Source organism: Chiloscyllium plagiosum, unplaced genomic scaffold (genome assembly GCF_037043375.1).
Source record: "Chiloscyllium plagiosum isolate Xiang-an unplaced genomic scaffold, Cpla_swu_hap1 HiC_scaffold_21, whole genome shotgun sequence".
Lineage (NCBI taxonomy): Eukaryota > Metazoa > Chordata > Chondrichthyes > Orectolobiformes > Hemiscylliidae > Chiloscyllium > Chiloscyllium plagiosum.
In genome coordinates, this window is record NW_028270159.1 from 16048251 (window position 1) to 16292043 (window position 243793).

Sequence of the window (243793 nt, forward strand, 5' to 3'; positions counted from 1 at the left end):
ACATTTACTTAATCTTTTCAACTTCATGTTGGTGCCGAAATTGGCCTAACGTTAAAATAATCTTGCCCAAGAAATGAGTTACAAGTCTAACTTCTGTTTGATTTCTTACCAGAGGTTACAAGGACTCTCTTGCTAATTAATTACCAATCCTTGTTGATACTATTCAGTTAATTTATGGTCAGGTTGCAATAGGATTTGAAGAAACAAAAATGCCAGTAACAATAATATGAACACACCTAGTAGAGGGACTTACATTTTATTGTTCAAAGCAGTTTACAAGTTGAACTGCATATCAAATTCTGATTACCATGTCTAATGAAATGGTAATGTCACAAGAAAATAAAACAATTTGCTAAAGAAAGTTCTCTGATCTACGGTAAGATGGCCCTTTTAATCTATTGACTAAAATCAACACAAAATATATAAGTCAAACAAAAGTTCCACTGCAATTATGTATTAATGGCTTTATACATACTTGTTTATGAACATGTTATGTGTGTGGGTAGTCATCATGGGCTATATGTTTTAAAATAATTATTAGGTCATCAGATCTTTAACAGTGGTCAACTGTTAATGTTTTACGAAACTTAACATGCAGGAATCTAGAAAAAATGGCAAGTATTGAGAACTGAGTCTGTTGCTGCCACTTCGCGTTTACAGAAAACTGCTCTTCACAAACTGCTACAATTTCACCTATATTTAGAATGCACTATACAATTATCAGTGATCAAGTTCTGTCGTTCTATTGGATAAAGTTAAAGTTTTAGATTTCTGGCTAAATTAATAACTGTTAAGAATATTTTGGATTTCACAATATAATTCTTGATAGACAACATTATTGTCAGACAACGTTTTCGTGAATATTTGCAATATTCACAATGGACTGCAGTAGTATTTGAGGAGCAGTAGCAAGTAGAATGTTTTCAAAATGACTTGTTATTTTTACTGATGAAGTCAAGGATCTTGTTTTAGCATGTGCATGAGCTGGCATCAGAAATTGATTAATTTTGTGCTTTCTCTTGTGGTAACTTGAGGAATTCCTCCTTGATTTTTCCTTTCTTATAGATTCTTGTTATGTATCATTCAACATGAGCCAAAAAGAGGAATGTTACGATTAATGGTTTACTGTCTTTTAATCCCTTTCATTGTGTAAATATGTTGGATAAATCATTCAAAAAAACCTTTGATGGAAAAGCAACCTGTTTTTAAAGTTATTTCCTTTTTTGGTTGAAGATTACAAATATTTGTTGGTTAAATTTTTTTGTTTTTTTAATTATGTAATTCCTTCTTAGCCATTTTTGACCTCCAGAAATAGCCAATTTAGAGCCTTAAATGTGGCGCTTTAATTTTTGATATAAATACTATAATGTGCACTTTTGTTATGTTTTATTTCTGAGCACTGAGTTAATATTGTTTTTATAAACATGTTACCCTATACAATGTGCCAACATGAATGTTCCAGTTTATACAACTGTAAATGCTGTGCTTATTTTAGGTTTTGGGGAAATGATGTTGATGCCGTCTTCCATACATATCCTGTACGTAAAACATGTCTGTATCCACAAATAAAACATGCTGATTTATATCTGAATAGGAAAGGCAGACAAATATTTAATCTAAACTGTTTTTGTTCTAAATGTGATTTTTTTACATGAAAATATATTCTTCCAGGTCTTTCAAGGAACAAATCAGTAGAAAACATTAAACTGGTAGTAGAGGGAGTAGAAATTGGGAGTATTGGCTTTCTCATTTAACTTGATTTAAGCATTTGCTTACAATTAACTTTTGCTAGTAAATGTAGATAAATTGAACTACCAATCTCTTCCAGAGACATCCATCCCATCTTTTACATATCTCCAATTTGGAATTGGTCTGTGCAGACCTTAAAGAAATATGCCTAGGTGCATTTGCATCATTGCCTAAAATTGCCTTTTTTTTTATTTTACTGAGAAAATTGCCATCTTAAAGAGCCAGGTCAACAAGTTGACTGAAGTCATTAAACTCGTACATCTAGGGTACAGAGTGAGCAATTACAGTGTGAGTAAAGCATGATAATGTTTCAAATATGTAAAGCCGTATGGGAACCAAATCGTAGGTAATTAAAGTTGCAATGAAAATAAAAATTTTCAATTCAGAATTTCGTAGGAAGTGGTTGTTATTGAAAATGATTTTAAAATTGAGCACAACAATGCAGAAATGTCTCCAGAAAGAACTCCAGATTCCATCAGTTAAATGGATAATCCAATTCTCAGTAATCTTTAGTAAAAGTGGACATTTGGTCTTCAGCCCAGTATGCAAAAGGCTTTCAAACTCCTCTGTTCACACATTCATATGATCACCCTGTGACAGTAGGGAGGCAAGACTTGATAAAGAATATGAAAAAAAACTGCATTTTCACAGGCAGGGAAAGTACATTAAGAAAATGGTTACATATATAATGTCAGTAAAATATTTGAAATATGAACTGTTTTACAAAATACTGTTCACTGCCTTTGTCACCTGTCTAGTTTGAAGTCTAGAAATTTCTTTCAGCCAACTAGCCATTAAATGACAATTTGATTCTAGCTCACTGGGTGAGAAACCCATTACTTTGGTTGGAACCTTGATATTATACTCCACTTAAGATTGCTTAATGGTTTCAGTGGAAAATAAAATTCGGTTAGATTTAAAATCAATAGTAATTTTCCTACATGAAGGAAGAGGTTAAAATTACCCCCATGAGCAAGGTATAAAATCAGCAATCAACTTAATCCCCAAAAATCTAAAGAAATTATAAATTGAAATCTCTTCTTTCCGACTCAGTTCTGTGTTTTGAAGGTGTTGTTAAAAGTTGTCAATGATTTTCATCATCTGCAAGAAAATACAAAAGCTAAAGCCATTGAGTTGTCCTCCCTATTTGTTTTTAGACTTGCCAATACTTGACAACTCTACTGCTGTCTGTTCTTTGGAGCATTCTAGTCGGGCACAGCAAATGGCCTGATAAGATTTGTTAGGAATGGACTTGTGTAGCTGCAGATAATATTTGAAATGTACAAAATACACAGTTTTCTTTGAATATTTGCTGAAAGAATAGTAACACTGCCATCTCGAAGCAGTCGACTCAAGCAGAAGGAATGGGATCAAAATGGCAATAGAAGATCAAAGAGCCTTTGAATGTCCAGAAGAAAGGAGCAAAAATTCAGATTAAGGAATCAGCAATCCTCAATGAAAACAAATTTACAAAATATTTTGTGTTATTCTGTGACAGTAGAAAGCTTGCACTCAGCTTGTGATTTAAATGTTTTTTTGATTATTCAATGAGTTTTGCCAAACATGAAATGAGTTAATATTGTCATAAATGTAATTTGGTTTTCATTTCCCTTTCTAATAGTTTAAATGAACAAATAGCTTAAAACAACTAAATGAAAAGCTTAATTAAACAACTAATTTGAAAATATAAAGTGTGGACTACATTTCCTGTTGTTGAATTAAAAGTTGGTGATAAAGCTACTTAGGATGGGAGAGATAACCTGGCAGGTACCTGAACTTTATTTACATGCATGAAAATTAAAGTAAAATATCTGTAACATTTCTGGTTGACAGTTCAAAGTAAAATTAACTAAAGTAGTAGGAAATGTACAACTCGAAAGCAAAAAAAAACTATTGGAAAACAACTATGCAAAATTGCTAAGGATTAATTAAAGTAAATAATCATTAATTATTTATTTTTATTTGCCTACAGAATGGGATGTTGTGGGTGAGGCCAGCATTTATTGCCTATCCCTAATTACTTTACTTCCTCATTGTTCTTTAAATGCTACAGTACAAGTGTAACACATGTTTTGAAGGAGTGTCAAAGTCATTCAGAGTCAAAATACTGTTTGATTTGAGGGAATGTAGAATGGTAGTCTTTCCATGCACATGCTGTCTTTCTGCTCCTTTGCTGGTAGATGATGTGGGTTTGGAAGATGGTGTTGAAGGTCACGTTCTTGAAGTACATTGTATAGATGGAACATACTGCTGCTACTGTATGAGATGATGCAGAACTGCATGTTTAACATGATTAATAGGATACCAGTCAAGTGGCCTGTTATGTCCTGGCTGCTAACAAAATTCTTGAGTATTATTGGAGGAGCTGCACTTCTCCAGTTAAGTGGAAAATGTTCCATCTCCCTTCTGATTATGCCTTGATAAAGATTTGTGAATTGGATGAGTTACTCTGATTGATGATAACCCAGACATATTAGTAGTGCAAAGTTCAATAATGGCATTGCAATTGGCCATCAAGTGGATATAATTAGATTCTTTCTTCTTAAAGCTGGTCATTGTCTTGCACTTCATTGGTACAATAATTAGTTGCCCCTCAGTATCTGAAGTCTGAATGTTGTCTCTGTCTTGTTGCTTATGGATACAAATTGCTTCAGGTTCTGAGGAGATCTGAATGGCACTGAACGCTGTGCAACCCTCTGCAAACTCAATTCTGACCTGATATTGGAGGAAAGTGATTGGTGAAGCAGCCAAAGATGATTAGATTAGATTCCCTACAGTATGGAACCAGGCCCTTCAGCCCAAGTCCACACTGACCCTCCGAAGAATAATCCACCCAGACCTATTCCCCTACATTTACCCCTGATTAATGCACCAATCACTATGGGCAATTTAGCATAGCCAATCCACCTAACTTGCACATCTTTGCACTGTGGGAGGAAATGCAGACATGGGGAGAATGTGCAAACTCCACACAGACAATCGCCCAAGGCTGGAATCGAGCCCGGGTCCCTGGCGCTGTGAGGCAGCAGTGCTAGCCACTGTGTCGCTCCATGACACTACCCTGATGAACTCCTGCAGCAACGTACTGGGACTGAGATGATTAGTCTCCAACGACCAAAGCCACCACTTTTTGTGCCAGCTATGATTCCAACCAGTGGCCAGTCTTTCCCCGAATCCAATGTCACTTGTTTTTTTACACAAGACATACCTGTGCAATTCTCCACATTGCCAGATAGAACCCAGTATTGGAATAACTTTGTTAGTTATAGAACACAAGGCTTGAGTACTGCAGCTAGGATGTCAGTACCTATAGCCTTTGCTGTATCTAATGTCTTTGGCCATTAATTGATAACTGTTACAAATATTGGTAACTGTCATGCCAGGGAACCCATTAATAAAGGAAGAAGGATTAACTAATCAAATTACTTAAAATATCTGGAGGGATATTTGTGTGTGCTTAGAGCTGGTTACACACTAAAACCATTTAAATGAGGAGGCCGCAAAAGCTGCCTACTTTGGAACACTAGAGGTGAATTAGTGAGACTTGTGAAAATACTGATATGGTTCAGGTTTTTCACCACTCCAGCCTGCTGCACCCTTCAAATCCCTTGTGAATCAAGAATCTATCAATCTCTCAATTCCTGTGTCAGTTGTCAGGCTTTATTAAATATCATAGTCAATATATCAGCTTTATGTTGGAGCTTGTGTCTATGAATGAAATACATGAGAGATTTGAGCATATTACACATCTTTGTAGCTTATTAAGCTGAAAGAAACAAAAACTAGTATTGAAGAAACAGAATTGATTTCTTCAGTTAATTCAGTTGGCTGGTTTGAGTGCAAACAAATGCCAACAGTGTGGATTCAATTCCCATATCAGCTGGGGTTACCAAAAGGGCTTCTGAACCTCTTCTCCCTATCTGAGGCATGATGGTCCTTGGATTAAACCACCAGGAGTCGTCTGTCTCTAAAGATAAAGCAGCCCTATGATCTGGGAACGACTATGATGACTTTACTTAATTATGAAATATCAATTTTCTTATTTATCCTGGAAAGCTTACCATGTAAGGACTTGTATTCAAAGGTAAACAATGTAATTTTGAATACATTTAACTGAAACAAAGCAGGTTAATTATGCCTCAATTGTCTAATTGTAAGCATTCTAATTATTTACAGCTTTAGTTATCGGATACAATGATAGTAACTTTGACTTGAAATGTTTATCAGATCTGGAACTATGTTCACGTTCTTGATTGTGTTTTGGAGTTGTATAATGGCTTTGTCCAGTCCAGATGGATCACTTTCGGTTCTCCTGGACCTTCATTTTTCTCAATTTACAAAGTCCACATTGCCAGCTCTTGTCACCGTTCACATTGTTGGCCCCAAGAGATTGTTCAGCTGTTCGTACCATTCGTGAGTGTGTATGGTCAAGAGGCCAGAACTGGAGAAGGTCAGAGATTTGAGGATTGTAGGAATTTCCTCCCCCCCCCATAGAATCCTAAGTGTGAGAGTCGGCCATTTGGCCTATTGAGTACAAACCAACCCTCCGAAAAGCATCCAACCCAGACCCATTCCCCTACCCTATCCCTGCATGTTCCCATGGCTAACCCACCTATCCTGCACATCTTTGGACAGTGGGAGGAAACCAGAGCACCCAGACGAAACCCACACAGATAACGGGAGAACGTATAAACTCCATACAGACAATTGCACAAGGCGGGAATTGAACCTGAGTCCCTGTGAGACAGCAGTGCTAACCACTGAGCCACCTTGTCACCCCTGTTACAAAAACGAAGGGCAAGGCCATCAAGAAATCTGTGCACAGGAAGGAAGTTTTGAAATCAAAACATTACTTGGTCAGTACATTAGGGAGCACAAGCTGAGGGATAACAATCAAAGATGCAGAAAAATAGAATAATAGCACCATTCACCTTTCACAGCAAAATTTAAATGGTACAGAATTAGATTTCTGTAGCACTGCACTCAGAATGCCATTCATTAGAAATCATATTTGTCTCATTCATCATGGTGGTATAATGTATCCAGTATTAAAAATCAGTGTCTTTGACCTAATGTAAGAAGTTCTACCTATGTTAGTAATAATACACTACTCTGAGAACTGCCATTTACATTATCCACTCTTTTGCTCTTTTTTTAAATGTATCTTCCTACTTATATTTGGAGGATCCTGTGAAGTTGCAAAATTATTTATTAAAAAGAAAACTTGCATTTGTGTAGAACCTCTCGCAGCTTTAAGACATCTGAAAGCACTTTATTACCTATGAAATATTTTTGAAGTGTAGACACTTTTGTAGTAAGCGCGGCAGCAATTTGTTTGTGTGATGAGCTCCCATAAGCACCAAAGTGACAACATTCAACATAACCAATGGATCATGCTTATTTTGTACCAGGGTAACTGACCTTTTCTTTGAAATAGTGTTCTAAGATGGAGGGAGATTTGAACCCAGAGCGATTTGACTTTGAGGTGAGAATGCCATCAGCTGGACTGTAACTAAGGCAAGGTTGCTTAATCCAGCAGGAGATTGTCTGCAAATTCCTTTATCTCAACTGCTGCAGTGGTGGTTGGATTTTTAAGGACTGCCAGACATCAGGCAATGAGGGAAGACTGCACCTACAGGCAGGCACCCAATCTAGATCTCAGCTGGAGTTCCAGTCTCCACTAGCAATGACTGCAAAGCAAGGTTCAAATTATCTTCCTTTTGATCCAGTTTGGGCCATATAAAGGCTGAATACTGGATAATAGGTATAAATTGGTGAAGGTTAAATTCCAAAAGTATCCAAGATTTACAGCAGTGTTCCATGATAGTACACTGTCCATATAATTTACCTCCTTTTTGTTCAAATGTTTCACTGCATTTCTTGACCCATCATTCAAAAATGTTAGGAACAAATTACTATAGATGCTGGAATCTGTGCTGAAAATAACAAATGCTGGTGATCACAGTGGGTCAGACAGCACCCATGGAGAGACAGCAAGCTAATGCTAGTGAAGATTACCCTCTCCACATGCCCCAAAGTATAGCATAAATGTTGTCCCTTCCACATTTCACTTCAGTTCTGAGGAAGACTCATCTAGACTCAACATTAGTTTGCTCGCTCTCCATGGACGTTGTCTGACTCACTGCGATCTCCAGCATTTATTGTTTTTAATCCAAAAATGTAACATCTCTGTCCAAGCAGTCCCTCAGTGTACAATCCTTTTTTTGATGGTTATTTAAACGGGAGGAGAGCCTTGATATTTATCCTTTAACCAACCTCTGTAAAATAGATAATTTGGTTTATTATGTTTCTGTTAGTAATCCGTTCACCATTGACTGCTAGACTTCCTGTATTATTTAATTTTTAAAGCTCTCCCTGCAAAATCCTTTTGGATATTCTGAAGTCACACAAACCATATTCTGGTGTCTTTGAAGAGTAGTTCTTTTAATGTGGCTGAAAAAGAAGACACACAATTGAAGATTTTTGTCTTGCACTCATGTGGACAGGTATAATAATGCCAAATTTTGAAAGAAGTAACAATTCAACATGGGAAAATAGTGTTCACTGGTCAGTCAGTTCTGATGGATCCACTAGTAGTTAAGAGAATGCACCAAGGAGCTAATGATGCCTATGCTTTGTCATCCTTTGAATATTGCTCCTTTACTTTTTTTGGAACTTAAGGCATTAAGAAACCTCCCTGGTTCATTCTAAATAGCAACATGTTGACTAATCATAGTTGACTTGCTAACCAATCAGCACCCTTTTCTCATGCAGGCTGAATTGTTGCTGTGTTAGGAAGTCAGCACTTTTTCACTGTCTTGAGTGCAAAGCAGAAAGTTTTGACAGCTTGTTTGTTTTTCAACAATATTCAAGTTCAGAACAAGTAAACATTACTTAAGACGTATAACTACTTAAACATAGGTTGAAATAAAGCTCTATAATTTAAACTGTTCATTGTATGTAAAGGAAAAGCCATTGCATTGTCCCAAACCCCAAGAAGGCAAAGGTTTCATGATATCTGCCAGTAAACATGGTATTGACAATAAAAGTGAATAAAGATTAACTGCATAATTTTCACTTGTAGAATTTCAGTGTACAGTTCTACAGGCCCTAGTTCAAATATGTTTAAGTGCCAAATGGATAATCAGTAGATGGATTCTTTCAAGCTTACTGCAAGTTAGATTGTTGCTTTAAAAAGACAGAAATCTATTGAAAATAACACATTTGGCAAATGTATGGGGTACTATTCTGGATCTCATGGAATGTAAGAGTTCCAGAATAGTGCCCCATGCATTTGCCAAAGCAGAGTGGTCTTATGGAATATAGAAACAAACATAAACCATTCAGTCTCTTGAACCTTTCCAACCATTTAGTCAGATTGTGGCTGATCTGTATCTTAGTTCCAATTGCACACATTGTATTTCAATAGAAAAGTTAGCCAGTGAATTTTTCTGAAGGACAGAGTTCCACAGAATTTATGTGAAGAAGTGTTTTCTAAACTCTCACCCAAGTGCCACTCCTAATTTAAAATTATTTAACTGAAGTGTACTTGTTATTAACAAGTGAGACTTTACATTAGCACAGGAAAATATGTAAACTTTGATTACTTGAGATAGAATAAGCCTTTTCCTGATGTTTCCTTTCTACCTAGGCATAAACTGCATATGTCTCTGACGACTTAAAAGGCTGCAGAAAGGTTTGCCCATCCCACAATAAGAGTTTCTGAATGCCAAGTTTGAGATCCCAATGGGCAGCTCTTAGTTTTCCGTTAGGATGGAGGAGGAGTAACGACAGTGTATAACGGAGGTAATGAGAGTGAAGCAGCATTTATGGAAGAAGTTCCCTCGAAGATAATGCCCCTCCCAAAAAGAATTTGCAAGCTGTGAAGATCCTGTGAAGTTTTTAGTGAGAAGCTCTATATGAGCTGTGTGTGTTTGACCAAAAATACGGTAGGCGACTTGTCAGATTCAGTGTGATTAGCTGCACTAAATTCATTCCTGTGGTTGTAGAAATGCTGAGTGATATAACCTACTCAGTTTCCATAATATAAATAGAGACCACTTGATGCCCAAAATTGTTTTTGACAGTATAGAAAAAAAATCTGTCAATGCCACATTTGCTGGAGGCTGTGATGATGCTTTTGCCCATCAGGAATTCTGGCATGTTTGAGCACTTCATAGAAAATAATCAAGTGAACAGATGGCTTGTAGGAATCCAGACATAATCCCATCTGCCATGGAAAAGGATTCCTGAGCTCTTCCTCTTCTCTCTTGCTCTCTCTTTCTCCTCTACCCTACCCCTCAACACACACACACCTCCAATCCTAGAGTTGTGAGAGCATCAGCCAAGAAATGCAGCCATGGGTTACCTATCAAGCAGTATAGCTATGGAGAAATATTTGGGTTTTAAGAGTTGCTCTCATTGTAGTGGAAGAACATTAAAGGCTTAATAATTGCACAACCTTTCTCTCAAAAATACTGGCCAGAGATTCTTAGGCTGGTGACCTTGGCTGTCTTGGGTACTGGATGTTGTGCAGTAGAGTGACAATAGGAGAGTTCAGTTTATCTGTAAAGGATTCTGATCTAATCAACAATGCCATGATTAGCATTATCTCTTTCCCCAGCCCTTTTGTGACTTGCAAGTTTTTAGAGGTCTAATCTGTAAATCCAAATAATATAATTGAATAAGTGAGCATAAAGCATTGCTGTTTTTTCATGTAAATGTAAACTTGTGAAATAATTATACATTCACCTTTAATATAACAATATCAAAAAATAACAACCCACTTTATGTTTTTATTTCTAATGGTTTGCATGTTGAAACCAGGGAGGGAGGGATGCCAGTAGTGCAAACTGACAGGAGGTGGTTGTCATCTCCCATCTTCCAAAGGCTTCAAGGGCAAGAGATGTGATACCTATCAGAGCTTGGTATTGAGAGGCAACTGCCGCTATTTGCATTTCGTGAGTGTCTGCCAGCCTGCTATCTATCCCTACAAGCTACCAATCAATGTTTTGGGCATGTATTGCTTTCTAGCAGGTCTACTCTAGTCATCACCATTCCTTTAAAGCTGTGTCTGCATGCTTGCAGATTAGCAAAATGGCTGTCCTAGTATTTTCAGATAGCGGAAATCTTGAGATACAATAGTCTACACTAATGGCCCTAATATCTAAAATCCAGCAGAAAGATTATTACATTACCTTTTTTTGACTATCCGTTGTGATAAGATCAATAGCTTTATGAATGCAAAGTCACCAAATGGTCCCTGACTGCTATTGAGACCATCAGAGTTTTCAGGACAGATGGTACACACTCCTTTTATCTGAAATAGGGAACAGTTTTCCTGCTGTTACCACAAATGACTCCAGAGTGGTGCCTATTGTGGTAAATCTGTATTACACTTTCTTTGTTGCTCTGATGTCTTTTATATTGGGATAGTCAAAACTGCCTGATAACAAATTTGCATTTGAAGATTATGGTCTCAAATTATTTTCAGGATTTAAAGCAAAAAATTTAATCTGATTTCATAGTACAGTACTGAGAGAATCTAGTAATAAACGGGTTGTTGCGTTTGGCTGAAATGTTAACTTTCTCTACTTGATATGAACTTAGATGCTGTGGTACTGTTTGACGAGAGTCAGAGAGTTTTCAGTGTATATGAGCCAACATCTATCCTTCAACAAATTTCTGTGATCAAGACACTTTCATCCTGTTGCTCTGTAAGGAACCTTACTGTTGCAAAATTGTTTCTGTTTAACTGTAGAACAAGTCAGTCACTAAAAGAAGTCAGTTATATATGAAGTGCTTTGAGATTTGATGAGAAGCTATGTAGTTGTATTTTTTTTTACAATAAATACTCTAACTGTGGCCTAATTAATGCTTTGTACAGATTAATTAGAATTTCCCTACTTTGGTATTTGGTGCTACCTTCACACTGTTCAATGCATTGCCATGGAGCTAGATGATAGGTTAAGAATAGATCCAGCAGTTCAAAACAGAGCCACCATGATGTGCTGTGAGTTATCATCATTAGTTGGATCGTATTTAACCACCATCTATAACCTCATGGCCTAGCATATCCCACACTCTGCCATTACCATCAAGCCAAGGATTGGGCAGAGTAAGCATGGATTTATGACAAGAAAATCATGCTTGACTAATCTAGTAGAATTCTTTGAGTATATAACTCAGAATTGAGGGGGGAGCCAGTGAACGTCGAACTGTGCAGTACAGGAACAGGCTCTTTGGCCCATGATGTTGTGCTGAACATGATGCTAAATTAAACTAATCCTTTCTGCCTGCTCTTGGTTGATATCCCTCCATTCCTTGCATATTCATGTACTTATCTAAAAGTCTCTTAAATGCCCCTGTTGTATCTCCCTCCACGACCACCATGGCAGTATTTTCTAGATTCCTACTCCCTGTGTGAAAAAACTTGCCTCTCATAGCTCCCTTGAACTTGCGCCCCCCCTTAAATGCATGCCCCTTAGTTTTAGACATTTCAACTCTGGGAAAATGATTCTGACCATCAATCCTATTGATGCAAATCATAATTTTTATACACTTCTATCAAGTCTCTCCTCCATCACCACCCCTCTAGAGAAATCAACTCATGTTTTTCTAGCCTCTCCTTATAGCTCATACCCTCTAATCCAGGCAATATCCTGGTAAACCTCTTCTGTGCCCTCTCCAAAGCCTCCACATCCATCCTGTAATGTGGTAACTAGAATTGAAAGCAATACTCTTAAGTATCACCTAACCAAAGTCTTATAAAGCTGCAAGATGACATCCTGACTCTTGTACGCAGTTCCCCAACCAATAAAGGCAAGCATGCCATGTGTCTTTACCACCCCGTCTATTTGGGTGGCCACTTTCAGGGAGCTATGATCTTGAACCCCAAGATCCCTCTGTATATCAATGATGTTCAGGATCCTACCATTAACTGTATACATTTCGTTAACATTTGATCTCCCAAAATTCATCACCTCACGCTTACCCAATTAACCTCCATCTGTCATTTCTCTGCCCCTTTCTGCAACTGATCTATATCCCACTGTATCCTTTGACAACCTTCTACACTCTCCACAACTCCACCAATCCTTGTATCATCTGCAAATGTACTACCCCACCCATCTACATTTTCATCAATGTCATTTATATATATATCACAAACAAGTAGAGGTCTCAGTATGGATCCCTGTGGAACACCACTAGTCAAGGACCTCCAGCCTGAAAAATACTTTTCTACCACTGCATTCTGCCTTCTATGGGTAAGCCAATTCTGAACCCATACAGCCAAGTCACTGTGAAACTCATACATCTCAATTTTCTGGATAAGCCTACCATGTCAAAAGCCTTACTAAAATCCATGTAAACAATATCCACTGCTCTACCCTTTTTGTCACCACCTCGAAACATTTAGTCAAGTTTTGGTGTGCTACAGAGATTGGTGCTGGAACATTTGTTATTTGCATAAATGATCTGGATGTGAATGTACAAGGCATGATTAGAAAGTTTGCGGATGATACAAAAGTAGGACGCATCATTTTTACAAGGAAGGTTATCAAAAAATTACAGAGGGGTCTTGATCAGATGGGAAAGTGGGCAGATGACTGGCAAATGCAATTCAATACAGATAATGTGAGGTGTTGCACTTTGGAAAGTCAAACCAAGGTAGGACTTGTATAGTAAATAGTAAGGTCCTAAGGAGTGTTGTGCAACAGAGGAACTTAGATGTACAAGTACATAGTTCGTTGAAAGCGGCATCACAGGTTGAAGAAGGCATTTAGCATACTGGCCTTCATCGGTCGAGGCATTGAGTATAGGAGTTGGGATGTTATGTTACAGTTGTGAAAGTCATTGATGAGGCTGCACTTGGAATATTATGTTCTGTTTTGGTCACCCTGTTAGAGGGAAGACATAGTTAAACTGGAAAGAGTGCAAAGGAGATTTACAAGGATGTTGTCAGTACTAGTAAGCCTGAGTTATAGGGAGAGGTTGACCAGGATAGAGCATGATTCCTTGAAATGTAGGAGAATAAGGGGCAACCTTATTGAAATGTATAAATTCATGAGGGGCATAGAATGAATGCATACAGTCTTTTTCCCAGGGATGGAGAATTGAAAACTAGAGGGCATAGGTTTAAGGTGAGAGGGGAAAGATGTAGGAAGGACCTGAGGGGCAGCTTCTTCATGCAGAGAGTGGTGTGTATATGGAATGGCCTGCTAGAGAAGTGGTTGAGGTAGGTGGAATAGCAACATTTAAAACATATTTGGATAGGTACACAGATGGGAAGGGTTTACAGGGATATGAACCAAACTGGGCAGTTGGAACTAACTGAGTGGGCACCATGGTCAGCATGGATCAGTTTGGGCTGAAGGACCTGTTTCCATCCTATGTTACTCTACGACTCTGAGTAAGACATGACCTGCCCTGCACAAAGCCATGCTGACTCCCTAATTATTTTCTGGATTAGTGATGCTGGAAAAGCACAGCAGTTCAGGCAGCATCCAAGGAGCAGTAAAATCGACGTTTCGGGCAAAAGCCCTCAGCAATGCTTTTCCAAATGTGCATTAATCTTACCCCTAAGAATTTCCCCTAATAGCTTCCCAGCTACCAATGTGAGATTCACCCATCTCAGATTTCCTGGATTATCCCTATTTCCCCTCTTGAACAGAGGAACAGCATTATCTACTCGCCAGTCCTCCAGGACCCCTCCAATGTCTAGCGAGGATACAAAGGTCTTGGTCAAAGTCCCAGCAATCTCCTCTCTTGCCTCTCTCAATAACGTGCAGTAATACCATCAGGACCTGGGGACTTGTCCACCTTAATGCTCTTCAAGAGAGTCAACTCCACTTTTCTTCTTGATCTCAAAATGCCCGAGCATATTAGCATGCCCCACACAAATTTCACTATCCTCCATACTCTTCTCCTGAGTGAATGCTAATGCAAAGTACTAATTTAGGGTCTCATCTTCTGCCTCTAAGCACAAGTTCTCTCTTTTATCCTTGAATGGTCCTACCTTCTCCCAAATTATCCTCTTGTTTTTGATGTACACATAGAACGTCTTGAGATTCTCTTTAATGTCTTGCAAAGGTCATTTCATGGTCCCTTCTTCTCCTAATTCCCTGCTTGAGCTCTTTCCTGTTTTCTTTATATTCCTCACAGGCCCTTTCCAATTTTAGCTTCCTAAATCTTACATATGCTGCTTTTTCCTTTTGACTGAATTCACGACCTCCCTCATTATGCATGGGTCCCTTACCTTACCATTCTTGTCCTTATTCCTTACTGGAGCATGCCAATCCTGAATTCTTATCAGCAGGTCTTTAAACAATTTCCAGATGTAAGATATGGACTTGCCTGATAATAGCTTCTCCAAATTAACACTCCCTACCTCCTGCCTAATGCAGACATAATCTGCCCTCCCCAAATTTAGTACCTTCCCACATGGTCCTAACTTATCCTTGCTCATAGCTATCCTAAAATGTAAGGAGTTATGGTCACTGTTTCCAAAATGCTCGACCATTGGCAACTTGCATTTGCCAATGCAAGGTCCAATATGGCCCCTCCTCTAGTTGAGCAACTTTCATGAAACCCTCTTGGATGGACTTATCGTATTCTGTCCCATCAAAGCCTCTTGTTCTCAGGGAGTCCCAGTCAATACTGGGGAAATTAAAGCCACCCACTATGACAACTCAATTTTTGTTGCATCTTTCCGTAATGTGCCTAAATATTCAATGTCTCAGTGGCTGTTGGGGGTCCTTTGGTATTAATCCTATCTGAGTGATTGCACCAATCTTATTTTTGAGCTCTACCCATTATTGCCTCAGTGAATGAATCCTCCAGAATGTCCGCTCTGACTGCAGATGTGACATTCTCCCTGATTAGTGATGCAGCTCCTTCATCTCTTCTACCTTCCTCTCGATCTTCTCTAAAACAATGAAACACTGGAATGTTGAGTAGCCAGTCCTGTCCCCCTCGCAATTAAGTTTTTGTAATGGCCACAACATCAAAGTCCCATGTACTGATCCAGTCTATAAGCTCATCTACATTACCTATAATACTCCTTGCATTGAAATAAAAACACTTCCGCCTATTAGTACATGTTCATTAACTGTCTCTGCCTGTTTTTCCTTTCTGATTTACTGGTCCTAACATCTACCTTCTTGATTCCTCCACTTGCTTACCTGTTACTCTGGTTTCTGGTCTCCTGCCACTCTGGTTTAAATTGAGTAGCACTAGCAAAACTACCTGTGAGGATATTGGTTATCCTCCAGTTTAGATGCAACCCATTCCTCTGGTACAGGTCCCTCCTGCCCCAGAAGGGGTCCCAATGATCCAAGAACCTGAAACCCTGTCCCCTGCACCAGCACCTTAGGCACCCATGTATCTGTCCTATCTTTCTATTCTTTGCCTCACTAGCATGAGGTACTGATAGTAACCCAAGGATTACTACCCTCGAGGTCCTCCTTTTTAGCCTCTTTCCTAACTCCTTTGCTCATTCCACAGGCTTTCATCCCTCTTTCTACCTATGTTTTTGGTACCAATGTGCACAACAACCTCTGGCTGCTCACCCTGTCACTTAAGAATTTTGTGCAACCATTCTGAGACATCATTGACTGTGGTACCAAGGAGGCAACCCACCATGCTGGTGTCTCAAACATGGCCACAGAAATGCCTGACTGCGCCCCTAAACTAGCAAGTGTCTTACTATTATCACTCACTTGGCTCTTACCCACCCATGCTCGACAACAGAACCAGTTGGGGTGCCACAGGCCTGGCTGCTGCTGTTATACTCTCCTGAGAGGCTATTCCTGTCCACCACCCAACAATATCCAAAACAGTATACCTATTAAGAGAGGAGAATAGCCATAAGAGACTCCTGCACTATCTGCCTGCCTTTCATGGTGGTTGCCTATCAGCCTGACTAAACCTGTAGTATGACTGCCCCTCTGTAACTAGTGTTTATCACACTCTCTGCACCTTGTGCGCACCTGCATGTGTCCAACTGCTGCTCCTGTCAAATGACACAGGCTGAGAGTTGCAGTCACACTTCCTGCAAACATAGTCATCAGGGGCATAAGAATTCTTCCTCATCTCCAACATTGGCAGGAGGAGCACACAACTGCCCTAACTGCCACCTCTGTCCCACTACACTAAAAAAGATAAAAGAATCTGAGTTTGCCTTTACCTTGCTCGCCTTATTTACTGAAGCCAAGTATTGACCTAAGCCTGCATGTATACCAACTAGCAGCACTAACAGTGGATGTAATTTATTCAAACTTTCAGAAAGCTTTTGATAAAGTCCCATTTAAGAGGTCAGCGTGTAAAATTAACGCACGTTATTGAGGGCAGTGAGATGGATGGAAAACTGGCTGGCAGGCAGGAAGCAAGCAAAGAAAACGAATAAACAGGTCTTCCAAATGGCAGGCAGTGAGGTACTGCAGGGGTCAGTGCTAGAACTGTGGCTAATTGCAACATTAATGATTTAAATGAGGGAACTAAATGTAATATCTCCAAATTTGCAGATGACACAAACTTACATTGGAGGATGACCTGAGAGGATGGTGCAGAACGCTTCAATGTGATTTGGACAAGCTGAATGAGTGGGCAAATGCATGATAGATGCAGTATAATGTGGATAAATGAAGGGTAATCCACTTTGGGAACAAAAACAGGGAGCTGATGAATATCTAACTATAAACTGAGAAGAGAATGTGCAACCAGACCTGGATGTCACTTGTCACCAAAGGTAAGCATGCAAGTGTAGAAGGAAGTCAAGAAAGCAAATGCTACTTTGGCTTTCATAGCAAGAGGATTTTCATTCAAGAGCAGCGATGTTTCCTGCAGTTATACGGGGCCTTGATGAGACCACACCTGGGATATTGTGTACAGTTTGGGCCTTCTTACCTGAGAAAAGATGTTCTTGCTGTCGAAGGAGTGCAGTGAAGATTTACCAAATTGATTCATGAAATAGCAGGATTGACATATGAGGAGAGGTTGAATCGGTTAGGATTATATTTGCTGAAATTCAGAAGAATAAGGGGGGAAACTCAGAGAAGCCTATGAAATTATAACAGGACTAGAGAAAGTAGATGCAGGAAGAATGTTCTCTGATGATAGAGAATTCTAGAGGTCACAGGCTTAAGGATAGAAGGTAAGTCATTTAGGACTGAGATGAGGTGAAATTTCTTCGCCCAGGTAGTGGTGAACCTATGGAATTCTCTGCCACAGAAAGTTGAGGCAAAAATATTGTATGTTTTCAAAGAGGAATTAGTATTACGCTTGGGGCTAAAGGAATCAAATGATATGGAGGTAAAGGAGGTACAGTCTATTGAGTTGGATGATCAATCATGATTGTAGTGAATTCTGGAGCAGGCTCGAAGGGCTGCATGGTGTGCTTTTGGTCCTATTTTCTATGTTTCTGTCCCTTGACCAATTGAGATTGAGAGGAGCATACTAAGAGTAGTACCAACAATTCCTAAAATTGAAGGTCAACCTGAAGGATTACATACATGCCACAAACAACAATTCAGATCAAAGCATTGCAGCCCTGCCATACACAAGGAAATTGCAGTAGTTAGTTAAACAACTTACGAGAAGAGAAGCGTCCAGAAATGTCTCCATCCTCAATGATGTTTGGGGGTGGGGTGGGGGAGGGGAGTTGCTTAATACCGTGAAAGAACAAAGCTGAAGCTTTTGCAGCAATACTCAACCAGAAATACGATGAGTGGATGATCCATCTCGGTTTCTTCTTGAGGCCTCCGGCATCACAGATGCCAGTCTTCATGTCGTTTAGTTCTTTTACATGATAACAAGGAATCATTAAAGGCCTGGATACTGAAAACAGCCCCAACACCCAGTAGTACTGAAGACATATTCAGAACTAGCCATACCCCTTGCCAAGCTGTTCCTCTACAGTTCCAGCACTCATCTATACCTGATGTGGAAATTACCCATTAATACCCTGTCTGTAAAATGCAGGACAAATCCAACCCAGCCAATTACCATCACATCTGTCTACTCTCAATCATCAACGAAGTGATGGAAGCTGTCCTTGACAGTGCTATCAATTCAGAATGTCACAGAAATAAACTGCTGATTTGCTTTTTGCAAAATATACTTTATTTATAAATTACATGCACATTACAAAATAGTTTGAGTCAGTCATTACTGAAGGTAGTTTTTTTTAAGTTACATTTCTCATTTGTACTCTTAGGTACCTCAGATCAAATTCAAAGATGGAACCTTTACGAAGTATGACCAGAAACCTTATACATTCCAACTGAAGAGGTGAGGGATTCTATAAGTTACGTTATGACAGAAAGGCCTCAAATAGTGCCTTCCCCCACTTCACATTCATGGTAGCTGCCTCAAGCTTTAGAGGTAAAAAAAAAACTGCAGATGTTGGAATTCAACATAGCCAGGCAGGAAGCTGGAAGAACACAGCAGGCCAGGCAGCATTGGAGGTGGAGAAGTCAACGTTTTGGATGTATCCCTTCTTCAGGGCTGCCTCAAGTTTTAGTGCATTCCTCAGTATGTAGTCTCAGGCCTGTAAAATTTGCCTGTCTGCAGTTTTCAGAGTTGGTCCTCCAGGCACAGTTGATGTTCACCTCAGAAAACATCCCAAGGAATAATCCATATAGCAAAATGTTCTGTGTCACAGATGTTCTCAGGCCAAACATGGACAAAAACCACTGTATCTCTCTCCAGACCACCTTTGTAAAAGCACATAGCTGAACATGATGTGCAACAGTATCTTCACTAATACAGCCATTCTGAGGGCAGTTTTTGGTGGTATAGAGACTTTGGGTGTACGTGAAAGATCTGACAGGTAGAGGCCGTTTCACCACCAACTATGCTACATCTTGGTACTTGCTGAAAAATTCTGAAAACCTTTACAGTCGTCTTGGCAAACCGTCTGACAGGGTCAATTTTCCCCCTTTCCCCACAAGGCCTTGAGAACATGTGCTGACTGTTGCCTAATGGATTTACAGTCAAAGATGTTTTCTTGTAACACGTTTCCATACGGGGCAGGTGATATAGTATGGTCTAATAATTTGAGAGTTCCATAGCAAAGTGACTAGACCCATCCTTTTCAGCACCAGGGACAGTAGAACCTCAGCACATAATGACACTTGGTGTTTGCATACAGAGGGTCTACACAAACCCTGTTGCAGCCACAAATAAGGGTGCTGTAGGGATAAGGACAACTTTGGGTTTTTTCTTCCCACTTCTTTCCAGAGATTTTCACATGGTGCCCTTCTGAATGTGATTCATCTTTAACCTCCAGATGATGTAGAAGATGGCTTGGGGACCTGTGCCATGAACAGATGATGACCAATGGAAAGGGATCAGTGCTCCCATATGCCCAGTTTCTGTCTCACATTGGTGGTAAGTTCCTCCCAAGTTTTAGTGCACACCTCAAGCTTTCTGAACCATATGCCCAGCACCTTCAGATAATCTGACCTGGTGGTAACAGGAATAAAGGAAAAGTTGGCCTCGTTCCAAAAGAACAAAGCCTTGCTCTTCCTTCGATTTACATTGGCTCCCGAGACTAGTTCAAGCCGGTTGCAGATACTCATGAATCTGCCCAGTAACAGTGGATCCATGCAGAAACTGGCTGTATTATCCATGTGCAGGAGGATTTTGACCTGCAGGATTCTGCTGCCTGGGATAGTTACCCCTCTCAGGCCCTCATCCTGCCTGATAGATTCAGCAAAATGCTGTGCTTGGGACACAAACAAGGCAGGAGAGTGACTAGCCTTGCCTGACTCCAGATTTGATTGGGACACTTTCTAATTCCCACTCATTGAACGAGACTGCACTATTGATGTTTGCGTAGAGCAGTTGGAACCAATTGCGAATTCCTTCCCAAAGCCCGTTTTGGAGAGCCATCCATCATTTGAGTGTGTAATATTCAGTAAAAGGCTTTCTCCTGTTTCAGACTGATGAGGGAGGAGCCCACACCCCTATCCTGCAGATAGACAATTATATCCCTGAATAGTACAAAGTTCTCCAAGACTTTTCTGCGTGGGACAACACAGATCAGGGTGAATCACTGTCCCCAGAGCAGACCTGATCCAGTTGGCGATGACCTTGCAGAATTTTGGTAGTCTGCATTCAGCAATGTTGTTTGCCAGTTCATGATTTCCTTCCTTCCTCTTCCCTTTCCACTTGTAGGTACGGGTAATAATGCCCTTTTTCATGGATTCGAACATACTTCCAACCAGAAGCATACTCCAGCAAGCCCCGGCCGATTCAAACCCCACAGATTCAAATACAACTCGGCCAGTAAACAATCATTTCTGGGAGTTTTGCTTTTCTCAAAAGATTTGAGAGCTATAGTTTGTCCAAAGATAGCAGTATATCCAGACTCTCCCACATGCTGTTATCTAAGGTCTCCATGATAGCTGGAATTACTGATAAGCTGTCCTCTGTGGGCTTCACAGCATACAGTGTGGCATAAAAGAATTGCTGATCCTCAAAATGTCAGGCTGAAATGACATCACTGAGCCATCTTGCTTTAGGCTGCTAATGACAGAGCTCTCCCTGTGCACTTCTGGGAAAAAGAAATGCAAGTGTGTCTCCTCTTGTTCCACAGAGCAAACCCTGAATTGGAAGATTTATCGTGGAGGGCTTTAAGGCAAAGAGCAAGGCTTGCTGGTTCTTCATGTCCTGGAGATCCTCTGTGATATTGACTCCAATTGTCTGCAGCAGGAAGCAGGTTCTGCATCTTTTCTGGCGCTGAGACAATTCCACCCATCTCTCTGTCTCTCACTTTCTGAACATCCTGAAGAACCTAGTAGATTGCTGTAGCAATGACTTGTTATTACCAGCAGATAGCAGTATTGACCTGTACAGAATTGAACCTCGATTGCATTATAAACCTTGGGTATTATGCAACTTTGATATTATTTTTTGTACTATTGGCAACTTCTTATGTTTAGACAAGCATTACTTCTAAGTGTGATGAAGTTGAAAGTGAGTGAGAATGTTTGGAGCTATTGTGCAGCAGCAATGATGATGGTAGAGCAGAGGAAGGATGGCAACTGTTCTCAGGCTCTTTTTTTTATTGCAGTGTTTAATTTCCAGGTTACTTTCTGTGTTTATGTTGGCTTAGAAAGTATTTTTTTAATGTAACATGACTGCATATTACAAAATACGAATAATCAAATAATTCACACTAAAAAACTGAAAGAACTGCGGATGTTGGAAATCAGAAACAAAAACAGAAATTGCTGGAAAATCTTAGCAGGTTTGGCAGCATCTGTGGAGAGAAATCAAAGTCAACATTTTGAGTCCAGGGTTCTGAAGAAGAGTCACTGGACCCGAAACGTTAATTCTGAATACTCTCCACAGATGCTGCAGAGTTTTTCAGACCTGCTGAGTTTTTCCAGCAATTTCTGTTTTTGTTTCTAAATAATTCACACTCCTCTCTCGCAATCTTGTCCCATGGTTACCTCTTATTTTACTGCATTCAATTGTCTGCTTTGTCAGACTAGGTACTACTGCTACATTTCACCCAGTTCATCAAATTAATAGAAATTACTGAAGAAGGATAACTGAACACATAAAACTGTATTTAAGTGATTTTATTCCATAAACAGTGACATTTTCAAGCACTATAGTTCCCTAAGTGCTGGTAATTCTTTGTTGTCATACCCAAGTGCTATTTTAGAAATATCAATTTGTGGCTTTTGTTTTTATCATATTTATAGAATGATATAACATGGAGGGAACCATTTGGCTTAATGAGCCCATGCTCTCTCTGCAAAGTCAATTTAACTACTTCTACTCTCCAGCATTTTCCCTGTAGCCCTATGTTTTTTTTTCCCTTTTCAAGTCCGTATACAATCCCCTTTTGAAAGCCATAATTGAATCTGATTCTACTTTTAAGGCAGTACAATATCAGAGGGCAGTAATAAGTCAACCACATTGGTATGGAAACAATGTTGTGTGCAGCTTTACTGGGTAAGAACAACAGGCTTTCTTCTTAAAAGGTTATTAGTCCAGTTGACTTTTTACAATAATCTGACAACTTCAAGACACTTCAAGTGATAAAGTATTTTATTTCCTGACATATTAAACTAACTTTACATTCTCAAGTAGTAGGATTTGAACTCTCAAGATTTCAGTTCATACCTCTGATTTGCCAGTTCAGTTACATAGTTACTGCACTATCCTTAGAGATAATGTAACAACTCAAATTGTTGCCCTTCCAAATTTTTGCTGAAGACCATTGTTGGTCTACTTCAGCTCAGTGCTAATGTTAGATGTGTTCCTCACCTTTTACGTGTGTAACTGCAAATCTAGCATAACATTTGATTATCTTGTGATCCATTGGGAGTTGGGCTAATTTGGGTGGTAGAAAGGGGCAGTGATTATTTTTACCGATTAGATTAGATTCCCTACAGTATGGAAACAGGCCCTTTGGCCCAACAAGTCCATACCGACCCTCCAAAGAGTAACCCACCCAGACCCATTCCCTGACCCTATATTTACCCCTGACTAATGCACCTAACACCATGGGCAATTTAGGACGGCCAATTCACCTGACCTGCACATCTTTGGATTGTGGGAGGAAACCGGAGCACCTGGAGGAAACCCACACAGACAGTCGCCCAAGGTGGGAATTGAACCCAGGTCCCTGGTGCTGTGAGGCAGCTGTGCTAATCACTCAACTGCTGATCCATCAACCCACTAAAGTCTGGGAAAGCATCAATGGAAGTTAGTTTTGCAACAAAAATAATTTTAAAGGTTATAAGCTATGCTTCGTGTGGTTTTAATGGAATAAATGGGGCCCTTGTCTGCCAGACTGGGAGGAAGTTTGACCTCTACATCCCTGTTTTAGAGATGGCCTGCTCAGGCAACCAGACCATCTCAGGAATTGAACGGTACTAGGCCTGATGTCCCGCCCACAGTGAGTTTCAATCAGAAGCTGCCAGGTACATTGAATAGTAGCACCGTCAGAGTGGTGCAGCTGTTGCCAGTACAAATGAATGTACGAATTAGAAGCAGGTGTTGGCAACTTAGCTGCTCGAGCCTTCTCCACCATTCAACTAGATCATGGCTGGTCTGATTACAGCACATTTCCACCAAACCCTGATAACCTTTCACAATTTTGCATATCAACAATCTAGCTCACCTTCAAAATAGACAAGATTTCTGCATACATCACGTTTTGAGAACAAGTGTTCCAAAGACTCACGATACTATGTGAGGAAAATTAATTCTCCTTATCTCTATCTTAAAAGGGTGACCTCTAATTATGTATCAATCAAGTTATTTTTTCACTCATAAGCTCCAGCATACCCTGTCCAACCTTTCCTGAGAAGACGACTGACCCATTGCAGCCATAGTCTAGTAAATATTCTCTGAACTGTTCTCAGCACATTGACATCGTTCCTTCAATAAAGAGATCAATACTGTACACAATATTCCAGATGGTCTCACCAATGCTCTGACCTGAAGAATGAAGCATTACATTCCTATTTTTAGTATTCAGTTTTCCTTACAATAAAATAAATATTCTATTAGCTTTCCTAATTACTTGTTGTACTTAATAACCTGTTGTAATTCCTACACTAAAACACCCAGATTCTTCTGCGTCTTAGAGCTCTGCAAACTCCTACTATTTAGATAATATGCTCCTATGTTCTTCCTGCCAAAATGGACAGTCTCACATTTTTCTCATGTTACACTCTTTTGGCAGGTCTTTGCTCCCTCACTTAACTGATCTATATTCATTTGTAGCTGCCTTATGTCCTATTCACAAGTCATGTTTCTTTCTATATTTGTTTCATTAGCAAATTTAGCTGTTATACCATCAATCCCTCCATCCAATATAAAATTATATAAATTATAGAAAGTTGAGGCTCCAGCAATGATCCCTCTGGCATCCAATTCACTACATCTTGCCAAATGATCTATTTATGCCTACTCTCTGTTTCCTGTTAGCTAGTACATCTTCTTTCTATGTCAATATGTCACTACTACACCATGAACTTTTATTTTCTTTAATGTGGCACCTTCTCAAATGCCCCCTGGAATAGTGTGTTGACTGGCTCCTCTTTGTCCACAGCATGTATTACTTCATCAAAGAACAACAATAGGTTGGTTAACCTTATTTCCCTCTCATAAAGCATTGGTGACTCTGCATGATCGAGTAGAACTTTTCTAAGCGCCATGTTATGACATCTTTAATAACAGCTTCCAACATCTTCACTAGGACAGATGTTAATCTAACTAGCCTAGAGTTTCCTGCTTTCCATGTCCTCCACTTTTTGAATAAAAGAGTTACATTCAATGCTTTCTAATCTAATGAAACCTTCCCCAAATCTAGGGAACTTTGGAAATTTAAAATCAAAGCATCAACTGTCTTACTAGCTAATTCTTTTAATATCATAAGATGAAGTTCATCAGTGCCTGAGAACTTGTCAGCCTACAGGTATGACAGATTGTTCAGTACCACCTCCACGTGAATTGTATTTTTTTAAATTCCTCCCTCCTTTCCATTTCCTACTTTACAGCTATTTCTGGGATGTTGTTTATAGCTTCTCTAGCAAAAACTGCTGCAAAGTACCAGTTTAATTCATCTTCCATCTTCTTAGTTCTCACTTTCTGTAAGCCCAACATTTGCTTAGTTAAAATACCTGTAGTGAGGGAGGCGACCGCCTAGTTGTCTTATCGTTGGACTACTAATCCAGAAAGTTAAGAACCTAATGACTAGCAAAGAACCACTACTGATTGTCAGAAAAACCGATATAGTTCACTAACATCCTTCAGGGAAGGAAGTCTGCCATTTTCACCTGGTCTGGTCTACATGTGACTCTAGACCCACAGCAATGTTGTTGACTCTCAACTACTCTCCGAAATGGCCCAAGAAAACCACTCCATTGTATCAATTGCTATAAAGTCTCAACAATGAAATGGAACTGGCGGGATCACCTGGCATTAACCCAGGCACCAGAAATGACAATGGCAAAAAACATTGATAATTCTCCTTTTAATGCCAAAAATGGGGGAGCTGTCTTACAATTAGTCAAGCAACAGTCTGACATAGTCATATTCACAGAGTCATACATTACAGACAATGTTCCAGACATCACCATCAGCTGGCCAAACCAGCAGAGATGGTGGAAAGTGATATATAGTTGGGAGGCAGTTGCCCTGGGAGCCCTCAATGTTGACTATAGACCCCATGATGTCTCATGGCATCAGGTTAAAAATGGACAAGGAAATCTTCTGCTGATTACCACATATCGTCCTCTTTCAGTTGATGAATCAGTACTCCTCCAAGTTGAACAACACTTGGAGGAAACACTGAGGGTAGCAGGGGTACAAAATATACTCTGGGTACATTTCACTGTCCACCACCAAGAGTGGATCAACAGGAGCACTACTAATCAAGCTGGGCAGTTCTTAAAAGACATAGTGCTAGTCTGGGTCTGCAACAGATGATGAGGGAACCAACAAGAGGGACAATCCAACCCAGCCAATGACTGCCCTATTTGTTTACTCTCAATCATCAGTAAAGTGATAGAAGATATCATCTACAGTGCTATCAAGCAGCACCTGCTTTGCGATAATCTACCCACTATTCAATTTGGGTTCCACCATGGCAACTCAGCTCCTAACCTCATTACAGCCTTGGTTCAAAAATGATCAAAAGAGTTGAATTCCAGAGGCATGGTGAGAGTGACAGCCCTTGACATCAAGGCCACATTCAACCTGGGTCTGGCATCAAGGAACCCTAGTGAAATTAGAGTCATTCAGAATTACAGGGAAAACTCTCCGCCAGTTGGAGTCATATCTGGTGCATAGGAAGATAGTTATTGTTGTTGGAGATCAGTCATCTCTGTTCCAGATCATCTCTGCAGGAATCCCTCAAGGGAGTGTCCTAGGCCCAACCATCTTCAACTACTTCATCAATGATCTTCCTTCCATCATAAAATCAGAAGTGGGAATGTTCGTCAATGATTGCACAATGCTCAGTACAATTTGCAACTCATCAGATACTGAAGAAATCCATGTTCAAATGCAACAAGTCTTGGACATCATCCAGGTGGCAAGTAACAGTTGTGCCACACAAATAGCCAGGCAATGACCATTCCAAAAAGTGGCAATTTAACCACTGCCCCTTGATATTCAATGGTGTTAACATCACCAAATCCCTACTAGCAAAATTCTGTGGGTTACCATTGACCAGAAACCTAACTAGACTTGCCACAAAAATACAATGCCCAAACAAAAAGCAGATCAGAGGCCAGGAATGCCGTAGTGAGTAACTCACCTTCTAATTCCCCAAAGTCTGTCCACCATCTACAAAGCTCAAGTCAGGAGTGTTACGAATATATCCCACTTGCCTGTGTGTGTACAGCTCCAACAACAATCAAGGGGCTTGATACCATCCAGGATAAGCAGCTCATTTAATTGACACTACACCCACAAGTATCCATACCCTCCACTACTAACATTCAGTAGCAGCAATGTATGCTATATGATCCATAGAATCCCTACAGTGTGGAAACAAGCTCTTCAGCCCAACAAGTCCACATCAACCCTCCGAAGAATAACCCATCCACACCCATTCCCGCTACCCTATTATTCTAATGCACCAAACCTACACATCCCTGAACACTATGTACAATTTAGCATGATCAATTCACCTAACACACACATCTTTGGATTGTGGTAGGAAACCAGAACACCCGTAAGAAACCCACACAGACACAGGGAGAATGTGCAGACTCCACACAGTTGCCCGAGGCAGAAATCGAACCCGGGTCCCTGGTGCTGTGCGGCAGCACTGCCAACCACTAAGCCATCGTGCTGCCTAATACTGATTTTTTTGTACGTGCATTTTTTTAAAAATTATGGAATCTCTACAGTGTGGAAACGGGCCATTTGGCTCAACAATTGCATACTGGCCTTCTGAAGAGCAACCCACCTAGACCCTCTTACTTTTACATTTCCCCTGCCTAATGCACCTAACCTACACATCCCTGAACACTATGGGCAATTTAGCTTGGCCAATTCACCTAACATGCACATCTTTAGGTGTGCAGACACAAGGGGAATGTGCAAACTCCACATAGACAGTTCCCCAAGGCTGGATTTGAGCCCAGGTCCCTGGTGCTATGAGGCAGCAGTGTTGACCACTGATCCACCGTGCGACCCAGATGTTCTTCAGAAATTCACCAAAGATCCTAAGACAGCACCTTCCAAACACACAACCACCTCCACCTAAAAGGACAAGGGCAACAGATACATGGGAACACCACCATCTGCAAGTTCCTTTCCAAGCCACCAACTATCCTGACTTGGAAATATATTGCTGTTCCTTCAGTGTCGCTAGGTCTAATTGTCTGTTCGCCGAGCTGGGAATTTGTGTTGCAGATGTTTCGTCCCCTGTTTAGGTGACATCCTCAGTGCTCGGGAGCCTCCTGTGAAGCGCTTCTGTGATCTTTCCTCCGGCATTTGTAGTGGTTTGAATCTGCCGCTTCCGGTTGTCAGTTCCTGCTGTCTGTTTCAGTAGTCGGTGTATTGGGTCCAGGTCGATGTGCTTATTGATTGAATCTGTGGATGAGTGCCATGCCTCTAGAAATTCCCTGGCTGTTCTCTGTTTGGCTTGTCCTATAATAGTAGTGTTGTCCCAGTCGAACTCATGTTGCTTGTCATCTGCGTGTGTGGCTACTAAGGATAGCTGGTTGTGTCATTTCGTGGCTAGTTGGTGTTCATGGATGCGGATCGTTAGCTGTCTTCCTGTTTGTCCTATATAGTGTTTTGTGCGGTCCTTGCATGGGATTTTGCACACTACATTGGTTTTGCTCATGCTGGGTATCGGGTCCTTCGTTCTGGTGAGTTGTTGTCTGAGAGTGGCTGTTGGTTTGTGTGCTGTTATGAGTCCTAGTGGTCGCAGTAGTCTGGCTGTCAGTTCGGAAATACTCTTGATGTATGGTAGTGTGGCTAGTCCTTTGGGTTGCGGCATGCCCTCGTTCCGTTGTCTTTCCTTTAGGCATCTATTGATGAAATTGCGGGGATATCCGTTTTTGGCGAATACATTGTATAGGTGTTCTTCTTCCTCTTTTTGCAGTTCTGGTGTGCTGCAGTGTGTTGTGACCCTTTTGAACAGTGTCTTGATGCAACTTCTTTTGTGTGTGTTGGGGTGGTTGCTTTCGTAGTTCAGGACTTGGTCTGTGTGTGTGGCTTTCCTGTATACCTTTGTGGTGAATTCTCCATTAGGTGTTCTCTGTACCATCACGTCTAGGAATGGGAGTTGGTTGTTACCACTACAAATGCCGGAGGAAAGATCACAGAAGCGCTTCACAGGAGGCTCCCAAGCATTGAGGATGTCACCTAGACAGGGGACGAAACATCTGCAACACAAATTCCCAGCTCGGCGAACAGAACCACAATAACGAGCACCCGAGCTACAAATCTTCTCACAAACTTTGAGCTCGGTCTAATTCCTGGAATTCCCTCCCTAACGGGATTGTAGGTCAACGCACAACACATGAGTGCAGTGGTTCAAGAAGGCAGCTCACCATCACCTTCTCAAAGGCAACAAGGGACAGGAAATAAATATTGGCTCAGCCAATGACACCCACACCCCATGAGAGAATAAACAAAGGTTACTGATTTCATATTAGTAAGTAGCTTTCTCTTGTACTGTAACTTTTCTGTTATTAATTTTTGGATTATCCTTATATTCTCTCTCCAGTCTTATGACCTGCTTCATATTTTTGCATAATTATATGTTTTTGCTTTGACAATATCTTTAACTTCTTTAGTTAACCATAGATGGTGGGTCCAACTCTTTGAGTTTTTCTTTCTCGTTGGAGCATATCTGAATTATTCTGAAATTTCCTTAATTATCTCTACTGCATATCTACTACCTATCCCTTAACCTACAAAATATACTTAAGGCCTAGTATTGACACTGGATCAGAGGTGAGTGATAGTGGGCAAGGTGTCCAGGGGTGGGGGCTGCTGAGCAAGAGTTTGGCAACAATGGTCAGGAGTTTGTCATTGAACCCTGCTTCCTTTTTGATTCCCGGTTCCTCAATCGGATATTTATTGTCCACTTAAGGGTCTCATTCGAGGTGAGAAGGGATGGCCTTCAAATGGGCTTCCTGCCACAGACTTAATAATGGTGGGGTGAGAAGACAGTGGGGTTCCCATCCATCAGGACTCAACTTAACCCCAAACCCATCACTGGGAAGGGCAGTAAACCCTGTCCAAAGTGTGAATTTAAACAAGATATATTCGTAGCCAAATCAAATATTAGAAGGCATCAGAGTTGAGCCCTGCCTTGTCCTCACCCAACATCCACATGACTTCCAGCAAGAGGAAACCGATCCAAAGTAATCATTTTCTCATTTCTACCACAGCAGAAAACATATCTAACAGTGACATTGGAAAACTTGAATATTCAATTCTATATGTTGCTAATATTAATTTATTAAAACAGGAATATGTAACTAAAATAATTGCAAACAGCTGTCACAGAAAAGGCTGTGCAATAAAGCACTTTCGGCATGAAAACCATAAAAGTCAGAGAAACATGGCTCCCCTTTGGTTGAAGAGGAATAACTGACCCATTCTAATTGTGTTTGTTTCAGAAATGACAGATTGTCAGCAGGTCTGGCAGCATCTGTGGAGAGAAAGCAGAGTTAACATTTCAGTTTCATTAACATTTCAGTTTCAGAGTTATAAAGAAGGGCCACTAGACTCAAAACATTAACTCTGCTGTCTCTCCACTGATGCTGCTTGACCTGCTGGGTTACTCCAGAAATTTCTGTTCTTGTTTCAAATTTCCAGCACCTACAGTTCTTTGTTTTACTAAATGATTGAGATTGTGTTGAATTAGCTTATTCCAGCCAGGGCGTCACGCTGTGCTGCAGTTGATCTGAGGGTGTACAGCTCCAAGAACACTCAAGAAGCTTAACACCATCCAGGACACTGCAGCACATTTAATTGGCACCACATCCATAAGTATCCACCAAAACTCAGTAGCAGCAGTGTGTACTATCTACAAGATACACTGTAGAAATTCGCCAAAGATTCCTGGGTAGAAAGTGCAATTCAGTCCAAATTCTCATTTCTGCTTTATATCCTGGGAACTGTGTGACTCAGATGAGGATCTGGCTCAGCTGTGATAGAAGTTTGAAGAGTGAGGAGTGCTAAAGTGTTTTTTAAGGTGAATGCAGCAAAATTAGTTCCTCTGGTAAGAGAATGAAAGGGGGCAGGGGGGTTGTATAATCTTAAAATCAGAGCTTTGTGGATAAATAACACTTGATTTCCCTTATAAAAGCTAGTCAAATGGCCCACATGATCCACCCGGACCAGTCCTACACGGTCCCGGGCCGGAGGATACACGATAACGTCCACCTGGTCCGGGACCTGATCCATTTCTGTCGACGGGCTGGTCTGCCGAGCGCCTTCCTGTCTCTCGACCAGGAGAAGGCGTTCGACAGGGTCGATCACGAGTACCTGCTCGGGACTCTGCGGGCATTCGGGTTCGGGGCGCAGTTCGTCGCCCGGATCCGACTTTTGTACGCCGCCGCAGAGTGTCTGGTTAAAGTTAACGGGTCCCTGACGGCGCCCCTTCGCTTCGGGAGAGGAGTGCGTCAAGGCTGCCCCCTGTCCGGCCAGCTGTATTCCCTGTGCGTGGAGCCTTTCCTGCGCCTCTTGCGGAGGAGGTTGTCGGGGCTGGTTCTGCGCGGCGCGGGCACGGGGGTGGTCCTCTCGGCCTACGCCGACGACGTGCTCCTCACTTTCACCGACCCGGCTGACCTGGGGAGGATGCGCGAGTGCCAGGCCGTGTACTCGGCGGCGTCTTCCGCCAGGATCAACTGGGCCAAATGTTCCGGACTACTGGTCGGCCCGTGGCGGGTGGACTCTCTGCCGGAGGAGTTACGGGGGTTCAGCTGGAGTACCACCCATCTCCTCTACCTGGGGGTCTACCTCAGCCCGGCTGAGGAATCCTGGCCGGCCAACTGGCAGGAGCTGGAGGCCAAAGTCTCGGCTCGCCTAGGCCGCTGGACAGGACTGCTCCGAGTGCTATCTTACAGGAGTCGAGTGCTGGTCATAAACCAGCTGGTGGCCGCCATGCTGTGGTACCGGCTGGTCACTTTGGTCCCTCCTCTTGGCTTTGTCGCTGGCATCCAGAGAACGTTGGTCGATTTCTTCTGGGACAAAAAGATGCACTGGGTCGCCGCGCAGGCTCTGAGTCTCCCTATTGAGGAGGGCGGTCAGTCGCTGGTGTGCGCCCGCACCCAGGTCGCGACGTTCCGCCTTCAGACCTTGCGGCGATACCTTTACGTCGAGCCTCCTCCTAGATGGTGCGCCCTGGCGACGTATTTTTTCCGCCAGGTGCGTAACCTCAACTACGACACGCAGCTCCTGTTCGTCGACCGTGACGGTTTGCAGGTCGCCCTCAAGACGCTGCCTGTCTTTTACCAGGACCTGATCACTGTCTGGAACATGGTCGAATCGCGTCGCGCCTACCCTCCGGCTGGAGTAGCGGCTGTCGTCAGGGAGCCGTTGCTCAGGAATCCGCACCTCCGTACTCGCGGGTTCGAGTGGCTGTCGGAGGAGAGGGCCGCGGCGGCGAGGGTGACCAGGGTCGGGGACGTGCTGGGTGCCGGGGGCCTGGGCTGGACGCTGCCGCAGGACATAGCAGGCAGGGCGGCGGTAGACGTCCAGTACGTGGCCACCGCCATCCGACGCCTCAAAACGGCGGTGCTCGGACCCGACGTAGTACACCAGTTGGAGGACGCTCAGGTGTGCGGTGGGATCCCGTCCGAGCTCACCCCAGCCCGGACGGAATTTCACATTGGCCCCAAGGTCCCGTACTTCCCGCGGGAGCCTGTGCCCCACAACCTGAGCCGCCTCCGAAATTTTAACTTTGTTTCGTTTAGGGAGGTGAACAGGAGAGCCCTGTACAGACTGCTGCTGCACACCGTCCACCTCTTCTCCCTCATCCACCGTCCGGACACGCCTTGGCGTGCCCATTTGCCACCGGGCGGTGGGGATCCCCAGTGGAGGGCTCTCTACGCGGGAGTCCTCCCCCTTTCTCTCGGGGATCTGGGGTGGAGGGTGCTGCACGCAGCAGTCCCCTGCAACCGCAGATTGCGGTGGTTCACGGACTCCCAGCCCAACTGCTTGTTCTGTGGCGCTGTGGAGTCCGTGGACCACGTGTATATTGGGTGTGGGCGTTTGCACTCCCTTTTTGATTTTCTGAAAAACCTTCTCCTCTGTTTTTGGCTGCACTTCAGTCCCACGCTCCTGATCTTTGGGCACCCGGTACGGAGGAAGGAGGGCAGGTCTGAAGACCTCCTCGTGGGTCTGCTCCTGGGCCTGGCCAAACTGGCCATCAACAGGTCCAGGCAGCGGGCCGTGGAGGGGGTCGTTAGGGCCGACTGCCTGCCCCTCTTCCGCGGTTACGTTAGAGCCCGGGTGTCCTTGGAGAAGGAGCACGCGGCGTCGACCAACACCCTGGAGTTGTTCAGGGAGAGGTGGGCGCCGCAGGGAGTGGAGTGCATCATTTCTCCCTCCAATTCTATTTTGATTTAGTCCCTACCCTCCCCTTCACTGTTTTGATCACACAGCACTGTCCTTTGATGTGAAGGGCAGTGTTTGTCACTGGCCACCCGGGTGTTTTCCTGTCTTCCTGGTGGTGGAAACTGAATAAAGATTCGTGCACTTTGTGTCTTTCACAGTGTCTTACACCTGCACACACACACCATGGGTGCTGGGGATAAAATAAGCACTACCGCAGTTAGGTGGTAGTGTAGGGTAAAGAAAAAAAATAAAAAAAAAAAAGTAAAAGCTAGTCAAAATTGAAATGTTCTCCCCATAAGGCTAAGAAACAATTGGACCTTCCAAAGCTGAAGAAGACTTTTGCTAAGGAATGATGTCAAGGAATTTAGCACTAAGGTGGATAAATGAAGTTGAGCCGCTGATCAGGCATGAACTAATTGAATAGTGGAACAGACTTGAGGGACTGAATGGCCTACATCTATTCCTATGTTAGTGTGATATAGTTTTGCAACTGAGTGACTTGCAGTACTCACTGCCGAGGCTCAGAGTTAAGAATCAATACCAGTGAGTGAACAAAATCTAGCCTTAGTAAAGACCCACTCTGGAGAAGAAAGGAGAGGAAATTAGTAAGACAGAAGATGAGAATCTAGAATCATAGTTAAATATTATGTGGAATTCTGCTGTAATATGCAAAACATAACAGTTAGTCACCAGTAGGGTACTGAAGGCATGTATTTTTGTTGTGAAATCTTTTTATTCATTTGTACTGCACTCACAAGACATCTTGCTGAGAGGCCCACTGACATGTTAGACATGATGTATTGCACTTCACCAGACCTCAGACCTTTAAACTGCAGTTGTGCAGCTGCAATGGACAGATGGTATTGTAGTGTCTCATTGCACACCACACAGACATCCAATTCATTGTTGCCTGAAGAAAAATACCATATACATGATAGGCGAACAATATTATAAGACTGCCCCTGAGCATAAATAGTACACTGAATGCAAGGGAACCCTTTCCATTCCATGCTGCATTGTTTCCCCTCCACTTATGTATCGCGTTGCCCCTCTTCAATATTATGAGCCTCACTGCATCCCAGCATTCTGACTCCAGTCCCCATGAAGTTCCTCAGCTTTTCTCCTGTCGCAGTGACCCTTGACTACACACACCCCTTCAAACACACCCCACAGGACTGATCATGGCCCGCATTCTTGGGAGATTTAGCCTGATAGCCCCAAGAAATGAGTGACCAGACCTCCATCTGATATCCGTATTGCTCCCCTAGTGGCTTCCTGCAACTTCCTGAATGGATTATTCTGGACTCACAGGGCTGACCATGACTCACTCCCTGGACTGAAGAGGTCCCAATGTCATCTCTAAGCTGCATGATTATATAGCTGCTTGGGATTCATGCACAACGGTTGATATACAGACATATTGAGTAGTTCCAGATCTGTCAGAGTTGCACCAGCAGCAAAACCTAGAGAGATCTTAGTACAGACCATCTGGCCATGACCACCCAGACTGACCTCCCAACCATACTAAAGGTACAAAGTGACTCAGTGCTAAGAAAGCAAGCAAGCAACTGAGGTGCAGCCAATCCAGTCTGTGAGTTGAGTGCCTGTCTTCTTATGCAGCATTCCAATGAAAAGTGCCAATGCACTCCAAACTGCAGTTTGGAGGTGCAGAAGTGTACGGTTTAGTAGATCAAGGAAGTGCAATGATGATACAGAGAGGCTAGCATGTGTCAAGATGCCACTGTCCATGGATGAAGGGTGTGTATGGCTGCAGCCCCTGACACTGCCAAGTATCTGACTTGAAGGTCCTGATGAGCAGCAGCAAGCTAAAGTTGCCACATATCTGCTCAAGCTTGTGTGGCAATACTGTGACTTTAAGATTCGGAGATGCCGGTGTTGGACTGGGGTGTACAAAGTTAAAAATCACACAACACCAGGTTATAGTCTATAACCTGGTGTTGTGTGATTTTTAACTTTGTGACTTTAAGAGGTCAAGTCAAGATTAGCTGTATTTGTCATTTCTACCATACACAAGTGATACAGTAAAAACAAAATAGCAGTCCTCCAGGACCAAGGTGCTACATGGACAGCACAAAACTATACGATCATACACAGTGTGACATAAAGTGCATAAGAAGTGCAAGACACGCAAGATAACACAGTAATTCCTGACATGTCAAGACTATAGGCACAGTGGTGTACAAATTATAGTGTAATAAAAGAATGACAATTAATAAACATAGTTCCAGCCGCTATTCAAAGTCGTGAGAAGAGTTTCAGATGGAATCAAGTCTGATCATACAATGTTAAGGAGTCTGATGGCCCGGGGGAAGAAACTATTGCACAATGTGGCCGTGATAGACTAAATGCTCCGGTATCTTCTTCCAGATGGCAAGAAGGAGAAATGTTTGAGGGACGTGTATTTTGTCCTTTTTCTTAATGAAGAAAGATTGAGACAGAGCCTGTGGGCCCTTGGGTTTTTTTAATTGGAACAATAAAAGCAGCCTGAATGTGTGGAGTCAAGCTCCCACAGAACCAGGATTTTTAGTTGTAGCTTTCAGCAGTTGCTGGGATCTTGAAGCTGGCTGTGAAAGCTCTTGTTCCTCTCTCTGTTACAGCTAAAAGCTGAGATTCTCTTCTTGCTGTTAGAATTGCATGTGAAATAGTCTATTTTAGTGAATTTGCCTTTGCCAAGAATGTGTTTATGGGATATAACTATATTGAAACAGATAATTAGTCATAGTTAATATTTCTATTATTTTGTTAAGCATTTTGACAGAGTTACAATTAAATCAATTCTTTTAAATTTAGATTATCTGTATTTAAATTGTAGTATAAAAATAAAGTATGTTTTGCGTAACATTGAGAAGTTTGACGAGTCGAATTGTATCTGGAATGTAAAGCATTTCACTTACCTTTAAAATAAGAAAAAGTTAAGATCTTAGCTAATTCCTTGATATATTTTGAGGGGGTTTGGTCTAGTCCACAACACTTCCATGTCAGAAATTCCCAGATTCTAGTTTCTACACAGTAGGTTCGTATTAATGAGGGAAAATTAGATAGTAATGATAATGTGTGATATACCCCATAAATAGAACTCTCACCATTCACTTGTGAGAATTTTGTCTAGGTGTCTGGGCCTTGTTTGGAAAACGTTGTTTCACTCATGTCACAAAGCTAGTCCCATTTTTTCTAAAAGCTGTTCCTTTTCTCAAGGAGACTATGTCCTTGGTTTTTTCAGAGGGATCATAAACCACTCCCGGTTCCGATTAGACTAGTTTGATACAGAGATTAAAGGATATTGAGAGGCCTTTTTGTTTATATGTAAACAGATGAGACTTCAGGTCAAAGTGGTCATGTTTTAGAAGTGACTTGTGTAATGAAAAGGGAGTGGTAAGCTGTCTAGCTGAGCAGTTCATTCTCGAACTAGTTAGGAGTCTAGCTGTGTGGAAACGGTCTCTCTCTCACTCTCTTTCTGCCCTTCAACCTGTAAGCATATGTTCTACTTTTTAAACTTTTTTTAAGGGGTTTTGCTTATTGGGACTATTGTGTATAATCACAATAGCATAATTAAATCTAGTTTGGATAGACTGAGTTCTGTAGGGGTTCCTTATTCTGTTCTTTGTGTTTCATTGTGTAATTTTGTGAATACATTTCTGTCTGTTTTAAAACTTAGTAGTCAACCTAGCTAACTTACTCTGGGAAATTTTTACTGTACATTTACCAAAACAAATTGCAAAGTTATGGTCTGGGTTGCCTGCTCAAGAATGTTTGAGTGGTTTTCCCTAGTCCATAACACTCGACATAGCAAAACTCCAAAGTTTCTTGTCACAGCCCACATCATTTCATTAATTTTCTCAAAAGTTTTCATCTTACACATATTAGGACATTTTGCAAGAATGCCGATTAAAGAGGAACACCAACACTCATACTGTGAGGGTTGAGATTGCTGATTAGTTAGCAAATAAACTCTGATTGGTAGAGACTTTGCCTTGTGGAATATACCCTTTAAAGTCAATTGGCTGTTAACAGCCAGGTTTTGTTTAAATTTTAAACTCAGCAAGTTGATTCTGATTGGTCAGGACATTGCTGTCAACTGTAAATCAGCATTAATAGATGCATTCTCCATAGCAACATCTCTACCAGTCAGAAATCAGTTGCCAACCAATCAGCGGTCTGCTGTCAAGCAGTGCAAATGTTTATTTCCTTTAAAAGAGTATTCTTGCAAAATATCCTGATGAGAGCAAGATGAAAAGCTTTGACAACATGTTTTTTTCAGCAATGCTCAATTTGTATATTACAAACACTATTTGAAATTTTGTACAAGGAAGCAATACCAAGATTGAGATACATTTAGTACTGCATTTAGCAATCTTATCAGAAACAAAAAACATAAGGTAACCCAATTTTTCTTCATGAGCAATAAAACCTTTTAAAGAACAAGAGATTATCTTTTTGCCCTGCTCAATTTCCCAAAAAAATCTTCACCTTAATTATCTCTAGTCTTATCCAAATGCGTGATCCTGAAATGAATGACATTTATTCCTTCAGTGAACTAGACTGGTTAAAACACCTCACAATAACAGGAGTTGTTCATTTCAAGAATAACAATAGTAACATGGATATAATTATACATGCTGGGCTAACTTGCTTGTAAAGTAAAGAAATACTTATCTAACTCACTCTGTAGGATGTGCATAATAATTCTTAAGTTTTGGGTAAATGCTTTTTTTAACCATTTGCCCTTGTTGAAGTAACGACTTGCATGGAGAATTTCTCGTATTGTGTCATTTTGCCAACTTTCAAACTAGTACAACTTCATTTGGAGATGACTTCTGTTAAAGAAAGCAGTGTGGGGCCATCATTTTGGATCTGGTTGCAAAAATAAAATAGTTCAATAATGGCAAATTTTACATTAGAAAAGCTCAACCTTTTCTAGAATCAACACAGATATTTTTAGCGGGCCATGGCAGCTGTCTAGAATCAAAGCAGACCATTTTTCAATTTTGGAATGAGGGCTCTTGCCCTACTTGTCGACTATTCCACAAATTTTTGGGGGGGAGGGAGGAATGCCGATGGTGGTGGTGCTGTACTCACAGCTTGCAGTACTGCTCGTAGAATCTGTTGAGGATGTTTGATCTTAACTTTCATGGACACTGAGTCAGAGGGAGCAGAAGGATTCTTCCTGTCACTGCGTTAACACTGCAGCTGATGCCAGCCCACTGTTGCCCTCTGACTCATACCCAATCTCCCCTGTTCTGATTGCATCATCCTTCCAACTCACCTATGTTGGTTGAAATTCAAACTCTCAAGTTGCATAATCAGTGATGATATTGAGACTCCAATTTGGGCTGCTTATTGAGCATCTTGGTTTCAATATACTTTGACAGCACATTTTATAGATCCCTGATTTTGGCAAGGATAAACTTGGAGTTTTGTTTTAAATTAAAGATCTGAGTAAAGGACCAGAGCCTGTAATGCCAGACACCCAAGGCTAAAAGAATTAGGAACTTGGATGAGATCAATTTATGTCAGAAATTGCAATTAGGTTACTCAAAGTTTATGTCTTAAACATGGATGTGGTAGGAGGAAGGGGAAACTAAATAAATGAAGCTTGAGGATTGGGAAGTCCTGGGAACCTGAATGGAACATGAGTGCACCATCCTCACTTAGAATTACATTGCCATTCCTTTGCTGTCAAGATCCCAGAACTGTGGGTGTCCCTACATTCCATAAAATGTAGTGGTTCAATTAGGCAGCTCCACACCAACTTTTCAGGGCAATTAGAGATGAACAATAAATGCAAGCCTAGCCAATGATGCTCAAATCCCATGAACACTTTTATTTAAATTGCAGGGAAGTAGCACGCTTGGAGCTTGGATGTTTCTGATAGTGACAGCTGATAGTGTTTTACCATTATTAAGATTACTTATATCAAAACATTTCGAATTGAGACTCTATAAACAACTGACGCATCAGGTCTCCTGGAGAGCGAGATAAGCAGGGGACTCATTAAAAACTGCTGAAGTTTTAACTTAATTCCTTTGTTTTTCTAGTTTAAATTAAGAAGAACTTTAATGTATTTCTTTATTTTTCATATTCTATGAAGGTAAAACTTAAATTTTTAACTCTGTTTCTTTTACTGCTTTGTACAAGGTTTTCTGAGCTGGAAATGTGTTGCTGGAAAGGCGCAGCAGGTCAGGCAGCATCCAGGGAACAGGAGAATCGACGTTTCGGGCATAAGCCCTTCTTCAGGAAGAAGGGCTTATGCCCGAAACGTCGATTCTCCTGTTCCCTGGATGCTGCCTGACCCGCTGCGCCTTTCCAGCAACACATTTCCAGCTCTGATCTCCAGCATCTGCAGACCTCACTTTCTCCACAAGGTTTTCTGAACCTAAGTACCTTTGTACCTAAGATGATGCCATGTGTGGTGACATTATACACTTGTCACTGTATTTCTGTAGTTGAGTACACATGACAATAAGGTCTACATCTATATCTAAACCTAAATTTCAACTCGAGTTCAAAATGAATATTTTCATTTTGAACTCGAGTTGAAATTTAGGTTTCAACTCAATACCAACCCAATTGAAAAGTGCTAAGCATACAATCATGGACTAAATTTGGAAAGGTTCCTGACTTGTATTTTTTAAGATGCTTTATTCTTGAGTTATGGACAAAGCTGGCAAGGCCACATTTATTGCCCACCCCTTGTTCCGAGAGAAGATAGTGGTGGATGTTCTCTACTTTATTCAATCCAGGTAGTGATGGAATTCTGTAGTCGTGTTAGACATTTTCCAGATTTTAATCATGCAATGATAAGCAAATAGCTTCATTTCTGGATTTTTGATACAGTGACAATAAAGGTTCAAGTCAAGAGAGTTGATGTTTTGGACATAACCCTTCTTCAGGATTTTGAGGGGTGGGGGAAGGAGACTGAGAGATAAATAGTTGGGGGGGAGCTGGGGAGGTGTAGGTGAAGGTAGGAGGTGATGGTAATAGGTCAGTGGGAAGTATGGAACAGATAGGTGGGAAGGTGGATGGACAAATAGGTCAGGTCAAGAGGGTGGATCTGAGTCAAAGGATTGGATCTGGGATGGGGTTGGGGGAAGGGGTATATGGAAACTAGTGATTTACCTCTCAGCACCCCCCCCCCCCCCACCCCCTCCATTCCTGAAGAAGGTGAAAGTGAGGACTGCAGATGCTGGAGATCAGAGTCAAGATTAGAGTGGTGCTGGAAAAGCACAGCAGGTCAGGCAGCATCCGAGGAGCAGGAAAAACGATGTTTTGGGCAAAAGCCCTTCATTAGTCCTGAAGAAGGGTTATGCCCGGAATGTTGGCTCTCCTCCTCATCATATCTTGCCTGGTCTGCTGTGTTTTAACCAGTGCAATGCTTTATCAACTGCTGCATAGTTTCACAGTGTGTGGTGTATTTACAAGGGCCAGTGTAAGAGCAACTTTTAAATGTCCTTGCTGTACTTCCCCTCCATCTTATGAAGTGGTAATATACTTAAAGTGGCATAAACCAAAATATGTCTTCCACTCCTCCCCCACTCTTAAAATACTCACATAAATTTGCTTTTATTGAAATTGATGTAAGGACACAGTCTGAGAGGATCTCTAGTAATTCCACCACATAGTAACTTTCTTTTGGAATCCTGTTGGCAGCTGCAGACAGAGGGGCATCACCATTGTCATGCTGATACCTGTCTCTGTGATGGATGAGGCTAACAGCAGGGCAGGCATCTGCTGAGGTGAGGTCATTGAATGCAGATTAGACAGGTCATTGTATGTGTTAAACAAATATATAAAGAGTGCAGCTGCTGAACTCCTTCCTGGATGGCTGTATAGATATGACCTGCAAAATGAGTATTAAAGTCTGCTCATCCTATCCCATTCTGCAAAGGGTCCTTATTACACTATTAACTTACATGGTACCAGCTCCTTTATCTTGCTTATAGTTATCTGATTAGTCAATGACTGCTGCTGGAAAGGATGGAGCTTAGCATAGATATCTAAACTGCTGAGTGTATGGATCAATGTTTATGGAAAGACTGCTGTGGGATAGGATTGGCAGTGTGAGAAACAGGCAACCTCAAAGGGTAAAAGAATGCAAAAAGAAGGCACTGCACTGTGAGATATAACAAAGTCGTGCAGGCAACAAAATGAACAAAAAGTTTGATTACTGCAAAAACACAGAAATGAAGTTTATGTTGAGAAAGAATTAGATAAAGAAAGGAAATAGCAATACAAATGGTAGATTAATTTGGGATCCGAGAGAGAAATCTTGAGTCAAAATGCTTCTCCTAGTTCAGCCCTTTCACCTCACCAGCCCTTCTAGCTCCTCAATGACTTCTGTCGAGCACCTTCACAATACATTTTGGGCCCAATAGAATAGTGCAGAATAGGAGAAGGCCATTCACTCAATTGATTCTGCCCCAGGTCTTTCGAAGAGAAATAAAGTCAGCCTTATCACAGCCTCCCCCACACTCCACCAATCTGTTCTATATTTTCTCCAAATATTGATGCAATTTCCTTTTGAACATTAATTTGAACCTGTAACCACCTTCATAACAGGGAGAGAGCACATTCTAAATGTTTTCCCCTGTGTCAGACATTTAATCTATGCCAATCACTTCTTTAAATAAAGTGAAATTTGGGTCATTTTACAATCAATATTTTAGCCATTGGAAACATTTTCAATTTATTCTAACTAAACCCATTATAATTTTACATGCCTCCATTAAATCTCCTTAGGCTTCTTGGCTCTTAGGAGAATAGTCCTAGCTTCTTTGTAACCTCTCATCCCTGAAGCTGATCTGGGATATGTGTTCTGAACTCTGCACAAAGACTTCACAACCTTCTGATGCCCAGAATTGGAAATCGTAGTCAGTGGGGTTGAAGTTTTTTATGTATGTTCAGAAAAAATCTTTTGTACTCTATGCCTATATTTACAACATCTATTGATAGCTCTGTTTCCAGTATAATACACTTTTTAATCATAGCTTTGTCGAATAATTACACATAGATTGATCATTCATATTATGCAACTAGCACTGCTTCTTTGAACATGCCTGCATATCAAAAATATTTTTTCAAGGACTCTTCTTGAGATTTTCTCACAGACTACTTCATAATTTTTGAAGATTTCTTATTTTGACTTTTAAAGGCTCCTTTTCTATTCTCAATAGTTAACTTATTAGGTTATGCAGTTGCAAACAACATACCTTCACACGAAGACAGAATTAGAAAAATTCATCACTTTCCTCATTGTCAGTGTTCTATAAAATGTAAAACCACAACACAAAAAGAAAGCATTAATTTCCTAGACACAGCAGTATTTACATTGGTACAAGACAACAGGCACAATCAACAACAAAAGTTATTTAAAAATAACTGATGGACTGATAGGTACATCTGAACAAAAAGCCTGGATCCACCTTCCACAGACTGCAACTAGTGCATTTTGATTGCTTATGCATATAGTTGAAACATGTTAACCAAGCTGCTTTTACCCTATTTACCGTACTTCAGATTTTATTCACAGGTTTAAATTTAACTATTGACAGTGTTGATTGCAATAGCATCCAGTATATTTTCTCTAAATAATAGTTCCTTTGGAGCTTTAAACTAGAGATTCCAAATTCATTTTAAAGAAATTCATTATCTCTGTGATTTCAAATTTTCCTGGCTCCTAAGTAGTTGAGTATTTGATTGTTGTCAGGTTTATTCTCTCTCCTTTGAAGCTTTCTTCTCCATCCACCCTTCACAGCCTCCTCCTTCCTCCATTCACACCTTGCAGCCTCCTTCTTTGCTACTCTGTTGCAGTCTTTTCAATTGCAAGTGACCCATTGCGGCCTCCAACTTCTTCCTTTGCAACCTCCTCCTTTCTCCTACAAACTGCAACCTTCTTCTTCCCCCCAACCACTTGAAACCTCCTCATTCCCTCCTTTCCTCACCCCACTTTACAACCCCCTCCTTCACCCTCCCCTTGAAATCTCCTTCTTCCTATCCTATCCTTTTTCAAAACAAAAGTTGCCCATCAGCATCCAATCATTATTCATTTATAGGATTAATTTGTTTGTTTAATGCTTGCTTAGTGTCTGGAGTACATTTTAATCAGCTCTAGAATTAGATTTATGCCAATACTTAGCTTCAATGTGAGGGCAACCATCCCAGGTCTCTGGTTAAACGTCAATAATTAAATTATTTGGTTTAGAAGATAGTATGGAGAGGCCTAATGGTATTATTGCTGTATTCTTAATCCAGAGACCCAGGTAATATTTTAGTGACTTGGGTTTGGCTCACGCCATGGTGGATAGTGGAATTGGAATTCAATAAAAATGTGGAATTACAAGTTTAAGAAGACCAAAATCCACTGTTGATTGTCAGGAAAAACACATCTGGTTAGGGAATATAACCCAGTGTATATAACCCACAGCAATGTAGTTGACTTTTTACTGCCCTCTGGGCAATTGGGGATAGGCTATAAAAGCTGGCTTGCCAGTTATGCCCTCATCCTGTGAATGAATTGAATAAAAAAGCTACATTAAAAAAGTTTGAAATAAGATTTCCTGTTGTTTATAATTCATGAGATTAATGTTCATTATTTTTTTTTCAAAGTATCCTGGGTTTTAATTCAGAGCTGAAATCTAGACTAAAGCAAAATACTTCAGATATTGGAATGCTGAAATAAAACCAGAAAATGCTGGCAAATGCTGGGGGGGAGGGTAGGGGAGTGGTTTCAGACATCCACCCTAACAGATTGTTCTTTCTTGCACAAAAAGTGAGGCTACTGAAAAGCTTTTTTTTGTGCGTGTCTAATGGAAGTGGATTAACAAGGCCAAGAAGAAGTGATATTAGGTCCATCTCCACTTCTGACCCCAAGACTTTCTCTATTTCGCCTACCACAGTACTCTAACATGCCCGCAGCCTGTAGCAGGACCGGAGACAGTGAGTGTACCCATACTCATTTTGCATTTAGGACACATTGGAGATACTCCAGCGTTAAATTTTGAAAGGTGGTTTGGAGCCAAGTAGACCCTGTGGAGGATTTTCAGTTGCAAAGCATGGGTCATGTTGCAAATCGAGATCCTCCTTGCATCTTCCTAGATATCTTCCCATACTTCAGAAGAGATCTCAACATCCAGCTCCCTCTCCCATACCTTACAGAACCATACGGACTCGTCCAAGGGACCCTCTCCCAATAGCTGATGGACATTGCTGACAGATACTGTGTTCTCAGCACTCAGCACCCTCTTTGTGTCAGATCTATAAGAATCAGTTAAAAGTGTGGCCTCTTCTTGTATGGAATTCCTAATTTGAAAAAAAATGAAGAGGTCCCTAGCGGGCAACTCATATTTCCAGCCAACTGGTCAAATAACATTAGTATATCCCCCTCAAATAAGTCACCCAAGCAAGACACACCTCTAGCTGCCAATAGCGTAAACCTCGAGTTCATCATCCCCAGCTGAAAACCCAGCATACCAACTATGGGTGTAAAAAAAGATGTTTTGGCAATATTGCTCTCACTCTGATGTATTGTTCTCCATGCTTTACCAATATTAACTACTGCTGGGCTATGGCAATATTCCTTAACTGTCCTCATTTTGTCCAAGAATAGCAAGCGAGAAAGGGGGCATCTCGCCTGAGATGCTTCGATGTCAAGCCATAGTGAGTGAGGGACCCCATAAGATAACAATGAGCTTAATTGATAGTTTTTGATATCTGGGAGGTCCACTCCTCCCAGTCTGTTGGGTACCTGCAGTTTAGTCAGTTTAATAAGAGGTCGCTTACGATGCCAGATAAAGGAACTGAACCAGCCGTTCAATCTTCTAAATATTTGCTTTAGTAAAAAGCAGAGGAAGCATTAACATAGGATACAACAGGTGGGGCAGAATGTTCATTTTAATGAGGGCTATCCGACCTAACCAAGAGATCAGAAGTACCTCCCATCTTTGAAGGTCTTGTTTGATTATGTCAAATAAATGGGCAAAATTGATTTTAAATGGCCGATCAAAGACGGAATTAATAAATATGCCTAAGTAGGGAAAACCCTCTTGTGACCATCTAAAGGAAAATAGAGATTTACCCTCAGGATCAGGCACTTTTGGGAGACCTCACATGGGTATGGCCTCTGATTTCGCAAAGTTGATCTTGGAACCAAAAAAGCCGTCAAACGAATTAATGCGTTACATCAGGTGCGGCACCGAAACCATTGGGTTTGATAAAAAGACAAGGACGTCATCTGCATGCAATGCAATCTTATGTGACTTTGTCCCCACTTCTGGAGCAGATATATTGGGATCCCTATGTATTGCCTCCACCAGTACTTCAACCACCAATGTGAAAAGCAACAGTGATAAGGGACAGCCCTGTCGATTGCTCCTAAGGTTATTGAAGTTGCTTGACTGCACACCACTGGTGAAGAATGCAGCAATAGGGTCACTATACAAAACCTTTATCCACCTGATAAAGACCTCACCCAAGCCAAACTGCTTTAAAGTATAAAAAAGATATGGACACTCAGCCCAGTCAACTGCCTTCTCCATGTCTAAAGAGATCACTAATCCCTGTATTGATCATTATTGACATACCTGGATCATATTAAGTAACCTCCTGACATTATTCGACGATCTGCGATCTTTTATAAAACCTGCCTGATCCTCCTTAATAATGGAGGGCAGCACAGGTTCATAGTCCTGGTGCAAGAGTCTTAGATAAGACTTTGAAATCAACATTTAGGAGTGAGATGGGCCTATAGGAAGCACAGTCCTCCAAGGCCTTCACTTTTTTAAGAATAAGAGAGATGTTTGCCTCTCTTAAAGATGGCGGGAGGAGGCCATGACTATGTGAATCGTTAAACGTATTAAGCATAGGTCCTGACAGTATACTTATAAATTACTTATAAAACTCACTAGAAAATCCATCAGGACCAGGCGCCCTTCCATTCTGAAGCAGCCTCACAGACTCCTGCACCTCTTGCACCGACAATGGGGCATTAAGGAGAGACTCTTGCTCAGGGGTCAATCTTGGGAGGTCCAAATTCTTAAAAAAGACTCCATCCAAACCCATCCATCCTCACAACTTTCAGACTGGTATAGTTTGTAGTAAAATTTCCATGGATTAAATTTCCAGTATCTTCCCTGATCGAGGTAATGGCTTACAGAGCATTCCTTTTCCTGGCTTATCTCCATGCTCAAACAGCCTTTGTTTTGCAAATGTAAGCTCCCTCTTAGCTGTCTGTGTAAGCATGGAGTTCAGTGTGGACTGAAGCACTGTGATCCTCTGCAGTTTAGCCAACAAGGGCCTTATTAAAGTATGCCTTTTCAGCTGCCTTCAGACATGTCTCGAGCAAGCGTTGCTACTCACCCTTCTGCTGTTTCTTACTGATCCATAAACTTACTAACCATGCTTCCTAAATTCTCATCCAAATCATTTATATAAATGATAGTGGACCCAGCACCAATCCCTGCGGAACACCTCCAGGCTTCCAGTCTGAAAAACAACCCTCCACCAAAATTCTCTGTTTCCTACCATCAAGCTAATTTTGTATCCAGTTAGCAAGCTCTCCCTCAGGATCTGGCTCCTAAATGATTCATAACCTACCAAAACTCACTGGAATGAACTTTGACTTTAGCTGATGGTGTAAAATGGAGTATGTTAGCTGGCCCACCCTGTAAATGCCACCTCTGATTTTCATTCCCATTGAAGCCAGTGAAATGGTGCTGATGTATTTTACAAGTGGTCAAACCAATGTTATGTATGTTAACAATTGGCCAGAATCAAAATGGCCCCTGTTGCCTTGGCCAAAGGTTAGAGTTAATCACTTTCATTAAATGCCAGAGGGCAATCATATCAACAGAACTATCCCTGGAACCTTGAGAAGAGAAGTGAGAGAAAATTCAAGGGAAGAAAATGTTGCCAATATTTTGACTATCCTCCAATTTTGCTCTATATCATCTTTCAATTTGTGGGACAGACTTTGAGACAGCTTGATACCTGGAAACAAACCTGACAGGCAATTCTACTTAACAACACTGCTCCTTTAACACAAGCCATTCTTTAATGATTTTGCCAGAAGCTAGAATTCCCAGAAGAACAGACAGATGTAGTGACTGCACCTGTCACAGCAATTTGTCTTGTGATAATCTACCTAGCTTCTCCCCACAAACCACAATAAACATGACTTTTTTTGGAATAGATTTAACTTTTTTTTTCTGCCCTTGCCCCCCACCCCCTCTCTCTCTCTCGCTCTCTGATTTCCCACATCTCTTCTAAAAGCAGTTAGCCATAATTCAGTAGCCTGCACCCCCAGTCATAGGACTGGTAGCTCGTCATGTGGGAAACCCATGAACCAAAATGGGTATGGCAAGGATATAACAGGAGATTTAGGTCTGACGTCTTTCCACTTTATAACAGAGTACCAATCAATCCCACTGTGAAACATAGTCCATTAATTTGGTTGCAGCATGCAGCAGTTCCAGTTGGCACATGCAAAAAGACAACTGTATTTTGTATTGTCAAATCTGCAAAAAACAGCCTGTCTGAAAATTACAATATTAGCCATGGCTCAATGGGTAGCCCTTTCAACTTTAAAGCTAGAGGTCTACAAGTCTGACTCCAGCCACTTTGAGAGTCAGAGAGTCAGAGTAATACAGCACGGAATCAGACCCTTCGGTCCAACCAATACATGCTGAACATAATCCCAAACTAAAATAGACCCACCTACCTGCTCTGACCCATATCCCTCCAATCCTTTTCTATTCATGGACTTATCTAAGTGTCTTTTAAATGTTGTAACTGTATTCACATTCACCACTTCCTCTGGAATTTCATTCCATACACAAACCACTGTGTAAGAAAGATGTGCAGATCAGGTGAATTGGCCATGCTAAATTGCCCCATAGTGTTAGGTCAATTAGTCAGAGGGAAATGGGTCTGGGTGGGTTACTCTTCGGAGGGTCGGTGTGGACTGGTTGGGCCAAAGGGCCTGTTTCCACACTGTAGGGAATCTAATCTAATCTAATCTAAAATTGACCCTCATGTCTTTTTTTAAAATCTTATTCCTCTCACCTTAAAAATATGCCCCCTAGTCTTGAAATCCCCAACTCTAGGGAAAAGAAACCTGTCATTCACCCTATCCATGCCACTCCTGATTTTATAGACCTGTATAAGATCACCCCTCAACTTCCTATGCTCCATGAATGAAGTCCCAGTCTATCTAGCCTTTACTTATAACTCAAACCCTCCAGTCCCAGCAACATTCTGGTAAATCTCTTCTGAACATTCTCCAGCTTAATAATATCCTTCCTATAATAGGGAGACCAGAGCTAGACACAGTACTCCAGAAGAGGCCTGACCAACATCCTGTAAACCTCAACAAGACATAGCTGGAACTCACAACTGAAATCCAGTAGACATCCAGTAGAAATCCACTGGTGGGAACATACATGAACCAATTTCTGCTTTTCCCCCTCCTATCCCTCTGCAGCAGAGATCTGTGCAACCTTGCCCTCAATAGTGGTACTGCCCAGCCCCACTTGAACACATGATCTAGCTAGGTAAAAAAACAATGACTGCAGATGCTGGAAACCAGATTCTGGATGAGTGGTGCTGGAAGAGCACAGCAGTTCAGGCAGCATCCGAGAAGCAGCAAAATCGACATTTCGGGCAAAAGCCCTTCATCAGGAATAAAGGCAGAGAGCCTGAAGCGTGGAGAGATAAGCCAGAGGAGGGTGGGGAGAAAGTAGCATGGAGTACAATAGGTGAGTGGGGGAGGGGATGAAGGTGATAGGTCAGGGAGGAGGGTGGAGTGGATAGGTGGAAAAGAAGATAGGCAGGTAGGACAAGTCATGGGGACAGTGCTGAGCTGGAAGTTTGGAACTAGGGTGAGGTGGGGGAAGGGGAAATGAGAAAACTGTTGAAGTCCACATTGAGGCCCTGGAGTCGAAGTGTTCCAAGGCGGAAGATGAGGCGTTCTTCCTCCAGGCGTCTGGTGGTGAGGGAGCGGCGGTGAAGGAGGCCCAGGACCTCTATGTCCTCGGTAGAGTGGGAGGGGGAGTTGAAATGTTGGGCCACAGGGCAGTGTGGTTGATTAGTGCGGGTGTCCTGGAGATGTTCCCTAAAGCGCTCTGCTAGGAGGCATCCAGTCTCCCCAATGTAGAGGAGACCGCATCGGGAGCAACGGATGCAATAAATGATATTAGTGGATGTGCAGATAAAACTTTGATGGATGTGGAAGGCTCCTTTAGGGCCTTGGATGGAGGCGAGGGAGGAGGTGTGGGCGCAGGGTTTGCAGTTCCTGCGGTGGCAGGGGAAGGTGCCAGGATGGGAGGGTGGGTTGTAGGGGGCGCTAGCTGTCACTTCCATGCAGGGCTGAAGGAGAGTTGCACTGTCTTCTGGCTTCTTGACCTGTTTATTACACTAATTATGTTGCTTTGGATAAAATATTTCTTGTGAAATAATCCTTAGTTTTGCATGTATTTGGAAATACAAACAAATACAATCACACTCAGAAAGAGAAGAAAGTTTGCAATCATATGTGTAAACTTTGATTAAAATAGCATTGCTGTAGTAAAAGCTGTACTGAGATCGGCATAAGATGATGGAAACATAGCCTCTTGTCTTGAATCTCACAGTATGGGGGAATATTTGGGCTCAAAGTATATTCATTACAAATTTATCTTTCCAGATTCCAATGAACATCTATAGTTCTACTGTGCAAAATATGACTCAGAGAACACAATTGTTCTTTCCATCTTATTAATTAAAATGCTCACATATTATAAATTGCAGGGGTGGAATTTCTAAATTTCTCATGTGTGCCCTATAGCACAATACATGCATCTTATTTTAGTGCAGCAATCACAAGGAGAAGTTTCTAAGTTCAATCCTATCACCTTCAGCTGAGACCTGTCATAACCTACATTGCTGCTGCAATATTAGCAACAGGGAAGAACCACCCAGAATTCCCACTGCTGATTACCATTGAATGACTGCTAGAAACTGTACATCTGTGATCATACTGTAGCAATGACTAACTCTTTTATCCCAAACCTCCCAATCCAACTTGTCTGCTAATTCACAGTCTAGGGTCAAGATGAAGAAGGACCACTTTTGGGGGAGGGGGATATGGAATCTGCTTCTAAAGGAACTCAACATGGACAAAAGTTGGATAAAGTAAGAGAGACATGTTGTTACAATCAAATCATTATTCAGTAATGGATAACCAATTAGAGACCAGGTTTTATCTATTTTAAAGTTCACTTTCAATTTTAAAAAGTATTCTTCTTCCCATTCCTCCCTAAATCCTTTCAGGATGTAACTTCAAAGATTTGTTAGCATTTCTCTTGTTTCTTGCAGGTTACATTTTCTCCTGATATTCAGTATTGCATGCTTGGCATCTATAATTGGATTCATTTTTAAGCTTAGAATTGTAGAATTCCTATCATGCAGAAAGAGGGCATTCAGCACATTGAGTCTGCATCAACCTTCCAAAGAGCATCCCACCCAGACCCACCACCCCCAAACCCACATGGGGGTTTTACCATGGCTAACACATCTAACCTACACATCTCTGAACACTATGAGGCCATTTAGCGTGGCCCACCCAACCTGCACATCTTTGGTTGTGTTATTTTCTAAAATGAAATCCAGCCCTTTGAACCCAAGCTCTCAGTTCTCCAGCCAGACAGTAGCTACTCAGAAGCTCAGAAAGATCCTTAGCTTGGAGACCAGAAAAAGTAGCAGCAAAGCTTCACAACCTATGCACATCTAAAGATACCAGAATGAGTTGTTATAGATATAAATGGCTAGAGGCATACCATTCAATGATCAACTAACAAGACTGGGCAAACATTCAAATCTTGCAAGGAATCTTTGTGGATGATTGTCCAAATGTAATTTTGAAAGATACATCTGACTATTGCTTTCTGCATCTGTATAACTTCAAGATGTTGAGTGCTGACACTCAGTTTATAAGAGTATATGTAAATAGGATAATTATTTAGTGACATAGTGCATTCTAGTTACCAAAGTATAGACAATGGCCTCATTGTTATGTGTCTTTCTAATATTCACTTAGACAATGGATAAATTAAAATGCACTCAAGCCTGATACAAGGCTGCCAGGTGATTCAAAGCTGCAGCAAAAATTTAGGGTTAAAATTTCCCACAATATGATAACATGTTCTATTGATCTCTGTACCTCTAAGCTGGGATGTGGTGGTGAAGGACAGGGAAAATCAACTAATAATTCCACGCATTTGCATTGTCCAATGACCCCCTATCCGGGCCATCCAACCCTGTTAATTGAGGGTAGAATTAATCCTCTGCCATCATACCTTGACCAGCCTGGCATCACTGAGTTCACATTTCAGACAAAGCTGTTTGGTGTGGTCACCAAGGCCATGCCAACTATAATCTCATCAATAGTCATCAATTTCACAAAAAGTTCATGGGAGAAACCATATTCAGTGTTTGTATTTATAAGTTTTGAAATTCATGCAACATCTGCATATATGATATTGGATCCTGCTTTTTTGCATTTTCACTAGCTCTCGAGGGAGCTGATTGTTTATTTGATTTAACTCAGTCAGCAATGATGCCAGTATTGAAGTATTTTGAGTTTTGTGTTTTTGGTCTAGAAGCACATTGAAACCATATGTGGCACATTCCAACTCTGCCACTCCTCTCCTGAATACTGTCAATCAGGTCTTGAAACTAGACAATGTCTCATAATCTGTACACTGTCTAGTTAATAATCTTTGTTAAACTTCTGGAAGGGTTGGAAAGCTGTAAGTATATGTGATTTGAATGATGTGTCAGACCTGTAGTCATCTTAACATTTTGTCAGATTAATTTAGTTTTATAATTTTAGTCAAAAACTTAAATGCAGTATGAAGCTGCTCGAGTTTCACTATTCTTGTGTTTATGCACCAAATATACAAGGCTACTCCACCTGACACTAAAATTTCTCTTCTTGGCAAGAGTGTCCACAGGAGACGTAGAGTGGAAAATGAAAATTTCACACTAAGTTAGGGGTTACTGAGTGACTGGAAAACTGGAGTTGAAGCACTGTTGGGACAGAATGAGGAAAGTTTCACTCAGCAGCTGACCTCTGCTCTACGTGATCTGGGAGCACACAACACTGGTGCTAGGCTCCGAAGGAGCAAGCTCTGTTCCTCAGCATTCCCATCCGTCCCTTTGAATAACAGAAACAAATATATTTAAAAGTGTCTACAAACAGCCTGTAAAGTGAAGCTCGCCTTTTCCTCAAGCATTGTCACCAGATTAAAGATTTGTGGTTTATATGTACCCTGAGTGTACACAGCCTTTGAATTCCATAACGAGAGTATTCAGTCTACAATGTGTTTGATGCTTTGCCAGATAACTCCAATAAAGAGAGATACATTAAGGACAGTTCCACAGCTTCAATGGGGCGGTTTGTGTGGTAAGGTTACTAAAGACTATAAAATTGATCAAAAGTGACAACAGATATATTCAAAGGGGAAGTATATTGCATTGCTGCACGATCTTAACTGTTATTGAGAGGTACCTGTGTTCTTACCACCATCAAACACTGTCGGTGATCCTGTATCTTTTATTTCTCTTCTCCTGTAGGCTATATGTAACGGTAGAGTATAGATCCACAGACATTCTATGATCACTGCAGTTAACCCATTGGAACATTACAACAACTTTTATCATTTATAAACAATATATTATTCACATCAAAATTGTAAATCAGATTTTTTCCTTATATTTCAGTATGTGAAATGTTTATTTTTATAATTTTATAGTTCACATGTACATTTAAAAAATTACTTCATTTGCACCATTGAATTCCAGAAATCACACACAATTACGTATTTTGCCTTACACAACTCTATTAATACAAATTAATACATTCATCAACATCCAGGATTATACTCTACATCAAACAGGGCTTTGTTTTTTATGCAAGGACATAGAATTTATATGTACATCTCTGTATTTACACTGTGCCATAATTGTAAAGCAGAATAATAGAACACTGAAGGATTGTGGGTTCATGTAGAATGAGCTAAAAGACAAAAATGCAATATGATTTGGATTCTGGCTGCCTGTAAAGTACACTCGAGTCCTGGGAATTGAAGATTTGGTGCAGAACTGATGTTATTTACATAAAATTTACGTTAAAAAATTTTGCTTCTTTGTGTTTTAAACCAAGTAATATTGTGTCACTCCACTTAATAAGTGTCAAAGTGGACAATTTTGTGTTTTTATTTTGGTGCATATGGTTTGGGTAAGGCTGGAGGTTCAACAACAGCTGTCTCAGAAACACTGTCCATTCCAAAGGCCTAGCCCTGGAAATACAGTAAATATTATGTAACGGAGACCAGTACTCAGGGTCTGTATGTGGCTCATCAGCTTTGGCTTTCAATATATAGCATGTTTCCTTGTTTATTTGTATTATAACACAATTAATATCTCCAAATGCACCTATAATAGTTTTTTGAAACTCAATTCTGCATTTCTTTCATCCATCCCAAAGTAAATTATGAGATGATAGTGATTTCATAGTTCCTCAGCATGAGATTGTTCTATGTGGAGGAATGGTTTGGAGTCTCTGCGAAATGTTAGTTTCCACATAGAAAGCTAATAAAAGTACAGCTACTCAATTTTCCCCCCTCCCAAGTTTGCTGTCTTGTGCTAGGGTACAGTTCCATATGTTCCCTTTCATTTGTGACACTTCACTCCAGTGAATCCAGATAAAGAGCACCAAACAGATCATTGAAATAGAAAGCATCTTTCTCGACAACCAAACCTGGCTTATTATGTGAAAGCATCCCTGAATAGTGTGAGGAGTAAAATGTTTGACAGGTTCCTCCGCTAGATAATTTGTTCTTGTTCAGTAAGCCACTTGGCTTGGTTGTATATCCACTGTACGTCTGAGTTGCCCTCACCATGTAGTCGGTAATGGCATTTTGTACCTAAATTTCCTGTCTCCAGAGAAGAATGCCATTATACACTATCCACCTCAGGTTCATTGACATCTGCTCATGGTGTTTACGGTGCCACTTCTTGATCAACAAGCCACAGAGCATGATGATCGATGAAGAATCCCTCCCACCAAAACAGTGGTGAGGATAAGTTAAACAAAAATGACCCTCTTAAACATGCTGCTTTACCCCCATGTTATCTTAGAGTGGAGAAATAAACTTTTCTGTACAATAACTTTACAATGAGACAGCCAGACATTGTCACTTCAAGAGTAACATTCCAAACAGAAACTCACTAATTTCCCCCTTTGTCTTACTCAATAGGAATACTGATCTATCTTTTAATAAGTTCTTTGATTTTCACAATATCTCCTCAAGCTAGATCACTCAGCATTGAGTTAACGTTCATGTTGCTCAGGAGTTTTCTTTCACTTTCACATATAGCATTTTTTTACATTAAATGCAGTAGTTAAATGCATGTTGTTGTCTATTGGTCATGTTTTTTGGTTAGTTTCTTTCTGGAGAAAGTGCTAATCACCTTGCATGTGATCTTGTTTTGGAGATCTTTAATTAGGATTCATTTTCTGATCATTGCTACCGACATTTCACCCCAACCTCTTTCCCTCCTCCTGAAGGCTTTTGCTTGGGTGCAGTTCCACAGATACTATCTGACCTCACCTACATTACAGTCGTTCATGTACAAGTATGGAGACTGTATGTTGACGACCCATTCAGCTCTATAAGGCATCAGGGCATCTTAAGTCATAACAGTACAAAAAAGAGTCATGCAGCCTGTGAATGTACACTGGCTCTTTTGAGAGCAGTCCATTTGGTCCTTCAAGTTTATTTCCCTCCACTAACCATGGTCAACCCCAATCTTGTCTGATGATCCATTTTCTAAGAATTATCACTGAATAATGATCACAGCTGACTTTTGTCAGCTGTGTCCAAAATAATGATCACTGATCATTTTTGTAGTCAGTCACTCGGTGTTCCCTTGGAAAGGTGAGCTAATTTGACACAGACCAAGGAGCAAATGATGGATTCACGTGATCTGTTCAGCTCAGTACAAAGTGGGGTGCTGACTTTATCAGCTGGATTGTGGAATTTTTAAAACTCCGTAACCTCCAGAAGGAGTCAGAAATACTTATGATTAGCTAAAAGAAACCCTGCCAATTCCATCACTTCCTGTTTCTTTGTGATTCTGTGCACAGCCATGACGAATCACTAGTAGCATTAGCAAGATAGTGCTCTATTGATCACACACTCAATTCTTTTAAAACATCAAATTTAAATAAAACGAAAATACGAAACTAGGAAGTTCCTCTCCAGTGATTGCTCCCTTTAACCAAACTCATACTGCTTTTTAAGAGCCTTTGTGAATTATTTTTTGCCTTCCAAGCTACAATTCACTATGACGGACTGGAGGTTCCAATTTGTTTGAAAGTGCGCTTAGGACCTTCTCAAATTTTTCATATCGCTCAACTTGGTTGCCTTCTGCTCCTCGGCTTCCCCACAGCAACCGCATCTGGAACTCAGTTTTGAAGATTTCAAGAATTTGTTCATTTTCCTGAAATCCTGAGGAAGAAAACAAATAAAAAGTCATATCTTTAAGCTTCCTTTGATAAAAGTGATTCTAGCTGAACAACAAGTGTTTCTAGCTGAATGCCACAAACATCTTAACCCTGGGTTATTGTAGGATATTCCTATCTTTCGCTCCTGTTGTGGACTCTGACCAGTCAATGGTTGGAACTGAGGAGACGTTCTTTTATACAATGAGTTATGAAGTTATGATCTGGAATAAGCTGCCTGAAAGAGTAGTGGGAGCACATTCGTTTGAAACTGCCAAAATGGAATTCAGTAAATGTTTGAAGGGGAAAATTTGCAGGAGCATGGGTCAGAGAAGTGGGACTAATCATGTAACCGTGATAAGAATGATGCCCAAGTGAGCTTTCTGCACTGTACCATTATTTGACTCTATAAGATGCAGCGTAAAAATATGTCTGCCCACCGTACTAACTGCTACAGAGCACACTTTAATACTCCGTGTAATATTTCGATTCCCTATATCAGACACCCATGTAGCCTTTCTGAATAAAACTGACATTAGTAAGCATTGTTCTGAATTACATGCACTCTGTGTTGCAGACTTGTATCCAACAAGAACAATGAGCTTCATCACTGGCATTCAACCCATCTGTCTGGACTGAATCCAAGTCTACATCTCAGAGGAGAAAGCACTGAGAACTGACAATGTGCTAATAGTGCATACAGAATTATAATAACACACAAATTCTCTTACTTTTTAACCACACTACATGTTGTATTATTTCCCAAACCAGACTCTCAGAAGCAGCTGACTCAAGGGCCTCACAATTTTGCTTTGTAAACAGTTCTACAGGGATAGGGGCGTGACCTATTGCTGAATATTTTCTTTCTTATCTCTGACAAGGTAACTGCTATTTCTCAGTGTTTCCCCTCTGGCTGTACTTGCAAAATGCATAGATACCTTCTGGGGATGTGCTCAGGAGAAGCTATACATATTCTCCTTTTTCTTGGTACAGCTGCCTTTCTTTCCATTCTCCCTTGAGAACAATTGCTTATAAATGGAAAGTCCAAAGTATATTTCATTAGAATGAAGCCTTTGAATTGTTAGCGAGTATTGTGTGGTCTTATAGGTTAGGGGATTCTCGGTTTCATTTCCTGGTTTGAACCATGTTAATTGACTTTAATCAGGCTAATAGTGGTCTGCAATTGGCAGTAGCATCTCTAAATTAAGATGGGGAAACCAAATTCAGCTCAGATTTTTGTCAGTGACCCCTGTTGGATTGGGTTAGGTTTGTTATTGCAGTGATTGATCATTTTCAAATCTCACTCATGGAAAATTAGTTTGGTAGGGTGGGGAGTGAAGAGACTGGGAAGGGCCCAACCAATGAAGCTGCACCCCCAGTGTGTCATCCCATTACTCGGAAGGTGGAGAGATTATTGAAAAATAGAAGTATTTAATCAAGTGAAAGGGAGACCAACACTCCTTACTCATTTACCTTGTAGTTTCAGTTCAGCATTTGTTCTGTACAGGCCTCCATGATGTGCAATCGTCCTTGCAGCCTCCAGATGTGACATAACTACCTCCACACCACTTTCACTGATCTCCCATGCCTCCACGTTGTCAGCATTCACAACGTTACGTTCAAGCAGAGTGATGAGGGGAACCACATGAGGAAATGTCGTGTTGGTCAGCGGAGATACTTCTGAAAAGATAGAGTGTTTTTTTTTAGAACACAAGAAGATTGAAATAGTCGAAAGGAATAAGAATATGAAGCACGGAATGAGAAAATATCTCTTTAAGTTATCTGTTAAATTAGGATCTCTACAAGACTTCTGAGGGAATGTTCTGCAGAAATATTAACAGATGTATTGAAACAAAACCCCAAAATTTCACTGTTCTCTTCTGGCTTTCTAGCTCTACAAATAGTCTCCCTCAGTGCCTCAGTAGCAGAGGAACTATAGTATCCTGTGGTGCATTTAATACTGTCAGTACTATCTAATTCTATCTAAAAGAGATTCAGGTTGCACAGGCTGATGGTCATGGTGGTGGTATGGGGGGAGGAGGCTGCAAGAAGAGTCTGAGAAGGGAAGGGACCTGCAAATAGGTTTGGGGGAGAAAGGGAGGCTTCAAAGGAGAGTGGACAGTTCTAAATCTGTCAATAAAGAAATGCTTAACTAATTAGGAACCAAGAAAATTGTAAATAATGTGGATAATTAATTCATTGAAAATTAATTTGGAATCTCTCATTTAAGTTTGCATAAATTCAGAAGTTGTAATGAACATTGTGCTCATTGTTAAATTTAAATCTGAGATTGCTATCTGAGATGCTGTAAGCAGGCTTGTAACTGCCTAGTTAAACTCTTCTAACTTTGTGCTTATGCAATGGGTAAAGTATTCGTTCTGACTTACCAGTCTGCATAAGGTGTGTTTCCAGTGATGGCATTTTGTGTTAAGTGTGTGTCAGTTATTGAAGAAATAAAAACTTTGCTAACTTACTGTAAAGTCCAGGAAATTAATTATTTGCTTGTGTGTTATGGCTATAAGTTTAACAGACAATTTGTCAAGGATATTGTTGAATTATTCAAATTCTGCTTCTGTGTGAGTTCAAATACTCCATATATCAACACAAATACAAAAATGTTATAACTGTGATTGCATCACCTAAAAAAGGAATTTGTGAGAATGGAAAAGTAGCCCCCACATACCCTGAAAACCAAATAGTAGCCCTGAATAAAATCAAGAGAAGGGCCAAAAAAAGTAGCCTCTGCCAACTTTCCCACTATTGACAAAATGGTACAGAGGATGTCAGTCAATGACCTTCGCCCTTCCATGCACCTCCACTCCTCTTCTGCATTATTTGGCAGCCTCCCCCATTCCCCAAAGGGACCAGAAAATCCTGGTCAAAATTTAGCAGTCAGTAGATATTGATCTGTATCCATTCCAGTCTGCGTTGTTTCCTAATCTAAGTCCAAGCTCATCAGGCAAGGCACCAAACAGGCTTTGGGAATTTTGTCCCATAGTAGAGAGACTGATTTGCCACCACAGAAAAAGCCATTAGACAAAAAACTTTAAGGGGCGATTTTGTCCCTTTGTTCCCCTCTTCCCTAGAAGGGGAGGATTTTCTTTTTAAAAAGCTGTGCACAGTGGATAAAGAATCAATCACCTCTTCCTTCATTCATATTTTTCATGAACGGCTTCAGTTTCTTTTCATAGAGAATTGCCCCCTCAGTGTGTCGTTGTCGAAGAATCATCCATGTCTGCTCAAGCCTTGAGATCTACAAAGTGCAGGAAAACAAAGGTAAGTAGAAGTTGTAATTGTGTGGAAACAGATTTTTAAAAATGCATGACATCAATCGGTGGGCATCTTGCAATTACATTGCAATATTCATCTTTACAATGTTTTCTTCTATCAGAAAGGACAGTAATTCATAGGTTTTATTTCACCTCCACTTGGATTATTTATTGAAGTAACAAAGTGGAATGACGATGATAGTGCAGTAGATGTTGCAAGTAAGAGGCATATATTAAAGTCCAGTACCACATAACAGACTTACTTAGAAAACATAAGCAAATGATATTAAAGGGACAGTGGCAAGCTAGGCATGAAGTTGGCTCATTGGGTAGGAGTCAGAGATTAGTGGGGAATGGATGTTTGTTTGACTGGTGGCAAATATGTAGTGAAGTCCCAGAGATTAATGTTAGAATAATAGTGTTTTTTCATTATATAAATAACCTGTAGTTTGACATTCAGTACAATTCAAAAATTTGTGGATGATGCACCACTTAGCAATGTAATGAACAGCAGAGTAACAAATTTCAGGAGGACATAGAGAGACGTGGCTGATACAATTCAATGGGGTTAAGTGTGATGTGATGTTATTCAGGAAAAACAACATAAAGAAGCATAATAATGTAAATATTTGAAAGGGATGCAAAAGCAGACAAATTGGAGATACAAATTCACATATCCTTGAAGATGGCAAGTTAAGAAAACTCTGAGAAAGTTGGCTTTATAAATAGGGATATCAAATACAAAAGAAAACAAGCTATCACTGGTTAGGCCTTAACTGGAGTAATATGTACAATGCAGCGGGTTTGTGATGCAGATTGACACCAATAGCATGGGTTCAATTCCTGCAATGACTGAGGTTATCATGAAGGACTCTTCTTCTCAACCTCTCCCCTTGCCTAAGCTCTGATGACCCTCAGGTTAAACCACAACCAGTCATCTCTCTTTAATAGACAACAGCCCTATTGTCTGGTAAGACTATGACGACTTTACCTTTTACCTGTGACATAGTGGTTATGTCACTGGATTAATAATGCGGAACTCCAGGTTAATGTTCTAAGGTTATGGGCTCACACCTCACAATTGCAGATGGTGAAATCTTAATTCAAGAAAAGTGGGAATTACAAGCTAGCCTGTTAATCATTGTAAAAATCCACCTGGTTCACTAACGTGCACTAAAGAAGAAAATCTGCCAGCCTTACCCGGTCTGGCCTACATGCAATTCCTGACACAAAGCAACATTGCTGACTCTGAACTGTCCTCTGGGCAGTTAGGGATTAACATTAAATGCTTAACATCCAGTGACTTCCACATCCCATGAATGAGCATCAAGAAAAGTTTAGGGAATTATACATAAGGAAGGATGCAAGAGTCCTGGAGAGAGTAGAGTGGAGGTTGAGCAGCAAGATAAAGGAGAATGAGCAAGTTGAGATTGTTCTCCTTAGAGCAGAAACAATTAAATGGATGCCTAAAAGAGATATTTAAAGTAATAAAGGGCTAAATAGGGAAAGCTGTTTCTTCTGCCAAATGAGTTGATAACAATTTTATAAACATTAAATAATTGGCAAAAGGGCTGGAGGAGAAATGGGGAGAAATTTCTCTGCAGTTTGAGCCATAGAGTCTGCGACACACCACCAAAACCTTGAGACCAAATTGGACAGTTGTTTCAAAAATCTAGAACAGATACAATAGCCAAATGACATCCTACTGTTCTGTAAGAATCTATGAACTCACAATCCAAGGGCCTTTTGTAGAATAATGGACAAAATCAATGAAGTTAATCCTCAGAACAACAGGAATAATACCAAAATGCTGTTTTCTGGAAATCGAATTAGATTTATTCAATCACTCCAAATTTGTTCGCAAAACAACTCTATTACATAAAATAGTGCTTTACAATTATTGTGAACAGTGCCAGAGAGGATTAAATAGTCTTAAAAAAAGGTCTAAAGGATACTTGTGTTTCAATTGAATTACTTGAACAATCGGTCCCACCCCATCTGCAGCAATCCAACTGACACCTGACAGTGACCACAAAGAATCAAGCAAATAAGCACAGAATTTAATTCACACACACAAGTCGCTCATTTATATAATTATCCAGTTATCAAACGCTGAGTCTGGAATGTAACAAAAGGAAAATTATAATATTTCTTAAATTAAATTTTAACATTACCGTTGTATGTACCATAACTAACAAGAAAGAAGCCAATGCATCATCTGAAATGGACAAACATGCTTCATCTTTGGAACAATGCCATCTTGTAAGTAAGAAGATGCAGCAAACCACATTTACTGGATGGCTCTCATATTTCCTGTTAATAGATTTTGGATCAATACAGAATCAGGACTGATGAGTGAAGACATTTAATGAGGCATCTAAAAGCCTTTAGCTGCATTGTGCATCAGGCATAAAATACTTAGGGGTTATGGTCAATTTTTTTTATGTGACAATATTTAGTGTGATGTTGTTGCGTATGACTGACATAATTACTGCATTTTCATGGTGTCGAGGTACTTTTGGATGTGATGTACACAAAATTACAAAAGAAACAAGGCTTTGTCAGAAGTGAAACAACAAAAATTGCTGGAAATACTCAGTAGGTAGTGCAGCATCCATATATAGAAATAAAGTTAATCCTTCAGGTCACAAAGAAAGATCATCTCAACCTGAAACATTTATTCTCTCTCCACAGTTGCTACCTGACCTGCTGAGTGTTTATGTTTCAGATTTCCAGCATCCACAGTATTTTGTTTCTGCACCCCACTGGTAGTTGGGGTGCAGAAACACTGAGGCCAGTGCATTCTGGTGCCCCACTATGTCCTACTCTGATAAGTTTGTAACCTGTGTCTCTGAGAAAACAGTGAACAGAGAGGCCCCTGCAAAATACAGCTGCTGAGGGAAATCATTCAACAAACCATATTGGTTCTCACTAGATGTGTGGGAAGATTTGAAAAGACTTCTCTTTTGCTAAGACAGGCTTATAATCAATTGGGACTAGTAAATTAATCAAGGATAAGAAACTCTCTAAAGAATTATCTCACAGTTTCCATCACCTACCTGAGGCATTTCTAAAGCTTTCATCACAGCAGCAAAGCCAAACATATTTCCCATATTGCTCTTCAGTTCAGCAGCCAGCTGTATAGTTTTGTGAAGGAGAGCGGCCCGCTCCTCTGTGCTGCCAGTACAGCCTAGGATATCCACCGCCATCATGATTGACATTGTATTAAAACTGGAGAAAAAAAACAAAAAAAAGTCACAGCTGAAAACAGCAAACGCTGGAAACAAACAGCAAGTCATTTGGAAGGAAGAAATATAGTTAATGTTTCAGATTGATGATTTTTCATTAGAACTGCCTGTTGAAGAGCAAAGTTTTTCTTCAAAGTCTGATAGTTGCACGCAACGCCGACCTCAGGCTAATTCATTTGGAAAATAATATTACTCAGAGGTTCTCCACATTGTTCCTTGTGTGGTTGACTGCCAGAATTCTGAAGTAGTTCCCTCCAGCAGTTGTCGAGTACTCTTTATAGGATAATCCACATCACCAAATAAATTCTGTGAATTTACATGCATATCGCCTATTCTAACCCCACTGATTTTGAGTGACCCACCACACTCCTTATCCTCGATCTTTCTTTCTCTGATTCCTCTATTAGCCAAATTTATTAGGTCACATCTGTGCAGTTCCAAACTCTCAGAGGTCTTATTTTAACTCTGTTTAAATGAATGAATTTAGAGTCAGTTAAAATCAAGATCTCAAATTTGACACTACTACCTCTGAATGTCACTCATTATCATCTGTTGCTTTAACCTGGTGCAACTATTCAATGATTTACCTGCCAACAAGCTAAAGATTCATTTTCGGTACTTGTAGTATCTGTTTGTTAAGGGCACTATTTGGAGCTGCTATAAACTGCTCAACAGGTTATGCAGCCCTCAGAGTAAATGTTGAACTGCTTGAAATTAATCTTTAGATTGCTTACAGGTAATCAAATTTTCAATGTAAGAGATATAAATTGTAATTGATAATAAGGGATTTGAGTTTTCAAACATCCTGACAGTTTCCACAAAATTGGTCACTCACTGTGCAAAATACAGCAAGTACATATTCAACTGCAAAGTATAGCTGAAAGTTGCATTGGAAATGCAACAACTCCTGTGCAGGTCCTGTTTTGGTACACAGAAGAATACCATTCCTCAAGAACGACTGATCCAATAACATCTTTGAGACATTCAGTAGGCAAGAAGTTGGGTACAGGAGTGCATGAAGTTTCTCCCACATTTTCCTTTCTGGGAATGAGTCCCACCTCAGCTCAGCTGTGTTGCAAGCAAAGGGATAGAGCAAAGGCAATCACCCTGACAGACCTGCTTGTGCTTTTCATCCTTTAACTCCTCCCCTGAAAGCACCAATGGGGGGTGGCCACCATCCCTCTCAAACAAATCTCAGGTTCTGCTTCTAAAGACCCATATATTGAGGTTTTTGTGAAATTTGGGAGGTGACAACAGAGACAAATATGAGCTGGTTTCCAGCCTTTGCTTCTTATTCTAAAAGCTCAGTGAGAAAGACAACAACATAGAACTTACTATTTTAATTCACTTTGGTATGTAACCTACAAAACCAGATCATTTTTTTAACTCACTTATGGAACATGGGTGTCACTGGCTGAGCCAGCATTTATTGCCCACTTCTAGTTGTACTCGAGAAGTTGTTGGTGAGCTGCCTTATTCGACCACTGCAGTCCATGTGCTGTGGGCTTACCCAAAATGGCGATAGAGAGAGAGCTCCAGAATTTTGACCCAGCAACAGTGAAAAAACAACAATATATTTCTAAGTCAGAATGGTGGTGGCTTGGAGGGGCACTTGTAAATGTTGGTGTTTTGTTCAGCCCACAGACTGAGGCAGCTGATATCGAATACAGCACTGGCAGGAATGTCAAAATTGATTTGTGTTTTCCCAGGCAATAGAAAGGAAGATGAAAACATCAGAAGTGTTTCTGCTCCAGTTTACTCTCTAGTGACTCTATCCTGTGATGCCCCTGATTGAGAAAAGTCCTGTTTACCTCCATGACTTAGAATTCTGATATGAAGGAAATGAGCGCCTAGATGCAGAGAAAAGCAGGGAGACCTGTATCTTCAGGAAAGGGGCAAGAAAATGGACAAGTCACTCTCTTTCCCTCAGGAAAGAAAAATGAGAAAGGATGTTTCCCCTTGTGGGAGAGTCCAGACTGGGGGTGCCATTTTGAAATTAGGTGTCACTCTTTTAAGAAAGAGTTTTTTTTTCTCTTGGAGGGTTGTGCAACTTTGGAACTGTGTGCCTGAGACGTCTGTGACAATGCTGTCACTTTAAAAAAGTTAGTTTGTCTTGGGTTTTTTTTTAAAGAGAGGTCATAAAGGCACAGGGACCAAAGGATCTAGGAAGAGCCTAGTTTAACAATGGCAGGAGAGTGACCAGTTCTCCCAGTTCAGGATTTTTATAGTTTGGTTTAGCTGTGGCAGTGACACAATACTGGAGTCCAGGAAGGTTGCAAGCTTCAGCAAATGATTCCAGACTGACTTTCTCTCTGAAATCTCTTTGGAAGTTGTTCCCTCCTGCCTGTAAGAATCTGTGTTTCAATTTACGTTTTTGCCAAGGGGTGTGTTTATGGGATGTTACTGGATCGGAACAGTTCCTTAATTAAGTTGCTTTATCAAGTCAGTTAGTTTTCCGATAGTTAAGTTATTCTAAATTTCGTTGTTTTTTGTTCATGTTTCAAGTGTAGCGTTTAAATAAATTCTATTTTGCTTAAAGCTGAGTGGTTTGACCAGCTGCATCAAACCTGGAATATCCACTTCACATCTGCCTTTAAAATAAGAAAAAGTTAGGGTCTGGGCTACGTTCTTAAAATATTTTGAGGGCATCTGAACCATATCAAATCGCTGTGTAAGTGAATCATTGAATATTTTTAAGGCAGGGTCGACAGATTTTCGTTAGGCAGGGGAATCCAAAATTATCAGGGTAGATAGAAATGTAGAATTCAAAACACAAACAGATTAGCTATGATCTAATTGAATGACAGAATAGACTTGAGGAGCCGAATGGTCTACTTCTCCTATTTCGTATGTTGGTATGTAAAATATAAACTACATTTGTAAATCTGTGCTGCAGTAGCTGCACTGTCTGATTGTGTGTAAGCAAACAGGTCTGTTCAAATATAGTGTTGTTGTCCCACTGAATTCAATAGAGATTTCACGAATTGATGCCAAACTTTTAAGAAGCTGTTGCTATGAGTCCTTCTGTTTTAAAGTAAATGATCTGCCACACAGCCAAGAACACAGAACGTGGTTTGCATCACGACTCTCTGCTTCTCTCACCGTTCCAATAAGTCGAGTCGGAGCTGGTGCCCATGGGGAAGAGTGAGTAACTCCAGGCCTGAGCTCACTCCCATCTGCTTCTGCAGTTCCTTAGAAACAGCCAGTATCCTAGCAACCTGTGTGGACAGGATATAAAGGAGATTAATCAACTTGCACTCTCAGCAATTACACAGACACAAATAACAGGCATCACATTCACCCATTGAATATTGATCTGTTTATCAAACAGCATCTTGCAGTTATTCTACCAAGTATGAAACATCAAGAATCTTGATTAACAATTTTGGAAAAACATTTGTCTCATAAACAAACATAATAAATATTTAGAATTCATGTCAACCTTCAAACATATTGAAAGATTTTAACTTTAAAAGAAAAGCATCACTACAGTCCCAAAGACTATATTGAACTGAGATTTTTGAACAACTGATAATATGCCAACAATATTACTTCAAGATAAATAAACAAAAAAAAATAATACCCTTCATTTCTTCTTTCAACCTTGCTAACTGTTGCTAGTATAAAATGTTTTTGGCTCAGCTACCATTTAGCATCCCATCCAAGTTGCCACTCTTGTTGTGTGAGCCTCAGTCATGAATGTCCAAATTCTATTCAACTGTAGGGGCATCATAATTGAACTGGATCTTATCAATACAGGTATGTATACACCCATGTACTTAGCAGCAAGGCAAGTGCTGGGATAACTATTTCGAGTAGTATCCCAGGCCGACTTCACTTATCTTCCCTAGATCAGTGTATCAAGATGAACATCTAATTCCTGGCTGAATTTAACTAGCAGTGTAGATTATTACCTCTCAGGCTTATACTGTCTCAGTTTGACTCACTGGTGGTGCCTTTTCTCTAAGTCAGAGGCTCTAGGGTTCAAACTCTACTGTGGATTTGGGTGTACAATCGAGGTTAGGTTTCAGTGCAGCATTGAACGAGTGTTGCACTGGTGGAGGTACGAATGTTTGGTTGAGACTTTGAACTCTCCCTGTTTACTCATTCAGATGGATACAGAATATCTCTCAGCACTTCGAAGAAGTGTTCCTGAGATGTTATAGTCAAAATTTATCCCTTGTCCAAAAAAAAAGATTTACTATTCATTTCCTTGCTGCTGGTGAGACTTTTCTGTGCTTAAATCAGTTGGCATATGCCTACAGGACTGCAGTGACTACAAACTTCAGAAGTTATTCATTGGCTGCAAAGAGCTTTGGGAAATCTTGAGGACACAAATGGAATGATATCAATGAAAACTTTATGGCACCAAGCAGTGTAATTAACAACTGGAGTATTTAGGCTCTTGGTGAGGAATTGCCAAAAAGGAAAGTTTGTTAATTCCACAACCCAACATTGAAGATACAACTGGGGAAAATCAAACCAGTGCTCAGATTTTCTCACCATGCAGTCTACTTTTGTGATGTGCTTGGCTGTAGTTTTTGGATCCTCCTCAGCCAACAGCTCCTTGACTTTCTTCAGCACTGTCATCTCGAGTGGCTTGTTCTCTGAAGGAATAAGTATCGATTGGTATCCGTTTGGCTTAAAGGATGACACCATTTCAATGATCGGGGCTGTGAAGGCGTGACACTGCAGCCCCTCCTCTTCCGTGAAAACTGGCATTTGATTGAGGAATGTTTCCGTCTCCATGATCCCAAAGTTTGTCTCAGACTGCCAGCTGGAGATGTTGGGATATTCCTCAACTTTCAACCGTTCTACATAGCTCTTTGCCATCAGTTGACTTTGTTTAAGGGCCAGCTCTAGCTGCTGCCTCTCCCAGTCGACGGGAGAAGAGGGTCGTAGCTCACAGTAGTGGGTGTGTTCCGCTTCTCTGAAATTATCTGAGGCCTTCCTCTGGGCCAACTGTGAGGAGCCATGCATTGGGGTAGAATGTGTGCTATTACAGTGAGGCCCACTTGAGGCTTCTGAGGGGCCTCCCCTATTAGGGTCCTGACACAGTTTGTTACCAATGGGTGGGCTAAGTTGTGGCTCACTAGACCGTCGCAGGACTGGCGATGATGGCATCATTCTTTCCACTCGGCCTAGCTGGCTTTTGTGCTTCAAACCTGTGGAAGATGTTACAAAAAGTTAAATATAAGTGTTCTGATTCACACACTTCTCTGTTCTTCCCTACATTGTCTCATTGGAGGCTACAGCTCCATGAGGCCTGGGTCCCATCCCATTGCAGCTGGTATCCATTCTTTATGTACAGGCCTGGATTGTGATGATTTTTTAACAGCAGAAGTTTATTGCAGCCTTGGACAGGGCCAGGCCTGAGATGCCAGGCCTTCGACCTGAAAATGAGCCAGCGTACGGGCCCAACCAACAGCTGGATCTCACTTGATTGTCCACAAACAGAGCACTTTCCTTCAGGGTGTCACTGGATAGTGATGAGGAGCAGGACCCATGGTTATTATTCCTCTACAATTGTGAGGCTAGATTTAAAAATAAACTCGTGAGGGTACTATGTTCTATCCTTCAGAACATTACTGATTTTTAAATGATGATTTATGTCTGTTCAGAATTTTATGAACTGTTTTGTGAATGAACCAATTAGGAGTTTACCATCACAGTATTGCTGATATCCCACTTACTTGTGCTGTATTCTGGAGTCTGAGGAATCTCATTCACTGGAGACATTCCATGGTGAATATCCTTGATTTGGTCCATACTCAGAGCAAAGTTCCTAACTGTTTCCTTGTGATGTGGTGATGGAATACTGGAAAAAGAATAAGAGACTGGTGAGGGAACTTCTTCATTAACTTATCATTCAATTGTTAAGAGGCCACAAACTACACTGAGAAAATTCACCTCCGCTCGTAATATGCGAATGCATGTTCCACTCTGAGTGGATCAGAACCACAGGTCCCAGTGGCCTGCCAGCCTCTGCTCCTGGTTTGTGGCCTACTCAATTTTGAGGGTGGAGCTTTGTTAGCATCAGGACAGTGGGATGAAGATGGAGGTCAGATGCTTCTGAGGCAGCTCGCCATTCCGAACCACCACCCTAGTCCACTTCCAGGCTACAAAAATGTACTGGCGGTATTGAGAAAGGCAACAGGCCTGGTTTTCTGACAGCCCTGAGGAGCATTCCTATTCCCTGTTATTCAGGTTGGGCAAATCTGTACCTAATGCATTTCACGTAGAGTAATTGATGTCTGACATACATTAGACTAGATTAGAAAAGCACACCATGTCAGGCAGCAGCCGCGGAGCAGGAAAATCGATATTTTGGGCAAAAGCCCTTCATCAAGATTCCACTCTAATCTAGACTCTGATCTCCAGTCCTCACTTTTGCCATACATTAGACTGTCAATTTGCTTTTTAAAGACTTCATAGCACCACCCAAACCATCGCTGCAGCCCTGGTGATGGGACAGGGGAGTAGTAAGCTAATTGTCTGCCCACCATTTTCAGGGCACTGCTACCCCAAGATGGGAATTCTAAAAATATGGTCCGCTTTAAAAAAAGCTTGTCGCTTGATATGCACCCTCCCTCTCCACCTCATCTCCTCAAGGCATGGTCACGTAATGGTTTCTTTAGTACTTACCATGGTCCAGATGCTCAGCCGAATGCCTTTTAAACAATCGGGTGAGTTGATCATGAGAGAGGTGGAGGAATCAGAGTTGATGCTTATCCTGCTATTGACTAACATACATAGCTACACAGAGACAGAGCTTTTTACAGGGCTATTGTCTAATAATCTGACCCTTGTTTTCTTTGGAGGGGAAGATGAGGCTTTTTTCTGGATTTTAACCCCAGGCATTTACCTATTGCCACAGCTGTCACTGCGGATCATCTTGTCAGACGTCAGACCGTCCGTCATAGTCACGCTGCGCCTCTTGATGTATCCACCTTTCTGGTTGGTTGGTGGATGGGTCAGGCCATGTTTCCCATTGGACAGTCCATAGCTGGCCTCCAGGTAGCGGAGAGGGAGGGTGCGGTTGATTGGAGTGTAGATAACAGCACCGCTCTGCTCAGAGACCGGTTTGCGGTTCCCAACGTAAAACCTGACCAGAGCAGGGATGTTGTCAAAGCTCTCCCTCTCGAACAGGTACTGGATGCGGGTGTAGGTCTCATTAGGTTTGATCATCACCTTGTTGATTTTGAAATGCAGGGGTTCATTTTTCCATCGACAGGTCAGCACATAATCACCAACACATGTGAGCGAGTCACGAATGAGGAAATCTCCATTCTTCTGGACCAGGTTCTCAGAAACCTAAAAAATAAGAGTTGATTTTTGTTTTAAAAAATAGAGTCCAGGAATATGAGGACAGGACTCACTCCATAGAGCTTGTAACACCATTCAATTAGTTCACAGTTGATGGCCATTTACCTGGCATGGTTCCATAAGCTTTATCATCATTACTGAAACAAACATCCATTAATCGCAGTTTTGACATTTTTCAATTAACCTCAACAGCTTCTTGGTGAGAGTTAGAGTTCAGATTTTCCAATTTCTAACCTCACTCAAAGCTTCATAAATTCGAACAGCCAATGCCTCAGCATCATCCCCATTGATGGACTCATTTGGTGGATTTTTACAGAGAGCTGAATAAAGTGGGTTAGGATGAGAAATCTGGAGAAATGCATGAGAAAACAGGCAAGGCCTTTCTCAATGTCACTGTATTTTCAAACAGAGTTACCATAAGACCATAAGATATGGGAACAGAAGTGGACCATTCAGCTTGTTGAGTCTACTCCACCATTCAATGACATCATGGCTGATCAGATGATCCTTAACTTCACCTTCCCGTCTTTTCCTATAACCCCTGATTCCCTAACTGTTTGAAAATCTCACTCTCTCAGCCTTGAATATAATTAATAACCCAGTCTCAACAGCCTTCTGTGGTAAAGAATTTCACAGGTTCATTACCTTTTGAGAGAAGAAATTCCTCCTCATTTCTGCCTTAAATGTGTGACCTCTCAGTCTGAGATTATATCCTCTGGTTCTACACTCTCCTCCAAGGGGAAACTATCTTTCTACATCTACACAGTCAATTCCCCAAGAATCATGTATGTTTCAATAAGGCCACCTTTCATTCTTCCAAATTCCAATGAGTACAAGCCTAAGCTACTCAACCTAAGATCCTTTTTCCCAAGGTAGGGGAGTCCAAAACTAAAGGGCATAGGTTTAAGGTGAGTGGGAAAAGATTTAGAAGGGACCTGAAAGGCAACTTTTTCATGCAGAGTGTGGTGTGTGTATGGAATGAGCTGCGGGAAGAGGTGGTGAAGGCAGGTACAATCACAAAATTTAAAAGGCATCTAGATGGATATATGAATAGTTAGGGATTTGAGTGATATGGGTCAAATGCTGGCAAATGGGACTAGATCAGTTTAGGATATCTAGTTGGTGCGGACAACTTGACCAAAGGGTCTGTTCCATGCTGTATAACTCTATGATTCTCCTTATAAGACAGTTTCTCCATAGCTAGTATGAGGCTTAGTGAATCTTCTTTGTATTACCTTCAATACCAATATATCTTTCCTTTTGTTAAGGGGCCCAAAGATGTTCACAATATTCCAGCTGTGGCATGACTAGGGTTTTCCACAGTTTTATGAAAATCTCCCCACTTTTATACTCTATTTCCTTTGAAATAAAGGACAGCATTCCATGTACCTTTCGATTACCCACTGATCTTTGGTTGTAGCCTTTTGTCATTTATGGATGAGGACTCCCAAATTCCTCAATGCTGCATCTTTCTGCAGTCTTTTTCCATTTAAGTAACATTGAGCTCCTATTCTTCCTACCAAAGCACATAACTTCACATTTTCCCACATTATAGTCTATCTGCCAAGTTTTGGTGTCATCCTAACCACTTATCTTCCCACCTATTATTGTACCATCTGCAAACTTGGCTACAGTACATTTGTTAGCATTGAGACAAAATTTTCGCCAAACAACACAAGCTGCCTATTAAAAGGCATTATTACTTAACAGCTTAATTAACAATGAATCTCACCTCATTACTGTACAACTTACTATTCTGTCACCATCCATGAGGAAACAAGTCATTGACAATTCCTGCCATGGAAGTCAGAGCAGGTAACTGGTGACTTCAGCTTGCCACCTGCTCCTCTGGATTGGCATCTGACAACTGCCAGCCTTCCAGAACCCTCACAGCATCTCTCTGATTCACTCCTTGATTCAGATCCTTTAAAGCTGCACTTAGGGGCACAATGGCAACTAGCATTGAAGTGCTGTAGCAAGGGTACATTACACAGGGACCAAGGCCCAGCGTACAGATTGGACCAGACTGTCTCTCAGATTGTATCTCAGGGCTGCTCGCTTGCTCTCTTAGTGCTCAATCACTTAGTGCCTACCTGCATTCCTGCTTGCCATATCTTTTAACATGACAGCACTTAAGCCAGAGCCAAAAACCTACAGTGCTGCTGTACTGACTTGCCATTTCACACTCACACAGAGCTAAGCTACTCGTCACGCTTGTCAGTAGTAATAAGTCCAAGGGTGGATAGCTTGCTGTATGCCACAGTGAGACAGTAGCACCACACCTACAGTGATGGCCATTTCAAAATACGAGGGTGGGTGGGTAGTACTCCTACTCAAGGGAGTCTGCTATTACTCAGCGGTGTCATGATACTATTGTGAAATCTGTACACAATCCAGGGGCTGGCTCACAGTCAGTTGTCCACTTTGAGTAGTCATGTTCATGGGATATGTCCATCTACAGACAAAGGAGTTAGCATTGGTCAATCCCGTAGGTCTATCCGAAGCAGTCAGGAGAATTGCATGTTGTCTGTCAGGGAGCGACAGCAGTCCAGGGTCTGTCTATCAAAGCTGGTCATTGGCCAGGAGATTACTCAAATGTGTCGATCCCTACATTGATGTATTGAAAGGGGAATGGGGGTTAATCAGGGAATGGGGATTGGTGCCAAAGACTATAGATCTATGGCAATAGGCAGTGGGAGCATTCAATTTGAGGGAGGGGGGAGCATAAGCATCTGTTAAGGTGGGGAAAAGTGCAATGAAGGGGGAAAAGTAAAGGTACAAAGAGAGTAAACAGTACAGAATGGGAAAACATGGAAGGCTAAGGGGGAGAGTGGGACCACAAAGGGCATCTTTAAAGTATAATGTTGGGGCTCAGGGGATGTATGTAGGGGAGGGATGAGTGGAAATGGGCTGTTCAGGAAATGCAAAGTAAAAGGGCACATGGAAGAATCCAGGTAGAGCCCAGAGCTGAGGGTGTCCACTGCAAGCTGCATTCTCTGCCATCACTCGCCATTTTTTAGAAGCAGCTTGCAACTCATAAAACCTGGAACAGTGTCCAGGAGCACTGGGGGATGTCAGTGTCAGTTTGATGGTTTAAATGGCAGGCCCCACTTCTGCTGGACAGGAGGACATCAAAGGAGCAAACTGCACTTGCAAAACGTAGCTACACTTCACTTGCAATCATTTCATTGAAATGCACACGTTCTGCATTTGGGGGGGGAGGTGGGGGAGGGGGGGGGGTCAAATGCTGGTCACAGGTGATGTCCATCATGTCACTGGTCCTTGCAAATTGCACACAAAGATCTCAATGAACGCACCACCAACTTCAAAAGAGGCAGATACTGGCCACAAAAACACATTACTAATCAGACTTTCAACAGCACTGTGGTGCACAGAACTGATCCCCTCTACGTTCACTCTGAGTATAATGATAAACCCGACTGTATGTAATAATAACTTCCATGGTTGATGTGGGGCTGGGGTGGGAAGTGTTCAGAGTGCATGGAACAATCCCAAGAGATTGTTCTGAGTTGCTCACTTATTCAATGCAGCCCCTCCGCCAAGTAGGTGGCTTTCCCAAAGAGCCTTGAAAACTCCATAAGTGGCCCTCATCTTCAGGATGTAGCATTTCTTATGGTTATAGAGAAGTGTGTGCCACCATTATCTGTAGGGTTTGCCAGCACTGAACCTTCTCTGTGCTAAGTACCTGTTATGTTCTGTTCCCTATGTTCCCAACATAGGTTCCTGCCAGCAGGAGCCATGGGCCCAGCCATTGTGTGATGTTGGTCGTCATGGCTGCCTTGCTAAGAAGGTGAAGGCAGATGTAAGAGGTGGGTGGAGCTATAGGGAATGTCAGGATGTGTTGGTTGACAGGAGGACCAGAGTCTTTCATCTTTAAATCTATTTCCTCATGATGCAGTTTTGATGCAGGCAGCATATGTCCTGGGACACTATAATGGAATTGTACCGCTGCTAGATCAGGAGCTGAGACCTACAGGAAGGGGAGGCATCCTTTCCCAGGAGCTGTGACGGTGACAGTGGCTTTGAACCTTTATGCAACTGGCTGCTTCCAGGGTGTACTGGGCAACCTGTGTGAGATCTCTCAGTTGTACACCTACAAATACATGAGGACAGTGATTGGTGCCTTCTGTGCAAAATCAGACAGGTCCATTTTGTTTCCCCATCATGAGGTCAGTGCTGCAGTCTGGGCAGTAGGATTTGGAAATTATGGCATTCCACAGGTGCAGATGCCATCAACTGCACACATTAACACTGAGAGAGCGTGCAGAGTTCATCAATAGGAAGGCCTTCCATTCCATTAATGAGCAGATTTCAATTCTTGGAGTTGTGTACCCACTAACCTGGCAACTGCCCACAATCCTTACATCCCAGAGATGCCTTGTGTACCTGTTGCATTTGAGGGTTCAGATACTTTACAAGGCTGCTCCCTGGGGGGGAAATGGCCTACCCACTGCAACCATGGCTGATGACACCACTATGCAGCTCCCCTGTCTGTTGTGAGAACAAATACAATGATGCCTTATTTAGACTATGACCATGATGGAGTTGACGATAGGGCTGCTTGGAACAGTCATAGGCGGGACCTGCAATATATTCCAAATAGAGTGTGCCACATCATCCTGGAATGCTGTGCTCTCCATAACTGAAGCAGGCAACAAGAATGATGGGTTGGACACTGAGAAATTGGAGAGCAGAAGCTGTCTTCTGAGGAAGAGGACAAAGACATTAAGCTACAGGAAGTTCTCTTTGTGCATGATAGTGCTCAGCTGCATCAGGTACTAACATGTCAGACAGGACTTGACTAACATCCAGTTCCAGTAGATGTGGCTGACAATTGCGTACTGTAAAATAGTCTTTGGTCGTCATGCCAGCATTTCACTTGCACTGTGGGGGAAAACTGCAGATTCTGTTAATTTTGCTTCAGTTCACTTTAGATGAAGAAAAGCTCATCTCTGTCCAAATGCTTGCCGGTCTCTGACAGTATCCCACTGGATAAATGATAAGATGCTGGTCTGCAATGGGAATCAAGGACAGAGTAGTGGTGACATGGAGAGGTTAGTAGAATGGGATGTGGCTAACGACAAGTAAGCTATGTGACTAGGTGGTTAAACAGTGACAGGGGCAAGAAAATGGAGCTGCATGTGCCAGAAACTCTCAACTGTGCCAGTTACGTGCTATGAGCAGCATTTGCTGGGGCTGTTTTGCCAGTGAGAGTCAAATCTACAATGCCAGTGCTTTGTCAAGTATTCAGCCAGGGTTTAAAGATTGTGCTGGCTCCCGAAGTGTCAGTCTATTCCAAGAGATCCGATGAGTTGTGAGTTCCTTCAGTGGTGAGTGTAGAATCGGGCTAGCATCGGACTTCAGGGGAATCATAGATGCATAGTGGATAGTTAAACAGGTAAATTTGGGATGCTGTGTGCTGTAATGAGAAACTTCACTAGGCCTCATAGAGAGAAACCTTCCATGAAACACAACAAAATTGACGCTTAGCCAAAACTTGTAAGATTCAGCCATCATGGCTCTCCATGTGGTAGCGAGTCATACAAATTTGGGAAGTCTCACATTTCACCTGCACTTGATGCTGTGCTACCATTGGCCTTAATATCTGTACATCAGGAGTTGGGGAAAGTCAGCCAGCATTTCTGCTCCTGATCACTGTCCAGCAACCTCTCATTATAAAGCATGTTTGTGATCATACAGCTTTCCTAAACAAGAAATGGAACAATGCCAGAATGGTACACTAGATGGTTGAGACTGACACATTGTTGGAGCAGAATAGAAGGTGCTTTATTGAGCTGTACCTGACCTGTCAGCATTCATCACTAATGCAGGTACCTAAAGAAACAGTTTGTTCCACCATTTTGCATCTCGCCTGGATGGCCACAGAATTCATAGAAAAACAAGCATATAATGAAGGATTATAGTTGAAGAAACTGAGAAGTTAACTGCATGTTTGGCTGTCAGCTGTGCCTCAGACGCGCCACTCTGTGGTGTATATTTATGTCAGTAATGCACACAGCAGTAAAAATGTCAAACTATTTTCATGCAGGGGAAAAGCAGAAAATCTATTGCAGTTGTTTACTCGGCTTTTAGGTGACTATCTCTCTTGATCGCTCAATTCATATTCATAGAAGTACTCAAGGGAGCTATCACCTTGACATTTCAATTTGTTTTTGAATCTGATTCATTTCCGGTAACTGACTTTTGTTTTCCTTGTCAAATGCTTTACCTTGAAAGCACTAACTGAATCATGGAAATTTTGAGAACAGGAACTACACCTAAAAATTATGCCATCTCAGTGTATAAATGTCAGACAAATTCTCTTACATTCTTTGGCTTCAGGAGATAGTAACCAATTTACTCTAATTATAAAATAGTGGCCAGAAGAATATTGTTATAAACTGTGGAGCATCTTTACAAATCACAAGATAATTACTGAGGAAGATGACAATTAGATCCATCATAACTTACCAATCCACAGAAACCCTCTTGTTCTATCATTTCAACACTACCAGTTGTTCCCTCAACTTCTAAAGCTTTCACCTGCTCTGCTCTATTTAAAACTCCACTCTTTTTATAAATAATTTGTGTATGAAAGAAAGATCTTTTTATAAATAACTTATGTATGAAAGAAAAATCTTTATCAGTCTTGATATCAAATTTCTCCTTTTCCTAGTTTGAAACTGTATCCTTTTCTCATATTTGTCAAATTTATCATAATTTTCTAAAATTACCTTTATCATACCCTGAATAATCTTGTACCTATTTCATTAAGATCACTTCTCAAATGCTTCCTTTTAAACTTAAAGGGCCAAAGTCCTCCACTCTTCTGTTATGACTTAAGACCCTGACATTCAGGATTAGTCTTGTATTTTTCCTTCACAACTCCATTACTTCATTGTTCTCCCCCATATCTCAGAGTTGGAATCTGATCAAAGCACAATAAAAGGTAAAGTTGCCATAGTCCTACCGGATCATGGGCTCTCTCTCATTAGAGTGATGATTGGTGGTGGTTTATGCTGAGGCTCACTATATATCTGCTTCTCTTTCCTACTGGCTGTAGAAAAGAAAATCCAATTGCTCAAGCCTAAGGATGCGAATCTTCAACAACTGCATTATCTGTACTGATACCAAAATCCTTGAAGGAAAAAGTTGAAAAGGAGAGTCCTTAATGGTAGCCTCAGCCAGAATTGACTCCATGCTGTTGGTATCACTCTGCATCACAAATCAGCTGTCCAGCCATCTATGCTAACTGACCCCCAAAAGCATAATAATGTTTATGCAAAGGTTCTCTCAGGTGTTCTTTAGTGTGCGTAATATCCTTCAATATCTCATTGACTTTGTTGACTACTGGTTTATACTGGTTATACTAAGGCACCATGGTCTCTTTCAACTTCATTTTAGTTATTCCAACAGGTAGCTGCATGTTTCCTACATTACAACAGTAATTATACTTCAAAAAGTATTTCATTGGTAAAGCACTTTAAGATATTCAGTGGTCACGAAAAGCACTATTTAAATGCAAATCTTTTTTTCATTCCTTCCTAATAATATGCAAGTACAATAGTTTGCATTTTCCTATTTTAATTTTTGTCCATTTAAATTTTATTAAATCACAAACATACATAAATATATACATTTAATTTTTTTTTCTGTTTTTTTTGGCAATCACTCATTAATGAGTAAGATCATCCACCTAGGAAATTCCATGTCACTGGTCATGAACTCTGAGGGTCCTTGTGTGGCTGATGAGCCCAATCCTAGAGCAAGTGTTTCCAGAATGTGAGATTTGTCCTTGGCCTTGAGTCTGCTGACATTCCTTTTTCAGGTTTCTTTTCCATAATTCCTCGTCAATAAGTGAACTTGAAGAATTGCGTCCCTTCATATAGGAAGTTCCGTCCAAGTCAGTTTCTTCTGAGCGAGGATATAGATGTCTAGGTTGCATTTCTTAAGGAAAGCTTTTAGGGAGTCTTTGAAGCACTTCTCAATCCTCCCCCTGTTCAACTACCTTCCTTAGATTTGCTTTGGCAGTCAGAACTCGGGCATCCTAAGCATGTGGCTAAGACAATGGAATTGGTTATAGATAATCATGGCCTTGATGATGGTGCTCTTGGCTTCTTTACATTTGCTAATGTCAGTATGCCTGAACTCCTCGCTGATGCAGAGAATCTGCCTCCACAGTGTTGATGGTACTTCTCCAAGGCCTTGAAATGGCATCTATATGTAGTCCAAGTTTTAAACTATATATAGAAGAATCGGAAGGATGACTTCCATTTACTCAAGGATCTTGGCATCAATACACATGACACAGTTGTTGAAGATTCTTATCCTTAGGCTTGAGCAATTGTATTTTCTTTTTTAAAGCCAGTAGGAAAGAGAAGCAGATTTGTTTTCCTCTTTTTTGATGATGGTGCCCTTCCAATTCCCTTGCATCTTTTGCTGAATGTTTGTGCTGAAGTGCAACTCCAGTATCTTGCCTAATGCAATACTGTGGAAGCCTATACAATATTTACAAGCCCTGTGGACTTAACATAAAATCTAGACATATATCCTAAAGAGGACTGAGTACATAGACTGGAGAAATAAATTTTCAACTATTGAAGAGTCAAAATATTTTGACAGAATTGTAAAGGCTGTTTAGTGTAGAAAGTGCTGATTCCAGTCGGTCAGCACGCAGTACTTGCCACATAAATATCCAGGCCCAAATACTTGGGTTTTCAAATATTTGCATTTTAGCTGAATGTCTGCCGCAGTGTAAACCAAGTTGCCAGCATTAAGCCACTCATGCATTTCAGAGCTGGCCAAAAGAATTTCCAGGCAAAATGTTAAAATTAAATGCCAATGAATGCCGTCATCTAATTGTTTTCTGACATTCACAAAAGCTAGAAGCTCTGCTATTTTTTTGGCTGTCATCTTTGGCATCTTAACTCTCTACCAACCACCTTTGCCCCCCTGGGGGAGCCTGAACTCATGAGTGTTTGGCAGCTGTCTAAAAGGGATTGGAGATGTAGAGGAAGGAGCATGATTTCTACACTAAGGTATAAACTGACAAAACTATATAATTCAACTTTAAAACATACAACAATGACAACACATTGGGGAAGCTACTGAAATTATATTTTGCAAAATGTTCTGTTTGATAACTATGCTGAATACTATATTCTTTGATATAATACTCTCCAGCATACATAACATCCTTTGTTATAATAATTTCCAACATACCCTGCACTGTAATATAAAAAAAAAGGCTTAGAGTTCTCTTCTCTTCTTCATGAATACAAAAATAATATGAAGTGTCATTTCTTCAATAATACTTACCTCCCGTGGGATGCGTCCATGGTACCAGGCGTGACTCCGCAGGTCTGTGGTACTCAGTTTCAGCTCCTCCTCCAACTCTTTGTGCAGTTTTTCAGGGCTGGAATCCAGGATGTATTTGTCTTTTGAAAACTGCAGGAGATAAGAGAAACGAGATGCTAGTAAAATCAATAATTTGTAGTCTCTGAATTATGCTCTGTTTATTGACTGCAATTTGTTTTCAATGCCCATCACCCAGTTCTGATCTGTAGTATCTGTTGGCTTTACCAAATTCTACAATCAGTCTATAAATCATAATATCCCTGACTTGGAATCGTGTTGCTGTTCCTTCACTGTTGTTGGGTCAAAAACCTGGAACCTTTTTCCTAACAACACTGTCAGAATACCCCATGAACAGTAACAATTCAAGAAGACAGCTCACAACCACCTTGTTAATAGCATTTCAGGATGGGCAATAAATTCTTGCCAAGCTGGTGGCACTCATATTCAATGAATGAGTTAAAAACAAGTTTTGAATCCTGCTTTGACAAAGTCTATATCTACTTGAAACAATTCCCTAAAATGAACAGATATTACTGACATTTTGGGCTCCCTGTATTTCAAATGATCAGCCATTCACAAGTAAGACCATAAGTAATAGGAACTCAGAGAAAGTATACTCAGCCTGACAGAGAGAAATCCTCCATGACGTTTGTCAGTTTTTGATAAGTTTCAGACTAATACACAGAACACTTTGGCTTTCCAATAGCTAATCCATTGAGAATACATTCCAATGGAGACAATTCAGGAGGTGCAGAACATTTCCACACAAACTCTGTCACTCAGACAACAGGAGTTTGGGGGCTGGTTTATGCTTCACTATAAACTCAGAGAGTAATCTAGGTCAACAACTAACATTAATATAGATAATAAAACATGCAATGGTGCAAAATAGTTCCTGAAGGTAAATATTCTCCATTATCTGGCTCCATTAGTCATAAAAAGCGATGTTTAAACTTAAATTTATTTTTACCTGCAGTATCAAATGTAATTAAGAAAAATACCAAGAAAAAAATTATCAATGGGAGTTACTTCCCTCTAATTTAGGAAATTAAATAAATACAATAGGTCTTCTCTGCATTCGTCTTTCTGGGAAAAAGTGTGTAACATCAAAGTGTATCAAAAGATATTTACTCCGGTTGCTGGAACAGAAGGAGTTACAGACATCCTTTGTCATATCCTTGCTCATGGTGCTGTGAAGAGTAATCTCCAGTGTCAGAAAGGCTTTTTAAATCCAACAAGAGTGTGCTGAAGGAGCAGTCTAAGTTTCAGACTTGTACAAAAGGATGTGTTTTATAAAGGGAGTGTGGTGTGTCTGCTGTTTTTACAATGAGGGGTATTATAAGGAAAATACGTTATACTGAAGTGTGCATTACATAAATGGGATCACAGTATAACCAGGACCTCATAAATGTATTGAATCAGAATTTCTCTGAAATTAGCTGATCAGTGTTTGCGGTGACGGCATTAATTTTTATTTATCTCATTCACCTGCTGCAACCTGATTTACTAGCTGACCCAGGACAGTTTGCCTTTGATTCTGTTGAATGAATATGATGTATTCTGTTGTGGTGTTGAGCTCTGAAGAAGAGTTACTGGACCCAAAACATTAACCTCTGATTTCTCTCCACAGATGCAACCAGACCTGCTGAACTTTTTCAGCAATTTCTGAATTCTGATTTTTGATTTTGATTTCCAGCAACTGCAGTTCTTTTGTTTTATGATCCCCAGAACTGTTTCTGTGGCTGCAAATACGCAGCCCACAGGACAAATCCAGGTCAACTGGTGATGTAATGTTTTATCTTTACCCAGCTCTCCTGCTAGTCATGATTTCCAGGAGACGGGTGAGATCCGATCATCAGGCTCCTGTTAGCAGCTAGATCAGATGTTCAGGAGGGTGGAGAAAGAATAGGCTGAAAATTGGCATGAAGAAATGATAAATGAATAAAGGGTTGAATGATCAAGTGAAAGAGAAAAAGCCTTGAAGAGATTACAGACTATGGTACACCAAGGAAAGAAGTAAAAAAAGGAGTGAAATGAAAGGGGCTCAGAGATGGTCAGAAGTACTGAGGCTACAACTATTGCAGCCAAGTCTTTCACTTCACATCAACACTACATTTGTTGTGTAGTCAGCAAGTGAGGCAAAGTACAATCCCTCCGAGGAAGCATCATCACTCCAGTTTACTGTAGATCTCTGTCAGGCACTCCTACCAGATTTACTACAGCTGTATAACCAGCTCAAGTGGCTCATCACAGAATCACAAAATAGTTACAGCACAGAAAGAGACCACTTGGCCATAATGTCTGCACCAAATGAACAATTCACCAAGTGACACCTTCCTGCCTTCTCCCCCTAACCTTGCATGATTTTCACCTTTGGATATTATTCCAATTTCCTTGTGAGTGCCTTGACTGAACCTGACTCCACCATAGTCTCAGATAGCATACACCAAATCTTAACCACTTGCTGTGTAAAAACGTTTTTCCTCACGTCACCTTTGCTTCTTTAATTTGCTTCTAACTATGTTGAATTTGCATCCTCTTATTCCTGATCCTTCCACAGGTGGAACAGTTTCTCCCTATCTACTCTGTCCAGACCTCTCATGATTTTGAATACCTCTTTTCAGCCTTCTTTTCTCTGAAGAAAATAATCCAGTCCTAACTTGTCCAATCTATGTATGGTGCTGAAGTTTTTCATACCTGGAACTATTCTTGTGAATCTTAACTGCACTCTCTCTAATGTTTCCCTAAACTATAGCATCCAGAACTGGATGCAGTACTCCAGTTGGGGCCAAACCAGTGTTTATTATATATGTTTGACATCACCTCTTTATTCTTGAATTTTATGCCTCTACTTATAAAGCCAAGGAGATTGAATGTTTTATTAACCACACTCAAAAACTGTCCTGTGCCCAAGTCTCTTTATTGCTGTATCTCTTCTACCAATGCTGTATCCCGTATTTTATATTTGCCTCTTTGTGTTCTTTATATCAAAACGAATCACTTCACACTTTTTCTGCATTGAATTTTAGCTCCCATTACTCTACCTTTGTCTATGTCCATTACACTAACTTGTCAATGTTCTACACCATCTTTATCACTTTTGAATGAGGAGTGAAGAAAATAGGCAAAACCTGGGGCAGGATGAGGAATCAGATTTAAAATTCTTTGAACTGGCTACACTGGTGGCATGGTGATTCAGTGGTTAGCACTGCTGCCTCACAGCGCCAGGGACCCAGGTTCGATTCAAGCCTCAAATGACTGTCTGTGTGGAGTTTGCACATTCTCCCCGAGTCTGCGTGGGTTTCCTCCCACAGTCCAAAGATGTACAGGTCAGATGAATTGGCCATGCTAAGTTGCCCATAGTGTTAGGTGCATTAGTCAGAGGGAAATGGGTCTGGGTGGGTTACTCTTCGGAGAGTCGGTATGTACTGGTTGGGCTGAAGGGCCTGTTCCCACACTGTAAGGAATCTAATCTTATCCTTCAGTTGAAATATCATCCACACCACAAAAACTGAGACCATGCAGTCAATTATTTCTATGCCAGAATCAGACCGAGTTAAGGAAATAGGCCCTGAAATTAGGCTACATACAATGTAAAGTGTAGGATACCCAGAACTAATGTCAAAGCAGCTATGTCAATTTTAAAATTCTTATCTTCTTGTTCAAATTCCACCATGACCTCACACCTTCCCATATCTGTGACCTCTCCCACAGTTTTCCAAGAACTCCGCATTCCTGCAAATCTGACGTTTAATGCATACTCCACTTCCTTCAGCCCACTATTAGTGACTGCACCTTCAGCCATCTGGATCCAAATCTCTGGAATTCCCATCCTAAACTTCACTGCCTCCAGCTCTCTTTCCAGTTTGAAGGTGCTGCTTCTTTGGACAAGATTTTTGTCACCTGTCCTAATATCTCATTCTTTGGTTCAGTCTCCTCTGATTCTGTCTGATTACATTCTGTGAAGTAGCATTGGACATTTTAAGTATATCAAGTGCACTATGTAATTGTATACAGTATTGCCTCGTTAAAATCTAATCTACCCAGCAACCTTATAACAGAGAAATGTGCAAGGCGATACCTGGGGGAGCTTGGTGTCATTAGTCTGGATTGCGAACAATGCAGAAGTACCTGATATTGTATGTGGTTTTCAAGGCTTTGGGATTCCCCCATTTGCATTGTGAGGGCAGATGCTTCAATAAAAGGCAAATACATAGCTACATCTTCTGTGAATTCTGAGGCTCAGCTCTGAAATTCTGAGATCATGGACTGATGTTTCATCATGTATACTGTATCCTATCATAAAATCAAGACTTTGGACAGCTGAGCATTGTGCAAGATTGATCCAAAGCTGGTATTAGTGTAAACTGAGCAAATGGAAGCTGTTCTGTGTCTTAAAGTTCGTCCGTGGGGAAATGGACTATTATCTTAGTTTTATTATGGCATTTGTATCACACTTTACAAAGCTGAACAGCTGGATACCAGACCTGTGCTTGGCCTGTTGAATGTATTATTTGTTATGCGGAGTTCCCTCTAAGGCAACTGATTCGTCATTAGTGACATGTTCTGTGCGCCTGTACAACAGGGCTGAACTGTGACCCTTGAACCTCAAACAACAAATTAAGTAATGTCCCTTGCAACCCTTTTTGAATGGTGCAGTTTGAATGGATCAGCGTCTAATACGTCCCTGCTAATAAAATCCATCCCCTTGAACCCAGTTACACATTTTAGTATTCCGGAGTGTTTAATTGTATACTCTAATTAATTGCTTATCAGTTAGCTTTTCCCATTGCTCTTCAAGATCAGGAGGAAGACAAAACAATAGCCAATTCCTGATAATTACATGTCCCAGTTAATGATGAGTGTTTTCAATTCAGCCATTCATTACCATATAAAACAGTCCTAATTCATACCCACTAGAAACATGTGGGATGTGGGAACAGCGCCTGTCTCAGTTAAGTGTGTGGAGGAATGTTGTTCTCTCATTATCACCCCACATATTCCTTAAAAGTATATTTAACAGCAAGCAAACACCTTCTACAGCATGCTGGAGATAGTATAGAGAAATTACTTGTATTTGTACAGCATATTTCACAACCTCATCAAGTGCCAAAATGCTTTGCAGCCAATTATGTACTTTTGAAGCGTAGTCACTTATGTGGGTAAATGAGGCAGCCAATTTGTGCACAGCCAGGTCCCCCCCAAACAACCATGAAACAATGACCTGATTATCTGTTTTTAACTGATGTTTCTTGGGGAATAAATATTGGCAAAGACAATTGGAAGAATGCCAGGCTGAAAGAATGGACAATAAGCAATTCCTCAGGGCTGAGGGATAGGTTGGACTAAAGAAAATGTAAGTGCCCAATGGGAAGGGACAGAGAACTAAGCAATGTCTTAGTGGGAAACATAATGGGGGCTGAAGGTCACTTGACAAGGGGGAGGAATAGAGATGGACTGATCACATACTGGGAGACTTTCCAAAGACTATGCCATCTTTTCCTACAAATAAGTCATTTTATCAGCTAGGATCCCCTAGAATCCTACTCTCTTTTTCAAGAAGACAAATATATCCTTTGGAGGAAGAACTTAGAGATGAGATTGAGTGGTGGCAGGAGAGAGTGATAAATATTTGTAATGGTGTAATGGTGCTGTGTTCATATAAAATCTAAAATATCTTCCATGCCTCAACTGCTCTCCCATAGACTGCAGGATAGCAATTAGGACCATTAGTCAACCTAAACATCATGCCGTTTATCAAGTAAGGCACATTTTAAAAACAAGTGCAATCCATCAGTTTATGAGTGATTTTTACATTGCTCCTTTTTCATCTTGGCAGCAGCAATATATATTTTAATAGACACTCAGTATAAATTAAGAGAATAGGTGCGGCTGCAAGTGCTTTAACAAGACATATTCTTTGTGTTTGATGCTGCTCTGAATATTAATCAAGCTGAATGAATAAGATGAGGTTTTACTAATACTCAGGCACCTGACACAGCCTGGGTTCATGCAGCTCTCTCCATCCCTCCCCTCCCCCGTCACTCTGTGCCTAGGAGGCTGCAGAAGGATGAGGTAATGTCTGGTTCCGTTGCGTCTCTACACAATGCGTTTCACCGCAAGCCTTCAGCTTTGTCCCCGCATAACACAGCTCACCTTCACCACCCCCAGCAGTATGCAGCGATATAAAGATGGCAAGCAGAAAAAAAAATGCTGTGATTGCTTCAATAAATTAGAGCAGAGAGGGAGTAAGAGGCGCTAAGACAGAGTGGCTGATTCTTGGTTTGCAATAATATTAAATTATGGAAATTGACGAATTTGTTGCCGTGGTAGAAATGGACTAATCCACGTGTGTGTGTGTGTTTTATATGTATGAATGTGTGTGAGAGAAAGAGATGCACTCGGAGTAAGAAATATCGACAGTGGCAGGAAGTTACTGTAATGCAATCAGTCCCTGGTGATTTGCAGCATTTATACTGCACCTGCTGGCCCTGTATATACAGGGCAGGGGAGGCCAATCCCACACACTCAGCATCTTTTATGAAAAGGGCAGAAATGAGATTCAACATCACTGCAAGGCTGAAGAATCCCTTCAGTTTCTCGGGGAAGACCTCTGATTCTGTTATATTCTTATTTTAAAAGTCTGGTGTTAAATATAAACCTGATATCTTACTGTATGATATGCCAGAAGATTGGGAAAATATAAAAGGATGACAAAAAATGTAAAAGGGAAAAAAATTTGGAACATGGAAGAAAACTAGCAAAGAATATAAAAACATAAAAAGCTTCTGCAAGTATATAAAAAAGGGGGTAAATGAAAGTGAGTAATCCCTTAGAAGGTTAGACTGGGAGTTAAGAAGGAACACAAGGAAATGGCACCGATTTTGAACAAATAATTTAGATCTATCTTCACAGAAGAAGACAAAACATTCCAAGAGTAGCAGAAATAAGGAAAGAAAAGGGAGAGAGAAACTTAAAACAATCGCAATTACTTAAGAAAAAAATCTTCTGGGGCTAAAAGCTGACAAGATCCCCGGACCCAATTGTTTTTCTTCTTGCACAGGATGTGGGCATCACTGGCTGGGCTAGCATTTATTGCCCTTTCCCCATTTGCCCTTGAGTGCATGGTGGTGAGCTGCTTTCTTGAACAACTGCAGTTCACATTTTGTAGGATGACTCACAACACCATTGGAGAGAAAATTCTAAGATTTTAACCCAGCAAAAGAACCTGCAATATATTTCCAAGTCAGGATGGTGAATGGCTTGAAGGGAACTTGCAGGGTGCTCCCATGTATCCACCACCCTTGTCCTTCTCGATGTTAATGGTTGCAGGGTTTGGAAGGTGGTGTCTAAGTAGCCTTTGAGATTTCTGCAGTGCATCTTGTAGATGGCTTGCATCCTAGGATCTTCAATGAAGTAATTGCAGAGATGATGCATGTATTGTTTTAATCTTTCAAATATTCCTAGATTCTGGAAAATTCCTAATGGATTAGAAAACCACAAATGGAAAAACCTAGAAAGGAGGAAGAAAAAGCAGCAAGCTTTTGTGCTGTAAGTCAAACATCCGTTAGGAAAATGCAAATATCCTTTTTTTTTGAAGAAAAAGGAGTGGCAGGGCATTTATAAAATCATAATATGATCAGGCAGAGTCAGCACAGCTTTTTGAAAATTAAATCATGTTTAACAAATTTGTTAAGAGTTCTTTGAGAATGTAACAAGCAGCATGGTTAAAAGGGAAACCAATAGGTGCAGTATATTTGGATCTGCAATGACATTTGATAAGTCACCATGTGAAAGGTTACTGCACCAGTTAAGAACTTACATGTTGAGGTGATATATTAGCATGAATAAAGGATTGGCTAACTGAGAAGAAAGAAAGAGTTGAAATAAATGAGTCATTTTCAGGATAGCAAGCTGTAGCCAGTGGAGTGCCACGTGGGGTCTCAACCATTTACAAAGTTCTAGGGCAAGCAGTTCCCAAGTGTTGGTGGGTATGTTGTATTTATGTAAGGAGGCTTTCAGGGTGCCCTTGGACTGTTTGCTCTGTTTATCATTGCAGATCTCAGAGTAGAACATTTGTTTAGGGACATTCATGATGGGTATGCAGAAACAATGGCAAATCGTTGCAGTTGGTCAAGAATGACCAGTACTTCAATACTGTGGGTATCGGTCTGGGAGAGGACACTTACATTGATAAGTCTATCCTATCATGGATTTGCAGGATTTTTTGAAGGCAGTTCTGGTGATAACTCTGCAGGGATTTGAGGTGTCTGCTATATTTGGTCTGTGTTTCTGATGCATACAGAAGGGTGGGGACCACAGTTGCTCTGTAGACCATGAGTTTGGTGCTGGGTTTGAGATCTCGGACTTCCAATATTCTGTCCCTCAGATGTCCAAAGGCAATGCTTGTATATTAGATTTGTGATTGGATTTCATCATCAATGTCTCCTCACACTGAGACAAGGCTCCTGAGGTCTGGAAATAATTTACATTGTCAAGGGACTTGCATGGATTTTGATTGTTTTGGGGCAATGTTGTGTGGCAAGAGTAGGCTGGTAGAAAACCTTTATTTTCTCAATGTTTAGTCTGAGGCCCATTTTCTCATATACCTTGGTGAATGCATCAACGATTGTTTGTAGTTCAGCTTCTTAGTGTGCACACATGCTGGGTCATCTGCATACTGCAAGGCAGTAGCATTAAAGAGCACTGGAATGACAACACGTAGAATGCCATATGCAATTTTCATCTCCTTAGGAGGAATGTACTTACATTGGAAAAATGTTCTGATAATATCCTTCCTATAGCAAGGCAACCAGAACTGTACACAGTATGCGAAAATTGGCCTCACCAATTTCCTGTACAACCTCCTGGCACAAGGTTGTGAATAAGATGATTTTCCTTTACTAAACTGTAGCCAGATTTCCAAACCATTAGATTTTAACTGTGATCTTCATACCAGTTCAGAGGATATCATTAGATCTTCTACAAGTTTGTCATTTATAGTTCATCTAGGTTGCAGGGTTGTTGAGGGTAGGGAGTCTGCAACACGGGATAATATAATGTGACGTTGGAGAATGGGTAACAAAAGCACTGGGTGGCAGCAATGCATTAGGTGTGGTGTCTATGTGAGAGTGATTAGTAAGGACGAGGACAAGCAGCAAAAATACTGTTTCCAACACTTCCACTTTGTATTACAAATGAATAAAAGAAATTCCTCACCTTGCCTTCCTATTGTAGTGAGTTGCACTTAAATCAATAACGCAAAACCAGTACATTGTTAACAAAATGCTTCTTGTGGAAGAAGTTTACACGAACAGCTTTTGTTGCATCATTTCTGACTGGCTCACAGAGTAGTAAACTGCTCTGTTCTTTTATTTATGACCAAACTCTCTATTCTGATACTGTCTGCCTTTTCAGCAATCCATGTTGTGACCCTTAGGCTGAAAATTGAGTTTTAATTTAAATTTTGCAGGCTGATCACTTAGCCTCTTCATTCATTATCTACCCTCAGTCAATCCAATGATCCATCCATCCATATACAAGACTCCTTCTCTACCCCAGGGTGAATACACTCTCCTGTCTTTAGAATAATAATAATATTCAGCAATAAAACCACATTTGACCCAGGATTTAAAACAAAAGCTTACATCCCTACATCTGAAATTGCTAGGCTTTGAGCCAAGGGTGATGGAGGACGCAGTTACCATAGTAACCTCACAATCAACTGCAGTCTATGAAATATGTAGAAGTAATTTTCAATGTGATATACATAGTGTGTTTCAATGAATCACTTTTGGCACAGTATGTTGTTCTATTTAACAAACAAATAACCTGACAGCTCTTAATTAAATCATGAATATATCTTATCAAACCAGCACCAACTTCAAAACTGTGGACAAATAGTATGAGTAAATAACAGCCTCTTAAAATTTCAGAGGGAGCAACAGAGAAACATACAAAAGCCAAAGAATACATTGCTGTTACTGTGAGTAAATGCACCCAATGTGCAGCAAATTTGGCCTCTGATCCATGCTGGTCAAGAGGTAGTGAAAATGTTTAGCTTTGATTTTCATGATTCATATTTTAGAAAGGTGGTTGGAGAGGGGATTTAGTTGGCAAGGCAAAAAGGAGTTACTATTTCATTACAACATAAGAAACAGGAGAAGGCTATATGGCCCCTTCAAGATTGCCTGCCATTCATCATACTGATGGCTGATCTGCCCAAGCCTCAACTCTCCTTTCATGCCAGCTCATTACAGCTTTCAACTCCACGATATTTCAAAAGTCTATCTTTTCTTTAATTGCTTTTGGTGATCTAGCCTCCATAACCCTTTGGGGTAGAGAATTCCAGACATTCATTCCCCTCTAGGAGAAGAAATTCTTTCACTGTTCTGTTTTAAATATGTGTCCCCTTAGTTTGGGATTCCCCCCATTGGTAGAAACAGTTTTTCAACATCTACCCTGTGAAGCCTCCTCAGAATCTTGAATGTTTTAATTAGATCAACCCTCAGTCTTCTAAACTCATTAGTAAAGGCCTAACCTGATAGAGTTATAGAGATGTACAGCACGAAAACAGACCCTTCAGTCCAACTCATCCATACTGACCAGATATCCTAACCTAATCTCGACCTATATGCCAGCATTTGACTCTTGTCCCTCCAAACCCTTCCTATTCATATACCCATCCAGATGCCTTTTAAATGTTGTAATTGTACCAGCCTCCACCATGTCCTCTGGCAGCTCATTCCATACATGCACTATCCTCTGTTCCTGGGCTGTGAGTTCTCCCGCACAGGTTCCTCCAAGGTCAGCTGTGAATTTTGCTGTTTGTTAATTTTTCCTAGATGCAATCCAATGTCCAGAGATACTTGAACTCAAACAGCAAAGGCAGTAACTGTGCAGATTCACTGCTGTGTCAGACAGCAGTGTAGGTTTCTTTCTCTGACCAAGTGTTCACTGCCTTTATCTGTCTTCCTCCTTTTTAAAGTGCCATTGTTTTGATCTTTTGTCCCTAAGAGTTCCAAAACATTGCAACAGCATATAAAATAATAATTGCTGCTCCTGGATTTCGAGAACATCACCTCTCACACCTCAAAAACCTCAAAAAAGGAGTAGCTCTTACAGCCACAATTTTTTTTCCCATCTTTCATCTTGGATTACCCAGAATTCTGTTTAGTCATTCTTAATAAGGCAACTCCTCCAACCCAGGAATCAGCCTAATGAATCTCTTTTGGACTGTCTCCAAAGCCAGTGTGTTATTTCTTAAATCTGGAGACCTAAACTGTTGACTGTACTCTGGCGCAGCCTCACCAACACTTCTAACAAGAGTTCCCTATTTTTAACCTCCTTCCCACCCTCGCAATAAAGCCCAAATTCCATTTGCCTTCATGATTACTTCTTGTACCTCCCTGAAAACGTTTTGAGTTTCATGCACAAGAACTCCCAGATCCCTCTGCACCATATTTTATTTTGGAATCTCTCTACATTTAAATAATAGCCTGTTCTTTGATGCTTCCTCCCAAAGTGCATGGCCTCACACTTTCCTACATTAAACTGCGTCTGCCAGGTTTTTTGCCCACTCACTGAATTTATCTATATCTTCCCATAGATTCCTTATGACCTCATTACCACATGCCCTCCCACTTATTTTTGTACCATCAGCAAAATTGGATATATTGCATTTACCATCTCCCCCCAAGTCTGATTTTTCTGGTATTTCATGAATTACGTCTTTCCAACCTGAAAAAGATGTATTAATGTCTATGTGTTAAATAATCCTTAAACTATGCGAATACATTATCCCCAATACCATGAATTCCTATCTTGTGCATTAACATTTTATGTGGCATCTCTTGAATGCCTCTGAAAACCCAAATATACCACATCTACCAATTTCCCCATATTTCCCATTATCAACTCTGCATAATATCTTCAAAGAACTCCAGCAAATTTATCAATCATGATTTCTCTTTAAAAAAAAAACATATTTTGGATTACTATCCAGTGACATGTGGATACTCTGCGTAGAAATCTTGCTGAACGTTACTTCTGATAGACCAGAACTAGACCTTACAGGAGTAGAGTTTGGCAACATTTCTACACACAAATAATGAAAGAATCTGGAACTCTTCCACATATGATCATTTAATGCAGGACTGTCAGTGGTTGAATTTAAATTTGAGATTGCTAGATTTTTGTTAAGCAAAGATATTAAGAGAAAGGAGGCAAATAATGTGAAGTGTAGTTAGATTGCAGGTCAGCCAGGATCTCATAGGAGTTTGGAAGAAGCTCGGGGAATGATGGTCTTAATATTCCTATGTTCCTGGACTTAGGTGAAGACAAGGTTGGGTTTGGCTTAATACTGTTCACCACTGGACTGATCCTTGCAGATCTCCACTGGTTCCATCTTTCCAACCTGAAAAAAATCTTTTTATCCTGACAGCCTCATAATTATCATAGCCTAAATCCCAACATGAAAGTTTCCCAATTGCATAAGGTATCAGAGAATGCCCAATACTCAAAGAACTGTCTCCCAAGCAAATGTTAGTGCCTTAAGAAAGGTAAAGAAAGCCGCATTCATTCACCAGGCCAGTTGAGATAAACTCCCAAATGCTTTTAACTTCTTTAGCTCAGGTTGTGGAAGGCAGGCATATGTATGCCAGCTCCATGTATTTGCATAGTTAAAACTGCTTGTGCATCCCAAGGCAAGGTAACAGGTCAAGATTCTCATTGTAACTATAGGTCTCTCAATTTTGATATTACCCAAAACTGCAACACTCTGATAATAACAGGACTAACATTGCTCAATTCATCCATCTCAAAATAAAGCTCTCAAGTTGTTCAAAGGGCTTAGATTCCTGTTAAAATTTGCAAACAGTGAATTTGCAAATGACAAAACTATTTTATAATGGGAATTAATTGAAATGTTCCAATTATCCAAATTTACGATACATACAGTAAAATTCAATAATATTCAATAAAGCAATGCTTTTGACAAATATAAAGATGTTCTATTGGAGTAATAGTGTAATAAAATGAAAAATTATGTGTAATTTGTCATGCTAACCCTTATTATAAGGCTCCCTATATTCCCACATGCAACATGGTAGATGATGCATGCAGTCCCAGGAAACACAGATCCACATCATCATTACATCTGTATCTTAGTTTCATTTTTTGACATATCCTGTGAGTTTTCTTTTATTTTTGTTCCTGAAATCAGTGGATAAGCGAACACTGGACCCACAGTACACAAAATGGTTTACAAACTGGTTTGTGTGGATAAGTGAATTCACAAATGGTGAAGACATGAACTTTGTGAGGACTTTACAGTACTCTATTTTGCTAATGACAAAATGTAGAGTCAGAACCCTGACATTTGTAGATAATGGACAATCTCAGATCTGTAAGCACAGTTCACCACAGCACATTCGCAAACTGAAAATAATCTGCTCAAGAAAGCAATTTCATTTATAAGAGGCGAGAGTATGTTTGGCTTTTCTCAGTCTCTGCACTGCCTGAAATGAAGGTTACGACCTATTCTAACCAATACAAACAGTCTTTGCACTTCTCCCCAAGTGGTATCGAGCAGAACCCAGACAGATTAATATTGACCAAAGCAGCAACAGGGAAACAGCTGACAAACCTGGTTTTCTAGCTGTGGCATTCTGATATTGCCTCTAAACTTGACCATCCTGAGATTGGACAGCTAATGGGTCAGAGGTCAACTCCAATTATCTTTCATGAGATGGACCCAATCCACATTTAACATTAGTTTTATAGAAGCAGGGTAGCTATGAACAGATTCCTTTCCATTATTTTAAAATTCATGATGTGGTGGTCCCTGGCTATGCCAACATTTATTACCCACCTCACACTGCTGGGTTTGGAGTTATGTATAGGCCAGATAGCAGATTTCCTTACCTGAAAGACATTAGTGAACTAAATTGTTTTTTACAGTGATGATTATAGGCTCCATTCCTCCATTTCACTATTTGCAATGGTGGGATTGAAACCTTTTTTAAAAAATTCATTCACAGGTCAAGGGCATCACTGACTAAGTCAGTATTTATTGCCCATCCCTAATTTCCCAGAGGGCGGTTAGGAGTCAACCACATTGTTGTGTGTCTGGAGTCACATGTAGGTCAGACCAGGTAAGAGTGGCCATTTCCTTTCCAAAAGGACATTAGTGAATCAGGTGGCTTTTTGCCTGTCAGTCAACAATGGATTCAAGGTCATCATTCAACACTTAATTCCAGATTTCTTTTAATTCTGCCATGGCGTGAATTGAATCCAGGTCGCCAGAACATTACCTGGGTCTTTGGATGACAGTCCACCAATAATACCACTAGCTATTATCTCCCCATTCCCAGAACATTAGCCTGAGGAATCTGCATTACTAGTCCACAGACATTACCACTCTGCCACTGCCTGCCGTCCTGTAGAGGGAGAAATAGCAGTCTTAACTCATGGGTGGATGACAAGCAGTTTTCTGGCTCCTGGAAACTTTCAAAAAACTTTTGACCACATGGTCCCTTATGCTGCCACCTCAACAGAAGAAAATCTTGCATTATGGAGCACTTTTCACAACTGCAGCTGATCTGCTTTACAACCAACATTGTATTTTTATAGTGAAATCTCTGTTGTAAAACAAATGCTGTATTTGTGCACAACAAGCTCACACAGACAACCTGATAGTAATCAGAAAATTTGTTTATTTTTGGTGATTGAATGATATATTCATCTGAGAACTCCCCTGCTGTTGTGTGAATAGTGTCTCTGGATCTTATATGCCCATCAACATTTTAACATCTTATCCAGAAGATGCCAATAATGCTGCATTTCCTCAGTACTGGACTGAAATGTCAGTCTATGTGAAAGAATCAATTACTTGGAATGGGGCTTAAGTCCGTAATTTTCTGTTTTAAGGGGTGAGAGGGCTACAACTGAGCCAAGGATGAAACATTGCAATGAATCAGACCTAAAATGAGTAAGGAAACAAATGAGGAAACACCACCATTTGAGCTTATGTTTGAAAGGCACTGCTTGAAAAGGTGCTGGAGATAGTTCAGCGGGGGTGGGGGGGTTGAGGTGTACAGACAAAGAGATTAAAATTGTGCATGGGCACGGAAGTATATAATAGGCAACCAGCACCTACCACCAACCAGTTCCACTGAAGCAGCTGCCTCTGTCAACACCATGCTGCCCACTCATTTATATTAGTGATGCCCGAGATCAAATGAGCTCATAATCACAATCTCACTACCGTTTGAGTTTGCAACTGAAAAGTGTCGTAAATATCGGTAAAGATGATTAACCAGAGTTAACATGTCCGGGAAGCTGAATTTCCAGATAGTGAATTGGCTGTGATTTCTTCTCAATCTCCAGCCCTGGCGTAACAGCAATTAATCACCCAGCCCAAATGTCATCATTCAGCAGCGAGTGGGTGTGCACGGATTGGCAGCATTGCAGTAGCAGTCTCTGACTGGCATAAAATAAATCTCTAAATTAATCGCATCCCGTCAGATTTCAATATATAGAACTATATTTTTAATTCTGGAATAAGTTCAAGATAGCAATCTAATTAGATAGCTGTAACAGTTGTAAACCGAGGAATCCAATACTCTGAACCATCTGAAGGATTCGCTTCGTTTCCAGTCTGTAACTCACTCCAGGTTTATTGATTTACTCTCTACATGCAGTTGTGCTGTATGCCAGTAACCAGTTGGATTGACTTCAAACGTGATGCCCGCCACAGACGATTAGTACACGCAGCTGATTTCACGTACGGAAAAGGGAGAGAGACTCGAATTGGACCCTGGAAGAAACATTAAGAGAGTGCCGGAAAAAAAAACTCAGCAGGTCTGGCCCCATCTGTGTGGAGAGAAAAAGAGATAACAGAACTCGTTCTGCAGAGTCATACCGGACTCGAGACGTGTTTCCCTCTCCCCAGACGCTGCCAGATCTGCTGAGTTTCCCCTGCATCCCCTGTGTGTTTGGTTCAGATTTCCAGCAGTATTTTGTTTTTATTTGAGTGGACGCAGGAAGGCTAATGGGCACCGAGGTCCTGGAATCCAGATTTTTAAAAAGTCAGTAGGGAGGGGCGAGAGGCTGCAAATTAGAGTTTGGTGCTGAAAGTGTTAAGGATTCTCTCTCTGTCTCTTCTTTCTCTGGATGTCATCAAACAGCCCTGTCATTGGCCAGCAATGATGTAACCATGGACCACAAAGGAAAGGCTGCCATTGGCCTCCCAGCAGAGTAACAGCTGCTGGCTCTGAACTGAAATGTCACTCCAACAGCAGCAAACCGTGCTCTCGCTCGCTCTAATTCCTTATGCAGCCTGTACCGATACAGCATGTCAGTAACAATTAGAAGAGAAAAGCAGGCGGCTCTGAGTCTCAATAATGTTCGTCATCTAAAGCCCTATCCTGTTTTGCTATTTTTTTTCTGAATTGCTATATGGACCCAGTTTCATGTTAAAATGCATTGGAAAAGCACCAGCCTATCAGATTCTGGGTGTGCTCGCACTCCACTTCGGATGTGTTAAAGGAGCTGATACCCAGAAACAGTGTCAGTCTCACTGTGCTATAGTGGGGGTGGCGGGGATGGGGATGGTCTGTGGTGGTAAGGGTAATTTCTTCACAAGAAGGGCTGCAGATTGGAGAAGGAGTTAACCACATCCTAATTGTTTTCTCTCTATGGCAGTTCTTTGAGGACCCATGCAATTAGACCCTCTCCCCTGTTCATCCCAATCGCCTTGCAACTTTCTGTCCATCAAGTATTGATCCACCTCATTCCCTTTGGAAAGCGACTATTGAACCGGCTTCCCAGACCCTTTCAAGCAGCGTATTCAAGATCATCACTCGCAAGTTTAAACACACATCTGCTCCAGTTAATCAAACTGATCCTTTCAAAAGAAAATAACTAAATTGGATGTTAAGAATTCACCTATTAGACAAAATCTCTTCACTGCATGTGAATTACAGAGTTTTTCTTACATTTAGAAAAAAAGTTTGGATGATTTGAAATGTTCTGCAACCAAATCGTTGAAGGTTTACAGTGAGGTTAGATTAGAAATAGCTTATTGATTAAGGTGCAAACGCCATTTCTCCATCCGCTATGACATCAGAGGTGATTAATCTTGTTACAATAACAGTATAAGCCTCTGTAAAAAGGCAAGTCAAGGGGATGTTTGGTGAATGTATTAAAGTGAAACTGTCAATCGTAATTTTCGACTATATCACTTTTCAGACACCGTTCCTTCGCTGCTCTTTTCATTTGGAAACGCTTGACAGCTGAACACCAGGACGGAAATTCTGTGAAATTACTGAATAAATCCGCAAATGTACAGACAATCCCCTTTCACCTGGTCTCCAGCACATTGTGTACGATTGGATAAATCAGGAACACAACTGTGTTCCTACAGCTGATTTGAACCGTCTAGGCATTAAACCCTGCGTGTTTGTATGAGCGGGATACAATCCCCCACCCCCAAACCCCCATCTTGAAAATGAATTGTCTTCACCGGGATAGAGATGGATTTGAATTGCAGTTTTGCCCAATTCAATCTCAATTAAAAAAAAACTAACTCCCGACAGACTGTCGGTGTATTTCTTATTCGCTTTCCTGATAAAATTGAATAAATATCAATGAATAATGTCGACGTGTCTCCAATAGAGTCCAACTCTTCGGATATTGAAACTTGAGTTTGCAGAGGGAGGGCCGAGATGCTGTCACAGCAAGGTGGCTTGACAGAGATGGAAAGAGACAAAGTGGAAACCAATGGACAAGGGTCGCGCTTTCTGCAGTGAGCCACGGTGCCATGATCGAGACTCTGTGGGATTCAGACTCCTGTATCTGAGTAATAAATGAAAGAATACTAGTCTGGGATGGAGTAATGTGGATGGCAGAAAGTGCGTTTAGAAAGGACGTATTTTGCTCTATAACTTCAATCACTGCCGTCATTCCGTCTGTAAATGCACGGCCAGTGTGAAACTTAACACCCCAAATCAAATAGGAGAAAGTGAGGACTGCAGATGCTGGAGCTCAGAGACGAGAGTGTGGTGCTGGAAAAGCACATCAGGTCAGGCAGCATCCGAGGAGCATCAGAAAGCCCATTCCTGATGAAGGGCTTATGCTCGAAACGTCGATTCTCCTGCTCCTGGGATGCTGCCTGACCTGCTGTGCTTTTCCAGCGCCACACTCTCGACCTCAAATCAAAAAGACCCGGGTTCAATTTCCGATCTGTGCGGTATGCTTGATTTCGCATGAGGGATGAAACAGAGGGAGATGTAACTGGTTGTAGTGCTGATGGGTTAGAGGGTAACTGTAGTGCTGGTGGGTTGGAGGGTAACTGTAGTGCTGGTGGTTGGAGGGTAACTGATTGTAGTACTGGTGGGTTGGAGGGTAACTGTAGTGCTGGTGGTTGGAGGGTAACTGATTGTAGTGCTGGTGGGTTGGAGGGTAACTAGTGCTGGTGGGTTGGAGGGTAACTGATTGTAGTGCTGGTGGGTTGGAGGGTAACTGTAGTGCTGGTGGTTGGAGGGTAACTGATTGTAGTGCTGGTGGGTTGGAGGGTAACTGTACTGCTGGTGGGTTGGAGGGTAACTAGTGCTGGTGGTTGGAGGGTAACTGGTTGTAGTGCTGGTGGGTTGGAGGGTAACTGATTGTAGTGCAGGTGGGGTGGAGGGTAACTGTAGTGCTGGTGGGTTGGAGGGTAACTCGTGCTGTTGGTTGGAGGGTAACTGATTGTAGTGCAGGTGGGGTGGAGGGTAACTGTAGTGCTGGTGGGTTGGAGGGTAACTCGTGCTGGTGGGTTGGAGGGTAACTGATTGTAGTGCTGGTGCGTTAGAGGGTAACTAGTGCTGGTGGGTTGGAGGGTAACTGTAGTGCTGGTGGGTTGGAGGGTAACTGTAGTGCTGGTGGGTTGGAGGGTAACTGATGGTAGTGCTGGTGCGTTAGAGGGTAACTAGTGCTGGTGGTTGGAGGGTAACTGGTTGTAGTGCTGGTGGGTTGGAGGGTAACTGATTGTAGTGCAGGTGGGGTGGAGGGTAACTGTAGTGCTGGTGGGTTGGAGGGTAACTCGTGCTGGTGGGTTGGAGGGTAACTGATTGTAGTGCTGGTGCGTTAGAGGGTAACTAGTGCTGGTGGGTTGGAGGGTAACTAGTGCTGGTGGTTGGAGGGTAACTGTAGTGCTGGTGAGTTGGAGGGTAACTGATGGTAGTGCTGGTGCGTTAGAGGGTAACTAGTGCTGGTGGTTGGAGGGTAACTCGTGCTGGTGGGTTGGAGTGTAACTAGTGCTGGTGGGTTGGAGGGTAACTGGTTGTAGTGCTGGTGGGTTGGAGTGTAACTAGTGCTGGTGGGTTGGAGGGTAACTGGTTGTAGTGCTGGTTGGTTGGAGGAGGTCAGGCGAGTAGAACTTTTGTCGTTGTTCTCTGGAAATGTATGTTGCAAGTCGGCCGAGTGGGCATCACCTGACGCACCTACTGATCACTGACAAAGACGGAATAATAATGAGGCATTGCACATTCCCCAGCCTGAGCCAATAACCTCTGGGACGGTGGGGGTGGGGTGGTGAGGGATGAGCGAAATAACCCCAAACATGAATGGAGCAGATATTGTGGTTCTGAATCAGCCGTGGCCTGCCCCTGGGACGGGGAATGGATAGTTGGGACCAATATCCTGCTCTTCAGGCCTTGCCCAGATGACGGACTCCACCTGACAAGCCCGGTTTGCAGGAGAGAAACTCCTGTGGTCACACCTGTCAAAATCACATCGATTTTCCAGAAAGCATAATGCTAAGGACTTCATAGAGGAATGCAAGAACACCGGTCAGCAGGAGGCGGTCAACAAAGCAGAGTAATGTCTTTCACGTTGTTTGGGTGTACAGTGGGCTGAGTTACTGAAGCTGACAAGGAAGGGGATCTGACAGTGCACGGATTCGCTCTCTGCCTGTACAATTGGTTCTCCCTGCGTCTGCTAACCCAGCTCCCTCACATCGTCAGGCTCCCTCAGTCACATCTCCGTACTACATCGGCGATGTCAGTTCATTCTTCGAGAAGCCCATTGCCTCTGTGACACATCATGGCCTTGTCACACCCTCCAGATGAACATGCCACAGTCTAACTCCGCATTAACACACCATCTACCTAGCGCCTCCTTTCACTTCGGCTCTCCAGTCTGCACCATCTGCATTGCTTCATGCTATTCTCCTTCCTCCGCTAGGATGGGGGTGACTCGCTCCTTATTTTGTCAGTCTAAAGTGGGAGTTGGACGGCAATTCGACTTGGGAGGGCGTCACTGCAGCCAGCGATTCTGTCCTGGGCCAATCGCTGCCCTGCGATCGGAAGCAGGAACTCTGGCTGTTCGCCCTCTGTCACGGGAGTACCGGCAGGAGATGAGTTAGAAGGACCAAGGGGAAGTGAACTGAGGGAACTTTGCAAATGGTTTGCTTGGGTTGCATAGCTGAAGTCATTTCACCATCTGAAAAGTTTCAAAGTCCCTCTTTAAAGGCTGCTTTACCCCCTCCCTCCCGTCCCCACCCCACATCCCCGGGCTCCCTGTGTCTGTGTTTGGAACTGACTGGGCCACCGGTCATTCTAGTGTCTGAGGGAAAGCTTCTGTCACTTCGCCCCGACTTAGAGGATGGTGATACTGACAGTTCCATTGTTCCGACATCTTAACATAGTTCAGGATTCGATGCAAACCCTTGCCCGGCCGCCCCACTCGCTTCAGCCGGTGCTGAAAACCGTGTCAGCAGCTCAGCGCCTTGTGACAGAGGCCGAGTGTTTAATCATTTGCAGAGAAGCAGCTTGCAGCAAAGCACTGAATGGAAGCTGAAACACCTCAGACTGTTCTCAAACTATGCGCATCCTTCACGGGTAGTATTTTAAATTCCAGCACAGCTCAGTAGTGACACGGGGGAACAGAGCGACTGCATTACATCATCCAGGACCTGAGATCATCAGCACAAAGAATCCACATTGATACAGGATAGTCCTCAAACCTCGGTGTCTTTGTATCATTGAGTGAACACACCTGATCCTTATCCATCCAGCTACATATCTAACTGTGTTCATGGGTGCGTAGTTCTGTCATTCTCTGGGATGTCTACATCCCTCCATCCAACTTGCCTCTATTTATCCTTGAGTCTACCTACATCTGTATTTTCCTCCCTCACCCCTCCCTCTCTCCCTCTGCATCTTTGAATATCTCTCTATCTAGCATGTGCGCGTGTGTGTGCCTTTATATACGTTGTGTGTGTGTGCATCTCTTCCCGGTTCTGATTATGTCATCTCTCTCTCTCTGTATCTTTGTGTTGGTCCATGTGTAAATCTGCATCCCACACTATAACACCCATCAGCCGCGACTCTCTGTCCAGACCTTTCAAACATCAAATCTCGCCAGCATATCCCCGAGTGCCCATTCAAATACAGATCTGTATCGGTGACAAGATTTTAACATTATACGTGTGTGTGTGATGGGGGGGGGGGGGGGGGAGGTGTGGGTGAACATTACCAATCTAGTAAGGTTCCTTAAGCAATTTCAAAATCCTTTCCCTGCATCTCGGCAAGCAAGAGAGACCGGGTGTGTCTGGTAGGAACTGCACGATTTACTATTACCTGGAGAATCTCATTCATAAAGTAGCAATATGCAGGGTGAAGGAGCATCCCCTCAGAGTGGGGACAGGGCTGGCCTTTCGTTTCTAAACCGGGGTGGGGTGGGGGGGGGGGGTTCCTGCTTACCTGAACTTGCATGAAGGAGCCTCGGTAGAAGCAGCAAGCTGCCGCAGAAATCGCGCTCCACAAGCTGCACTTGTCAGTCATTTTTCCCTTCTTCCCAAGCTGTCTTTACAAATGACTGTAATCCAGTGTTTTAATAAACGCTGGTGCGGGTACCTCCCACACTCTCACCTTGAATCACTGCCTGCTCTCTGGCGGTACGCTAATGTATATATTTAGAGACGCACATTGGCGGAGTGATAGGGTCTGGATAACACCAGCTCGCTCCTGCTCGCTTCTCTCCTGCTGCCAGTTTGTGGCTCAGTCTCGATTCAGCAATGAGTGTCAGCAGCTGCCTACTCAGGCTCACGGCTCATGAAAATTCAATCAGATCCGGCGGGAGTTGATGGGGAGTGCAGGGGAAGGGGGAAGAGAGAGACCACCTCAACTCTTCCTCCTCCACCCACCCCCCTCACCATGCCCAGCCCACCACCACACACCCCATGTCGAAAACACTTTCACACAAACGCAAATCCCAAGTCCCTGGTCACCTCCTGTTCGACACTAAATCAATAGCTGATGCCCGGAGTCAAGCTCTCTCTGCCTCGCTCTGGACTCTGCTCTCAAACAGCCGGTCCTCACTTGGGTCGAGATGAGAGAGAGTGTAAAAAAAATGAGAAAGACAAACCTCAAAGCAGCCGCTTTCTGGATGGACCTGTCATCTATTCCTTCGCCACCCTATCTTCTGTATAAAACAAACTTTTTTCCTAGCTACCATCAGTTCGGAGGAAAGATCACTGGATTCGAAACGTTATCTCTGATTTCTCTCCACAGATGCTGCTAGATCTGCTGTGCTTTTCCAGCAATTTCTGTTTCTGGATGGACAGCCTACGGTATCCGTTGGTTATAGCTTCAGTAGCAAGTTGCTCACGCAAGCTTTTCATAACAGTAAAGGTACAAATACAGTCGGTGTCTGTACCTAACACGGCAGCCTCCATCCTTACTTCCATTTACTCTTGCTTTTTCCGGACACTCTGAGTAAGGAACCCAGTTTATCACCGCCGTCTTCCACCCCCCCCCCCGCCCGCCCGCCCCCCCTGCCGCCAGCTCGGCCCGAAATCTGAATCTGTCCTTTCCCCTTTTCACAAGCAGACAGGCAGTCCTGCCGAGCTCCATCCGCACATATCCGGGATCACTGAATGCAGCTCACGGGTTGGGGGTGGGGACCCTTGCTGGGTTTTCCCGGTATTTCGCCCTAGAGTACTGAGGCAAATTACGGCAACTCAACCATCACGTTTCTAAAGGAAGGATTCACCCCAGCAAATAAAGGAAATTAAGAGCGTTACCAATACCCAATGTGCTATTCTCCATAAAATGAAGAGGGTAAAGGTTTCCTCTACATTATAAACGAGGTGCTGAATATCCAGGGTATGCTCTTCTCATCATATGTCGGGTATTCACTATAATATATCAAAGGAAAAATATCCTCTATAAGCAGAATCAGCTATACTCTATTATGTGCCCAAGCTGTGCTATTTCCTGTGAGAGACATAGAGTCATAGAGATGTACAGCATGGAAACAGAGCCTTTGGTCCAACCCATCCCATGCCAACCAGATATCCCAACCCAATCTAGTCCCACCTGCCAGCACCCAGCCCATATCCCACCAAACCCTTCCTATTCATATACCCAACCAAATGCCTCTTAAATGTTGCAATTGTACCTGCCTCCACCACTTCCTCTGGCAGCTCATTCCATACATGTACCACCCTCTGTGTGAAAAAGTTGCCCTGTAGGTCTCTTTTATATCTTTCCCCTCTCACCCTAAACCTATGCCCTGTAGTTTTAGACTCCCCGACCCCAGGAAAAAGGGTTTGCCTATTTATCCTATCCATGCACCTCATAATTTTGTAAACCTCTATAAGGTCACCCCTCAGCCTCTGACACTCCAGGGAAAACAGCCCCAGCCTGTTCAGCCTCTCCCTATAGCTCAAATCCTCCAACCCTGGCAACATTCTTGTAAATCTTTTCTGAACCCTTTCAAGTTTCACAAAATCTTTCCAATAGGAAGGAGACCAGAATTGCACACAATATTCCAACAGTGGCCTAACCAATATCCTGTACAGCTGCAACATGACCTCCCAACTCCTGTACTCACTACTCTGACTGATAAAGGAAAGCATACCAAATGCCTTCTTCACTATCCTATCTACCTGTGTCTCCACTTTCAAGGAGCTATGAACCTGCACTCCAAGGTCTCTTTGTTCAGCAACACTCCCTAGGACCTTACCATTAAGTGTATATGTCCTGCTAAGATTTGCTTTCCCAAAATGCAGCATGTTGCATTTATCTAAATTAAACTCCATCTGCCACTTCTTAACCCATTGGTCCATCTGATCAAGATCCCATTGTAATCTGAAGTAACCTTCTTCGCTGTCCACTACACCTCCAATTTTGGTGTCATCTGCAAACTTACTAACTATACCTCCTATGTTCATATCCAAATTATTTATATAAATGATGAAAAGTAGTGGACCCAACACCACTCCTTGTGGCATTCCACTGGTCACAAGTCTCCAGTCTGAAAAACAACCCTCCACCACCACCTCTGTCTTCTACCTTTGAGCCAGTTCTGTATCCAAATGGCTGGTTCTCCTTGTATTCCATGATATCAAACCTAGCTAACCAGTCTCCCATGGGGAACCTTGTCGAATGCTTTACTGAAGTCCATATAGATCACATCTACTGCTCTGCCCTCATCAATCCTCTTTGTTACTTCTTCAAAAAACTCAATCAAGTTTTTGAGACATGATTTCCCACGCACAAAGCCATGTTGACTATCCCTAATCAGTCATTGCTTTTCCAAGTACATGTCCCTCAGGATTCCCTCCAACAACTTGCCCACCACCAACATCAGGCTCACTGGTCTATAGCTGGACCCTGGCTTGTCCTTACCACCTTTCTTAAACATTGGCACCACGTTAGCCAACCTCTAGTCGTCCGACACTTCACCTGTGACTATCAATAATACAAATGTCTCAGCAAGAGGCTCAACAATCGCTTCTCTAGCTTCCCACAGAGTTCTAGGTTACACCTGATCAGGTCCTGGGAATTTATCCACTTTATGCAGTTCAAGTCATCCAGCACTTCCTCCTTTGTAATATGGACATTTTGCAAGATGTCACCATGTATTTCCCTATAGTCTATACTTTCCATATCCTTTTCCACATTAAATACTGATGCAAAGTACTCATTTAGTATCTCCCCCATTTTCTGTGGCTCCACACAAAGGCTGCCTTGCTGATCTTTGAGGGGCCCTATTTTCTCCCTAGTTACCCTTTTGTCCTTAATGTATTTGTGAAAACCCTTTGGATTTTCCTTAATTCTATTTGCCCTCCTGATTTCCCTCTTAAGTCTACTCTTACTTCCTTTATACTCTTCTAAGGATTCACTCGATCTATCCTGTCTATACCTTACATATGCTTCCTTCTTTTTCTTAAGCAAACCCTCAATTTCTTTAGTTATCCAGCATTCCCTATACCTACCAGCATTTCCTCTCACCCTGACAGGAATATACTTTCTCTGGATTCTCGTTATCTCATTTCTAAAGGCTCCCCATTTTCCAGCCGTCCCTTTACCTGGGAACATCTGCTCCCAATCAGCTTTTGAAATTCTTGCCTAATATCATCAGAATTGGCCTTTCTCCAATTTAGAACTTCAACTTTTAGATCTGGTCTATCCTTTTCCATCATTATTTTAAATCTAATAGAATCATGGTTGCTGGTCTCGCTGCTGGCCACAGAAACATCTGTCTGTACCACAGACTAAAGAATCCTCTAACACAATTGATCTCTTGGAACCCGAAGTACCCCTCATTGCATTAGAGCCAGTCTCAATACCAGAAACTTGGCTGTTCATGCTACGTTTGAAGTGGGTATATCCACAAAAGATTCCGGCACTAGCTGCCTACCTCTCTTACCTTTCCTGGAGTTAACCCATCTATGTGACTGTATCTGAGACTTTATCCACTTCCTATAACTGCCATCCACAACATACTATTGCTGTTGCAAATTCCTCATTGCTTCTAACTGTGCTATTCTTTGTCGTATAAACAGAGTAGCTCTTCTTGATATCAATAGGGTGCTTTGGATTCCATAGTATATCTAAGGTATGATATCCTCTGCTACATCCAGTGGTGCTACAAATATATACTGTTGCTATCATGTATCCAAGGTAATACAACCGGGGCCTGGCATTTCTATCCAGGATGTGATGTTTTCCACATCATAAGCAGGATGTTCTATTCCCATATGTTTGATAAGTTTTTTTCAGTTATCAACCTGAAACTGAGGGCGGCACGGTGGCACAGTGGGCGGCACGGTGGCACAGTGGTTAGCACTGCTGCCTCGCAGCGCCAGAGATCCGGGTTCAATTCCCGCCTCAGGCGACTGACTGTGTGGAGTTTGCACATTCTCCCCGTGTCTGCGTGGGTTTCCTCCGGGTGCTCCGGTTTCCTCCCACAGGCCAAAGATGTGCAGGTCAGGTGAATTGGCCATGCTAAATTGCCCATAGTGTTAGGTAAGGGGTAAATGTAGGGGTATGGGTGGTTTGCGCTTCGGCGGGGCGGTGTGGACTTGTTGGGCCGAAGGGCCTGTTTCCACACTGTAAAGTAATCTAATCTAATCTAAAGTAATCTAATCTAATCTAAAAAAAAATCTAATCAACCTTACAAAGTGAAACAATATTGTGTACTATCTACAAGATTCATTTAGCAATTCACCAAGTCTCCTTAGATAATATCTTCCAAACCTGCAACTCCGACAACCACAAGGACAAGGGCAGCAGACACATGGGAAAGCTACCACATGAAAGTTTCCCTCTTAATCACACACTTTATTGACTTGAAATAATGTCGCTGTTTTTCACTGTTGCTGGGTCAAAATCCTCAACTTCGTCCCTAACAGCGCTGTGCATGTACCTATACAACATAGATTTCAGTGATTCAATACCACATTCTAAAGGGCAGGTAGTGAAGGACAATAAGTGCTAGCCTTGGCAGTGACACCTATATTCCATGAATTAATTTTAAGAAGTCAGGATAATGCTGTTTTCGATACTACATACACGGTGGTTTCTTGATCCCTCGATAATATGTACAGGCTAATCTATTCTTCCAGTGGCATACACACAAAGTGGTAGTTTACTCATTTATTGCCATTCAAGCTGATGCTATCCTCCCTCTTCTACATACAAACTGAGAGCTCTATTCTTTTATAATACATAAAGTGCAATGATTCTTGATAATATAACAACATAGACTTTTCCACTGTAATAGAGACAACTCCACTATTTCTCAACAGAAAGAAAGCAAAAATAATGTCATTGCGTTTCTGGAGCTGCACTCCAGAAATTCTACATTCAAACATTCCCTCAGAACTTGGGCATCTGATATAGCTTGACATTTCAGTGCAGTAGTAAAAGAGTGCAACATTGGTGGAAGAGCTGATTTTTAGATGAGACATTAAATTGACCCATTTTCTGTCTAATTCGGTGGATGTAAAAGATTCCCTGCAGTTTGGAAGAAGACCAGGGTGGATTTATCCCTCAAGTAACAGCATAAATTCAAATTACCTCACTACTGTTTGTGAGACCCAATGTGCATAAACTATCTGCCAAGTTGACCTCTGTAATGAAAAGTAATTAATTGGCTGTGATATGTTTCAGGATATCACTGGGGAGTGAAAGGTGCTTATATAAATGTAAGTATTTTTCATTTCTCTATTATAGATTTATGCTGGCATTATTCTGTAGGGTTAACCAGGTTTAATTGTATGGTTAATGCCTGCCCATTGCATTTGTTATGTGCTGTTTCAAAGATTGGACCTTCTTCTTGAAGTAATAGTTTCAACAACTGGGCAGCTTGTGTAGTTTCCACACGGCGAATAGTCGTGTGTAAGCCAGACTAACAGCGTGTTTCTTCTCTACATTCTTTACACCATTTGCCTTTGTCCCTATAATATGTACAGAGATTTCAGTAATATACCATGAAATTACATCCAATAACACTTCCATTATGACCAAATAATTCAGTGGCAGGACCCTGTCAATCACATTTGTCCCCAGTGGTAATTCCTGTACATATAACTATTTATGGAAACAGCAGATTGCTGTAGGTGAGTTCAAACCTATTTCATCTGATACCAACGTTAACAAGCCATTTTTTCTTGTATCTGAAATTGTGGTATTGTAACCATGCTTTACTCCTTACAGCTTTTGTTAGAATAAAGGCAAGCTATTTAACAGTATACATTTCCATTTCTGACATCTAAAATCATAGAATCCCTACAATGTGGAAGCAGGCCATTTAGCTTATCAAATCCATGCTATCCCTCTGAACAGACCCAGACCAGCCAATTCCTGGAATTCCACATTTCCTGTGGCTAATCCATCTATCTTACACATCACTGGACATGATGAGTGATTTAGCAATCCACCTAACCTGCACACCTTTGGACTGTGGGAGGAAACCCACACAGAGAGGGGGAGAATATGCAAGCTCCACACAGACTGTCACCTGAGGCTGGACTTGAACCCAGGTCCCTTGCATTATGAGGCAGCAGTGCTAACCACTGAACCACCGTGCCACAATGCTTCCCAACAATATATCTAGGTTCATTTATGTTGTCTCTTTTACCTTGTTGCCAACAGTCCCCTTATTCCATGTGAATTCTCTGCGAGATTATATCAAAATGAAGTCAGTGAAGACAGCTGTGCTGTTTCATCTCTGGATGTCATTCATGGAGCAGTCCATTCAGAATAAAGGGCCACATGTTCAGCAATTTGAGACCTTTCAGTGAGACAGTTACCTGAGGCAGGTTAAAAAATGAGTGCCATTTCCTCAAGAATCACATCAATCCAAAGAAACATACTGATGGATTTGGTCATCACTCATGTTATAGCAGATGGTCTTTAGCAAGAAAGGAAATACTTTTATATGAGACATGTTTCTCTCCTTTTATTGTCTTTCTTTCTGGTAACCTTTTACTCTTTCCTCCAGGCATTAGATAGATCTTGAAAGTGATATACATATATCGGTTATATACCTGTTAAGTAATATGGCAACCTCAGGGGTTACAGCCTTGTGTGTATAAGTGTTCTTTGTTCAGTGGATTTTTGTATTAGATCAGGAATCAATCTGTACCAGTCCTATCAATCAAAGAAGCTGATGGAGCAGAAGCCAAGTATAAAAAAAGCTTTAGACACTCCAGCAGATCTACTGTAATAAAGCATCTACCAAACCCATCACAATAGTTGCTGATAAGGAAGGAGGATAGAATGCACATTGGTAATCTGGAAGGCTGAAGGACTTATGCCTAAAATGTCGATTCTCCTCCTCCTCAAATGCTGCCTGAACTACTGTGCTTTTCCAGCAGCACACTCGACTCTGATCTCTAGCATCTTCAGTTCTCACTTTCACCCTGCCCAATTTATCAGCTTGTAGCAAGGAGGTCTTTGCAACGTTTGGCTGGAAACAGTGTAATGAGTCAGAGGTTATCTGAGTCAGAGGCTCTGATAGTCAAAAACTCCAGAATATTCTTGCTTGTCACAGATCCCTGGGTTAAGGTTGATAAGGTCAGCATTTATTGTCCATCCTCAGTTGCTCTGAGATGCTTGTTATAGCAATTTGATACAACCAAGTGGCTTGCTTGACTACTTCAGATGTCATCTACACTGACCTTGCAAAGAGAATCCCACCTAGACCTACCCCCACCCGTATAACCCTGCATTTCTCATGGCTAATCCACCTAGCCTGCACATCCCTGGACACTATGGGGCAGTTTAGCACAGCCAATCCACCTAACCTGCACATCTTTGGACTGTGGGACACCCCCACAGATGCAGGGAGAATGTGCAAACTCTACAGAGACAGTCACTCAAGGCTGGAATTGAACCCAGGTCTCTGGTGCTGTGAGGCAGTAGTGCTAACCACCATGCCAGCCATATCATTTAAGAGTTAACTATATCGGTGTCATGTAGGTCAGAATGGGTGAGGATGAAAAGTTTACTTCACTAACTGAAAGAAATCTGAATTTAAATAACAGGAAAAGAGTAACAATCTCTGAGCCATTCCAAATCAGCAGCCAATGCTATGAGTTCCTTAAAATTCAGGGAGGAATAGGAAGATTTGTGTATGGGAGTCTTACAGTTTAGTGTGAATTGAGGCTTACATTTCTGTCTCGTCTTTTCTTCATTTTATTAGCAAAAGTCTCAGGTGAAGGGAGCCTGACATTTCCATTGGCAGTTGCACCATTCGTAAAGCTCTTAACCAATGTTGCTAGCTTTAGTAGGGCTTAATCAAATTTTGTCAAATTTTCAAGTTTTATCAAATTTTCTCCCCCAGGAACTACCCTGTTAAACAGCATTTTACACTGGCTGGTATATTTTTATCACCAGTAAAGGAAAGTGATTATAAAATGAACAAAAACTAACATTTTTTAAGAAACGTAAATGCAAAAATGCTCCAGTCAATTTCGTCCTGGGTTGCTCACATCAGTGATTAATCTTCCTTTCTTGGAGATAGCAGGACTCTTCTGGAGGGTTGGAAACCCAATCTATGTCTGCCTCTGATCCACCACCTCAACATATCATTTTGCAGGGTTAATCTGGAGTCCTCAGGACTGAAAGGGTCACTGCTCAATCAGCTAATCCTCCAGAGGGATGCAGCAGATAGCCTGAAAGCTAAATAATCCATTATTTGGGAGAATTTATAAAGTCAGTCTGTTACGTTAGGGGATGAGATAAACTGTTAAACATGTTGAATTGATTTGAAAGACATTAACCATTTCACGGTTTGAAAGTGAATGGCTCCTCAGTGGAAACCAAACCTGAAGATCAATGTCCACGGCGAATACTCTCTGGCCTTTAGCGTGATTAATTTGTTGCTGGTGGGAGTGTTGCAGAATGCAATTTGGTGATTTTTCTGTTGCTTCATTCTTTCAAACTTGTTTTTTAAAATTCATGTGGACAAACAATAATTGGAAAGCAACAAATTACACACAGAAAGCAATGGCGCAAGGGAATAGACAAAATTGTTTCTCTCAGAGGTTTAAGAGTCTTTGGAACTTTCTTCCTGAAAAAATTGAAAGCTGAGTCCTTCCTGAAAAGATTGACAGCTGAATATATTGTAGACAGAGGTGGGTAGACTGTTTTGAATAAGGGATGAAATGTTATCAAGGGTAGGTGGGAATGTAGATGTAAAGCTACAATCAAATTAGCCATGATCTTATTGAATAGCAGAGCAGGCTTGAGGGGCTGAATGGCCTCCTGCTCCTTGTTCATAGATCTCCCTCAGTCTCTCAACTATCAACAATGTTGGAGAGAGAGAGAGAAGGCATTCAATAGTTAAAGAGTTAAAGAAATATATATATTTTAAAAGTAGATAATAACTTTGGTGCATATTTATACAGTTTTCCTAAATAAGGATATTTTGCCAATATTTTATGTCAAATGCCATGCTGACTGTGAATGGTAAATTAAATCCCAGGCAATGCTGGATGGTTACCAGTCATCATTGGAAGGCCCTGGCTGAATTAGTGAGTTTTACCGCCCATTTTCTGTGATGAAGCAACTGACCTTGGCTCAATGTCTCCCTTAGGACATAATTCCCCATTTAACCAATACAATGTGCTAAAACAATTGATTAAAAACATGAAGCTGAGCATTGCCTGCTGCTCACTCCTGAGCTTGCAATATTTGGTGAAATGATAAAGGGATTTCAATACCTTGATGAGTTGCCCTACCCTGTTTGAACTACTGTAGGAATGTTGTAACTAGCCTTAGCATCGCTGGATTAGGAAGAGGTTAATACCAAGTGTTTCTTGATCACTACCCAGTGACCACTAACATACATATGTGTGAATTTCAGCACATGGCATAGGCTGTTATTCCTGCACAATACTGAGGGAGTGCTCTCTGTCAGAAATATTGTCTTTTGGATGAGACATTAAACTGAGATACTGTCTGCCCTCTCAAACAGTTCCAGAGCATTATTTCAGAAGTTCTCTGCAGTTTTCTGACCAATATGTGACCTTCAGCCAGCATATCATCTTACATTATCATATTGCTGTTTGGGAGAGCTTGTGGCACACAAAATGGTTGCTGTGTTTCTGACATTGCAACAGTGGCTATACTTCAAAAACACTTATTTGATGTAAAGTAGTTCAGAAAGCCTTGAGTCACAAGGATGCTACATAATTGCAAGTTTTAAAAGTTGGGTAAGATCAAATTCAATTGTGAAATTGCTGGTGTATGGACATACCCATGAGGTACCAAAGAGCTCATGAAAATGAGCCCCACAATAAATCAGAGGATTGAAACAATTGATATATATTTATATGTGTCTTTTCTAAACTCAGGACTGCTAATTGAATACTGTTTGTGTTTAATTGTATGCTGGTGATGAACATTAACTTGTGTAATAAAAAAGCACAGACTGAAACTCATCTTTGAGTGAGTAACTGGGTAAATAAATTCTTATAAAAGACGGCTCCAATTGTATCCTTCAGGACATTCCAATATACTTTACAGCTAATTAAGTACTTTTGAAATATAGTCACTGTTGTGACACACGGAGGACACATGAGAGACAATTTGCACTAGCAAGCTGCCAGCTACACTTTTCGTTTCATGAAAAATAATCTGTTTTTAACCTTGTTGTATATTATGTATGACTGTTACATATTACTAATAAGTATTATAGTTTTGATACACTATTTACTTTTTGGACAGTACCACGAGATCCTTTATGTCCATCTGAGAGGGTGTATAATGTTTCATCCAGAAAATACACCTCTACTACCAGAGCACTGTTTCAACACCACACTGGGGAGTGTCAGCCAAGACTTATTTGCTCAAATTTCGGAAATAAGCCCATAACCTTCTGATTCAGAGGCATGAATGTCACCCACTGAACCATAATGCAAGGCTGATCCAACGGCAGGTTGAAACAAATGAAAGAGTTAACTGCTCCCTGTGACACTGCAGTGTCTGACAGAAGCACCAACAAATGTGTCACAGTTAGCAAAAATCAAAATTCTCTTTTTTTCCAATTTGGTTTGTTCAGCAAGTTCTCTGTCCACAGAACCAAAAAGCCTGATGTAGCCAAGACAAAAAATAAATCCCTGCATTCAATTGGATGAGAGAGCTCCTCGTTTGATAGCACAGCATTAGAAAATAGATCAGCAGACTGTTCAGAGTAGAAAGGGATTTAAATAATTTAATTCAAGTACAACTATGTGCAGAGTAAGATAAAGAACCATGTCATGTGTCCCTGCCCCCATTTGTTCGCGCTCCCTGGAGTCCTAACTCATTGTTGTGCCGAGTCCCTAATCTCTGCAATTAAAGTCATATTGAACACCAATTGGAGCCCTATTCAAGACGCCATGTTCAATTTAGGAATGCTGGAGTTAAACTGTTACAGCCTTGGGCCTCAGACGCATTAGGAATAATAGGGTTAGAGTAAGGGCTGCCACTCCCAGCTGAAGGAGATATTACAATTGCAGGAATCACTGCCCTTTTCCAGTTTTGTGTAAATCCTATCCCGTCCTCTTAGAATTGTTTTTGCTTTGGAAAAGGATTTCTCTCTATTCCTGTGATTGACTGGAGCATTAATGCTCTTACAACAGATTGGGTGTTATTTGGTTCATGATGTGACATTTCTGAAATATAGGATGTTTTGTCTTTTTTTTTAAAACAGGGTATAAGAAAGATAAGCAAATTCAGAATTTCCACCATTGGATTCCATCACATTTTGTCTATCTTTAAGTAATTAAACCCTTTATCTCTGTTAGGTCATCCCTCTTCTTTACAAGAATGATTTCCTCTGATTAGATTTTAGATTTTTTTTAGATTACATTACAGTGTGGAAACAGGCCCTTCGGCCCAACAAGTCCACACCGACCCGCCGAAGCGCAACCCACCCAGACCCCTACATTTGCCCCTTACCTAACACTACGGGCAATTTAGCATGGCCAATTCACCTGACCTGCACATCTTTGGACAGTGGGAGGAAACCGGAGCACCCAGAGGAAACCCACTCAGACACGGGGAGAACGTGCAAACTCCACACAGTCAGTCGCTTGAGGCGGGAATTGAACCCGGGTCTCAGGCGCTGTGAGGCAGCAGTGCTAACCACTGTGCCACTGTGCCACCGTGCCGCCCACAAATTAGGTATCATTCTTGTACATCCTTTTTGTATTTTCCCAGTGCCTTTGTGTCCTTTATTATAATAATTCATTATAATAGTTTATTATAATATTTGTTCACAAAACTCCAAGTATAGTCTAAGCAAGGGTTGATATGCATTTAACATCCTTTCTCTTCTTTTCAATTCTATTCCCTTAGAAATGAACCCGTGTTCAATTATCTGTTTTTAATGGCCTTATTAATAAGCATTGTTTCTTTTACTGATTATGAATATGCACCCCTAGATCCCTTTACACCCTTCCCCCATTCAAACTTATTACTTAAGGGGTATCTAGCTCCTTTAATCTTTCCATCAAGATACAAATATCTGTACTAAAATCCATTTGCTAATTAAACACCCGTTTGCACATTTATTCATGTCTTAACTTTGGTGGGGAAAACAGCTTCAAAGGATGAATTTATTTTTTAGGGAAATATAACTGTGATGGAGGTGAAGTGCATGACATGGATCAGTTTGATGAATTCAGACATATTAAAACGCTTCAGATTAACCATCTGTGGAAGCTGAAGGATGGCTGTCTGACAAAATAAATAAATAAATAATCCACACACATTTTATACTGTTTTATGAAGAATTGGATCAAGAATTCCCCAGCTTAAATTCAGATTAAAGCTGTTTCAACAGTGTGACCAACACCAGGCCAGAACCTCATGGAACATTATTGTGGTTCTTTCAGTTTCCCACAATGAAATCCCAATTGAATGAGCCAGACTGCCAATTAATGCCAGCTTTGTAATGTGTGGCCACAGCCAACATTGGGTTGAGATCAACCCAAGCACATTGCAGCCAGCAATTAGGAAAGTCTTGTGTTCTTTCAGTTGGGCCCAGAACTGGCCCAGAAGTCCAGAAGTGATGAGCCCATGTCTAACCCAGTGCACCAACAAGTATGTTACCTTGGACAGAACTATAAAGATGGAGTCAGCACATTTGTGCTGTATGAGACTCATTTACAGAGATAATCTGCTTTCCTGCTGCATTCTGATTGTGTTTGCAATATTAATTAACCAGCCAGAGTAACTTGCTTCTCAATATCGACCCACTCGACCTGAGAGATGTTAACACTATTGCTTCGTAAGGGATTTTTTTTTCATTACTACATGCTCTGGCAAGGAATTGTGATGCTGTTTGCAGGGCTTGTAGATGTTCAAGTTTATGGCTGAAGGAGTTTTTAGAGTCATGACCTATTAATAGGCAAGATTCAAGTGCTTTTGAATTGAAGGGAGTCCTGGCACCTAGCATAGCAGCTTGGGGTGTAATGGTATTACAGGGACTCTGCTCAATGAGGTGAGGGGGGAGGTGTGGGCGCAGGTTTTGCAATTCCTGCGGTGGCAGGGGAAGGTGCCAGGAGGGACTGTGGGGGGAGTGGACCTAACAAGGGAATCACAGAGGGAATGGTCTTTACAGAAAGTGGAAAGGGGTGGGGAGGGAAATATATGATGGGAAATATGTGATGGGATACCAGCCTCTGGTGGTGGGGTCCATTTGTATGTGGCTGAAAAAGCGGAGGGTTTTAATGAGGTCAGACAGATTGACCTCATAGAATATGAGTTCTCTGATTCAGGCTGTTAATCTGGTCCACTCAGGGACCCCTGGCTGACAGATAGAAGTGGGAGTGTCAGAGGTTCTGGTCACTCTAAGAGCTGGCTCTGAGGAATGCAGTCTCAATGACTTTACACATGTAAATCATGGGTGACTTGGTGATGGGATACCAGTCTCTGTGGAGTTATTTTATTTACCAATTGAGCAATTGGACAAAGCTAAACAGTAAATTAATTGACTAAATTTCAATCGGTTTCAATGGCGACATACAGATTTTGTACAGATCCAGATGGAAACAGTTTTTAAAACCATTGACCATTATTTCAAGAGCAGCTTTGCACTGGTCTAGAGGGACCACTAGTGGTGGGAGCCTAAAACAGCAGGCAAATGAAGTCTAAAAGTGACAAAAATGGTTATGATCTTTCATCTTTCTACCTATCTTACTACAGATCGTTTTAGCTCTTATATCTTAAGATCACCATAATGGGAGATTGGCAACTCTCCACAGCTCTGAGTGCTTCAAACCTAATCCCACGATCAAGTATAGTTTTACATATCATGGCTGAGAAAATGAAGCAGAAAGCTCTAATGCTAATTTATCTCCTTCATGGATCGTGAGCATCACTAGCCAGCATTTTTGCCTGTCCCTAATTACTATTGAGTAGGTGGTGGTCAGTCACCTTCCCAAACCACTCCAGTTCATGTGGTGCAGGTACAGTTGCGGTATTGCTAGGGAGGGAATTCCAGTCATTTGGAAAAAGCAGACAACTGAAATTACCAGGGAGCCCTGCTCTGACTTTCATGCTCAGAATTCTCAGCAGCTAGGCTGTTCAATGTATTTGGTAAGAAAGGAAGTTGCACATTAATGAGCTAAATATGCCATTAATAAGGTCATTAACAAGAAGAAAAGGCAACTCGCTGCTGGCTAATGAGAATTTCACCTCGATGTCTGGCATCACAAACGATGCAGTATATTTCTCCCAATGTTGAGATAGCACTCGCTGGAATTCCTAAATGATTCTGCCACAAATCTTACCACAACCCACATTGCTCAGACCCTCACACAGTTGGAAGGAACCAAGAACTGAAGATTGTGGGTGAAATGGGATCCATTGTCACTGTGTTAGACTGTCTATAGGGATCAAGCAAGGCAATATCTGTGCCATCAGGACTGTCATGACCCAAGTGAGAGGGGTTTGGTGTCTTACGGTAGGTAACCAGGGTTGTAGACATCTCATGGAAACAATGACATCACCGCCCAAACAAGTCCAGTATCATTAAATGATGGTTTAATTTACTAAAAGTGTAAATATTTTCACTATCCATCTTGATTTTACAGATTAAAGTATTAAAAGGTCAGGCTGTGAGCTGCTGCTGTTACAGCCCAATTCCCAAAAAGATTTAAATTCAAGGTGCCAAAAGGGCAACCCACTCAAAATGCAAAAGGATCTGAGTCCTCTGAATCAGGGAACATGCACATGAATCTGACTAAGGGCCAAAATCATTGAGTAGCAAGTGGAGAGATCCTACTTAGGTAGTGGCTGAGTTGGAAACACTATGAGGACGGTACATAGTTTGATGTGTCTAGTGCCTATTAAGGGTCTCAACAAAGGCTCAGATATAGCAGACCTTTATATGACATTGCATGTGTCAGCTGCAGGTGGTACAACGCTGCACTGACGCTCTGCTGACTCAGATTCTAAGAAGATGGTTCCCCACAACAATTGCAACGTAAGCGGTGGGGTAGTTGGGGGGGGTTAGTGTCTGCAGGAATGATAAGTTTTATTTACAAAACTGATTACTGAAATAAGGCCATTACTGGCAGGACCAGGATTCTGCTCACTGTGTCCTCTTAAGAGCAAGTGGTGATGAGGTACTCGAATCAAGACTGCCCACTGTGCTGTCATGAATGGAGCTCTAGGATTTTGACTCAGAAATAGAGTCATAGAGTCATAGAGATGTACAGCACAGAAACAGACCCTTTGGTCCAACTCGCCCATGCCAACCAGATATCCTAAACCAATCCAGTCCCATTTGCCAGCACCCGGCCCATATCCCTCTAAACCCATCCTAATCCTATACCCATCCAGATGCCTTTCAAATGTTGCAATTGTACCAGCCTCCACTACTTCTTCTGGCAGCTCATTCCATACATGCATCACCTTCTGCATGAAAAAGTTGCCCGTTAGGCCCTTTCAAATGTTTCCCCTCTCACCCTACACCTATGTTCTCTAGTTCTGGACTCCCCCACCCCATGGAAAAGACCTTGTCCATTTACCCTCCATGCCCCTCATGATTTTATAAACCTCTAAAAGGTCATCCCTCAGCCTCAGACGCTCCAGGGAACACAGTCCAAGTTATTCAGCCTCTCCCTATAGCTCAAACCCTCCAACCCTAGCAGCATCCTTGTAAATCTTTTCTGAACCCTTTCAAGTTTCACAACATCCTTCCTTCAGCAGGAAGACCAGAATTGCACACAATATCCCCAAAGTAGCCTAACCAACATCCTCTACAGCTGCAATATGACCTCTCAACTCCTATACTCAAATGCACTGATCAGTAAAGGAAAGCATACCAAAAGCCTTCCTCAGTATCCTATCCACCTAGAACTCTATTTTCAAGGAACTATGAACCTGCACTCCAAGGTCTCTTTGTTTAGCAACACTCTCCTGGACCTTGCCATTAAGTATATAAGTCCTGCCCCAATTTGTCTTTCCAAAATGCAGCACCTCACATTTATCTAAATTAAACTCCATCTGCCACTTCTCAGCCCATTGGCCCATATGATCAAGATCCTGTTGTACTCTGAAGTAACCTTCTTTGCTGACCTCTATTTTGCACACAATATTCCCAAAGTGGCCTAACCAACATCCTCTACAGCTGCAATATTACCTCTCAACTCCTATACTCAAATGCACTGATCAATAAAGGAAAGCACCACCTACTTTGGCATTAGCTGCAAACTTACTAACTATACCTCCTATGTTCACAACCAAATCATTCACGTAAATGATGAAAAGCAGAGAATCTAGCAAAGATCCATGGGGCATACCAGCAGACACAGGCCTCCAATCTGAAAAGCAACCCTCCATGACCACCCTCTATCTTCTATCTTCCAGCCAGCTCTGTATCCAAATAGCTAGTTCTCCTTGTATTCTAAGTGATCCAACCTTGCTAACCAGTCTATCAAGAGGAACTTTGTTGAATGCCTTATTGAAGTCCATATAAATCATGTCCACTGCTCGGCCCACATCAATCCTCTTCGTTACTTTTTCAAAAGACTCAATCATATTTGTGAGACATGATTTCCCAAATACACAGCAATGTTGACTATCCCTAATTAGTCTTTGCCTATCCAAATGGATGTAACTCCCTCAGAAACAATGTGCCCATCACCAATGTCAGGCTTACCAGTCTACAGTACCCTGGCTTTTCCTTTTCCACTCTTCTTAAATAGTGGCACCGCATCCGCCAACCTCCAGTCTTCTGATACCTCAACTGTGACTATCGATGATACAAACATCTCAGCAAGGGGCCTAGCAATCACCTCCCTAACTTCCCACAGAGTTCTAGGACATATCCGATCAGGTCCTGGAGATTTATCCACCTTTATGCATTTTAAGATATTCAGCACTTCCTCCTCTGTAATATGGACATTTTTCAAGATGTCACCATCTATTTCCCCACGTTCTGCATCTTCCATCTGTTTCTCCACAGTAAACATTGAAGCCAACTACCCGTTTAGTATTTCCCCATCTTTTGTGGTTCCACACATGGGCAGCCTTGCTAATCTTGGAGGGGTCCTATTTACCCTTTTGTCATGAAATGTACTTATGCAATCCCTTTCGTTCTCCTTAAACCTATTTGCTTCATTTTTTTTAAGAAAGTTTGGTTTGGAAATTGTTATGTATCATGATAGGTGGTAGATATTACACTGACCAAATTAGATGTAAAGTCACTTTCAATATTAGAACTCAAACTGAACAAAGCTGAAACCCAGACTATTCCTGAAAAACGAAGAAGCTATTGGTGATATGTCTTTGAAATTTACTATGCCAGAGAGTTGCAGGTACTCTAATGCCATGTGTATTCAAGGCTGAGAGACAGAATTTTTAGCTGTCATTGAATCACGGGTGTGAGGAGTGGGTGAGAGGGAAGAATTGAAGCAAAAGATAAGCCATGAGGGCAGTGAATAATGGAGCGGGCACAATGGCTATATGGGCTCCTTCTGAGCTTATTTCTAATATTCTTATATTTCCAAATCGAAGTGGCATGCAACTTGACGGGGAACCTGTATGTGATGTCCCCATGCCTGCTGCCCTTGTCCTTCAAGAGGGTAGAGATTATGAATTTGAGAATGTCAAAGTCACAGTGGTGCTTTTTGGGGATGGTATCCACAGCAGCCATTGTCTGTCAGTGGTAGAGGAAGGCAATGATTAAATGGTAAATGAGGTGCCAGTCTTGAACAGTGAAGGATTAAGGGCTATGTTGAGTGGACAGGTAAGTGGAGCTGGGTACACAAACAAGATTAGCTATGATCTTATTGAATGGTGGAGCAGGCTCAAGGAGCCAGATGGCCTACTCCTTTGCTCCTATTTCTAATATTCTTATGTTCAGTCAAGTGAATTACTTTGTCCTACATCTTGGCAGATGTGCTCATACAGTTTTGGTTCTGCCTTATCCCTGGCATGCCTCCTTTAGTTTGCAGTGCCAATGAAAACAAGACAGACTGCGATTAAAACATATCCAAAGAAGCCATCAATATTACGGTTGATCAAGCATCGGTCTGTGTTAATGGTGTCAGCATGTCTGCCAGCCTGTTTCCCTTTCGAAAGAGGAAACTCGTCATTGGCCTAACCTCTTGGGAAATAAGGCAGGACAGGTGACTGAGTGTCAGTGGGGGAGCAGTTTGGGGCCAGCAACCATAATTCTATTAGTTTTAAAATAGTAATGGAAAAGGATAGACCAGGTCTAAAAGTTGAAGTTGTAAATTGGAGAAAGGCCAATTCTGATGATATTAGGCAAGAACTTTCAAAAGCTGATTGGGAGCAGATGTTCACAGGTAAAGGGACAACTGGAAAATGGGAAGCCTACAGAAATGAGATAACAAGAGTCCAGAGAAAGTATATTCTTGTTAGGGTGAAGGGAAAGGCTGGTAGATACAGCGAATGCTGGATGACTAAAGAAATTGAGGGTTTGGTTAAGAAAAAGAACAGGATAGATCGTGTGAATCCTTAGAAGAGTATAAGGGCAGTAGGAGTATACTTGAGAGAGAAATCAGGAGGACAAAAAGGGGACATGAGATAGTTTTTGAAAATAGAGTTAAGGAGAATCCAAAGGACTTTTACAAATACATTAAGGACAAAAGGGTAATTAGGGAGAGAATAGGGCCCCTCAAAGATCAGCAAGGCGGCCTTTGTGTGGAGCCACCGGAAATGGGGGAGATACTAGATGAGTATTTTGTATCATTATTTACTGTGGAAAAGGACATGGAATATATAGAATGTAGGGAAATAGATGGTGACATATTGAAAAATGTCCATATTACAGAGGAGGAAGTGCTGGATATCTTGAAACGCATAAAAGTGAATAAATCCCCAGGACCTGATCAGGTGTACCCAAGAACTCTGTAGGAAGCTAGGGAGTGATTGCTGGGCCTCTTACTGAGATATTTGTATCATCAATAGTCACAGGTGAGGTGTCGGAAGACTGGAGGTTGGCAAACGTGATGCCACTATTTAAGAAGGGTGGTAATGACAAGCCAGGGAACTATAGGCCAGTGAGCCTGACGTCAGTGGTGGGCAAGTTGTTGGAGGGAATCCTGAAGGACAGGATGTACATGTATTTGGAAAGGCAAGGACTGATTAGGGATAGTCAACATGGTGTAGTGCGTGGGAAATCATGTCTCACAAACTTGTTTGAGTTTTTTGAAGAAGTGACAAAAAGGATTGAGGAGGGCAGAGTGGTGGACGTGATCTATATGGACTTCAGTAAGGCATTCGACAAGGTTCCCCATAGGAGACTGGTTAGCAAGATTAGATCTCATGGAAAAGAGGGAGAACTCACCATTTGGATACAGAACTGGCTGAAAGGTAGGAGACAGAGGGTGGTGATGGAGGGTTGTTTTTCAGACTGGAGGTCTGTGATCAGTGGAGTGCCACAAGGATTAGTGCTGTGTTCACTACTTTTCATCATTTATTAAATGATTTGAATGTGAGCATAAGAGGTATAGTTAGTAAGTTTGCTGATGACACCAAAATTGGAGGTATAATGGACAGCGAAGGTCATCTCAGATTACAATGGGATCTTAATCAGATGGCCCAATGGGCTGAGAAGTGGAGATGCTGCATTTTGGGAAAGCAAATATTAGCAGGACTTGTACACATAATGGTAAGGTCCTAGGGAGTGTTTTTGAACAAAGAATCCTTGGAATGCAGGTTCATAGCTCCTTGAAAGTAGAGACGCAGGTAGATAGGATAGTGAAGAAGGCGCATGGTATGCTTTCCTTTATTGGTCAGAGTATTGGTCAGGGTTGGGAGGTCATGTTGCGGCTGTACAGCACATTGGTTAGGCCACTGTTGGAATATTGCATATAATTCTGGTCTCCTTTGTATCGGAAAGATGTTGTGAAACTTGAAAGGGTTCAGAAAAGATTTACAGGGATGTTGCCAGGGTTGGAAGATTTGAGCTATAGGGAGAGGTTGAACAGACTAGAGCTGTTTTCCCTGCAGCGTCGGAGGCTTTATAGAGGTTTATAAAATCATGAGGGGCATGAAGAGGATAAATAGACAAAGTCTTTTCCCTGGGGTGGGGGAGTCCAGAACTAGAGGGAATAGGTTTAGGGTGAGAGGGGAAAGACATAAAACAGACCTAAGATTAGATTCCCTACAGTGTGGAAACAGACCCTTCGGCCCAACCAATCCACACTGACCCTCCAAAGAGTAACCCACACAGACCCACTTCCCCGCTGACTAATGTACCTAACACTATGGGCAATTTAGCATAGCCAATTCACCTGCCCTGCACATCTTTGGACTGTGGGAGGAAACTGGAGCACCCGGAGGAAACCCATGCAGACACAGGGAGAATGTGCAAACTCCGCACAGACAGTCGCCCGAGGCTGGAATCGAATCTGGGACCCTGGTGCTGTGAGGCAGCAATGCTAACCACTGAGCCACCGTGCCATTAAGGGGCAACTATTTCACTCAGAGAGTGGTACGTGTATGGAATGAGCTGCCAGAGGAAGTGGTGGAGGCTAGTACAATTGCAACATTTAAAAGACATCTGGATAGGTATATGAATAGGAAGGGTTTGGAGGGATTTGGGGTGGGTGCTGGCAGGTGGGACTAGATTGGAGTGGGATATCTGGTCAGCATGGATGAGTTGGACCAAAGGGTTTGGACCAAAGGGTTTGATTCCGTGCTGTATATCTCTATGACTCTATGACCAACTAGCCATCAATGTCGCAGATGTTGAATGTATGGGTACCTGTGGATAGGCACAGTTTGTTGTGACCTCCTGTGGTAGAAGGTGAAGTTCAGTGCCACCAAGGGCAAAAGGTACAGTGTCTGGCATAACTCTCTGATTTAAAAGCCTCCTCTTTTCAAGAGCTATCATTCCCTTTAGTTGATACAATTGATATCAACCTGCACTTTCAGCTCGCTAGATAAAAGGGAGTGGGAGAAACACACCAGCAAAACAGCAAGGCTGCAGAACGTGAGAATTTGCTGGCCTTAATTATGATGAAGATGGGATTAGAAAAAAGCTGACAATTCAATCAGGCCAATATAACAAGCTTGAAAGGCACTGGGGTTGTCAAGATACAGCAAGTGTCGCTATGCAGGCTTCCTGTCAAATGTCTTCTGTTTCCTCCCCTGCACACAATGTTCTTGACGACCACGGTCATTTCCCTTCAGCCCTGCCTCAGTCGGATGTACCATTATGAACTCCCAGCAGGCCAAAAAGATGCACCAGGACTATCGTGAAATCTCCAAACAGGAAACAATGACATCACCTTCCAAGCAAGTCCAGTATCATTAAATGATGGTTTAATTTATTAATCATCAGAGGCAGGATTTCCACCATGAATCAGTGGGCAGAGAGGGAGGATCTGAAAGTGTAAATATTTTTCACTATCCATCTTGATTTTACAGATTAAAGTATTAAAAGGTCAGGCTGTGAGCTGCTGCTGTTACAACCCAATTCCCAAAAAGATTTAAATTCAAGATGCCAAAGGGGCATCCCACTCAAAATGCAAAAGGATCTGAATCCTCTGAATCAGGGAGCATGCACATGACAATAAAGACTCCACTTCATGAAAGCACTTTGAAATATCTTAAAAACATGCATGGACTATATAATTATCAGTTCTTTTTAATATAGAACCATCAACTCCATCAGAGCACTCAAAATATAAGTGCTAATTAGCAACTTAATGTTTTGTAGATAGAGAGTAGGCACACCCTGGAAGCTATCAGATATGGGAAATTGTCCTGTCGTGAGCACTTTTTATTAATTAGTAAAATGAATTAGTTACTGAAATGAAAGGTTGGGAAATGCTCTACACAAAAGACTGCACTCGTAGTCTATCCCCCCAGCGAATAAACAAGAGGAAACTGCAAGAAACCAATGAGTATACAGTGTTCATTTTAAAATCTAGAGAACATTTGCAGCACAATTCATTAAAGTATCTCTAATTTTTACAGGAGCTATTTCTGTTTAGTTCTAACTCTGTCTTTATTAATGATATTGCAAAAAGGTTTTCCCATAACACTTTGCAGTAATAGGTTGCTATGTTGCAACTTTGGTGTGTTTTGGAATGGTATAGCCAAAATTAATTTGAGATAATGTTAATAAAAATTGATATTGTTGGATATATGCTGCTGCAAGAATTTTTAAAATCCAAATTGTGCAGATAACATCAGTTTGCTAAAAATTTTCATGATTTCACCAAAGTCCCCAAGGGTACTTTCTTCTCACTTCCCGAGATGTCAATTCTTTGCATTTGCTTTATCTCTCCATGCAGTTAATAAAGAGGATTTTTACAACACAACTGTCTGACTAGCCAAACTCAAGAATGTAAATGGAAACTGCCTCAACTGTTAGCAGCTCAAGTAAGGAATACTGAACACCTCCTCCATAACGCTGCTGAATATATTGGACATAGAAGTTGCTAATCCTCACAGCTTTGCAGCCGCTGTTCCAACACAACAGTCTCTCAGCCTTTTAAATCTACTTCTCTTGCTTTGCAGGCATCAGGAACATTTCTGTGCAGAGGGAAATTTTATAATTTTTTTTCTAAATAGCACCCAGTGTAAATCTTCTCTGAATGCATGAATTGAACATAATCAATACTTTTTGCCATATTTACAATTTGTGAATGCAAATGTCCAAAATCTGAGCCTTTGCATTCTCTGATGAATCAACCACATTGCCAATGATCACCCCCCTCCCCCCCCCCCCCTCCTTTAACACTGCACCCATCAACTCAGTCCTGGTTATTACCAGCTTGTTTACTGTTCAAAGCCAGAAGTTCACTTGTAAGGTGCAAAATTCAACAGCAAACTGTAAGCTGCAATAGGAGATGGGAGAGGGACAATGGTCCTGTCAAATGCTGCACACTTCATTAGTCCCATACTATACAGCTCATAAAGTTTATTGGGTCAGGGGTAAGAAAGCATGAAATAGACCCAGTTTCATCCAAGCAAGAGGAACCCAGAACAAACATTTACACAGACCATTGATTGCCTCTCCACCTTGATTTCACACAGCAGGTCCAGCATCGAGACCGCAAGCAAGACCCCACTTATTGTTTCTGGGATTTTCGTTTATAATCGTTATTTGTCCCTCTCTCTATTCCTGAAGGTGCTAACTCTTGCAGGGATAGGATTCTACAGGAACAGACTGCTCTCCCGTATTAAAGCAAGCAAATTATGTTTGATTTGCAAGATCTGTGCATCATCCACTTCATTCACTCCACCCTTCCCCACCTGTGATAGCCATCTCTTCAACTGTTTAAGCCCTAAGCTATAGTGTCCCTCCATAAGGTTTTCTGTCTCCCATTTCTCTCTCCACAGTTAAGACACTTCAGCAACCCTAACATTTCCTTTTGACCATTTCTCTTCATTCTGTTGCTCAATACCAACATTTTCTTCCAATAATGTTCCTGTGAAGAACCTTGCGTTGTTTCGCTACTTTAATGGTGCTGTAGAGATACAGGGGGTTAAGTTATACACAGCAACTGCTGACTGATCATTTGACTGGGCCATCACAGCAGTATCAAAACTCACCTGCCAATGTCTACCAACAGGTCACTATTAGTGATGAGAAACTGATATTCCAGCTGCTTTTTATTTTCTTTACTTACTAGTTCAAACTGTGCTGCTTATAGCCACAATTCTCATAAAAATTGGGGTGATGTCTGCAGTATTGGAGCCCTCTATTTTAGTCCACCATGGTGCAGCCTTGAAATAGCTCCATATCATTTGGAAAGTACCAATTTAAATTCCTTGTCACAAATAAATTGTTCAACAAACCCTGGGGCAGAGATACTTTATTCTTTCTGTTAGATTTGTTTGTGTTTAGAAAATAAGTGTAAACTTGCTTGACTGGGATTTAGTGTGGACTAACTGCAATACCGGCATTTCAAGCAAATGTCTTTCAGATCACTACATTCTCTTAGTGTTGACAGCCAGAAAGCAACAGAGTGTGAACAATTACCACTGTGTGCCCAATACATTCAAATCCTTCATGTTTCTCTTGCTGGGAAACTCTTACAAAGGTCTATTTTTTCTTTCCTTTTATATTGCAATGGAAAGGATGGCAAAGGAAGGAAAATACCCAAATGGCTTCATTCTTGGAGTTAAGCACAAAAAAGCAAACTAGCCCCAATAGTTTCAAAATATTAAGCTCAGGGGTCTCTCTTGTTCGGAGTTTGCAATGATACAGACAAGGTATCAGCCTGGTGCTTTTGCTCTGATGATTCAGGAGTCTCTTCAGATGCTTATTTTTTTAGATTAGATTAGATTACTTACAGTGTGGAAACAGGCCCATCGGCCCAACAAGTCCACACCGCCCCGCCGAAGCACAACCCACCCATACCCCTACACATCTACCCCTTACCTAACACTACGGGCAATTCACCTGACCTGCACATCTTTGGACTGTGGGAGGAAACCGGAGCACCCGGAGGAAACCCACGCAGACACGGGGAGAATGTGCAAACTCCAACAGTCAGTCGCCTGAGGCGGGAATTGAACCTGGGTCTCTGGCGCTGTGAGGCAGCAGTGCTAACCACTGTGCCACTGTGCCACCTCCATTATCTCCATTCAACTCCCAAATCAGTGAGTTCTGTTAGTCCGAAAGAACTGCAAATGCTGTAAATCAGAAACAACAATAGAAATTGCTGGAAAAGCTCAGCAGGTCTGGCAGCATCCATGGAGAGAACTCATAGTTAACGTTTCAGGTCGAGTGACCCTTCCTTAGAACTGATGGTAGCTAGGAAAATGTCAGTTTTTAAACAGAAGATAGGGTGTGGGGAGGGGGTAAGAAGTAAACGATAGGTGGGAATAGAGCCCAAAGAGAAAGAGGAGCTGTTGGACAGACAATGGAGTAAATAACAATCTGGCTACGAGGGTGAATAACTGCTAATGGGAACTGTTAGTGACTAACAAAGGGTGGTATGAAATAGCAGGCTATGTGATAACAAGGCCTGGTTGTGGGGATTAAGGTAAGGACATGGGAGAGCTCAAGCCCTAAAGTTATTGAACTTGATATTAAGTTCAGAAGGCTGCAGGGTCACCAAGCAGAAAAGGAGGTGCTGTTCTTCCAGCTTTGCTGGAACAGTGCAGCAAGCCTGAGAAAGAGATGTTGGCTAGGGAATAGGATGGCAGGCAACTGGAAACTCAGGGTCTTTTGTGCACTGCTTCACCTGGAAGGTGTGTTTAGGCCCTTGGATACTGAGGAAGGAGGAACTAAACAGACATGTTGAGGGCGGCACGGTGGCACAGTGGTTAGCACTGCTGCCTCACAGCGCCAGAGACCCGGGTTCAATCCCCGCCTCAGGCGACTGACTGTGTGGAGTTTGCACGTTCTCCCCGTGTCTGCGTGGGTTTCCTCCGGGTGCTTCGGTTTCCTCCCACCATCCGAAGATGTGCAGGGTCAGGTGAATTGGCCATACTAAATTGCCTGTAGTGTTAGGTAAGGGGTAAATGTAGGGGTATGGGTGGGTTTCGCTTCAGCGGGTCGGTGTGGACTTGTTGGGCCGAAAGACCTGTTTCCACACTGTAATCTAATCTCTAATCTCTAATGTGTTACACCTTCGGTCCTGATGAAGGGCTTTTGCCCGAAACGTCGATTTTCCTGCTCCTCGGATGCTGCCTGACCTGCTGTGCTTTTCCAGCATCACTCTGATCTAGACTCTGGTTTCCAGCATCTGCAGTCCTTGTTTTTACCTATGTGTTACACCTTCTGCAGATGCAATGGAAGGTACTGTGAGTGGATGTTCGTAGTGAAAGAAGAGTGGACCAGGAAGTCCCGGAGGGGAGGGAGATATGTATCTGGTGGTGGCATCTCACTGGAAATGGCAGCTGATGATTTTCTGAAGTGAGTGCTGGTGGGATGGTAGCTAAGGGCAAAGGGGACCCTATCGTTGTTGCGGAAAGGAAGAGAGGGGTGAGGGCTGAAGTGCAGGAGATGGGGTGTCGTGTTTTACTGCAGTGCTCTAGCGAAGCTCAGTGCAAGCTGAAAGAACAGCATCTCACATGGGGACCCTGCAGCCTTCCAGACTCAATATCGAGTTCAAAATCTTTAGGGCTTGAGCTCTCCCATGTGCTCATCCTAACCCCAAAAACCAGGTCTTGTCATCAGAACTCCTGATGAAGGGCTTTTGCCCAAAATGTTGACTCTCCTGCTCCTTGGATGCTGCCTGACCTGCTGTGCTTTTCCAGCACCACAATCTCAACTCTAACCTTCAGCATCTGCAGTCCTAACTTTTGCCTTGTTATCACAAAGCCTGCTATTACACATCACCCATTGTTAGCCACTAACAGTCCCCATTAATAGCTATTCACCATCCTAGCTAGATCGTTATCCACTCCTTTGTCTGTCTAACAGCTCTTCTCTCTCTCTGGGCTCTATCCCCACTTAAGATTTACTCCCCCCACCCTATCTTCTGCAGATAAACTGACATTTTCCTAGCTACCATCAGTTCTGAGGAAGGATCACTCAACCCAAAACATTAACTCTGATTTCTCTCCACAGATGCTGCCAGACCTGCTTAGTTTTTCCAGCAATTTTATTCTTAGTTCCATTAATCCTCTCCCTTCATCACAAACCTACTTGTCTCTGATCTATTTATACTATAGTCATCATGAATTCTCTAAACTTCTTTGCTTGTTTCTCCTCAGCTGCAAGCATAACATCAAGAATGTTCTTTTCTTTTCTTGCAAACTCATTGTTATTAAACTTAAAACTCACTGAGCCTTATAGAAAACTTTGAAATTCCTCACCTCCATCCATCCATCCTCCTGTGGCCAAAGGCTTTTAGTCCAATGTTGGAACTGACTAATTACTCCTCCTTGATCTGTATGCCCTTCTGTCCTACTGTTTGCAAACTGGTGATGTCCTGACAATGGGGCCTTGAGCTTTTCCCTAGATCTCTCAATGCAAAAACAAATTGTTGCAATATTAAAGGATTTAGCGAGCCCGCCTGTATCTACAACTCAGTATGTCTGCTAAAACAAAATTATAAGCAAACTGGAAATAGAGTTGCTTGAGCATGTCAATGAATATCTCATGTTCTACTCAAAAGTCGATATTTAAGTTAAAAAGATTCTTCAAAAAATTATGTCACATCATGAGATGCTAAACCTTCATAAAAATTCTGGTTTTCCTCAACTGGAGCTTTGTGTTTAATTCCAGCCTCAGAAAGGATACAGGAGAGATTTATAATAATGGAAGTGGGAAGACTTCAATTACATTGGATTGGCTGGGGTTGTTCTCCTTGGTACTGTAAAGACTGGGAGAAGATTTCATCGAACATATTCCAAACTGTGAATGGTTTTGATAGAGTACATAAAGAGGAATAAACTTCCAGAGAAGACATAGATTTAAGGTATTGGCAAAAAGAATCACAGCTGACACAAGAAAACATCTTGTTAGTTGTGACCTGGAAGTTCGATAAGAATGGGGACAGCAGATTCAACACCGACATTTAGGAGGAAATTGAATAAATACTTGAAGGGAAAATGTGAGCCATGGAGAAGGATCCTGAAAGTGGGCTTAAATTGAATGGCTGGACTAAAGAGCTGGCACAGGCTTGATGGAGTGAATGGCCTCCTCCTGTGATATAACATTTGAAGATTCTATGTTGAGATAAGCTGCAGAATTGACATCTCACCCATTTATTTAATTTGTTCAATATCTTACACACTCTGGTGATATTAAAATTATATTGTTGTTTGAGGCCTCAGTATCAGTGACTAAACATTGATACTGAGTTCTTAGCAGGAGTTTAGCATTTTACTGGCTGAAATGCACTCCGGTGTTCCTCATCTCCTATTAACTCTTCCTCATTCTTTCCTTCTGTGTTGGATGGCAGGTCACAAATCCATAAGCGATAAGCCCTGCACTAAATGCGATACTCCTCTGACCATAAACTATGCGTGAGGGACATTCCTGATGAAGAGCTTATGCTCAAAATGTCAACTCTCCTGCTCCTTGGATGCTGCCTGACCAGCTATGCTCTTCCAGCTTTTTGACTCTGATCTCCAGCATCTGCAGTCCTCACTTTCTCCTACCATTTCCATGCTGATCATCTTTATGACTCTATGACTCTATTAACTATAGTAAGTTAACCATACAAGAATTGCCTAGGGATTAAAGCTAATTACAGATATACAGTGTGAATATACATTTATCTTACTGTTAGTACAATTCCTTAGATAATACACTACCTGGGAAAAACAGCTTTAGGAGACTATGGATATTACAAACCATACAATAAAAAAACTGTATATATTCAGTGTTCAATAACACTAAATAATAACATCCATTCAGTCATCAGGATCACTACATGCAACCTCTCTTCCCGTTGATGCAGTGCATTCAAGCTGTGCTGTGCTATTGGCATTATTCTGCACTACACTCTAGCCATCTAAGATTATGGAGGCAAATGCAATACACGCCATATTCAAGGGAGCTGTTTGTAGGTGCTTTTTTAAAGTCGTAGGATGATTGGCAGCAGAAGCCTTAGCTAACTTTCATCCACTGATACCAATTCTAGAGAGACGGTAACACAGCACAAATCAATCTCAGCAAACAGTGCTGTAAGGGAACCTAATGCTTTCAGACTTGATTGCTCAGCCCCACCAGGGGAAGTTGCCACACTGAAGTGGCATCTAATCTTCTGGTTGGAACAACTAATTGGTTAAAGCAGTCCCAGAATGGGCTGCTCCTCAGAGGGGAAATTTTTACTCAGTAAGCCCAGGGAGATTGTTCTGAAATTTTTGCAGTAAATCGGTTCTGTGAGAAGTCAGTACATAAATAGGCTGTCAGCTCCACTAAGCATGGCACTCCTTCAAGAAACCACAAGTTATTCTCACCTTGACATATTCCGACTTGGAATCCATGTTCTGTAAGTTACTGTAGAGAGAAAGAAAAAGGAAAATTATTGAGGCACATGGCGATTAGACAGTTGGTTACAATGCCATTGGCATTAGGAAGATGACTCAGTGAACTGGAGAACCATGTACTGTGCCCAGAGGGTGGAGACGTTGCCAAACTCAAGAAGGGAAGTAGACAGAATACATAAGGAGTCTCTCCAAGCCTCTGCACCATATGTTCAGGAGGCTGTTACAACCCTCTTGGGAAAATACATTGATTCTTCAGCCCCACTACTCCCAGGGGATGACTCAAAACTTAGTGATTGAATCAAAATGCACAAAGTCTCCAATTTACCTGTGTTTTGAAATCAAATTTACAGAGAATACTGACCAAATTCCTGTACAATCGATTCTACTATAATGCATGCTTCTCCAACACGAATTGGCTTTAATGCAATTGAAGAATTTAGAGCGTTATTTTTAGAACGTGAACTTTTCTTATCTGTATTGGCTATTAGTTTAAATGGCGCAGCTATTGTGCTATTTTCTTATAACGCAAGATCGCACGAGGGCTGAACTATCACATTATATCAGAATTCACTGTGCTTAACAAAAACCACAGTTGGTTCTGATATAACACGATAGTTCCATTCTCATGCGATCTTGCTTATAATAAATTCACGCAACAGCTGCATCATTTCAACTAATGAGGTGGAATTGCATTATTCCAGCAGGCTACTAAGCTTACCTAGGCTGTGTTAATGTTTATACTCCACATAAGGCTTTGTCTATTGCATCTTTGGTATCCCAGCCTGTCTTTCTGTTCCCTTTTCTCTCATGCACTTACCTGGTTTCCTGATATAAGCATCTATGCAGGAGGCTGAAGCTTGTGAATAGATCATTCACCCACCCCTGTACTTGGGGAATCCACAAGTGAGAGACAATTGTTGGAGGGGTGAAAACGAAAGGATAAATACCATCAGCATTTCTCCTTTCCTACCCACTCAAGAGAATCCAACGTTTCTTAGCATAATCCTGAATTTGACCAGTTGCCACAACACTCCCTAAAATTATACAAAATACAAAGACTTAACTTCACACTTCTGTTTTCCCGTCTTGTTCTCACTAAAATCCAAGTAGGGCATCACACACCCCAAGTCCTCATTGTGCTGAATTCAAGGATCAGCATTGTCTCCTTCTCACAATCCATGCTTTGCCCTACCTCGCCAACCAGAGAACTCTTGACATCACTTAGCAATCGCTCCATCCTACATCCACAGGCTTTAAAACATGACAACACCCAACCATTCCTTCTGGACCGTCCTCTTTTTCACTCTTATTCTTTTCGATTTCCTATATGGTATTCTATATAACATTCCTCCAATTTTCACCCGGCTTATTTGTCTCAAAACATTCATTCAGTTTAATTCGTGAACGTTGACAAGGACTGAGGATTGTTCTACACTTGGTTCTAAGGGGAATGAGATGATATACATCAATCTAGGAAACAATCAGCAATGAAACTTGCAATGAATCAAGAGAGAGAGAGAGGAGCAGAAGAGCCTAACTCTTATTTTCCTTTTGTAAATCGACAGGGAGAGGAGCCTTGTTAATCATAATTCACCTCAGGGTTCCATCTGACTTCCAGCTATTCAAACTCTGTGATTCGCATTGATCTGGGAACGGAATCTGGATCTAATATTTGGACAGAACTGTTTCCTCCTGAGCTTCCTGGCTTGATTCGTCATCTCATCTTTCAGTGAAGGGAATTCTGACCTTTAAAGGAAAATTGCTATTTTGTGGGGAATTTAAGAGAATGCTAATAGTATTTTAAAATGATACAGGCATTTGAGAGGATAGACAGAAATAATATTTCTACTTGATGCGAAAACTAAAATTGCAGGTCATAAATATAAGATAGATAGTAATAAATCTGACAGGGAATTTGGGAGGAACAACTTTACTTGATTTGAATACAGGACTGGGTGTCACAAGGAATAGTTGAATTGAATAGGGTTGATGCATTTATGGGAAAGCTAGAAATGCTCATGAGGAGGCAAGAAATGGAAGGATATGTTAATTGGGTAAAATAATAAGGAGTGGAAGGAGGCTCATGCTGAAGGTAACACTAGCGTAGACCAGTTGAACCAATGGTCTGGTTCAGTTCTGTATTCTCAATGTTATTCTATATATTGTAAGCCTTGAGGTATTTATGACGATGGGCTCAGTGACACATATATACCTGCTTGACAGGTGAATGTGGATAGTAATGCTGGCCCAGAAATTTGGGGCATGAAACAGTCAGAACCACATTGCAAACTCTTTCAATTTCAAACTAATGAACATCAAAAGGAATATTTGCAACTAGTTCTTTGTGTGCATCATTATGGTAACATCAAAGGTATTTAACAATCAGAATAAACAGTTCACTTGTGACTAAGTTTTTGTGCATGTAGTGTGTGTCTCTCTCAAGTGTGTGTTGTGTCTATTCTGTGCGTGTTGAGTGAATGTGTTTACATGTGTTATGTATGTGTAGAGTAAGTGTGAATTGTATGTGTATGTGTTGTGAGTGTATGTTTATAAGTCTGTCTCTTCAATGATACCAGTACTGCTAAAAGTCACTCAGAGGAAGAAATATTTAGCTTTAGCTGATCTGAAAACAAAGTACAGCTCCTTCTGACCCCGGTTGTATTTCCACACTCTCTGAGTAGTTGAACTATATAGACAAACAATACTCCCAGAATTGATCCCTGGGTCTGTACAGAGTTTGCTAATTTCTGGTTTGTAAAAGTGCACAATCTGAGGGCACAAAGTTGCCCTCAGAATCCCAGGAGTAAGGAAGTATAATTTCTGATCATAGTCTGCTGGAACCTGCACAAGTCATCATGTAAAGACAGGATTAAGGCTAAAGGATGAAGGACCTGAGTATGATGCTCACATTGCCCTATTGCAGCAAGAATGAACTCTATGATCAGAGAAGAAATTTACTGCAGGAAAATCTCACAGTAAACTATGACACTTTCTTTTGTCCTTCCTAAAGACAGTGACGCATTGGCAAAATTATGTGGAAAACATTTTTTGGACAGGTTGAAATTTCCAAGGAATTACATTTTCTATAGCATTCATGCCTCAGAGCTGCCATCTGTGAGTAACAAATGATTGCAACATGACTTAAAATGGTGATGCAGGGAAAACTTTTTATGCAGGCCAATCTGACAGCGAGTGCCTAATTCAGGTGGGTAGCTTTAGTAATTTTACTGTTTGCGACAATGTTAAAGTTTTGCTGTCAAGTATATGTTACTTTCAGTTGGACATAGGAAGAATTGGCAAAGGCTGGATATCAATTTGATTGGTTCAATTTACAGATATTGATGGTTTATGATCAATTTATGGATATTGGCTTCCAAACGGTTTAAATAAATCAGCATGAGTCACTAGACAAAATGTGATTTATTGAAGAGACTGCGTAAAATTGGATAGATTATTTTAATAGTGCATAAGTGACATTCTGATGTGTAGATTTATTGTGATGTGTGCTGTACTCTAAAGATTTCATTTAACTTAGATTATTCATTTACTCCCCAAATACCACAGTGATATTGTCCAGTTAGCGCTCAATTGACAGAAAGAGTTTCTCTCAAGAGAGATGTCCAAGATCATTATGGAACATCTGTTTCTGCTACATTCAAAGTGAAAAGCATTTCAAACTCAGGAACTAGTGTTTTGGACATGTGCATCCTTTCAGACTGCCTCAGAAACGGATCCGGACAACTTCCAAGATTAACCCATTCAGCACTTGGCACAAATCAGATTTAGCTTTCAGATGAACTACTTTGTATGTTGACATTATCCAATGTGACCAACCTCTGAATACTGCTGGGGTCAGTTTATAAAATTCACCCTAGGAAGCACGTTTTCAACTGAACACAAAAGTGCAAAGGTTAACTCAGCAGGAAAAATTAATAACTCACTCTGACATTGCTAGACCATCTCACCAGACAGCTATGAGTTTACACACTCGTACAGGTTTTAGAGACAACAGACTTCCTTCCTCAAAGGACACCAGATAGGTTTTTACAGTAATCCACTAGGTACATTGCAGCCACATCATGACAGGGTTTCCCCACTCTTAATCCATTACCCAGATGATCATGTGCAAAGATGGAAATGTGTTGCTGGAAAAGCGCAGCAGGTCAGGCAGCATCTAGGGAACAGGAGAATCGACGTTTCGGGCATTAGCCCTTCTTCCTGATCATGTGCAAAGCCTAGTGAGGGCAGAATAGGTTTGGTTGCAATACCTCTCACAATTGAAAAGCTCAACAAGAATCACTCTGGAAACTCACATGTCCCAAGTCCACGAGGATGGGCAGCATGTGTGTGATTCAGCACACTGCCCTCTCAGGGCAGGAAGAGAATGTACTGGGGGAAAAAATAATACAACACAAAGATCCTTTTTCAACAGTGAGTGCTCTAGTGCAGTGAGCTGCATCAAGTAAAGAGTTAATGTTTCACAGTCTGTTTCCTTTCCCATTATGGGTAATGTTTTGATTTAAAGTGGGGGGGAATATGAAGAAGCAATTAAAAGCAATTACCAGGAGATAAAGTGGCTATTAACAAGACATTAACATGATATAAAACATAGTAGCTGTGCAACAATGAATGGTTGTGTAATGATGCTATTAATTAACTGCAGTTAGCTCATCTACTCTCAGTCATCTTTTATTTAATACATAACATGGAGTGTTATCTCCTTGCTGCCCTCAAGGCACTAACTTGTGTCATGGCTTCAAAGGCTGTTGTTTGCTAACTTGTCCAAATATGGCTAGTCTTTGTTTGTGAACCTTGACAGTGAGTGTGGGCAATGATTGCGTGTGCTTAGATGTAAAACCATTCCTTCCCAACGTGAACACCCACCCATGTGCAGAAGGCTTTGAACTGGGATCACTAGATAATAATAGATCAGGAACACTGGGTAATTCTTCCCTTCCCCAACCCAAGAGCTTTGAGGCTATTTATGATGCCCAGTTTGAGATCAACTAAACAGAGAAGTTGAATCCTGATTAATATGGTGTTATCACCCAGTAAACTGGTGGAAGAACCCCATGGTTTTATAATACTGCTTCTCCACTGAATTGTCTATTCTACTGACGATAATTCTTACATCCTTTAATTATCAGATCATCAACTAGACTAACCAGCCCATACAGAACAAGCAAAGCAAATTAATTTTAAGCAATAAAATATTAATAGTAAATTAAACAGATGAACTTTAAAGGGATTTTGAAAGCGGGATCCATTGATTGCCAGAATAGGAAGAGTGAGTGACTAGTTCTCCAGAGGAGGCAATTTGTTGAAAGATATTTAGACAAGTGTTGAGTGTACAGGAGTGCTGACTGTCAAGAATGCAGGCAGTTGTATAATCTGTTGTTATACAGGTGCTTCTCAAGTTACAGATCCATAAGCAGCTGTTCACGAAGCATCTGACAAGCAAGTGAACTGAACTGAGACTTTACATGGATTGTGAGTCTGAACACTGCAATGTCCATTTAAAACCATCATCTCTTTGAAGGTATAATGCAGCCAAAAAATCCTGATTTTTACATAGCGGCTATCGCAACAGTGGGATGTCACCAAACATTCATTGTTGTAATGTAGGAGACATTGCCGTGAAGTAGGAGACATGGCAGCCAATTTGTACATAGCAAACACTCACAAACAAGATGATAATGATCAGATAATTTATTTTAACATAATGCTGACTGAGGGATAAATATTGGCCAGAACACCCAGAGTAACCTTCCCCACTCTTCTTAAGGATAGCTTTTTAAATTCATTCGGGGGACCTGGACATTTATCACCTGTTCCTAGTTATAAAGTCATCAAGTCATGCAGCAGGGAAACAGACCCTTCAGTCTAACTCATCCATGTCAACCAGGTTTCCCAAGCTAAACTAGTCCCATTTGCCATCATTTAGCCCTCTAAACCTTTCCTATTCATGTACTTGTCCAAATGTCTTTGAGGTATTGGCAGTGTACCTGCATCTACCACTTCCTCTGGCAGTTCATTCCATATACGCACCACCCTCTATGTGAAGAGGTTTCCCCTCAAGTCTCATTTAAAACTTTCCCCTCTCACCTTAAATTTATGCCCTTTAGTTTTGAATTCCCCTACCCTGGGAAGAAAAGACCTTTGCTATTCACCTTAATTATGCCCCTCATGATTTTATAGACCTCTATAAAGTCACCCCTTAGCCTCCTACACACCGGGAAAAAGAAGTCCCAGCCTATCCAGCCTCTTCTTAGATGGTGGTGAGCTGCCTTCTTGAACGACTGAGATCCATGAGATCCCAGTCCATGTTAGGAAGGAATGCTGTTAGGAAGGAAATCCCATGATTCTGACTCAACAACATCGAAGGAATAGTGCCTGGGGACCTTTTACATCTAACCAAGAAGGCAAACAGGATTTCAGTTTAACTTTCAAAAGACAGGTCAGCCAATAGCGCAGAGGAAAGCTCCCTCAGTACAGTATTGGAATGTTAACCTAGAATTCATGCCTAAAGTCTCTGGTGTTGAATTTGAACCTTAACCTTATGACTCAGAGGTGAGTGCATTACAAACTGAGTCACAGCTGGAAGCAGTATGGAGAATAACACATCAGCTTCTAAAAACCAAACACAAGTTTGGGAATTAAAACACAATCTTGAGAGAAGTTACATGACAGAGCCACTATTCCTTTACTTCAGATATTTTCACCTTATCCACTGAAGGTGCTGGAGAGGGGTCATGGTTCAGAGAAAGCCATGTGATAGGTTGTACAATTGGTATCAGTTGGCAATATAGGGGATAACCGCCAGGTTCCATCCTTTTTCTCATCAAAACACGCAAACACAAAACTTGCAGCTGCATCCAGAGCAGGAATCCTGCTTCATTCGTTTCCTAAGTAACCCAGGGGCGTTTCCCTTCAGCTGCTGAGGTGGCTCAGAGCAGCCAGCTCAGCCCAGAAGGGATACGGAATGCTGAGACCCTGCTGTGCTGTATGTCTGCAAACTACACACAACTGGGTGAGTGCATTAAACAACGTAACCACATTCTGCAAATTAGTGCAGGTTAAATGTGAAAACCTACAGCACAGAATCCCCTGCTGCTCATTTGAGATATTTCTTCAGAGGAGGTTATCATATGTGCAAGCCAATCTGCCTGGAGCTGATGTAGTGCTCACTCCCTCTCCTCTTGTTGACACTGGATTAGTTCCACCATCAATCACCCAACGATATGTGTTTCCTCTGCACTGGTCTCCATGACAACAGATTACTACAATCAAACCTAAATAACCTCCCATTTACTTATTTTGTTCATTTCTTTGTTGTTTTTTTACCTAACTCTCCTTTTTCCTAGACAGGAGGGAGACAGTTCCTGCATTGAGGTCTTAAATCAGACCCTAGAGCATTGCTGTGTCACAGTCTCTCATGAACAGGAGTCACCAAGGTCGAGAGTTTCTTCTGTCCTAGTGTTGAGGGGCTATGGGCAGGTATGATGGGGGAGGTAAGGCGTGCAGCTGAGGGGGGGTGGCAAGATGCTCTAAGTTCACCACTGTCGTTAAACTGCAACCTACTGTCTTGTCCTGCTGCATGGTGCCTGGGATATAATGGCCATGGTGCACCTCAGGTTTTCTCTTAATGTACGCGATTCTTAAGTGAGTAAAAAGTACAAAGACAGTGGACACATTTCTTCATAAAATGGTGAACAATCTTGCAGAAAAGAAGATGAGCGTTCAAATTCATCTGAGCCTATAGCCCAACTCTCAATGCAGTAACTAACCGTATTTTAAAATGGATAGTGCAAAGCCATATGGTTGTTAGTTCAGGCACTGCTGTATAGGGACTCAAACATATAACCTAGATTGACACTACAATCCAGCACTGAGGAACTGTTGCAGATGCTGTCTTTCTGATGAGACATTAAACTAAGGTGTTATCTCCCCTTTCAGCTGGATGTAATACATTCTCATGATACAGTTCAAAAAACAAACAATGTCCAATTGCTATCTATATCAATCCTGCAATCGTCATTTCTCACAGATTATCTGATGATTATCACATTGCTCTTTATGGGACCTTGATGTGCATTAATTGGCTGTTGAGTTTCCAATATTGTTACGTTACCCTTCAAAAATATGTCATCAGATTGAGTTTGGTAATTTTGAGATTGGCACTGTATCCACAAACATCTATTTCCTCCACCACTGACGCTCAGTAGCAGCAATATGTTCTATCTATAAGATGCACTGCAGAAATTGCCCAACATCCTTAACTGCACCTTCCAAAGAACAACTACTTCCATCTAGAAAGACAGAACAACAGATACATGGGAGCAGCAGCATCTGCAAGTTCCCCTCCAAGCCACTCACCATCCTAAATTGGAAATATATTGCTGTTCCTTCACTGCCATTGGGTTGAAATTATGGAATTCTAGTGTGGATCAACCTATAGCATGTGGACCACAGCAGTTCAACAGATAGCTCACCACCACCTTCTCAAAGGCAACGAGGGACAGACAATAAATGCTGGCCAAACAGCAATACCCACATCCCACAAGAGAATACATTAAAAATCTGATTATAATTCGCTATGTCATCCTGTAAAGTCCACAGTGTAAAGCTAGTCCGATTGAGGAAAGTACCCACTTGCTATCAGACAGGATGTGAGAAATGGAAAAATGTCACATGAGTGCCTTTTTAAAATATGGTCTGAGTAGAAGAGACTTTAGATTGGGTTTAATGGCAAAATATTCTTACTAATGTGTGAAGTGAAGGCAGAATTTTCTCAGCCATCTGGAGACTGTTTTGGAGGTGATGGGAATAAGGATATGATAAATTTCCCAGAGACAGGCTCACAATGGCAGCAGTCACCAATTAAGCAGTGGTAGGTAACAGATTAAGGTGCTTCAAAAGGGAAATTAGCCCTGATTTAGTTTTGCCAACATGCAGTGAGAGGAGGTTGTTGGTCCAGCCCCCCACAGCACTTCCACAGGTCTCACAGACAGTGTTGCCTTATATCTATTGCACTGTACTTTAAAACTAAGGTGAGTAGTACAAAGACAGAAGGTTGTTGGTTCATGTACTACTAATTATGGACTAAAACAGGTAACCCACGCTGAGACTACATTCCACTGCTGTACTGCATCCTGCTGCCAGAACCCACTGGTCTTCCTAAATGAATGGTGAATGCAGAGTTGGCTTATTCATTGGACATCCCCCGTAAAATATATTTTGTGTGCGCGTGTGTGTGTCTGTATAGTGTGGTAGGGCAGTGTGGACCTCAGATACAAGGATTGGGGTTGGAAATGGTTCCATTGTCAGAATCCTGACTCCTGAGGGAGAGCTTAGCCTAAACGGTACAAAACATTAAGTCAAATGCACGAGAACGAGGTCAATTTCATTTATATAAAGCAGCAAATGCTAGAAATACAGAGCAGGTCAGGCAACACCTGTGAAGAGAGAAATAGAGTTAACATTTCAGGTCAAGGACTTTTCTTGAAAATTGAGAAATTATACAAGTGTGATAGGGTTTGGACAAGGTTTGATAATGTTTAATAATATGTTTAATAATAAGATGGAAGACAGAGAGTTTGACTGACAGAAGAATTGATCTTACTCCACCGGGGAAATAGTGTTAAGGCAATGAAAGAAACAAAGAAATGGAGCAGGTGCTGCTGTCTAAAAGTGAAACCAAGAGAAAAAACAAAATATATAAAGACAAGGAAACAAAATAGGAAGACAGAGTCTGCATGATGAAAATGTGAACTCAGGTGTTGAATCCAGAAGGCCGTATAATACCTAATCAAAAGATGTAGTGCTGTTTCTTAAAGTTTCACTAGAACAGTGCAGCAGATTTAGAACAGATATGTCAGTGTGAGAGAAAGTTGGAGAATTAAAATGACAGATAATAGAAACTCAAGGCAATTCTTGTAGACTAAATGGAGCTGATAAAATGTGGAGCTGGAGAAAGCACAGCAGGTCAAGCAGGATCAGAGGAGCAGGAGAGTCGACATTTTGGGCAGGATCTTTCATCATGGGAAATGCAGCTGCTCTACTAAGTTGTCAGCCAATTGGTGTTTAGTGGGTAGACATCATTGAATACAGTAGATTCAAATAAAAGACAAACATATAAATTGCTGCTTCACCCCGAAAAGAATGTTTGGGCCTTGGATGGTAAGGAAAGGAGGAGGAGGAGAAGGGAAGACGTTATATCTCAGGGTCAGTGCTGGGGCTTCAACACTTTACAATATATAGAAATTATTTGGAATGAAGGGACTGAAGGTATGGTAGCTACATTTGCTGATGACACAAAGATAGGTAGGAAAGCCTACAAAGGAATATAGATGGGTTAATGGGTAAAGATTTGGCAAATAGAGTACAATGTGGGAAACTGCAGAATTGCCCATTTGACAAAAAGAATAAAAAGGCATATTTTCAAAATGGTGAAATGTTGCAGAGCTCTGAGATGCAGAGAGACCCTAAGGCATGAATCAGAGGAAGTTATTTTGAAGGTAAAGCAAGTACTCAGAAACCCTAATTGAATGTTATGGTTTATTGTGCAAGTGTGCAGAGGTAATACGTCAGTTATATAAGGCATTAGTGAGGCCATACCTGGAGCATTATGTATAGTACTGGTCAGCATACTTACAGAAGGATGTTAATGTGTTAGAAGCTGCTCGGGTAAGGTTTACTGGATTTTTATCTAGAATGAGCAGATTGCCTTATGAGGAAAGGCTAGACAGGCTTGGCCTGTATCGTCTGGAGTTTAGAAGAGTCAGAGATGACTTAATTGAAACATAAAAGATCCTGAGGGGATCTGAATAGTTGGATGTCAAAAAAATGCTTTCTCTTCTGGGAAAATCTAGAATTGGGGGTCATAGTTTAAAAATAAGAGAGTGCACACTTAAAACAGAAATATTTTTTCCTCTCAAAAGATTGAGAAAGTTTGGACTTCTCTTCCACAAAGAAAGCAGCAGGTGCACCATCTTTAACATCTTCTGGCAGAAATAGATAGATTTTTGAATACCAAGGGGATGAAAGAATATCAGGAACATTCAGGAATGAGAAGTTGAGGTTAAAATCAGATCAACCATGATGTCAATGAATAGCTCAAAGGGCCAAGTGACCTACTCTTCTTCCTTGTTTGTACCTCCCATGTTTATAAGGAAGGGTACCATAGAAAGGGGACAGAGTGTGGAGGCGATTAAAGAGTGATCAAAGGTATCATGAAAGGAATGTCCCTTCTTAATGCTGGAAGGGAAAGTTTTTTAAAATCACTCATGGGACATGGGCATTGCTGGCTGGGCCAGCATTTATTGTCTGTCCCTAGCTACCCTTGAGAAGGTGGTAGTGAGCTGCCCTCTTGAATTGCTGCAGTTCAATCCCTGTTCTGTGTTAACTTATGGTAGTCAGATTGGGTAGGACTGCTGACTCTGGGGTGGGGACAAAAATCAAATTGAATTCACAAGTTAAATAATGACGCATTCCGATAGTGCATACTACTCCATTGTAAACATAATGTGTAAAGATTTGGCAATTGGAGCACGATGTGGGAAAGTGCAGAATTGTCCACTTCACGGAAAGATTAAAGAAGTGTATTTTCAAAATGGTGAAAGGTTGCAGAGCTCTGAGATGCCGAGACCTGAAGGCATGAATCACAGGAGGTTAGTTTGCAGGTAAAGCAAGTACTCAGGAATGGTAATCAAATTTTATGGTTTTCTGTGAGGGGAATCAAATACAAGAGTGCAGTCATATAAGGTACGAGAGAAACTGCATCTGGAGTACTGTGTACAATATCTGTCAGCATACTTACAGAAGGATGTTAATGTGTGAGAAACAGTTCTAATCCTGGGATAGGTGAATAACCAAAATTACGGTCGAGTTCAAAACTGACTTCCTTCACTAAGAATGAAACTTCATTCCATGCGGAGACAGACTTGGGGAGGGTGAGCACATTTTCCTTCCTCAATTCCTGTGGCTTCTCTCAAAGCATCACAAGTTGAACTTCCCCAATGTTACTATGACAAACCCGGGAGGCACAGTCACTCTGTCCCAAAACCATAAACTCTTTTGGTATTGTTTGGAATATCTAATTTTGGGTAGAGTAATGGGGCTGGGAGGCCAGTTTAAGGACTTCTGAGTGAGAATATAATTTCTTTCACAAGATTTAGGAATAAAGATGTTTGTGATGAGGTCAGCGTGCCATGCAATATTATTAAAGTCACTTATCGTTATTACAACAACAAAACTAAATTATGCTTACTGATATCTGTTGGTTCAGTGATACTCACAAGATCACAGAAACGTTTTGGTGCAGTGGGAGTCCATTCAGCCCGTCATTCTGTACCAGCTCCTCAAATGAGCATTATTACCTCCTGCCAACTCCCCATTTCCTTGCACTTTATTCCTACCCAATGCATCAAATTGAACCTACCTTCACCATGCTTCCACAAAAAGTAGCAGGTGCACAATCTTTAACATCTTCTGGCAGAAATAGATAGATTTTTGAATACCAAGGGGATGAAAGAATATCAGGAACATTCAGGAATGAGAAGTTGAGGTTAAAATCAGATCAATCATGATGTTAATGAATAGCTCAAAGGACCAAGTAACTTACTCTTTTTCCTTGTTTGTATCTCCTATGTTTGTAAGGAAGGGTTCCTATAAAGGAGGCAGTGTATTCCAGACTCTAACTGCTCACTGTTTGAAAAGGTTTTTCTTATATCACATTTGCTCCTTTTTGAAAATTGTAATCTATTTCTGCTCCTATGGTCTTACATCACATTAAATCTGCATCCTCTTAACGAACAGGAGAAGTTTTTCCTTATCTACTCTATCTAGCCCACTCATGATTTTGAAAACTTCTATTACATCTCCTCCTAGCCTTTTTCTCTCCAAGGAGAACAATCACAACTTCTTCAATCTAGCCTCATATATGAAATTTCTCATACCGCATCAGACTCAATATCTGGTTTTAGGTGAGTTAAATGATCTCTGTCAGGGTATTGGTTAGAGAACATAAGTTGATTTGCATTCACTTAAAGAGGAAAAGGACCAGCCAAGGGATCTTGAGTATGATTATTATTCAGTAACTCCCAATGTAAAGCACATGTTTAAGGGCATTAGTATGTTAGTTGTCAGCAAAAATGGCCATGAAGCTATCACATTGTTGTACAAAGCCCATACATTCACTCATGTACTTTTGGGAAGGAAATTTGCTAATGTTACCCAGTTTAACCTCTACGTGATTCCAGTTCCACACTGTGATGGCTTTATTCCTAACTGCTTCCCAATATGATCCAGGAAGTTATTTGATGTTAGAAATGGGAAACAAGTTCCAACTTTGGCTGTGATGTCCCCACACAACGCCAGATTTGTTTGGAAGCACTAGCTTTCGGCGCGCTACAAGAGAATGAATAATGAATCATTACTGTGAAGACTTTTGTTGCTGAATAGTCTCCATAAGTTGTTATTTACTGCGCTTATTTGGCTGAATCCTCCACCTTTTGTTTTAAGTGAGACCATTTCCAGGTTTCTGACCATACTCTACTTGTCAGACATCTTCCCAGAATTGGTCCATTACGAAGAAGCTCCCAGATTTGCTGTCCAATTATGGATGGTGGACAGGCTTTGTGGCAGCAGAGTCAATCAGAGGGCCTGGAGCCTTGACACTGTGACTATTGAACAGGGGAATACAAGGACATCACCATCTGATAGCACCCCACTGAACAGATTAGGTTTGTTGCACACACCACTATTCATATATTGAAATAGACAGCAAAAGGCTCTCAGAGATATCTCAGAATATCATTGTTATTCATAGATTAGTATATATATCAGTTTCCACCTTTTACTTCTTGATCCTATCCCTGTACAGAATCCAATCGGGAAAGAACCCATCAAATTAGCAAACCACCTAACCAACAAATTAGAAACACTGCCTCTGGCAGAGAAAAAAAATCAAAAGTGGGTGAAAACAAGGTAGGGGTCTTAATCAAAATAGTGTTATTGGGGGAAATAATGCCCCTTCCCACTGCTATGTCCACCTATTTTGAAAAATTCAAGAATACCAGGGAATACCACATGCTCCCACCCCAAAGATAAATAACTCAGCTCATTTTTGTAATTATCTAAATAGAAAATTAATAAATTACAAGTACTGCCTACCAGGGACAGTGTTACAATAACAAAACTAAACAAAAATGTGGGGAAATAAGGGAAGGAACAAGAACCTATCTCTTCCAGGTGGTTATTGAATTTAAGTTTCACCATCCGCTATAGTGGGGTCTCTGCATTATTAAGTCAGTGAATTGGAGGTGCCGGTGTTGGACTAGGGTGGACAAAGTTAAAAATCACACAATACCAGGTTAAAGTACAACAGGTTTATTTGGGAGCACTAGCTTTCGGAGCACCGCTCCAAAACCACCAGATGAAGGAACAGCGCGCCGAAAGCTAGTGCTTCCAAAAAACATGTTGGACTATAACCTTGCGTTGTGTGACTTTTAACTAATTCAGTGAGATTACCATTACTCCTCAACCTCTCCAGGAGCCCATCTCTTTTTCCTTTTCTAAAATTGGGCCTTACGGCCATAGCAGCACAATGAGGTCCCAAAATCTCAGCTTTCAGGCTTTTATGACCTACCACTGAAGCAATTAGCACTTCGAATCCAGGCCTCCTGGCTCAAAGGCAGGGGCACTACAGCTGAACCATAACACTCTCAGATGAACCCAGTTCTTATATACATAGTCCAATGAGTAAACCCCTCCATCAACTCAGGAACTACCTGTTTGAGCATGAAAGGGGAAATTCCTTCCAGTGATATCCAGTGATTTCAGCTGTGCCCCACCAATGGTTGTGGCTGTGGTGGGGAGGGTGGAGAACAATAGGAACCCTGTGAGTCTCCCAGACAAGTCTCCAGCTGGCTGCCACCACTAGCTGCTAGGGGGCTTTGACCCTCAATAGAGGTCTCAGCCAACTCCAGGAAGAAAATAGCAGCATCACTCCCATAAACCCACAAATAGACAGTCTAAATGGTATGGATTAGCTACCCATCTCTAGGAAGATCAATCCCAAAACCGGAGCTTCTGTCCCAAATCCCTGGCACTTTGTGCGTGGGATAAACTTAATTGTGATAGCCTTCTACAGGTAGATTCCCCATACACAGTGGGTAAAAACAATGACTGCAGATGCTGGAAACCAGATTCTGGATTAGTGGTGCTGGAAGAGCACAGCAGTTCAGGCAGCATCCGAGGAGCAGTAAAATCGATGTTTCGGGCAAAAGCCCTTCATCAGGAATAAAGGCAGAGAGCCTGAAGGGTGGAGAGATAAGCTAGAGGAGGGTGGGGGTGGGGAGAAAGTAGCATAGAGTACAATAGGTGAGTGGGGGAGGGGATGAAGGTGATAGGTCAAGGAGGAGGGTGGAGTGGATAGGTGGAAAAGAAGATAGGCAGGTAGGACAACCCATACACAGTACCTGATGTTAGAGATCTCACTACTGAAATGGAAGCCAGGGGCTGTGTATCTAAGTCCAACTTTGGCTAGTGATGATGGAAACTGAGGAATCAGGGAAGTTCAGTGTTTCATCACATACATTCTTATATTCGCTCTCTGATAGATGCTGCCTCATCTGATGGAGATTTTTTAGCATTTTATGTTGCATTTCTTCCTGTTCTTCACAGTCTCTCTGCAACCAGAGGTTCCTATAATTGTCTTAAACTAGCTGCTCTTGAGATCAAAAGGGGAAGAATATCCACTAGCTTGATCTGTCTAATTTTTACTTCTTATCTTCTCTGCCTGGCTTCATCTGTCACACTGACTCGATGTCTCAACTCTGTTCCCATTCACCTCCCATAGAGAAATTTGGAGAGGACATTTCATTTCAGAAATCAATGTTTAACTTAAAATCTACAACACTAATCTTTAGGGAGGCGATGGCCAGCTGTATTATCATTAGGCTATTAATCCAGACATTCAGCTAATGTTCTGGGGAACAGGGCTCAAATCCCACTGTGGCAGATGGTAAATTCAATAATAATCTGGAATTAAGAATCTACTGATGACCATGAAACATGTGACTCCAGATCTGCAGCAATGTGATTGACTCTTAACTGCCCTCTGAAATGGCCTTGCAAGCCCTATAGTTCAAAGGCAACTAAGGACTGACAATAAATGCGGGCCATTCAGCAACACTCAAGTCCCACAAGTGATTTTAAAAACAACTCTAGGAATGACAAAGGAAGGAAGATGAGTGCTCAAAGAAGCGAAGCTAAGGAAAATAGTACTGAAACAATTCTGAAGTCAAACATTGAAGGGGAAATCCTCTTGTAACAAGCTCCAAGAATCTGACTAACTTCCTTTATGCTGCAGAAGTCAATAATTTATAGCATCCTTTGTACTGAGGCCATGTGAGGTTTATCTAACATTTGAAGCAGTTTTAAAGTTTCACCCAGAACTGGGAGCTGCCAATCTCCAAAGCTTCCATTCTGACACTGGGCAACATTGGTGCTGCAATAGACTGACAATGCCTTGACCCTTAAACCTTCTGATGCTCAAATCTCTCCATGCCTTTCTATTCCCCCCTATCTCCTCTAATCCTATAAACACCCACACTCCACCCTGAGATATCTGTGCTCCTCCAATTCTTCCCTCTTGATCATTTTGGATCTTAATTGTTACACCAGCAGTGGCCTGAGACTGCAGCTTGCCTGGGTGAAATTCCCTCCTTAATCCGCTCTCTCCTGTTTCAACTGGCTTTCTAAACTGTGCTCGGTTTTTGGTTACCTATCTTAATATTGTCTTATGTGAGTCAGAATTAAAACATCCTTGATACTACTCAAGTGAAGAGCCTCGGCGCATCTTTTTTCAGATTAGATTTCCTATAGTATAGAAACAGACCATTTGGCCCAACATATCCACACCAACCCTCCAAAGAGTAACCCACCTGGACCCATTCCCTACCTACATTTTACCTCTGACTAATGCACCTAATATTATGGGCAATTTAGCATGGCCAATTCACCTGACCTGCACATCTTTGGATTGTGGGAGGAAACCGGAGCACCCGGATGAAACACAAGCAGACACGGGGAGAATGTGCAAACTCCACACAGATCGAGGAATCGAACCCAAGTCCCTGGTGCTGTGAGGCAGCAGTGCTAACCACTGAGCCACTGCATTAAAGATGCTGTATAAATTTAAGTTGTTGTCCTTATAATTGTGTTTCCTATCATAAAGGAGAACTTTTGCAGAACCATCTTCCAATTGGTTTTTTAAAAAATTATATTTTCCAAAGCTTATTCTTAAAGGAATATTACTCTCATTTCAGACTTCGCACAATCTTAAACCATTGGCTATTTGGTGGTGAGACAGCTGCACAGGTACCTGATACCCTTTGGAACCTTCCTTATGTGACCCGAGGCAGCCAGAATGCAAACCTCTTCAATCACGGCACAGTGCGTGGACATCTCACCTGCAATCCTCTCATCCTCATCTGATGTCCAGTATAAATCACAGTTTGCTAATCGGGAACAGGAATCTTAGTTGGTTTGATCCTTCTGCACACACATACACTCCCCCACCCTGAGGCCAACTGTGGTGCCCCAACTAAAACCAAGCAATGGAGCAAGAGACAGGAATCAAACCTGGCACCGTTTCTCTACATGGCTCAGTGCCTCTTGGTGTATTCTACTGCTGAGCCTTAGACAGAGGGTGAACGTGAGGAAATTGTTGGTGGAGCCAATAGGTGGCTTCATAATGGCAGCCGTCCAGTGACCTGTCAATAGTGGGAGAGAGGAGAAGGCAATACCTAGAAAAATTTTATTAAACAAGTAAATCTAGAAGTTGCTAAATAAGTGGACCTAAATAGTACACAACAGAAAGAATGCTCTTCTCTTCAGTTTGTCTGTATTTCTTTTCAATTAATTTTTGATCTTTAAAAGCATTTTTTCTTCTGTTGTCCTTTCTGGCTTGTTGTCTGTTTTCCATGATTCGCTCTCTGACATTTCTCATTGTGTTTTAGTCTCCATCCTCTTGGCCCACTGTCCATCTCTTGAGTATCTGCTAACAGTCGTCCTCATGCCCTCTGTCTCACTTGTATTTGACTTTCTCGTCGTCTCTTTGACAATCTATCGGACTCTTTGACAGTCTGTCCCTGGCTTTCTCTCTTCTGGGCGTCCCCAGAGTTTGGTCACAGCGGGACCTGCCTTTATCTATCCTCACACAAAGCGCTCTCAGGCAGATGTGGACTGAGAGCCACAGCAGCTGAGCGTCTGCATAAGCGATAGAGCAAGCTTATACTGTAGCAATGATGAAGAAAGTTGTTTCTGAAACAAAACAGAAAACAGAGAGAGAACGCCACGGACTTTTCACAGTGCAGGCTGAACAACCAAATTCCTTCAAACCAACAGCTGGATTAGGTTAACCTCACTGAACTTTGAAGAACGGCAGGGAGGGGGCTAGAAACTAAAGCCCATCAGACATACCTCAGACCCATGGTCCAGCCCTCACTGGTTAGTTCGGCCATTTGGCCTCAACCGCTCCCCCACGATATCACGGACAGCAGACGGTGACTGTTGTCTTGCGCTTTACACAACTAAAACAGCAAGTGACCAACTGACAGTCTCACACAGAGACTGCTCCAATCTGAACAAAACTCTCGGAGAGGGGAGGGCGGAATAGTTGAGAAAGACGGAGAGAGAGAGAGAGGAAAGAACTACTAATGGAATGTACCAATCCCAGCCAACTAGAGGGCATGCACTTAATCCCATTTAGCCTGGGTAGTGAGAGCTTTCTTCAGTGGATTTTATAAGATTACTAAAAGACGCATAGTATTAGAGAGTTGGAACTTGTGAATGGGATTACAGGATTGTACTAAAACCTCAAGGCTCTCCCACACAGTGAATGAACACTCTGTCTTGTTGCCCAGAATTTTTTCTCCATCACTTTCTCACACATCTTTTCTGTTTGTTGGATTGGTGCTGGAGAAAAATGCTGTAAACTAAGACTGTGCATTAAACCTAGTCGTTTTTTTTTCGCCTGCGTGTCTGTGGGACACAACATTCTCTTTTCCTGAACCTATAATGAACGTGTTTTTTTTAAAGAAAGTACGATTAATGCTAATCAGTAGAATGTTTGTTTGTCGAGTCTCCATGTCTAGAACACATTTTCCCAGTTTGATTAAATATAATCTCCAACGGTTGTTCTTCAGTGTTTTACTTCTAATTGGATTCTTGAAAGTTACACACAGGCAGTTTTCATGGGAGGACTTGACGGTGAAGCCCTCCACAGTCAAATAGACTAGTGACATACACATGGATACTGTCCATGCAAGGAGATACAGGCAGCTTGCCATTGCTGTTTGAATTGTAAGGGATGGGAACTGGAGCAGAAGCAGGTCGTTCAGCCCTTCAAACCTGCCCTGCTGTTCCAATATGATCCTGGTTGATTGTTTACCTGAATTCGAAATTCCTGCATGATCGCTGTACCTTTTGACTCATAGTTTAAAAGTCTGCTGATCTCTGTCCTCAAAATACTCAGGGACTGAGCATCCACAGCTCTTGAAACAGAGAATTCCTCACACCCATAACTCTGAGTGAAAAATATTCTCATCTCAGTCCAAAATGGTTGACCACAATTCTGAGATTGACACTCTTAGTTCTAGACTCTCCAGCCACATTTACTCACCATCTAGTTTGTCAAATTCCTTGCAATTTATGATTCAGTAAGGTGATCGCTCATTCTTACAACCTCTAGGGATTATAGGCCTAGTCTTTTCAATTTACTTCTCTATTCCATGAAGCATTTGTAGTGAGCAGGCAGAATCTTCAAGAGAGGCAGGGAGGTACTTTAAAATGTTACAAACAGGTGAGCACAGCTAAATAGGCTCCCCTCTTCTAAACCCTTTGGTTGGTCACAACAAGGATTTTTAATTCTTTCCAGCACACAGATATATCACACTTCATTTAACACCTAGGTACTAGATCTGGATTAAGGATCTAATTGTAAACCTTCCTTGAGTGAAAGAAAGAGGAATTTTATTATTTATTAATGCTGAGAAAAATGATAAAACAAACACACAGAAACATGGCTATAAAGTTTTACAAAGAGTTTTGTAAAATAGGAAGATAAAAAATGCATTTTAAAAGTTCTTAGAATCCTTAAGTTGTCAAAGTTGAACCTGAGACCATAGCTGTTGTATCAATGTCCTGTAACTGTTGCAAAATTTACAGAATCCTTGAGGTCTCAGTGAATGGATGTTTCTCTGATTTGTTTCTTCTGGTGTTAGCTTTTGAGGTGATGAGAAGGAAGCCTAGAGTGAGATTCTTCCTGTCCTTGCTGAAAGAGGAAGTCAATATGAGCAGAAGTGCTGTTGTTAGCAGTTTCCCAAGCAATCAGTGCTGGGAATAAGTCCTGAGAAGCTTAGGGGTCAGTGGGAAGAAAGGTGGGAAGATACAGAAGGCTGTATCATTGAGATGATAGCATGGGAGATAGCCTTACGGAAGACATGAGTTTTGGGGATTCAATGCTAAGTAATAAGTGAACTGAGTTAGCATTTGTTTCAAGGATCTTGGGAAGATATATTAACTAAAGAAAATAGTTTGGAATGAAAGGAAGCTGATTACAGCTGTGCCAGTTGACCAAGAAGATAGAGATAGTGATGACTCTTCACTGAGATTGACTCTTCACTGTAACATTACTGCACAGTTCAAAAGATGACTCTTTCTTATACTTGTAATGAGATTGTTCCCATAATTCTTCTATGATGCGATTTGGATTGTGTTTTATTTTCTTTTATGAAATAGACTTGTATGCTCTTATAGAATCATGGATCCTGACTTTTATAAAATCACAGATCCCGCCCTTACGGGATCACAGATCCCAGCCCCTCAAGGATCATAGATCCCAACCTTACAGATTCAGATCCCAGTCTTTAGAAGGGGATACAACTGGAGAAAACATTCCTGTCCTGAATAAATCTGGGCAGGCTCCAGTTGACCTGATCTCTCCAGTTTGTGGACAAAGTCAAGTCGATCTGATTAGATTTAATTTAGACAATACCATGTTGCTTGGGACAGCTGTGGGTAGATCTGTGCAGACTCAGATTGATCTGGGTATACTTACATCAATCTGACAAGTCCTGGGTTGATGCACACAATCCTGGGCAGATCTTGGAAAACCAGCAGTCAAGATTAATTTTAAACCACACCAAGTAATTTTAGGTAGATCTGGTCAGAACTGCATTGGTTTAGATCATTGAATCATAGAATGGTCATCCCCTGATGACTCTGCATGAGCATCTCGGCCAATCCCATTTTGCTGCTATACCCCCTCCCCAGGCCTAAGAGTCTTTCATCTTCAAATTATGATCCATTTCACTTTTGGAAGCTGAGAGAATCAGCCTGCACTACACTCTATGAGGCAATGCATTCCAGATCCTAAATTCTTGATGCAAGCTTTTCCTCATGTCATTTTTTCTTCTTTTGATAATCACCTCAAATGAGCATCCTCTGACCATAAGACCATAAGGCATATGAGCAGAAGGAAGCCATTCAGCCCATTGAGTCTGCTCTGCCATTCAGTAAGATCATGGCTGATATGATAATCCTCAACTCTACTTTCCTTCCTTTTCCTCATTATCCTTGACTCCCTTACTGATTAAAAATCTACCTGTCTCAACCTTGAATATACTTAATGACCCAGCCTCTACAGCCCTCTGTGGTAAAGGTAGCTTCAACCTCTCCCTCCTACAAGCCAAAGTCCCCACCTACTTCAAGAAGACCATCATCATCCCGGGACCTAAGAAACCGGCACGGTGGGGCGGCACAGTGGCACAATGGTTAGCATTGCTGCCAGGGACCCAGATTCAATTCCTGCCTTGGGTGACTGACTGTGTGGAGTTTGCACATTCTCCCAGTGTCTGCATGCGTTTCCTCCAGGTGCTCCGATTTCCTCTCACAATCCAAAGATGTGCAGGTTAGGTGAATTGGTCATGCTAAAATTGCCCATAGTCAGAAGTGAATATAGGGAATGGGTCTGGGTGGGTTACTCTTCTGAGGGGCGGTATGCACTTGGTGGGGTGAAGGGCCTGTTTCCATACTGTAGGGAATCTAATCTAATCTAATCTAAAAGCACATGCAATGTGCCTTAATGACTACTGCCCAGTGGTTCTGACCTCCATAATCATGAAGTGTTTCAAGAGGCTGGTCATGGCCCACGTCAACTCCAGTCTCCCAGCCTGCCTCGATTCCATGCAATTTGCCTACTGATGTAACAGGTCCACAGCGGACACCATGTCCCTAGCCCTGCTGGACAACAACAACTCATGTTTATTGACTACAGCTCTGTCTTCAACACCATTATCCCATCCAGACTGATCTCAAAACTCCGAGATCTAGGTGTTGGCTCTGCCCTCTGCAACTGGGTTCTTGTCTTCCTGACCCATAGAACATAACCAGTGAAGAAAAGCAACTGCACATCCTCTATGATAACTCAACACTGGAACCCCTGAAAGACATATTCTTAGCCCCCTACTGTACTCCCACAACAGGGTTGCCAAATTGCGAACAAATGCCATTTACAAGTTTGCTGATGACACCACTGTGGTAGGAAGGATATCAAATAATGATGAGTCAGAATACAGAAAGGAGATAGCAGACTTGGTGATGTGGTGCAATGATAACAACCTCTCTTTCAATGTCAGCAAAACTAAAGAACTGACCATTGACTTCAGAAAGGAAGGAGGAGAATGAGCCCCCATCCATATCAATGGAGCGGAGATTGAGAGGGTTGAGAGAGTCAAGTTCCTAGGCGTGACTAAAAACTGACAACATGTCCTGGACTTGCCACATAGATGCAACGGTCAATAAGGCACAACAACACCTCTTCTTCCTCAGGCAGTTCAGGAAATTTGGCATGTCCATAAGGACCATCACCAACTTTTACTGATGCACCACTGAAAGCATACTGTCCGGGTACACAACAGCCTGGTATGACAACTGCTCTGCCTAGGACTGTAAGTAACTACAAAAGGCTATGTGCACAGCCCAGACCATCACAGATGCCAACCTCCCATCCATGAACTCCATTTACATGGCTCATTGCCACAGAAAGGCTGCCAACATCATCAAAGACCAATCCCACCCTGTAATGCCCTCCTACAACCTCTTCCATCAGGCAGAAGATACAGAAGCTTGAACACAGGCAGGTTCAGGGACAGCTTCTTCCCTGCCGTTATTAGACTGATGAATGGACTCTCTAACTTTAAATAATATTGATCTTATTAATGTTGATCTTGACTTGCACACGTTCCTGTGCAGTAAAAAGCCCCACTCTGTCCAAGTCTTTTTCACTCCATGATCTGTAGGTACTTGTTTACTATGATCATTCTGCACTGCTCACAAACAAAACTTTTCACTGTTCTTCAGATACTTGTGAAAATAAATCAAATCAAATCAATCAATGAGAATCACAGTCTCTGAGGGAAGAAATTCCTCCTCATTTCTGTCTTAAGTGGGTGACCCCTTATGAATATTCCCTCTGGTCTAGATTCTGCCATAGGGCAAACAACCTCTCAGCCTGTGAAATACTGTCATATCCCTGAAGAATCCTATACATTTCAATAGGGCATTTTCAAAGTATATATCCACCAACGGGGCAATTTCTCCCTATCCACTTTGCCCAGAGCCCTCATGATTTTGAAAACTTTCATCAAACCTGTTCTCAACTTTGCCTTCTCCCAGAAACAAAACCCCAGTTGTTCAAGTCACTTGAAGCGTTCACAGAGCATTTTTCTGTATTTTGTCTAATTTAAGTAGTTTTAATATTACACTGAGTTCTTCATCTCTTTATGCAACTGTTAGATTAAGGTGTTCAACACAGGACATAGTGAGTACATTGGTGAGTTTTAAGCAGATTGGCATTCTTCCCCAGCCTGAAAGCATACAATTAACCACAAAGAAGACATTCCAAAGAGATTTTGGCAAACCTTTTATTTAAATACAAAGGATTCCATATCATCAGCAGTTTCAGTTTAGCTGAGGGAAACCGTAACTCACCTTCTCCAAAATGCCTTCTCCTAAAAAGATTTATGCTGTAACAAACACTGAATATACACAAGTGGTTCAGAGGCAGTGAGCTATCTGCTCTACCCGTTGCACTGCCTCGCTTTTATCCTCACTATTTTCTCAGTCAGTTTGTCCCCTGCCCTCACCATATCATCATGGCATGCTTGATTGGTATCACATCCACAAGCAAACACTCCTTCCACCACTAATGCTCAGTGTACTATCTACATGCATGGCAGAAATTCACCCAAGATCCTTAGACAGCATCTTCCAAACTTTCAGCAGGAAGGACAATGACAGCATATATATATGGGAACACCATCACCTGCAAGTTCCTCTCCAAACCATTTTGACTTGGAAATAAATCATGGTTCCTTCATGTCGCAGGATCAGAATCCTGGAATTCCTTCCCGAACAATATTGTGTGTCTACCTACAGCACATGGGCTGCAGCAGTTCAACAAGGCACCTCACTCCCACCTTCTCAAGGGCAATCAGGGACAGGCAATAAATTGCTGGCCAGTCAGGGATGCTCACGTCCCATGTGATCAATAAAAAATTGGTAGTGAAGACCTTAACTCCTCACCGTTCAACAGCTACTGCCAACTCTCCCAACTGGCAATGGAAGGCTGGAATGCCCTCCTCTATAAAGTAGTTCAGGCTGTGGTTGGGGTGACATGAGGGTTGTCACTGGAAAATTTCAGAGCTGATATTGACGCACTTCTGTTGGGCAGGGGTACTCATGGCCACAGGACCAAGGTACATAGATACAGTTAGGATTCAGGCCTGTCATGACCTATGACGGAACTGGCTGAAAGAGTTGAATGTCCCACATTGTTCCTATGTTTCACGCTTCTTGAATGTCAGTAGAGTGAGTGTGTGTGTGTGTGTGTAGGCAGCTGGGGTGGTTGGAGTGAGATGGTCAGGAGATAGCTCCTAGCCCAGCTCTGTGATCCCTGAATAGGAATCTGAAACTGAAGAATGAATGCTTTCAACCCCTCACCCCACTCCCTCCACACACCAGCCCAAAGGCAGAATGGAAGCAGGACAGCAGGCTGCGAATATACTGCCATTGGGCAGTGATTTGGTTGTTAGCAAATTGTAACTCCTCCGTGCAGACAAGTGATCATGGTGACCTCGCTGCTTTTTATGGTTTGTTTATAATATCTTCTGATTTAAAATGTTGCTGAGAGGGTACCTTCTTTTTTAATGCTGTCTCTCAGATACTAACCTTTTACAGCAGCATGATGCTCCTGCGAGAAGACATAAGAAAAAGGAGCAGGAAAAGGCCATTCAGCCCATCCAGCCTACTCTGCTGATCTAAGGCTGATCTAATCTTGGACTTCAACTGCATTTTCCCACTAATTCCCCATATCCTTCAATTCCCCGTGAGGCCAAAATTGCCTGAAATTAGAAGGCCTTTCATTGGTCATCCACCTTCAAGAGTTTGTCAAGCCTCTGTTATAGAATCATAGCCATAGAGATGTATAGCATGGAAACAGACCCTTCGGTCCAACTCGTCCATGGCGACCAGATATCCCATCCCAATCTAGTCCTCCCTGCCAGCACCCGGCCCATATCCCACCAAACCCTTCCTATTCGTATACCCATCCAGGTGCCTTTTTTTAAGAAAAAATAGATTTTTAAATATTACAACAAATACAAAACAATGCAATTCAAAACAGTACAAAAATAGTACAAAACTAAACCCAAATAATAAAAACAAATTCCCCAACCCACCCTTCTATACGAATGTATAAACATATACAGAGAAGTATAAAATTAAAAAAAAACCTAAACTAGCTATTTAACTAACTAAATAAATACCTAACAACAAACAAATAAATTGTAATAACTCAGCCCAGCCAAACAAAACACTCATACATTCACAATTCCTCCTCCCTGGATATTGGACTCATGAAACACAATCGTTACGGCTATATAAAAGCCCTTGTTAGTGTGGCAGATAAATCTGTGACCAGGTATTTCAAAAAGGGTTGCCATGTCTTGTAAAAATTCTCAGTTTTGTGGTGTACCATATTTGTGAGAAAATCCAGGAGAATATGCTCCATAACAATCTTCCGCCAACCCAACAGGCCTGGGGGGTTTTCTGATATCCAACCTAGCAAGATATTCTTCCTTGCACAGAATGTAAGAATATTGAAAAGTTTTGCCTTATGCGAGTCTGCAGGAAATACAATGGGTAGGCCCAAAAGGAGCGAAATAGGGTCCTTCTCCACCCCTACACCTAAAATCCTCTCCATTGCACCCACCACAGCGCTCCAATATGTTTGAAGCCTGTCACAAGACCAAAGACAACGGGTAAGAGTACCCGTACAGACCTTGCACTTGGGGCATACTGAAGATACCCCTGGTTTAAATTTTGACAAACAGTCTGAGGCTAAGTGGACCCTGTGGAGAATCTTCAACTGTAAAGCATGGGTCCTATTGCAAATTGATATCTTCCTTGCATTCTTCCAAATATCCTCCCATGCCTCTGAAGAAACTTCAACACCCAGCTCTCTTTCCCACATCTTGCAGAGTCGATCAGACTCATCTGAGGTGGCACCCCCAACTGGTGATATAGAGTACTGACAGAGAGTGTGCTCTTAGCCTTTAATACCCCTCTTTCTATGTCAGATTTGTAGGGATCAGTCAAAAGTGTGGTCCTTTTTTGAACAAAATCCCTAACTTGAAAAAAACGAAAGAGGTCTCTATTAGGTAACTCGTACTTCCGTACTAACTGATCGAAGGACATCATTACATCTCCCTCAAATAAATCACCCATGCAAGGCATACCCCTAGCTGCCCAACATTTAATTCCTGAATCTATCATACCTGGTTGAAAACCCGGCATACCTACTAAAGGTGTAAACAAAGATGTTTTGCCAATATTACCTTCCATCTGCCAAATTGTCCTCCATGCTTTAACAGTATTGATGACTATTGGGTTATGGCAATATTCCCTAACTGTCCTCACCCTAACCAAAAACAGCAAACTGGTAAGGGGGCACCTTGCCTGGGAGACTTCGATATCTAGCCATATTGAAAGAGGGTCCCCACAAACCCAATTACTTACATAGGTCAAAAGCGAGCTTAATTGGTAATTTTTAATGTCTGGAAGGTCTCCTCCCCCCAATCTGTGAGGCAACTGCAGTTTGACTAATTTAATGAGGGGCCGTTTACGGTGCCAGATAAAGGTGCTGAACCAACTGTTCAGTCTCCTGAGTGTTTGTTTATTGAAAATCAGGGAGAGCATCCGTATAGGGTATAGCAAACGAGGGAGAATATTCATCTTAATAAGCGCTATCCGACCCAACCATGAGACTGGAAGTGCCTCCCATCTTTGGAGATCTTGTTTAATATTTTCAAATAATTGAGTAAAATTGGCTTTGAACAGCCAATCCAGAACTGGAGTAATGAATACACAAAACGCCCCTGTGACCACCTAAATGGGAATCTATAGTCACTCTCAAGAGCCAACTCTTTCGTAAAACCACCCACAGGCATAGCCTCTGATTTAGCAAAAGTAATCTTATACCCTGAAAAAGCACCAAACGCGTAAATGCATTGTATCAGGCAAGGTACTGAGACTGCTGGATTTGTCAAGAAAATTAGAACATCATCTGCATACAGCGAGATCTTATGTAATTTTGACCCCACTTCTGGAGCTGATATATTGAGATCCCTACGAACGGCCTCTGCCAACGGCTCAATCACCAACATAAAAAGTAATGGTGAAAGGGGACAGCCCTGCTGGCTGCCCCTAGAAATATTAAAATTGCTTGATCATACCCCGTTGGTAATCACTGCAGCGAGAGATACACTGTAGAGAATCTTTACCCATCATATGAAAACTTCGCCTAGACCAAACCGGTCTAGAGTATAGAAAAGGTACGGCCACTCAACTCAGTCAAATGCCTTCTCTGCATCTAAAGAAATCACCAATCCCTGTATTGACTGCTGTTGGCATGCTTGAATTACATTAAGCAGCCTCCTAACGTTATTGGAGGATCTACGACCCTTTATGAAGCCCGTCTGATCCTCTTTAATAATAGAAGGTAACACAGTCTCCAGCCTTAACGCAAGAGCCTTAGAAAGGATCTTAAAGTCCACATTTAAGAGCGAGATGGGCCTGTATGAAGCACTGTCTTCCGGATCCTTCCCTTTTTTAAGGATAAGTGAAATATTGACCTCTCTCAGAGATGGCGGGACACAAACATGGCTGTATGAATCATTAAACATATTCAGCATTGGGCCTGACAGTATACTTATAAATTCCTTATAGAATTCACTGGGAAGTCCATCAGGACTGGGTGCCTTTCCACTCTGAAGCTGCCTCGCAGCTTCCTGCACTTCTTGCTTAATAATGGGGCATTGAGAAAGAACTGTTGTTCGGGAGTCACACCCGGGAGCTTCAGATCTCTAAAAAAGGATTCCATTTTGGCCTGCCCCTCCTCACAATTCTCAGACTGATATAATTTAGAGTAGAATCTCTGGATTAATCTTTTTAGAATCACATGTTAGGTTCCCAGATCCTTCCCTAATCGCTGTAATGGTTTGTGGGGCACTTTTCTTTCTGGCAAGGTATGCTAAGTATTTGTCTGGCTTGTCACCATGCTCATATAACCTTTGCTTTGCAAAAGCCAGCTCCTACTTTGCCGTCTGTGTGAGCACGGAATTTAGTGCAGACCACAGTGCCATAATCCTCTGTAGTTTGACCAACGAGGATCTGTCAAAATAGGCCTTCTCGGCTGCCTTCAACCGTGCTTCATGGAGACGTTGCTGCTCACCCTTCTGTCACTTCCTACTTTTGGAATATGAAATAACTAACCATCTGGCATAAGGTTTGGCAGTTTCCCAGAGAACAGATGAGCTATCAACTGAACCTATGTTGATGTCTAGGAATGCCCGAAATTCCCTAGAGAAATACTCCACAAACTTGCTGTCCATGAGAATAAAGGGGTCCATTCACCAGCATCTTGAATCCACTGTAACATCCTTAATTTTAACCATGAGGTACATTGGAGCATGATCGGAAATGGCAATATTACCAATCGTACAGGATGCCACCAGATCCAGGGTTATCGCAGGGGTCAGAAAAAAAATCAATCCTTGTGTGACATCTATGCAGATTGGAGAAAAATGTGAAATCCCTACCTGTAGGGTGGAGACATCTCCAGACGTACACCAATCCTAATTCCCCACACAAACCCAATAACTGTTTAGTTTGTGCCGAGGGTATCGAGGGACCTTTAGGCAACCTGTCTACTGTGGGGTCCATGAGGCAGTTAAAATCTCCCCCTATAATGATGTGCCGAGACTTGACACTTATCAGTTTAGAAAAAGCATCTACCAAGAATTTAAGAGGATGAGCTGGGGGACAATAAACATTTAAAATGCCATATTCTTCCCCATTTATCAAGGCTTTAAGAATTACAAACCTCCCATATGTGTCTTTAACACATTCCGACAATTTAAATGAGAGATTTTTTCTAACCAATATAGCCACTCCCTTACTTCTGATATAAAATGATGAAAAATAAACTCGGTCAAAGCCGTTCTGCTGTAATTTCAGATGCTCCTTGTCATCCAAATGTGTCTCCTGTAACAAAGCAATATCTACCTTCTCCTTTCTAAGACTCAAGAGTACCTTCTTCCTCTTAATTGGTGAGTGACTTCCCTTGATATTCCAGGTACACCATTTAATCAAATCATTAGCCATAATCTTCTGCAATTACATTTAAATTCCAGAGAGGAGGAACCCGAACTACAAATTGCTGGGCCTTAGTGTTGCATGATCCACCAAATATAAAAACTACATAAACTAAAAGCACTACACTTAACAAACATACAAAATTATTAAAAGTAAAAAACAACAAAAACCAGAAAACAAACCAACATATAAAGCACCAATAGCGCTGAGTAGGGGAACTCACCCCCTGCCCGGAGAGGCAACTACCCATCCCGAACTGCCCATAAATAGGCATCTAACCATCTCAACCCCTTCACTTCTCCCAGCTAAAGCCGCATCACAAGCACAAGCTAAAAAGAATAAACACTCCATAGAATATCAATATGAATAAAAAAACCATTCTTTTATAAAAAAAACAGGGAATAAATACCCCATCCATCCTTTGGTATGTCCTAACTTACAAATTTAAAATGTACATCTTAACCACTGCCAGACATAGTTTGAACCAAATTATTATCAATAGAGGTAAAAAAAAAAGGGAAAAACAAAGCTCCAACTGGATTTCCTCCATTTCTTTTACAGAACGATAAACGCATACCCAAGCAACAATATTTATACATACTACAATTGTTTAAATTAAGTTAGTTTGTCCACAAAATCTCTTGCCTTCTCCGATGTGTCAAAGAAATGCATAGATCCATCTAAGGTGATCCGAAGCACTGCCGGATATCTCGGGGAGTACTGAATCCCAAGTCCCTTCAATCTTCTCTTGACACCATCATACGATTTTCGTTTCTGGATCACCGTCGCTGAAAAGTCCTGAAAAAACATGATCTTAGACCCCTCGTAAATTAGGGCCTTTGGATCCTTTCCCTGGAGTCTGGAAGCCTCCATGACTCTCTCCTTATCCCGGTAATGATGGAACCGCACCAGGAAAGGAGGAGGGCGTTGACCCAGACTTGACCTCCGTGCTGCGACCCGGTGAGCCCTCTCTATCTTCAATCCTCTCATGCCAGTCTCCAAGTCAAGGAATTTCGGAAGCCAATCTTCAACAAATTCCACAGGCCGCTCACCTTCCTTACCCTCAGGCAGACCGATGATCCGAATGATTTTTCTCCTGCCCCTGTTTTCAAGATCATCCACTTGGTCACACAAATTACGAACCTGCGTCTTCAGGGCTTGGAACTCTTCCTTGAATGAACTGGCATCAGCTTCCACCACTGTGACCCTGTGCTCCACCTCATCCATCCTCCTCTCCAGGTTTCCCAGCTGCTGCTCATGCTTCTGCAGTATGAGAGAGACTGGAGCCAGCTTATCTTCAATCTGTTTCCCCAACATCTTGCGAGATTTTGAGAGCTGGTTCACCAGGTCCTGAAGAGTAATCTGCTCTGAGGCTGCTGCAGGCTGAGCTGCAGGCCCGGCCTCAGATGCTCCTCCTCCCTTTTTAGGCATTTCTGGACAGCTGAAAATACAGGTAAGTCAATTTTTAAATGTTTCTTGGGCTCCACAATCTTTCCAACACTCCAAGAAATCCTGATGACCTGGGTTGGGTGGGTTAAAGGACTGTCCTCCTCCTGCTGCGATGCGAAGTTCTGCAGTGTGATCTTCTCAGATCGCCGCCATCTTAGATCCCTCATCCAGGTGCCTTTTAAATGTTGCAATTGTACCAGCCTCCACCATTTCCTCTGGCAGCCCATTCAACACATGCACCACTCTCTGTGTGAAAAAGTTGCTCCTTAGGTCTCTTTTACATTTTTCCCCTCACCCTAAACCTATGCCCTCCACCACCCAGGAAAAAGATGTTATGTATTTACCTTATCCATGCCTCTCATGATTTTATAAACCTCTATAAGGTCACCCCTCAGCCTCTGACGCTCCATGGAAAACAGCCCCAGCCTGTTCAGCCCCTCCCTATAGCTCAAATCCTCCAACCCTGGCAACATTCTTGTAAATCTTTTCTGAACCCTTTCAAGTTTCACAACATCCTTCTGATACGAAGGAGACCAGAATTGCATGCAATATTCCAACAGTGGCCTAACCTATGTCCTGTACAGCTGCAACATGACCTCCCAACCCCTGTACTCAATACTCCGACCAATAAAGGAAAGCATACCAAACGCCTTCTTCAATATCCTATCTACCTGTGATTCTACTTTCATGGAGCTATGAACCTGTACTCCAAAGTCTCTTTGTTCAGCAATGCTCCCTCAGACCTTACCATTAAGTGTATATGTCCTGCTAAGATTTGCTTTCCCAAAATGCAGCACATTGCATTTATCTAAATTAAACTCCATCTACTGCACCTCAGCTCATTGGTCCATCTGATCAAGATCCCATTGTAATCTGAAGTAAGCTTCTTCACTGTCCACTACACTTCCAATTTTGGTGTCATCTGCAAACTTACTAACTATACCTCCTGTGTTCATATCCAAATCATTTATATAAATGATGAAAAGTAGTGGACCCAGCATCGATCCTTGTGGCATTCCACTGGTCACAAGTCTCCAGTCTGAAAAACAACCCTCCACCACCACCCTCTGTCTTCTACCTTTGAGCCAGTTCTGTATCCAAATGGCTAGTTCTCCCTGTATTCCATGAGATCTAACCTTGCTAATCAGTCTCCCATGGGGTACCTTGTCGATCGCCTTACTGAAGTCCATATAGATCACATCTACTGCTCTCCCCTAATCAATCCTCTTTGTTACTTCTTCAAAAAACTCAATCAAGTTTGTGAGACATGATTTCCCAAGCACAAAACCATGTTGACAATCAGTCATTGCTTTTCCAAATACATGTACATCCTGTCCCTCAGGATTCCCTCCAACAACTTGCCCACCACCAACATCAGGCTCACTGGTCTATAGTTCCCTGGCTTGTTCTTACCACCTTTCTTAAACATTGGCATCACGTTAGCCAACCTCCAGTCGTCCGACACCTCACCTGTGACTATCGATGATACAAATGTCTCAGCAAGAGGCCCAGCAATCGCTTCCCTAGCTTCCCACAAAGTTCTAGGATTCACCTGATCAGGTCCACGGGATTTATCCACTTTTGTGCTTAGCAAGACATCCAGCACTTCCTCCTCTGTAATGTGGACATTTTTCAAGCTATCACCATCTATTTCCCTACATTCTATATCTTCCATATCCTTTTCCACAGTAAATACTGATGCAAAATAATCATTTAGCATCTTCCCTGTCTCCTGTGGCTCCACCTTGCTGATCTTTGAGGGGCCCTATTCTCTCCCTAGTTACCCTTTTGTCCTTAATATATTTGTAAAAACCCTTTTTGCCCTCCTGATTTCCCTCTTAAGTATACTCCTACTGCCTTTATACTCTTCTAAGGATTCACTCGATCTATTCTGTCTATACCAGACATATGCTTCCTTCTTTTTCTTAACCAAACCCTCAATTTCTTTAGTCATTCAGCATTCCCAATACCTACCAGCCTTTCCTTTCACACTAACTGGAATATGCTGTCTCTGGAATCTTGTTATCTCATTTCTGAAGGCTTCCCATTTTCCAACTGTCCCTTTACCTGCGAACATCTGTCCCCAATCAGCTTTTGAGAGTTCTTGCCTGATACCATCAAAATTAACCTTTCTCCAGTTTAGAACTTCAACTTTTAGATCTGGTCTATCCTTTTCCATCAATATTTTAAAACTAATAGAATTATTGTCGCTGGCCCGAAAGTGCTCCCCCACTAACACCTGTCACCTGCCCTGCCTTATTTCCCAAGAGTAGTTCAAGTTTTGCAAATTCTCTAGTAGGTACATCCACATACTGAATCAGGAAAGTTTCTTGTACACACTTAACAAATTCCTCTCCATCTAAACCCTTAATACTATGGCAGTCCCAGTCTATGTTTGAAAAGTTAAAATCCCCTGCCATAACCACCCTATTATTCTTACAGATAACTAAAATCTCCTTACAAATCTGTTTCTCAATTTCCCTCTGACAATTGGGGGGTCTATAATACAATCCCAATAAGGTGATCATCCCTTTCTTATTTCTCAGTTCCACCCAAATAACATCCCTGGATATATTTCTGGGGTATATCCTCCCTCAGCATAGCTGTAATGCTATCTCTTATTAAAAACACCACTCCCTGTCCTCTCTTGCCTCACTTTCTGTCCTTCCTGTAGCATTTGTATCCTGGAACATTAAGCTACCAGTCCTGTCTATCCCTGAGCTATGATATCCCAGTCCCATGTTCCTAACCATGCCCTGAGTTCATCTGCCTTCCCCGTTAGGCCTCTTGCACTGAAATAAGTAGTTTAATTTATTAGTCCTACCTTGTTCTGCTTTTCACTGCATGCCCTGACTGTTTGACTCGCTTTTGTTCTCAACTGTACTAGTCTCTGATTGATCTCTTTCCCCACTATTTCCCTGGGTGCCACACCCCTATCTTATTAGTTTAAATCCTCCCGAACAGCTCTGCAACTCTCCCTGCCGGTATATTAGTCCCCTTCCAATTCAGGTGAAATCCGTCCTTCTTATACAGGTCATTTCTACCGCAGAAGAGATTCCAATGATCCAAAAATGTGAATCCTTCTCCAATACACCAGCTCCTCACCAATGCATTCATCTGCTCTATCCTCCTATTCCTGCCTTTATTAGCTCGCAGCACCGGGAGTAATCCAGATATTACTACTCTCGAGGACTTCCTTTTTAAATTCCTGCCTAACTCGCTATGTCCTCCCTTCAGAATCTCATCCATTTCCCTTCCTATGTCGTTGGTTCCAATGTGTACAATGACCTCCTGCTGGGCCCTCTCCCCCTTGAGAACATCTGCACCCTCTTTGAGACATCCTTGATCCTGGCACCAGGGAGGCAACACAACATTCTGATTTTTTGCTGCTGGCCACAGAAACATTTGTCTGTGCCTCTGACTAGAAAGTCCCCTAGCACAATCGATCTCTTGGAACCCGACGTACCACTGATTACATTAGCCAGTCTCAATACTAGATACTTGGCTGTTTGTGCTATATTCCCCTGAGAATCCATCACCTTCCACATTGCTGGTTGATCAAGGAACCTGTTTCCTCACCAATTAAGGGCTCACCCACTTGAAAGACCTAACATTAATTAGTTCTCTCCCTCAATCCTTACACTAAGCCCCTGCCTACCTTACATTCCACCACCATCTCGTGGACAAATGTTTATGACTCAACAACAAACATAGTCCTTGTTTCCCGTCTCCAGTGCGAAACTCTGATTTTTCCCTTGCTAACTCCATTACGCATCTTTCAATTGGAACATCCCAATCTCTCCCCTGTCACAAAACAGTTCACTTTGAACAGACTGAATGTGGAATGTTCCGAATCTGTACATTTCTATGAATTGCTATGTTAACCAGGCGAGCTGTCAGTAAGCTGCTCATTGACTATCAGCAGAGTCTTTTCAGCGAAGTTAGCTGATTTTTCCTACTTCAGTGAGAAGGTCATCGCAATGGATTTTTTCACCACTCAACTACAGAAAGGAACTTCGAAGATTGCCTCTCCTGCGCATTGCCCTGTGGCATACATGTGTGTGGTAATGGACAAAGTGAGGACTGCAGATGCTGGAGATCAGAGTTGAAAACTGTGGCAGCTGGAAAAGCACAGCACGTCAGACAGCATCCGAGGAGCAGGAGTATCCAGGTTTCGGGCTTCATCAGGAATGTGCGGGGGAGGGGTCTGAGAGATATATAGAAAGGTAAGGGTAGGGCTGGAGGAAGGTAGCTGGGAAGGGAATAGGTAGATGCAAGTAGGGTGTGATAGTGATAGGTCAGTGGGGAGGGTGTGAAGGAAGAGGGACAGGTAGGACAGTTCAAGAGGGCAGTGCTGAGTTGGAGGGTTCGATCTGGGACAAGGTGAGGAATGGAGAGATGAGGAAACTGGTGAAATCGACGTTGATGCCATGTAGTTGGAGGATCCCAAGACAGAAGATGAGACATTCTTCCTCCAGGCACGGGTGGCTTGGATTTGGTGGTGCAGGCGTCCCAGGACTTGTATGTCCTTGGGGGAGTGGTCTGCCACAGGGCAGTGAGATTGTTTGGTTTATGTGTCCCAGAGATTTTCCCTGATACATTCCATGAGTTGGTGTCCTGTCTCCTCAATCTAGAGGAGATCACATTGAGAACAGCAGACACAGTAGATGAGGTGTTTGGACGTGCAGGAATATCTCTGCCGAATGTGGAAGGATCCTTTAGGGCCATGGATGGAGATGAGGGGGGAGATGTGTGCACAGATTTTACACCTCGTGGTGGCAAGGGAAGATGCCGGGGTGGAGGATGGGTTGGTGGGGGACATGGACCTAACGAGGAAGTCGTGGAGAGAATCAGTGACTTAGCTGACCTAGAACTTTTCTGTCTATCTCCCATAACCCTTGAATCATAGAAACAGAAAAATAGGAATAGGAGTGGGCCATTCAAGACTGGTATGGTCATGGTTGATCATCCAACTCAGTACCCTGTACCTGCTTTCTCCCTATAACCTTCGATCCAAGATCTTATGCGGTTGCAGCAAGAATCCCTGTTCCTGTATCCAAATCTTCTCACAATGAAGGCCAACACACAACTTTTCTTCTTCACTGCCTGCTGCACCTGCATGCTTACTTTCAGTGACTGGTACACAAGAACAAACTCTAATTGAAACAGTTTGCAATATCTGGACAATAATTTTTGAGCCAATCAAGATTTAAGGATACATCAAGTAACCAAAGTTCAGAATCAGTGTCCCTCACTAATATTGACATTTTGGGCAAAAGCCCTTCCTGATGAAGGGCTTTTGCCCGAAACATCGATATTTCTGCTCCTTGGATGCTGCCTGACCTGCTGTGCTTTTCCAGCACCACTCTAATCTTGACTCTGATCTCCAGCATCTGCAGTCCTCACTTTTGCCTACCCCTCCTCAATCATTAGTTTCTGTTAAAATTATCCTGCACTAATTGTGCCACAGAGCGATGAATTTGTGAATGAGAATCACCAATGAGAGCAGCTGAGCCTGAGATCCTCTCAAATTCTTCACAAGAAAAGCTGGATGAACATCTGGTGAGAAGAGAATTAATAGTTATAGGACCAGCTACAGATTGAGGGTGATTAAATACTCCATAAAGCACAATGGTTCCACTCCTGTTTGGGTGCATCGAGTCAGCTGTGGCTGTGTGTATTAGAATGTTGCAGGTTCACATCTTTTTCCAGGATCTGAGTTCAACAAGCAAGCCTGAGGTTCTAGTGCAGTATTGAGGGAGTACTGCACTGTCAGGCGTGTTGTCAGGATAAGATTTGAAACTGGGACTCTATTTGTTTTCTCAGGTGGGTTTTAAATGGAAGGTGGTAGTATAGTGGCACTGTTAATAGACTAGTCATCCAGGGACTGAGGCCAATGCTCCGGGGAAATGGGTTCAAATTCCCCCATGGTAGCTGGTGAAGTTATAAATTCACTTAATTTTTTTAAAAGTCTGGAATTAAAAGCAGTTTCAGAAACTACCCTTGACTGTTGAAAATTCATCTGGTTCACTCATGTCCTTTAAGGAAGGAAACCTGATGTGGTCTGGTGACAGCAGGCCAACAGCAATATGGGTGACTCTGCAAATGGCCTAGTAAACTGCTCAGTTCAAGAGATGAGCAACAAATATTGCCATTGCTAGTGATTCCCACATCCCACATCCTCTGTTTGAAGAATAGGAAACAAGTGATCCCTGGTGTCCTGCCTAAAATGTATTCCTCAATCGACATCACAGAAACAGATGACCTATATTATCACATTATTGTTTGTTTGAGTTTGCCATTAGAAATTAGCTGCTTTCACTCCATTGGAGAAACTTAATTGACTGTAAAGCACAATTTGTGTCCTGTCATCCATAGATGCTATATGAACGCAAGTCTATCTTTCTTTTTAGTTTATGAGAAAACAGCAGACCAGAAATACATAGTGCAGAGTTGGGGTAATGGGTGAATACACTGCACATCATTTGATAACTTCTGCTTATTAGGGCAGGAGATTTGAGAGCCAGATTGATCTGACCTTTGGAAACAGTCAACTTAATGGGCATAGTCTTTTGTCACACTATATTTGCTCAGTTTTATTTTTATGAAGGATCTACAATTACTGAAGCTCACAATTTACAAATTTCAAACAATTTAAATAATACTTGGAAAAGGTGCATTTGATGCACAGAAAGAGGTCATTCAGCGCAGAGTCGTACAGCACGGAAACAGACCCTTCAGTCCAACTTATCCATGCTGACCACACCTCCCAATCCGACTTAGTCCCATTTGCCAGCATTTGGCCCATATCCCTGTAAACCCTTCTTATTCACATACCCATCCAGATGCCTTCTAAGTGTTGTAATTGTACCAGCCTTCACCACTTCCTCTGGTAGCTTGTTCAACACGCACTGTCCTCTGCGTGGAAAAAGTTGCCCCTCAGGTCCTTTTTAAATCTTTCCCCCTAACCTTAAACCTATAGTTTTGTATTCCCCCATCCCAGAAAACAGACCTGGGCTATTAACCCTATCTATAAACCTCAAAAAGGTCACCCTTCAGTCTCTGATGCTCCAGGGAAAGAACCCAGCCTATTCAGCCTCTCCCAATAGCTCAATAGACAATAGACAATAGGTGCAGGAGTAGGCCATTCAGCCCTTCGAGCCTGCACTGCCATTCAATATAATCATGGCTGATCATTCCTAATCAGTATCCTGTTCCTGCCTTATCTCCATAACCCTTGATTCCACTATCTTTGAGAGCTCTATCCAACTCTTTCTTAAATGAATCCAGAGAGTGGGCCTCCACTGCCCTTTGTGGAGTGGGCCTCCACAAAGCCACCACTCTCTGGGTGAAGAAGTTTCTCCTGAGCTCTGTCCTAAATGGTCTTCCCCGTATTTTTAAGCTGTGTCCTCTGGTTCGGCACTCACCCATCAGTGGAAATATGTTTCCTACTGCCAGAGTGTCCAATCCTTTCATAATCTTATACGTCTCAATCAGATCCCCTCTCAATCTTTGAAACTCAAGGGTATACAAGCCCAGTCGCTTCAGTCTTTCAGTGTAAGGTAATCCTGCCATTCCAGGAATTGACCTCGTGAACCTATGCTGCACTCCCTGAATAGCCAGAATGTATTTTCTCAAATTTGGAGACCAGAACTGCACACAGTACTCCAGGTGTGGTCTCACCAGGGCCCTGTACAGCTGCAGAAGCACCTCTTTGCTTCTATACTCAATTCCTCTTGTTATGAAGGCCAGCATGCTATTAGCCTTCTTCACTACCTGCTGTACCTGCATGCTTGCCTTCATTGACTGGTGTACAAGAACACCCAGATCTCTCTGTACTGCCCCTTTACATAAATTGATTCCATTGAGGTAGTAGTCTGCCTTGCTGTTCTTGCTACCAAAGTGGATAACCATACATTTATCCACATTAAACTGCATCTGCCATGCATCTGCCCACTCACTTAACTTGTCCAGGTCACCCTGTAATCTCCTAACATCCTCATCACATTTCACCCTGCCACCCAGCTTTGTATCATCAGCAAATGTGCTAATGTTATTGCTGATACCATCTTCTATATCATTAACATATATTGTAAAAAGCTGTGGTCCCAGCACGGATCCCTGCGGTACCCCACTGGTCACTGCCTGCCATTCCAAAAAGGAGCCATTTATCACTACCCTTTGTTTCCTATTAGCCAACCAATTTTCAATCCAATCTGGTACTTTGCCCCCAATACCATGCACCCTAATTTTACTCACTAACCTCCTGTGTGGGACTTTATCAAAAGCTTTCTGAAAGTCCAGGTACACTACATCTACTGGATTTCCCTCGTCCATCTTCATAGTTACATCCTCAAAAAATTCAAGAAAATTAGTCAAGCATGATTTCCCCTTCATAAATCCATGCTGACTCTGTCCTATCCTGTTACTACTATCCAGATGTGCAGTAATTTCATCCTTTATAATAGACTCCATCATCTTTCCCACCACTGAGGTCAGACTAACTGGTCTATAATTTCCTGCTTTCTCTCGCCCACCTTTCTTAAAAAGTGGTATGACATTAGCCACCCTCCAATCCTCAGGAACCGACCCCGAATCTATTGAACTCTGGAAAATAATCACCAACGCATCCACGATTTCCCGAGCCACCTCCTTCAGTACCCTGAGATGCAGACAATCAGGCCCCGGAGACTTATCAACCTTCAGACCTAACAGTCTCTCCAACACCAAATCCTGGCAAATATAAATTCCCTTAAGTTCAGGTCCTTCAGCCACTGTTACCTCAGGGAGATTGCTTGTGTCTTCCCTAGTGAACACAGATCTGAAGTACCCATTTAATTCCTCTGCCATTTCTTTGTTCCTAGTAAATATTCCCCTGTTTCTGTCTTCAAGGGCCCAATTTTTGTCCTAACCATTTTTTTGCCTTGCACATACCTAAAAAAGCTTTTACTATCCTCCTTAATATTCTTGGCCAGTTTACCTTCGTACCTCATTTTTCCTCTGCTTATTTCCTTCTTAGTAATCCTCTGTTGCTCTTTAAAAGCTTCCCAGTCCTCAGTTTTCCCACTTATCTTTGCTATGTTGTACTTTTTCTCTTTTAACTTTATATGTTTCTTTACTTCCCTCGTCAGCCATGGCCGCCCATGCCTCCTCCTGGGATCTTTCTTCCTTTTAGGAATGAACTGATCCTGCACCTTCTGCATTATACACAGAAATATCCGCCATTGTTCCTCCATGGTCATCCCTGCTAAGGTATTGCACCATTGAACTTTGTCCAGCTCCTCCCTCATAGCTCCATAGTTCCCTTTATTCAACAGAAGTACTGTCACTTCTGACTGTACCCTCTCCCTCTCAAATTGCAGATTGAAGCTTATTGTATTATGGTCACTACTTCCCAATGGCTCCTTCACTTCGAGGTCTCTGACCAATTCTGGTTCGTTACACAATACCAGATCCAGAATTGCCTTCTCCCTGGTCGGCTCCAGCACCAGCTGCTCTAAGAATCCATCTCTGAGGCACTCCACAAAGTCTCTTTCTTGAGGCCCAATACCATCCTGATTCTCCCAGTCTACCTGCATGTTAAAATCCCCCATAACAACTGTAGTGACATCTTTGCAATAGGCCAATTTCAGCTCCTGATTTAACTTACATCTGACATCCAGACTACTGTTTGGGGGCCTGTAGATGACTCCCAAGAGGGTCTTTTTACCCTTAGTATTTCGAAGCTCTATCCACACTGACTCTACATCCCCTGACTCTAGGTCCCCCCGCGCAAGGGACTGAATATCGTCCCTTACCAACAAGGCCACCCCACCCCCTCTGCCCATCAGTCTGTCCTTACGATAGCACGTGTATCCTTGAATATTCATTTCCCAGGCCCTGTCCACTTGAAGCCACGTCTCAGTTATCCCCACAATATCGTATCTGCCAATTTCCAAAAGAGCCTCAAGCTCATCCATCTTATGTCTAATGCTTTGTGCATTCATGTATAGTATTTTTAATTTGTTACTGCTCTCACCCTTCCCATCAACCCTTATTTCACTCAACCTTACAGCATGATGCCTTTCAGAGTTTTCTGCCTCATTGATACAGTTGTCTTTCTTGACTTCTCTTGTTCTAACTTTCCCTTCAATTTCCTTTTTAAACATCCAGCTTGTCCCCTCCGCCGCCCCCCCACCCCCCCGCTACTTAGCTTAAATGTAGCGGTGTTGCAGTCCCTTCAGTCCCAGCAACATCCTTGGAATTCTTTTCTGTACCCTCTCATGTTTAACAACATTCCTCCTATAAAAAGGTGACCAGGATTGTATGCAGTATTCCAAAAGTGGTCTCACCAATGTCCTGTACAACCACAGCATGACCTCCCAACTCCTATACTCAATGTTCTGACTCCTATACTCAATGTTCTGACCAATGAAGGCAAGAATGCCAAACACCTTCTTCATTTCTCCATCTGCGACTCCACTTTCAAGGAACTATGCACCTGCACCCCTAGGTCCCTTTGTTCAACAACACACCCTAGGGCCCTACTATGAACTGTATAAGTGCTGCCCTGGTTTGCCTTACCAAAATGCAACACCTCACATTTATCTAAATTAAATTCCGTCTGCCACTCGTTGGCCCAGGGACCCATCTGATCAAGGTCCTGTTGTACTGTGAGATAACCATCTCTGGTGTTCACTACACCTGTTACAAAGCTCGTCCTTTTTTTTTCTGAATGCTGTTCCTTGGCTCAAGGAGACTCTGTCCTTGGTTTTTTCTCGAGGGGCAATACACCAGATTAGGCTCCAATCAGACTGGTTTGCTACAGAGATGAAAAGGATTTTAAGAGGCCTTTTGCTTATATGTAAACAGATGAGACTTCAGGCCAAAGTGGTCATGCTTTAGAAGTGACCTGTAGAATGAAAGGGGAGTGGTCAGCTTTCTAGTTGAGCAGTTTAGTTCACTCCAGAACTGGATGGGAGTTCAACAGTGAGCTATGTGGAAACTCTTCTGCCCTTCTAACTTCAACCTGTAAGTATCTGACCCTTTTTTGAATTCTGTTTAAAGGGGGTTTGTTATTGGGACTGTTGCATATATTCGGAACAGAATACTTAAGTCTAGTTTGGATAGGTTGAGTTTTATTGGGGTTCTTTATTCTGTTCTTTGTGTTTCATTGTGTAATATTGTGAATAAATTTTTTGTCTGTTTTAAATCTGGTAGTCAACCTCACTAACTTAATCCAGTTAATTTTCACTATACACTTACTGAAATAAATTGCAAAGTTATGGTCAGGGCTGCCTCCTTAAGAATGTTTTGAGTGGTCTGACCTAATCCATAACAGACTAGGGGCTCATCGCATGATTTTAAACAGCGAGTGGTAGGTGCTAGTGTCTTTATTTCAGGTGAAAGTGAGGACTGCAGATGCTGGAGATCAGACCTGAAAATGTGTTGCTGGAAAAGCACAGCAGGTCAGGCAGCATCCAAGGAACAGGAGAATCGACGTTTCGGGCATGAGCCTGAAGAAGGGCTCATGCCCGAAACGTCGATTCTCTTGTTCCTTGGATGCTGCCTGACCTGCTGTGCTTTTCCAGCAACACATTTTCAGCTCTTTATTTCAGGTGTTGGTTTGGTTGAGTAGACAAAGCTTAGGATAGTAATGGCTCTTTCAGTCGCCACAAGTTTTCTGGAAGTGGATGTGGTGACTTTGGAAGGTTTGCAGAAGGTGAATAAGACCAAGCTGCAGGAATTAGCAGACCAGCTGTGATTGGATCTGCCTGCTTCTGTGAGGAAAGGAGAGATAATTACATCAATAGCTCAGTATTTAAACTTGCTGGAGAAACCATCAGAATCTATAGAGATGGCAAGAATTCAATTGCAAATGAAGCAGCTTGAGTTAGAGACAAGAGATAAGGAAAGGGCAGCAGAAATGAAACAATTTGAGTTACGATTAAAAGCAGAAGAGAGAGAAAATGAGAGAGCAGAGAAAGAAAAAGAGAGAGCTTTTGACCTTCAAAAACTGACACTTAAAAAGGAAAGTCAGCTTGAAAGGCTGGAAATAAAGGCTGAGGGTAGGCTTAGTGAAGAATAGAGTGAGGATGAGCAAGCCCCTGGTAGTCAGAAGCCTAGTGAGAAGCTGTTTAAGTGTGTTCAAGCATTGCCTCAATTTGATGAGAAGGATGTGGAAGCCTTTTTTATCTCATTTGAAAAGGTGGCTAAACAAATGTAGTGACCAGTGGCAATGTGGGTTTTGTTGATCCAAACAAAACTTGTAGGTAGTTCTAGTAAGGTATTGGCATCACTAACAGAGGAGGTACCTGAGGAATATGAGGAGGTTAAAAAAAACCATTTTAAGTGCATATGAGCTTGTATCAGAAGCCTATAGACAACACTTCAGAAATCTAAGGAAGGACCTTGGTCAAACCTATACTGAGTTTGAAAGGATCAAACAGAGTAATTTCAATAGACGGATAAGAGTTTGAAAAATCAAGCAAACCTATGATGCCCTTAGGGAGGTAATTATTTTGGAGGAATTCAAAAATTCACTGCCTGAAGTAGTGTAAATTCATGTGGAAGAGCAGAGAGTTAAAACAGCAAGGTCAGCAGCTGAAGTGGCTGATGATTATGAGCTCGTCCATAAAACTCAGCTTGGCTTCCAGAAACAATTTCAGTCCATGAGGGATCAAAATTGGGCCAAAGAGAAATCCTCATGTGGAAAGGGAAAGGTGGATCTCAGTGAAGATCATAAGGATAATTTACCACAGTTTAAAAAGGAAACCCTTGAAGGGGACAAAGAAGTCAAAAAGTTTCTGGTATTTTCATTGTAATAAAGTGGGCCACACAAAATCAGTGTTGGTGGGCTAGGAGAAAGCCAAATGTAGGAAAACCAGACAAGCCTGGAAGTTTTGTTGGACTCGTAACAAGAAGCACAAGGGAAGTTAGACAACTGCCTCAGTGTGTACAAGATGATCAGAGGTTGATTAAGGAGGAAGAGCCAGATCTGCTTAAAAAAACATACATTCAAGGGTAAAGTTTATTCACATAGGCCAGGAGCAGTAGGTAAGGAGGTTACAATATTAACGGACACAGGATCCTCTCAGTCTTTAATGCTGAAGGATGAGGAGATATGTACTCCTGAGGAAGATTGCCAGAAAAGGTGCTGGTAACAGGAATTCATGGTGAGACAAAAAAGTGCTCAATTATATAAAGTGAGGCTACAGAGTCCAGAGAGGAGTGGAGAATTTGTGGTAGGAGTACTGGACAAACTCCCAGCTCCAGGAATACAACTTGTCATTGCAAATGATATAACTGATTCACTGGTAGGCGTGCTGCCTACTCTAGTTGAAAAGCCAGTGGAGACACAGGCAACTGAAGACATGAAGAATATTTATCCAGGAATTTTCCCAGATTGTATGGTCACAAGATCATAGAGGCACAAGCTGATGCAGGAGAGATCAAAAGGCACAAATAAGGAAGCTGACATAGTGTTATCCATGACCTTTTTTGATCAGACAAGTGGAACAGAAAAGGAGCAAATAGGTAAACATGCAAGTATCTTTAGCCCTGCTAAGCTGATTGAATTACAGCAGAAAGATGGAATTAAAACAGTTATGTCAAAAGGCATTTACAGAGGAGAGTGAATGCATCCCTGTGTGTTATTACTTAACAAATGATGTCTTAATGAGGAAATGAAGACCATCACGCATTCAAGCAGATGAGAAATGGACAGAGATTCATCAAATTGTTTTGACAGTAGGGTATAGAAAGGAGGTGCTGCGAGTGGTGCATGAGCTACCACTTTGCGTCATTTAGGGGTGAGGAAAACACAGACTAAAATACAAAGACATTTTTACTGGCCCAGACTACACAAAGATGTCATTGAATTTTGCCAGATGTGTCAAGCATGTCACTAATCAGAAAACCACAAGCAGTAATAAAACCTGCACCTTTAATACCTATTCCAGCATTTGATTAACCTTTTACAAGAGTCTTGATTGATTGCGTAGGTCCCCTACCTCAAACAGAAAGTGGGAATAAGTATTTATTAACAATAATGGATGTGTTGACTAGCTTTCTAGAGGCAATCCCATTATGCAACATCACAGCTAAAAGGGTTGTTGAAGAATTACTTAAATGTTTTACTAAATACAGACTGCCAATATAGATCCGGTCAGATCAAGGATCAAACTTCACATCCAAACTATTCAAGGAAGTTATGGATAGCTTGGGAATAAAGCAATTCAAATCTACTGCGTACCATCTGGAATAACAGGGAGCACTAGAGAGATGGCATCAAACACTGAAGACCATGTTAAGGGCTTATGGTCAGGATTATCCAGATAATTGGGATAAGGGAGTTCCATTTTGTACTTTTTGCGATCAGAGATGCACTGAACGAATCGACCATATTCAGTCTATTTGAATTAATTTTTGGGCATGAAGTAAGAAAACTGTTAAAATTAATTGAAGAGAAATTCATAAGTCAGAATTCAGAGACCACCTATTTGGAATATGTGTCAAATTTTAGAGAACGATTAAATAGAGCTGGAAGTTGGCTACACAGCATTTAAAAGTATCACAGCTTACAATGAAAAAGGAAGCAGATAATAAATCATAAATTCACAATTTTACAATTGGGGTAAGTTTTTGTTGTTACTTCAGTAACAGGTGAGCCTTTAAAAGCAAGGTTTAGTGGACCTTATCAAATTGAGAAGAAATTGAGTTGGGTGAACTACTTAATGAGGACTCCAGACAGGAAGAAATCTCACCGAGTGTATCATGTGACAATGCTCAAAAGGTATTTTGATAGGGCAGGAAAGCAAGAGGGGAAGTGTTAATAATTACAGCACAGAAGGAAGAACCAAACCTAGAGAATTCTGAATTGGACATTCCTCAAATCAAATTGGGCAATGAGGAAATTGTCAAAAATTGAGATAAATTATTGAGTTACCTTCCATAAGAAAATCAAAATGACCTGAAAAAGAGTTATTACTATCACACAGGGAGATATGCAGAAATAAACTGAGAAGTACTAACCTAATTGTGCATGATGTAGAGATAGGAAATGCTGTTCCGATTAAACAATATCCTTAAAGGCATGACCCTCCAAAATTTGTACAGGTTCAGATGGAGATAGAACACATGCTCCACGATGGCATAATCGAAGTGAGTTATAGTGACTGGAGCTCACCCATGGTCATGGTGTCAAAGCCAGATGATACCCAACAGTTATGTGTGGACTATCGTAAAGTCAACACCATTACAAAGACTGATGCATATCCAGTTCCATGGTTGGAGGACTGTGTCAAAAAAGTGGGACAAGCAACCTACATTTCTAAGTTGGACTTGCTCAGAGGCTACTGGCAAGTACCTCTGTCAGAGAGAGCAAAGGCAATATCGGCTTTCATAACGCCAAATGGACTATATCAGTTCAAGGCGAAAGTGAGGACTGCAGATGCTTGCGATCGGAGTCAAGATTAGAGTGGTCCTGGAAAAGCATAGCAGGTCAGGCAGCAGCCGAGAAACAGGAAAAGCGACGTTTCGGGCAAAAGCCCTTCATCGGGACCTCATTCGTGATGAAGGCCTTTTGCCCGCAACGTCGATTTTCCTGCTCCTCGGATGCTGCTTGACCTGCTGTGCTTTTCCAGCACCACTCTAATCTTGACTATATCAGTTCGAGGTCATGCCATTTGGTATGAAAAACACTCCAGGCACATTTCAGAGACTGACTAATAAGGTCATTGCTGGGTTACCCAATTGTGTTGTTTACATTGATGAACTGGTGATTTTTAGTCACTCATGGAAGGAACATTTACAGTATTTATTGGACTTGTTTGATCGACTTTGGAAGGCAGGCTTGGTGGTAAACTTAGCTAAAAGTGAACTTGCCAAGTCACCTTCCTGGGCCATGTTACTGGACATGGACAAATGGCTCCACGGGATGTGAAAACAAAAGTAATTGGGGAATTTCCCACACCATCAATGAAAAAAGTAGTACTATGGTTCCTGGGTTTGAGTGGATTTTACTGGAAGATTGTACCGAACTTTAGCAGTGTGGCTGCTCCACTCACCAAATTTTTAAAAAAAGGGCAAGAAGTTTCAGTGGATAGTGGAGTGTCAAAAGGCATTTGACAGCCTAAACACTGTGTTAACCACTGCCCCAGTATTAACCACACCGGATTGCACGAAGCCTTTCAAGGTGGCAACTGATGCCAATGATGTGGGTGTCGGTGCGATGGTCCTGAAGGAGGATGACGAGGGAATAGAAAGACCCATCGGGATTTTTGAACATGCATCAACATAAATATTCAACAGTGGAGAAAGAGACTTTAGCTTGGTGTTGGCATTACAACATTTCAGTGTTTATATTACCAGCAAAGCATCTGAGACAATCGTATACACTGATCATAACCTATTGACATTTAAGTATTTAAGGATAAAAATGCCAGACTATTTAGATGAAGATTGTTGTTGCAGCCATACAATTTGGCAATTCAGCACGTGGCAGGTCACGAAATCATGATTGCCAATGTGTTATCGAGACTTGAATGAGATATGGGGGAATTTGGTGGAGGGTGTGCCATGGCCTGAATTCACATGTGGTTGTGCATGTTTGCATGTTAATACTTAATATTGCGTACATGAGCATTTTAACTACTAACCAGTTTGTTTTTGAAGGGTTTTAAAAATGAAGCCCTTTTGGTGTTGATGGTTCATTATCTTTAAGGGGGGAGGTGTCAGAAAACTAGTCCTTTTACTTCTAAAAGCTATTCCTTGGCCCAAGGATACTTTGTCCTTGATTTTTTTCAGAGGGGTAATCAACCAAGCCAGGCTCCGATCAGACTGGTTTGGTACAGAGCTAAAAAGGATTTTGAGAGGCCTTTTGTTTATATGTCAACAGATGAGACTTAGGCCAAAATGGTCATGTTTTAGAAGTAGAATAAAAGGGGAGTGGTCAGCTCTTTAGCTCTTTAGCTGAGCAGTTTAGTTCAGTTCAGAACTGGTTGGGAATTCAACAGTGAGCTATGTGGAAACTCTTCGGCCCTTCTAATTTCAACCTGTCAGCATCTGACCCTTTTTTATACTGTGTTTTACAGGCGGTTTGCCTATTGGTACTGTTGTGTATATTCAGAACAGCATACTTAACACGAGTTTGGATTGACTGAGTTCTGTAGGGGTTCTTTATTCTGTTCTTTGTGTTTCATTGTGTAATTTTGTGAATAAACTTTTCGTCTGTTTTAAACCTGGTAGTCAACCTCGTTAACTTAATCCAGATAATTTTCACCGTACACTTCCGAAATAAATTGCAAAATTATGGTTAGGGCTGCCTGCTTAAGAATGTTTTGTGTGGTCTGGCCTAGTCCATTACATACCACATAATTTTGTGTCATCTGCAAACTTACTAACCATCCCTCCTATATTCACAACCAAATCATTTGTATAAATGATGAAAAGCAGTGGACTCAGCACCAATCCTTGTGACACACCACTGGTCACAGGCCTCCAGTCCAAATGCAAACCTGCACCTGCACCCTCTGTCTCCAACCTTCCAAGTTAAAAATCATACAACACCAGGTTAAAGTCAATTTTGTATCCAATTGATTTGCTCCCCTGGATCCCATGTGATCTAACCTTGCTCACCAGTCTACCACGTGGAACCTCATCAAACATCTTGCTGAAGTCCATATAGACAACGCTGTGCCTTCATCAACCTTCTTTGTCACCTCTTCAATCAAGTTAGTGAGACATAATTTCCCACGCACAAAGCCATAGTGACTATCCCTAATCAGTCCTTGCCTTTCCAAATGCATATAAATCCTATCCCTCAGAATCCCCTCCAACAACTTGCCACCACTGACATAAGGCGCACAAGTCATTGGTTCCCTGGCATTTTCTTATAGCCTTTCTTAAATAATGGCACCACATTAGCCAACCTCCAGTCTTCTGGCACCTCATCTATGTCTGTTAATTATACAAATATCTCAGCAACAGGCCCAGTTATCTCTTTGCTAGTTTCCCACAAAGTTCTGGGAAATATCTGATCAGGTCCTGGAAATTTATCTACCTTTATGCATTTTAAGACCTCCAGTACCTATTTTGTAATTTAAATTCTTTTCAAGACCTCACTATTTATTTCGCCAAGTTCTCTAAGTTCCACGTCCTTCTCCACAGTGAACACTGATGCAAATATTTGTTTAGTATCTTAACCATCTCTTGTGGTTCCACACATAAGGGGCCATATTGATCTTTAAGCAGCCCTTTTCTCTCCCTAGTTACTCTTTTGCATTGATAGAAATCTCTTTGGATTCTCCTTAACTCTATTTCCCAAAGGTATCTCATGTCCCCTTTTTGTCCTCCTGATTTCCCTCTTAAGTATACTCTTACTGCCTTCCTAGCTTTCCATACCTGATACATGCTCTTTTTCTTGACCAGAGCATCAGTTTCTTTTGTTATCCAGCATTCCTTACACTTACCAACTTGTCCGACACATTGACAGGAACATACTGTCTTTGAACTCAAATTATTTCATTTTTAAAGGCATCCCACTTTCCAACAATCCCTCTGCCTGTGAATAGCCTCCCTCAATCAACATTTGAAAGTTTCTGTCTAATACCATCAATTGTATCTATGCCAGCTGAATAAACCAACCACCCATTCTAACTTTCCCACTTTCAGCACTTGGTCTGTAGCCTTACAGGTTACAATGCTTCAGGTCCTGATCCAGATTCCTTTTAAAGGAATTGAGGATTTCCACCTCAACTACCAAACTGGGCAGTGTATTCCAGCTCCTATACAGCTGCTCCAAGATTTGTGCACATCAATCGGAGTAATTGGCATGACAATGCACCGACTTCTGGGTTTGGAAGTAACTCCTGTACACAGGCCTCAGAGTTCACACACTGAAAAGAAATTTAGAGGGAACATTGCTTTTTGGGTGAAAAACCTTTTACACGTGTCCGTCTAACCCCTTTACTAATCACTTTGATCGAACTGACAACTTAAAGGCAGAAATGAAAAACAGTTGAAGTGAAATTTTACACCAGAACCACAAGCTTCAGCAGCCTAGACCTACCTTTTATCAGGTGCTGATTCAATTTAACCTTTAGTGACAATGATTATCAGAGCACAATGATAAGGGAACAAATTAACCGAGGGGGTTTAACCATCAAATTTCAAATGATTAAAGAACAATTTTCTTGTCATATGTGAGACAAATTGTACTAAATAGAGCCTAGAATACAGACCAGATATGAACTCTGATGAACATACCTGTCATCGATTAGCTCACTCTTGCTATCGCTTGCCCCATCTTCAGGCGAAAGTGTTTTGGTCTGGCCATTGGCGTTTTCTGGTGCATTCAATCTTCTTTGGGTCTCCATGACTTGTGATTCAACTGGTATAGACCTGTCACTTTTATTCTGAAGTGTGTCTGATTTGGCCGAGGGTTTGGCAGTATTTGACATTGCTGCATTGGAGTCAGAGAACACAGGCTGTGAACAACTGGGACTCAGACATCCCTGAGCTGGTGTGACCTCTTCACCTGACTCAGACGGTGCAGGTCCCTTCCCTGATGGCTCACCTTGGTCACTGTTTGGCACTGGTGGCAGTGGTCCCAGTCTTCCCCTCCCTCCAGCCTGTGCATCTGAAGTACTGGGACTTTTGACTGGTTTCTGCACCCTGTTGGAGTTTCGGCGTGGCATTGTGCCAATGTAGGTGTACATTTCGCTTGAATGGGCATAGCTGGGGCTCCGTGGTATAGTTTCCAAATCATCTACCGTTTCCTGTCCTTTCTCCTGATGAATCTGGAGGCCCAAGTGGTTCCCTTCCAATTGCTTCTTCTTCTCATCAAGGGCACTGCTTGAAGATCGTCGTAGTGACAGATTCCGTGGGATGTTGGTTAAACTGCCAAAGCCTTTAAACTTAAAGAACTCTGAAACAAAAGCAACAAATGGTTTGTAATTTAAAAAAATTATAAAAGATAACCACTGAGCCTATTAATTTTCTTCCTTCCACCAACTATTCCCTAGCCAATATTCAATCAACAACTAACTGGATAATCTGATCATTTAGGAACAAATTACTGCAAATGCTGAAGTCTGTGCTGAAAACAACCAAATGATGGAGTTCACAGCAGGTCACACAGCATCCATGGAGAGACTGCAAGCTAACGTTTCAAGTCTAGATGATTCTTCAACAAAGTTGTTCAGCTCTGATGAAGAGTCACCTATTCTCGAAATATTAGCTTGCTCTCTCTCCACGGATGCTGAATCACCCTCTATAATCTTCAGCATTGGTTGTTTTCAGTAATCTGATCACTTGTAGAATTGCTGTTTGTGCACATTTGTTGTGTGTGAATTAGCTGCTGCTGTTATTATATTACAATAGTAACTACATTTCAAAATCAACCATTAAGTATTGTGGGGCACCCAGAGGCTGTAAAATATGCTATATTATTATAAGTTATTCATTTACTCCTTTTTAATATCATGAACCATGTACTGCATGTTTAACTCAATGAATGTTTGGTTTCAAACACATAGAGTGGTTAGAATATGGCTTTTGTATCACATGAATTAAATGAGTTTGAGTTTGATTTATGGTTATCACATATATCAAGATACAGTGAAAAGTTTTGATTTGCGTACTATACAGGCAGCACATATAATACAATAAAACTAGGTATGTATATAAGAGAGAAAGGGATAGCACAGTATGTTAATGGGATAAAGTGTAAGTATAATGGGAAGGGGTTTGTGTGTATCATAAACACTGGTACGTAGTAGTTAGACTGAATGGCAGATTTCTGTCTGTAACTTGTATGTAATTCTATGCGATATAAATACTTTGTAATCTTCAAAGATGTTCACCCAAATCTCTATAATATTCAAAATTCTAAATCGAAAATATTGGGAATATTCAACTGGCAACATCTGTGGACAAAGAAAGAGCATTAATGTTACGACAAGAAAGATCACAACCTAAAACGTTAACTCTGTTTTTCTTTCGACTGGTTTATTCAGACCTGCTGAGTCTTCTCAGCATTTTATGTTCTGATTTCAGATTATTATTATACTCAGTGTTTTGCTTTTATTTTAGTGATCAACCATTCTTAAACTTTGCTCTGCTGCCCTTTTTAGCCAACATTCATCAAACCCCACTCCAGAAGCTAGAGGAACCACCATGACTATGAAGTGATTCATCAACCAAATCTGTACATGTCCCTGGAGACACTTAACTTTGTTTCCAATCAAATCCCCATCAAAAGAAAGATTTAGTCTTAAATGCTTTTGCTAAAAGTCTGTGCCAGATTTGCTGTTCGATCAGAGAAATGAGAAAGGACTTGTATTTCTTTCAGTCTTTAATCTCAATCGAGGCTTGTGTCTCTTTAACCTTTGATTAAAGGTTAACTGCATTCAGACTAAATTAGGATTGAGGACTAAGAACCATGACTTCACCAGCTCAAGGCAATGGGCTGAAGTTTGAAGACTGATGCCTTCATCTACTAATATTGCATACAGTTGATATTTTAGAGGGATGGTCATATTTTTTCTCTGCAAACAAGAAAAACTCTCTTCAAACCTCTCCAGGTAAGCCCTGTTCCTCTAATGCATGAGGTACACTTGAATGTTTGAAAGCTATTTCTCAATTTCTGTTTAATGCACCACAAAATGTTTACTGGTGACATATCTGTGGAAATTCCCTGTAGCAATATGGACAAAACGTCTGACTCCTATTGTGTGAGACCGCAATCCCCTGTAAACAGAACATCAGAAAGATTTGCATTCTAGAAGCTCCATTCTCTACCTCAGGATGGTCTCAAAGCATTTTACAGCCAATTAGGATTGTTTAACATGTAGCCGTAACAGGAGAAAAAATTATGTGGAGGAGCTGGTGTCGGACTGGGGTGGATGAAGTTAAAAATCACACAACGCCAGGTTATAGTCCAACAGATTAATTTGGAAGCACTAGCTTTCGGAGCCTTGCTCCTTCATAAGGTGCTGAAAATGTGTTGCTGGAAAAGTGCAGCAGGTCAGGCAGCATCCAAGGAGCAGGAGATTCGACGTTTCGGGCATGAGCCCTTCTTCAGGAATGAGGAAAGTGTGTCCAGCAGGCTAAGATAAAAGGTAGGGAGGAGGGACTTTGGGGAGAGGTGTGGGAAATGCGATAGGTGGAAGGAGGTCAAGGTGAGGGTGATAGGCCAGAGTGGGGGTGGGGCGGAGAGGTCAGGAAGAAGATTGCAGGTTAGGAAGGCGGTGCTGAGTTCGAGGGTTGGGACTGAGACAAGGTGGGGGGAGGGGAAATGAGGAAACTGGAGAAGTCTGAGTTCATCCCTTGTGGTTGGAGGGTTCCTAGGAGGAAGATGAGGCGCTCTTCCTCCAGCTGTCATGTTGCTATGGTCTGGCAATGGAGGAGTCCAAGGACCTGCAGGTCCTTGGTGGAGTGGGAGGGGGAGTTGAAGTGTTGAGCCACGGGGTGGTTCGGTTGGTTGGTCCGGGTGTCCCAGAGGTGTTCTCTGAAACGTTTCGCAAGTAGGCGGCCTGTCTCCCCAATATAGAGGAGGCCACACCGGGTGCAGCGGATGCAGTAAATGATGTGTGTGGAGATGTAGGTGAATTTGCTGCGGATATCCAACCACAAGGGATGAACTCAGACTTCTCCAGTTTCCTCATTTTCCCTCCCCCCACCTTGTCTCAGTCCCAACCCTCGAACTCAGCACCACCTTCCTAACCTGCAATCTTCTTCCTGACCTCTCCGCCCCCATCCCCACTCTGGCCTATCACCCTCACCTTGACCTCCTTCCATCTATCGCATTTCCAATACCCCTCCCCCAAGTCCCTCCTCCCTATCTTTTATCTTAGCCTGCTGGACACACTTTCCTCATTCCTGAAGAAGGGCTCATGCCCGAAACGTCGATTCTCCTGCTCCTTGGATGCTGCCTGACCTGCTGCGCTTTTCCAGCAACACATTTTCAGCTCTGATCTCCAGCATCTGTAGTCCTCACTTTCTCCTCCTTCATAAGGTGGTCATAGAGTCATAAGAGATGTACAGCACGGAAGCAGACCCTTCAGTCCAAAATGTTGTGTGATTTTTAACAAAAAAATGGAGTAAGCTGTGTGGTAAAAGATAAACATGGAATATCATCTCAAGGGATTATTGTTTTTCGGAACTCTGTGTATTCAATATTCCTGAACATAAGCACCCCGACTGGTATGGGAGGCAAATACATCATAAGAAACCATTTCCATATTTGGTGTAGAGTAGCCGAGTCTTGATGCTCCTGGAGAAGTAAACATTAGGAGTGAATTCACCATAATAATGCAATGAACTTGAACTCAACAAAAATCTGGCAACTGTGGGCCAGCACCAGAGAAGTAACCATGAAAGCTTCTGGTCTGTTGTAAAAACCATGATTTGGAAATGCCAGAGTTAGATTGGTGTGGGCAAGGTCAAAACTCAAATGAGACTAGGTTATTGAGGCAGTGAGGTCTGCAGATGCTGGAGATCAGGGTTGACTGTGTGATGCTGGAAAAGCACAGCAGGTCAGGCAGCATCCGAGGAGCAGGAGAATCGACGTTTCGGGCCAGAGCCCTTCATCAGGAATGATGAGGGGCTCCGGCCCGAAACGTCAATTTTCCTGCTCCTCGGATGCTGCCTGGCCTGCTGTGCTTTTCCAGCAAAACACTCACCACACCAGGTTATTGTCCAACAGGTTTATTTGAAATTGCAAGTTGTAAAAACCCAATATGGTTTACTAATGTCCTTCAGATATACAGCCCACTAACCAGCCTATCTTACTGGTGATTCCAGGTATGGCTGATTCTTATGCTCTCTGGAGACCTCGGAAGGACAATTAATCCAGCCTTGCCATTGTAGCCCATATCTGAAAATGTGTTGCTGGAAAAGTGCAGCAGGTCAGGCCCTGAAGAAGGGCTTATGCCCGAAACGTCGATTCTCCTGTTCCTTGGATGCTGCCTGACTTGCTGCGCTTTTCCAGCAACACATTTTCAGCTCTGATCTCCAGCATCTGCAGTCCTCACTTACTCCTCATTGTAGCCCATATCCCAAGAACACATTTTTAAAAATACTTCTACATAGTGAAAGAATATAGAACCTGGGAGGGAGTATGCCCATTGGATCTGTGAGTGTCTGAGCTCAGATATGATCAGTTAGATGAAGGTGATTCAGTCTTGAGGTGCTGAAGTTCAGATCTTTCTTCGCCCTCCCTCCTCCCACTGTTCTATTAGTGAAGAATTACCATTAGAGGGGGAGGGGAGCAGGGGAAGCCAGAAACAAAACCTGTGTCAGCAGGCAAGAGTTCCACAGCAGCAGGAGACTCAGACAATTAAACTAAACACAGGGGAAAAAAAATTCAACGAGGAGAAATATCTTGCTAATCTTCCAACAATATCTTACTGCTAATAAAAACTAAAGTGTGCAGTAAAAGCCCCTTAGCAGACAAAAAAGGGAAATGTGGTTCACATTTAAATTACAGATGAAAGGTCTCCCCGAGACAGCATTTTAACCTGTTTCCAGATGCCGCACCATCTGCTGTGTATTTTTTAAAAAGTGTTATTTTGACTCTTCTGCACCTCCTTGTGGCTGGACAGAGGATGACAACGGCATTGTTCCTAACCTCAAACCCAGCCCCCACCATCTCTGGATGAGCTCACCTTACCTGCCTTAGGGAATTTATTGGTGAGAGGGAAACTTGAGCTAATCATCTGGAACAGAAATATCAGCCCATGCATCCCCTGTGGGCAGGACGCAGAAAATGAATAGCGTTACGTTAAAAACAGCATATTTGATTTTGAATAGTTCAAGAGGAACCGGGATTCAAAGGAGATGTTTTTTTATAAGACGCTGCCCCATTCAGAAAGTCTACACAGTCTATATTTTTCAAAATGGCTTTGAACATCTTTGAGAGTGTAAGAGACTACATATTTTTGACCAAAAAAGCAGGATTGCTGGAAGAACCCAGCAGATCTGACAGCATCTGTGGGGAGAAAGCAGAATTAACGTGACCAAGGTGACCCTTTCTCAGAACTACATGTTTTATTTATTTTGGGGATTATAAAATGGAATCGGACTGCTAGAACTAAAATAGAAGAACGTTTTGCAACTTGAAAATCAAGTGTCTTGTATTGTATTGAGCTATACAATGCAATGTAGCTTTTGGAAGAAAAAAAGGGGGGAGGGTTTCGAGAATGATTGACAACAAGGATCTTTCTACCTGGAAATCTACTTGGCAACAACAACCCTTTGCTTAGTAGAGTTGCAGTGTGTTTAAAAACCTGTTAACTGCCAAGCTGCCAATCGCATTAATATTTTTTAGATCGCCTACCACCAAACAGAAAATAAAATGTCCTAAAATAAAATCATTTTCTTTACCTAGAACAAAATAAATATTAAGATTTACACATTGAGAGTAGAATTTAAAATAACCTGTCAAATGTTTAAAAATTAATGCTCAACTTGCCTTAAAAATTCACTATTTTTTTTTAAGAGCACTTCATGATTGAAAAATACATTTTCTCAGGATCAATTGTAAATTTTATTCATCATATTTGCCATCTGAAAAGACAAGGGCAACAGATATATGGGAACACCACCACCTACAAGTTCCCTTCCAAGCCACTTATCTTCCTGACTTGGAAGTATATCCTTCAATGTTATGGGTCAAAATCCTGGAACTTCCTTCCTAATGGCGTTGTGCATCTCTACACCACAAGGACTAAAGCAGTTCAAGAAGGCAGCTCACCACCTCCTCCTGGGCAGTCAGGAATGCACAATGAATGCTGGTCCAGCCAGCAATGTCTACATCTCATGCAAAGATAATCACCTCATTAAAGAGGCATAGTTTTGTAAAGGGCTTTGAATGGCAATACAGGGCAGAAAAATTAAAATTCCCTTGATTTCAGTGATTCCCTGTTCATGAGGGAGCTACAGTCTGGTCTGCCACTGTCACCCTGAGTGACAGGCAGTGACCTCAGGATGTCCATACTAATTTGCATATTCCCAATATCTCAAAGTTATGGTCTGTTTCAGAGGAATAATGAGAGTGAATGTTGTCAGCTCACCATCAAACCCTTCTCCCTCCCCCACCAAAATATACCAGCTAAATTAAGGAACTTGTGTTGAAATAAGTTTGATTGCAAAATAAAAACTGGGACATAATTTAAATGATTGAGCTGTTTTCTCTTTCACAAAACTAATTTCAGGCAGCACTGTTTCTTTTGTAGAGTGCCCGGTGAGTTGCCTGTTCAATAGCCACTGTGAACCTGCCTTTGGTTGAATTGTGGTTTCATTCTGATTGTTGCCCTCCCAGGATTTGATACAATCAGTCTCCTGTGGGTCTGGATCCCTCAGTTTAATAAATAAGTAGTATTTTAAAATAATAGCAAGTTTTAGCAATCACACTGGTAATAGTTGTACTGGGAGTCCAGAATCAATAACGTGGAACAGTCTGTTGAGGTGGGGTACATCTTGCACTTTGCAAATCTCTTACTTAAATTTGACATTTTAAACAGCAAAAGCTCAAACCAAAGGAACCCTGTCATCAACAGCTTTTTCATAATCTGCAGCCTCTTCAAATGGAAGTGGGTTGTGTAATGTCCTGTGGGGTAGGGGGAGAAGACCACATTATGAGGCTAATTTCACAGCAACCACTGTTTGTAAGCCAGCAGCGTGAACTAGGGTAAGGCTGCCATGGGTTGGCTGGTGAATTCCAGCATCCTTCTCGGAATGCTCCGCCTGAATGGCAAGGCCAAGGGGCTGGTCAACTGTTCACTCCTGACATCCTGTCCAACAACGTGTGCACAAAGATTGCCATCAGGAGGAGGGACCCTGAAGCTTTTCTTTTTGCCCTTCACTTGTCCAAATTGCAGCACCCATCCCACCAACCCCAAATCACTTTAGAAATTTCATCCAGTCATGGAATTTTCAAAAGAAAAGAAATATTTGAGTTTTATTGGCCAGTGTGTGTACAAAATTCTGACACCCCAGTATAACTAGGGGTCACGGGATTTACAAATTAGTCAGTGAGGGCCATCTACAGTTGCGGGGGAGAAGAGAAAGTTGAGAAGTTCCCAGGGCTTGGGAGTTCAATTGTTTGGGAGCCAGGAGAATTCAAATGCTCTCAGCTATTTCTGGATTGCATTCCAACCCAGCATGTGTGGTTGATTATGAGAATGCCTGGTGCGGTTTAGTGACTTAATGACATCTTAAAATAACAATCAGTCTATGAGACCTCTGTTTAATGAAATTATGTAGTTTGGGAATGATGTTATGTTTGCTTTTAATCATGGCCTTCTCAGTGGCTTTGAGGTTAAAGCTGTAAGGCTGAATGGAAATGTGCATTTTTTGTACAGGATTCAGTGACAAGGTTAGAGTTTTCCCAGCCAGCTCTCATTAACCCAGACTGGGTCCCTGTAAGCAGATGTCAAACATCTGTAGACGCAAGGGGAAGAGAATGCTTATCCCCACCATATGAAGAAAGAAACGATGGGAAGTTACTCTTGGATGTAGTTCTATGTCTTCCTGTGATTTGTTAAAAAGATAAAGCAAAGCATGCATTTAGAAAGCACCTTTTTATGCACTTGAGATTCCCAAAGCACTTCCAGCTCATTATGTACTATTAAAATGTAGTTACTTTTTTATTATTAGAGACATAGCAGACAGTAACCTTGCACAGACATAACCGAACGGTTGCAACACAGATGCAGGCCATTCATCTCATCATGTCTGTGCCACTCCCTGCAATGGCAGCTCAGCTAATCCCACTCCCTTGCCTTTTCGCACAGCCCTGCAATTCTTTTCTCCTCTGATTGTAACCCTTCAGGAAGCTGTGATTGAATCTGCCTCCAGCACACCATCAGTTGTACATTCTAATCCTAACTAGTTGCCGTGTGAAAATGTGTCTCCACATGTCCAGTGTCCCTCTAAGTTGTGCGCGGCCACTCTGAGAATGTGTGTACACCAAGTAGCATTCCAACCTCATTCTGATGCATTCACTTCTACTTTTTCCAGCTGTTGCCAAACACAGCTCTCAGAAATCCATGTTGAGGTTGGAGAAATTCAAGGGAACATTGCTCATATCGCCATTGCTTGTTTTGCCAATCATCATAAATTGGAGTCCTTTGGTTCTTGACTCTGCATCCAGTCGAAACAATTTCTCCTTTTCTACATTGTACAGACCCCTCATGATTTCAAACATTTTGATGAAATCTCTTCACAGTCTTCCCTAGAGAAGATCAACAAGATAATCACGAGGTAATCTTTTTAAGAGTTAAATGCTGACCAGATTAACTCCACAACTCTGCTTTCGTATAGTGCTGTGTTTCATATGATAAAAAGTCCCTTGAGCACCACTCCCACAGTTCTACACTAAAGTGTCAGCTTAGATAATAATGCATATAAGTATCATTTGTACCCAAAGCTTTCTGACTCTGTGGTGTGAGTGACACCCTCTCAGTACAACAAATATTGGCTGTAGCCAGGGAGAATCGCAAAACTCTTCACAAAAAATATGCTACTGGCCTTAAATTCAACCATACAGTTCATTGTTAACCAGGAATACAGAGGAATTTACAGAGAAATAGTCCACTGTGTGAAACTTTGGAATATTTCCTTGGCAGTAATTCTGTGAATTATTGACATAATACCTCAACATATCTAAATAATACAATCACTGGGTTCAGTATGATTTCATGAATAGAATGTTCCATCTTTCTTTCTGATTGGTGTGTGCTAACCCTGTGCTATTCTACAAGCAACCAATCAGAGTCAAGAATCATACCTCACTGCATTATATTTTTCAAGACAAAATTAATTTTTAAATAAGTGACATAACTTCAGCTTCTCAAAGCAGAGGTGAATAGATTCAGTAGGAAGTTCAATGGTTATTGGAGGTAAATGGAACTCAAATTACAAACATGTTAGCTATGATCTTATTCAATAACAGAGCAGCCTCAAAGCTCAAATAGCCTACCTCTACCCCTAGTTCAAATGTGTGTAAAGGTCCCCAAGAGTCAAGTGCAGGTCAGAGTTTGAACAAAACTATGGGCCACTGAATTAGCAATAGAGACAGTTAATGAACAATTGTGTACCTGTCATCAATGTCACAGGAGGTCAGCTAACATTCAACAATGATATGCCATGGTGAACTTTCATCTTTACCACCACTCTGAAAATGGGGGATAGTGGAATGGGTGGAGAAGGGCAGGACTTGATGATAAACTTCAGCACATTGTTCCCCAAATAATGCATTATCAGATTCTGTGTGACATTCTTGCAATTATAATATTATAACACGAAATCTCACCCAGATAGAGTCATAGAGTCATAGAGATGTACAGCATGGAAACAGACCCTTTGGTCCAACCCGTCCATGCTGACCAGATATCCCAACCCAATCTAATCCCACCGGCCAGCACCCGGCCCATATCCCTCCAAACCCTTCCTATTCATATACCCATCCAAATGCCTCTTAAATGTTGCAATTGTACCAGCCTCCACCACATCCTCTGGCAGCTCATTCCATACACGTACCATCCTCTGCGTGAAAAAGTTGCCCCTTAGGTCTCTTTTATATCTTTCCCCTCTCACCCTAAACCTATGCCCTCTAGTTCTGAACTCTCCCACCCCAAGGAAAAGACTTTGTCTATTTATCCTATCCATGCCCCTCATCATTTTGTAAACCTCTATAAGGTCACCCCTCAGCCTCCGACGCTCCAGGGAAAACAGCCCCAGCCTGTTCAGCCTCTCCATATAGCTCAAATCCTCCAACCCTGGCAACATCCTTGTAAATCTTTTCTGAACCCTTTCAAGTTTCACAACATCTTTCCGATAGGAAGGAGACCAGAATTGCATGCAATATTCCAACAGTGGCCTAACCAATGTCCTGTACAGCCGCAACATGACCTCCCAACTCCTATACTCAATACTCTGACCAATAAAGGAAAGCATACCAAACGCCTTCTTCACTATCCTATCTACCTACGACTCCACTTTCAAGGAGCTATGAACCTGCACTCCAAGGTCTCTTTGTTCAGCAACACTCCCTAGGACCTTACCATTAAGTGTGTAAGTCCTGCTAAGATTTGCTTTCCCAAAATGCAGTACCTCGCATTTATCTGAATTAAACTCCATCTGCCACTTCTCAGCCTATTGGCCCATCTGGTCCAGATCCTGTTGTAATCTGAGGTAACCCTCTTCGCTGTCCACTATCAACTCCAATTTTGGTGTCATCTGCAAACTTACTAACTGTACCTCTTATGCTCGCATCCAAATCATTTATGTAAATGACAAAAAGTAGAGGGCCCAGCACCGATCCTTGTGGCACTCCACTGGTCACAGGCCTCCAGTCTGAAAAGCAACCCTCCACGATCACCCTCTGTCTTCTACCTTTGAGCCAGTTCTGTGTCCAAATGGCTAATTCTCCCTGTATTCCATGAGATCTAACCTTGCTAATCAGTCTCCCATGGGGTACCTTGTCGATCGCCTTACTGAAGTCCATATAGATCACATCTACTGCTCTGCCCTCATCAATCTTCTTTGTTGCTTCTTCAATAAACTCAATCAAGTTTGTGAGACATGATTTCCCACGCACAAAGCCATGTTGACTATCCCGAATCAGTCCTTGCCTTTCCAAATACATTACATCTGTCTCTCAGGATTCCCTCCAACAGCTTGCCCACCACCAAGGTCAGGCTCACCAGTCTATAGTTCCCTGGCTTGCCTTTATCGCCCTTCTTAAACAGTGGCACTACGTTTGCCAACCTCCAGTCTTCCGGCACATCACCTGTGACTATCGATGATATCTCAGCAAGAGCCCAGCAATTGCTTCTCTAGCTTCCCACAGAGTTCTCGGGTACACCTGATCAGGTCCTGGGGATTTATCCGCCTTTAACCGTTTCAAAACATCCAGCACTCCCTCCTCTGTAATCTGGACAGTTTGCAAGATGTCACCATCTATTTCCCTACAGTCTATATCTTCCATATCCTTTTCCACAGTAAATACTGATGCAAAATATTCATTTAGTATCTCCCCCATTTTCTGTGGCTCCACACAAAGGCCACCTTGCTGATCTTTGAGGGGCCCTATTCTCTCCCTAGTTACCCTTTTGTCCTTAATATATTTATAAAACCCCTTTGGATTCTCCTTAATTCTATTTGCCAAAGCTATGTCATGTCCCCGTTTTACTCTCCTGATTTCCCTCTTAAGTATACTCCTACTTTCTTTATACTCTAAGGATTCACTCGATCTATCCTGTCTGTAGCTGACATATGCTTCTTTCTTTTTCTTAACCAAACCCTCAATTTCTTTAGTCATCCAGCATTCCCTATACCTATCAGCCTTCCCTTTCACCCTGACAGGAATATACTTTCTCTGGATTCTTGTTATCTCATTTCTGAAGGCTTCCCATTTTCCAGCTGTCCCTTTACCTGCGAACATCTGCCTCCAATCAGCTTTTGAAAGCTCTTGCCTAATACCGTCAAAATTGGCCTTTCTCCAATTTAGAACTTCAACTTTTAGATCTGGTCTATCCTTTTCCATCACTATTTTAAAACGAATAGAATTATGGTCGCTGGGCCCAAAGTGCTCCCCCACTGACACCTCAGTCACCTGTCCTGCCTTATTTCCCAAAAGTAGGTCAAGGTTTGTAGGTACATCCACATACTGAATCAGAAAATTGTCTTGTACACACTTAAGAAATTCCTCTCCATCTAAACCTTTAACACTATGGGAGTCCCAGTCGATGTTTGGAAAGTTAAAATCCCCTACCATAATTACCCTATTATTCTTACAGATAGCTGAGATCTCCTTACAAGTTTGTTTCTCAATTTCCCTCTGACTATTGGGGGAGGTCTATAATACAATCCCAATAAGGTGATCATCCCTTTCTTATTTCTCAGTTCCACTCAAATAACTTCCCTGAATGTATTTCTGAGTAAGTAGGAATTGGGATATTATGTTGCAGCTGTACAGGACATTGGTGAGGCCATTTTTGGAATACTGTGTACTGTACAATTATGGTTGCCCTTCTAATGGAAAGATGTTGTTAAACTTAAAAGGATTCAGCAAAGATTTACAAGGATGTTGCCAGAACTGGAAAGTTTGAGCTATAGGCAGAGGCTGAATAGGCTGGAGCTTTTTTCCCTGGAGTGTCGGAGATTGAGGGTTGATCTTATAGAAGTTTATAAAATTGTGAGGAGCATGGGTAGAAGCCAAAGTCTTTTTCCTAAGGTGGAGGTGTTCACAATTAGAGGACATGGGTTTAAGGTGAGAGAGGAAAGATTTTAAAAATATCTGAGGGGTAACTTTTTCACTCAGAGCATGATGTGTGTTTGGAATCAGCTGCCAGAGGAAGTGGCAGAGATGGGTACAATTACAAAATTAAAAGGCACCTAGATCATAGATCTGCTACAGTGCAGAAGGAGGCCGTCTGGTCTATCAGGTCCATGCCAATAATCCAAAAAGCATCTCACCCAAGCCTACTGTATTCCATAACCCTACATTTCCCATGGCTAATCCACCTAACCTACATATCCCACAACACAATGGACAATTTCAGCATGGCCAATCCACCTAACCTCCACATCTTTGGACTGTGGAAGGAAACTGGAGCACCTCGAGGGGAACCACGCAGAAGCATGGAGAACATGCAACCTTTGCACAGCCTGAGGTTGGAATCAAACCCATGTCCCTGGCGCTGCTAGGCAGCAAAAAAGGTTTCGAGGGATATGAGCCGAATGCTGGCAAATGAGACTAGGTCAGATTGGGATGTTTGGTTGGCGCTGATGAGTTGGACCAAAGGATCTGTTTACCTGCTGTATGATTCTAAGATTAAATTCTTGCAAATAAATCACAACAACACAATTTGGGTGGAATGTGTATATTGGGGTTGCATTTTTGCTTTAGCACTCCAGTATATCATCAAATAACATGAAATCATATTTTGCATTAAATAAATTGGATCAAACACATTCTTGTGTCAACCACAGCTCAGTTTATACGATATTTGCCTGTAAGGTTTTGAGATGAAACCCTGCCTCATTACTTAAGCACCAAAATCTTACTTGGCACTCCAGTGCACTATGGAGGGACTGCTGTACTGTTGGAGGTACCATGCTTTGAATAAGACATTAGACTGGGGTCCTGTCTGCTCTCTCAGTTAGTTGTAATAGATTCTAAGGCAAGATGTCAAAGAAAAGCAGGGAGTTATCCCTGGTGTCCTGACTAGTATTCGACATCCACAGTGGTTAAAAAAAAATTGACTGGTCATTGCTAAGCTATGTGGGAACTATGTGGGAATAAATTGACTGCAATGAGGACACTTAAAAAGTACTTCTACAATGTTAGAGCACTTCAATACATCTTATGGGCATAACAGGTGCTATCTAAATGTAAATTTTTCTTGTTTATTCCATTTTTATTCATCAGTTTAAATTAAGCAGCATAACTAGTGAAACAAAGTAGGCATTTACTGCTAAACATGAATTAATAAATAATTAAAATTTTACTCATTTATGAGGCGTTTACTATGACTTTATATGTGATGTTAAGTACTTAACACTCCTGCACGTGAATACATAAATTCTGCGTGTTACAGAGAGTGGTAAAAACAATGACTGCAGATGCTGGAAACCAGATTCTGGATCAGTGGTGCTGGAAGAGCACAGCAATTCAGGCAGCATCCGAAGACAGAGAGTAACATTCCAATGAGAGAAAGTGAGGGCTGCAGATGCTGGAGATCAGAGCTGAAAATGTGTTGCTGGAAAAGCGCAGCAGGTCAGGCAGCATCCAAGGAACAGGAGAATCGACGTTTCGGGCATAAGCCCTTCTTCAGGATTCCTGAAGAAGGGCTTATGCCCGAAACGTCGATTCTCCTGTTCCTTGGATGCTGCCTGACCTGCTGCGCTTTTCCAGCAACACATTTTCAGTAACATTCCAATGTATTGTTTACCACACATAATGTAACCTAATGATTGTACAGATTATCATGACAAAAGTCTCTGACCGAAAACGAAAGATGTGAAAGTAATTTTGTGCTGCAAACTCCAGTTTGAAGCTGAGTAATCTGAGCTGGGGAATATCCGTCTAAAATATTTCTTACTTTTTCAATTCATTTTTCATCACATTAAAATGTCAGTGAGGTGGAATTTGATTGCAAATGCTGAATATTGAGCACGGAGAGGTGATAAAGCCCAAGGGACCAGCGCCATCTAGCTGATCTCCCTCTTGCTCTTTCTTCACGCTCTGAGCCCCAGCTGTCTGCAGCAAGATAATCACCACAAATACATTTCCTGGCTTGCAAAACAGCTGCAAATACATTCCAGTGACATATTTTACCACGTTTACAAAACCGTGCGTTTCCTCACACTGAACAGTCGCACAGCATTATGAAATTCAACCACTGGTGTGTCAAAGGACCCCTTTTCCCAACACGAACCTATGTATATTTTAAAAATTCAAAAACTGTAATTACATTTTTTTTCTTCCTCACGGAGTTTTTCTTTTGACTATTTTTGGTCAATCATGGAATGGTGATTGTACTAACAGGGAAACTAGCTGGGAGCAGTCACCGAGCCTCACTGGGTGAGGCTCTGACTTTTGCTGTGTTTGTTAATTCAGTTCTCTCACAGCATAACACCTGGAAACTACTTTAACCTAGAGTATCTAATGATGTTATCACTAAGGGGGTGCTGCACTGTTAGAGGCACTAGTTTTCAGATGAAATATTAAACTGAGATCTCCAATCTGCCCTCTCAATTTTTTCATAGGTTCCCATCTATTTTGAGGTAGAGCGGGGAATTTACCCCTGATGTGCTGATCCATATTTATCCATCAACCAATATCATCGAAACAGATTATCTGGTAGTTATTTCATTACTGTTTTGGGATCCTGTTGTGTACAGGTTGACTACTGTATTTCCTACAACAACATTTTAAACAAAAACTTGATTAGCTGTAGAACACTGGAATATCTTGTAACTGTGAGGTAATACCAAGTTCTACTGCATTTTAAAATGATAATCCAACATTTAAATTCACATCTTTTTCTGTAGCAAAATGGAGGAAGGCACCACGTAGGATCCCTTGTCTGTTTTCAGTTACTTTTCTCACTCGCTGAGGACTGGCACCAATGGGTGTCACTGGATAGGAGGTACAACTATGGTGGATTATTTTCTCAGATCCACTTCCTCTCCAACTATCTGTGACTTAGTCGTGTCACAAAATTGATACTAGTTAATTCAAGTCAAATTAAAACAAAAACTAGCAATAGTGAAGAAAGAACAAGTTTGACGCACAATCTGTCCCATCGATTGAGGCAAACATCGACTTCCCCTTCTGCCACACTGTGCATTTGCCCACTGATCCATCAGGTGGAGCTAGTCTCCCATTGGGTCAGGATTGCCAGGTTTATACATGAATGACAATTGAAAGGGATATGACCAGAGAGTAAGAGGTCTACATCTTGTTTTGTTGCTCAATCTGAAATGCAATTTTTAGCTGAGAGATCACAGAAAACAGAATAATAATGTCAGAACATGTACTGGAGCAAACAGATTCTAATCTTGTTGATTCTCTGTTTTGCTCTCTATCTTGATCTCAGTTCTTTTTGGCTCCTTCTTGGTTATGGTCTGTCTGTTTATCTGTCTATCTCTCCTTCTCCTTCACTTTTGCTCATTTTCAATTTATCTTTTTGTCTGTTTTTCTCTCTCTGATAGCTCTGTCTATATGTTTGTCTACCAATCCCTTAATCTGCCCATCTGAGCCATTCTATGATCTGCCTATCTTAGTTTTTCTTTTTCATTAGTTTTCTATAAAACTTTCTATAGTTTTGACTGTCTTTAAAACAAAATTATTTGGGGTTTGGATGTACATTTGCAATTTATGAAACTGCTGTGCACATTACAGCACGTCATACATATCGTCTACCAATTTTGAATTTAGTCACTAATTTATTTGCATACAGAAATCCAAGTCAGTTGGATCAGAAATAGTTTGACTATTTTAACTTCTCTTTTACAGTTTCTGTTAGGTTTTGTTTACCTTCCAAAGTGATTTAAAAATAAACAAAAAACCCCAACTCCCTTCCTGAATATGGTCCTTTCTGATTCCCCTGTCATATTTCTTTCTCCCAACAGCTTCAATGTTTTCCCACAATTGAGAGAAATGTGTCTTTCAACAGGATTAACCCAAGGCTTGTTCACTGAACCTGTGACCCTGGTGAAAAATGTAAGTGAGGGGTAAAATTCATATCTGCCAATTGCAACTCATGGGTTTGCCACTCATTTACCCTGAGAAGTTGTTGGTATTTCAGAGGAGACCGTGGCCTTACTTTATAAAATAGACAGGAATTGTCTTCAATACCCTGGCAATATTTGTACCTCCATTAACATTATAAAGACAGATGATCTGGTCATGGCATTGCACTTTGTTTGTGTGCGAACTGGCTTCCACACTTCCTACATTGCAACCGTGACTACTCCTCAAAAATACTTCAATGACTGTAAAGTGCTGTTAGACATCCTGAGGTCATGACAGAGTTTAAATAGCTTGACCCAATTTTTCTTCTTTTAAAACCAAACCGTGTTGAAGAGCTGCCTCCTCTTTTTAACCACAGCCTCCAGCGACGAGAGGCCACTACCACATCCTGTACTCTCAGCTAATATTCTGCATTCATGACAACTCTGGTTAACCAGGCAACATGGGGCATGTTCTCTTTAAAGTAATTCCTGTTCTATTCAAATTGTGCTTTTATCTGACCAGAAACTCAGTTTGCACTGAAGCTTTGTGAAGCAAAGTGGGGGAATGGGAGGAAGTCAGGGTAGTCGAATGCATGTTTAGATGTTGCAAAGAGCATGAATGCTCTGCACCAAATGTATGCAATGACAGCTTTAGCGCTATCTCAGAGATGTCTTGCATTAGTTGGTTGAGAGATGCCGTGCAGTGTTTTGATACAAGCATGTAAGGGCACAGCACTGAGACAGATGCTATCTATTCACTTCCAAAGAAAAAGATGGCATCTAAGCCACTCATCTTCAAGTGACACCATCTCTCTTCTCAGTCTCATATTATTCCATATTTTGCAGTTTATAATGCAGCTCATTAAGGGGAAGCTATTTGTATCTCTGACAGGAAACTGCTTCACCCATCAAGACTAACCAGATTCAGCACTCAAAGGCAATGTCTGTTTTTCAGATTTCCGTAACATGCAAATGTTTTTTTGAGTTTATAACTGTAAATTTAGCACTGAAACCATTACCTTCCCATTTCGCACTGAAGCTGTTATCTGCAGAAGCCAATTCTCTCCTCTCCCAAAACTACTGTAAAGGAGAATCAACTTGCATTTTTAAAAACTAACTCACCGGATCTAGTTATTGCTGACAAGCCCAGCATTTAATTGCCAATCCCCAACTGTCCTTGACCTAACTGTCTTTCCAGGGCCATTTAAGAAGGCAGTCAAAAGTCAACTACATTGCTGAGGGTCTGGAGTCAGTAGATAATAGCAGCAGATTTCCTTCCCTGAAGGACCTTAGTGAACCAGATGGAATTTCACTACAATTGACTGTAGCTAGTAATAAGATAGCTTTTAATTCCAGATTTTATTGAATTCAAGTCACCATCTGCCTTGTTGGGATTTGAACTCCTATCCACAAAATCTATCCTGAGGCCTCTGGATTACAAGGCAAGTGATATCACCATCAGGTGAAAGGCCATCAACCTGAAGCATAACTGTTTCTCTCTCCACAGATTCTGCCTGACCTCGTGACCTGTTTTTACTTCAGACGTCCAGCACTTTCAGCCATTGGCATTTGTATTTGTTCTTGTGATGTTGATTGGCAAGATTTTTACTGGGCTTGTTCTGGCTAAGTCTGAGTTGTGTCAAGTTTTGGGAGGAATTCCCTTTGTGAGGCCTAGTGAGTCTTTTCATCATATCTCACCAGGTTCGCCTCATTAACGCACAGCCCTGCCCTATTGCATTCTTGTAATCAGATCCCGGCTGCATTGTGCCATACACCCTCTGGGAACTACTCACCACTCAGCAGTTATCCCACTATCACGTACACTCACCCCATCATTAAAAGACGCTGAGCATCCGGACAAGCACTGCCAGTCTGAACCTGTCTTGCATGGCTTCTGACATTTGCCCCAGACACGGCAGACAAGAGAAATATAGTGCCCTGCTTTGGGGGCGGGTTCTTGGAGATCCTGCTGGATGGAATGGTGCACAGCTGGGACCTCTTCCTCCTCCAGGATCAGCAGTGGAGGTCATGACATCAGACTCTGCCAGTCTGGACTGTGGTTGCTACCTGGGTCAGTGGGGTTTTAACCATCTGGAGAACGCTCAGCAATGTAGGAAGAAAGTCAATGACCTTCTCCACCCTGCCAGAGAAAGCGCCACCATATTCTTTTCATTACCACTCATTTACTCTGTCTCTGCTACAATACCCATCTCACCAAGCTTCACTATTGCCTGCAACATCCTCCCCACTTGTTCTCAACCCCCTTAGCCCAAATACCACCAAATCCTGCACACCCTGTGTGCTGCCTACTCACTCACTCAGGACACCTCCCCATCTGTGCCAAATGCTGCACCACTCATTTTCATCTCTCTTACTACTTATCTCTCTCTTTCTCATTGCAGGATCAAAATAGCACCCAGTAGGGCAAAGAGAGTCAAGACTGTTAATGGGCTCCCTGACAGCTTCCCGCTGCTTAGGTGAGGAGCACAACACCGAATGACTGACTAACCATTTCCAAGCCCTTGCACTGGTATCAGAGGCTGCCCTTAACTTACTGTGCCAGGACCCTCTGACTGAAGGCTATCACCACTGAATTGTCTGAAGCCTGCTGACAACCATGACGAACTTCCTTTCTTTGTCTCTGTACAAAATGGTAAATCTAGGCAAAGCAAGGCAGAAACGCTGTGAGCATCCAGGTAAGAGTGAGTGTGTGCGAAGTGAGCAAGTGAACAGCCCAGTGATGCAGCCTGTCCCTGGTCCATGTTTCTGAGCACACAGTGTGCTTGTTGATGTATTATAACAATCGGAACTGCCAATGCAGCCTGAGGTGCAGCATTGAAATTGCAGAAAAGTCCTGTAATTCAAGGAGTCTGCTTCCACACCTTTTCAGGAAGGTGCCATCACAATTCTTAGAGGCTGACACATATCGGATGCCAATGTCCATGGACATTGGGTGCATGTTGGCAATGCCCATGGAGCATGCTCTGAGAAAGTATTGCCTGGTCCAACGTTTTGGTTTCTATGTCAAATTTTGAGGTTAGATTCCCTTCAGTGTGGAAACAAGCCCTTCAGCCCAACCAGTCCACACCGACCCTCCGAAGAGTAACCCACCCAGACCCATTTCCTTCTGACTAATGCACCTAACACTATGGGGAATTTAACATGGCCAATTCACCTGACTTGCACATCTTTGGACTGTGGGAGGAAACCGAAGCACCCAGAGGAAACCCATGCAGACACTGGGAGAATGTGCAAACTCCACACAGACAGTTGCCAGAGGCTGGAATCGAACCTGGGACCCTGGCACTGTGAGGCAGCAGTGCTAACCACTGAGCCACCATGCCACCCCATCCTTGGCATCCAACTTGTTTGGTGAGTTTGGTAAGATAGCAAGTTGAATATTAGGGAGACGAATTGGAGAATCAGTGAGTTTTTTCCTTTACTCACCACCGCCTAGCAAAAATCTCACCATGCTGCTTATGTAAACCATGGAAAATGAAGTGAGCGCCTAACATCAAGATCGGCCTCATCTACTTCCTGCCCGATTCTGCCACACATCTCACCACAGCCCACATCACTCAGACCCCTGCAAGATTCCATGTAATGAGACTGCTTCTGGAGTACGGTATTGATCATCTTATTATAAGGAAACATATAAAAGCATTGGAGGCTTTTTAGAGAAAATTAACCATAGAGGGGTGGGGGTGGGGTGGAGCATTGGTTGCCTTATGAGGAAAGGTTGGGACATGTCAGGCTTGTATCCACCGGAGTTTAGAGGCTATTTGATTGAAACATAAAATCCTGAGGGACCTTGATTGGATGGATGTTTAGAAATCAGGGGTTACTCATTTAAAACAAAGATCAGGTGAAATATTTTCTATCAGAGAATCATGAGTCTTTGGAACTCTCTTCCTGAAAAGGCATGGGGGCGGACTGCCTGAATATTTTAAGGCAGAGGTAGATAGATTGCCATTATGCAAGGAGTTGAAAGGTTATCAGGTTGGCATTTCTCTGGCGCTAGAAAACATAATTCCAGACTAAGGAGTTGCCCATTTAGGATAGAGGTGAGGAGGAACTAACACTTTCACCCAGGTCTTGTCTTGGAGTTAAAATTCTGATCCTTGTTTTCAAATCCCTCCATGGCTTCAGCCCTCAGTAATCTCCTTCAGTCGCCCCACTGTTCCCCTCCCCCCCCCCAACTAAAATCTTCTAAATATCTGCAGTCCTCTCATTCTGACTGCATTAACATCCCTGATTTTAATCGTTCCACCATTGATTCCCATGTTGCCTAGGCCCTAAGCTACACAATTCCCTTTTCTACAGCTCTCTAAGACCACCACCCCCCTCCCCACCTCCTTGAAGCCATTCACAATTTGACAAGGCATTTGGTCATCATCGGATCAACTATCCTCCATGACATTTTTTGTTTTTATGATCCCTCTGTGAAGCAATTTAGAACATCTTGTTACATCAAAGCTGCTATATAAATATAAGTTGGCATTTACTCAACCATCTTCACTCTTTCACATTACAGGACAGCTACACACAATAATGGGTTGTCATTCATGAAATGACAGTGCTCACATATGCTGACCGCAAGCCACTGCACTGGCCAATTGTACAATGACTGTAAATGATTGTAAAATGTTCAAAAATTTAACAATAATAAAAAAATCTGGAGCAAATCCAGCCAAAAAATCCCCTGGCTTTAAGCATGGATCCTAATGGAGAGACCGCCATTAATGGAATAGAATGTGTAGGATTTGGTCCTGGAATAGAGTCAAATTTCCACTGATCAAAATATCTGGGTAACTTCCTTTCCAACCCTGAATAAATTAAGAATCCTATGTAGGTTGTAAACTTTTCTTCCCTGGTATGAATGAAAAACTGTGGATTACTTTATGGAAAATGAATGGGAACTATTTAAAGAGACACTTTAAATCCTAAAAGGGATGTATTGAATACAAAACCCTTTCATGATATCAGACTTCTGACACAGTCCCATTCAGGACAGGGAAAAAAACAAGTTTCAAAGTGAATGTTTCTCATTTACTAAGAGATAAGTCGTTGCTGGGGAAATGTCTTTGCAAATCTTCCCTCAATTTCTGTAAGTTAGCGATGTATATGTGAGCCAGAACAACCCGCATTTATGTCGTGCCTTTAGCATAGCACGTCTTCTCATGTATTATCAGACAAAAATGAGCTACTCTTCTTTTTATTAACTAACCAACGTTTTGAAGAAAATAAAACATTTGGGGTCCCTGGATGACCCTGTTATTAACGGTGCTGTCCAATCTACTATTGAGCCACTCATATTAAATTGGATCCCATTCATCTGACCCCCCACCCCAAGGCATATGCACTACCAACTGAGCCACAGCCCATGAGAGTCTGATTCACAGTATTACAGCCTGGTTAAGAAGAATCACTCCCCACTGATGTCTTTGTTCCAGCTTTGTAGTGCAGGAATGTGGGTATTTCAGGGGAGAGTTTAATTGGATTGTAGCAGTTCAAGAAGGAAGCTCACCACCAATTACTGAAGGCCAACTATGAATGGGCAATAAATGCTGAGTTTTTCCAGCTATTTCTGTTTTTGCTTCTGATTTCCAGCATCCACATTTCTTTGTTTTATTTGTTTAGCAGCTACAACAATGACTACTACTGCAACAGCTTTTCCTTCCTGTCTGATTGTGTTAATCTTTTCGTGCCTTCTAAATGTACTGCAGTATGTTCACATTTGTGGCTGCTAACTGGGACTGTTTTCTCCATATTTCAGTGGTGCCCATCTCCAATGGAGAGGCTACTGATCTTTCAGTGCCATGTGTCCTCCTATGGTCCATCCAGATTTCGGAGCCCATACCACACAGAGGGGAAAATAGCTCCACCTGTTGGTCTCCCAGAAAGTGTGGGTTCAGGACCTCCATTTGGTTGCAAAGTCAAGGTCCCATATCCCATGGGAAAATCCTGCCTACAGTCCATGGTTGCCAAGCATTGACTGTTTTGGACCACGTGAAGAGTGTAACCGAGCCATCTAAATGAGAAGGGTTCATTGTCACTCTGTACTGACTTCGGCTGGGCCAGTGATAGGGATGTTCGTCAAAGTTCCAATCTAGAATATTCACTAACATAACTCAAAAAGCAGACAACTGCTCAAGAACATCTCTGAAACTGTCCTTTGGCCAAGCCCGAGACTCAGTCAGTTAAACTAACTTTCATTATGCCGATTGCCAACCTTTTCCAGCATTTTGAAGATCACATTTCACAATATGACTTATTAATACAGAATAAAGTGGGTCTTAGTCTCCACACGTGACATGAGTGAGAAGATGTGAACACAACATCGGAGTGATTTTGACTTTAGGCAATGAGAGAAATGTGTCAAGTATTGATTTGACCACCACTTAGAAACTGCCCATTTTCATAGAGTCCGTACAGTGTGGAAACAGCCCATTCAGCCTCCAAAGAGTAGCCCACCCAGACCCATATCTTCAACATTTACCCTGACTAAAGCACCTAACATACACATCCCTGAACACCATGGGCAACTTAACACAGCCAATTCACCTAACCTACACATCTTTGGATGGTGGGAGTGAAACGAAAGCACCTGGAGGAAACCTGCACAGACACAGGTCCACACAGACAGTGCCCAAGGATGGAATCAAGCCCGGGTCCCTGGTGCTGTGAGGCAGCAGTGCTAACTACTTAGCCACTGTGCCACCCATCATTTTGTGTTCCCATGGAAACAGATTTTAGAAATTGAGTCTAACAAGTAGTTGAGTATCATGTTAAGCTATTGTGTAAAGTCAAGGTGACCTCAGCGTGCAGTGTAGTGTAAGTTAAAACTTCAGATATAGACAGTAGGACTATGTTTGAGATAGCATTTGAAGTTTGAAACTTCAATCACCAGCATCTGCATAAATTATGAGTAATTTTCAATCCATTCAAGTGCTAATAAGTCATAATCTAACAAAGTCCTATCAGTGTGGAATGTTGATGGCTAGTATGGTTACGCCCAGTTCCTATGCAATTATCAGGATCACACAGGATACTCAAATTCTCAAGCTTCTGGATGAAGCATCCTTCTTTGTTCATCTGCGATGTCAGCTGGTCACAATAAGGTTAATTTAGAAAGGATCCTTTTCATAGAGTAATAGAGTCATACAGCACAGAAATAGCCTCTTTGGACCAACCGGTCCATGCTGAACATAATCCCAAACTAAACTAGTCCCACCTGCCTGCCCCTGACCAACATCCCTCCAAACCTTTCCTGTTCATGTACTTATCTAAATGTCTTTTAAATGTTGTAATTGTACCTACATCCACCACTTCCTCAGGAAGTTCATTCCACACGCGAACCACCCTCTGTGTAAAAGATTTGCCTCATGTCTTTTTTAATCTCTCTCCTCTCACCTTAAAAATGTACCCCCAGTCTTGAAATCCCACATCCGAGGAAAAAGACAACTACCATTAACTCTATCCATGCCTCTCATTATTTTATAAGCTTTTACCAGGTTGCCTCTCAACTCACTACCTCCAGTGAAAAAAATGCCAGTCTATCCAGCCTTTCTTAATAACTCAAACCTTCCATACAAAGCAATATCCTGGTAAATCTCTTCTGAACTCTCTCCAGCTTGATAATATCCTTCCTATAACTGGGTGACAAGAACTGGACACAATATTCCAGAAGTGGTCGCACCAATGTCAAGTACAACCTCAACATGACCATCACAACTCCTGTACTCAAAGGACTGAGCAATGAAGGCAAGCATATCAAATGCCTTTTTAACCACCCTGTCTATATTTGACGCAAGCTTCAAAGAATTATGTACCTGCACCCCTAGGTCCCTCTGTTCTACAACACTGCCCAAGGGCCTACCATTAATTGTCTACACCCTACCCTTGTTTGTTGTGCTAAAATGCAATACCTCATGTTTATCCAGATTGAAGTCCATCTGCTATTTTTCAGCCCATTGACCCATTTGATCAAGAGCCCTTTGTAATCTTAGAAAACCTTGTTCACTGTCTACTGTGCCACCAATTTTGGTGTTGTCCATGAACTTACTAACAATGCCTTCTATATTCTCAACCAAATTATTTATGTAAATGATAAACAAAAGAGGACCCAGAACTGATCTCTGTGGAACATACTGCTGGTCACAGGCCTCAGTCCCAAGAGCAACCCTCCACCACCACCACCCTCTGTCACCTGGCTTAACCTTGGATTGGCTTTCTCACAGACCAATTAAAATGAAATGATCTCTCAAAAAAAGCCAACTTTGCCATGCTTTCTTGAGCTAACAAAACTGTGAATTTATTAGTTACCAAACGCAAGAAGAAACATAAAGCAACACACATGTACAGAATTAAAAATAAGAGGTGAATCCAACACAGATAAAAGCTAAAGATATTCTGAATCAGTCTCTGAGATCCATCAAGAGTTGATGATGCGATATTAAAGATAGTAAGTTGGATGATTCTGGCAGCACTGATTGTTGTGAATGAGCAATTGATTTTGATATACTTGGCTTTATAGATCTGCTAAAAAGTCTTCACCCTATTTTCTTTCAATGTGATTTCACTAGCTTTCTGGCTTCAGAAAAGAGAGAGACTTCCTTTCTCTTTTTTCACTTGCAGCACAGGAATGAGTAGTGGTTTTCTTAGTTGTGAACTTCACAGCACACACCTTCACTCATTCGTACTCATAGACATGTACTGAAATCAATTTTAACCCTGTTCTTGTGTATTGTTGAAAGGAGAAGACACAAGCATGTCTTTCAAGCACACTGCTGTATTTGCTTCTGTCATGTTCACAGTCTGTGATAACTCACAGGAGGTTACAGTTCAGTTTGCAGTTCATCTCTCCCTTTTGAACTCATTCTCTTTGACACTCACTAGGTGTGATATTCCAGGATCTCCTTTGAGGTTGAGGGAAATCCATACATGCCTTACAGATAGACACTGAATTACAATGCTCAGAATGTACACTCTCAATTGTGTTTCTTGTTACAATACTGCAAAGTCATAAGACAAGGTGTAATATTGGTTTGCTACAGGAATCTGTGCTCAAGCCAATTAACAGATATCTGATCAACTTGGTGGCTATCAGGCGTAAATACTGTGCCAGTTTCTGTTGTTTCTTTGCATTTTATCAGCTCTGCAATGATACCAGCAAGGGATGCTTCATCTTCAGCTAGAAAGTTCTTCAGCTGTTCCATCAATCATCTTCCTTCTGTCATAAAATCAGACATGGGAATGTTTGCTGATGGTTGCACAATGTTCAGTAATATTTGCAACTCCTCAGATACTGAAGCAATCCATGCCTAAATGCAATAAGGCCTAAACAATATCTAGGCTTGGACTGATAAGTGGCAATTTACATTCATGCCACACAAGTGCCAGGAAATTACCATTTCAAACAAGATTGAACCTCACCATTGTCCTTTGATGTTCAATAGGACAAATATTACAGGATACTTCACTGTCAATATGCTGAGGGTTATTATTGACTAGAAACTATAATGAACCAGCATCTAAATACAGTGGCAACAAGAACAGGTCAGAGGCTGGGAATTCTGTAACAGTTAATTCATTTCTTGTTTCCCTGAAGCCTCTCGACTACCTACAAGGCACAAGTTAGGTGTGTGATAGAATGCTCCCCATTTGCCTAGATGATTGCAACTCTAACCACACTCAAGAAACTAGACACTATCCAAGATGAAAGCAATCCATTTGACTGGCACCCTATTCACCATTTTGAACATTCACTTCTTCTACCACTGTGAAACAGTGGCAGCAGTGTGTACCATCTACAAGATACATTAATAACTCGCTAAGGCTCCTCTGGCAGTATCTTCCAAACCTGTGACCTAGATCACCTAGAAGAACAAGGGCAGCAGATGCAGGGGAACACCATCATCTGCAAGGTCTCATTGAAAACGCCAACCTGACTTGGAAGTATAATTGCTGTTCCTTCACAGTAGTTGATTCAAAATGGTGGAACTCACTCCCGAAAAATGTTGTGTGTGTATCTACATCACAAAGTCTACGGTTGTTCAAGCAGATAGCTCAATGACATCTACTCGAGAGCAATTAGCGATAGATAAAAATGCTGCCCTAGCCAGTTACACCAAATTCTCTGAACAAATACAAAAAAAATCTGCCTCAGGTGCTGTATCTCCAGAGTACACAGGTCTACAGCAGTGAGGCTGACATTTGTGATAGAGGGTCAGATATATCATGTCAGTTCTTTACCCTTCGGGTGAGTGGATTTAAGACTGAGACAGATAGGCTCTTGATTATCAAGGGGATCAATGGTTTTCAGGAGAAAGCAGGAGATTGGGGTTAAGAAACTTATCAGCCATGATTAAATGATGGAGCAGTCTCGGTGGGCTGAATGGCCTAACTTCTGGTCCTTTGTCTTATGGGCTTATGATCTTATTAATTTAATGTGGTCCATGCCCCCAAAGTATTCCGTAGTCCTGAAAGCTCAATTTACTCAAATGCTGATCCAATTCCTTTTGAAACAAATTTGTTGCTTTCTCTTCCACATCCCTGACAGGCAAAGGTTTCTGGGTGAGCTATAGTTAGTTTTGTTATTCCTTCACAGCATGCTGGTGTCTCTGGCTGGGCCAGCATTTATTGTCCATCACTAATTGCCCTCAAGAACACGTTGGTGAGCTGCTCTTTTTGAACCACTGCAGTCCATGAAATAAAATAATTGCTTCCTAGACTCTTATTGGTTTTGATAGAAAATGTTGCCACTTTGCTGAGGCTAAAATGCACTGACTCAGCTCTTGTGGAAATGAGAAGTTGGACAAAGTTTTAATGTGGACAATATTTTCCCTGATCAGGAGCCAACAAAAGTCACCTGACTGGGCATGTGCAGAAGGTACTTTCAAAGCATTCTGGGAACCTTCAGTTGAATTGCCAGAAATTCAAATTCCACATTGTCACTGAATTCTAATGTTTAACTGGAGATGAGAATGGCCAGACGTCTGGTTTCCTACTAGATGGTTCGATATTTAGCTGTGCTGGCTGCTGTTGTAGGTCAGATGTCCGAACATCTCTGTAGTTCACTGCAGATGGATAGTCACACTCAGATAAAAGACATTTGTAAGGAGTCACACGAAGCTGGAAGATACTCCCACCTTGCTTTCTAGAGATAATTATTCTCTTTTCTCAGCTCGCATAATCTCTATTGTCACTACAAAAACAGTTAAGGGGTTAAAATAATGCAGCAAAAAAACCTTGGAGAGAATCATGTGCCTCTAGTTGGCTGACAGCTCTCACAAAGGGTGACCCTTCATTGCTGGGGTCCTTGATCTGGGGAAGGTCCACCGCTGGCCAGTCTCATGCTTGAATGGAACAAGGTAAGGTCAGCTTTGCTGAAAAGGGGTGACTTGGACTCTTATCAACACTTCAGCTGGTGTCCACAAGATTCCTCCCAGACTTAATATTCATTAGTTGAGTTTTATTTTTTGGTAGAACAGTTCGACGATCTAAATTGCTCAGAAACTATCATAACATATTCAATATTTAATCATTTCTAACACTGCATACAAATCATTTGATTTGAGCCAAAAACGTTGCCTTACAATTTGAAGGTTTTGCAGCTGTAAAGCTTTAGCTGGTTCTTTTCCTCAAGATTGACATTGTTGCCTTTGTGAGTGAGATTCTAGTTTATTCAGAGTCAGCTAATCAAGGTGCTTTGGGTAGATATGGGAAAATATTTTCTCTGTTGGTGTAATCAACAACAAGACAGCATTAATATTAAAGTTAGAACTGGAGCCTCAAATTCAGGAATCATGTTTTCTAAATAAAAAGTGGTGAAATCAGAACATCTTGCCTCAGAAGGATGCCAATTTAAATTTCATTGAAATTGAGATTTTCTAGACTGATGTCAATGGATTTTAGTTGGTTAAGGCTGTCTCAGGATATGCAGCACAGGCCATAAATGGAGGTAAGGAGCAGGTTGCATGTATGCTCGCTGAACTGGTAGATTTATTCTCAGATGTATCGTTACCATGCTAGGTAACATCATCAGTGAGCCTCCAATGGAGTGCTGGTGTTCTGAGCCGCTTGCTATTTATGTGTCTTGGTCTGTTGTGGTGAGTGATATCACTTCCAGTTCTATTTCTGAGAGGTTGGTAAATGGGGTCCAAATCAATATGTTTATTGATGGAGTTCCAGTTTGAAGGCCAGGCCTCTAGGAATTCCCATGCAAGCCTCTGTTTAGCCTGTCCCAGGATGGATGTACTGTCCTAGTCAAACATATCCGTCTTCGTCTGTGGGTATGGATATTTGTGATAGTTTGTCATGTCTTTTGGTGGCTAGTTGGTGCTCATGTATCCTGGTGGTTAGTTTCCTGTCCATCTGTCCAATGTAATATTTGTTTGCAGTCTTTGCAGGGTATTCTGTATATGATTTCATTCTGATGGTTGCAGGTAAGGTGCCCTTTAAATTCATTAGGAGCTGTTTCAGCGATGTGGTTGGTTTGTGGGCGACCATGTTGCTTCGGGACCAGAGTGGTTCTGGTTGTCATCTCCGAGATTTCTTTAATGTATGGCAGGGTGGCTAGAGTTTCTGGGCATGTTGTGTCTTTTTGTTTAGGTCTGTTGTGTAGGAATCAGCGGACTGCACTGATCGGGTACCCGTTGTTCCTGATTATACTGTAGCTCATTTAAATAATGTCCTGATGCAGCTCTGTTTGTGGGTGTTGGGATGATTGCTCCTGTAGTTGAGTATCTGGTCAGTGTGTGTGGCTTTCCTGTAAACGCTGGTCTGCAGATCTCCTTTGGCTTTACGTCCCACCGTGGAATCTAGGAAGGAGAGTCTGTTGTTGTTCTCTTCCTCTTTGGTGAACTTTATACCAGTAAGGATGTTGTTTATGTTTTTGTGGGTTTCTTCTAATTTGTTGCGTTTCGTGATGACAAAGGTGTCATCCACATAGCAGACCCAAAGCTTGGGTTGGATTGTGGGAAGGGTTGTTCATTCTAACCACTGCTAAGAGTCCTGATATTAGTGATCCCACAGGCATCCCATTGATTTGTTTGTAGGTCTTGTTGTTGAAAGTGATGCGGGTTGTGAGGTACAGGTCTACTAGTTTGAGGATGCTGTCCTTGCTAATGGAGTTGGTGCTGTCAGGTGTTTGCGTCCTTGGTACCTCCAGCAGTGAGGCCAGTGTTTCTTTGGCCAGGCTGATGTTTATTGATGTGAATAGGACTGTCATGTCGAAGAAAACCATGACCTCATTGTCCTCTACCTTGGTGTCTTTGATGATGTTCAGGAATTCATGGGTGGAGTGGATGGAGTGGCTTGAGTCTTCTACTAGGTTTCAGTTTGCATTGCAGTTCCTTTGTTAGCCTGTATGTCGGTATACCAGGAAGTGAGACTGTGGGTCTGAAGGGGGTGGGGGGGGGCATGTTTATGTACCTTTGTAGTCTGCAGAAACGGGATGTGTTGGATGCTTCATGTTTCATTCTTTGGAGGTCTGTCTTGTTAATTTCACCTGTGTTGTGAAGTTTCCTCAGGGTATGCTGTAATACAGTTTTCTAGCTGTTGAGTTGGGTCCATCACCACTGGTTGGTAGGTATCGGTATCTGCGAGTAGTGTGTTTGCTTTTTCAGTGTATTGTGTTCTGTTCAGGATGATGGTCATGCGCCCTTTGTCTGCTGGTAGGATTAAAATATTTCTAACTTTTCTGAGTCCTTCCAGGTCTTTCCTTTCCTGTGTGTTGAGGGTGTTCCCTTCTTTCTTTCTGCTTAGTACTACTGTCTGTCTGATAGCCTGCTGGCTTTCTTCTGGAAGTCTGTTGTATTTCAGGGTGGATTCAATGCTGCTAAGGAAGTCCTTTTTGTCCGGGTCCTGGGAGTTCATCCCTCGTACTAGGCCAATTTTTTCCGTGTCTGCGAGTGGTCAGTCTGACAGGTTCTTTATCCAAGCTTCTGAATTGTCTGTGAGCTTGGCCAGTTTTTCTTGTAGGTTTGGTCTTTTCTTTGTCTTGGTTTGCTGTTGTTTAGTGTTGATAGTTTGTTCTAGTGTACTTGTCTATTCATGGTCAGTCGCGTTAGCGTACAGAGTTTTTTGGCGCAAAATTTCTCATTTATATTTGTGGAGTCATTTGTTATCATCATTTATTATTTCTTGTAGCATCCTGCAGCTATTCTGTTCTGCTGTTCTTCTGGCTTGTGGGGTGTTGAGCAGTGGTTTGTATTTGACACATCTTGGTAAATCTTGGTTTTCCTGAAGGGAGGTAAGGAGTTTCTCAGCTCTGATCCAACTGAAAATTGGAATTAGCACAAGGGATCGGAATGGCTCACTCTGTTCCTAATGTTGTTATTCTCCACAGTAGGATTCAACGTAGAAACATAGAAACATAGAAAATGGGCATAGAAGTAGTCCATTTGGCCCTGTAGCCTGCTCTACCATTCAATGATCATCCAACTCAGTACCCTGTTCCCATTTTCTCCCCATATTCTTTGACTCCTTTACTCTTAAGATCTATACTTAACCCTTCCTTGAAAACATTCAATGTTTTCACCTCAACTGCTTACTGTGGCAGAGAATTCCATGAGCTCACCACTCTCTGGGTGATGACATTTCTCTCATAGCAGTTGTAAATAGCCTGCCCCATCTAGTTAAACTATGGTTCTTGGTTCTCAACTCACTAGTCATTGGCAACATCCTTCCTGCATTTATTCTGTCTAGTCCTGTTAAGATTGTAATGAAATTCCCCCTCATTCTTCTAAACACCAATGCCTATAGTTCCTCTACTGCTTTGGCTTACTCCTGGATGCAGATAATAATGAGTTTTGCAATGAGAATATATTCACCTGCATCTAACAATTAGGTCTGAAAACTTGTCCAAGCATGCAATGAACAGTTGACAGGCTAACTGCAGATCACAGAAAGACTAAACAGCCCAAGGTGCATTATCTGACAATAAAATTAAGAATAGTTTGGTAAAGTATCAATGTTCTGTCCTTGAAACTGAAGGCATTTATTTTCTCCCTTGCTTATAGTCTCTATGTTACCAGGCTAGCTTTCACATGCAGCAATGGGACTGAATAGATCAGCTAAGCAACATCCACGCAACATTCTCTGATGAGCTGTGCACAGATGTCTTCAGAATGTCACGTTGCTTTCTGCTCAGTACTACACCAAACTGGCACTGCTCCCAGGGAAACTGCTGCTGTACATGATGCAGTTATGCCATCCCATTTCTATGTATTTTATTGCTCTTTCATAGGATGTGAGTGCCATTGACTAGGCTAACAGTTACTGCCCATACCTAATTGCCCTTGAGAAGGTGGTGGGTTTTTTGTAATATTACAAAGAATGCTAAAAAATAATATTAATTAAACTGTAATAAGTTTTCATCTAGGGTTTCTGTGAAGGTCATTTATATGCAGCCTTCCACTCAGGCTCCCGATTTAATCTCTGGGAATTCAATACTGGTTTCAAGGCATCAGCACAAAGTGCTGAAGCTTATACAACAATATTGAGCAAGATTTTAACTCATTCAAGATCTAATCATTTATGCAAAATTTAAATCGGCTCTATTGATTCACCGTTTGGGCCCATTTTTAATTCCTTGTGGTTTTTGGTGAGTGGAGGTGGGATCTTACATACTGCTGCGAGAATTGGGGTTTTAACTCATGCCCCTTGTTAACATATTGCCTGTCTATGAATATAGCTGGTTAAAATCTGCTCCTCAATATCTTTTTACATGCGATACTCTAGATACTTTGTTAGCGATATATCCATGATTACATTGGAATTCCAGCACAGAAGCAGGCCATTCATCCTAACAATTCATGTTAGGATTTACCCTCCAAATGAGAAGTAGCTGTAATTTTTCATGCTCATGTTATTGCCAAGTTCTTTTATTTCCTTTTCATTTGACCCACCTTTCCACAATTCCTATTCTTAAACATTGTCATGGTTTCTGCTTCACTCACTAGTTCTGGTTGTCATCGTGTGAACAGTTTACTCCTGCTCTCAGCCCTAAATCTTTCCTGTTTAATCTCAAATCTATGTCCCCTCATCCTAGATGCCTCGTCATTGGAAATGGTTTGTTTGTTTATCTATACCAAGGCTTCACTATTTTAAACATGTCCAAAATTCACCTCACAAATTTCTTTGTCAAAACAAAATCATCAAATGTTTTATCCAATAGGTACCTGCCTCTCAACTGAGATATAGTCATAGAGTCATAGAGATGTACAGCACGGAAACAGACCCTTCGGTCCAACTTGTCCATGCTGACCAGATATCCCAACCAAATCTAGGCCCATCTGCCAGCACCCAGCCCTTATCCCTCCAAACCCTTCCTATGCACGTACCCATCCAGATGCCTTTTAAATGTTGTAATTGTACCAGCCTCCACCACTTCCTCTGGCAGCTGATTCCATAAACGTACCACCTTCTGCATGAAAAAAGTGCCCCTTAGGTCTCTTTTATATCTTTCCCTTCTCAACCTAAACCTATGCCCTCTAGTTCTGGACTCCCACACCCCAGGGAAGAGACTTTGTCTATTTATCTTCCCCATGCCCCTCATGATTTTATAAACCTTTATAATGTCACCCCTCAGCCTCCGACACTCCAGGGAAAGCAGCCCCAGCCTATTCAACCTCTCCCTATAGCTCAAATCTTCCAATCCTGGCAACATCCTTGTAAATATTTTCTGAACCCTTTCAAGTATCACAACATCTTTCCAATAAGATGGAGATCAGAATTGCATGCAATATTCCAAATGTGGCCTAACCAATGTCCTGTACAGCCGCAACATTACCTCCAAACTCCTGTACTCAATACTGTGACCAATAAAGAAAAGCATATCAAACACCTTCTTCACTATCTTATCTGCCTGCGTCTCTACTTTCAAGGAGCTATGAACCTGCACTCCAAGGTCTCTTCATTCAGCAACACTCCCTAAGAACTTACCATTAAGTGTATAAGTCCTGCTAAGATTTGCTTTCCCAAAATGCAGCACCTCACATTTATCTAAATTTGATCTATGGCAACATTTGCTACATTAAAGGTATCTCATAAATGTAAAATGTTGTTATTGTTTTGACCTACTTTATGCTACTGGGAATCCCAACAGGATCCTTGAATGAAAGAAAAGCTAAGCTCCTTGTTTAATTCTTGTTTATGGGACCTTCTTATTCACTGAAGTACAGTTGGGATTATTGTCGAGAATTTAAGACCAGAAAGGATGAGGAGGAAGTGGTTAACTCTTGTTAAAAATTTCACTACTATAAATGGAGTCAAATTATTCTCTCATTTTCAATGTCATTATACTTCTCTCCATGCTTTGCAACATTCCCTGATGATAAAGGCAGATTGATAAACTGCTGCCAGGCATTTACTAGATAATATTCTGAAATAGCCTCAGTTGACTACCCATGTGTTTAAAAATGGTATTTCAATTCCCCTATCCTCCCTTTTTACATCGGCTCGTGGCAGGAGCACCAGTAAGAATGTGAACTGTGTCCTCTACCAAGAACTATAAACAAAGTTGTGCAGCAATGAAGTTTTCAATTACCATTTAAATTGCGCAAAAGTACCATTTTAAAGTTATCTTTAGAAAGTTCTATTTTCTTCCTTCATTATGTCAAAACTGATGAGTCTGACAATAATAAGACTGAGGGGTTGGGGCTGAATTTTCTCTGTCAGGGGTATGTTGCCAAATAGTTCAGTGATGTCATAGATTGTTTTTCAAATAGTACATTTTAAAAAAAAGACCACTCCTAAAGTAACATTGCCTTTCCTAATACACCAACACCCAACTTTCACAACCTCATCTACTATACACACAAAAATACTGCTACCCCTCCACCCACAATTTGTACACACTCACCCATATGCATAACACATTTGCACACCCACTCCACCCACAGTCATAATCCTCTTGCATATATGTACAAATACCACTTCACCTTGTTTATATCACTCATCCCATTTACATAACACATATCCCTCGCACACACCACTCTTATATTTGTGCACATACCACTGTCGCCATTTGCATACACACCACTTTCACAATTATACACGCATGCACAATTCACCTGCACGCTATTCTCTCACACAAACACATCACTCTCACAATCAGATCACACACATTATTCTCAGATGTACACACACACTCACACTTATCAAATTCAGAAATCCAGCAGGTGCACACTCCACTCTTACACACATACTATTCTTACACTTCCCCTATTCTTGTAATCATACTGCTTTTACATATAAACACTCACAACAATTTAGATACACCACTCCTACATATATACACATACCACTGTCATACATGCACCTCTCATGTACATTTACTCTCAGACCTCTCATGTACGTTTACTCTCAGACCTCTCATGTACGTTTACTTTCAGACACCAGTCTCTCTCATGTGCATATACCACTCCTGTGCCAGCAAACACACATCTGTCTCTCACGTGTCACTCTAATGCAGGCATACGCATTACTCTCTCATGAGCATACATCAGCCTTATGCACAGACACATCACTATCATGCGCATGCACCATTCTTGTGCACATGCACGCATGACTTTTCATACTCACCACTTTAATGCACATGCACATCACTCTTCCTTCATGTGCACTCACCACTTGTGTACATGCAGACACTACTTGAGTGGCGAGGGCATAGACTAATGACACATACACACACCACTTCAATACATGAACATCATTCTTACTTACACACACAACTCTCATGCATACACAGCAACGCTTACACCACTCCTTCTCACATACATACACACACTACTCTCTCTCTTTCTGACTCTCGTATACACACATTCTCCACTCAGACACACAAACACTACCCTCTTTCAAACACACACATACATACACCACTAACACATAACAGTAAGACACATCATTCTCACAATAAAAGACAGATCTCAAAGTATCAAAAACATTTTGAAGAATAAAAGCAGCAAAAGTCACAGACTGCATTCATATTTTCCATTGAGAAACTTTCCCTTTAAATCATCTGACATTTCAATATATCAGAACAAGCACAAGATAGCTATCTGCACAGAACAAAAATGCTTCTTTCAGCTCCTAGTGAAATCAACGGTTGACACTTACTTAGTTTTTTCAAACTCATGGTGGTTCCTGTTGTTAGAGATTTCCTCTCTTTTGGAAAGGCAGTGAGGGATGGTAGATGCACTGTTATGAAGAAGAAGAAAACACTTTTCTGTGTCAGTCAGAAACCTCCATACTTTTACAAAATCTCCATTGCAATAGCGGCAGCTCTCTTTCTGCTTCTTGCATAGAATCATTGCACAGTCACTTCCTGAGAACTGTCAAATGCCTGCGCTGCCTTCTCAATTAACAAAGTCGCTTTATGCATCTACGAGTATCTTAAATGTCATGTTTACTGTTTCTTTTCTGAACTCTCAGTTTCATTTGTTACCTAGATTCTATCTTCTGTTTTTCTTCACTTGTAAAATGCAGTAAGGCACCTAATGGTTTCTTTCTGACAGTTATCCAAGACATCTGTATTCATTTCATTTCTCTGAGGAGTTTCCCTTTAACCCATTGGAGACTGTAACTTGTGTTTTACTCATTTTTGTACTTGATATGATAAAGGGGTATTGCACTATGTTTTTCATATCTGTTCCAGTATCAAACCTTCTCGGGGAAGGATTTGCTCTGGTTGCTGGGTGTTAGTGAAATTGTAAACATGGCAGTAAACATATCACATGCTTTATTGGCCATGTGTTAGCAATATTGCAGATTGAAAGGATTTTGTTTTCTGTGCATTATACACTCATGACATTGTAAACATGGAGGGAAGGTATCTTCCACTTTTTATTTTTCACAATAACATAAAGGTAGATGCTTTAAAACACTTTTGATTTTATTAGGAAGATTGGTCTATTATATTTAGGATATTGTTGACACACAAGGATGAGAGGATGTGTTGATTTTAAATCAAGGAAAGTTTGTTGCAAAATTAAAAACAAATCTGCTCTGCCTCATCATCATTCCTCAGGCAAGCACACCCTGTTTCATTTCCCACTCATGGCTTGTTTGCGCCAGTTTGGCAACAAAATTGTTCCTTCCATTGGAATGCCAACTTGCATTTGGCCAAGGGCAATTTGATCCATGAATTCACCTCAGCCAGACATTGAGCTCATATTCTATCTCATCTGCAAAACATAAAATTCTTGTGTCTGCCCAATTTGAGTAATGGTGCAGAAAGAGTTTCCCTGCGTGACTAATCCTGACAGCGCCCAAACAAGCCCGATACTGACCTTGGGTGGACACCACTGCACTTCCTGAAGATTCACCAAAGATAAATGCTTAGCTTCAACCCAGGGCATCATTCAGATGCCGCAACGATGGATGTGATAAATAACAAAAGAAAAAGACACGTATTCACATAGCACCCTTGTGACCTCAGCGTAACCCAAAGCACTTTTCAGCCAATGTTAAGCTGTAGCCACTGCCACAATGCAGCAAAATCCCGGAGGGAACAATGTGATAATGACCAGATCATTTTGATGTTAGTTGATACCTGAGATAAGGAGCCAGAAAAACGTACAATCTCTTGCATAAGGTGAGATGATTGAAAAAAAACCTGACTCTTTTCAGAGGACATGAAATATGAAATTCTTTACCACAAGAGGCTGACGAGGCTCGGTCATTAATGATATTCAAGGCTGAAAGAGACAGATTTTTAATCAGTAAGGGAATCAAAGGTTAAGGGGAGGATTATCACATAAGCCATGATTTCATTAAATGGTGGATTAGATTCAATGGGTTGAATGGCTTACTTCTGCTCCAATAGCTTATGGATTCAGTTGTTGTCAAACTGACTGATATAACATTGCTAACTAGATTGAACACATTGCAGGGTGTCTTATCACATGGTCTCCCACACCCAACTGCCCCTAACTCTCCAAATGAAGGCTACCTGGCACAATCATTTCCATGGTGCCTTGTCTTATTCCCACACCAATTGGAAAATGAACACTCCCTTTCAGTTGGATTTTGTTTCAGCGTTGGGATCCCGACATCCGGATTAAATCCAGGTCCTCACCCCCACACCATGTTAGAGACAGTTCCCTGACAGGATTTCAGAAGGAATAGCCACACAACGAGTTTGCTATCCAATTAAGGACTGTAAGTGGGCACAGGGCTAATAGGAAGCCTCTCTCCAAGTCTGACATGGTAACAGTTTGTCAACACACATAAGATTGAGAAAGAGAAAGAGATAGAGTGATGGCATCTCAAGTTGTAGGTACCCTCTAACTTCCAACTGTCCACAGCTACTAGTCCATCATGGTAGAGGACGATCTTATTCAGAGGGCAAGTGATGGCAACAAACTGTGACCATCCTTCATGGCAATTGTGGGGATGGTCACATGGGTTAGTGAGAGGGAGGGGCTCTTTGGTTTCATGTTAATATAATGCTGCCCTCTCTCTCAGTCCATGCTGCAGCTGAGAAAGGCCACCCCTTTGCACTGGCTGTATTTTGGTCATCTTTGGGTGTCAAGAGAAGAAAATTTTAGTCATTCCATGAAGGGGGTTCTGACTGGCCTCTTCATTATCCTTCTGCAAACATCCCCCCCTACCCCCACATTCCCCACCTCACTTTGCAGATGACAGGACATCTTAACAAAGCAGTTTCTAATAAAATAAATGTGACCCTAAGCATTATAAATGTATGGAGTACAAAAACCAAGGAGTAATGCTAACCCTACATAAAGCATCAGCTCAGTTACAGCTAGAATATTGCGTTCAACTCTGGGCACTACATTTTAGGAAGGATCTAAAGATCTTGGAGAAATTTAACTTAGCACAGTTCTACTTGTGAAATAATATAATTACATGGTTAGCTGGGGAGTTCACCTTACAGCAGAGAAAGGTAAGAGAAAATTTGGTAGTAATATCCGGAAGTTCACAAAGGGATTAGATAGAGTAAGTAAAGAGAAGTCTTTCCAACAGCTGAAGGGTCAATAACTAGAGGGCACAGCTGTAAGGTGATTGCAACAACATAAGGGCAGACCTTTTTAACGTAATGTGTGGGTAGAATTTAGAATGCAAACGGCAAGGCAATAGAGAAAATATGGGCAGTGGGACTAATTAGATTGTCCTTTGAAAGAGCTTGTACACGTCAGAGGATCAAATGGCCTCCTATGTTCTTATTCTCTGATCCTGTTTCTAATATTTTTCTAAATAATAATTTAGAATGTATAAAATTAATTAATTAATGAATATTAATAAAAAGTATTGAATTAAAAAGAAAACTTTTAAATACCCGTTTTATGTATCTCCTGACATGCTTTTAGCGTTATCTTTGAGGTTAATCTTTAATTCCAGGAAACTCCAGGGAGCATTAGCACTATCCGCACGTAAGTCATCTCTATGAAAGAGATATCACTGTAACTCACTGGTCCTACAAGCATGGATGTTTATCACGTCTCACTGCAGCATCTCAAGGTTTGAGAGGTTGAGTAAGGTACCTGATCCCTGTTCCATGCTGATGCCCCTTTAGAAAGCTGCAGCTCTTGAGAGAATGTTTCTGATTAAACAATCTTGAAAAGTAATATTTTTTCCTACTGAGTACCCTTGAACTGCAAATACCCACATGCACCCTACTCTATCCCAGTTAATGAGTTCATGAGCTCAGTTGGGTTCCCAACAATTGAGTACAAATTACCAGTAACATGGGGTATAGAGAATGGCATGGATGAAATGCAAAATATGAATTACCAATTTAAAAGCAAACACAGCTTTCACAGAATTGTTGATATCCTTCAGAGATAGTCAGATATTTGTGAAGGAAGTCCTGCAGACTTCAGTACTGCAATCGAGTGGGAAATTTTAAATAGAAATTTATTACTTGCCATTTATTTACCTTCCCATAAACTATTCCCCACCCAACCTTACTCTTACAAAGCTATTCCATAACCAAACACTGAGTAATGTTAAGCTGATGTGGAGACCAGGAATTTGCAAACCACAGTTTATGAGGTCCCATTTTTCCAACTTTTTTGACCCAGTATTATTAGTTCAGCCTGATGAAAATTAAGCAATTTATACAAATATGATTGGATTCTTTGCTGTTTATGGTGAGATCTAGCTTGTGTTTCATTAACTCAGCAGTGACAAGTGATACTTAAGATTTCCTGAAAAGTTCCCTTCATATTTGTGTGTTAGTACTTGAATGACAGTTTAACTGAGGCATTAGAATTTTGCATTCATTCTGGAAGAGTCCATGTGAAGAGGTTTGACTACTTGGCATTGTGCAGATTAGACTGAACAGTAAGGAATTTGTACATTTCAGGGCTTCATCATCAGATAAATATGGGATTGGCTGCCAATTTACTCTTAAGCAGATGGCATTGTCATTCTTAAATTTCCCAGCACCTCACTAATGATATTAAATAAACACTTTTAAATTATTCTGTTTAATTCTAGTTGGGTACTGTCATGGGGAGCTGATAACATAATCAGATAGTGGGGTCAAGCTGTTAACAATCATCTATCAAGATCCAGCCTTTAAAATCTGCCATTTATGTCAATACCACATGGCAGGGAAGGATATTAAAGAGAAATAATGAGATTTTGTCAGAAGGATACAATGATTATTATGGGGGGATTTTAGTCTACATAAAGATGGGAGATATCAGATTGACAAAAGTAGCCTAGATGAGGAATTCATAAAATGTTTTGAGATAGTTTGTGCAGAACAGCACCTTCTGGACAAACCAGACAGCAGACTATACTAGACCTGGTATACGAGACGAGATTAATTAATTACCTTCTCAAGAAGGTACCTCTAAGTAGCAGTGATCATAATATGATTGAATTTTACGTATAGTTTTAAAGAGAGAAGAGTGGGACTAAATCTAATATTTTGTACTTAAAAAAGGGCAATTCTGGGGGCATGAAACCAGAGCTTGAGGAAGTGTTTCTGGTAACTTAATGAATAGGCCAATAGAGACATAGAGACATAGTGACAGACTTTTAAGGAAACATTTCAGAATGCACAGAATAGATACATGTCAAAGGGAAAGAAACACTACAAGGGAGAACCCCCTGTCCATGGTTAATTAAAAGGTTCAAGATAATATTAAACTGAAAGAGTAAGCATATAATTGTGCAAAAGCAGATCAAAAGATTTGATGCACTATAAAAGAAAATAAACAATGATTAAAATGTTAAGAAGAAAGCAAACATTAGAGCATAAGAGAAAGCTAGTTAAAATATAAAGGCAGATAGTAGAAGTTCCTACAGCTAGTTAAAAATGAAACCTTTTAGCAAAGTAAGTGTCAGTACAGTAGAAAATGAGACTGGGAATTATAACAGAAAATGAGAAGAGGAATTGAATGAATGTTTTTGGTCAGTCATGACCAAAGAGGATGCAAATAACATCTCAAAAATAGCAATCTATTAGGAATTGGAAGGGACAGATGACATCCAGAAACTTACTATCACCAAGGAAGTAGCTCTTAACAAATTGTTGGAACTGTATGGCAACAAGTCATGCGTCCTGATGGTTTCCATCCTAGGGTCTTAGAAGAACTAGCTGTGTGAGTCATTGCTTTTATTTCTTTTTCAAAATTCACTAAGATCAGGGAAAGTTCCACTAAACTGGAAACTAGCTAATGTAAATCCCTTACTCAAAAAGAAAGGGACACAGATAATAGGAAATATAGGCCAGTCAGTTTAACATCTGTCATAAGGAAAATTAGAAGCTAATGACGTGGTTACAGGGAAATGCAATGAATTCAAGATAATCAGATCGAGTCAACTAGAATCATGGAATCCCTACAGTATGGAAGCAGGCCATTTGGCCCATTGAGTTTCTACTGACCATCCAGAGAGCAACCCAACCAGACACACACACCCCCTACCCAATCCCTGTAACCCTGCATTTCCCATGGCTAATCCATCTGGCTGGCACATCCTTGGACACTATGGGTAATTTAGCATGGCCAATCCACCTAACCTGCACATCTTTGGACTGTGGGAGGAAACCCACACAGACAAGAGGAGAACATGCAAACTCCACACAATCACTTGAGGCTGATTGTTGTGGTTCTGTTCGCTGAGCTGGGAATTTGTGTTGCAAACGTTTCATCCCCTGTCTAGGTGACATCCTCAGTGCTTGGGAGCCTCCTGTGTCGCACTTCTGTGATGTTTCCTCCAGCATCACATGCTGGAGGAAACGTCACAGAAGCGCTTCACAGGAGGCTCCCAAGCACTGAGGATATCACCTAGACAGGGGACGAAATGTCTGCAACACAAATTCCCAGCTCGGCGAACAGAACCACAACAACGAGCACCTGAGCTACAAATCTTCTCACAAACTTTGAACTTGAGGCTGAAATCAAACCTGGGTCCATGGTGCTGTGAGCCCAGTGCTAATCACTGAGTAGCCATGCCACCCCCACAAACAGTTTTGTGAAAAGAAAATATGTTTAACCAATTTATTCTCTGATGTTCTCATTTGAGCTATTGGAAAAAGTAACATGTACTGAGAATAAAGCAGAACTGTGGATGTACTACACTTAGATCTTCAGAAAGTATTTGATAAGGTGCCACGCCAAACGTCATTGTGGAAAATAAAAACTCATGCTATTGGTGTAATATATTATCAAGGATAGAAGACTGACTAGCTAACAGGAAACAGAGAAGGCATAAATAGGTAATTTTCTGTTTGGTAAGACATAACAAGTGGTTTGCCAAAGCAAACAATGCTGAAGCCTCAATTCTTTTCATTTAATGTGTGGATGAAGCTACCAAAAGTATGGTTGTTAAATTTACCGATGATACAAAGATAGGTAGGAAAATAAGTTGTGAAGCCAATGTTTGGCAAGTGGAATATAATGTGAAAAGTATGAAGTTGTCCATTTTGGCAGGAGAACAAAATGAAGCATATCTCAATGGTAAGAGATTGCAGAGCTCTTGAGATGTAGAGGAATCTGGTTGTCCTACAGTGTGACTATTAAAAGGTAAGTATGCAAGTACAGCAAGTAATTAGGAAAAATAACGGAGCATTATTGTTTATTTAGTACAAAAGTAGGGAAGCTATACTTCAGTTATATAGGGTCAGAAGTCACACGACTCCAGGTTGTGGTCCAACAGGTATATTTGAAATCACAGAGTGCTTTCAGAGTACTCCTTTGTCAGATGCCACACCACAGCCTTAGATCTGAAGGTCTTTGACTACTAGAATCATGTTTAAATGCAGAAGGAAAAGGCTTTGTATAATTGCAATTGCTTGCATTTCAGATATCAATTGCTTTTCCATTCACTATATTGCCCAACAAAAGCTGCTACTCTGATGAACCTCAAAGAACTTCTATAGTTAGCATTCTACCATTGGCAGCTATATCTTCAACAGCATTGGCCACAAGTTCTGGAATTGTCTCACTGTCTCTCTTGCTTCTTTTTCCTACTTCTTTGACATCATTTTTGGCCACCTCTCCTAATATTTATTTGCCTGGGTCAACCTCAGGGTTTTCAATCCTCCAGGAATTGGAGTTCAATCTCCAGGATACTGCTGCATGCAACTTGGAGAAAAAATCAAGAAGCTATTAAACAAAAAGATTGTTTTGCATACTTCTTTGAACATTTCTCTTTGCCAATTAGAAGGATATTGAAAATGGGAAGAAACAAAAGCGATTTGACTGATAGTCAAACAGGAACCAATTGGTTAGTGAGTCTTTTTGCTTTCTGATTGGTATAGAGAAATGGATGTCTTGGCCAACTCATGGCTGAAGCATGGAGGCCAGTCATATGATGAAACTTACAGGAATAGACTTGATCACAGTTGACATCTCAAAGTTCAGTGTCTAAATGTGTTTGATTGTTAATGCTATAAAATGCCTTGGGACATTTTACAACACCAAGGATGCTTACAACATCACAACAGAGATTGTGCTACAGAAATACTTTTGTTTTACTTTGTTGGCTGTAGAGTCTGTTCAGATGTCCTGAGGTCTCAGAGGTGTAATATAAATGAAAATATTTTATATAAATACAAATTATTGTTTACAACATAAGTTTGTGTTGGGATAAACATCTATACACAGCACAGATCCTGGAATTCCTCCATTACCCAGGCTTCAAAGAATATGTAACTATTCTGACTGCCCTTACTTTCCTCCCTGGTTATATACTTGCACAATCTCCTTGTCATTCTTTCTCATATATATTAGACTGCATATCAAGCAACATTGGGCAAACACATTGCAAAATATCCACAATGACTGGAAACATTGAGGAATCGAGAGAAAGTATTTGCTTTACTCTCCCCTAAAGGCTGAGGAATGACTCCACAATCATGCACATAGTATTTTCCCAGGTGGCAAATGTTCATGAGATATTTGACTACATAGTATATCACTGCTTCTGTCTTGACTCCAAATGCATGTACTTTCTCTCAGGATTATACAATAATCAAGAGCTTGGAACCATGGCTAATTTCCACCCCACCTACCCTGCCCTGCCTCGCTGTTTTCAATTAGTGCCTTCAAAGCTGAGACTGATTAATGCATTACTAACTGGAACTGAACCCATGACCTTCCTGGGCTGTTTGGCTCAGTACTACATCAAGTGGTGCAAATAAACGCCATCCCATGAGGATGGGACTCTTTCATTTTCTCCTTTTAAACAGTGATGATATCTCATGGTCTGCTATTTGTGAACAGATGACGAGATCCCTTTAAAAAGTTTCTGAATTTCATTACAGCACTCCACAAGCATGACAAAAGCTGGAGCCCTGTAGCTGGAATTAATCAAAAACATGTGCACATCTGAGTAAATAAAGAGAAACAGCCTCCAGTGGCAGTTGGGGGCAGTAACCAAAGGACAAAGATTGAAGGTAAAAGTACCGAAGGCAACATGAAGAAATACTTTTTCTCATTAGGGTGTTATTTGGAATGTTCCACCTTAATTTGTGATGTCAATAAATGTAATATTAATATTAAAAAGCGAATTCATCGAATCACAGAATGGGTACAGCACAGAGGTGGCCACTGGACCCGTTACATCAATACTAGCTCTCTGATGAACAATTCATCCCACATCACTCTGCCTTTGCTCCTGAAGCTCTGCACATTCTGTTTCTAATTCTTTTCAAAATTTACAAAGTTAACAGGAAAGGTAAGGGAGTCAAACCTTCACAAACCTTGCGGAGTCAAAATAGTTTGGCTAGCTTTACGCAAAGGGCCAGAAAAAGCATGGGAGGGTGAGTGGCTTCTTTCTGTGCTGTGTTATTTTATGATTCTATGAAGTATGTCAGGAAGAAAAGAGGATGGGAAAGCAAGGAATGCTGGCCAGTTTTCCTCCTTTGACCTGGGGCAATGAAAGCAAATATAAACCCATTTTAAAAAAAGCCAACTCTAGGCCCTATTCTGTAAGATGACCTCAACTAGGATCAGCTAACTCACTGCAGACCAAGTATTGAATCTAAACAAAAACCAGCAACTTCAGCATAGCTCCATTTATAACACTTTCATCTCTGAATCAGAATACAGTGGCTTCAAACACACACTACAGACTTGAGAACATAGTTTAGGATTGCATTATGGGAATGCTGCATTGCTAGAGGCACTGACTTTGGGATGAAGCGTTAAACTGAAACACCCATTTGCCTGCACTCATACTTAAATATCCATGCACAATTTAAAAGATATCAAGATAATTACCCTGGGGTCCTGATGAACATGCCTTTTTCGACGGCTCCAACAAAACCACTTCAACTGGTCATTTGCTAATGCTGAGATTTTACTTTGGAAATTGGCCACATTTGTCATCAAAATAATAGCTTCTGCTTTTTAAATAGTATTCATTGGTGGCAAAGTGCTGAAAATGTTATGAAATGCTGCAAAAATTAACATTTCTTTACCCTTTCTTTACGAAAAGGGAAGGACCGGAGCAGGGCGGGTGCCAGTATGTAGCAAAAACTTTTAGAGGCTGCAAGAGTTTGTGCTGTTCTCTTTAATCTATCACAGTCTTGCATTGCACTCAACCAACATGCCTGAGTTATAACTTCATATCTTAATTAAATTAGCCTGCCTATTAAATAGCAGTGGTTTCATCACTCAGTGAGAATCTCCCACTCTCAACTTTGGCCTTGTTCCTCAATCTTGTTCTGTGGAGGGGTAACGACTGTGTGTTCCATGTGGAAAAGAAAATGTTCTTTATTCAGGTTACATGCATTGTATTGAACCTTCTTTACTGCTCCCTGGCCATTGACCTCCTCACAAGATATTGTCATTGATGTGTTTTATGGGTTGCTGCAGCACTGTTGAAAGTCTGATGAACTCCAGCCTGTCACTACCAGAGCTGAACTCTGTTAAGCCCGGTGAAGTAAACATATAGAGGTCTGCCAGAATGGCAGATTTACATGTATATAGCATTCTTCACAACTTCAAACTGTCCCAAAGGACTTTACAGACACTTTTTGTGTAGAAATGTTGCAATGTGGGAAATGCATCAGTCAACTTGCGCAATTTATTCTGCAATCAACAATGATTAGTTCACTTGTTTTTGTGATGTTTGAGGGATAAATAGTCGTAATTCAAAATCCGAAGGATACTCAACATTCCAGAGAAATAGGTAAAAGGGAAAAGGAGCTTGGTTTGCTTTGTTAATAATGGAAGTATCATTGTGGCGGTGAGTAGTGATATAGTAGATCTTGTACTTTCTGACGATGGCTTACCAAGCCATAGCTGACAACAGTGAGGGAGCAACTCGATTACTGCAATATGAAATGTGATGTTGGTAGAGTTTGGCTGAAATTAAGGAATAGTAAGGGAAAGGAGTCATGGATGGGAAGTTGTCTACACGCCCCAAAGAACTGCCTCACTATAGGACCAAGAAAAAATTCGGAAATAACAGGGACAGATAAGAAGGGCATTACAATTATCAGGGTAATTTTAATCTGCACTTTGACTGGACAAATTAGCAGAGTGAGGGTAACATAGATGCATAGAAGTGTATCAGGGCTTGTTTCTTAGAGCAGAACCTATCCAGGAACAACCTATTTTAGATCTATTCATATGTAATGAAGTAGGACTACTAACAGACCTTGTAGTTCAGGATCCATTAGGGGTAGCAATCACAACTTTGTAGAATTTCAAATTCAGTTTCAGGTCTCAGATCAGGTCCTCAACTTAAATAAGGGCCATTACAGATGTGCGGAGAAAGCATTATCTTAAACAAACTGGGAAAATAGACTGAGGGGAAGGTCATTGCATATGCAGTGGCAGACATTTAAGCAGATATTTAAAACACTCAGCAAAAATTTATTCCAGTCAAAAAGGTTAACTAAAGTTTAACTGCCTATAATTAACAAAGGCAGCAATGATAATATTCAATCAAAACCTAAGGCATAAAAAACAGAGGATTGGGTATTTTTTAGCAACCAGCAACAGTTGGCTAAAAAGCTAATAAAGAGGGCAAATATTGATTATGAAAGTAAATTGACAAGAAATATAAAAACAAAGAGCAAGAGCTCTGTGGAAATATGAAAAAGCAATAGCTAAGATAAGTAAGGGACCCTTGGGAATTAATAAGAGGAATGAGGAAGTGGCAGATAATTTAAGGCAATATTTTGCATAGGTCTTCACCATAGAGGAAACTATAAACATTCTAAATATATCAGATAACAAAGCTACTAATGAGAATACAATACAATACAGCACAAGAACGGGCCAGCAAGTCTGCATTGTTTCCTAATCCTTATTTAAAGCCAATACGTATTGGCCGTGTGCAGTATCTATTCCTCTGGTCGGCTCACATTCATGTGTCTAACAAGATACTTCTAAACTTTTTCCCCTAAAGTTTTTTCCCTTCTCACATTGAACCTGTACCTTCTTGTAGTTGACCTTTCCACTCTGGGAAAAAGCCTTCTACTATCCACTCCATCTATGCCTCTTATAATTTTATGCACCTCTATCAGGTCACCACTCAGCCTCTATCTTTCCAGTGAAAACAATTCGAGTTTATCCAACCTCTCCTCATACCTTAAGCCCTCCAGACCAGGTGACTGGTAGTGTGGTGACCAGAACTGCACACAATATTCCAAATGTGGCCTAACTAAAGTTTGTCAGCTGTAACACAAATTGCCAAGTTTTATATTCAATGCCCCGGCCAATGAAGGTAAGTGTGCTGTATGCCTTCTTGACCAATGTATTCACCTATCTTGCCACTTTCAGGAATCTGTGGGCCTATACACCCAGATCCTTCTGTATGTCAATGCTCCTAAGGGTTCTGCCATTTATTGTATAATTTGCACTTGGATTTGATCTTCCAAAATGCATCACCTCCCATTTTGTCCAGATTTCTCTGTCCAAATCTGCAAACTATCTATATCCCACTGTACCATTTGACAATTCACCTCACTATTTGCAACTCTGCCAATTTTGCTGTCATCCACAAATCAGACCACCTGCATTTTCCTCCAGATCATTTATATATATATATTAGAAACAACAAAGGTCCCAGCGCTGATCCTTGCAGAACTCCACAAGTTACTAATTTCCATTCCAAAAATCATCCTTCCACCATTATTCTCTGTCTTCTATGACTAAGCGAGTTCTGTATCCATCTAGCCAGCTCACCCTGGATCCAAGTAGACTCGACTGTTTGTACCAGCCTGCCATGAGGTACCTTATCAAATGTCTTACAAAATCATGTAGATAACATCCACTGCCCTTATCCCAATAATCAATCTTGTCACCTACTCAAAAAGCTTAATCAAGTTGGTGAGACGTGACCTTCCCCGCACAAACCTGTGCTGTCGATTACAAACAAGTCCATTTGCTTCAGCACCTTCTCCAACAGCTTCCCCATCACTGACATCAGGCTCACTATATTGTAATTACCTGGATTATCCCTGTTTCCCTTCTTAAACAAAAGTACAACATTAGCTTTTCTCCAGTCTTCTGGAACTTTGCTGGAGGCCAAAGAGGATGTAAAGCTATCTGTTAAGGCCCCAGCTATTTCCTCTCTTGCCTCGCACAGTATCCTGGGATAGATCCTGTCTGGCCCTGGGGACTTGAAAACCTTATTGTATTTCAAGAAGAAAGATCTTGTAACAGATCTCCATCACATCGGACAAACTATTTGACAAACTAATGGGACTAATGGCAGACAAGTCACCAGGATCTGATGGCCTGCATCAAAGGGTTTTAAAGGAAGTGGCTGCAGAGATGGTCTATGCCTTGTTTGAAATTTTTCAGAACTCATTGGATTCTGGGAGTGGCCCAGCAGTTTGGAAGCCATTAACATGACACTCCTGTTCAAGAAGAGAAGAAGACAGAAAGCAGGAAATTAAAGGTCAGTTAACCTTACGTTGTCATTGGTAAAATGCTGAACTCCATTACTAAGGAAGAAATAGAAGAATAATGAGAAGAGCTTAATGTAATCAGACGGAATCAACATGGCTTTGTCAAACAGAAATCATTGTCTGACGAATTTACTAGAGTTCTTTGAGGATGTAACAAGCAGAATTGATAAAAGGAAACTGGGATATGTAGGGGACAGTGAAAGTGGTCAATAAAATGCTACATAAAATGTTATAGAGTCATAGAGATGTAGAGCATAGGAACAGGCCCTTCGGTCCAACCCATCCATGCCGACCAGATATCCCAACCCAATCTAGTCCCACCTACCAGCACCCGGCCCATATCCCTCCAAACCCTTCCTGTTCATATACCCATCCAAATGCCTTTTAAATGTTGCAATCGTACCAGCCTCCACCACTTCCTCTGGCAGCTCATTCCAAACACGTACCACTCTCTGTGAAAAGGTTGCCCTTTAGGTCTCTTTTATATCTTTCCCCTCTCAACCTAAACCTATGCCCTCTAGTTCTGGACTCCCTGACCGCAGGGAAAAGACTTTGTCTATTTATCCTATCCATGCCCCTAATAATTTTGTAAACCTCTATAAGGTCACCCCTCAGCCTCTGATGCTCCAGGGAAAAACAGCCCCAGCCTGTTCAGCCTCTCCCTATAGCTCAAATCCTCCAACCCTGGTAACATCCTTGTAAATCTTTTCTGAACCCTTTCAAGTTTCACAACATCCTTCCGATGTAACTAGTGGAATGCCACAAGGATCAGTTATAGGGTTTCAATTCTTTACGATCTATATTACTGACTTGAAGGAAGGGCAGAGTGTAATGTATCGAATTTGCAGATGATATAAAAACAGGCAAGAGGGCATGTCATGATGAGGACATAAGCAATTTACAAGGGAATAAAGGTAGGTCTAAATGATTGGGCAAAATTTAGCAGAGGGTACTTAATTTAGGCAACTTAGGTCATATACTTTGGGAGGATGAATCAAATGGCAGATTATTATTTAAATGGTGTGAGACTCCATAAAAGTGCAACACAGATTGATTTGGTTATTCTTGCACATGAAACACAAAGTTAGCATGCAGGTGCAGCACGTAATTTATTGTGAGTAAGTTAGAGTTTAAAAATTGGGAAGTTCAACTAAAACTGTATAGGGTATTGGTGAGGCCACATCTATAGACCTGTGTAGAGTTTTGGTCCCTGTATTTAAGAAAGGATATCTTGCCACAGACGGCAATTCAAAAGAGATTCACAAGAATGATTCCTGGGATAAAGGGTCTGAACTATTTAGAACAGCTAAACAGTTTACACATTTATGCATTAAAGCTGAGATGAATGAATGGTGATCCCAATGAAAAGTGGAAGAATGAGCAGGCTTGAATGGATCAATGTTTGATAACGTTCCACTAGTGAACTAGGGGATGTAGTTCCAGAATAAGGGGCATTCATTTCAAATTTAAGTACAAGGAATTTTTTTTCTCAGAATGTCGTGAATGTCTGGAATTCTCTTATCCAGAGAGCTGTAAGGCTAGATCACTTAAATATTTAAAGAGGATGTGGAACAACCTTACAATATCAAGGAATTGAGAATTATAAAGAATTGGCAGGAAAGAGGAACTGAGGCCTAGGGCAGATCAGCCAACATATGTTGGAATAGACCTAAGGGGCCAATGAGTTATGTCTGCTCCAATTTTTAATGTTCTAATTTTAAAGCAATTCTCCAAGATCTGCACTGATCTACAAGATGAAACATCTTTCCCAAGTGTATCTTGTCATGACAATTCAAGATTTCATACACTTCACTTGGGTCACCCCTCACTCTTATAATACCAGTAAGAACAAATCCAACTTGTCCAACCTATCCTCATAAGACAGTCCACTCGTTCCAGGTATCAATCTAGCATCTATAGAGAGAAAGCAGAGTTAATATTTCAGGTCCATTGACCCTTCTCCAGAACTGATGATAGCTGGAAAAAAGATGGTATATATGGGTTGGGGTGGGGTGGAGTGGTGAGTACACAATAAGCAGAGACAGAGCCCAGAGAAAGAGAAAGACAAGCGGACAAAAATATGGATAATGGTAAGCCAAGGAGAAAGAAAAGCTGATAATAGGGACCATTTATAGGTGAAAATGGATTGGGTCTGCTGAAAGCAGCCCATTTAATGATAGGGCCTGGGGTGGGAGGTGTAAAGAACATAGAAGAAAGTCTTCAGGCCCTAAAATTATTACATTTGACATTGAAGTCTCCAGGTCCCCAAGTGAAAAATGAGATGCTGTTCTTTCAGCTTGCACTGAGCTTCGTTTCATGTGGTTGACTCTCAGGGCCCCCTAAGTATGTATATATTTGTCATACCAAGTGACATATTCCAGCATAGAACCATGTCACACAATATTATTCATATTTCTGCCCACATAAATAACACAAAATACTTGTGGCCTGTGATCTTGAATGATCCGGTTCTCAGATTATTCATAACTTCTTCATTTTGTGCTCAGAGATGGTCACAGTGATAAATTGGGATAACTGCTCCCTAAATTTTCATTTTGGAAGTGTGTGTGGGAACCTAATGCATTATTATTAATGTTTGCCTGGCACTGCGCAGATTGTGTTTCATTAGGTAGTCTCTGGTGTCACTAGAGATAGAGAACACAACAAGAAACTCAGTGATTTACCTCCCACCAGTGGTTTGAATTTATTGGGCTATGAGTGGGATTTAAATCCTGTCCCACAACATATTTTGTACATTAAGCAATAACCTAGACCATGAGTTATTCTGGTCACATTCTCAGAATCTTATTTTATTCAGAAACATATTATGGGCCCCCGATGATTGCTTACCTCTGTATTTCTCACCTCTGTATTTCTCGTGCTTGGGGTAAATATGGATGCTGGACATAGTTGAGGGATGTCGTCTGTTTTCTGGCTATCACAGCTCTACAAATTGACAGTAAAAGTAGCCTGTGAAGGGAACAGAAATAGTTCAGCATCCCACAAAATAAGGAAAGATTTCAACTTTACTGCTGGCAATTTCTATGAATGGCTCAATCTTCTCACAGTTAATAGCACCGATATAGTTCTGGTGTACTGTGTTACAAATTCCATCCATTTAATAATTACATACCACACACTGGGATCACTTTGCTGGAATGCTTTATAAAGAGCTTTGCTTTCTGTGAATTCTGCACATTGGGAGTGAATTAATGTTGCCAACCTCCCTGGATGGGTCGTCAGTCGTCAGTTATGGCCTAGGAGAACTTTGTCCTTCAAATTTTTCACAGCAATAGCAGCTTCTTGTTCCCCTCCCCTGCTCCAAGATGTCACCATAGTGAAACCTCAGGCTCTGGGCTCCATTATTCCTTTCACCACTACAGTGAGTGGCAATAGGCAGGGGGTAAGGGAGAGCAGCATCCGAGGAGCAGGAACATTGATGGTTCAGGCAGAAGCCCTTCCTCATGAAAGGCTTTTGTCTGAAACATTGATTTTCCTGCTGCTTGGATGCTGCCTGACCTGCCGTGCTTTTCCAGCACCACGCTAATCTCCAGCATCTGCAGTACCCACCTCTGCCCAGTGGGAAAAGGAGAGACAGGTGAATAGAGTGTGGGGCAGGCATAATTTCCAGCAGGGCTGGGAACATTAGCAGCATGGGGCACCTGGGAAGTTAGCACTGTGAGAGGGGCAACCAGTAAAGCTGAACAAAACCTGGGTCCATATTTTGGTGCATAGTAAAAGCATGTTTCTTCTGGTATTGGAGATGGAGGACAACAGACAAAGACCAAGGATTCACACTGGAAGAACCAAAGGGGAAGAGAGGAGAAAGGTTTTTGTATTGAGAGCTATTATGGGGTTATTCACCATGAATGGTTATTGATCCACAACAGCTATTTTTATTCTTTCCAAGATTGTTACCATTGCTGCCTGGGCCAGAATTTGTTATCCTTCCATAAGTGAGAATTGAAGAGGTGGTGTTGAGCAGTCTTCTTCCATTGTGCAGTCCAGTGCTGTTCGGAAGAGAATTCCAGGTTTTTGACCCAGCAACAATGAAAGATGGATGATATATTTCCATGATGGTGCATAGCATAGAGAAAAACCTGCAGGCAGTAATGTCTTGCCCTTGTCCTTCTAGACAGTAAAAGCCATGGGTTTGGAAGCTGCTATTGAAGTTTGATAATTTGCTACCATGTTTCCTGTAGTTGGTACACTCTGCTACCACTATGTGTTGGTAATGTAAGAAGTGAATGTTTAATGTGCTCAATAGAATGATGATCAAACAGCTGCTTTTTCCTGGATGGTGTTGAGCATCTTGTGTTATTGGAGCTGTATCCATTCACGCCAGTACAGGATATTTCATCAAAATCCTGCCTTGTAAATGGTGGACTCACATTGAGGAGTCAGGAGGTGAGATACTCACCAGAGAATTGCCAGACTTGGATCTGTTCTTGTAACTATAGTATTTATGTGTTCAGTTAGGTGTCTGGTTAATGGTAACTTCCAGGATGTTGATGTCAGAAAGATAATCAAATGGAGATGTAGGATAAATGCAATATATCTTGCTGATATCACATTATCAAACCATCTGTGATCAAATGGTGCACATAGAGGGAACACAGGATCAGGATACCATTTGATCAAGTCTCCAGGAATAACTCCAGCCAGGGAGGACAACTCCAGAATGGATAGGAAAAGATTGAACATTGTGGCTTGAGCATAACAGTTTCTCACTGGGAAGGTTACACACTGTTGCTTCTTTGTTAGAGAAGTGGTGAGTTCATTCCAATTCCAAGCTCCTGATTTTTGGACGAGCTGTTGGATTTAATGTTTTTTGAGTTGAAGTTATGCCACAGTGAAGCCTAGTGCCATCAGTGACACAAAGTTAAATTGACAGCTGCTGCATTTTAAAGTATAAATAAAGCTAAAGTTTTGCTCTGAATGTGGGAATTCTGAGAACTCGTTGTTTACACAACACTGAGGTCAGGTTGACCCAAGTGGGAATATCTCCCCACATGATTTATACACTTTTCAAAGTGACTGACTGTAAATTGATCCAACTTCAATCTCTGCCTCAGTCTATGAAATAACATACACCCACAAACCTTGCAGACCTGAAAGGCAAGGAAATAGGCAAGATACTGAGTACAAACTGTAATCACATGTAATTTATTCCACACAATTTATTCCTTGAACAACCTTCATATAACCCTCAATATTGCCTCACCTGATCTGCAGCAGAGTTATGGCAGTACAAAACCAGATCACTATCTGTTGTTACAAACTCTCCCTGTTATTCAATTCATAACAATCAGAGCAACAACCGGATAAGTAGCCCACTTCCAATTCAGAATAATGTGAGTGCCACAGGTTAGGCAGTGCAGTGGTTATCACTCGCTTTCTCTAATCCCTCTAACTATTTGTCATGGAACCCATGGCAACAACCTCTGCATGAAGTCCTTTCACATGGGAGGCTGTTGTACTACCACCACTGCATGCTTCTGGCTAACATGGAACTTCTTATCACTTGCTGTAAATATGCTGGAAGTGATTTGCAGGTTGATAATTAACCTGTTGGGTCATGTCACAAACGTATCTTCCATGACTATCAAAGCCTGGACTGGGATCCGAATGTGGGGCTTTTGGCTCCAAGGTAGGGGTGCTACTTATTGCAATGCACGATGGTCATGGGGGCCAGTACTGAGCAGCATTGAAACCAGCCACCCTGGTGACACATGCCAGGTAATGAGAACACGTACACAGTGGCAGCATCCTATTTGGAGATTCTTTTCTATTGGGCAGTCAGCGGGGAGCAGGTTGTAAATTAAATACAAAAACTGTATCAAAAAAACCTTACTCTTGCTTCCAAGTTGCATCGAAGCTGATGTAGATAGGGAGGGAGTCAAGCATAAAGCCCAGCCATTGCTTTACTGAGAGGACTAAGAGTCAAAGCACTATTGTGGAGCCTTCTGGTTCCAGATAATGGCCAGACCAGCTGAAAAATGGACAGTCCATTACAAAACTATACTGTCTGTTAGTAAGCTGAGCTGTCCACTACAAAACCAGATTGTCCACTACTAAACCAACTACTCGCTACTAAACCAGATGGTCCACTCCAAAACTACTTGGTCCACTACAAAACCCCACTGCCCGCTTCAAAACCAGAAGTCTACCCGCTGTAGGTGATTAAGGGAGCTGTAAAAACACTGATGAGCTGTGATGCATATGTCTGGCAGTACAGGAGATGGACAGTCACTGCAGCAAAGCTTTCTCTCTGCCTAAGGTTCTTTACAAGGAAGACAATGTAAGCTCTTGGTCACATTATTTGACTACTGTCCACATTCTCAGAATTAATTACCAAGACTACAAATGGACATTGCAGACTAGTAATGACACGACAATCCTCATAAACTAGCTGAAGACCTTTGGGATGTAAAGGTCAAATTATACAGGCCTGTAAACTCAGTGCTGATCCCAGGAGAGCAGGTTCCCATTGAGTTTTATCCCCACACAGTATCATCAGGCCCTGACTTAGAAATACAAAAGAAGCCACCCAGAAAGTCAGTGTTGTCGCAAGCTGTGATAATAATGGGCAAGATTCAGTACAAGATTCCAGTTAAAATATTATAAAGCTATATATCGGAAACATACATTTAATAAAAACAGAATGCTGCAATTAACCATAGGGAGACATGCGCACATGGGATATTAAAGAAAAGATTTGCATTTGTATAGCACCTTTCACAACACCAGGATGTCTCAGAGTGGTTTTACAGACTTTTATATACTTTTGAAGTGTGATCACTGTTGCAATGTAAGGAACGTGGCAACCACTTTGCGGAAACCAAAATTCCACAAAAAGCAATTTGATAATGTCTCTGAAATTCTTCTTTTTGTAGTAGTTCAGTTCAATTTTAGCATTCAAAATATAAGTGTAATTTAGCAACTCAGTGTTTTGATGCACTTAGAGCAGAGGCAGCATGGAACCCTTCAATTGTGGAGAATTACCCCTCCAAGTGCCATCATGAGCAATCCTTAATAATGACTGAATGGAGACTTCACAATGTCAGGACTATGTAGGCCCTTTGTGGTAATTTTTCTGCAGCAGTGAATTTTGTGCAGCAATGTAAGAATCATTGATTAGTCCATTTTCATGACTTTGGTTAAGAAATAAGTAATGAATGGGACATTGCTAAGAATTTAAATCATTAAAACCACTTACATTTTGCAAGTACATTCATATGTTGTTTCTCTGCGTCATTTCATCAGCTAACACACCAATGAATGTCTGTGAAAAATCGTTTTCCAGACTATTTTAACATAGATTGTTTAACACAGACATGTTTATTTTACACAGTGCATTAGTTGCAAGCGTGAAACAGAGAACACTGTTTCAAAAGTCACTGGAGTCAGGGAAAGTCCCGGATGATTGGAAGATCACTGTTGTAACCCCCTTGTTCAAGAAAGGATCAAGGCAAAAGATGGAAAATTGTAGGCCAATTAGCCTAACCTCGGTTGTTGGTAAAATTCTAGAATCCATCATTAAGAATGAGGTTTCTAAATTCTTGGAAGAGCAGGGTCGGATTAGAACAAGTCAACATGGATTTAGTAAGGGGAGGCCATGCCTGACAAACCTGTTGGAGTTCTTTGAAGAGGTGACAAGTAGGTTAGACCAGGGAAACCCAGTAGATGTTATCTACCTAGACTTCCAAAAGGCCTTTGATAAGGTGCCACACGGGAGGCTGCTGAGCAAGGTAAGGGCCCATGGTGTTCGAGGTGAGCTACTGGTATGGATTGAGGATTGGCTGTCTGACAGAAGGCAGAGAGTTGGGATAAAAGGTTCTTTTTCGGAATGGTAGCCGGTGACAAGCGGTGTCCCGCAGGGTTCATTGTTGGGGCCACAGCTGTTCGCATTATATATTAATGATCTGGATGAAGGGACTGGGGGCATTCTAGCCAAGTTTGCTGATGATACAAAGTTAGGTGGACAGGCAGGTAGTACTGAGGAAGTGGGGAGGCTGCAGAAGGATCTAGACAGTTTGGAAGAGTGGTCCATGAAATGGCTGATGGAATTCAATGTGAGCAAATGCGAGGTCTTGCACTTTGGAAAAAAAAATACAAGCATGGACTACTTTCAAAACGGTGAGAAAATTCGTAAAGCCAAAGTACAGAGGGATCTGGGAGTGCTAGTTGAGGATTCTCTAAAGGTAAACATGCAGGTTGAGTCCGTGATTAGGAAAGTGAATGCAATGTTGTCATTTATCTCAAGAGGGTTGGAATATAAAAGCATTGTTGTGCTACTGAGACTTTATAAAGCTCTGGTTAGGCCCCTTTTGGAGTACTGTGTCCAGTTTTGGTCCCCACACCTCAGGAAGGACATACTGGCACTGGAGCGTGTCCAGCGGAGATTCACACGGATGATCCCTGGAATGATAGGTCTAACATACGAGGAACGGCTGAGGATCCTGGGATTGTATTCATTGGAGTTTAGAAGATTTAGGGGAGATCTAATAGAAACTTACAAGATAATACATGGCTTGGAGAGGGTGGACGCTAGGAAATTGTTTCCGTTAGGCGAGGAGACTAGGACCCGTGGACACAGCCTTAGAATTAGAGGGGGTAAATTCAGAACAGAAATGCGGAGACATTTCTTCAGCCAGAGAGTGGTGAGCCTGTGGAATTCATTGCCACAGAGTGCAGTGGAGGCTGGGACGCTAAATGTCTTCAAGGCAGAAATTGATAAATTCTTGATGTCACAAGGAATTAAGGGCTACGGGGAGAATGTGGGTAAGTGGAGTTGAAATGCCCATCAGCCATGATTGAATGGCGGAGTGGACTCGATGGGCCGAATGGCCTTACTTCCGCTCCTATGTCTTATGGTCTAACATGAATATGTTCAGAGCTAACTGTACTACTTAAACCATAATTAGTTTTCTGCAGGCAACAGTTGAGCTACAAGGGAGTGGGTGGCTGTCCTGTCCAAAGCCCTCCACTAGCAATGCTTGGAACGTAAGTCTAAGACACAAGAGTGAGCCAGGCATATAGATTCATACAGTCATAGAGATATACAACATGGAAACAGACCCTTTGATCCAAATTGGCTCTGCCAACTAGATATCTGAAATAAATCTAGTCCCATTTGCCAGCATTTGGCCCATATCCCTCTAAACCCCTCCTATTCATATACTCATCCAGATGCCTTTTGAATGCTGTAGTTGTACCAGCCTCTACCTCTTCCTCTGGCAGCTCATTCCATACATACACCACCCTCTGTGAGAAAATGTTGCCCCTTAGGTCCCTTTTAAATCTTCCTGTCACTTTAAATCTACGCCCCCTAGTTTTGGACTCCCCCACTCCAGGGGAAAGACCTTGTCTATTTACCCTATCCATGCTCCTCATGATTTTATAAACCTTTATAAGGTCATCGCTCAGCCTCTGACGCTTCAGGGAAAATAGCCCCAACCTATTCAGCCTCCCCCTATAGCTCAAATCCTCCAACCCTGGCAACGTCCTTGTAAATCTTTTCTGAACCCTTTCAAGTTTCACAACTTCCTTCCTGCAGCAGGGAGACCATAATTGCATACAGTATTTCAAAGTGGCTTACCAATGTTTTGTACAACCACAGCATGACCTCCAAACCCTTATGCATCTTCAATCTCAGTCTTCTCCCATACTGTGGAGAGACATTAGATCTCTGTTTGCAATGCCAATAGCACAGTCTATTCAACAGGGTTTTCTTACATCATGACTTGTTTTCAGCTTCATAAAGAAAGTTTTAATGGAGTCATTGAAACCTACTGCACAGAAGGAACCATTTGTGGGCGGCACGGTGGCACAGTGGTTAGCACTGCCTCACAGCGCCAGAGACCCGGGTTCAATTCCCGCCTCAGGCGACTGACTGTGTGGAGTTTGCACGTTCTCCCCGTGTCTGCGTGGGTTTCCTCCGGGTGCTCCGGTTTCCTCCCACAATCCAAAAGATGTGCAGGTCAGGTGAATTGGCCATGCTAAATTGCCCGTAGTGTTAGGTAAGGGGTAAATGTAGGGGTATGGGTGGGTTGCGCTTCAGCGGGGCGGTGTGGACTTGTTGGGCTGAAGGGCCTGTTTCCACACTGTAAGTAATCTAATCTAAGCCAGTAATCTAAATCTAAGTAATTTCTGCTTTTCGTAAACATGTTGTCCCTTTGAAAAAGTAGTTGCCTTCATCCCCCATCCTCTGCATTTTGTCCAAAGCCCTGAAAGTTCCTCATCCCCAAGCCCTTGCCCAACACTACTTCTAAATTAATTAGAGAATCAACACTTTTTAAGTTAGAATTTCAAGATCTGACAATTCTGAGGGAAATCATTTCTCATATATCAAAACACATAACTTCAATACCTTGTTTGGAAATTAATTTAAATGAGTTTGTAATGGACCAATTTTATGAGTTGTGCAAAGTGTTTGAAATGTAATGGAAAAATCTGTTGACAACTAACTGTGTATTGTATCTAACTATGACAACTAAGTATTGGAAGTAATTCTGGGAATTTTATAATAAGAAGGATATTGTTTAGTTAAAGGATGCAGAGAAGCAAAGAAAATAAATCCAAATTAAAAATTTAAGTTATAAAGGTAGTGAAGATGTTAAGAGAGCAATTGGAACTTTAAAGATTGTAAAGGCTCCAACGCTTAATAGTTACAGACTCATAGAGATGTACAGCACGGAAATAGACCTTTTGGTCCAATTTGTCTGCACCAACGAGATATCCTAAACCGATCTGGTTACATTTGCCAGCACTTGGCCCATTTCCATCTAACCTTTCTTATTCAGGTACCCAACGAGGTGCCTTTTAAATGTTGTAATTGTACCAGTTTCCACCAGTTCCTCTGGCAGTTCATTATAGACATGTATAGACATGCAACACTCTCTTTGGGAAAAGTTGCTCCATAGATGTCTTTTAAATCTTTCCCCTTTCACCTTAAACATATGCCCTCCAGCTTTGGACTCCCACATCCCAGAGGAAAAGACCTTGGCTATTCACCCTATCCATGTCCCTCACTCTTCTATAAGCCTCTGTAAGGTCACCCTTCAGCCTCTGATGTTCCAGAGAGAAAAGCCCCAGCCAATTCATCTCTCCCTAAAACCCAAACCCTCCAACCCTGGTAACATCCTTGTAAATCTTTTCTGAGGTCTTTTAAGTTTAACAACATTTTTCCTACAGCAGGGAGACCAAAATCGAATGCAGTATTCTAAAAGTGGCCTTGCCAATGTTCTATACAGCCGCAAAGTGACATGCCAACCTCTATACTCAATGGACTGAATTCAAAAATATGAAACTGAAGAAGAGAAAAAGGAAACTCTATTTCATACTTCAAAAGACTAATAGACTTGTGGAATAAGCTGGCAAATAAGGCCTAAGGAAACTGAATAATTATCTAAAAATGATTAGTGGAATTGAGATCTTTCAAAAGAGGCTTGTAGGAACTTACAGCAATCTCCTTCTCATAAACCTTCATCTAAGAGTACAGCCCAGTGGTATGAGAGTTCCTTTAATAATGATAGATATTGATTCTGGCATGGTTTTTTAAATTAAATGACAAAAATGCACAAGCCACTGAACTGCTTACAATGATTCACATCTACAGAGGCGTTCAAACTAAACAACAGTCCAGTATTTACTAAATAATAGATCCAATACAAAATAGAGTATTAATCCAAACCTTAAAGCACTAAGCCCCAGTCAATTCTATCTTCCTACAAAGTGTATTTGTGTCCAGTTAAAATATCCTGTGAATTAGTCTGTAACTAGCCCAAGGGACATCTGTAGGGACATTAGATGAAAGTGACAAAGACAAAACCTGACCAGCATTTTCCTTCCTGTTTCTCCCAATGTTCCTGCCCACTTCTCTTCTCTTTTGCTGAGGGTGCTGACTATAGTCAAAGTATGATACATTAATGTGGGCACCAGAAGCTTGTTGGCATCTAACCAAAGTGGCTATTCTTTGGTAGACATGCCACTGTACGCAACGTAGAGTAAGCTACATTGAGAATGAAAGAAGAAAATTAGCACAACTAAAATTTATTAAAATTAACTAAATTAGGAGACATATATGACTTCTTCATTAAAATTACATTTTATGGTTATTTTTTAAAGCAAATTCTCTGTGCTGATTTGATAAGGTTAGATTGTCTACAAATCCCCTCCTTACAGGAGTATGAATCTCATTGGGAACTAGTATTGCTTAAACATACTTAGACAAGAACATGCAAACTACTTTCATTAAAATCTAGAGAGTTTGCTGTCAGTTTAGAAGTACCTGTTGGTTGTGAGCCTGTGTCCCAGGTATGGAGCAGATCTCTCCGGCGCTGTTACTGAAATAAACCCCGCAGACTTGTCTCCCCTTTTGGAAACTCTGAAAACGGATGTGACAGTCAATGGCTGGAGTGTCTCAGACAAATAAGGACAGTGGGAGCCTTGTATCAGTTTTGAACAAGCTGAGCTTCAGTTGCTTCTCTAAGGGAACTCTGGACATCAGAAGGGGTGAAGGTCAAGTGATGAGAAGAATGCTATGGAGAGCTGGATAGAATGGTGCAGTCAGAAGGGGCAAGTCGAAACTGAAGTGAAGTACGGCACACACAGTGGAAGCTTGTTGGAGATAAAGGAGGGACCAACATTTTTAAAGCAACTGACCTTGCAGCCAATCAGATATGTATAGTAATTGTGCACTGTATGTGTGTCTGTGTCTGGAAGGGGGATGGATGGAGGGGGAGGGATTTGGTGTTACTCAATTTGGTGCTGAATTGAACTCTTTATTCCAAGGAAAGTCTTTACTTGAAATAGAAGAGTTATGGCAAGTTAAAAGCTCAGGACTATGATGAGGGATTCCACTTCGAAGGTTAATCTGCTTTCTCACTGCTCAATCTTTTCCAGTGTTTTCTGTCTTTATGTCAGTTTTCTTTTCATTTGTGTTTTTCACTTCATCTCTGATTCAGAAAGTAATAGGCTGCAGGCTTTCACAGACAGTGTACTGCTGGAGAACTGACAATGGTGATTGACTGCTGTCTACTGCAGCTCCAAACACAATAAAATTAAAAGTGCAAACTCTGGAACTCTGACAAAACAAAGCAAAAATGTGAGAAATGCAGGGTCATTGGTGAAGGGAATATTACTTTGTCAGAGAAAACTCAGATAAGCAAGTATTTTTGTAGTTTGTTTCTTTCACAGATACGATTTCCTTGAAGGTTAGAAAGGGTTTCGAAAATCTGTTCTTTTTTAGTAACCTGGTTTAGTAGGCCTGGGCTCCCTAGGTTGCTATGACTACCTGACCTAAATATACAGGGCTGAAAGATTGAACAAACAAGGTCAAGCAATGCCAGAAATGAGAAAGTCACAATTTCAAATGGTCGAGTTTCTAATTCTTTTTCGACATGCTGTCCCAGGAATCTTGATTTGGATTTGCCTTAGTTTCTTTATCATTTATCTTTCTTCATCATTTATCTTTTGCCCTCCAACTGTCCTCCTGATGACGATGATTCCTGCTACAGCACAGTTACATGGTCGTAGAATGCTTTTCAATAAATCATCCAGGCAGCTATTCTTTGTGAATGAATCTGGACAGTAGGTCGTTTGGCCATGAAGACTAGCACAGCTCAGCAGCTACTGTCCTTGCATAGACCTTGTAGCAAGGTTTGTTGCTAATTGTGAAAGAGATGTTGATAAAAATTCAAATGGAATGGAACAAGGTCTGACAATATCTGTGG

At 41.5% G+C, this 243793-nt stretch overlaps 1 protein-coding gene and 1 pseudogene across 5 annotated transcripts; one reads left to right on the plus strand and one right to left on the minus strand.

Annotated features, from left to right (window-relative positions):
* Nucleotides 1-52922: 52922 nt before the first annotated feature.
* Nucleotides 52923-242629, minus strand: LOC122564918 (SH2 domain-containing protein 3C-like). Of its 5 annotated transcripts, none has more exons than XM_087998325.1 (14): nucleotides 242350-242629; nucleotides 232923-233027; nucleotides 216827-216907; nucleotides 180722-181382; nucleotides 130217-130256; nucleotides 79053-79181; nucleotides 69253-69701; nucleotides 68081-68205; nucleotides 66891-67552; nucleotides 65490-65605; nucleotides 62199-62370; nucleotides 59012-59123; nucleotides 57344-57550; nucleotides 52923-55877 (listed from the first exon to the last, which is right to left on the minus strand). In XM_087998325.1, the coding sequence occupies exons 2-14, from the start codon at nucleotides 232963-232965 to the stop codon at nucleotides 55702-55704; spliced, it is 2973 nt and encodes a 990-aa protein (XP_087854451.1). In that variant the 5' UTR covers nucleotides 232966-233027; nucleotides 242350-242629; the 3' UTR covers nucleotides 52923-55701. The 5 variants fall into 5 exon arrangements, with proteins under 5 accessions (XP_087854451.1, XP_087854450.1, XP_087854453.1 ...); XM_087998324.1 differs by having other exon boundaries at nucleotides 232908-233027; XM_087998327.1 differs by lacking the exons at nucleotides 180722-181382; nucleotides 216827-216907; nucleotides 232923-233027; nucleotides 242350-242629 and adding an exon at nucleotides 148733-148840 and having other exon boundaries at nucleotides 52927-55877.
* Nucleotides 149870-153443, plus strand: LOC148146105 (uncharacterized; annotated as a pseudogene).
* Nucleotides 242630-243793: the final 1164 nt, after the last annotated feature.

Coding starts and splice junctions, on each gene's coding strand:
- LOC122564918 (XM_087998324.1), bottom strand. CDS start 232,965: ATGTCCAGCATCCATATTTACCCCAAGCACGAGAAATACAGAGGTGAG. Junction 68,206..69,252: donor AGTGACAGCTGTGGCAATAG/GTAAATGCCTGG, acceptor TTCTTTTTCCAG/TATTCCATCACCACATCACA. Junction 65,606..66,890: donor TCACAAAAGTAGACTGCATG/GTGAGAAAATCT, acceptor CTGTCCACACAG/GTTGCTAGGATACTGGCTGT.